This window comes from Scyliorhinus torazame, chromosome 16, assembly GCF_047496885.1.
Source record: "Scyliorhinus torazame isolate Kashiwa2021f chromosome 16, sScyTor2.1, whole genome shotgun sequence".
Taxonomy (NCBI): Eukaryota; Metazoa; Chordata; class Chondrichthyes; order Carcharhiniformes; family Scyliorhinidae; genus Scyliorhinus; species Scyliorhinus torazame.
Window position 1 is genome coordinate 68,642,804 of NC_092722.1, and position 243,793 is coordinate 68,886,596.

At 51.7% G+C, this 243,793-nt stretch overlaps 1 protein-coding gene and 1 pseudogene across 2 annotated transcripts; one reads left to right on the plus strand and one right to left on the minus strand.

The window, feature by feature from the left end:
• Positions 1–76,448: 76,448 nt before the first annotated feature.
• On the plus strand, positions 76,449–240,909 carry trpv6 (transient receptor potential cation channel, subfamily V, member 6). 2 transcript variants are annotated; one of them, XM_072478604.1, is made up of 15 exons: positions 76,451–77,255; positions 86,947–87,044; positions 90,174–90,296; positions 92,040–92,180; positions 106,045–106,143; positions 107,837–108,009; positions 111,984–112,130; positions 156,076–156,288; positions 159,983–160,069; positions 176,813–176,889; positions 180,707–180,872; positions 221,535–221,601; positions 228,661–228,929; positions 237,349–237,455; positions 240,361–240,909. In XM_072478604.1, exons 1-15 carry the CDS (start codon positions 77,125–77,127, stop codon positions 240,593–240,595), a joined length of 2,133 nt encoding a protein of 710 aa, XP_072334705.1. In that variant the 5' UTR covers positions 76,451–77,124; the 3' UTR covers positions 240,596–240,909. The 2 variants fall into 2 exon arrangements, with proteins under 2 accessions (XP_072334706.1, XP_072334705.1); XM_072478605.1 differs by lacking the exons at positions 156,076–156,288; positions 159,983–160,069 and having other exon boundaries at positions 76,449–77,255.
• Positions 126,203–126,381, minus strand: LOC140393404 (U2 spliceosomal RNA; annotated as a pseudogene).
• Positions 240,910–243,793: the final 2,884 nt, after the last annotated feature.

A 243,793-nucleotide genomic window follows, 5' to 3' on the forward strand; every position in this document is an offset into this window, starting at 1 on the left:
GGTACATTGAAAACAGCGCGAGAGGTGAGTGAGCCGGGACAGTGAAAACAGCGCGAGAGGTGAGTGAGCCGGGACAGTGAAAACAGCGCGGGAGGTGAGTGAGCCGGGACAGTGAAAACAGTGCGAGAGGTGAATGAGCCGGGACAGTGAATGCAGCGCGGGAGCTGAGTGAGCCGGGACAGTGAAAACAGCGCGGGAGGTGAGTGAGTCGGGACAGTGAAAACAGCTCGAGATGTGAGTGAGTCGGGACAGTCAAAACAGAGCGAGAGGTGAGTGAGCCGGGACATTGAAAACAGCGCGGGAGCTGAGTGAGCCGGTACATTGAAAACAGCGCGAGAGCTGAGTGAGCCGGTACATTGAAAACAGCGCGAGAGGTGAGTGAGCCGGGACAGTGAAAACAGCGCGAGAGGTGAGTGAGCCGGGACAGTGAAAACAGCGCGGGAGGTGAGTGAGCCGGGATAGTGAAAACAGCGCGAGAGGTGAATGAGCCGGGACAGTGAAAGCAGCGCGGGAGCTGAGTGAGCCGGGACAGTGAAAACAGCGCGCGAGCTGAGTGAGCCGGGACAGTGAAAACAGCGCGAGAGGTGAGTGAGCCGAGACAGTGAAAACAGCGCGAGAGGTGAGTGAGCCGAGACAGTGAAGACAGTGCGAGAGGAGAGTGAGCCGGGATAGTGAAAACAGCGCAGGAGGTGAGTGAGCTGGGACAGTGAAAACAGCGCGAGAGGTGAGTGAGCCGGGACATTGAAAACAGCGAAGGAGGTGAGTGAGCTGGGACAGTGAAAACAGCGCGGGAGGTGAGTGAGCTGGGACAGTGAAAACAGCGCGAGAGGTGAGTGAGCCGGGACAGTGAAAACAGCGTGAGATGTGAGTGAGCCGGATCAGTGAAAACAGCGCGAGAGGTGAGTGAGCCGGGACATTGAAAACAGCGAAGGAGGTGAGTGAGCTGGGACAGTGAAAACAGCGCGGGAGGTGAGTGAGCTGGGACAGTGAAAACAGCGCGAGAGGTGAGTGAGCCGGGACAGTGAAAACAGCGTGGGAGATGAGTGAGCCGGATCAGTGAAAACAGCGCGCGAGGTGAGTGAGCCGGGACATTGAAAACAGCGAAGGAGGTGAGTGAGCTGGGACAGTGAAAACAGCGCGAGAGGTGAGTGAGCCGAGACTATGAAAACAGCGAAGGAGGTGAGTGAGCCGGGACAGTGAAAACAGCGCGGGAGCTGAGTGAGCCGGGACAGTGAAAACAGCGCGGGAGGTGAGTGAGCCGGGGCAGTGAAAACAGCGCGGGAGCTGAGTGAGCCGGGACAGTGAAAACAGCGCGGGAGGTGAGTGAGCCGAGACTATGAAAACAGCGAAGGAGGTGAGTGAGCCGGGACAGTGAAAACAGCGCGAGAGGTGAGTGAGCCGGGACAGTGAAAACAGCGCGAGAGGTGAGTGAGCCGGGACTGTGAAAACAGCGCGAGAGGTGAGTGAGCCGAGACAGTGAAAACAGCGCGAGAGGTGAGTGAGCCGGGGCAGTGAAAACAGCGCGAGAGGTGAGTGAGCCGGGACACTGAAAACAGCACGAGAGGTGAGTGAGCCGGGACAGTGAAAACAGCGCGAGAGGTGAGTGAGCCGGGACTGTGAAAACAGCGCGAGAGGTGAGTGAGCCGAGACAGTGAAAACAGCGCGAGAGGTGAGTGAGCCGGGGCAGTGAAAACAGCGCGAGAGGTGAGTGAGCCGGGACAGTGAAAACATCACGGGATTTGAGTGAGCCGGGACATTGAAAACAGCGAAGGAGGTGAGTGAGCCGGGACAGTGAAAACAGCGCGGGAGGTGAGTGAGCCGGGACATTGAAAACAGCGCGGGAGGTGAGTGAGCCGGGACAGTGAAAACAGCGCGAGAGGTGAGTGAGCCGGGACAGTGAAAACAGCGCGAGAGGTGAGTGAGCCGGGACAGTGAAAACAGCGCGGGAGCTGAGTGAGCCGGGACAGTGAAAACAGCGCGAGAGGTGAGTGAGCCGGGACAGTGAAAACAGCGCGCGAGGTGAGAGAGCCGGCACAGTGAAAACAGCGCGAGAGGTGAGTAAGCCGGGACAGTGAAACAGCGCGAGAGGTGAGTGAGCCGGGTCAGTGAAAGCAGCGCGGGAGCTGAGTGAGCCGGGACAGTGAAAATAGCGCGAGAGGTGAGTGAGCCGGGACAGTGAAAACAGCGCGAGAGGAGAGTGAGCCGGTACATTGAAAACAGCGCGAGAGGTGAGTGAGCCGGGACAGTGAAAACAGCGTGAGAGGTGAGTGAGCCGGGACAGTGAAAACAGCGCGGGAGGTGAGTGAGCCGGAACAGTGAAAACAGCGCGGGAGCTGAGTGAGCCGGGACAGTGAAAACAGCGCGAGAGGTGAGTGAGCCGCGAGAGTGAAAACAGCGCGAGAGGTGAGTGAGCCGCGAGAGTGAAAACAGCGCGAGAGGTGAGTGAGCCGGGACAGTGAAAAAAGCGCGAGAGGTGAGTGAGCCGAGACAGTGAAAACAGCGCGGGAGCTGAGTGAGCCGGGACAGTGAAAACAGCGCGAGAGGTGAGTGAGCCGGTACATTGAAAACAGCGCGAGAGTTGAGTGAGCCGGGACAGTGAAAACAGCGAAGGAGGTGAGTGAGCTGGGACAGTGAAAACAGCGCGAGAGGTGAGTGAGCCGAGACTATGAAAACAGCGAAGGAGGTGAGTGAGCCGGGACAGTGAAAACAGCGCGGGAGCTGAGTGAGCCGGGACAGTGAAAACAGCACGGGAGGTGAGTGAGCCGGGGCAGTGAAAACAGCGCGGGAGCTGAGTGAGCCGGGACAGTGAAAACAGCGCGGGAGGTGAGTGAGCCGAGACTATGAAAACAGCGAAGGAGGTGAGTGAGCCGGGACAGTGAAAACAGCGCGAGAGGTGAGTGAGCCGGGACAGTGAAAACAGCGCGAGAGGTGAGTGAGCCGGGACTGTGAAAACAGCGCGAGAGGTGAGTGAGCCGAGACAGTGAAAACAGCGCGAGAGGTGAGTGAGCCGGGGCAGTGAAAACAGCGCGAGAGGTGAGTGAGCCGGGACACTGAAAACAGCGCGAGAGGTGAGTGAGCCGGGACAGTGAAAACAGCGCGAGAGGTGAGTGAGCCGGGACTGTGAAAACAGCGCGAGAGGTGAGTGAGCCGAGACAGTGAAAACAGCGCGAGAGGTAAGTGAGCCGGGGCAGTGAAAACAGCGCGAGAGGTGAGTGAGCCGGGACAGTGAAAACAGCGAAGGAGGTGAGTGAGCCGGGACAGTGAAAACAGCGCGAGAGCTGAGTGAGCCGGGACAGTGAAAACAGCGCGAGAGGTGAGTGAGACGGGACAGTGAAAACAGCGCGAGAGGTGAGTGAGCCGGGACAGTGAAAACAGCGCGAGAGGTGAGTGAACCGAGAAAGTGAAAACATCGCTAGAGGAGAGTGAGCCGGGACAGTGAAAACAGCGGAGGAGGTGAGTGAGCCGGGACAGTGAAAACAGCGCGGGAGGTGAGTGAGCCGGGACAGTGAAAACAGCGTGGGAGGTGAGTGAGCCGGGACAGTGAAAACAGCGCGAGAGGTGAGTGAGCCGGGACATTGAAAACAGCAAAGGAGGTGAGTGAGCTGGGACAGTGAAAACAGCGCGAGAGGTGAGTGAGCCGGGACAGTGAAAACAGCGCGAGAGGAGAGTGAGCCGGGACAGTGAAAACAACGCGAGAGGTGAGTGAGCCGAGACTATGAAAACAGCGCGGGAGGTGAGTGAGCCCGGACAGTGAAAGCAGCGCGAGAGGTGAGTGAGCCGGGGCAGTGAAAACAGCGCGAGAGGTGAGTGAGCCGGGACAGTGAAAACAGCGCGGGAGGTGAGTGAGTCGGGACAGTGAAAACAGCGCGAGAGGTGAGTGAGTCGGGACAGTGAAAACAGCACGAGAGGTGAGTGAGCCGGGACATTGAAAACAGCGCGGGAGCTGAGTGAGCCTGTACATTGAAAACAGCGCGAGAGCTGAGTGAGCCGGTACATTGAAAACAGCGCGAGAGGTGAGTGAGCCGGGACAGTGAAAACAGCGCGAGAGGTGAGTGAGCCGGGACAGTGAAAACAGCGCGGGAGGTGAGTGAGCCGGGACAGTGAAAACAGTGCGAGAGGTGAATGAGCCGGGACAGTGAATGCAGCGCGGGAGCTGAGTGAGCCGGGACAGTGAAAACAGCGCGAGAGGTGAGTGAACCGAGAAAGTGAAAACATCGCTAGAGGAGAGTGAGCCGGGACAGTGAAAACAGCGGAGGAGGTGAGTGAGCCGGGACAGTGAAAACAGCGCGGGAGGTGAGTGAGCCGGGACAGTGAAAACAGCGTGGGAGGTGAGTGAGCCGGGACAGTGAAAACAGCGCGAGAGGTGAGTGAGCCGGGACATTGAAAACAGCAAAGGAGGTGAGTGAGCTGGGACAGTGAAAACAGCGCGAGAGGTGAGTGAGCCGGGACAGTGAAAACAGCGCGAGAGGAGAGTGAGCCGGGACAGTGAAAACAACGCGAGTGGTGAGTGAGCCGAGACTATGAAAACAGCGCGGGAGGTGAGTGAGCCCGGACAGTGAAAGCAGCGCGAGAGGTGAGTGAGCCGGGGCAGTGAAAACAGCGCGAGAGGTGAGTGAGCCGGGACAGTGAAAACAGCGCGGGAGGTGAGTGAGTCGGGACAGTGAAAACAGCGCGAGAGGTGAGTGAGTCGGGACAGTGAAAACAGCGCGAGAGGTGAGTGAGCCGGGACATTGAAAACAGCGCGGGAGCTGAGTGAGCCGGTACATTGAAAACAGCGCGAGAGCTGAGTGAGCCGGTACATTGAAAACAGCGCGAGAGGTGAGTGAGCCGGGACAGTGAAAACAGCGCGAGAGGTGAGTGAGCCGGGACAGTGAAAACAGCGCGGGAGGTGAGTGAGCCGGGACAGTGAAAACAGTGCGAGAGGTGAATGAGCCGGGACAGTGAATGCAGCGCGGGAGCTGAGTGAGCCGGGACAGTGAAAACAGCGCGGGAGGTGAGTGAGTCGGGACAGTGAAAACAGCTCGAGAGGTGAGTGAGTCGGGACAGTGAAAACAGAGCGAGAGGTGAGTGAGCCGGGACATTGAAAACAGCGCGGGAGCTGAGTGAGCCGGTACATTGAAAACAGCGCGAGAGCTGAGTGAGCCGGTACATTGAAAACAGCGCGAGAGGTGAGTGAGCCGGGACAGTGAAAACAGCGCGAGAGGTGAGTGAGCCGGGACAGTGAAAACAGCGCGGGAGGTGAGTGAGCCGGGACAGTGAAAACAGCGCGAGAGGTGAATGAGCCGGGACAGTGAAAGCAGCGCGGGAGCTGAGTGAGCCGGGACAGTGAAAACAGCGCGCGAGCTGAGTGAGCCGGGACAGTGAAAACAGCGCGAGAGGTGAGTGAGCCGAGACAGTGAAAACAGCGCGAGAGGTGAGTGAGCCGAGACAGTGAAAACAGTGCGAGAGGAGAGTGAGCCGGGATAGTGAAAACAGCGCAGGAGGTGAGTGAGCTGGGACAGTGAAAACAGCGCGAGAGGTGAGTGAGCCGGGACATTGAAAACAGCGAAGGAGGTGAGTGAGCTGGGACAGTGAAAACAGCGCGGGAGGTGAGTGAGCTGGGACAGTGAAAACAGCGCGAGAGGTGAGTGAGCCGGGACAGTGAAAACAGCGTGGGAGGTGAGTGAGCCGGATCAGTGAAAACAGCGCGAGAGGTGAGTGAGCCGGGACATTGAAAACAGCGAAGGAGGTGAGTGAGCTGGGACAGTGAAAACAGCGCGAGAGGTGAGTGAGCCGAGACTATGAAAACAGCGAAGGAGGTGAGTGAGCCGGGACAGTGAAAACAGCGCGGGAGCTGAGTGAGCCGGGACAGTGAAAACAGCGCGGGAGGTGAGTGAGCCGGGGCAGTGAAAACAGCGCGGGAGCTGAGTGAGCCGGGACAGTGAAAACAGCGCGGGAGGTGAGTGAGCCGAGACTATGAAAACAGCGAAGGAGGTGAGTGAGCCGGGACAGTGAAAACAGCGCGAGAGGTGAGTGAGCCGGGACAGTGAAAACAGCGCGAGAGGTGAGTGAGCCGGGACTGTGAAAACAGCGCGAGAGGTGAGTGAGCCGAGACAGTGAAAACAGCGCGAGAGGTGAGTGAGCCGGGGCAGTGAAAACAGCGCGAGAGGTGAGTGAGCCGGGACACTGAAAACAGCGCGAGAGGTGAGTGAGCCGGGACAGTGAAAACAGCGCGAGAGGTGAGTGAGCCGGGACTGTGAAAACAGCGCGAGAGGTGAGTGAGCCGAGACAGTGAAAACAGCGCGAGAGGTGAGTGAGCCGGGGCAGTGAAAACAGCGCGAGAGGTGAGTGAGCCGGGACAGTGAAAACATCACGGGATTTGAGTGAGCCGGGACATTGAAAACAGCGAAGGAGGTGAGTGAGCCGGGACAGTGAAAACAGCGCGGGAGGTGAGTGAGCCGGGACATTGAAAACAGCGCGGGAGGTGAGTGAGCCGGGACAGTGAAAACAGCGCGAGAGGTGAGTGAGCCGGGACAGTGAAAACAGCGCGAGAGGTGAGTGAGCCGGGACAGTGAAAACAGCGCGGGAGCTGAGTGAGCCGGGACAGTGAAAACAGCGCGAGAGGTGAGTGAGCCGGGACAGTGAAAACAGCGCGCGAGGTGAGAGAGCCGGGACAGTGAAAACAGCGCGAGAGGTGAGTAAGCCGGGACAGTGAAAACAGCGCGAGAGGTGAGTGAGCCGGGACAGTGAAAGCAGCGCGGGAGCTGAGTGAGCCGGGACAGTGAAAATAGCGCGAGAGGTGAGTGAGCCGGGACAGTGAAAACAGCGCGAGAGGAGAGTGAGCCGGTACATTGAAAACAGCGCGAGAGGTGAGTGAGCCGGGACAGTGAAAACAGCGTGAGAGGTGAGTGAGCCGGGACAGTGAAAACAGCGCGGGAGGTGAGTGAGCCGGAACAGTGAAAACAGCGCGGGAGCTGAGTGAGCCGGGACAGTGAAAACAGCGCGAGAGGTGAGTGAGCCGCGAGAGTGAAAACAGCGCGAGAGGTGAGTGAGCCGCGAGAGTGAAAACAGCGCGAGTGGTGAGTGAGCCGGGACAGTGAAAAAAGCGCGAGAGGTGAGTGAGCCGAGACAGTGAAAACAGCGCGGGAGCTGAGTGAGCCGGGACAGTGAAAACAGCGCGAGAGGTGAGTGAGCCGGTACATTGAAAACAGCGCGAGAGTTGAGTGAGCCGGGACAGTGAAAACAGCGAAGGAGGTGAGTGAGCTGGGACAGTGAAAACAGCGCGAGAGGTGAGTGAGCCGAGACTATGAAAACAGCGAAGGAGGTGAGTGAGCCGGGACAGTGAAAACAGCGCGGGAGCTGAGTGAGCCGGGACAGTGAAAACAGCGCGGGAGGTGAGTGAGCCGGGGCAGTGAAAACAGCGCGGGAGCTGAGTGAGCCGGGACAGTGAAAACAGCGCGGGAGGTGAGTGAGCCGAGACTATGAAAACAGCGAAGGAGGTGAGTGAGCCGGGACAGTGAAAACAGCGCGAGAGGTGAGTGAGCCGGGACAGTGAAAACAGCGCGAGAGGTGAGTGAGCCGGGACTGTGAAAACAGCGCGAGAGGTGAGTGAGCCGAGACAGTGAAAACAGCGCGAGAGGTGAGTGAGCCGGGGCAGTGAAAACAGCGCGAGAGGTGAGTGAGCCGGGACACTGAAAACAGCGCGAGAGGTGAGTGAGCCGGGACAGTGAAAACAGCGCGAGAGGTGAGTGAGCCGGGACTGTGAAAACAGCGCGAGAGGTGAGTGAGCCGAGACAGTGAAAACAGCGCGAGAGGTAAGTGAGCCGGGGCAGTGAAAACAGCGCGAGAGGTGAGTGAGCCGGGACAGTGAAAACAGCGCGGGATTTGAGTGAGCCGGGACATTGAAAACAGCGAAGGAGGTGAGTGAGCCGGGACAGTGAAAACAGCGCGGGAGGTGAGTGAGCCGGGACATTGAAAACAGCGCGGGAGGTGAGTGAGCCGGGACAGTGAAAACAGCGCGAGAGGTGAGTGAGCCGGGACAGTGAAAACAGCGCGAGAGGTGAGTGAGCCGGGACAGTGAAAACAGCGCGGGAGCTGAGTGAGCCGGGACAGTGAAAACAGCACGAGAGGTGAGTGAGCCGGGACAGTGAAAACAGCGCGCGAGGTGAGAGAGCCGGGACAGTGAAAACAGCGCGAGAGGTGAGTGAGCCGGGACAGTGAAAACAGCGCGAGAGGTGAGTGAGCCGGGACAGTGAAAGCAGCGCGGGAGCTGAGTGAGCCGGGACAGTGAAAATAGCGCGAGAGGTGAGTGAGCCGGGACAGTGAAAACAGCGCGAGAGGAGAGTGAGCCGGTACATTGAAAACAGCGCGAGAGGTGAGTGAGCCGGGACAGTGAAAACAGCGTGAGAGGTGAGTGAGCCGGGACAGTGAAAACAGCGCGGGAGGTGAGTGAGCCGGAACAGTGAAAACAGCGCGGGAGCTGAGTGAGCCGGGACAGTGAAAACAGCGCGAGAGGTGAGTGAGCCGCGAGAGTGAAAACAGCGCGAGAGGTGAGTGAGCCGCGAGAGTGAAAACAGCGCGAGAGGTGAGTGAGCCGGGACAGTGAAAACAGCGCGAGAGGTGAGTGAGCCGAGACTGTGAAAACAGCGCGGGAGCTGAGTGAGCCGGGACAGTGAAAACAGCGCGAGAGGTGAGTGAGCCGGTACATTGAAAACAGCGCGAGAGGTGAGTGAGCCAGGACAGTGAAAACAGCGCGAGAGGTGAGTGAGCCGGGACAGTGAAAACAGCGCGAGAGGTGAGTGAGCCGGGACAGTGAAAACAGCGCGGGAGCTGAGTGAGCCGGGACAGTGAAAACAGCGCGAGAGGTGAGTGAGCCGGGACAGTGAAAACAGCGCGGGAGCTGAGTGAGCCGGGACAGTGAAAACAGCGCGGGAGGTGAGTGAGCCGGGACAGTGAAAACAGCGCGAGAGGTGAGTGAGCCGGGACAGTGAAAACAGCACAGGAGGTGAGTGAGTCGGGACAGTGAAAACAGCGCGAGAGGTGAGTGAGCCGGGACAGTGAAAACAGCGCAGGAGGTGAGTGAGTCGGGACAGTGAAAACAGCGCGGGAGGTGAGTGAGCCGGGACATTGAAAACAGCGCGAGAGGTGAGTGAGCCGGGACAGTGAAAACAGCGCGGGAGGTGAGTAAGCCGGGACAGTGAAAACAGCGCGGGAGGTGAGTGAGCCGGGAGATTGAAAACAGCGCGAGAGGTGAGTGAGCCGGGACATTGAAAACAGCGCGAGAGGTGAGTGAGCCGGGACAGTGAAAACAGGGCGAGAGGTGAGTGAGCCGGGACAGTGAAAACAGCGCGAGAGGTGAGTGAGCCGGGACATTGAAAACAGCGCGAGAGGTGAGTGAGCCAGGACATTGAAAACAGCGAAGGAGGTGAGTGAGCCGGGACAGTGAAAACAGCGCGGGAGCTGAGTGTGCCGGGACAGTGAAAACAGCGCGAGAGGTGAGTGAGCCGGGACAGTGAATCAGTGCGGGAGCTGAGTGAGCCGGGACATTGAAAACAGCGCGAGAGGTGAGTGAGCCGGGACAGTGAAAACAGCGCGGGAGGTGAGTGAGCCGGAACAGTGAAAACAGCGCGGGAGCTGAGTGAGCCGGGACAGTGAAAACAGCGCGAGAGGTGAGTGAGCCGGGACAGTGAAAACAGCGCGGGAGGTGAGTGAGCCGGAACAGTGAAAACAGCGCGGGAGCTGAGTGAGCCGGGACATTGAAAACAGCGAAGGAGGTGAGTGAGCCGGGACAGTGAAAACAGCGCGAGAGGTGAGTGAGCCGGGACAGTGAAACAGTGCGGGAGCTGAGGGAGCCGGGACAGTGAAAACAGCGCGGGAGCTGAGTGAGCCGGGACAGTGAAAACAGCGCGAGAGGTGAGTGACTCGGGACATTGAAAACAGCGCGGGAGTTGAGTGAGCCGGGACAGTGAAAACAGCGCGGGAGCTGAGTGAGCCGGGACAGTGAAAACAGCGCGGGAGGTGAGTGAGCCGGGACAGTGAAAACAGCGAACGAGGTGAGTGAGCCGGGACAGTGAAAACAGCGCGGGAGCTGAGTGAGCCGGGACAGTGAAAACAGCGCGAGAGGTGAGTGAGCCGGGACAGTGAAAACAGCGCGGGAGGTGAGTGAGCCGGGACAGTGAAAACAGCGAACGAGGTGAGTGAGCCGGGACAGTGAAAACAGCGCGGGAGTTGAGTGAGCCGGGACAGTGAAAACAGCGCGAGAGGTGAGTAAGCCGGGACAGTGAAAACAGCGCGGGAGGTGAGTGAGCCGGGACAGTGAAAACAGCGCGGGAGCTGAGTGAGCCGGGACAGTGAAAACAGCGCGAGAGGTGAGTGAGCCGGGACAGTGAAAACAGCGCGGGAGGTGAGTGAGCCGGGACAGTGAAAACAGCGAATGAGGTGAGTGAGCCGAGACAGTGAACACAGCGCGAGAGGTGAGTGAGCCGAGACAGTGAAAACAGCGCGGGAGCTGAGTGAGCCGGGACAGTGAAAACAGCGCGGGAGGTGAGTGAGCCGGGACAGTGAAACCAGCGCGAGAGGTGAGTGAGCCGGGACATTGAAAACAGCGAAGGAGCTGAGTGAGCCGGGACAGTGAAAACAGCGCGGGAGGTGAGTGAGCCGGGACAGTGAAAACAGCGCGGGAGCTGAGTGAGCCGGGACAGTGTAAACTGCGCGGGAGCTGAGTGAGCCGGGACAGTGAAAACAGCGCGGGAGGTGAGTGAGCCGGGACAGTGAAAACAGCGCGAGAGGTGAGTGAGCCGGGACAGTGAAAACAGCGCAGGAGGTGAGTGAGTCGGGACAGTGAAAACAGCGCGAGAGGTGAGTGAGCCGGGACAGTGAAAACAGCGCAGGAGGTGAGTGAGTCGGGACAGTGAAAACAGCGCGGGAGGTGAGTGAGCCGGGACATTGAAAACAGCGCGAGAGGTGAGTGAGCCGGGACAGTGAAAACAGCGCGGGAGGTGAGTAAGCCGGGACAGTGAAAACAGCGCGGGAGGTGAGTGAGCCGCGAGATTGAAAACAGCGCGAGAGGTGAGTGAGCCGGGACATTGAAAACAGCGCGAGAGGTGAGTGAGCCGGGACAGTGAAAACAGGGCGAGAGGTGAGTGAGCCGGGACAGTGAAAACAGCGCGAGAGGTGAGTGAGCCGGGACATTGAAAACAGCGCGAGAGGTGAGTGAGCCGGGACAGTGAAAACAGCGCGGGAGGTGAGTGAGCCGGAACAGTGAAAACAGCGCGGGAGCTGAGTGAGCCGGGACAGTGAAAACAGCGCGAGAGGTGAGTGAGCCGGGACAGTAAAAACAGCGCGGGAGGTGAGTGAGCCGGAACAGTGAAAACAGCGCGGGAGCTGAGTGAGCCGGGACATTGAAAACAGCGAAGGAGGTGAGTGAGCCGGGACAGTGAAAACAGCGCGAGAGGTGAGTGAGCCGGGACAGTGAAACAGTGCGGGAGCTGAGGGAGCCGGGACAGTGAAAACAGCGCGGGAGCTGAGTGAGCCGGGACAGTGAAAACAGCGCGAGAGGTGAGTGAGTCGGGACATTGAAAACAGCGCGGGAGTTGAGTGAGCCGGGACAGTGAAAACAGCGCGGGAGCTGAGTGAGCCGGGACAGTGAAAACAGCGCGGGAGGTGAGTGAGCCGGGACAGTGAAAACAGCGAACAAGGTGAGTGAGCCGGGACAGTGAAAACAGCGCGAGAGCTGAGTGAGCCGGGACAGTGAAAACAGCGCGAGAGGTGAGTAAGCCGGGACAGTGAAAACAGCGCGGGAGGTGAGTGAGCCGGGACAGTGAAAACAGCGCGGGAGCTGAGTGAGCCGGGACAGTGAAAACAGCGCGAGAGGTGAGTGAGCCGGGACAGTGAAAACAGCGCGGGAGGTGAGTGAGCCGGGACAGTGAAAACAGCGAAGGAGGTGAGTGAGCCGGGACAGTGAAAACAGCGCGGGAGCTGAGTGAGCCGGGACAGTGAAAACAGCGAACGAGGTGAGTGAGTCGGGACATTGAAAACAGCGCGAGAGGTGAGTGAGCCGGGACAGTGAAAGCAGTGCGGGAGTTGAGTGAGGTGGGACAGTGAAAACAGCGCGAGAGCTGAGTGAGCCGGGACAGTGAAAACAGCGAACGAGGTGAGTGAGTCGGGACAGTGAAAACAGCGCGAGAGCTGAGTGAGCCGGGACAGTGAAAACAGCACGAGAGCTGAGTGAGCCGGGACAGTGAAAACAGCGCGCGAGGTGAGTGAGCCGAGACAGTGAATGCAGCGTGGGAGTTGAGTGAGCCGGGATAGTGAAAGCAGCGCGAGAGGTGAGTGAGCAGGGCAGTGAAAACAGTGAAGGAGGTGAGTGAGCCGGGACAGTGAAAACAGCGCGAGAGCTGAGTTAGCCGGGACAGTGAAAACAGCGCGAGAGGTGAGGGAGCCGGGACAGTGAAAACAGCGCGGGAGCTGAGTGAGCCGGGACAGTGAAAACAGCGCGAGAGGTGAGTGACTCGGGACATTGAAAACAGCGCGGGAGTTGAGTGAGCCGGGACAGTGAAAACAGCGCGGGAGCTGAGTGAGCCGGGACAGTGAAAACAGCGCGGGAGGTGAGTGAGCCGGGACAGTGAAAACAGCGAACGAGGTGAGTGAGCCGGGACAGTGAAAACAGCGCGGGAGCTGAGTGAGCCGGGACAGTGAAAACAGCGCGAGAGGTGAGTGAGCCGGGACAGTGAAAACAGCGCGGGAGGTGAGTGAGCCGGGACAGTGAAAACAGCGAACGAGGTGAGTGAGCCGGGACAGTGAAAACAGCGCGGGAGTTGAGTGAGCCGGGACAGTGAAAACAGCGCGAGAGGTGAGTAAGCCGGGACAGTGAAAACAGCGCGGGAGGTGAGTGAGCCGGGACAGTGAAAACAGCGCGGGAGCTGAGTGAGCCGGGACAGTGAAAACAGCGCGAGAGGTGAGTGAGCCGGGACAGTGAAAACAGCGCGGGAGGTGAGTGAGCCGGGACAGTGAAAACAGCGAATGAGGTGAGTGAGCCGAGACAGTGAACACAGCGCGAGAGGTGAGTGAGCCGAGACAGTGAAAACAGCGCGGGAGCTGAGTGAGCCGGGACAGTGAAAACAGCGCGGGAGGTGAGTGAGCCGGGACAGTGAAACCAGCGCGAGAGGTGAGTGAGCCGGGACATTGAAAACAGCGAAGGAGCTGAGTGAGCCGGGACAGTGAAAACAGCGCGGGAGGTGAGTGAGCCGGGACAGTGAAAACAGCGCGGGAGCTGAGTGAGCCGGGACAGTGTAAACTGCGCGGGAGCTGAGTGAGCCGGGACAGTGAAAACAGCGCGGGAGGTGAGTGAGCCGGGACAGTGAAAACAGCGCGAGAGGTGAGTGAGCCGGGACAGTGAAAACAGCGCAGGAGGTGAGTGAGTCGGGACAGTGAAAACAGCGCGAGAGGTGAGTGAGCCGGGACAGTGAAAACAGCGCAGGAGGTGAGTGAGTCGGGACAGTGAAAACAGCGCGGGAGGTGAGTGAGCCGGGACATTGAAAACAGCGCGAGAGGTGAGTGAGCCGGGACAGTGAAAACAGCGCGGGAGGTGAGTAAGCCGGGACAGTGAAAACAGCGCGAGAGGTGAGTGAGCCGGGACATTGAAAACAGCGCGAGAGGTGAGTGAGCCGGGACAGTGAAAACAGGGCGAGAGGTGAGTGAGCCGGGACAGTGAAAACAGCGCGAGAGGTGAGTGAGCCGGGACATTGAAAACAGCGCGAGAGGTGAGTGAGCCGGGACAGTGAAAACAGCGCGGGAGGTGAGTGAGCCGGAACAGTGAAAACAGCGCGGGAGCTGAGTGAGCCGGGACAGTGAAAACAGCGCGAGAGGTGAGTGAGCCGGGACAGTAAAAACAGCGCGGGAGGTGAGTGAGCCGGAACAGTGAAAACAGCGCGGGAGCTGAGTGAGCCGGGACATTGAAAACAGCGAAGGAGGTGAGTGAGCCGGGACAGTGAAAACAGCGCGAGAGGTGAGTGAGCCGGGACAGTGAAACAGTGCGGGAGCTGAGGGAGCCGGGACAGTGAAAACAGCGCGGGAGCTGAGTGAGCCGGGACAGTGAAAACAGCGCGAGAGGTGAGTGAGTCGGGACATTGAAAACAGCGCGGGAGTTGAGTGAGCCGGGACAGTGAAAACAGCGCGGGAGCTGAGTGAGCCGGGACAGTGAAAACAGCGCGGGAGGTGAGTGAGCCGGGACAGTGAAAACAGCGAACAAGGTGAGTGAGCCGGGACAGTGAAAACAGCGCGAGAGCTGAGTGAGCCGGGACAGTGAAAACAGCGCGAGAGGTGAGTAAGCCGGGACAGTGAAAACAGCGCGGGAGGTGAGTGAGCCGGGACAGTGAAAACAGCGCGGGAGCTGAGTGAGCCGGGACAGTGAAAACAGCGCGAGAGGTGAGTGAGCCGGGACAGTGAAAACAGCGCGGGAGGTGAGTGAGCCGGGACAGTGAAAACAGCGAAGGAGGTGAGTGAGCCGGGACAGTGAAAACAGCGCGGGAGCTGAGTGAGCCGGGACAGTGAAAACAGCGAACGAGGTGAGTGAGTCGGGACATTGAAAACAGCGCGAGAGGTGAGTGAGCCGGGACAATGAAAGCAGTGCGGGAGTTGAGTGAGGTGGGACAGTGAAAACAGCGCGAGAGCTGAGTGAGCCGGGACAGTGAAAACAGCGAACGAGGTGAGTGAGTCGGGACAGTGAAAACAGCGCGAGAGCTGAGTGAGCCGGGACAGTGAAAACAGCACGAGAGCTGAGTGAGCCGGGACAGTGAAAACAGCGCGCGAGGTGAGTGAGCCGAGACAGTGAATGCAGCGTGGGAGTTGAGTGAGCCGGGATAGTGAAAGCAGCGCGAGAGGTGAGTGAGCAGGGCAGTGAAAACAGTGAAGGAGGTGAGTGAGCCGGGACAGTGAAAACAGCGCGAGAGCTGAGTGAGCCGGGACAGTGAAAACAGCGCGAGAGGTGAGTGAGCCGGGACAGTGAAAACAGCGCTGGAGCTGAGTGAGCTGGGACAGTGAAAACAGCGTGGGAGGTGAGTGAGCCGGGACATTGAAAACAGCGCGAGCGGTGAGTGAGCCGGGACAGTGAAAACAGCGCGAGAGGTGAGTGAGCCGGGACATTGAAAACAGCGCGGGAGGTGAGTGAGCCGGGACAGTGAAAACAGCGCGAGAGGTGAGTGAGCCGGGACATTGAAAACAGCGCGGGAGTTGAGTGAGCCGGGACAGTGAAAACAGCGCGGGAGGTGAGTGAGCCGGGACAGTGAAAACAGCGCGCGAGGTGAGAGAGCCGGGACAGTGAAAACAGCGCGGGAGGTGAGTGAGCCGGGACATTGAAAACAGCGCGAGAGGTGAGTGAGCCGGGACAGTGAAAACAGCGCGGGAGCTGAGTGAGCCCTGACAGTGAAAACAGCGCGGGAGGTGAGTGAGCCGGGACATTGAAAACAGCGCGAGAGGTGAGTGAACCGGGACAGTGAAAACAGCGCGAGAGTTGAGTGAGCCGGGACATTGAAAACAGCGCAAGAGGTGAGTGAGCCGGGACAGTGAAAACAGCGCGGGAGCTGAGTGAGCTGGGACAGTGAAAACAGCGCGGGAGGTGAGTGAGCCGGGACATTGAAAACAGCGCGAGCAGTGAGTGATCCGGGACAGTGAAAACAGCGCGAGAGGTGAGTGAGCCGGGACATTGAAAACAGCGCGGGAGGTGAGTGAGCCGGGACAGTGAAAACAGCGCGAGAGGTGAGTGAGCCGGGACATTGAAAACAGCGCGGGAGTTGAGTGAGCCGGGACAGTGAAAACCGCGCGGGAGGTGAGTGAGCTGGGACAGTGAAGGCAGCGTGAGAGGAGAGAGAGCCGGGAGATTGAAAAAGCGCGGGAGATTTAAAAAGCGCAGGAGCTGCGAGTCAGAGCGGAGATTTTAAAAGATCGCGGCCTAGTTTCGGGAGCCATTCGGAGGACGAGGAACAGTCTCTGTCAGGGAGAGAACCTGAGAACATCTAAGACTCTGAGAAGGTAAGAAGGTAAGTTCGTGATTTTTACTCATTTTTACTTTTATAACTTGTCCAAATTGTGTGTGTCGGGGGGAAACTGAAGTGACATCACAGAAAAGCTGTGACCTGAGTGGCTGGTTGGGAATAACAAACAAAGAACAAAGAACAAAGAAATGTACAGCAAAGGAACAGGCCCTTCGGCCCTCCAAGCCCGTGCCGACCATGTTGCCCGACTAAACCACAATCTTCTACACTTCCTGGGTCCGTATCCCTCTATTCCCATCCTATTCATGTATTTGTCAAGATGCCCCTTAAATGTCACTATCGTCCCTGCTTCCACCACCTCCTCAGGTAGCGAGTTCCAGGCACCCACTACGCTCTGCGTAAAAAACTTGCCTCGTACATCTACTCTAAACCTTGCCCCTCTCACCTTAAACCTATGCCCCCTAGTAATTGACCCCTCTACCCTGGGGAAACGCCTCTGACTATCCACTCTGTCTATGCCCCTCATAATTTTGTATACCTCTATCATGTCTCCCCTCAACCTCCTTCGTTCCAGTGAGAACAAACCGAGTTCATTTAACCGCTCCTCATAGCTAATGCCCTCCATACCAGGCAACATTCTGGTAAATCTCCCTAAAGTTAAATTAGTGAGACACGACCTCCCCTTCACAAAACCATGCTGCCTCTCACTAATACGTCCATTTGCTTCCAAATGGGAGTAGATCCTGTCTCGAAGAATTCTCTCCAGTAATTTCCCTACCTCTGAAGTAAGGCTCACCGGCCTGTAGTTCCCTGGATTATCCTTGCTACCCTTCTTAAACAGAGGAACAACATTGCCTATTCTCCAGTCCTCCGGGACATCCCCTGAAGACAGCGAGGATCCAAAGATTTCTGTCAAGGCCTCAGCAATTTCCTCTCCAGCCTCCTTCAATATTCTGGGGTAGATCCCATCAGGCCCTGGGGACTTATCTACCTTAATATTTTTTAAGACACCCAACACCTCGTCTTTTTGGATCTCAATGTGACCCAGGCTATCTACACACCCTTCTCCAGACTTAACATCTACCAATTTCTTCTCTTTGGTGAATACTGATGCAAAGTATTCATTTAGTACCTCGCCCATTTCCTCTGGCTCCACACATAGATTCCCTTGCCTATTTTTCAGTGGGCCAACCCTTTCCCTGGCTACCCTCTTGCTTTTTATGTACGTGTAAAAAGCCTTGGGATTTTCCTTAACCCTATTTGCCAATGACTTTTCGTGACCCCTTCTAGCCCTCCTGACTCCTTGCTTAAGTTCCTTCCTACTTTCCTTATATTCCACGCAGGCTTTGTCTGTTCCCAGCCTTTTAGCCCTGACAAATGCCTCCTTTTTCTTTTTGACGAGGCCTACAATATCTCTCGTCATCCAAGGTTCCCGAAAATTGCCGTATTTATCCTTCTTCCTCACAGGAACATGCCGGTCCTGAATTCCTTTCAACTGACACTTGAAAGCCTCCCACATGTCAGATGTTGATTTGCCCTCAAACATCCGCCCCCAATCTATGTTCTTCAGTTCCCGCCTAATATTGTTATAATTAGCCTTCCCCCAATTTAGCACATTCATCCTTGGACCACTCTTATCCTTGTCCGCCAGTACTTTAAAACTTACTGAATTGTGGTCACTGTTACCGAAATGCTCCCCTACTGAAACATCTACCACCTGGCCTGGCTCATTCCCCAATACCAGGTCCAGTACCGCCCCTTCCATAGTTGGACTGTCTACATATTGTTTTAAGAAGCCCTCCTGGATGCTCCTTACAAACTCCGCCCCATCTAAGCCCCTGGCACTAAGTGAGTCTCAGTCAATATTGAGGAAGTTGAAGTCTCCCATTACCACAACCCTGTTGTTTTTACTCTTTTCCAAAATCTGTCTACCTATCTGCTCCTCTATCTCCCGCTGGCTGGTGGGAGGCCTGTAGTAAAGACTGCACCCTTCTTATTCCTGATCTCTACCCATATAGCCTCACTGCCCTCTGAGGTGTCCTCCCGCAGTACAGCTGTGATATTCTCCCTAACCAGTAGCGCAACTCCGCCTCCCCTTTTACATCCCCCTCTATCCCGCCTGAAACATCTAAATCCTGGAACGTTTAGCTGCCAATCCTGCCCTTCCCTCAACCAGGTCTCTGTAATGGCAACAACAGCATAGTTCCAAGTACTAATCCAAGCTCTAAGTTCATCTGCCTTACCCGTAATACTTCTTGCATTAAAACATATGCACTTCAGGCCACCAGACCCGCTGTGTTCAGCAACCTCTCCCTGTCTGCTCTGCCTCAGAGCCCCACTGTCCCTATTCCCTAGTTCTCCCTCAATGCTCTCACCTTCTGACCTATTGCTCCCGTGCCCACCCCCCTGCCATACTAGTTTAAATCCTCCCGTGTGACACTAGCAAACGTCGCGGCCAGGATATTTATGCCTTTCCGGTTTAGATGCAACCCGTCCTTCTTATGTAGGTCACACCTGCCCCGGAAGAGCTTCCAGTGGTCCAGATAACGGAAACCATCCCTCCTACACCAGCTGTTTAGCCACGTGTTTAGCTGCTCTACCTTCCTATTTCTAGCCTCACTGGCACGTGGCACAGGGAGTAATCCCGAGATTACAACCCTTGAGGTCCTGTCTTTTAACTTTCTGCCTAGCTCCCTGAACTCCTGCTGCAGGACCTCATGCCCCTTTCTGCCTATGTCGTTAGCACCAATATGTACAACGACCTCTGCCTGTTTGCTCTCCCCCTTCAGGATGCCCTCTACCCGTTCGGAGACATCCTGGACACTGGCACCAGGGAGGCAACATACCATCCTGGAGTCTCTTTCACGTCCACAGAAGCGCCTATCTGTGCCCCTGACTATAAAGTCCCCTATTACTATTGCTCTTCTGCGCTTTGACTCTCCCTTCTGAACATCAGAGCCAGCCGTGGTGCCACTGCTCTGGCTGCTGCTGTTTTCCCCTGATAGGCTATCCCCCCCGACAGTATCCAAAGGGGTATACCTGTTCGAGAGGGGGACAACCACAGGGGATTCCTGCACTGACTGCCTGCCCTTTCTGGTGGTCACCCATTTCTCTGCCTGCACCTTGGGTGTGACCACATTTATATAACTGTGATCTATGACGCTTTCCGCCACCTGCATGCTCCTAAGTGCATTCAATTGCTGCTCCAACCGAACCATGCGGTCTGTGAGGAGCTCCAGTTGGGTGCACTTTTTGCAGATGAAGCCATCCGGGACGCTGGAAGCCTCCGGGACCTGTCACATCTCACAGTCAGAGCACTGCACCTCTCTAACTGACATTGCGTCAATTAATTAAAATTAAAAGTTTTTTTAAAAAATGTTTTTCTATTTTTTTTTTCAAAGTTACTGTTAACTATCTGTTTCCTAGCACTAGATTTCTAATATAAATGCGAAAGCTAAATATAGTACTCTCCGATCTCTGGCTTAGATACCTGTCTAAATTATAATTAAGTAATTATGTTTAATTAGTTACCAATGCTTAATTTTTTTAATTTAGTGTAGATTCAGTGAAAACAGCGCGGGAGATTTAAAAAGCGCGGGAGCTGCGAGTCGGAGCGGAGATTTTAAAAGATCGCGGCCTAGTTTTGGGAGCCGTTCGGAGGAGGAGGAGCAGTCTCTGTCAGGGAGAGAACCTGAGAAAATCTAAGACACTCAGAGGGTAAGAAGGTAAGTAAGTGATTTTTACTCATTTTTACATTTATACCTTTTTCAAATTGTGTGTGTCGGGGGGAAACTGAAGGGACATCACAGAAAAGCTGTGGCCTGAGTGGCTGGTTTGGAATCTACACTAAATTTAAAAATTAAGCATTGGTAACTAATTAAACATAATTACTTAATTATAATTTAGAGGGATATCTAAGCCAGAGATCGGTAGCAAGGATAATCCCGGGAACTACAGGCCGGTGAGCCTTACTTCAGTGGTAGGGAAATTACTGGAGAGAATTCTTCGAGACAGGATCTACTCCCATTTGGAAGCAAATGGACGTATTAGTGAGAGGCAGCACGGTTTTGTGAAGGGAAGATCGTGTCTCACTAACTTGATAGAGTTTTTCGAGGAGGTCACTAAGATGATTGATGCAGGTAGGGCAGTGGATGTTGTCTATGTGGACTTCAGAAAGGCCTTTGACAAGTTCCCTCATGGTAGACTAGTACAAAAGGTGAAGTCACACGGGATCAGGGGTGAGCTGGCAAGGTGGATACAGAACTGGCTAGGTCATAGAAGGCAGAGAGTAGCAATGGAAGGATGCTTTTCTAATTGGAGGGCTGTGACCAGTGGTGTTCCACAGGGATCAGTACTGGGACCTTTGCTCTTTGTAGTATATATAAATGATTTGGAGGAAAATGTAACTGGTCTGATTAGTAAGTTTGCAGACGACACAAAGGTTGGTGGAATTGCGGATAGCGATGAGGACTGTCGGAGGATACAGCAGGATTTAGATTGTTTGGAGACTTGGGCGGAGAGATGGCAGATGGAGTTTAATCCGGACAAATGTGAGGTAATGCATTTTGGAAGGTCTAATGCAGGTAGGGAATATACAGTGAATGGTAGAACCCTCAAGAGTATTGAAAGTCAAAGAGATCTAGGAGTACAGGTCCACAGGTCACTGAAAGGGGCAACACAGGTGGAGAAGGTAGTCAAGAAGGCATATGGCATGCTTGCCTTCATTGGCCGGGGCATTGAGTATAAGAATTGGCAAGTCATGTTGCAGCTGTATAGAACCTTAGTTAGGCCACACTTGGAGTATAGTGTTCAATTCTGGTCGCCACACTACCAGAAGGATGTGGAGGCTTTAGGGAGGGTGCAGAAGAGATTTACCCAAATGTTGCCTGGTATGGAGGGCATTAGCTATGAGGAGCGGTTGAATAAACTCGGTTTGTTCTCACTGGAACGAAGGAGGTTGAGGGGCGACCTGATAGAGGTCTACAAAATTATGAGGGGCATAGACAGAGTGGATAGTCAGAGGCTTTTCCCCGGGGTAGAGGGGTCAATTACTAGGGGGCATAGGTTTAAGGTGAGAGGGGTAAGGTTTAGAGTAGATGTACGAGGCAAGTTTTTTACGCAGAGGGTAGTGGGTGCCTGGAACTCGCTACCGGAGGAGGTGGTGGAAGCAGGGACGATAGTGACATTTAAGGGGCATCTTGACAATGGGATGGGAATAGAGGGATACGGACCCAGGAAGTGTGGAAGATTGTAGTTTAGTCGGGCAGCATGGTCGGCACGGGCTTGGAGGGCCGAAGGGCCTGTTCCTGTGCTGTATATTTCTTTGTTCTTTGTTCTTTGTTCATGCTGGATAGAAAAAAATCTATTCCCACTTTCTGCCAAGGAATTGTTATTGTTTCTCCCAGTTGCATTGGTTCTTTTCGTTGCTTATACTGACATTTTTGACACGTTGCACAATTTTTTACCATCATCTGAAGGTCTTGATTGATACCTGAACAGTATACTCTACCTCTTTGTTTGCATTTTTCAATGCCTAAGTGTCCCTCATGAATCTTCTGTAGAATCATGGATCTTCGAGATTGTGGTATGACAATCCTGTTTTGCCTGAGCTCTGCTCGAATATTGTAATATTTGGAACAGGATCCTTTTGGCCATTCCTCACTAAAGTGTTTTATGATCCTTTGTCGCACTTCATCCTTCTTGGTTTCTGTCATAATATACACCAGTATATCATGGTGCAGATACACACACACTGATGGACACACAGCAAGACCAATCAACACACACAACACCGCAGCCAATCACCAGTTAGAGCACACTCACTATAAAGGCAGGGGGCATCAGAGTTCCCGCTCATTCGAGCTGCAGCCTCCTAGTAGGACAGAGCTCACAGCCTGCAGCACAGATCTTCACCATGTGCTGAGTGTATCGACTGGTTAGGATAAGGCATAGGTCTTTAGTTCAATCTAATATTGTGTTAACCCACAGAGAAAGAATGTTCAACAGTTTCTGACTTAATAAAATAGTGTTGCACTATTTTAAGTGTTGCTGGCCTGTATGTGTTCCACAGATCCAGAGCACCCAACACATCATGATACCAGGAGTTGAGGGATATTAGAACTTCTTAGACCTACCTGCAAGTGATCTGCCTTCCACCAGCATACCGAGTCACCGAGTCCGATGCGGACCTACTACCCAACATTGACACCGAGGACCCGAAGGCGCCTTTTCGGGTCGGTATCGTTACAAAAAACAGGGTGTTCCCGAAGCAAAGAATCCAGCCTCTACAGGTATACAGCATCGATCCAGACGATGAGTGGTGTGCCACCCTGACGGTCAACCGGTCCCAAATACGACTCCGCCTGGACACTGGTGCCTCCGCCAATCTCATTGCGCGGTCTGACCTGCAAAGCCTTTGTGTCAAAGCAGCCATCTTTCCATCAGCCTGCCAGCTATTAGATTACAATGGCAATGCCATTGATGCCAGCGGCTCGTGCCAACCTGAAGTGACGCACAGATCACGCAAAGCCATCCTTCCCTTTGAAATCGTGGGCTCCTCGAAAGCCTCCCTGCTTGGCGCGCAGGCATGCAAGCTGTTGAACCTAGTTCAGAGAGTTCACTCTCTCTCTCCTGATGACACGTTTGCCTTTCAGGACACCGACTTCAGGGCGCAACTCGACGCCATTATCAACCAGCATCACGACGTCTTCGAGGGCATGGGCCGCTCCCGTACACCTACAAGATCTTATTAAAACAGAATGCCACGCCTGTGCTGCACGCACCTCGCAGGGTCCCAGCGCCCATTAAGGACCGCCTCAAGCAGCAGCTGCAGGACCCCCAGGACCAAGGAGTGATTTCCAAAGTCACGGAACCAACTGACTGGGTCAGTTCCATGGTATGTGTTAAAAAGCCTTCCGGCGAATTGAGAATTTGCATTGATCCCAAGGATCTAAATCGCAATATCATGAGGGAGCATTATCCAATTCCCAAGCGCGAAGAGATCACATGTGAGATGGCTCGCGCCAAGCTCTTCACCAAACTCGACGCCTCAAAAGGATTCTGGCAAATCCAGCTCGACAAATCCAGCAGGAAACTTTGCACATTTAATACTCCCTTTGGCAGATATTGTTACAACAGGATGCCGTTTGGGATCATATCTGCTTCAGAAGTGTTCCATAGGATTATGGAACAAATGATGGAAGGCATTGAAGGTGTTCACGTCTATGTCGACGACATAATCATTTGGTCCACCACCCCGCAGGAGCATGTTAGTCGCCTCCAGCGCAATTTCAAACGTATACATGAGCATGGCCTCCGCCTCAACAGGGCCAAATGCTCTTTTGGTCAGACGGAACTCAAGTTCCTCGGGGATCACATCTCCCAATTGGGTGTGCAGCCGGATGCGGACAAGGTGGCTGCTATCACAGCTATGAAAACATCAGAGGACAAGAAGGCCGTCCTCCGATTTCTAGGCATGGTCAATTTTTTAGGGAAGTTCATCCCTAACCTCGCCTCTCATACCACGGCTCTCAGGAACCTGGTCAGGAAGACGACAGACTTCCAATGGCTTCCTGCCCTCGAGCTCGAATGGCGAGAACTCAAAACAAAACTCACCACGGCCCCGGTCTTAGCTTTCTTTGATCCAGCAAAGGAGACCAAAATTTCGACCGATGCCAGCCAATCTGGCATTGGGGCAGTGCTCCTTCAACGTGATGAGGCCTCATCATGGGCCCCCGTTGCATATGCGTCACGCGCCATGACCCCCACGGAGTAGTGCTACGCGCAGATAGAAAAGGAGTGCCTGGGCCTTCTGACCGGTGTGGTTAAGTTTCACGATTATGTTAACGGACTTCCTCAATTCACCGCCGAGACCGACCATCGCCCGCTGGTCAATATAATACAGAAAGACTTGAACGACATGACGCCTCGCCTCCAGCGTATTCTTCTCAAGCTCTGGCGATATGACTTCCAGCTGGTATACACCCCAGGCAAAGACCTCATCATTGCTGATGCTCTCTCCAGGGCAGTCAACACTCCATGTGACCCAGCGGGATTTGTCTGCCAGGTTGACGCCCATGTGGCATTCGTGGCCTCCAATCTACCTGCCACGGATGAACGCCTCGTCCAAATTCGCCGCGAGACCGCGGCTGACTCTTTGCTACAGCGTGTCATGCGCCACCTAAGTAATGGGTGGTTCAAGGGCCAATGCCCTCAGTTCTATAATGTCAGAGATGATCTGGCGGTAGTAGACGGGGTTCTTCTAAAACTGGACCGCATTGTCATCCCGCATTGCATGCGCCAGCTTGTCCTGGAACAGCTACACGAGGGCCACCTTGGCGTGGAAAAGTGCTGCCGACGGGCCCGGGAGGCAGTGTACTGGCCCGGCATTAATGAGGACATAGCCAGCACAGTGCTCAACTGCCCCACTTGTCAGCGCTTCCAGCCGGCCCAACCACGTGAGACCCTGCAGCCCCATGAGTTGGTCACGTCACCATGGACCAAGGTGGGCATCGACCTGTTCCACGCACTGGGTAGAGACTATGTCATGATCGTGGACTACTTTTCGAATTACCCAGAGGTGATATGGTTGCACGACATCACCTCGTCTGCAGTCATTCGTGCCTGTAAGTAAACCTTTGCTCGACACGGCATCCCACTCATGGTTATGTCGGACAATGGCCCGAACGTTGGACCATTCCTTCGCCAGCCAGGAATGGTCCAACTTTGCCAGGCGGTACAATTTTGCCCATGTGACATCCAGTCCCCTGTACCCCCAATCCAACGGCAAAGCGGAGAAGGGAGTACATATAGTCAAACAGGCTGCCGATGCTGGGTCCGATTTCTACCTCGCCTTGCTGGCCTATCGTTCAAAAACACCTCCCCTGGACTGAGTCCGCAGCCGCCACGCCGAGTTCCCGACGGATGAGACCACTCACAACCAACGGCGTCGGGAACTGGGCCTGTTGGGAGTGGAGCATCGGGGGGGCGGGCCTCAGGGAATGGGCAATGTCCTGAGGCCGTCGATACGGCGCACGGCGTACTCTCTGCTTTAGAGGGGGCGGAGCATCATGAAAGTGGCGCCGCCCCCAATCTGATCATGAAGTGGGATTCTCCAGCCCATCGCCGAACGCGGGGCGGGATTCTCTTTTACGACGGCGTGAATGGGCCGATCCGACGACTAATTCTGGCCCGCAAAAGGGGCCAGCACGGCCCTGGAGCGGTTCACGCCGCTCCTGCTGCTGATCCCGGTGTGAACTGGGCGCCGCGGGATCCGCGCATGTGCAGTGGCACCGGCGGCAACACGCGCATGCGCAGTGCCTTCCTTCAACGCGCTGGCCCCAATGCAGGGGCTGGTTTAGCACACTGGGCTAAATCACTGTCTTTGCAAGCAGACCAAGGCAGGCCAGCAGCACGGTTCAACTCCCGTACCAGCCTCCCCGAACAGGCGCCGGAATGTGGCGACTAGGGGCTTTTCACAGTAACTTCATTGAAGCCTACTTGTGACAATAAGCGATTTTCATTTCATTTTTCATTTTCAACATGGCGCAGGATTACAGGGGCCGGCGCGGAAGAAACGAGGCCCCCAGCCGGAGAGGCCAGCCCTCCGATCGGTGGGCCCCGATCGCAGGCGAGGCCACATCGGAGGCCCCCCCCCAGGGGTCAGACCCCCCCCTCCCTCCCACAGGCAGCCTCTTTCCACGCCGAGTTCCCTGAGAGAAGGTGTGGAAGGCGCCGGCGGGACTCGGCGTTTTTACGACGGCCGCCCGGGCCGGGAATCGGCGGGCCAGCCGCGTAGAGCGGCCCCCGAACGGCGTCGCACCAAGCACGCAGGCACCAATGGCGCCGATTCTCCACTCTGCGGAGAATCGCGTGCCAGCGTCGGGGCGACCTGGCATGATTTGTGCCGGTCGTGGGGATTCTCCAGCCCAGCCCCGGTCTGAGAGAATCCCGCCCGTGATTTTGGTGACGGGAGAAACTCGTCCATTGTCTCTCATTCTTTCCCTCTCTGACTCTTGCTCTGTTTCATTCTCTCTTACGATCATACACACACTCTATCTCAGTCTCTTGTTCTGTCTCTCTTTCTGTTTCTCTCTTGTTCTATCTCCCTCCCTCTCGTTCTGTCTCTCTCTCTCATTGTTTCTCTCACTCATTCATCTCTCATTCTGTCTCTCTCTCTTTCTGTCTCTCTCTCTCTCATTCTGTCTCTCTCTCGCGTTCCCTCTCTCTCATTCTGTCTGTCTGTCTCTCTCTCTCTCTTCTCTCTTGTTCTGTCTCTCTCTTTCTCCACACTCAAGCTTTCTCTAATTCTTGTGTATTTGTTCCTCGGTGATCAGCTCATGACCTTGCCCGTGACCTCTTGTTTCTGGGATCTTGCTGTGCCTCCCACGGCTGTGCTTCCAGCTGGTTTGACAAGTTAAGGACTATTTTTCACAAAGGAGTAGACTTTAATCCGAAAATTAAAATTGAATAAAAGTTAATTGCATCACAGTTTGAAGTGACATTGGCTGAAGGACAATACAGATTTCTCCAGCTCCGTACAGAACGTGATGCCCTGAGGGGGTGATTATATTTCACAATCCACATTCCCTGTCAAGCACACAGTCTGAAGGCTACAGCAGCCCCTCGCTGTACTCTGGCTGAAGGTTCCTGGACAGCGGCCTTTCCCCACTCTGCCTCTCCGGCAGCTGCCCCAAGCTTTGGCCTGTCCCTCAGCAAGTCCTGGACTTTGGAATGAGCTGGTCCACAAACACCCAGCCCTGGACTAAATCCAGCGAGGTTCAGGCACAGCAAACGGCATGAGAGAGAGACAGAGAGAGAGAGGGGGCAGACAGAGAGAGAGACAGAGAGAGGGGGGGCAGACAGAGAGAGAGACAGAGAGAGAGGGGGGGGGGGGGCAGACAGAGAGAGAGAGAGAGAGAGACAGAGAGAGAGAGGGGGCAGACAGAGAGAGAGACAGAGAGAGAGAGAGGGGGCAGACAGAGAGAGAGACAGAGAGAGAGGGGGGGGCAGACAGACAGAGAGAGAGAGAGAGACAGAGAGAGAGAGGGGGCAGACAGAGAGAGAGACAGAGAGAGGGGGGGGCAGACAGAGAGAGAGACAGAGAGAGACAGAGAGAGAGAGGGGGCAGACAGAGAGAGAGACAGAGAGAGAGAGAGGGGGCAGACAGAGAGAGAGATAGAGAGAGAGGGGGGGCAGACAGACAGAGAGAGAGAGAGAGACAGAGAGAGAGAGGGGGCAGACAGAGAGAGAGAGACAGAGAGAGGGGGGGGCAGACAGAGAGAGAGACAGAGAGAGAGAGAGGGAGACTGACGGAGAGAGAGAGACAGAGAGAGAGAGAGAGGGGGACAGGCAAAGAGAGAGACACAGAGAAAGAGAGAGGGGGTGTAGTATTATACGTATTAAGATACCTGATAGGCTAAAGCACCATTGGTGGAAACTGTATGCTTTCTATTGGTTAGAATGTATGATAGCTCCTCCCTGATAGGCGGGGTATAAGAACCCGTGCCGCCCCAGCAGCCTTCATTCTGTACCTGAGCTGCTGGGGGAAACATCTAGCTCATTAAAGCCTTCAGTTGGACGACAACCTCGCTTTAGTGGTCATTGATCGTGCATCAATTTAATAAGCTAGTTTTTTTAAGAAGAAAGGATGGAGCTCCGAATCAAGCCGGAGTGTCTGCAACTTAGCCCCCACGCAGCGAACTCAGCGGCAATCTTTAAGCACTGGCTGGCGTGTTTTAAAGGGTATCTCGAGACGGCCGAAAACGCACCCACGGGAGAGCAGAAACTGCACGTCCTGCACTCAAGGGTGAGCTCGGAGATTTACACTCTCATCAAGGAAGCGGAAGACTTCAATGCAACAATAGAGCTGCTAAAAGGACACTATATTCACCCGGTAAACCAGGTCTACGCTTGGCACCTGCTTGCAACAAGGAGACAAACCCCTGGGGAATCGCTGGGCGAATTCTACCGTGCACTCCTGGTGTTGGGCAGAAGCTGCGGCTGCCCGCAAGCTTCGGCGAGCAAACACACGGAACTCTTAGTTCGGGACGCTTTTGTTGCAGGTATGCTATCGTCACAAATCCGCCAGCACCTGCTAGAAAAGGACACCCTGGATCTCAGGGAGGCATGGGCCCTTGCAGACTCCCTGGACGTGGCCTCCAGGAACGCCCGCGCTTACATTCACGACAGCGCGGCAGCCCCCTGGGCAGCGTGGAACCCCGCAGCGGCCGACCCTGAGACTTCCCACATTCCCCCACAGGTCTGCGCTGCAAGGCGGCCTGGCAACCCCGAGGGGCCCCGCTGCTACTTTTGCGGGCAGGCCAAGCACCCCCGCCAGCGCTGCCCGGCCCATGCATCCACCTGCAAGGGATGCGGCAAAAAGGGCCATTTTGTGGGGGTATGCCAGGCCCGGGCAGTTGCCGCGGTCTCTGGCGGCGAATGCGGACCGCAACCACTAACTTCTCCACGGGCCCCGTGCGGCCAGCCGTTGCTGCCATCTTCACATTCCAGGGCCATGTGCGGACCCCGGGCGCCGCCATCTTGTTCCGCGGATGCCACGTTGGAGGGATGGGCGCCACCATTTTGTGCAACCCCTGCCATGTGCAACCAATGGAAGATGCCATCTTGGATGAACCCCAAGGACCCCAGCTCGGCTGACCACGCACTGCCCGAAGAGAACTCTCAACTGCTGCGATTAGCCACGGTGACTCTGGATCAGTCCCGGCCTCGAATACTCTCAACTGCTACGACGACCGTATTCATCAATGGGCACGAGAAGTCCTGCCTAATCGACTCTGGGAGCACGGGGAGCTTCATACACCCTCACTGCTCCAAGGCCCTGAAGTGCTGCCTAGGGTTTTTCAGTTACTACGCCCAGTGGGTCCCCAACTATGCGGACAAGGCCCGTCCCCTGATCCAATCCACAGCTTTTCCCCTGTCGATAGACGCCCGCCGGCCTTCACCGCATCAAAGCAGACATTGCAAAGGCCACGATGCACACCATCAACGAGTCCCTCCCCTGCCAGGTCGAGAGTGATGCGTCTGACGTAGCTCTGGCGGCCACCCTCAACCAAGCGGGCAGACCCGTGGCCTTCTTCTCTCGTACCCTCCATGCTTCCGAAATCCGCCACTCCTCCGTAGAAAAGGACGCCCAGGCCATAGTAGAAGCTGTGCGACATTGGAGGCATTACCTGGCCGGCAGGAGATTCACTCTCCTCACTGACCAACGGTCGGTTGCTTTCATGTTTGCTAATGCACAGCGGGGAAAGATAAAAAACGACAAGATCTTGCGGTGGAGGATCGAACTCTCCACCTACAACTACGAGATCTTGTATCATCCCGGGAAGCTAAACGAGCCTCCTGACACCCTGTCCCGCGGCACATGTGCCACCGCACAAGTGGACCACCTCCGAGCCCTCCACGAGGACCTCTGCCACCCGGGGGTCACTCGCTTATTCCATTTTGTCAAGACCCGCAACCTGCCCTACTCCATCGAGGAGGTCAGGACAGCCACCAGGGACTGCCAAATCTGCGCGGAGTGCAAACCGTACTTCACCGACCAGAGAAAGCACACCTGATAAAGGTTTCTCGTCCCTTTGAACACCTCAGCATGGACTTCAAAGGTCCCCTCCCCTCCACTTACCACAACACGTACTTCCTGAACATGATTGATGAGTACTCCCGGTTCCCATTCGCCATCCCCTGCCCCGACATGATCGCAACCACCGTCATCAAGGCCCTCCATAGCATCTTTGCACTGTTCGGGTTCCCCGCTTACATACACAGTGATAGGGGGTCCTCCTTTATGAGTAACGAACTGCGTCAATTCCTGCTCAGCAAGGGCATTGCCTCGAGCAGGACGACCAGTTACAACCCCCGGGGTAACGGACAGGTAGAGAGGGAGAACGGAACGGTCTGGAAGACCGACTGGCCCTACGGTCCATGAACCTCCCAGTCTCCTGCTGGCAAGAAGTCCTCCCAGATGCCCTCCACTCCATCCGGTCACTGCTTTGTACGACCACCAATCAGACACCTCACGAATGTCTCCTTGACTTCCCCAGGAAGTCCTCCTCTGGGACCTCGCTCCCGACCTGGCTGGCAGCACCCGGACCCATCCTGCTCCGAAAACACTTGCGGGCGCACAAGTCGGACCCGTTCGTCGAGAGGGTCCATCTGCTAACCCCCAGTACGCCTACGTGGCGTACTCCGACGGACGACAAGATACGGGCTCCCTACGGGACCTGGCGCCCGCCGGAACCCCACGCACATTCCAGCCGCCAGTCCCATCCTCCCCTCCACCGCAGCACCTTGCAGGAGGATTGGTCCTTCCGACCCGGCGTAGGTCCCCCCAACCACCGACGCCCCCGGCAGGCGCTCCCTTCCCAGGTCAACCGTTTTCCCCACCAGCGCTGTCTAGGGGTGCCGAAGCTGCCATGGAGATCGAAGCCACGCTCCCGGAGTCACAGACGCCCGAGCCTCCACCGGCGTCACCACCGAAGCTCCGACGATCGCAGAGGACGACCAGGGCCCCCGATCGACTGATTGCTTCACTTTAATTGTAATCTGTAAATATAAACCACCAAATGTACATAGCTACCAGACTTGTAAATAGTTACTAAACACTGTACGGAGCTATTACGGTACCTCCATAACTAATTATACCACGTTGCCATGTTTTGTAGTTTCAGGCCACGACCCCCGCCAGACTCTTTTTTAACAGGGGGTGAATGTGGTATTATCAGTATTATGGTACCTGATGGGCTAAAGCACCATTGGTGGAAACTGTATGCTTTCTATTGGTTAGAATGTATGATAGCTCCGCCCTGATAAGTGGGGTATAAGAACCCATGCCGCCCCAGCAGCCTTCATTCTGTACCTGAGCTGCTGGGGGAAACATCTAGCTTATTAAAGCTTCAGTTGGACTACAACCTCGCTTTAGTGAGGGCAGCACGGTGGCACAGTAGTTAGCATTGCTGCTGACGGCGCTGAGGACCCGGGTTCGAATCCCGGCCCTGGGTCACTGTCCGCGTGGAGTTTGCACGTTCTCCCCATGTTTGCGTGGGTTTCACCCCTACAACCCAAAAGATGTGCAGGGTAGGTGGATTGGCCGTGCTAAATTGCCCCTTAATTGGAAACAATTATTGGGTACTCTAAATTTAAAAAAAACCAAAAAAACCTCGCTTTAGTGGTCATTGATCGTGCATCAGGGGGACAGACAGAGAGAGAGAGACAGAGAGGGGGACAGACAGAGAGAGAGAGAGACAGAGAGGGGGACAGATGGAGAGAGAGAGAGAGGGGAACAGATAGAGAGAGAGACAGAGACAGAGAGGAGCACAGGCAGAGAGACACAGAGATGGAGAGAGAGGGGGACAGTGAGAGACAGAGAGAGGGGGACGGACAGAGAGAGGGACAGACAGAGGGAGAGAGACAGGCAGACAATGTCAGAGAGGGACAGGCAGAACGAGAGAGTGACAGAGACATTAACAAACGGAGCGAGGGACAGACAGAGAGAGAGAGGGACAGACAGAGAGGGGGACATATGGAGAGAGAGAGAGAGACAGAGAGAGAGGGGGAGAGACAGAGAGGGGCACAGGCAGAGAGACACAGAGATGGAGAGAGAGGTAGACAGAGAGAGGGGGACGGACAGAGAGAGGGACAGACAGAGGGAGAGAGACAGACAATGTAAGAGAGGGACAGGCAGAACGAGAGAGTGACAGAGACATTAACAAACGGAGAGAGGGACAGACAGAGAGAGAGAGGGACAGATAGAGAGAGAGACAGAGAGGGGGACAGATGGAGAGAGAGAGAGAGACAGAGCGAGAGGGGAACTGATAGAGAGAGAGACAGAGAGAGAGAGGGGCACAGGCAGAGAGACACAGAGATGGAGAGAGAGGGGGACAGTGAGAGACAGAGAGAGGGGACGGACAGAGAGAGGGACAGACAGAGGGAGAGAGACAGACAGACAATGTAAGAGAGGGACAGGCAGAACGAGAGAGTGACAGAGACATTAACAAACGGAGAGAGGGACAGAGAGAGAGAGAGGGACAGGCAGACATAGAGAGACAGGCAGACAGACAAAGAGAGAGAGATGGACAGAGAGAGACAGAGAGAGGGACAGACAAAGAGGGACAGAGAGACAGAAAGGGAGAGATAGAGTGATGCACGATCAATTACACAAAGACGAGAGTTGGATGTAATTGAGGGTTTATTACACTAAGATTTGTGGCCTCCTACAGCAGCTGCCAAAATGGCTGCTGTATGGGGAGCACACATATTTATACTCCGCCTACTGGGCGGAGCCAGTAGGCAGGGAACTACCCCAGTACCTGTAGTATAGGGCCTTACCGCAAAGCACCAAATATATACATCAGTGGTGACTACCACATTCACCCGCTGTTAAAATTGAATCCGGTGGGGGTGGTGGAGAACTATATACAAGTAGAACATAGAACATAGAACGATACAGCGCAGTACAGGCCCTTCGGCCCACGATGTTGCACCAAAACAAAAGCCATCTAACCTACACTATGTCATTATCATCCATATGCTTATCCAATAAACTAAATTAAAAGTAGATGTTTTAAAGTACAGAAAAAAAATTGAGTCCAGCCCGCTGGAGGAGAGTTATACAGAAGGATGATGTTTTTTTTATGAGTCCCGATCAAGTTACAGGTTCAGTCGGTCCGGAGCCTTGATCTGCCGTTGGGAGCGCCGCAGTGATGGCGGCGATTCCGGTGTGGGTCTGGTCTTCGGTGACTCCGGGAGCGTGCCAAAATCTGCTTCATCCTCGGGTGTGGGCAGGGGGAGGACGGATTGTCCTGGGGCGGGGGTTGTGGCAGGGTGCGCCCCGGCGGGGGGAGGGTGGCGCCGGGCCGGAGGGGTGTATGTGTGTGGAATCAGCTGGTGGCAGATCCCTGAGGGAGACAGTATCTTGGCGACCGTCGGGGTCCGCTACATAGGCGTACTGTGGGTTGGCGTGGAGTAGCTGTACCCTCTCAACCAACGGGTCTGCCTTGTGGAGTTGTACGTGCTTACGGAGGAGAATGGGTCCTGGAGCTGCGAGCCAAGTCAGGAGCGACACCCCGGAGGTGGACTTCCTGGGGAAGGCAAAGAGACGTTCATGGGGTGTGTCATTAGTCGCCGTGCATAGGAGCGACCGAATGGAGTGTAGTGCATCGGGGAGGACCTCCTGCCAGCGGGAAGCCGGGACAGTTCTGGACCGTAGGGCCAGCTGGACGGCCCTCCAGACCGTCCCATTCTCCCGCTCCACCTGCCCGTTTCCCCGGGGGTTACAGCTGGTCGTCCTGCTCGAGGCAATACCCTTGTTGAGCAGGAACTGACACAGCTCATCGCTCATGAATGAGGATCCCCCGTCGCTGTGGACGTAGGCGGGGAAGCCGAACAGAGCGAAAATGGTGTTGAGGGCTTTGATGACGGTGGTAGACATCATGTCGAGGTATGGGATGGCGAAGGGGAATCTGGAATATTCATCGACCAGTCTGAGGAAGTACGTGTTACGGTTTGTGGAGGGGAGGGGCCCTTTGAAGTCCACGCTGAGGCGTTCAAAGGGGCAGGAGGCCTTCACCAGGCGCGCACGGTCTGGCCGGTAGAAGTGCGGTTTACACTCCACGCAGACCTGGCAGAACCTGGTGATTGTCCGTACTTCCTCGACGGAGTAGGGCAGAATGCGGACCTTTATGAAATGGTACAACCGTGTGACTCCCAGGTGACAAAGGTCCGGAGTCGGTCTACTTGTCAGTCCACCTGTGCGCTGGCACATGTACCTCGAGATAGGGCATCGGGGGCTCGTTGGGTTTGCCGGGGCGATACAAAATCTCGTAATTATAGGTGGAGAGCTCGATCCTCCACCACAAGATTTCAACGTTTTTGATCTTGCCCCGCTGTGTGTTATTAAACAGGAAGGCTATTGACCGTTGGTCAGTGAGGAGAGTGAATCTCCTGCCGGCCAGGTAATGCCTCCAATGCTGCACAGCTTCAACGATAGCTTGGGCCTCTTTTTCAACGGATGAGTGTCGAATTTCTGAGGCATGAAGGGTGCGGGAACAGAATGTCATGGGTCTGCCTGCCTGATTGAGGGAGGCGGCTAGGGCGACGACTGATGCGTCGCTCTCTACTTGAAAGAGCAGTGTCTCGTCTACTGCATGCATCCCGGCCTTGGCGATATCGGCTCTGATACGGGCGAAGGCCTGCTGTGCCTCGGCCGTCAGGGGAAAATGGATGGACTGAATGAGTGGGCGGACCTTGTCTCCATAGTTTGGGACCTACTGGGCGTAGTACGAGAAGAACCCCAGGCAGCGTTTGAGGGCCTTGGGGCAATGGGGGAGGGGAAGCTCCATGAGGGGGCGCATGCAGTCGGGATCGGGCCCCAGAACTCCGTTCTGGACCACATAGCCGAGTATGGTTAAGCGGGCCGTGCTGAACACGCACTTCTCCTTGTTGTAGGTGAGGATATGGAGAGTGAGTGGCGGTGTGGAGAAATTTGGCAAGGTTGGCATCGTGGTCCTGCTGGTCATGGCCACAGATGGTGACGTTGTCTAGGTGCAGGAAGGTGGCCCGCAAACCATACCGGTCGACCATTCGGTCCATCTCTCTTTGGAAGACCGAGACCCCGTTAGTGACGCTGAAGGGAACCCTGAGGAAGTGATAGAGACGACCGTCCGCCTCAAAAGCGGTGTATGGACGGTCTGATTTACGAATGGGGAGCTGGTGGTAGGCGGATTTCAGGTCCACCGTTGAGAAGACCCGGTACTGCGCAATCTGATTGACCATATCAGATATGTGTAGGAGGGGGTACGCGTCGAGCTGGGTGTACCGGTTGATGGTCTGGCTGTAGTCCACGACCATTCTGTGTTTCTCCCCAGTTTTAATGACTGCCACTTGGGCTCTCCAGGGGCTGTTGCTGGCCTCGATAATGCCCTCCCGAAGCAGCCGCTGGACCTCGTGATGTGTTGGGTGTTCTGGATCACAAACAGGTCACCAACACTGGAAGTGGTGCAACTCTATTTTATTATAAGGTTAACTATATTAACATACTTGAACTGTGGGTAAATGCAATACCTCCTTTAACTGTTGACCCTTGCCTAATCCTAACCAGGTGACACATTCAGCACATGGTGAATGTCTGTGTTGCAGGCTGTGAGCTCTGTGCTCCGAGCTGGCTGCTACTAGAATCAGCGGGAACTCTCCTGTCCCGTCTTGATAGTGCGTGTGCTCTCACTGGTAATTGGCTGCGGTGTTGTGTATGCTGATTGGTCCCACTGCATGTCCGTCAGTGTGTGTGTGTGTGTGTATGTCTGCACCATAATATACTGGTGTATATTATGACATCCCCCCTTTTATATAAAGAACATGTGCCTGTGTGACAATAAATATTGTGTAGTGAATGTACCTGACTATGTGTGTGCGTGTTATTTACATGACTATGTACATGAGGCTAATCTATTTACACGGGAAGGTGCCTGGTGCAGAGAAATAGGGTGTCACACCAACAACGAAATGAACATTATATACAAACTACTGGAACGATGAAACAGGATAACAGAACAGATCAAAGAGTCCAACATTGTAAAACTCATAAGTCAAGTCTCTGAGGTGGGCGACGAATTCTGGTTGACTGCCTCAAGGGTGAGTCAGGAGCCACCGGCTGAGGAACGGGCTGGGCCACGGCAGAGTGAGGAGGATGCAGAGTATTTGGAATCTCCACATAGTCCAGGTTGGGGACAACAGGAGGGCGTGGAACCGGTGGAGGATCACGTAGCGAGCGTGGAACGAGACGAAGGGCACGCCGATTGCGGCGGCGAATGGAACCATCTGGCAGACGAACCAGGAACGAGCGGGGAGACACCTGCCAAAGAACCTCAACAGTTGCAGACCAGCCACCCTCCGGATGATGGATGCGGACGTTGTCATCCGGCGCCAGAGCGGGGAGATCAGTCGCCCGAGCGTCATGCGCCGTCTTGTGTTGTGCACGAGACTGTTGCATCCGCTGAAGGACCGGAACGTGGTCGAGGTCTGGGACGTGAATGGATGGCACCGTGGTCCTGAGGGTGCGACCCATGAGCAGCTGGACTGGCGACAGGCCCGTGGAGAGTGGGGCCGAACGATAGGCCAGCAAGGCGAGGTAGAAGTCGGATCCTGCATCCGCAGCCTTGCAGAGGAGCTGTTTGACGATGTGGACACCCTTCTCCGCTTTTACCCACGTCCCCTCCTCGATCTCCTCTCCCAATTCCTCCTCCCACTTACCTTTCACCGCCACCACCGAGGCCTCCTCCTCCTCCTGCATCACCTGGTAAGTTTCCGAGGTCTTCCCCACTCCCACCCACCCCACCGAGAGCAACCTGTCCTGTACTGTGCGTGGTAGCAGCCCCGGGATTTCCACCACCTGCCGCCTGGCAAACGCCCTCACCTGTAAGTACCTGAAGGTGTTCCCCGGGGGGTGGGGGGGGGGAGCCCGTACTTCTCCTCCAGCTCACCCAGGCTCGTGAACTTCCCGTCCACAAGCAGGCCCCCCAACCTTCGTATACCTGCCCTGTGCCACCCCGCAAACCCTCCATCTGTTTTCCCTGGGACGAACCGGTGGTTCCCCCGTATTGGGGTCCACACCGAGGCCCCAACTTCCCCCCTGTGCCGCCTCCACTGCCCCAGATTTTGAGGGCAGCCGCCACCACCGGGCTCGTGGTATACCTCCTTGGAGAGAACGGCAGCGGCGCCATTGTCAGCGCCACCAGACTCGTACCCACACAGGACGCCGTCTCCAGCCTCCTTCATGCAGCCCCCTCCCCCTCCATCACCCACCTGCGCACCATCGTCGCATTGGTGGCCCAGTAGTACCCACAGAGGTTGGGCAGTGCCAGCCCCCCTACTCTACTCTACTCAAGGAACACCCTTATCACCCTCGGAGTCCCTCGCGCCCACACAAACCCCATTATACTCCTGTTAACCCGCCTAAAAAAGGCCTTCGGGATAAACACGGGGAGGCACTGGAACAGGAACAAAAACCTTGGGAGCACCGTCATTTGATTGACTGCACCCTACCCGCCAAGGACAGCGGAAACGCGTCCCACCTCTTGAACTCCTCCATTTGTTCCACCAGCCTTGTGAAATTAAGCCTATGCAGGGCCCCCCAGCTCCTGGCCACCTGGACCCCCAAATACCTAAAGCTCCTCTCCGCCCTTTTTAGTGGGAGCTCGCCAATCCCCCTCACCTGGTCCCCTGGGTGAACCACGAACAGCTCGCTCTTCCCCATGTTGAGCGTGTACCCCGAGAAATCCTCGAATTCCCTAAGGATCCTCATTACCTCCGGCATCCCCCCACCGGGTCCGCCACTTATAGCAGCAAGTCGTCCGCATAGAGCGACACCCTATGCTCCTCCCCACCCCGCACCAACCCCCTCCAGTTCCTCGACTCCCTCAGTGCCATAGCCAGGGGTTCAATCGCCAGTGCGAAGAGCAGGGGGGACAGGGGTCACCCCTGCCTCATCCCTCGGTGCAACCAAAAGTACTCGGACCTCCTCCTGTTCGTGGCCACACTCGCCATCGGGACCTCGTACAACAGCCTAACCCACCCGACGAACCCCTCCCCAAACCCGAACCTGTTCAGCACCTCCCACAAGTACCCCCACTCTACCCTATCGAAGGCTTTCTCAGCGCCCATCGCCACCACTATCTCCGCCTCCCCCTCCCTCGCCGGCATCATAATAACGTGCAGGAGCCTCCGCACATTCGCCTTCAGCTGCCTCCCCTTCACGAACCCCATCTGGTCTTCATGGATGACCTGCGGCACACAATCCTCAATCCTCGCGGCTAAGACCTTTGCCAGCACCTTGGCATCTACATTTAGCAACAAAATCGGCCTGTAAGACCCACATTGCAGGGGATCCTTGTCCCGCTTCAGGATCAAGGAGATCAGTGCCCGAGACATCGTCGGGGGCAAAGCCCCCCCCTCCCTTGCCTCATTGAAGGTCCTAACTAGCAACGGGCCAACAGGTCCATATATTTTTTGTAGAATTCAACCGGGAAACCGTCCGGCCCCAGTGCCTTCCACGCCTGCATGCTCCCTATCCCTTTGGTCAGCTCCTCCAGCCCAATCGGGACCCCCAATCCCGCCACCAGTCCCTCCTCCATCTTCGGAAACCTCAGTTGGTCCAGAAAGCGGCCCATCTCTCCCTCCTCCCGTGGGGGCTCGGGTCGGTACAATTCCTCATAAAAGTCCCTGAAGACCCCATTGCTGCCAACCCCACTCCGCACCACACTCCCTCCCCTGTCCTTAACTCCCCCGATCTCCCTAGCTGCGTCCCGCTTCCGAAGCTGATGCGCCAGCATCCGGCTTGCCTTTTCCCCATACTCGTAGACCGCCCCCTGGGCCTTCCTCCACTGCACCTCCGCCTTCCTGCTGGTCACCAGGTCGAATTTGGCCTGAAGGCTGCGCCTCTTCCTCAAAAGTCCTTCCTCGGGCACCTCCACATACCTCCTGTCTACCCTCACCATCTCCCCCACCAGCCTCTCCCCCCGCTCCCTCCGCTCCTTGTGGGCCCTGATGGAGATCAGCTCTCCCCTAACCACCGCCTTCAGCGCCTCCCAGACCATGCCCACTCGGACCTCCCCGTTATTGTTGGCCTCCAGGTACCTCTCTATACTTCCTCGGACCCGCTCACTCACCTCCTCGTCCGCCAACAGCCCCACCTCCAAGCGCCACAACGGGCGCTGGTCCCTCTCCTCCCCCAGCTCTAAGTCCACCCAATGAGGGGCGTGATCCGAAATGGCTATCGCCGAGTACTCGGTATCCTCTACTCTCGCTATCAGCGCCCTGCTCAAAATAAAAAAGTCGATCCGGGAATAAGCCTTATGGACATGTGAGAAGAATGAAAATTCCCTAGCCCCCGGCCTTGCAAATCTCCAAGGGCCCACCCCTTCCATCTGGTCCATAAACCCCCTCAACACTCTAGCCGCCGCCGGCTTCCTACCCGTCCTAGACCTGGAGCGATCCAGTGCCGGATCCAGCACCGTGTTAAAGTCTCCCCCCATAATCAGGCCCCCATTTCCTAGTGGGATCCGACCCAACATGCGCCGCATAAAACCCGCCTCGTCCCAGTTCGGGGCATACACATTGACCAGTACCACCCTCTCTCCCTGCAACTTACCACTTACCATTACGTACCTACCGCCATTGTCTGCCACAATGCTCAACGCCTCGAATAACACCTTCTTTCCCACCAAGATCGCCACCCCTCGATTTTTGGCATCCAGCCCCGAATGAAACACCTGACCTACCCACCCTTTCCTCAATCTTACTTGGTCTGCCACCTTCAGGTGTGTTTCCTGAAGCATAACCACACCCGCCTCCAGCCCCTTCAGGTGCGCGAACACGCGGGCCCGCTTAACCGGCCCATTCAGTCCCCTTACATTCCAGGTTATCAGCCAGATCAGGGGGCTACCCGCCCCCCCTCTCCCCCCGACTAGCCATAACCCCTCCTCGGCCAGCCACGCGCCCACACGCCACGCCCGGCCCGTTCCCCACGGCGGCAGACCCCCGCCTCGACCCCCCCCCACTCGCCCCAGCTCCCCCTTGACCATAGCAGCAGCAACTCGATTCCCATGCCCCCCCCCCCCCCCCCCCCCCCCCCCGGGCTAGGACCCATCCTAGCTGCTTTACTCCCCCCATTGCACTTCCGCAAGTCAGCTGACTCCTGCTGACTCCCGTCTCTCCTTCGACTCCTCCCATTGTGTGACACACCCTCCTCTTCCATTACCTATCCGCAGGCTCTCCCCCTCCCCCTTCCATCCTAAGTGCGGGAAACAACCCTCACTTCCCCGCCCCGGCCCTGCCCCCTGGCGTCTTCAGCGCGGGAAAAAGCCCGTGCTTTCCACCTACCCGGCCCTGCCACCTCTGACGCAGCTCCTTTTACAGGCCCAGTCCCCTCACCCCCGACTCGGGCCTCCCCCTCCCCCGCGGGGCCCCATCACACTGCCGGCCATCCACCCCTGTTCCATTTACTTACCCCCCTCCAAGAGCCCCCCCCCCACCAACCCAACCCAAACAGTGCCCAACCCACCCTAACCACCCTCACCGAACCGGAAAGGAAAAAGAAAAACAAAAGCAAAGGACCCCCCTCAAAAATTTACATATCAACCGCAGTCCGCAAACGTCCATCCCGACCCTCAACCTGTGTCCAACCTCTCGGCCTGAACAAAGGCCCACGCCTCCTCCGGAGACTCAAAATAATGGTGCCGGTCCTTGTAGGTGCCCCAAAGTCGCGCCGGCTGCAACATGCCAAACTTCACCCCATTCCTGTGCAGCACCGCCTTCGCTCGATTATACCCGGCCCTCCTCTTCACCACCTCCGCACTCCAGTCCTGGTATATTCGGACCTCCGCGTTCTCCCACCTGTTGCTCCTCTCCTTCTTGGCCCACCTGAGCACGCACTCCCGATCAGCGAACCGATGAAACTGCACCAGCACCGCCCGCGGTGGCTCGTTAGCCTTCGGCCTCCTCGCCAACACTCTATGGGCCCCTTCCAGCTCCAGGGGCCCCTGGAAGGACCCCGCTCCCATCAGCGAGTTTAACATGGTGACCACATAGGCCCCCACGTCCGGCCCCTCCAGCCCCTCCGGGAGGCCCAGAATCCGCTGATTCTTCCGCCTCGACCGATTCTCCATCTCCTCGAACCGCTCCTGCCATTTCTTGTGGAGCGCCTCGTGCGCTTCCACTTTTACCGTGAGGCCTAAGATCTCATCCTCGTTGTCGGAGATCTTTTGCCGGGCCTCGCGGATTGCCACCCCCTGGGCCGTCTGTGTCTCCAGCAGCTTATCGATAGAAGCCTTCATCGGCTCAAGCAGGTCCGCTTTAATCTCCCTGAAACAGCGCTGGATAACACCTGCTGCTCCTGCGCCCACTGCATCCACGCTGCCTGGTCTCCGCCCACCGCCATTGTGTTCTTCTTCCCTCGCACCTTCTTCAGGTCCACCACCACTTTTTTAGCTGCCCCGCTCCTGGTAAAAGCCATATACTGTCGGGGAACTATTGTACTCTCCTTCCCACAGCGGGAAACGTCGAATAAATGCCATTGGGGGCCCTGAAAAGAGCCCAAAAGTCCGTTTTTTGCGGGAGCTGCCGAATGTGCGACTTAGCTCCGCATACCCGCAACCGGAAGTGGTGAATACTTCTGATGCCGATATAATCCCAAACGCCATCTTGTTGTAGCAGTATCTGCCAAACGGGGTATTAAAGGGTACATAGCTTTCTGCTGGGCCTGTCTAGTTGAATTTGCCAGAATCCTTTCGAGGCGTCAAGTTTGGTGAAGATGTTGGCCCGAGCCATCTCGCACGTGATCTCCTCGGGCTTGGGGATAGGGTAATGCTCCCTCATTATGTTGCCATTCAGATCCTTTGGGTCAATGCAGATCCGGAGCTCGCCGGAAGGCTTCTTTACGCACACCATGGAACTGACCCAGTCGGTTGGTTCCGTCACTCTGGAGAGCACTCCTTGGTCCTGGAGGTCCTGCAGCTGCTGCTTGAGGCGGTCCTTGAGGGGTGCTGGGACTCTGCGAGGTGCATGAACCACAGGCGTGGCGTCTTGTTTGAGCAGGATTTTGTAAGTGTATGGAAGCGTGCCCATGCCACCGAAAACGTCGCGGTGCTGGTCGATGATGGCATTGGGTTGCGCCCTGAAGTTCGCATCCTGGAAGGCAGACGTGTCCTCTGGAGAGAGAGAGTGTACTTGTTGAATGAGGTTTAGGAGTTTGCACGCCTGTGCGCCTAGCAGAGAGTCGTTCGAGGAGCCCACGATCTCGAAGGGAAGGATGGCTTTTCGCAAGTTGTGCGTCACTTCGAGTTGGTATGAACCGGTAGCAGGAATGACGTTGCCATTGTAGTCCACTAGTTGGCAGGTCGACGGAAGAATGGTTGGTTTAACCCCAAGGGTCTGAAAGTCTGACCACGCTAGGAGATTAGTGGAAGCACCAGTGTCCAGGCGGACTTGTATCTGGGATCGGTTGACCGTCAGTGTGGCACACCACTCGCCGTCTGGATCAATGCTGTGCACCGACAGCGGCTGGTGGTTTTGATTCAGGGACAGCCTGTTCTTTGTTATAACAGCGACTCGAAAAGGCTCCCTCGAGTCCTCGGTGTCACTGATCTGCGGGAAGTCGGAATCGGACTCGGTGAACGTGGGTTGAATTGCCCGAACGTTCCTGCGAGGCTGGCTGACGCGATGCGAATTGGCAGGCTGAGCTGCTCGACAGCAGGCAGCATAGTGGCCAAGTCTGCCACATTGTAGGCATTGTCGCGATTTTGCAGGACATTGGCGCTTTAAATGGGCGGAACCACAGTTGCTGCACGTCGTGACGTCAGTACGCTCGTTGTGCCACCGCGCGCGGTGCGGTCCTGCGTGGTGCGCGCCTGCACATCATGTTCCTCCACGTCACCGTCCCCTCGTTTGGCGCGTACAAGCGCGGGAGGCCGCGGAAAGCGCGCAAAATAGCCGCCCTCATCCAGGCTGCAGCCTTGGAGGTGTTCAATTGTTTGGACCCGTTCCGCCTCGTGGGGACCTTGCCGCACCATTTCAGCCGCCTGTATGTGGGATTACCTGCTGGTGGCATTTTCATGCAGGACACAGGTCTCGATGGCAGTCGCTAGGGTGAGTTGCTTAATTTTGAGGAGCTGCTGCCGCAGGGGGTCCAACAGAACACCAAATACGATCTGGTCGTGTATCATGGAGTCGGAGGTGGGCCCGTAGCCGCAGGACTGCGCAAGGATGCGGAGCTGTGTTAAAAAGGATTGGAAAGGCTCGTCCTTACCCTGCAAGCGCTGCTGGAACAGGTATCTTTCGAAGCTTTCATTGACCTCTATGCTGAAGTGGGTATCGAATTTGAGGAGAACCGTCTTGTACTTTATCTTGTCCCCGTCGTCTGCGAATGTGAGGGAGTTGAAGATGTGGATGGCGTGTTGCCCGGCCGCGGAGAGGAGCAGAGCAATCTTCCTGGTGTCCGAGGCGTTCTCCCTGTCCGTGGCTTCGAGGAAGAGCTGGAAGCGCTGTTTAAAAATCTTCCAATTGACCTCGAGGTTGCTGGCGATGCGGAGCGGCGGCGGGTTAATGTTCTCGATACTTCAGGATGCCGGAATGCTGATTAGTTGCAGGTGGGTCTCAGAAGTGCTAGTATGCAACCACTCCTTGTACCATGATGTGTTGGGTGTCCTGGATCACAAACAGGTCACCAACACTGGAAGTGGTGCAGCTCTATTTTATTGTAAGGTTAACTATATTAACATACTTGAACTGTGGGTAAATGCAATACCAGCTTTAACTGTTGAACCTTGCCTAGTCCTAACCAGGTGACACATTCAGCACATGGTGAATGTCTGTGTTGCAGGCTGGGAGCTCTGTGCTCCGAGCTGGCTGCTACTAGAATGAGCGGGAACTCTCCTGTCCCCTGTCTTTATAGTGCGTGTGCTCTCACTGGTGATTGGCTGCGGTGTTGTGTATGCTGATTGGTCCCACTGCATGTCCATCAGTGTGTGTGTGTGTGTCTGCACCATGATATACTGGTGTATATTATGATACCTCGGACCTGATGAAGGTCCTGCCCTGGGTGCTGTACTGTCTGCTCCTGGTGGCGACGGGTTTGCAATCCGGGGTTAGATTGGCGAAGAGGGAAGGCGGATCGACCTTTAGGGTCGTGAGGCCGCACACAGTGAGGTGTGGTAGGGGCCCGCCGAATTTGAGGGTTAGGCTCTGGAGGTTACACTGGAAGTCCAGGCCGAGTAGTAGGGCAGCGCAGAGGTTAGGCAGGATGTAGAGGCGGAAGCCGCTGAATTCTACGCCCTGGACCATGACTGTGATCGTGCAGAACCCCTGGATCGCGACGGAATGGGATCCGGAGGCCAGGGAAATTCTTTGGTTGGCGGGGTGTACCGCGAGGGAGCAGAGCCTTACCGTATCTGGGTGTATGAAGCTTTCGGTGCTCCCGGAGTCCAGCAGGCAAGAGGTCACGTGGCCGATGCGGTAGTCAGGTTGTGCGGACGAGACTGGTCAATTGTCACTGAGGCGAGTCTGGATCAGCGGAAACACGTTGGAGCTCAACCTTGAGTACAGGATCTGTATCTTCTGAGCCTCCGGAACAGGGGTGGTCGCTGAGTTGATATCGGCCTCGAAGCAAGCCAGCCAGTGGTTAAAGTCCTTTTGGGCGTCGCTTGATTGCGGATCCAGCTGCAGGCGATCTGGTTTGATTCGGAGGTCCAACTTTTAGAAAATCTTAGAGCAATAAATTGAGGCACGATCAATTGCACAAAGACTTGAGTTGGATACAACTGAGGCTTTATTGCTCTAAGATGTGTGGCGTCCCACAGCAGCTGGCAAAATGGCTGCAGAATGGAGGACACGCATATTTATACTCCGCCTACTGGGTGGAGCCAGCAGGCAGGGACTACCGCCATACCTGTAGTACAGGTCCTACCTTACATCACCTAATACAGGTGCAACAGTGGTTTACCGCAGATACAAAATCTCGTAGGTGGAGAGCTCGATCCTCCACCTCAAGATTTTATCGTTCTTGATCTTACCCCGCTGTGTGTTGTTAAACATGAAGGCTAACGACCGTTGGTCAGTGAGGAGAGTGAATCTCCTGCCGGCCAGGTAATGCCTCCAATGCCGCACAGCTACAACGATGGCTTGGGCCTCTTTTTTGACGGAGGAATGCCGAATTTCGGAGGCATGAAGGGTTCGTGAAAAGAATGCCATGGGCCTGACTGCCTGATTGAGGGTGGCGGCTAGAGCGACGTCTGATGCGTCGCTCTCGACTTGAAATGGTAACGTCTCATCGACTTTGTGCATCGCAGCCTTGGCGATGTCAGCCTTAATACGGTTGAAGGCCAGGTGAGCCTCGGCCGTCGGGGGACAAAGAGTGGATTGAATGAGTGGGCGGGCCTTGTCCGCATAATTTGGGACCCACTGGGCCTAGTAAGAAAAGAACCACAGGCAACGTTTGAGGACCTTGGGGCAGTGGGGGAGGGTGAGTTCCATGAGGGGGCGCATGCTGTCGGGATCGGGCCCCAGAACTCCGTTCTGGACCACATAGCCGAGGATGGCTAAGCGGTTCGTGCTGAACATGCACTTCTCCTTGTTGTAAGTGAGGTTGAGGAGAGTGGCGGTGTGGAGAAATTTGGCAAGGTTGGCGTCATGGTCCTGCTGATCTTGGCCGCAGAAGGTGACGTTATCCAGGTGTGGGAAAGTGGCCCGCAGCCCGTACCGGTCAACCATTTGGTCCATTTCCCATTGGAAAACCGAGACCCCGTTGGCGACACCAAAGGGAACCCTAAGAAAGTGGTAAAGGCGGCCATCTGCCTTGAAGGCAGTGTATGGGTGGTCCGCCTTACGGATGGGGAGCTGGTGGTAGGCGGATTTTAGGACGACAGTTGAGAAGACCCGGTACTGCGCAATCTGATTGACCATATCAGATATGCGTGGGAGAGGGTACGCGTTGAGCTGCGTGTACCGATTGATGGTCTGGCTGTTGTCCACGACCATTCTGTGTTTCTCCCCAGTTTTCACAACTGCCACTTGGGCTCTCCAGGGGCTGTTGCTGGCCTCGATGATGCCTTCCCGAAGCAGCCGCTGGACTTCGGACCTGAAGACAGTGGACTGGTCCATATTTAAGAACTCAGCTACCAACTTAAATGAGTATGCCACCACCGTCACAGACTTCATCACCAAATGTGTGGACGACTGCGTTTCCCAACCGGAAACCATGGCTCAATCGCGAGATTGACTCCCTACTGAAGGACAGATCTGAGGCGTTCAAGTCAGACGACCCTGACCTATACAAGAAATCCAGGTACGACCTCTGCAAAGCCATCAGAGATGCCAAGAGAGAATATCAAACCAAACTAGAGTCACAGACAGACTCTCGGCGGTTGTGGCAAGGACGAAACAACATAACGGGCTACAAAGTGAAGCCGAACAGTATCTCTGGCAGCAGTGCACCCCTCCCCGATGAACTCAATGCATTCTATGCTCGGTTCGAGCAGGTAACCAATAATCCGCTGTCGAATGCCCCAGCAGCCCATAATTCACCCATACCCACCATCACAGCTTCCGAAGTCAGATTGGCCTTTCTGAAAGTGAACCCCCGGAAGGCAACGGGCCCGGACCGGATCCCTGGTCATGCACTCAGAGCCTGCGCGGACCAGCTGGCAGAGGTATTCGCGGACATCTTTAGCCTGTCCCTACTCCACTCCGAGGTCCCCACCTGCTTCAAGAAGACCACCATCATACCGGTACCAAAGAAGAACTAGGCAACGTGCCTCAATGACTACCGACCAGTGGCCCTGACTCCAGTCGTAATGAAGTGCTTCGAGAGGTTGATCATGAAGCGCATCACCTCCATACTCCCAGAACGCCTTGATCCACTGCAATTCGCAAACCGCTGCAACCGGTCCACATCAGACACCATTTCCCTGGCCCTATACTCATCCCTAGAGCATCTCGAAAACAAGGACTCCTACATTAGACTCCTATTTATTGACTACAGCTCCGCCTTCAACACCATAATCCCAGCCAAGCTCATATCAAAGCTCCAAAACCTAGGACTTGGCTCCCCACTCTGCAACTGGATCCTCGATTTTCTGACCAAAAGACCACAATCAGTAAGAATGAACAACAACACCTCCTCCACAATAGTCCTCAACACCGGGGCCCCGCAAGGCTGCGTACTTAGCCCCCTACTCTACTTCCTGTACACACACGACTGCGTGGCAAAACTTGGTTCCAACTCCATCTACAAGTTTGCTGACGATACGACCATAGTGGGCCGGATCTCGAATAACGACGAGTCCGAATACAGGAGAGAGATAGAGAATCTAGTGGAGTGGTGTCGTGACAACAATCTCTCCCTCAATGCCAGCAAAACTAAAGAGCTGGTATTTGACTTCAGGAAGCAAAGTACTGTACACACCCCTGTCAGCATCAACGGGGCCGAGGTGGAGATGGTTAGCAGTTTCAAATTCCTAGGGGTGCACATCTCCAAAAATCTGTCCTGGTCCACCCACGTCGACGCTACCACCAAGAAAGCACAACAGCGCCTATACTTCCTCAGGAAACTAAGGAAATTCGGCATGTCCACATTAACCCTTACCAACTTTTACAGATGCACCATAGAAAGCATCCTATCGGGCTGCATCACAGCCTGGTATGGCAACTGCTCGGCCCAGGACCGGAAGAAACTTCAGAGAGTCGTGAACACCGCCCAGTCCATCACACAAACCTGCCTCTCATCCATTGACTCCATCTACACCTCCCGCTGCCTGGGGAAAGCGGGCAGCATAATCAAAGATCCCTCCCGCCCGGCTTACTCACCCTTCCAACTTCTTCCATCGGGCAGGAGATACAGAAGTCTGAGAACACGCACGAACAGACTCAAAAACAGCTTCTTCCCCACTATCACCAGACTCCTAAATGACCCTCTTATGGACTGATTTCATTAACACTGCATCCTGTATGCTTCATCCGATGCCAGTGCTTATGTAGTTACATTGTATATGTTGTGTTGCCCTATTATGTATTTTCTTTTATTCCCTTTTCTTCTCATTTACTTAATGATCTGTTGAGCTGCTCGCAGAAAAATACTTTTCACTGTACCTCGGTACACGTGACAATAAACAAATCCAATCCAATCCAATGAAGATCCTGTCCTGGGCTCTGTACCGTCTGCTCCTGGTGGCGACGGGTTTGCAATCTGGGGTTAAGTTTGCAAATAGGGAAGATGGGTTAACCTTTAGGGTCACGAGGCCGCTTCTGGGGTGGTAAGGGCCCGCCGAATTTCAATGTTAGGCTCTGGAGGTTGCACTGGAAGTCCAGGCCGAGTAGCAAGGTAGCGCAGAGGTTGGGGAGGACGTAGAGGCGGAAGCCGCTGAACTCCATGCCCTGGCCAGTGAGAGTGGCTATGCAGTACCACCGGATCGCCACGGAGTGGGACCCGGAGGCCAGGGAGATTCTCTGGTTGGCGGGGTGTACCGCGAGGGAGCAGCGCCTTACCGTATCGGGATGGATGAAGCTCTCGCTGCTCCCGGAGTCCAGCAAGCAGGAGATCTCATGCCCATCGATTTTCACGTTGGCAGAGGCTGTTGCTAGGTTGCGTGGGCGGGACTGGTCAATCGTGACCGAGGCGAGACGCGGCTGGTCGTCAACAGAGGCAGACGATGGGGTGCCCGGGGGGCATGGGTCCTGGTACGATGGCGGCGCCCACAGGCCACACATGTCGTGTGGGAAACAAGATGGCGGTGCCGGATGATCCTGGGGAGGACAAGATGGCGGCGCCCACGGGCCGCACGTGATGGGGTCGAACAAGATGGTGGCGCCCACGGGTCGCATGTGGTCTGGGGAGGGGAGGGGAAGATGGCGGCGCCCACTGGCCGTACGTGGGGGGGGGGGGGTTGGAACAATAGCTGCGACTGCGCGGGCCTGGCACACTGCAGCGAAGTGTCCTTTCTTGCCGCAGGCCTTGCAAAGGGCGCTCAGGGCCGGGCAGCGTTGTCGGGGGTGTTTTGGCTGCCCACAGAAGGAGCATTTGGGGCCCCCGGGGATGGTTGGCTGGCGAGCGGCACAGGCGTGGGGTTGACTGAGTGGGGTTCCCGATTGGGCGCCGTCTGTGGAGTCCACGCTGCGTAGGAGGGGTGGTCCGCGCGGCCGGGGGTGTAGGCCTGGATGTTGCACGAGGCGACCGTCAGCGAGAGCGCTAGGTTTTTGGTTGCCGCGAGGTCGAGCGTGGCCCCTTCTAAGAGGCGCTGGCGGATGTAATCCGACCCTATCCCCGTAACAAAAGCGTCTCTCATGAGCAAGTTCGAGTGTTCCGTGGCCATGACGGCCTGACAGTCACAATCTCTGACTAGGGGAATTAGAGCGCACCAGAAATCTTCCACTGACTCACCAGGAAGTTGACTATGAGTGGAGAGGATGTGTCTGGTGTAGAGCGTGTTAGTCCGCTGAGCGTAGTTTTCCTTCAGTAGCGCCATGGCGTCTTCGTAGGTTGGCGCTTCCTGGATAAGTGGAAAGATGTTGGAGCTCAGCCGCGTGTAGAGGATCTGAATCTTCTGAGCTTCCGGAATTGGGTCTGGTGCAGACCTGATGTAAGTTTCAAAACAGGCTAGCCAATGTTCAAAGTCCTTTTTGGTGTTGCCTGATTGCGGATCCAGCTGCTGGCGATCCGGCTTCATGCGGAGGTCCATCTTCTGAAAACTTTGGTGTAATAAATTGATGCACGATCAATTACACAAAGACGAGAGTTGGATGTAATCGAGGCTTTATTACACTAAGATGTGTGGCCTCCTACAGCAGCTGGCGAAATGGCTGCTGTACGAGGAGCGCACATATTTATACTCCGCCTACTGGGCGGAGCCAGCAGGCAGGGAACCACCCCTGTACCTGTAGTACAGGGCCTTACCACAAAGCACCTAATATATACATCAGTGGTGACTACCACACATAGAGGGACAGACTGAGAGAGGGCAGATAGAGAGAGACAGACAGACATAGAGAGAGAAACAGACAGAGAGAGGGTGTGATGAATGGTTACTGTACCCTTAACACCATGTAGGTGATGCCCCTTTAAGACCGGGTTTGGAACCCTGGGGGACTCCGCCTCTGGCTCCGCCCACCAGGGAGCCATATATATGGTGACGCCCTGTAGGCGGCACTCAGTAAGCACACGTCCCTGTAGCTGGCTAGTTCTCTGCTCATTAAAGCCTTCATTTACCATTCCACACTCTCGTGTCGTTATTGAGGGTACTACAATTTAATCAGCAGACTACGTTAGGATGGACGCTGGTCTCAAGCCAGAAAAGCTCAACCTGGAAGCACGGACACCGGAGGCCAAAGAAATTTTTAAGTACTGGCTCCGCTGCTTCGAGGCCTACCTGGAATCCTCGGAAGCTCCCGTCCTAGGGCCTCGACCGGGTGAGCCATAGAATCTCCGCCATGATCGAGAAGGTGACCACTTACGACGAGGCGATCGAGATCCTGCAAAAGTGTTTCGTCAAACCCATTAATGAGGTACATGCATGGCACCTGCTCTCTATCTGCCGGCAGCGCTCAGGGGAAATGCTGGACGAGTACGTGGAAAAGCTCACCGCGCTGACCAGGAACTGCAACCATCAGGATGTGACGGGGGAAGTCCACATGAACCTGCACATCCGAGATGCCTTCCTGTCCGTCATCCATTCAACCTATATCAGGCAGCGACTCCTCGAAAATGGAGCTAAAGACCTTCAGGACACGGTAACGCTTGCCACCTCACTGGAAGTGGCCCGCCACAACCTAGGCATGTACCCTGCGGACCCTGCGAGCCCCCCTCGGACTTCCCCAGACTCGGCCACTCTACAGGCCTGCGCGCGGGGTGACCCGCCCAGACCGGGGACACACCGTGCTATTTCCGTGGGCAGGGCCATCATCCACGTCAACACTGCCCAGCCCGCTCCGCCATCTGCAGCGACTGTGGAAAGAAGGGGCATTTCGCAACTGTCTGCCTGGGTAGGCCCAAGGCCCAGAAACAAAAAGCTCACCAGGCCCGAAAATCGAGCTCAGAGGCCCGCAGGCCCCACAACGTGGCTGCGCACAGGCCGGACACGCCCTTTTCTGACACGCCATCGGCCTCGTGCGAGTCATGGGTCGGCCATCTTGGCGGTGGCCATCTTCTAGACCAGACACGTGCGACCGACAGTGGTGGCCATTTTGTGAATCTGACTCGGCTGAGGACTCAAACTACCCACAGCTGGGAGCGATCACCCTCGACCAATCGCGGCCAAAGCGCCTGCGGAAATCCATGATGCAGGTTCAGGTCAACGGGCGCGACACTCCCTGCGTCTTCGACTCCGGGAGCACGGAGTGCTTTGTCCACCCAGAAACGGTAAGGCGCTGCTCCTTGCGCACCTATCCCGCTTCCCAAACCATAGCCCTCGCCTCCAGGTCCCACTCGGTCCAAATCAAGGGGTATTGCATTGCGAATCTCACGATCCAGTGCGCCAAATATGCTAATTTCAAACTCTATATCCTCCCTCACCTCTGTGCCCCCCTGCTGCTCGGCCTGGATTTCCAATGCAGCCACCGAAGCCTGACCCTGAAGTTCGGCGGACCCTTGCCCCCCCTCACGGTATGCAGCCTTACAACACTGAAAGTCGCACCCCCCTCACTATTCGCGAACCTCACGCCCGACTGTAAGCCCGTCGCCACCAGGAGCCGGCGGTACAGTGCCCAAGACATGACTTTTATCAAGTCAGAAGTCCAGCGTTTACTGGAAGAGGGGGTCATCGAGACTAGCAACAGCCCCTGGAGAGCACAAGTGGTGGTAGTACGGGTCCGGGAAAAAGAAACAGATGGTTGAGGACTACAGCCAGACCATAAACCGCTTCACGCAGCTCGATGCGTACCCCCTTCCCCGCATAGCAGAGATGGTCAATCGGATCGCTCAATACCGTGTATTCTCCACTGTCTGATGTGTTGGGTATGGCGGGTCTGCGAGGACTGCGTTTACTGCAGCAGTGAGAGAGACAGGCTTCCAACACTTGAAGAAATGCAACTCGATTTTATTGAACTCTTAACTATCATACATACTTTAACTGTGGGCTGACACTATGCTGACTTGACTGGAGACCTGAGGCTAACCTGACCAGACTATCTTACTCCCACATGGTGTATGTTCTAGTTGCTGCTCACGGGCTCTGACCGTCTCAGAGACTGGATTCCAAGAGAGCGGAACAACTAGTGCCCTCTGACTTTATAATGGTCGTGTCCTGTCTGGTGATTGGCTGCTGTGTTCTGTGTGTTCACTGGTCATCCTGTGTGTCAATCACTGCCTGTGCACCATCATATACCTGTGTGTATATTATGACATCTCTCCCCCTTTTTTTTACTTATTAAAAAATGTGTGTAGGTCAATAAATAGTGAGTGTGTGTGTGTACAGGAGCCTGACTATATACAAAGTATGTTAACGTATTTACATGGGAAGGTGTCTAGTGCAGATAGAGGGCAGATAACAAATTAGAACGAAACAATATGTACAGATGTGTAAAGGGATCACAAGGTAATGCAACATTCAGTCTATAAATTCAGTCTCTGTGGCGGGCGACGAATTCTGGTTGGCCGACTCAAGAGTGGGTCAGGGGCCGCCTGTACTTGAACGGGCAGAACTGCCTCCAATGTAGAGGTTGGTAAAAGAACTGGCAGATCGGTGGCCTCGTGGAAGGGCGCGTCCTGAGGAACCAGCAGGCGAGGCGGGACATCACGTTCAAGTGGCGGGCGTGGAAGTAGCCGAAGGAAGGAGCCATCATGCATGCGAACGTGGAACGATCTTGGGGCCACTTACTTAACCACCTCAGCCGTGACAGACCAGCCACCGTCAGGTAGCTGAACACGAACTCGGTCAGCAAGGGCCAGAGCAGGGAGATCTGTGGCGTGGGCGTCGTACGCCGACTTGCATTGATCCCGAGACTGTTGCATCCTCTGCAGGACCGGAAAATTGTCAAGGTCCGGGTTGGGGATAGCCAGCACCATCGTCCGTAGTGTGCGGTTCATTAGCAGCTGTGCTGGGGACAGGCCAGCGGACAGAGGAGTCGCCCTGTAGGCTAACAGCGCCAGGTTAAAATCCGAACCCGAGTCAGCAGCTTTGCACAACTGTCTTGTAATAATGTGGACCCCCTTTTCAGCCTTCCCATTCGACTGGGGGTATAAGACCATAAGACATAGGAGTGGAAGTAAGGCCATTCGGCCCATTGGGTCCACTCCACCATTCAATCATGGCTGATTTCAACTCCATTTACCCGCTCTCTCCATAGCTCTTAATTCCTCGAGAAATAAAGAATTTATCTACTTCTGTCTTAAAGACACTCAACGTCCCGGCCTCCACCGCCCTCTGTGGCAATGAATTCCACAGACCTACCACTCTCTGGCTGAAGAAATTTCTCCTCATCTCTGTTCTAAAGTGACTCCCTTTTATTCTAAGGCTGTGCCCCCGGGTCCTAGTCTCCCCTGCTAATGGAAACAACTTCCCTACATCCACCCTATCTAAGCCATTCATTATCTTGTAAGTTTCTATTAGATCTCCCCTCAACCTCCTAAACTCCAATGAATATAATAATCCCAGGATCCTCAGACGTTCATCGTATGTTAGGCCTACCATTCCTGGAATCATCCGGGTGAATTTCCGCTGGACCCGCTCCAGTGCCAGTATGTCCTTCCTGACGTGTGGGGCCCAAAATTGCTCACAGTATTCTAAATGGGGCCTAACTAATGCTTTATAAAGCTTCAGAAGTACATCCCTGCTTTTATATTCCAAGCCTCTTGAGATGAATGACAACATTGCATTTGCTTTCTTAATTACGGACTCAACCTGCAAGTTTACCTTTAGAAAATCTTGGACTAGGACTCCCAAGTCCCTTTGCACTTCAGCATTATGAATTTTGTCACCGTTTAGAAAATAGTCCATGCCTCTATTCTTTTTTCCAAAGTGCAAGACCTCGCACTTGCCCATGTTGAATTTCATCAGCCATTTCTTGGGCCACTCTCCTAAACTGTCTAAATCTTTCTGCAGCCTCCCCACCTCCTCCATACTACCTGCCCCTCCACCTATCTTTGTACCATCGGCAAACTTAGCCAGAATGCCCCCAGTCCCGTCATCTAGATCGTTAATATATAAAGAGAATAGCTGTGGCCCCAACACTGACCCCTGCGGGACACCACTCGTCACCGGTTGCCATTCCGAAAAAGAACCTTTTATCCCAACTCTCTGCCTTCTGCCTGACAGCCAATCGTCAATCCATGTTAGTACTTTGCCTCGAATACCATGGGCCCTTATTTTACTCAGCAGTCTCCCGTGAGGCACCTTATCAAAGGCCTTTTGGAAGTCAAGGTAGATAACATCCATTGGCTCTCCTTGGTCTAACCTATTTGTTATCTCTTCAAAGACTCTAACAGGTTTGTCAGGCATGACCTCCCCTTACTAAATCCATGCTGACTTGTCCTAATCCGACCCTGCACTTCCAAGAATTTAGTAATCTCATCCTTAACAATGGATTCTAGAATCTTGCCAACAACCGAGGTTAGGCTAATTGGCCTATAATTTTCCATCTTTTTCCTTGTGCCCTTCTTGAACAGGGGGGTTACAACAGCGATTTTCCAATCCTCTGGGACTTTCCCTGACTCCAGTGACTTTTGAAAGATCATAACTAACGCCTCCACTATTTCTTCAGCTATCTCCTTTAGAACTCTAGGATGTAGCCCATCTGGGCCCGGGGATTTATCAATTTTTAGACCTCTTAGTTTCTCTAGCACTTTCTCCTTTGTGATGGCTACCATATTCAACTCTGCCCCCTGACTCTCCGGAATTGTTGGGATATTACTCATGTCTTCTACTGTGAAGACTGATGCAAAGTACTTATTCAGTTCCTCAGCTATTTCCTTGTCTCCCATCACAAAATTACCAGCGTCATTTTGGAGCGGCCCAATGTCAACTTTTGCCTCCCGTTTGTTTTTAATGTATTTAAAGAAACTTTTACTATCATTCCTAATGTTACTGGCTAGCCTACCTTCAAATTTGATCCTCTCTTTCCTTATTTCTCTCTTTGTTATCCTTTGTTTGTTTTTGTAGTCTTCCCAATCTTCTGTCTTCCCACTACTCTTTGCCACATTATATGCTTTCTCTTTTGCTTTGATGCATTCCCTAACTTCCTTTGTCAGCCATGGCTGCCTAATCCCCCTTCTGATAACCTTTCTTTTCTTTGGGATAAACCTCTGTACTGTGTCCTCAATTACTCCCAGAAACTCCTGCCATTGCTGTTCTACTGTCTTTCCCACTAGGCTCTGCTCCCAGTCGATTTTCGTCAGTTCCTCCCTCATGCCCCTGTAGTTACCTTTATTTAACTGTAACACCTTTACATCTGATTCTACCTTCTTTCTTTCAAATTGGAGATTGAATTCAACCATATTATGATCACTGCCTCCTAAGTGCTCCCTTACTTTAAGATCTTTAATCAAGTCTGGCTCATTACATAACACTAAGTCCAGAGTGGCCTGTTCCCTTGTGGGCTCCATCACAAGCTGTTCCAAAAAGCCCTCCTGTAAACATTCAATGAATTCCCTTTCCTTGGGTCCACTGGCAGCATTATTTACCCAGTCCACCTGCATATTGAAGTCCCCCATGATCACTGTGACCTTGCCTTTCTGACATGCACTTTCTATTTCGTGGTGCATTTTGTGACCCCGGTCCTGACCACTGTTAGGAGGCCTGTACATAACTCCCATTATGGTTTTTTTGCCTTTGTGGTTCCTCAACTCTACCCACACAGACTCCACATCATCTGACCCAATGTCGTTCAGTGCTATTGATTTAATTTCATTCCTAATTAACAAGGCAACCCCACCCCCTCTGCCCACCTCTCTGTCTTTTCGATAGGTTGTGAATCCCTGGATGTTTAAATGCCAGTCCTGAACCCCCTGCAACCATGTCTCTGTGATGCCTACCACATCATACCTGCCAGTCACAATCTGGGCCACAAGCTCATCTACCTTGTTCTGTACACTGCGCACATTTAAATATAGCACCTTTAATTCTCTATTGACCGTCCCTTTTTGTTTTCTTAGTGTGGTGGACCTTGGTTTACTGAGCCTTTCCATACACTGTGTCATATTTTGTGGGATGGGGACAATCGTAACCACTCTTGAGTTTTGTCTGTTCGTGTTTTTTTGTATTCCTAAGCAGCTACGCTCCCCGCTGATTACTTCGCCGCTTGGTTCCCTGACTTTCCCTTCCCCCCCAATCTTTAGTTTAAAGTCCTATTGACCACCCTATTTACTCTTTTCGCCAGAACACTGGTCCCAGCTCGGTTCAGGTGGAGACCATCCCAACGGTATAGGTCCCCCCTGTCCCAAAACTGATGCCAGTGTCCCATGAAAAGGAACGCCTCATTCCCACACCACTCTTTCAGCCACGTGTTAACTTCCCTTATTCTTGCCTCCCTATGCCAATTTGCACGTGGCTCGGGCAGTAATCCGGAGATTATGACCCTTGAGGACCTGTTTTTAAATTTGAATCCTAGCTCTTTATAATCTCTAAACAGGTCCTCTTTCCTAGACTTGCCTATGTTGTTGGTACCGACATGGACCAAACAACTGGATCCTCCCCCTCCCTCTCCAGTATCCTTTCAAGCCGGTCAGAGATGTCCCGCACCCTAGCACCGGGCAGGCGACATACCATGCGGGACTCTTTATCCTGCTCACAAAGGATACTATCTATCCCCCTGATAATAGAATCCCCTACAACTACAACTTGCCTATTTACTCCCTCCCCTTGAATGGCCTGCTGAACCATGGTGCCTTGGTCAGCTGACTCATCCTTCCTGCAGCCCTGTTCGCTATCCACACAGGGAGCAAGTGCCTCATACCTGTTGGACAGAGTCAAGGGCTGAGGCTCCTGAGTTCCTGACTGTTGGTTCCCTTTACCTGCCTGACTTGCAGTCACATCCTGCTGCCCCTGGCCACTGGCAGGATTTAAACTACTTACTCTGACAGGTGTGACTGCCTCCTGAAACACAGTGTCCAGGTAAGTCTCCCCCTCCCAGATGTGCCTCAGTGTTTGAAGCTCAGACTCCAGCTCATCAACTCTGAGTCGGAGCTCTTCGAGCAGCCAACACTTAATGCAGATGTGGTCGCTGCAGCTCGCAATGGGATCTGCCAGCTCCCACATCAAGCAGCTCAAGCACATCACCTGACCAGCCATCACTAATTAATTAATTAGTTTAATTTAATGGTGGGGCCAGCTTCAGCCAATCAGACACTAATCTACACTGCACTTTTAACTGAAAAACAGCACAATTAGATTAACCACTTTCCTTTCCTGGTTACCTCACTGCACCAAACTACCAAATTCTCACTGTCTGTATCTCTCTCACTCAGGCTGTGTCTCCTTGACCTGCGCAATGCTAATAATAATAATATAATATGGCACTTACCTCACACCAATGGATCTTATTATTAGGTTAGAGGAGGAGGGTAGGTGGGAGACACTACACGTGTAGTGTCTCGGGTTTCCTCTCCACCAGGATTTATTGGTTGGGGGGGGGTCCTTCCCAGAAGTCGAACTTCCGGTTCCCGCCTTATATTTAAAAAAAAAATTAAAAGAAGAACAGAAATGGGACTAGGTAAGTGTTTTTAAAGGAGAAACTTACCTCCCAGAAATCACTTGCGCACCGCTCCCACCAAAATCCCAAGGCCTGCTCCTGTGAAGGTAAGTGTTTTTAAAGGAGAAACTTACCTCCCAGAAATCACTTGCGCACCGCTCCCACTAAAATCCCAAGGCCTGCCCCTGTGAAGGTAAGTGTTTTTAAAGGAGAAACCTACCTCCCAGAAATCACTTGCGCACCGCTCCCGCCGAAATCCCAAGGCCTGCCCCTGTGAAGGTAAGTGTTTTTAAAGGAGAAACTTACCTCCCAGAAATCACTTGCGCACCGCCGGTAGTGGGGGCTTGAAGTGACATGCATAAAATTGTACAGCCGGGCACAATCCGTCCACTCCTGGCTGAAGAAACAAGGGCCATTATCAGTCATAACTGTAAGTGGAATGCCATGACGGGCAAAAGTCTCTTTGCACGCCCTGATGACTGTTGCTGATGTGAGGTCAGTCAGTCTGACCACCTCGGGGTAGTTGGAAAAGTAGTCCACGAGGAGGACATAGTCTCGGCCCTTTGGACCATGGGGAGGACACCAGTTCACGCGGCTGCAGAGTCTCTTTGGGCTGAGCCGGCTGGAACCTTTGACACGTTGGGCAATTCAGGACCGTGTTGGCGATATCCTGACTGATGCCTGGCCAATATACCGCCTCTCGGGCTCGACGGCGACACTTTTCGACCCCCAGGTGACCCTCGTGGATTTGGCCGAGGACCAGCTCTCGCATGCTCCGTGGGATTACTATCCTGTCCAGTTTCATTAGTATGCCGTCCACTACCGCTAGATCGTCCTTTATATTATAAAACTGGGGGCACTGCCTCTTTTGCCAACCATACGTGAGATGGCGCATGACCCTTTGGAGTAAAGGATCCCTGGCCGTCTCCTGAGGAATTTGCACGACCCTTTCATCAGTGGCCGGAAAGTTGGATGCACAAAACTTCACCTGAGCGTCTATCTGACAGACAAAGTCCGACTGCTCACACGTCGTGGTGATGGATCTAGAGAATGCGTCGGCCACAATGAGCTCTTTGCCCGGGGTGTAGACCGGGTCAAAATCGTAGCGGCGGAGTTTGAGGAGGATACGTTGTAGCCGTGGCGTCATATCATTGAGGTCTTTTTGGATGATGTGAACCAGTGGCCTGTGATCTGTGAATTTGGGGAGTCCATACACGAAATCATGGAATTTGTCAATCCCTGTGAGGAGGCCCAGGCATTCTTTTTCAATCTGAGCATATCGTTGCTCAGTAGGTGTCATGGCTCTAGAGGCATATGCGACTGGGGCCCAGGAGGAGGATTCGTCCCGCTGGAGGAGTACTGCCCGAATGCCAGCCTGGCTCGCGTCGGTGGAGATCTTCATCTCCTTGGCAGAGTCGAAAAATGCCGGTTCCGGGGCCTTGGTGAGTTTCGCCCTGAGCTCACGCCACTCTTGCTCATGAGCGGGAAGCCACTGGAAGTCCGTAGTTTTTTTGACAAGATTGCGGAGAGCTGTGGTGTATGATGCAAGGTTGGGGATAAACTTCCCAAGGAAATTGACCATCCCTAAGAAGCGGAGGACCACCTTCTTGTCCTCTGGAATCTTCATGGCGTTGATCACTGCCACCTTGTCCGCATCTGGCCGCACACCGAACTGTGAAATATGGTCGCCAAGGAACTTTATTTCTGCTTGACCGAACGAGCATTTGGCTCTATTGAGTCGGAGGCCACACTCGTGGATCCTGTGGAACACTCGCTTGAGGCGATTGATGTGTTCCTGAGGAGTTGTGGACTAGACAATGATGTCATCGACGTACATTCGCACCCCCTCGATGCCCTCCATCATTTGCTCCATTATGCGGTGGAACACCTCCGAGGCGGAGATGATGCCAAAGGGCATCCGGTTGTAACAGTAACGACCAAACGGGGTGTTAAATGTACACAACTTTCGACTTGACGCGTCCAGCTGTATTTGCCAAAACCCCTTGGAGGCATCCAGCTTCGTGAAAAGCTTGACGTGAGCCAATTCGCTGGTGAGTTCTTCTCGTTTAGATATAGGGTAGTGTTCCCTCATGATGTTACTGTTCAGATCTTTGGGGTTGATGCAAATGCGAAGTCCCCCTGGCGGTTTTTTGACACAGACCATGGAACTAACCCAGTCCGTGGCTTCAGTGACCTTAGAAATGACGCCCTGGTCCTGGAGGTCTTGCAGCTGCTGCTTGAGGCGGCCCTTAAGGGGGGCCGGCACCCGACGCAGTGCATGAACCACAGGTGTGGCATTTGGCTTCAGCAGTATCTTGTATCGGTAAGGTAGTGTACCCATACCTTCGAAGATGCTGTGGTATTGGGCTATGATGTCATCTAATTGGGCTTGGAAGTTGATATCTGGCGAGGCCTTTGCCTCTGCGGACAACATTGTGTGAACCCGCTGCACAAGGTTCAGGATTTTGTAGGCCCGAGCACCGAGCAGGGAAGCTCTGTTTGTTCCTACAATTTCAAAACGCAGGGTTGCTTTTGAAGAACGATGGGATACCGCAAGCTGGCATGAGCCACTGGCAGCAATGGCATTGCCATTGTAGTCGAGGAGCTGGCAGGCCGGTGGAAGAATGCTCGGCTTGACGCGGATGGTGTCAAGGTCAGACTTTGAAATGAGGTTCGCTGAAGCGCCGGTGTCCAGCCTGAAGCGTATGCGAGCCTTGTTGACCGTAAGGGTGGCACACCACTCGCCGTCCGGATCCTTGCTCACCACTGGGTGTTGTTTCACCTTCTTCGCTGAAAGCATCGTCTGCTTGGTGATGATGCCCACCCGGAATGGGGATGTGAGGCCCTCGGTGTCGGAATCTGGAACCATGTCGGAGTCGGAATCTGCAATGGGTTGCTGTACTGACCGGACGTTCCTGCGCTGCAACTGGGATCGCTGTGTGGTGGGCAGTTGAGCAGATCTGCACAGGGCTGTGTAGTGGCCAAGCTTGCCACACTGGAGACAGCGTCGAGATTTCGCGGGACATTGCCGCTTTAAATGGGCGGAGCCACAGTTGTTGCACGTCATGGCGCTGACGTCAGGACGCTCCGTGCGCCACCGCACCTGCGCAGTTCGGTCGTCGGCCTCGCCGTCCCCTTGGTCAAGGCGCGCATGCGCAGGAGCCCGGGAAAAGCGCGCAAAATGGCCGCCCTCATCCAGACTCAGGCCCTGGAGCTGTTTTACGGCCTGCACCCGCTCCGCATCGTGGGGGACTTGCCCATCTCTGCCGCCTTGATATGGGAGGACCGGTTGTTAGCGTGCTCATGGAGGATGCAGGTTTCGATGGCGATGGTAAGGGTGAGCTGCTTAACTTTAAGGAGCTGCTGGCGAAGGGGATCGGAGTAGACACCGAAAACGATCTGGTCGCGGATCATGGAGTCGGAAGTGGAGCCGTAGTTGCAGGACTGCGCGAGGATACGGAGATGGGTTAAGAAGGACTGAAACGGTTCATCCTTACCCTGAAGCCTCTGCTGGAACACATAGCGTTCAAAGCTCTCGTTGACATCGATGTCACAGTGGCTGTCGAACTTCAGCAGGACTGTTTTAAACTTTGTCTTGTCCTCGCCTTCAGCAAAGGTGAGGGAGTTAAAGATGTGGATAGCGTGGTCCCCGGCTGTAGAGAGGAAGGGAGCGATCTTCCTGGCATCCGATGCGGTTTCCAGATCGGTGGCGTCAAGATACAGCTGGAACTTCTATTTGAAAGTCCTCCAATTAGCATCGAGGTTGCCGGCGATGCGGAGCTGCGGGGGAGGCCGGACGCTGTCCATGTTACCGGATGGCTGATCGCTGGTCAAAGGCAGACTATCTCAAGGTAGGTCCGTCAAACTCGAGCATGACTCACTGGTACCATGATGTGTTGGGAATGCCGGGTCTGCGAGGACTGCGTTTACTGTAGCAGTGAGAGAGACAGGCTTCCAACACTTGAAGAAATGCAACTCTACTTTATTTAGCCTGAGGCTAACCTGACCAGACTATCTTACTACCACATGGTGTATGTTCTAGTTGCTGCTCACGGGCTCGGACTGTCTCAGAGGCTGGATCCCAAGAGAGCGGGAAAACTAGTGCCCTCTGGCTTTATAGTGGTCGTGTCCTGTCTGGTGATTGGCTGCTGTGTTCTGTGTGTTCACTGGTCATCCTGTGTGTCAATCACTGCCTGTGCACCATCATATACCTGTGTGTATATTATGACACTGTTGACGTAAAATCCGCCTACCACCAGCTCCCTATCCGACCGAAAGACTGCCTCTACACTGCTTTCGAAGCAGCCGGCGGGCTTTTTCACTTCCTCAGGGTCCCCTTCGGCGTCACAAATGGGGTCTCCGACTTCCAGAGGGCGATGGACCAAATGGTGGACCAGTACGGTTTGCGGGCTACTTACCCATACTTGGACAATGTCACCATCTGCGGCCATGATCAGCAGGACCATGACGCAAATCTTGAAAGGTTCCTCCAGACCGCCCGGGCCCTCAACCTGACCTACAACAAGGAAAAATGCGTTTTCCACACAACCCAACTAGCCATCCTCGGCTATGTCATGGAAAACGGGGTCCAAGGTCCTGACCCCCTGTGCCCCCTTAAGGAACTCCCCCTCCCCCGTAGCCTCAAGGCCCTCAAACGGTGCTTGGGGCTTTTCTCCTATTACGCCCAGTGGGTCCCCAAATATGCAGGCAAAGCCCGCCCACACATAAAGACCACGACATTTCCCCTGACGGCTGAGGCCCGGTCGGCCTTCAGTCGCATCAAGACCGACATCATCAAGGCCGCTATGCACCCGGTGGATGAAATTATCCCCTTCCAGGTCGAGAGCGATGCGTCAGACATCGTCCTGGCTGCTACCCTCAACCAGGCAGGCAGGCCGGTAGCGTTCTTCTTCCGAACCCTCACCGCCTCCGAGATTTGGCACTCTGCAGTCGAAAAGGAGGCACAAGCCATTGTGGAGGCTGTGCGGCACTGGAGACACTACCTCGCCGGTAGGAGGTTTACCCTCGTCACCGACCAACGGTCGGTAGCCTTCATGTTTGATAACGCACAATGGGGCAAAATTAAAAATGATAAAATTTTGAGGTGGAGGATTGAACTCTCCACCCACGTGGACAATATTAAGTATCATCCAGGGGAGCTCAACGAGCCCCCAGATGCCCTGTCCCGTGGCACATGCGCCAACGCGCAGGAGGACCGCCTGCAAGCCATCCACAATGACCCCTGCCACCCGGGGGTTACCCGGCTCGCCCACTTTACCAAGTCCCGCAACCTACCTCACTCCACCGAGGAGGTCAAGGCCATGACCAGGGCTTGCCAGATCTGTGCGGAGTGCAAACCGCACTTCTATCGGCCAGACAAGGTTCGCTTGGTAAAGGCCTCGGGGCCCTTTGAGCGACTAAGCATGGACTTCAAAGGTCCCCTCCCGTCCACCAACCGCAATGCCTACTTCCTCACCGTCATCAACGAGTTCTCCCGCTTCCCATTCGCTGTCCCCTGCCCCGACATGACCTCGGCCACCGTGATTAAGGCACTGCACAGCATCTTCACTTTGTTTGGTTTCCCGCTTATATCCACAGCGACCGGGGTACATCGTTCATGAGCAATGAGCTTCGTCAGTACTTGCTCAGCAAGGGCATCGCCTCGAGCAGAACGACCAGTTATAACCCGCGGAAAAATGGGCAGGTGGAGAGGGAGAACGTGACAGTTTGGAAGGCTGTCCTTCTGGCCCTACAGTCGAGAAGTCTCCCAACCACCCGCTGGCAGGAGGTCCTACCCGATGCCCTCCACTCCATTAGGTCGCTCCTCTGCACGGCCACAAATGAGACCCCTCACAACCACTTGTTTGTCTTCCCCAGGAAGTCCACCTCCGGGGTCTCACTTCCACCTTGGCTGACGACTCCGGTGATGTGTTAGGCAGGTTGGTTTGTTGTGGACTGCACTCGATGTAGGGAAGTTAGAAACAGACGTCTAACATTGGAGAAGATCCAACACTGTTTTATTCAACAGTAGAACTGCTATACGTATTCAGCTGTGGGTCGACACTATACTGACTAGTGACTTTGTAGTAGCCTGACCAGACTTACTAGCTACCGCATGGTGCTTGCTAGCTCATGGACTCCGACTGTCTCAGTAGCTGGGTCCCGAGAGAGCGGGAAACCTAGAGCCCTCTGGCTTGATAGTGGTAGTGTCCTGTCTGGTGATTGGTTGTGCTGTGTTGTGTGCTTACTGTAAGAAGTCTTACAACACCAGGTTAAAGTCCAACATGTTTGTTTCAAACACTAGCTTTCGTTGCACTGCTCCTTCCTCAGGTGAATGAAGAGGTATGTTCCAGAAACATATAAATAGACAAATTCAAAGATGCCAGACAATGCTTAGCATGTGAGCATTAGCAGGTGATTAAATCTTTACAGATCCAGAGGTGGAGTAACCCCAGGTTAAAGAGGTGTGAATTGTCTTAAGTCAGGACAGTTGGTAGGATTTTGCAGGCCAGATGGTGGGGGGTGAATGTAAAGCGACATGAATCCCAGGTCCCGGTTGAGGCCGCACTCATGTGTGCGGAACTTGGCTATAAGTTTCTGCTCGGCGATTCTGTTGCGCGTCCTGAAGGCCGCCTTGGAGAACGCTTACCCGGAGATCAGAGGCTGAATGCCCTTGACTGCTGAAGTGTTCCCCGACTGGAAGGGAACATTCCTTTTTTAAAAAAAATATATGTTTATTAAGAATTTTTCAACAAAATTTTCAACCATACAATAATAATAAAAAGAAAAGAAAAGTCGCATAGCAAGACATAAACATATCGAATCGACATAATACAGAACTTTGTACATTGGATTCCTCCCGCACATATCAACTTTCCTGAACATTTATGTATTATCTTGCTCAAGTGCCCCCAGGAAAACCCCCCTTCCCCGTCCACCCTTCTTCCCCTCCCCCCGAAAGAGATGTCCCCCCCCCCCTCCCCTCCTCGTCCACCACTCCAAATAGTGCTAGCCCCCAACTTGGCTTGACCCGGACTTTCACCACCTTAGATATAGTTCTCGCAACTCCCCTCCAGAACCCATCCAGTGCCGGGCATGACCAGAACACATGGGTATGGTTCGCCGGGCTTCCTGAGCACCTCCCACATCTATCCTCCACCCCAAAGAACCTACTCAGCCTCGCCCCTGTCATATGCGCTCTGTGAATAACCTTAAACTATATCAGGCTAAGCCTGGCGCACGAGGAAGAGGAATTAACCCTACTTCGGGCATCAGCCCACAGACCCTCTTCAATCTCCTCCCCCAGCTCCTCCTCCCATTTACCCTTCAGCTCCTCTACCAAAGCCTCCCCCTCTTCTTTCATCTCCTGGTATATCGCCGACACCTTGCCCTCTCCGACCCATACACCCAAAATCACCCTGTCTTGGATCTTTTGTGCCGGGAGCAACGGGAATTCCCTCACCTGTCGCCTCACAAACGCCCTCACTTGCATGTACCTGAAAGTATTTCCCGGGGGTAGCCCAAACTTCTCCTCCAGCGTCCCTAGGCTCGCAAACGTCCCATCAATGAACAGGTCCCCCATTCTTCTAATCCCTGCTCGATGCCAGCTCTGAAACCCCCCGTCCATCCTCCCTGGGACAAACCGATGGTTGTCTCTGATCGGGGACCACACCGAGGCTCCTATTGCACCCCTGTGTCGTCTCCACTGGCCCCAGATCTTTAGCGTTGCCGCCACCACCGGACTCGTGTACCTTGTCGGCGAGAGCGGCAGCGGTGCCGTCACCAGCGCCCCCAGGCTCGTTCCTTTGCAGGACGCCATCTCCAACCTCTTCCATGCCGCCCCCTCTCCCTCCACCACCCACTTACGGATCATCGCCACATTGGCTGCCCAGTAGTAGCCACCCAGATTCGGCAACGCCAGCCCTCCTCTATCTCTACTACACTCCAGAAACCCCCTCTTACCCTCGGGGTCTTATTCGCCCACACAAAACCCATAATGCTCCTGCCTACCCTCTTAAAAAAGGCCTTGGTGATCACAATTGGAAGGCACTGGAATACAAAAAGAAACCTCGGGAGGACCACCATTTTAATCGACTGTACTCTGCCCGCCAGCGAGAGTGGCAACATGTCCCATCGTTTGAAGTCCTCCTCCATCTGCTCCACGGAAGGGAACATTCCTACCTAGTGATTGTCGCGCGATGTCCGTTCATTTGTTGTCGCAGCGTCTGCATGGTCTCGCCAATGTACCACGCTTCGGGACATCCTTTCCTGCAGCGTATGAGGTAGACAACGTTGGCCGGGTCGCACGAGTATGTACCGCGTACCTGGTGGGTGGTGTTATCACGGGTAATGGTGGTATCCATGTCGATGATCTGGCACGTCTTGCAGAGATCGCCATGGCAGGGTTGTGTGGTGTTGTGGTCGCTGCTCTGAAGGCTGAGTAGTTTGCTGCAAACAATGGTTTGTTTGAGGTTGCGTGGTTGTTTGAAGGCAAGTAGTGGGGAGTGTGGGGATGACACATCTTCATCGATGACATGTTGAAGGCTGCGAAGAAGATGTCGTAGTTTCTCTGCTCCGGGAAAGTACTGGACGATGAAGGGTATTCTGTCGGTTGTGTCCCGTGTTTGTCTTCTGAGGAGGTCGGTGGGGTTGTTTGCTGTGGCGCGTTGGAACTGTTGATCGATGAGTCGAGCGCCATACGAGGGCATCTTTCAGCGTCTGTAGATGTCTGTTATGCTCCTCCTCGTCTGAGCAGATCTTGTGTATCCGGAGGGCTTGGCCATTGGGGATGACTTCTTTAATGTGTTTAGGGTGGAAGCTGGAGAAGTGGAGCATTGTGAGGTTATCCGTGGGTTTGCGGTAAAGCAAAATGCTGAGGTGACCGTCCTTGATGGAGACGAGTGTGTCCAAGAATGCAACTGATTTTGGAGAGTAGTCCATGGTGAGTCTGATGGTGGGATGGAACTTATTGATGTCATCGTGAGTCGTTTCAGTGATTCTTCGCCGTGGATTCAAAGGAATAAAATGTCATCGATGTATCTGGTGTATGACGTTGGTTGAAGGTCCTGTGCGGTGAGTAGGTCCTGTTCAAACTTGTGCATGAAGATGTTGGCGTATTGGGGTGCGAATTTGGTCCCCATGGCTGTTCCGTGCGTCTGGATGAAGAACTTGTTGTCGAAGGTGAGGATATTGTGATCCAGAATGAAGCGGATGAGTTGCAGAATTGCGTCTGGAGATTGGCAGTTGTCGGTGTTGAGTACTGAGGCTGTTGCAGCAATGCCGTCGTCTTGGGGGATGCCGGTGTAGAGTGCCGAGACGTCCATTGTGACGAGGAATGTTCCTGGTTCAACTGGTCCATGGGTGCTGAGTTTCTGTAGGAAGTCCCTCGTGTCGCGAAAGAAGCTGGGGGTACCTTGTGCAATGGGGTTCAAGATGCCCTCAATGCAGCCAGAGAGGTTCTTACACAGGGTCCCATTGCCTGAAACGATAGGACGGCCTGGTGTGTTGGCCTTGTGTATTTTCGGGAGGCAGTAGAGATCTCCAATGCGGGGGTACGTGGGATGAGAGCACGTTGGGTGCTCTGAAGATCTGGATCCAAGATCTTGATCAGTCTGTTGAGTTGGCGGATGTGTTCCTTGGTCAGATCTGCGGGTAACTGTTTGTAGTGTTCCTGGTTGTTGAGTTGTCGGTATACTTCTTTGCAGTAGTCCGTTCTGTTCAGTATGACAGTGGCCCCTCCTTTGTCTGCTGGTTTGATGACGATATTGCGGTTGGTCTTGAGAGCGCGGATGGCGTTGCGTTGTGCTTGGGTGACGTTCGGGGCTGTCTTGTGAATGCGACTGATGAATCTGGCATTGACGCGACTCCTGACGGCTTGAGCATACATGTCGAGTCTAGGGCAGCGGCCTTCCGGAGGCGTCCAATTCGACTCTTCCCTCTTTGGTTGCCGCGCCGCAGATCTCTCGGCCTGCTGTTCCGGTTCATTGGTAGCCTCCTTAGGTTCGCTGTTGGCCTCTTGGGGTCTTAGGAAGAATTCCCGGAGCCTCATTCGCCTGATGAATTCCTCCGTGTCTGCCGCGAGACTGATGGGGTCAATTTTGGTGGTGGTGCAGAAATTGAGCCCTCTGCTGAGGACTTCGATTTCGTCTGGTTGAAGGGTGTAGTGTAGCCACCTGAGTTGGCCACTTCCCGACTTAAAATGGAGAACTGCAAAGGCTGAAGGGAAATTCAGCCAACACAGGCAAAGACTAGCAAATACAGGAATCATGTATATTGGAACCTGCAAAACAACCAGACAGCACTGAAACCAGCAGCCATCTGCATAGTAATGAGCAATTCCAAGGCACAATGGCAACAGTTAAGGTAAACAAAGCCAAGCCAGACTCCTCGGTGCCAGCAGGAGCCAAGTCAAAGGAAGGCCAACGGACATTTAGGGACTGCACAACGATCAGGGAACCACTTCAGCATTGGAGAAATCGATCCAAGTGATCGGAAAGCAGTCCAATCACTTGGAACCAGGTACGGCGTCCGCCCCGAAGGGCGGGAAGCCCCTGGGGACTATAAAGTAAAGCCCCCAAGTTCAAATCGTCCTTCTTTGGTAGGGTCACTCAGCAACTTGAACCAACCCTTGACCGTGACCTGTCTTGTTGCCTCCAAGCAAATAAGTCTCAAGTCAACGCTCGCTACGAGATAGGCGCTCCTAGCTACCAGTCCATACCAGCTTTTGAATCCCGCAGACTCAGAACCCGAACGAAAGGCCATTTGTTCCCCATACCTGGTGGGCCAGTCCGAAGCTAAGTATTGGCCTGTTAGTGATAGAAATAGCCTAGAAAGTAGAGTTTATGCATGAGTAGCGATTTACTGTGTATAATAAATGTGTTTTAATTTGAATCTTACTAATTGGTGTGTTGAGTTATTGATCATTACTTGAACCTGAACCTCGTGGCGGCATCATAAAGATACCTGGCGACTCTAGAGCAAAGGTTATAAAACAGAGCCAATTGAACCAAAACAAAAGTTTGCAACAGTAGTCCACCCCAATACGCCAACATCTTCATGCACAAGTTTGAACAAGACCTCCTCACCGCACAGGACCTTCAGCCAACGTTGTACACCAGATACACGGACATTTTTTTTTCTTTGGACCCACGGCGAAGAATCACTGAAATGACTACACGATGACATCAATAAGTTCCATCCCACCATCAGACTCACCATGGACTACTCTCCAAAATCAGTTGCATTCTTGGACACACTCGTCTCCATCAAGGACGGTCACCTCAGCACTTTGCTTTACCGCAAACCCACGGATAACCTCACGATGCTCCACTTCTCCAGCTTCCACCCTAAACACATTAAAGAAGCCATCCCCTATGGACAAGCCCTCCGTATACACAGGATCTGCTCAGACGAGGAGGAGCGTAACAGACATCTACAGACGCTGTAAGATGCCCTCGTACGAACGGGATATGGCGCTCGGCTCATTGATTGACAGTTCCAACGAGCCACAGCAAAAAATCGCACCGACCTCCTCAGAAGGCAAACATGGGACACAACCGACAGAGTACCCTTCGTCGTCCAGTACTTTCCCGGAGCGGAGAGACTACGACATCTTCTTCACAGCCTTCAACACATCATCGATGAAGATGAACATCTTGCCAAGGTCATCCCCACACCCCCACTACTTGCCTTCAAACAACCGCGCAACCTCAAACAAACCATTGTTTGCAGCAAACTACCCAGCCTTCAGAACAGTGACCACGACACCACACAACCCTGTCATGGCAATCTCTGCAAGACGTGCCAGATCATCGACATGGATACCACCATTACACTTGAGAACACCACCCACCAGGTACGCGGTACATACTCGTGCGACTCGGCCAATGTTGTCTACCTCATACGCTGCAGGAAAGGATGTCCCGAAGCGTGGTACATTGGCGAGACCATGCAGACGCTGCGACAACGAATGAACGGACATTGCGCGACAATCACCAGGCAGGAATGTTCCCTTACAGTCGGGGAACACTTCAGCAGTCAAGGGCATTCAGTGAGAGAGGGACAGAGAGAGAGAGACAGAGAAAGAGAGACAGATGGAGAGAGAGACAGAGAGAGAGAGACAGAGAGAGAGGGAGACAGAGGGAGAGAGAGAGAGAGAGAGAGGGACAAACAGAGAAAGATAGCGAGTGAGGGTCAGAGAGAGACACACAAACAGAGAGAGAGAGGGACAGAGAGAGACAGAGCAAGAGAAGGATTGAGAGAGAGAGTGGGGGGGGAAGTACTGAGGAAGAGAGATAGAAGTGTGAGAATATTGAGAGAGAGGATTCAGAAAGAGAGAGCGTAATGTTGAGAAAGAGGATTGAGAAAGAGAAGAATTGAGAGAGAGAAGGAAGTATTGAGAGAGCAGAATTGAGAGAATGAGAGAGGGAGAGAGAGAAATATTGAGAGAGAAGGATTGGAAGAGACAACGATGGAGAGAGAAGGTTTGAGAGAGCGAGAAGGATTGGGGAGAGAGGAAAGAATTGAGAACGAATAATTGAGAGAGAGAAGGATTGAGAGAGCGAGAGAGAGAGATGTCATGATATCCATATTAACATATCATGGTGCAATAACACACACACGCTGATGGACAGGTAGACGGATCAATCAACACACACACAACATCACAGCCAATCACCAGTGAGAGCACACGCACTATAAAACATTGAACACCAGAGTTCCCGCTAATTCTACCAGGAGCTAGCTCAGAGCACAGAGCTCACAGCGTGCCACTCAGACATACACCATGTGCTGAGTGCCTCACTAAGATAGTGCTAGGGCTGGGTCCACAGGTTAGCTGGTGAAGTACGAACCACAGCCAGAAGTTAACAGTTGTTATTGTACAGAATAATAAAACAGAGTTGTGCCATCCACAACAGTGTTGGTTCGTTTGTGTATCGGAACACCCAACACAACATGATACCAGGACTTGAAACTCGCCAGCGACTGTGAGACCTACCTGCACATCTTCAAAGATCCACCATCCTGCGCCATGGACACCATCAGCCCGCCGCAGCTGCTCCAATTCACTGGACATCTCGGCGTCAACTGGAAGTTGTTTAAACAGCGCTTCTAGCTCTTCTTAGAAGCCACAGACAGGGGGAATGCATCGGATACCAGGAAGATCGCCCTCCTCCTCTCCACGGCGGGGCAACACGCCATCCACATCTACAACTCCCTGGCATTCGCGGAAGGCGAGGACAAGACGAAGTACAAGATGGTCCTTCTAAAATTTGAGCAACACTTCAGCGTTGAAATGAATGAGAGCTTCGAGAGGTACCTCTTCCAGCAGCGCCTGCAGGGTAAGGATGAGCTTTTTCAATCTTTTTTGACACACCTCCGTATCCTCGTGCAGTCCTGCGGTTATGAGGCCACCTCCGATTCCATAATTCAGGATCAGATAGTTTTTGGGGTCACCTCGGACACCCTATGCCAGCAGCTCCTCAAAATAAAGCGCCTCACCCTAGCCACCGCCATCGAAACCTGCGTCCTCCATGAAAACGCGACCAGCCAATACTCCCAATTTCAGCCGGCCGAATTGGCACAGCAGGGGTCCTACGAGGCCGAGCGGGTCAGGTCGATCGAGTTCCTCCCGGCCCGCGGGCCGGACGAGGGCGGCCATTTTGCGCGCTTTCCGAGGCCTCCCGCGCTTGTTCGCGCCAAAAGAGGGGACGTCGACGCAGAGGGGCGTGATGCGCAGGCGCGCTCTACGCAGGACCGCACTGCGCATGCGCGGTGGTGCAACGAATGCCATGACGTCACGACGTGCGGCAACTGTGGATCCGCACATTTAAAGCAGCAATGTCCGGCCAAAGCGCGACAATGCCTCCGCTGTGGCAGGATGGGCCACTACACTGCCTGCTGTTGAGCAGCTCAACCTGCCAACTCTCCGCAATTCCGCCAGCCTCGCAGGGACTTGCGGGCCATTCAGCCTCCATACACCGAGTCATACCCTGACGACGTGCAGACCGGTGATACCAACGACCGGGAACCCTTCCGCGTTGCGGTAATAGACAGAAATCGGATGTCCCCAAGTAGGACCCACCAGCCGATGCCAGTGCACAGCATTAATCCGGGCGATGAATGGTGTGCCACCCTAACGGTCAACCAATCACCAGTCACATTCCGCTTAGACACTGGTGCCTCCGCCAATCTCACTGCATGGTCAGCCTTCTACACCTTGAAGGTTAAACCACCGATTTGGCCATCCCACTGTCAGTTGGTCGATTACAACGGTAATGTTATCCCGGCTATGGGGTCCTGCCAGCTCGAGGTTGCACACAATTCATACACAGCCACACTGTCTTTTGAGATAGTTGGATCCTCGAAGGACTCTCTGTTAGGCGCACAGGCGTGCAAGATCCTCCACCTCGTTCAGCGGGTACACGCTCTGTCTCCAGAAGGCACGTCCGATTTCCCGGATGCAGACTTTAGGGCGCAGCTCCACTCACTCCTCGCGCACAACCAGGAGGTTTTCGAGGGCATGGGCACACTGTCCTACACTTACAGAATACGGCTCAAACCGGACACCACCCCGGTCATTCACGCATCTCGTAGAGCCCCAGCGCCACTGAAGGTCCGCCTCAAGCAGCAGCTGCAGGATCTGCAGGACCAAGGAGTGCTTTCCCGGGTCACGGAGCCTACGCCATGGGTCAGCTCCATGGTGTGCGTAAAAAAGCCCTCTGGCGAGCTCCGGATCTGCATCAACCCGAATTCGTCGCCCACCTACTAGACTGGGTTTATGAGCCTGTTTGCACATTGGACTCACTGAATTGTTGTGCAACAATGTTAACGTGTTCCTTTTTTTTGTCGTTCCAGGAGTTCTCTTTCGATATTTGATGATTTAATTTGTTTTGTTTGTGGTACAACCTCGTTGCTCTGTTGTAGCAGACACCTTCCTCTGTATATAGTTTAGCCTCATGTACATGTTGTAAATATTGCACACACATACTCAGATGCACTCAGTACACACCAATATTTATTAGCATGTCGGCACATATCCTTTGTGAAAGGGGGATGTCATGATATCCATATTAACATATCATGGTGCAATCACACACACACACTGATGGACAGGTAGATGACAAACCAACACACACACATCGCAGCCAATCACCAGTGAGAGCACTCGCACTATAAAACAGGGAACACCACAATTCCCGCTCATTCTACCAGGAGATAGCTCAGAGCACAGAGCTCACAGCGTGCCACTCAGACATACACCATGTGCTGAGTGCCTCACTAAGATAGTGCTAGGGCTGGGTCCACAGGTTAGCTGGTGAAGTACGAACCACAGCCAGAAGTTCGCAGTTGGTATTGTACAGAATAATAAAACAGAGTTGTACCATCCACAACCGTGTTGGTTCGTTTGTGTATCGGAACACCCAACACGACAAGAGAAACGTATTGAGAGTGAAACAGAGAAGGATTCAGAGAGTCTTAGTTTTAAAGCATGGAAAGCTCCCCTTCATTCCATCGTTCCACTGCTGGCTAAGAAAGCACCCATCGATTCTAATCCCATTTCCATTCCATAGAATCATAGAATCCCTACAGTGCAGAAGGAGGCCATTCGGCCCATCAAGTCTGCACCAACCCTCTTAAAGAGCACCCTACCTTGGCCCAATCCCCCGCCCTATCCCCATAACACCACAATCACCTAACTATTCTAATCTCATTTTCCAGCACTTAATGTGGTGTGAATGTAACTTGTCACTTGTCAGCCCAAGTCTGGATATTGTCCAGGTCTTGCTGCATTTGGACATCCATAAAGGGCGGAGAAATGTTTCCAATGTGACCCTAATTCTGGTGGCCACCTTTGTGTGTGGCTACATCAAACCATGGAGGGATCTTCGGTACAAATACACCAAGGTCGGGATTCTCCGATTGCCGACGCCAAAATCGAGGGTGGTGCCATTTTTCGCATGTTCCGCCCCCTCAAAAACGGCGTCATCGCTGAGTACGCCACACGCCGTTGGAACGGCCTCAGGGCGTCATCTGAGGCCCTCCCCCGATGCGCCGCTTTCCCGACGGCGTCGTCACATGTCCTCTCAGTTTTCGGGGACTTCATGTGACGGCAGCGTTCTGCTGGGCGGGGTGGGGCTTCGGCAGGGGCTGGGGGGGGTGGGTGGGGGAGGTGTGTTCCGGAGGTGGCGAGGGGGGGTTACAGAGGGTCGCTATCTGGCAGGCCGGGTCCCTGCACGGCCGGGCCATGTTGTAGGTCGCGGCAGCTGCAGGTGGCCACTGTGCACATGCGCAGCCACAGACCCAGCCATTCTCCGCCCGTATCTGCAGGTAAAACTTTACATGGCGCGGCTGCTAGCCCCCCACCGGGTGGGGCATTGGTGCGGGGACAGCACCAACATTTTGGTCATAAGGCCAGGCGCTTCCTCCAGACATAGCTGTAAAATCGGAGAATCCAGCGCCAGGTAGCCCCAGGTGCTGAGGGTCTACCTGTCCCTGGTGTTGCGAAGGATGGGTCTGGCCAGGCTTCCGGGGGAGACTCCAAGTAGCTGGACCGTCTGGTACCACCTGTCCCTCGTGGAAACGTTTATGCAGAGGGACACCTTCAACCACAAATCCATCAGGCACTGGTCTGCACCTAACATCCTCGAGGCCCTACGGGAAAAGGAAGTGGTATGTCCTGTCGGATGGATCCCTGAGCAGACTGGCAAAGCCCGTTGATAGAACTCCTCATCGCCAGACGTTTCAAAACGAGCACCGAGACCGAACTGGGCTGGTGCTGAGAAAGACCTTCCCAGTCAAATCTTCCCGACACCCCTAGACTCTCGTCCCCCTCCTTGAGGTGACTGTGGGTGGTGCGGTGGGGGTGAGGGGAGAGACTGCTGTCCACCTCCTCGTGGAATGTGCCTTTATGAAGGAGATCTGGAGAGAGATGAGGTGTTTTCGTCCCCCGAGGTTCGGCCTGAGCAGTTTCCTGTTCCGCGGAACTCTGTGATCTACAGGCTGATCTCAGAGACGCGACCGAGACAAACACCAAGTGCTCCCGGAGGGTCATCAACCCTGTGAAATACTTAATGAGCGGTAGGAAGCTCGGAGTACAGAGGACCAGGGGACTTTGAGCTGCATGTCCTTAGATCCGTGAAGGCAGCAGAACAGTTGGGTACAGTGGTTAAGGCAGCATATAGGATACTTGCCTTTATTAGCCAAGCCATAGAGTTTAACAGCAGGGAGGTTATAATGGAGCTGTATAAGGGCAGTGGCGCAGTGGTTAGCACTGGGACTACGGCGCAGAGGACCCGGGTTTGAATCCTCGACCTGGGTCACTGTCCGTGTGGAGTTTGCACATTCTCCTCGCACCTGCGTGGGTTTCACCCCCACAACCCAAAGACGTGCAGGTTAGGTGGATTGGCCACGCTAAATTGCCCCTTAATTGAAAAAAAAAATTATTGGGTACTCCAAATTTATAAAAAAATGAAAAATAAAAATAATGGAGCTGTGGAAAATGCTGGATAGGCCACAGTTGGGGTATTGTGTACAGCTCTGGAATCCAGGGGCTGGTTTAGCACAGGGCTAAGTCACTGGCTTTGAAAACAGACCAAGGCAGGCCAGCAGCACGGTTCAATTCCCGTACCAGCCTCCCCGAACAGGCGCCGGAATGTGGCGACTAGGGGCTTTTCACAGTAACCTCACTTGAAGCCTACTTGTGACAATAAGCGATTTTCATTTCATATTATAGGAGGGATGTGATAGCATTGGAAAGGGTGCAGAGGAGATTAACCAGGTTGTTGCCTAGACTGGAGGGTTTCAGCTATGAAGAGAGGTTGGATAGACTTGGGTTGTTTTTCTTGGTGGGTGCAGACTCAATGTAGGAATTCTATAGTTTGTGGTCCAACAGAGGTTCTAACCATTGCTCTTCGACAACAACATGGCTGAATCCTCCACCATCAACATCCTGGGGGTTACCATTGACCAGAAACTGAACTGGACCCGGCCACATAAATACTGTGGCTACAAGAGCAGGTCAGAGGCTAAGAATCCTGCGGTAACTCACCTTCTGACTCCCCCAAAGTCTGCCCACCATCTAGAAGACACAAGTCAGGAGTGTGGTGGGATACTCTCCACTTGCCTGGATAAGTGCAGCTGCCAACAGCACTCAAGAACCTCAACACCATCCAGGACAAAGCAGCCCTGCTCGATCATCGCACTAACCACAAACAATCACTCCCTCCACCGCTGACGCACGGTGGCAGCCGTGTGTACCGTCTACAAGATGCACTGCAGCGACTCATCAAAGTTCCTCTGACAGCACTTCGACCCTTGACCTCTGCCACCTAGAAGGGCAAGGGGCAGCAGACACCTGGGAACACCACCGCCTGGAGGTCCCTCTCCCAATCACTCACCAGCCCGACTTGGAAATATGTCGGCTGTTCCTTCACCGTCGCGGTTTCAGAATCCTGGACCTTCCACCCTAACAGCACTGTGGGTGTACCTACACCTCACGGGACTGCAGCGAGTTCAAGATGGTGTCTCAGCAGCACTTTCTGAAGGGGCAATTAGGGATGGGTAATAAATGCTGGGCCTGGCCAGCAACACCCACATCCCGTAAATTAATTTAAAAAAAATCATTGAATCATAGAATTTACAGAGCGGAATGAGACCATTCGGCCCATCGTGTCTGCACCGACCCTTGGGAAGAGCATTCTATTTAAGCCCCTGCCTCCATCCCATCCCCGTAACCCTATCTAAGGGGCAATTTAGCATAACCAATCTACCTAACCTGCCCATCTTTGGACTGCTTGTACGTTGTGCTCCTGCCAACACCATGCAGATAAAGTGGACAGTGGGTTGGGTAATCACCACAGGGCTGCAGTGAGGAATGGGCCAGACCTACACCATGTACAGCAACACAGAGCACCTCACATCTGATGACTAGCTTCGGAGCCACAATGGAGAGAGAACATCGCTCCCACTTGCCCAGTTTTTCATTAACCATGGCTAGTTTACAGGCTCACGCTCTGGCCCTTCCCGTACCATTTCCCCAGCACCTTCAGGCAGTCTAACCCGATGGTGAAAGGGAGGACAAAATATGGCTTGGCCCATTTCCCACAGAACACACTGCTGTTCCTGTCACGGTTTACTCTGGCTCCTCTCAGTTTTACCTGGTCCCCGCATATTGATGAACAAGCCGGCAGCCTACAAAGCCTCGAGCTACTGGGACATTCTCGTCCAGCAGGACTGACTGACTGACTGACCAGGCAGCCCATCCTTACCCTCAGGCTGAATTCCATCTCCCTTGTCACCCCCTGTCTAACCTGTGGAATCTCTCTGCACTTTCCCAAGGCAGGGAAGATCCGGGAGTGCTGGTACCAGCAGTTGGGACTTTTCAAAACCCTGAGAACCAATTCTGCGAGGCACTTTAACCCAGCTCACACACCGACAGCAACAGCAATCGAGCAGTTCGCAGACTTCGAACCAACTCAGCAACTTGCAGGCAATTTTAAACAACGCTTCAGCAACTTTGAAAAACTTTTAACCAACTTTCAACTTGCAAGAAGTTCCAAGCAACTTTAAAAAAAACTTCTCACCAATTTTCAACCTTGAAAATCGTTTAACCACCTTTCAACTTGGAAAAACTTTTGAACAACTTTCAATGCCGAAAAACTTTTAACCAACTTTCTGCGCGAAAAAACTTTCAACCAACTCGGAAAAACGCTGAAACATCTTTGAAAAACTTCCAAACCCAAATTCGAAAAACTTCTAACCAACTTGGGGGATAGCTTAAATCGTTCGGATAAACTTTTAACCTTGTGAACAATTTGGAAAAAAAGCTATTTGTCGGACTTCGAAAAACTTTTGACCAATTGGGAAAATATTTTAATCGACTTGAAGGCGGGGGTAAGGAGCGAGAAAGAGAAGCAGACTTTTCCTGACCGTGCGACAACTCGGTGCTGGGATCGGGACCGGGAGCCGGGAGCTGTCGCCTCAAATGCTCGGAGTCGCGTCGGTCTGTGGGAGGGGAGCCCTGGCCAACTGTTTTAACCAGATGCTCCTGAGGTTGAAACCACAGAGGACAGAATGGCTGGACGTGGGGGAGTTACATCTGTTGCAACAGAACAGGTGAGGAGAGGGGGAGGGGGGGGGGGGGGGGATTTCTACACTGCATGACTCTGAATTGGGAGTGGTGAAGGGGTGAGGTGATTCACTCTGGTGGCCAGAGTAAAGAAAAATAAAATAGACGCTGCTTAAAATGGTGATAGGTGTCAGCACCCGGGATGGAGTTCAATACCTTTGTGGGAAAGCCCCAGGCGGTGCACTGGCAATGCAGACAGCATGTTGGCCGTTATATTTGCTAGGGGATGGCAGGGCGACAGTGAGAAAGCCTTGCTGCTCTTACACAGGGCTTTGGGTTAAAGGGTGGCTGGGGCATTGGGTGCAGTTATGGTCTTTTCACCAGAGCCAGGACAGACTTTCCCAGGGCCGGGGGGGTCAGATTTGCTGACTGCGCGGATTCAAGGGGATGTGGAGGAATTGGGTCGATCGCGTCTAGATTCCCTTAGACCGTACCGAGAAAGGCCTGGCGATCTTACTGAACTGTTCACGTTTCCGAGAAGGTCAGATTTGGTGGATGCTGAGTCCATATGAGTTTTGAGCTCCACCTACCCCCCGCCCCCCCCCACCCCCACCCCCTACCCCCTCCCTTCCCCCCTACCCCACCCCAAGCAGTAACCTTCGATCAACTCACCTAAGTCTTCAGAGGCAGAGAGCCCTTCCACAACCCTCGGAGAGAAATCCATTCTCCTCGCCACCGTCAGAGAAACCCGACAGTGCAAAAGGAGGCCATTCGGCCCATCGTGGCTGCACCGGCCCATCTAGGCCCACTCCCCCACCCTATCCCTGTAACCCCACCTAACCTGCATATCCCTGGATGCTAAAGGACAATTTTATCATGGCCAATCCACCTAACCTGCACATCTTTGGACTATGGGAGGAAACCGGAGCACCCGGAGGAAACCCACGCAGACACAGGGAGAACATGCAAACTCCATATAGATAGTCCCCCGAGGTCGGTATTGAACCCGGGTCCCTGGCCCTGTGAGACGGCAGTGCTAACCACTGTGCCACCGTGCCATCCTAAGAGGGCAACAATCTTAAACGGTCTCACCCACAGGAGGAAACGCCCTTTCCACGGCCACCACCTCCAGGCCATTCGCGATGTTTAAAATCTTCAGCCAAGCACCCCCCCCGACCCTGCTGAACTCCAGTGAGAACCGGCACGGACTGGCGTAATGTCTTTCTGCTCATTCCGCCTCTTGGTTTCAACCACGGTTCCATTTTGGCAGCAGCATTCTGGTGCCCGAGGCCGAGCCCCTGAGCGGCTCTAATCGTGAAGGGCTCCCACCCCAGGGGGTTGGGTCATTACCCGCAGACAGGGTGTTGAACTCGGCCCACAATCACCGCTCGCTGTTTGAAGAAGGTTAACGTTCCCCGTTCTGCTCCTCACTCAGCCCCAATTGTTTCACCTTCCAGCTGGGGAAGTGAGTCGCCAGGTAGACCGACCCGGCCTTTGCACCCAACCCCAACTGCCCCCTCGAGGAGGAGGTGATGTGCTGCCTGCTCGAACCGTGGGGTGTAGGTAAACGCACGGTGATTTCCTCTGCCCTGGTTTAGATGCACCGATAAGCAGCTAGTTTCGCATGACCCTTAGTTTCCAGTTTATTTTTCCATAAATTTAGAGTACCCAATTATTTTTTTCCAATTAAGGGGCAATTTAGCGTGGCCAATCCACCTACCCTGCACATCTTTGTGTTGTGGGGGTGAAACCGACGCAAGCACGGGGAGAATGTGCAAACTCCACACGGACAGTGACCCAGAGCCGGGATCGAACCTGGGACCTCGGCGCCCCGAGGCAGCAGGGCTAACCCACTGCGCCACCGTGCTGCCCTAGTTTCCAGGTTTTTAATCAGTCGGCTGAATTTCAATTCCGCCCAATACTGTGGTGAGACTTGAACCCATGTCGCCTGGGCAGTGGTGGGCCAGCTGCGGTCGGTGGGGGTGGGGGGAGGACCGCCTGGGTTCTGCGTGCGGCCCAGAAGAGACCATTTGTCCCACCGTGTCTGTGCCGGGTTGTGATTTAGTGCCATACGCCTGCCTTTTCCCCTACCCTTTTCACCATACCGCTGCCTTTTCTGTGTAGCCCCTGTCCTACCTAGTACACCCTTTTTACCCCCTACCCCACCTTTTCCATGTACCCCCTGCATTTTCCCCCAAATGCCTGCCTTTTCCGTGGACCCCTGCCTTTCCCCCATTCCCCTGCCTTTCCCCCATGCCCCTGCCTTTCCTCTGTATTCTGCCTTCCCCATGCCCCTGCCTTTCCTCTGTATTTTGCCTTTCCCCCATGCCTCTGCCTTTCCTCTGTATTTTGCCTTTCCCCCATGCCTCTGCCTTTCCTCTGTATTCTGCCTTTCCCCATGCCCCTGCCTTTCCCCTGTATTTTGCCTTTCCCCCATGCCTCTGCCTTTCCTCTGTATTCTGCCTTTCCCCATGCCCCTGCCTTTCCCCTGTATTTTGCCTTTCCCCCATGCCCCTGCCTTTCCCCCATGCCCCTGCCGCTCCTCTGTATTCTGCCTTCCCCCATGCCCCTGCCTTTCCTCTGTATTCTGCCTTTCCCCCATGCCCCTGCCTTTCCTCTGTATTCTGCCTTTCCCCATGCCCCTGCCTTCCCCCTGTATTTTGCCTTTCCCCCATGCCCCTGCCTTTCCTCTGTATTCTGCCTTTCCCCCATTCCCCTGCCTTTCCCCATTCCCTTGCCCGTCCTCCATTCCCCTGCTTTTCCCCCCATACCCCAACATTTTTCCCATACCTCTGCCTTCCCCCAAACCCCCTGCCTGTCCCCCCGGACACCTGTCTATTCCCCCATAGGCCTACAGTTCCCCGTTCCCCTGCCTTTTCCCTGATTCACCTGTCTTTTCCCTGCCTATTCCCCCTATCCCCTGGCATTCCACATGCTCACTGCCTTCCCCACTACCCCCTGCAGTTTCCCCATATACCAGCCTGTTCCCACTACCCCTGTCTTTCCCCTACCCCTTGCCTTTACCCGTACCACTGCATTTTCCCTATACCACTGCCTTTCCCAATGCCCCTGCCTTTCCTCTGTATTCTGCCTTTCCCCATGCCCCTGCCTTTCCCCTGTATTTTGCCTTTCCCCCATGCCTCTGCCTTTCCTCTGTATTCTGCCTTCCCCCATGCCCTGCCTTTTCTCTGTATTCTGCCTTTCCCCATGCCCCTGCCTTTCCCCTGTATTTTGCCTTTCCCCCATTCCCCTGCCTTTCCCCCATTCCCCTGCCGCTCCTCTGTATTCTGCCTTCCCCCATGCCCCTGCCTTTCCTCTGTATTTTGCCTTTCCCCCATGCCTCTGCCTTTCCTCTGTATTCTGCCTTTCCCCATGCCCCTGCCTTTCCCCTGTATTTTGCCTTTCCCCCATGCCCCTGCCTTTCCTCTGTATTCTGCCTTTCCCCCATGCCTCTGCTTTTCCTCTGTATTCTGCCTTTCCCCATGCCCCTGCCTTTCCCCTGTATTTTGCCTTTCCCCCATGCCTCTGCCTTTCCTCTGTATTCTGCCTTTCCCCCATTCCCCTGCCTTTCCCCATTCCCTTGCCCGTCCTCCATTCCCCTGCTTTTCCCCCAATACCCCAATATTTTTCCCATACCTCTGCCTTCCCCCAAACCCCCTGCCTTTCCCCCCGGACACCTGTCTTTTCCCCCATAGGCATACATTTCCCCCCGTTCCCCTGCCTTTTCCCTGATTCACCTGCCTTTTTCCTGCCTATTCCCCCTATCCCCTGGCATTCCCCATGCTCACTGCCTTCCCCGCTACCCCCTGCAGTTTCCCCATATACCAGCCTTTTCCCACTACCCCTGTCTTTCCCCTACCCCTTGCCTTTCCCCCGTACCACTGCATTTTCCCTATACCACTGCCTTTCCCAATGCCCCTGCCTTTCTCTGTGCCCCTGTCTTTCCTCCGATCCCCTGCCTTTCCCCCCTACTCTTGACTTTCTCCTTACCACCTGCTTTTTACCTCCGTACCCATGGCTTTTCCCGGTTCCCCTGCCATTTTCCCTTTTTCCCTGCCCTTTCTCCTGTACCCCTACCTTTTCCCCCATTCCCCTACCTTTTCCCCCATTTCCCTTCCTTTTCCCCATTTCCCTTGCCATTTCCACTGCCATTTCCCCTGTTCTCCTTCCTTTTCCCCATTCCCCTGCCTTTCCCCATTCTACTGCCAGTTCCCTCATTCCCCCATTACACTGCCTTTTTCCACTTACCCCTGATATTTCCCTGTTCCCCAGCGTTTTCCCCTGTACCCCTACCTTTTCCCCCATTCCCCTGCCTTTTCCCCATTCCCTTCCTTTTCCCTTTTCCCCTGCCTTTTCCCCCATACCCCTACCTTTTCCCCCATTCCCCTGCCTTTTCCCCTGTACCCCTAACTTTTCCCCCATTCCTCTGCCTTTTCCCCCATTCCCTTCCTTTTCCCTGAACCCCTGCCTTTTCCCCCATTCCCCTGCCCTTTCCCCTGTAATCCTGCCTTTTCCACCATTCCCCTGCCTTTTTCCCTGTTCCCCAACCTTTCCCTCCAGTACCTCTGCCTTTTCCACCAATCCACTGCTTTTTCCCCATACCCCTCCCCTTTCCCCATTCCCCTAGCATTTCCCCTGTTCCCCTTCCTTTTCGACATTCCCCTGCCTTTTCCCTGAGCTACTTCCCTTTCCCCTATTCCCCCATTACACTGCCTTTTTCCCCATACCCCTAGCTTTTCCCTGTTCCCCTGCCTTTTTCCCTGTACCTCTACCTTTTCCCCCTACCCCTGTCTTTTTCCCCATTCCCCTGCCTTCCCCATACCACTGTCTTTTCCACCAATCCCCTGGCTTTTCTCCATTCCCCTGCCTTTCCTCTGCCTTTTCCCCGTATCCCTGCCTTTCCCCCCGTTCCCCTGCCTTTCCCCCTTACCCTGCCTTTTCCACCATTCACCTGCCTTTTCCACCATTCACCTGCCTTTTCCACATTCCCCTGCCTTTTCGCTGTACCACTGGCTTTTCCCCGTTCCCCTGCCGTTTCCCCGTTCTGCTGCCGTTTCCCCTGTTCCCCAAACATTTTCCCCATAGCCCTGCCGTTTCCACATTCCCCTGCCATTTCCCCTGTTCCCCTGACACACGACCCATCCTTGCCTTTTCCCTCTACCCCTGTCCTGCCTTTCCCCATACCTCTGCCTTTTCCCCTCATACACCTAACGTTCCCCAGTTCCCCTGCCTTTTCCCCGTACCACTGTCTTTCCCCATACCCCTGCCTTTTCCCTCATACACCTACCTTTCCCTTGTTCCCCTGCCTTTTCCCTTTACCACTGCCTTTACAGCATACCGCTGCCGTTCCCCCTCATACACCTACCTTTCCCCTGTTCCCCTGCCTTTTCCCTGTACCACTGCCTTCCCCCCATATTCATACCTTTCCCCCACATCCCTGCCTTTCCCCATACCCTTGATTTCCCTGTACCCCTGTATTTCCCCATTCACCTTGCTTTCCTCCCTGCTATTTAACCATACCCCTATCTTTTCCACTATCCCCCTGCCTCTGCCCGTACCTCTGTCTTTTCCCCAGTTTCCCTGCCTTACCCCAACCCCTGCCATTTCCCCGTACCCCTGCCTTTTCCCCACACTCCTGTCTTTTGCCCATCGCCCTGTTTTTTGCCCATAGCCCTAGCTTAACCCCCTACCCCTGCTTTTCCCTGTGCCCTTGCCATTTCCCCGTAACCCTGTCTTTCCCCATACCCCTGGCTTTTCCACGTACCTCTGCCTTTCCCCCTTCCCTGCCCTTCCCTGTACCCCTGCCTTTGCCCGTTCCCCTGCCTTTTCCCCGTATATGTGCTGTTCTCCTTACACCTGCCATGTTCCCATACCCTTGCCTTCCCCGTTACCCTGCCTTTTCCCCTGTACCCTTGAATTTTCCCCCACACCCCTGCAGTTCCCCCACCTTGCCAGTCACCCTACACCTGCCTTTCCCCATACTTCCTTCTTTTTCCCCATTCCCCTGCCTTTCCCCATTCTGTTGTCTTTTCCCAGTTCTCCTGTCTTTTCCCTGTTCCCCATGCTTTTCTCCAATTCCCCTACCTTTTCCCCCATTCCCCTGCATTTTCCAATACCCCTGCCCTTTCCCATACCCCTGCCTTTTCTCCCATTCCCCTACTTGTTCCCCCATTCCCCTGCCTTTTCCCCATATCCCTGTTTTATCCCATTCCCCTGCCATTCCCCCATTCCCCTGTCTTTTCCCCTGTTTTCCTGCCTTTTCCACATTCCCCTGCCTTTTCCCCTGTTTCCCTGCCTTTTCCCCATTCCCCAGCATTTTCCCATGTATCCCTGCCTTTTCCCCTGTTCTCCTGCTTTTGCCCATTCCCCTGCCCTTTCCCCCATTCCCCTGCCCTTTCCCCCATTCCCCTGCCTTTCCCCATTCCCCTGCCTTTTCCCCATATCCCTGCTTTATCCCGTTCCCCTGCCATTCCCCCATTCCCCTGCCTTTTCCTCTGCACCCTTGCATTTTCCCTGTCCCCCTGACCTTTCCCCATTCCCCTGCCCTTTCCCCCATTCCCCTGCCTTCTCCCCATACCCCTGCCTTTTCCTCTGTTCCCCTGCCTTTTCATCTGTTTCACTGCCTTCTCCCCCGCCTTTGCCCCTGTTCCCCTGCCTTGTCCCCCATTCCCCTGCCTTTTCCCCATTCCTCTGTCTTTTGCCCTGTATCCCTCTCTTTTGCTACGTAGCCCTACATTTTCACCCACACTGCCTGTCTTTCCCCATATCCCAGCCTTTTCTCCGTACCCTGCCTTTTGCGCCGTACCCCTGCCTTTTCCCCATAGACCTATCTTTTCCCCATAACCCTTCCTTTCGCACTGTATCCCGACATTTTTAACCACACCAGCTAACTTTCCCCCTGTTACCCTGTCTTCCCCCCATTCCCCTGCCTTTCCCCCCAACTCCTGCCTTTTCCCCCATTCCCCTACCTTTTCCCCTGTTCACCTGCCTTTTCCCCATTCGCCGGTATTTCCCCCTTAACCCTGACTTTTCCCCCGTAACCCCTGCCTATTGCCCCATACCCCTGCCTTCCCTCCCATACCCCTGCCTTTTCTCCCGTACCCCCGCCTTTCCCTATACCCCTGCCTTTTCCCTGTTTCCCTGCAGGCAGAACACGGGGCACCACCCCACCTGGGGCACCTGAGCAGCAGCCAGGCCCATTCAGGCCCAGTCGCTCCAAAAGACGGCCACCAAAGGGGACCCAATTCTCAGGGCGGGAATCACAGCACGCCACCTCCACTCCTGCTTTACCATCTGGGAACTTACTTGGACATAACGTTAGGGCCCGTAAGGCCAGAATGTTAGTCACCAGTGAGGTTGGTACTGGTCCAGGGCACAGTTTAGTGATAGGCGCTCGGGCATTAATCTGCATATATTTGTGCAATCCACCACAGCCAGCCTGGTCAGTGTCAGGACCGGCAGCCCACGGTTGCACCTCACCGTGACCTATCTCCTCTCTCTCCCTCAGCAGCCAAGGTGCCTGTTTCTCGATGTTTAAAAGCACAAGGGGTGGACGGGGGGAGGGCGGGAGAGAATGAGTTGGGACTGGGCTGGGCTCAGGGATCACCTCAGCTGGTGCTCACAGCTCCGATGTCCCAGGCGGTGAACCAGGAGGCAATCAGAGCATCCCACGCGTGTTGGCCCTGGCGTGCACTTTGTGCCTACCCAGGCCGCATGTCCTGCCCATCCTCGCTCTCCCCCGCCTCCTCCTCGTCGGACGAGGAGTAGTGTTCATCCTCTTCCTCCAGCACATCGCCCCTCAGCTGTGCAATGCTGTGAAGGACCACGATACGGGCGACCCTCTCACCATCATACTGGAGTGACCCTCCAGAGTGGTACAGGCACATGAACTGCAGCTTCAGGATGCTGAAGCACCGCCCAATCTCACCCCTGCTGCCCGGTCATCCCAGTGGGCTCGGTCCACATTGAAATGGATGTATTGAGCCACCTGGGCATATAGGGCCTCCGTGATGGCGTGGATGCACCTGTGTACCAAGGTCTGTGAGATCCCGGACAGGTTCCCACTCGGCGCCTGGAAGAATCCCATGTTGTAAAGGTTCAGGGCGGCCGTCACCTTGACGACCAATGGTAGTGGGTGTCCTCCCCATACCCCCGCGGTGCCAGGTGCACAATGATCAGGCAGATATGTTGCAATGTCTCTCTGCTCAGCATGTCCGCTCCGGCAGGTCCTCGGAATGACAGGCGCTGCCGGAACACACGAGGCCTCATGGGGCGCCTCCTTCCCACCTCCTCCTCGGCCTGTTGGCTCTCCATCCTCGTCGGCTGCCACTTGTTCCACTGGGGCAGGCTCCGCTGCTGCAGCTGCCTCTTCCCCGAGCAGCTCCAGCTCGTCCAGCCGCCGGGCATCCTCTGGGGGGGCGGCCACTTGGAGGAAGGCCACCATTGCTGGTTAAATTCCAATATCCATTGTCTGCAGGGGGTGAAAGGCCAACATGTTAGCATGGCCCTGTGCCCAAAAAGGCCCAACGGGCTACATGTTGCCCCCAGTTGGCACAGTGGGCCCCGCCCCTGCATGCCCCCCCCCCCCACTCCTCTCTGCACCCTGGACCCGGTTAGTGGCCAGAATCGTGGGGGCCTCTCATCCATCCCTGCTGCCTGGGATACCGTAGGCTGCCGCTGCCCTTGCCAGCGTTACGCAGCGTGGCCCCCGACGACCCATAGGGGTAACAGTGGGCATTGCCCTGGGGGGACCACCTAATACCAGCGCGTGGTGGCTGGCCGCGGGTGTGGCATGGCGGAGGGATGGGTGCGGAATAGTGGGGTGGAATGTGGGTGGAGGTGCGGGGGGTGAAGGGTGAGGGCTGGGGGTGTGGGTGTGTTGGGGTGGGGACACCCATACGTCTGGTGTCACTCTGCAGGATCAGAGGCCAAGGTGTGTAGTTAGTGGGGTGCGCAGCAAGATGGCTGCCATGCAGGCTGCGGCAATAGTGATCCGTGCCTGGGCACTGCCCCACTTCTGGTCCCCCCATCACCACGTCCCCCTCCCCGGCCAAAGTGAAACTCATTGTCAGGAATGTCCGGTGGAGGAGGAGAATCGCGCAGGGCCCGGAGAATATCGGGTCGGGCCTGCTAATGATAGGCCAACAGTGTTTACAGTACGTGTGGTCTGAAACGCATTGATGACGCTGTCGAGGTGATAGAGAATTGCGATTTGGTGTGAAACCTGTACCCACCACGATAACAGTGTCGGAAGTGACTTTTCACCCAATCGCGTTTCCCTATTCCAGCGTCGGCAGAGGGAGAACCCCACCGCCAAAACGGAGAACCTATCTGTCTGATTCACTCTCTGTCTCTCTCTCTCTCTCTGTCACTCTATCTGTCTTTCTCTCTCACTCTGTCTCTCTCATACTCGCTCTCTCTCCCTCACTCTGTCTCTCTCTCTCTCTCTGTCACTCTGTCTGTCTTTCTCTCTCACTCTGTCTCTCTCCCCCACTCTCTCTCTCTCCCTCACTCTGTCTGTCTCTCTCTCTCTCTGTCACTGTGTGTCTTTCTCCCTCACTCTGTCTCTCTCCCTCATACTGCCTCTCTCCCTCACTCTCTCTCCCTCTCTCACACTTTGTCTCTCTCTCACTCACTCTGTCTCACACACACTCTGACTGTTTGTCTCTCTCTCTCCCTCTCACTCACTCTATCTGTTTCCTCTCTCTCTCATTCACTCTATCTTTCTCTATCTCACAGGATTCAAGAAAATCCACTGTTTTGTGCAGCCAAAGAAAACAATGTGGCCGGAATCAGTAAACTGCTGACCAGTAACTCGACAGATATCTCCCAAAGAGGTGAGCAGAGAGAGACAGAGTGAGGGAGCCAAACAGAGTGAGAGAGACAGACAGAGCGAGAGAAACAAACAGAGAGAGACAGATAGAGCGAGAGAATCAGAAAGAGTGAGAGAGACAGACAGAGAGAGACAGATAGAGCGAGAGAGAGAGACAGAGCAAGAGAATCAGATAGAGCGAGAGAGACAGACAGAGAGAGACAGACAGAGCGAGAGAATCAGACAGAGTGAGAGAGACAGACAGAGAGAGACAGACAGAGCGAGAGAATCAGACAGAGGGAGAGAGACAGACAGAGCGAGAGAGACAGACAGAGAGAGACAGATAGAGCGAGAGAATCAGACAGAGTGAGAGAGACAGACAGAGCGAGAGAGACAGACAGAGAGAGACAGATAGAGCGAGAGAATCAGACAGAGTGAGAGAGACAGACAGAGAGAGACAGATAGAGCGAGAGAGACAGACAGAGCTAGAGAGACAGACAGAGAGAGACAGACAGAGCTAGAGAGGAAGAGCGAGAGAGACAGAGTGAGAGAGACAGACAGAGTGAGAGAGACAGACAGAGCGAGAGAGAGAGACAGACAGAGCAAGAAAGAGCCAGACAGAGTGAGAGAGACAGACAGAGCCCGACAGGGAGCTAGTGTCATGATATGCAAACATGCATCCAATGAACACTCAGAATAGGACACAACCAATGGGCAGTCAGGACACTCAGAGGTGCCATCACCACAAGGGGGCATGACATAAACACTATAAAAGGAATGAGGCACTCACACCCTGCCTCTTTCCACAGACAGACATCTAGAGAGTTAGACAGGGTTGATCAGCAGCATCACACCCCAGCACGTGGCTTCGAGCAAGCTGGTATAGTTAGACTGAGTTACTACAGTTAGATTAGCTGAGAGTCAAACTCATTGAGAACTGTGTTAATAATTCAATGAACACGTTGAGCTCATTTCAGAGTCTGGAGCATCCTTTAGTTAAGACTGCATCAAGTAGCAGCCTGTGTTATCCGAAGCAGCGTAGCACAACACTAGACAGAGCGAGACAGAGAGACAGGGACAGACAGAGAGAGACCGACAGAGACAGAGTGAGAGAGAGGGACCAACAGAGAGAGCAGACCAACAGAGAGAGTGAGAGACAGAAAGAGAGACAGAGCGAGAGAGACAGCCAAAGAGGGACCAATGAGAGACAGAGAGAGAGAGAGGGAGAGTGAGAGACAGACAGACAGATTGACAGAGAGAGAGAGGGAGAGCAGACCAATAGAGACAGTGAGAGACAGAAAGAGGGAGAGACAGAGAGACAGACAGAGAGAGAGAGAGAGAAAAACAATCAGAGAGATAGACACAGAGAGCGGGGCCAACAGAGAGATAGAGACAGAGAGAGAGAGAGCGGGACTAACAGAGAGACAGAGAGAGAGAGCGAGCTGGACCAACAAAGAGACAGAGAGAGACAGAGACAGAGAGAGAGAGAGCGGGACCAACAGAGAGACAGAGAGAGATCGAGACAGAGACAGTGATAGAGAGACAGATCCTGAGACAGAGAGTGTCAGAGACAGAGATGGAGAGTCAGACAGAGACAGAGAGAGAGAAAGAGAGTGAGAGTGAGAGTGAGAGAGAGAGAGAGACAGAGACAGAAAGAGACAGAAAGAGAGAGAGAGAGAGAAACAGGGAGTAAGTGAGAGACAGAGAGTGAGTGAGAGATACAGAGAGTCTGAGAGAGACACAGAGAGTGTGTGAGAGAGAGACAGAGGACATAGAGTCGGACGGAGAGAGAGACGAATGAAGGGGGGGATAGTTGGAGAGAGGGAGACTGATGGAGAGAGTGTGACAGATGAAAAGAGCAAGATAGTGAGTGTGAGAGAGAGAGACAGATGGAGAGAGGGAGAAGATAGATGGAGTGAGAGAGGTGGAGAGAGGGAGACAGGAAGGACATGGAATTGTACGAATTAAGATCAGGAGGAGACCACTCGGCCCCTCCAACCTGCCCCGCCTATCAATAAGGGCAGCACGGTAGCCTTGTGGATAGCACAATTGCTTCACAGCTCCAGGGTCCCAGGTTCGATTCCAGATTGGGTCACTGTCTGTGCGGAGTCTGCACGTCCTCCCCGTGTGTGCGTGGGTTTCCTCCGGGTTCTCCGGTTTCCTCCCACAGTCCAAAGATGTGCAGGTTAGGTGGATTGGCCATGATAAATTGCCCTTAGTGTCCAAAATTGCCCTTAGTGTCGGGTGGGGTTACTGGGTTATGGGGATAGGGTGGCGGTGTTGACCTTGGGTAGGGTGCTCTTTCCAAGAGCCGGTGCAGACTCGATGGGCCGAATGGCCTCCTTCTGCACTGTAAATTCTATGATAATCTATGAAAGATCATGGCTGATCCCATTGTGAAATCAACTCCATTGTCCTGTTGGACCCTCAAAAACCCTCAACCCCCTCTTTAATTGGAAATCCGCCTCGAATATATGCAGTGACCCTCAGCCCCCACTGATCTCCGGGGAGAGAATCCCACTGAGTAACTAGCTTCTGAGGGAGGAATTTCCTCCTTGTCCCTGCCATCGATGGAAGAGACCCTCTTATCCTGACACTGAGCCCCCCCGCCATTCGACATTTCCCCCACAAGGTGGGAAACATCCGGCTGTCGAGCTCCACCTCAGGGTCCGGTATGTTTCAATAAGATCCCATCTCAATCTTTGCAACCCAATGGGTCCAGACCCTAACCTCCTCAACTTTCTCCTTCATTCCTGCAATGGAAGGTGTGAACCTTCTCTCGAGAGCAGCTATATCTGTCGACAAATGAGGAGACCTAAACTCTGCAAAGTACTACGGCTGCAGACTCGCCAATGCCTTATGCAGCTGCAGCAAAACCTCCCGATAATTATATTCCACTTCCCTCTGCATTGAACACCAAGCCTCCATTTGCCTTCCTGATCACTCTCTGCACCTGCAGAGGGTTAGGGTTAGGGTTAGGGTTAGGGTTAGGTTTTGTAAAACACATCCCGAGATGCCCAGATCTCGCTGTATGTCAGAGCTCTGCAATCTCCATCCGTTCCGATAGCTTACTGTTTTTCTACTTCTCCTGCCGTGGTGGACAATCTGATATTTTGCCACGCTAACCATTCACTCCCTTCACCCGTCTCCACAGGGGCACTGGGCGAGACAGCACTCCACATAGCCACACTCTACGGGAATTACGATGCTGCCCTCGTGCTGCTGGACGCTGCCCCGGAACTCGTGAATGACTGCGTTGCCTCGGAGCTGTACGAAGGTGCGCCCGGGTCCGATACTGCGGGAGGTTTACTGTTACATAAATTACTCAGCTTATAAACACTAATCCTTACTTCAGGACTTCTCGTTTCCCGAGTCTGGGGACTGAGGATTCTAACAATGCAATACTGCAGCACTCCCTCAGTACTGACCCTCTGGCAGTGCGGCACTCCCTCAGTACTGACCCTCTGACAGTGCAGCACTCCCTCAGTACTGACCCTCTGACAGTGCAGCACTCCCTCAGTAATGACCCTCTGACAGAGCAGCACTCCCTCAGTACTGACCCTCTGACAGTGCAGCACTCCCTCAGTACTGACCCTCTGACAGTGCGGCTCTCCCCCAATACTGACCCACTGACAGTGCAGCACCCCCTCAGTACTGACCCTCTGACAGTGCGGCTCTCCCTCAGTACTGACCCTCTGACAGTGCGGCACTCCCTCAGTACTGACGCTCTGACAGTGCGGCTCTCCCCCAATACTGACCCTCTGACAGTGCAGCACTCCCTCAGTACTGACTCTGTGACTGTGCAGCACTCCCTCAGTACTGACCCTCTGACAGTGCAGCACTCCCTCAGTACTGACCCTCTGACAGTGCGGCTCTCCCCCAATACTGACCCTCTACCAGTGCAGCACTCCCTCAGTACTTACCCTCTGGCAGTGCAGCACTCCCTCAGTACTGACCCTCTGACAGTGCGGCAGTCCCTCAGTACTGACCCTCTGACAGTGCGGCACTCCCTCAGTACTGACGCTCTGACAGTGCGGCTCTCCCCCAATACTGACCCTCTGACAGTGCAGCACTCCCTCAGTACTGACTCTGTGACTGTGCAGCACTCCCTCAGTACTGACCCTCTGACAGTGCAGCACTCCCTCAGTACTGACCCTCTGACAGTGCGGCTCTCCCCCAATACTGACCCTCTGACAGTGCAGCACTCCCTCAGTACTTACCCTCTGGCAGTGCAGCACTCCCTCAGTACTGACCCTCTGACAGTGCGGCAGTCCCTCAGTACTGACCCTCTGACAGTGCAGCACTCCCTTAGTACTGACCCTCTGGCAGTGCAGCACTCCCTCAGTACTGACCCTCTGACAGTGCAGCACTCCCTCAGTACTGACCCTCTGACAGTGCGGCTCTCTCCCAATACTGACCCTCTGACAGTGCAGCACTCCCTCAGTACTGACTCTGTGACAGTGCAGGACTCCCTCAGCACTGACCCTCTGACAGTGCAGCACTCCCTTAGTACTGACCCTCTGGCAGTGCGGCACTCCCACAGCACTGACCCTCTGACAGTGCAGCACTCCCTCAGTACTGACTCTGTGACAGTGCAGCACTCCCTCAGCACTGATCCTCCAACAGTGCAGCACTCCCTCAGCACTGACCCAATGACAGTGCAGCACTCCCTCAGCACTGACCCTCTGACAGTGCAGCACTCCCTCAGTACTGACCCTCTGGCAGTGCGGCACTCCCACAGCACTGACCCTCTGACAGTGCAGCACTCCCTCAGTACTGACTCTGTGACAGTGCAGCACTCCCTCAGCACTGGCCCTCTGAATGCGGATTTATGTGATGTGTTGTGGTTGGATTCGGTAGGGTTAGGGTTGTGTTTTGAACGAATGGGTGTTTGAAGGGTGTGAGGAGAAAGATTCTGCTGCGAGGTTTGATGAATTGGGGTTTGCTCATAGCTGAGATGAGGCAGTGTTGATGATCAATTGCGACATGTTATCCTGTTACCTCACCCTTCCCCACCCAGGCGAAACCCCCCTGCATGTAGCAGTGGTCAATCAGGACCTGAAGCTGGTGAGGGAGATGATATCAAGGGGAGCTGAGGTGAGAACTCCTCGAGCAACCGGAACGTATTTCCAGAGGAGCCCAGACAACCTCCTGTACTTTGGTGAGTGAAGATGGAGATGGGGAGGGGGAGACGGAGAGAGAGGTGTGAGGGACAGAGGGTCAAAGCTGGGAGAGAGAGAAAGTGGGAGGTTAAGGATGTAGTGATATCATGCGTGTGTTGTAATTCACCGACTGGCCACTAGGAGTCGCATTAGTATATAAGTGAATGTTAGAGTCATGTGACTTCAGACTGGCTCAGGAGCTGGAAGAGAGAGGTTGGGCGGGATTCTCTGAGCCCGCCACGCCGCTCCAACGCCGGTCGGGGGCCGTTGAAAGCACCTCGCCGTTCTGGCTGCGGGGGCCGTCCTGGTGGGGGGGGGGCGGGGAGAACCGGCTCCACGGTAGCCTTGCCCATGGTCGGGGGCAACCAAATGGCGGGCGCGCTAATTCCGGGGGGGGTGCTATGTTACTCCGTGCCGGGACCCTGTTACGTGGGGACCGGCCGAAGACGGCCGTGGCGCACATGCGCGAACCCACGCCGGCCCTGTAGGGCCGGCTCGCGGCACAGGAGCAGCGCACAGCATTTTGGCGCCATTCTAGCCCCCGAGAAAGGGGAGAATGACTGGGCCTGGAGGCCTGTTGATGCCGGCGTCGCACGGGCCGGTTTTGATGCTGGAGTCAACACTTGGCCGGGATTTCGGAGAATCCCAGCCGTTGTTTGTGCATGTTAATACTCTTATTCATCTGTTGTTTTGTATATAATTGACCCACAGTTCATGTTAATAAATAGTTTATAGCTTTAGCTACAAGTAGTATTAATCAGGCCATCCAACAAAAACATTACATGGTACCAGATTTGGATGGAATTAAACACTGAGACAAAAGCTATCAGCCTGCCACGAGGTCCACAGAGATTTACAATTTTGGAGACTGCCAGAATTAACAACATGTCGTTGTTGAAGCCACCAATGTGTCTTAGATTTCATGGTAATGTGGACAGCAACTGGCATGTGTTTAAACAATAATTGTTCCTGTTTCTTACTGCAGTAAATTTAGGAGATCAATCAGATTCACGTGAGGTAGCGATGAACCTAACAGTGGCAGAGCCCAAATCAATTGTTGTGTTTAATACGTTTAAATTTACAAACGATGAAGAGAGTAAAAATTTTAATGAAGTAACTCGAAAATTTGATGCGCATTGCACGTCCAGAACGAATGAAATTTATGAACACTATGTGTTTAGATCACGTTTACAGAAGACAGAAGAGTCCATAGATCATTTCATCACTGATTTAAAGTTAAAAGCTAAAACCTGTAATTTTCTGTGATGGAATCTTCCATGACAGGTTCCAGATTGTGTTTGGTGTGAATGACAATAAGCTGAGGAACCGGTTGCTGAGGGAATCAGAGCTGTCTTTGGAACAAACAGTTCAGATTTGCCAGGCTCACGAGCTAGCAGCACAGCATTCTGAAATGTTTCTCAGTAATGGCGGCATTTTCTTGGAGGAAAGCACTCCGGTTGCTGCTCCTTTTCCCAAAAAGTGGGAAACTTCAAAAAAAAGGCGGGAAGTTCCTGCAGCTCCTCGCACACCAACAAACAGTAAGAAGTCTTACAACACCAGGTTAAAGTTCAACAGGTTTGTTTCGAATCACTAGCTTTCGGAGCACTGCTCCTTCCTCAGGTCACCTGACAAGGACAAAATCCAAGCAATTCTCAACATGCCAAAACCACACAACAAGAAAGCCATCTTAAGAGTGATGAGTATGATCAATTTTATGGGAGAATTCATTCCAAACCTGTCGGTAAAAACAACACATCTATATGATCGCTTGCACAAGACAACAGATTTCACTTGGACTGAGCAACATGAGCAAGAGTGGAAGAAGCTCAAGACTTCACTAACCACCACGCCAGTTCGCACATTTTTTGACCCACCTAAGCAGATTAAAGTGTCACTAGACGCGTCCAAAGATGGTCTGGGGTTAGTTATTCTGCAACTCGAGCATAAAGATTGGAAACTGGTCGCGTATGCATCACGATCCATAACGCCAACAGAGCTGAGGTACACTCAAATTGAAAAAGAATGTCTGGATTTTGTTATCGGCTTGGAGAAATTCCACGACTATGTCTATGGGCTTCCAACTTTCACAGTTGAGACAGATCATCGTCCTTTGGTTAACATCATCAAAACAAATCTCAACCAGATGTCTCCGCGCATTCAGAGGTTGATGATGAAGTTACAACGCTATCACTTCAATCTCATCTACACGCCAGGCAAATGTTTGTTCTTAGCAGATGCATTATCGAGAGCGCCGATACAATATATGAGTACTGAAATTGCTGCAGATGTAGATCTGCATGTCAATCTTATTTCCACATGACTACCAGTATCAGATACAAAACTACGTGAGATACAAGAAGAGACCAGGAAGGATCAAACTCTTCAAGAGGTGATGAGGAACAACTCACACTGGCTCAGAGCTCAATATATGGGCTTTTATAATATAAGATCTGAACTCAGTATCATTAATGGAGTTCTGCTTCATTTGAACACTATAGTAATACCTCAATCTCTTTACAAGGATGTACTAAAGAGGAAACATGAAGTACATCTCGGGATTGAGAAGTGTAAACTGAGAGCTCGTGACTCTGTTTACTGGCCAGGTATAAACCAGGATATTGACAGGGTGGTCAGTTGTTGTGACACATGCCAGACGTATCATTGCAAGCAAACAAGGGAACCTATGTAAATATCTGATTTACCTACGGCACCATGGCAGGAAGTAGCAATGGATCTTTCACCTATAAGAGAAAGAATATTTAATGATCAAAATCTATTTTTCAAACTATTCCGAAATGGCTCTACTGTCAAGCTGAACGGCAAACAATGTAATATTGTATAGGCGAACAGCCCCGAACAGGCGCCGGAATGTGGCGACTAGGGGCTTTTCACAGTAACTTCATTTGAAGCCTACTTGTGACAATGAGCGATTTTCATTTCATTTAATTCATTTCCAAGTCAATTTTTGCTGGACACGGAATTCCTCAAGTCGTTGTGAGTGACAGCGGTCCTTGTTTTAGCTGTAAAGTGTGGCAACACATCGCAGTCACGTATAGTTTCAATCACATCACATCGTGTCCATTGTACCCACAAGCCAATGGAAAAGCCGAAAAAGATGTACATATTGTCAAGCAGTTGTTGAAGAGAGCAATGGACAGCCAATCTGATCCATATCTCACACTATTGAGTTAGAGCGTTGGCATTCAAAATATATATAAATATAACCAAACAATGGAAGTTAAACAAGAGAATATAAGAAGTAAAACTAGAACTATTTACCCATAGATCGGTTTTGACTATTTACACAGATACATCACAATTTCCCCTTCCTTTTCTTTTATTCCTTCCTTGCAGTGTTTGCCGTGGTAATTGTGGTTCACTTCCCACCGGTTTTCTGTTTGCTTTTCTTCCCTTTGGTTCAGGTTCCCCCTTGTTCCCCCTCACCCACACTCCCCCTTCCTTACTGTGTCGTGGTTACCCCCTCCTAATCTTTGGCTTCATAGTTGTTGGCTCCAAACAGGTCAACAACCAAGTGAATGGCTCCCACGTTTTGTGGAAGCCTTCTTCTGACCCCCGGATGGCAAATTTAATTTTCTCCATTTGGAGAAATTGCAACGGGTCGGACAGCCAGTCTGCAGCTTTGGGTGGTGTTGCTGGCCGTCAGCCGAGCAGGATTCTCCGGCGGGCGATCGGGGAGGCAAAGGCTAGGGCGTCGGCTCCCTTCCCCATGAATAGATCTGGCTGGTCTGATACCCCGATGACTGCCACTCTTGGGCATGGCTCCACCCTCATCCCCACCACTTTGGGCATTGCTTCAAAGAAGCCAGAACTCAGCAAGTCTGGGGCAAGACCAGAACATGTGGACATGGTTGGCCGGGCCTTTTTGGCACCGTTTGCATCTGGCTCCACCTCCAGGAAGAACCTGCTCATTCAGGTTCTGGGTAGGTGTGCTCTGTGCACCACTTTTAGCTGCATTAGGCTTAGCCTTGCGCATGTGGAGGTGGAATTGACCCTGTGCAGTGCTTCGCTCCAGAGTCCGCACCCTATTTCAAACCCCAAGTCTCACTTCTCCCTTGTCTCAACTAGTTGGATATTTACCTCCCTTAGCAGTCGCCCGTACATGTCACCGTCGGTCCCTTTACCTAAGATGTCTGTATCCAGCAGGTCCTCTAGCAATGATTGCCGTGGAGGTTGTAGGAACGTCTTTGTTCCCTTTTGTAAGACGTTTTTGAGTTTTAGGTACCTGAATCTGTTTTCCCCCGTCAGCTGAAATCTTTCCGTCAGCTCTTCGAGCGTTGTTAACCTGTTGTTGGTGTAAACGTCCCTACCTGTCAGCACCCGTCCCGTCCTACATCCACCCTTTGAAGGTGGCGTCCATGGTCGCCGGCATGAATCTGTGGTTGTTGCAGATGGGGGCTTTATCGGACATCTCGGTTAGCCCGAAGTGCTGTCGCAATTAGTTCCATGACTGGAGTGTTTCGCCCACCGCAGGGCTCATTGAATATTTATTAGGTGGGGATGGGAGTGCCGCTGTGGCTAGGGCCTGGAGGGAGATCTCTTTACAGGAACCCTCCTCCATGAGCACCCACTGAGCTTCTGGCTCCTTTGTCCACCCAGTCCTCTCTCTGCGGTCGCTGCCCAATGGTAATATTGCAGGTTTGGGAGGGCTAAGCTCCCCATGGATCTCGTTCTCTGCAGCATTCTCTTTGAGATCCTTGCATTCTCCCCCCCCCTCCCCCCCCCCACTCCACCCCTCCCCCTCCCCCTCCTCCCTGCCATTGAAGCGCCATAATCAGTTTGCCCAGTGAGTTGAAAAAGGCACGGCCCTTACCCAGTGGAAGACAAAGTGTGGGCCACCTGGCAGCCTCCCATCCTTTGTGGTCACCTCGAACTCCGCTCTTTCTGCGGGCTCATCAATTACAATGGGAAATTCGTCCCCAGTGAAGTTACTGTGAAAAGCCCCGAGTCGCCACATTCCGGCGCCTGTTCGGGTACACAGAGGGGTAATTCAGAATGTCCAACTCACCGAACAGCACATCTTTCGAGACTTGTGAGAGGAAATCGGAACACCCGGAGGAAACCCACACTGTCATAATATACATCAGTACATTATGGTGCAATCACATACACACACTGATGGACAGGCAGTAGGACCAACCAGCATACATAACACCGCAGCCAATCACCAGTGAGAGCACAAGCACTATAAAGACAGGGGACAGGAGAGCTCCCGCTCATTCTAGCAGCAGCCAGCTCAGAGCACAGAGCTCACAGCCTGCATCACAGACATTCACCATGTGCTGAGTGCCTCACCATAGCTAGTGATAGGAAAGGGTCCACAGTTAAGCTGGTATTGCTTATACCCACGTTTACAGTATGTTAGCATAGTTGAACAGTTAATAAAATAGCGTTACACCACTTCCAGCATTGTTGACTTGTTTGTGAACCAGAACACCCAACACGACACACGCAAACATGGGGAGAATGTACAGACTTCGCATAGACAGTGACCCAAGCTGGGAATCGAACCTGGGACCCTGGCGCTGTGAAGCAACTGTGCTAACCACTGTGTGATTGAGAAAGAGAAGAATTGGGAGAGAGACCAGCAAAGGATTCAGAGAGCTAAGTATTGAGAGGGAAGGATTCAGGGAGAGAGATAAGGGGCGAAATTCTCCGGAAAAGGCGTGATGTCCGCCGACTGGAGCCCAAAACGGCGCAAATCAGACGGGCATCGCGCCGCCCCAAAGGTGCGGAATGCTCCACATCTTTGGGGGCCGAGCCCCAACATTGAGGGGCTAGGTCGGCGCCGGACGAATTTCCGCCCTGCCAGCTGGCGGAAAAGGCCTTTGGTGCCCCGCCAGCTGGCGCGGAAATGACATCTCCGGGCGGCTCTTTCGCGGGAGCGTCAGCGGCCGCTGACAGTTTCCCGCGCATGCGCAGTGGAGGCAGTCTCTTCTGCCTCCGCCATGGTGGAGACCGTGGCAGAGGCGGAAGGGTAAGAGTGCCCCCACGGCACAGGACCGCCCGCGAATCGGTGGGCCCCGATCGCGGGCCAGGCCACCGTGGGGGCACCCCCCGGGGCCAGATCGCCCCGCGCCCCCCCCAGGACCCCGGAGCCCGCCTGCGCCGCCTTGTCCCGCCGGTAAGGTAGGTGGTTTAATTTACGCCGGCGGGACAGGCATTTTAGCGGCGGGACTCCGGCCCATCCGGGCCGGAGAATCGAGCGGGGGGCCCGCCAACCGGCGCGGCGCGATTCCCGCCCCCGCCGAATCTCCGGTGCCGGAGAATTCGGCAACTGGCGGGGGCGGGATTCACGCCAGCCCCCGGCAATTCTCCGACCCGGCGGGGGGTCGGAGAATCTCGGCCCTGGAGTGAATGATTGGAGGAGAGACTGAGTGAGTGATTTAGGGAGAAAGAGAGAGAACGCCAGACTTACCTCTCAGAGGGAAGTAAGTGTGCTCTGTTTCACAGAGACATGGCTCACCTCTGCCTCACCGGACTGTGCCATACAACCTGAAGGCTTCTCAATACACCGGATAGAATGCACGGTGTCATCAGGCAAAGCAAAGGGTGGAGGGGTTTGCCTCCTCATCAACTCCTCCTGGTGCTCATACGTGGCGACCCTGTTGACCTTCTGCTCCCCGGACCTGGAATCCCTAACTGTGAAGTGCCGCCGAGGCGACAGAAGAGCTCCGACGTGACTGCTTGGAGTCAGTGGACTGGTCCATATTTAAGAGCTCAGCAACCAACCTAAACGAGTATGTCATCACCGTCACAGACTGTATCAGCAAGTGTGCAGAAGACTGCGTGCCAAAGATGATAGTACGTGCATTCTCCAAACAGAAACCATAGCTTAATCAGGAGATTGACTCCCTACTGAAGGCCAGGTCTGAGCCGTTCAAGTCAGGCGGCCCTGACCCATACAGGAAATCAGGTACGACCTCCGCAAATTCATCAGGGATGCCAAGAGACAATACCAGACCAAACTAGAGTCACAGACTAATGCCACGGATTCTCATCAATTGTAGCAAGGCTTAGAAAACATAACGGGCTACAAATCAAAGCCAAGTTTTGGTCTCCTTACCTGAGAAAGGACATATTGGCACTGGAGGGAGTGCAGAGGAGATTCACTAGGTTGATCCCAGAGTTGAGGGGGATTAGATTATGACGAGAGGTTGAGTAGACTGGGACTGTACTCATTGGAGTTTAGAAGGATGCGGGGAGATCTTATTGAAACATATAAAATTATGAAGGGAATAGATAGGATAGATGCGGGCAGGTTGTTTCCACTGGTCGGGGAAAGCAGAACTAGGGGGCATAGCCTCAAAATAAGGGGAAGTAGATTTAGGACGGAGTGTAGGAGGAACTTCTTCACCCAAAGGGTTATGAATCTCTGGAATTCCTTGCCCAGTGAAGCAGTTGAGGCTCCTTCTTTAAACGTTTTTAAGAAAAAGATAGATACCTTTCTAAAGAATAAAGGGATTCGGGGATATGGTGTACGGGCCGGAGAGTGGAGCTGAGTCCACAAAGATCAGCCATGATCTCAGTAAATGGCGGAGCAGGCTCGAGGGACCAGATGGCCTACTCCTGTTCCTAGTTCTTATGTTCTTAAGTAGAATCTCTGACAGCAGCACATCCCTCCCTGAAGAACTCCATGCATTCTATGCTCGGTTCGAGCAGGAAACCATTGTTAACTGCCCCAGCAGCCTCGGACACACCCATACCAACCGTCACAGCTTCCGATTACAGATTGGCCTTCCTGAAAGTGAACCTTTGCAAAGTGACAGGTCCAGGTGGTCCCTGGTCGTGCACTCAGATCCTGCGTGGACCAGCTGGCGGATGTATTCACGGACATCTTCAACCTTTCCCTATTCCGCTCCGAGGTCCCCACCTGCTTCAAGAAGACCACCATCGTGCCAGTGCCAAAGAACAACCAGGCAACGTGCCTCAACGACTGTTGTCTGATGGCCTTGACATCGATCATTATGAAGTGGTTCAAGACGTTGGTCAAGAGGCACATCAATTCCATACTCCCAAAATGCCTAGATCCACTGCAATTCGCATACCGTCACAACCCGTCCACAGCAGGCATCATCTCCCTGGTCCTACACTCATCCCTGGAGCATCTCGACAACAAGGACTCCTACGTATAATTCCTATTCATTGACTACAGCTGTGCCTTCAACACCATAATCCCAGCCAAGCTCATTTCAAAGCTACAAAACCTCGATTTTGGGTCCTCCCTCTGCAACTGGATCCTTGACTTCCTGACCATAGATCACAATCAATAAGAATAAACAACAACACCACCTCCATGATAGTCCTCAATACTGGGGCCTCGCAAGACTGAGTACTTAGGCCCCTACTATACTCCCTGTACACACACGACTGCGTGGCAAAATTTGGCCCCAACTCCACCGGCAGAATTTCTGATGAGACGATGGGTTGGGTCGCAAACAACGATGAGTCAGAGTACAGGAGGGAGATAGAGAACCTAGTGGCGTGGTGTAACGATAACAATCTCTCCTTCAATGACAGCAAAACTAAAGAGCTGGTCATTGACTTCAGGAAACAGAGTATTGTACACATCCCTGTCTGCATCAATGGTGCCGAGGTGGTCATGGTTGACAGCTTCAAATTCCTAGGTGTGCCCTTCACCAACAATCTATCCTGTTCGACACATGTCGACGCTACAACCGAGGAAGAACAACAGTGCCTGTACTTTCTCAGGAAGCTAAGGAAATTTGGCATGTCCACATTGACTCTGACCAACTTTTCCAGGTGCACTATAGAAAGCATCCTACCTGGCTGCATCACAGACCAAGGCCGTAAGAAACTTCAGAGAGTCGTGAACACTGCACAGTCCATCACACGAACCCTTCCATCCATTGACTGTCTACACCTCCTGCTGCCTTGGGAAAGCAGGCAGCATCATCAAAGACCCCTCCCACCCGGCTTATTCACTCTTCCAACTTCTTCCATCAGGCAGGAGATACAAAAGTCTGAGAACGTGCACTAACAAATTCAAAAACAGCTTCTTCCACCCGTGTTACCAGATTTCTAAATGACTCTCTTATGGACTGACCTGATCTCTCCACACATCTTCTCTACTGAGTAGTACTACACTCCATATACTTCACCTGATGTCTGTGTCTATGTATTTACATTGCGTATTTATGTATGCCCTATTTTTTTTTCAGGTATGGAATGATATGTCTGGACTGTACGCAGAACAATACTTTCCACTGCCCCTCGTTACACGTGACAATAAACAAATCCAAGAGAGGGGCTGTGGTAAACCACTGTGTTCTGATATTAGAGGTTGTACGGTAGAACCTGCACTACAGGTTCACCTGTGGCCCCTGCATGCTAGCTCCGCCCAGGAGGTGGGGTATAAATATGCGTGGCCCCCAGCTTGCAGCCATTTCACCAGCTGCTGTAGGAGGCCACACATCTGATACTAATAAAGCTTCAGTTTGGATTCAACTTCGTCTCCAGTCAAATTGATCGTGCCTCAATTCATTAGTATCAGATACAGAAGATGGACCTCCGTATTAAACCAGATCGCCTGCAGCTGGATCCACACTCAAGCGACGCAAGAAAGGACTTCCAGCACTGGCTAGCTTGTTTTGAAGCGTATATCAACGCGGCGCCGACCCCTGTTCCAGAGGCTCAGAAGATCCAGATATTGTACTCCAGACTCAGCCCCAAAGTCTTCCCGCTGATTCAGGATACGCCCAATTATGTTGATGCCATGACTCGACTCAAACAAAATTATGAACAGAAGACGAACACACACTTCGCCAGACACGTGCTTTCAACTCGTGCTCAACTACCTGGTGAGTCAATCGAGGACTTCTGGAGGGCCCTGACCTCACTAGTTCGGGACTGTGACTGCCAGGAAATTACAGCTAAGGAGTACTCAGATCTCCTTATGAGGGACGCTTTTGTAACTGGGATTGGGTCTGATATTATCAGGCAGCGGCTCCTAGAAGGGGCCACGCGCGACCTCGCAGAGACTAAAACACTAGCGCTCTCCATGACGGTCGCCCTGCGCAATGTCCAGTCCTACGTCCCCAACCGCGCGGCCACTTTTCCTACGCTTCATGGGCCCCACAGGCAGCCGCCCCAGCGGGGGCGCTACCCACCCAGTTCGCCTGCACTACGCGCCAGCTGGTGATCTCCGGGGGGCCCCGATGCTACTTTTGCGGCCAGCAAAAGCACCCCCGCCAACGCTGCCCAGCCTGCTCTGCCCTTTGTAAGGCCTTTGTAAGGAAGAAGGGCCACTTCGCTGCGGTATGCCAGGCCCGCTCAGCGGCAGCGGTCATCCCCACCCTCCCCGGTCACAGACAATGGGCGCCGCCATCCTCCTCTCCTCCCCAGGCCATGTGCAACCAATGGGCACCGCCATACTTCTCCTGCGCGCAACACGTGTGTTTCTTGTGCGCCGCCATCTTGCTCCACCCCCGCAACGTGCGTTCCATGGGCGCCGCCATTTTGTAACCCCCAGGATCTCTGGGCGCCGCCATCTTGTCCACCCCGCAGCGCATGGACACCAACGGCGTTCCAGGACCTCAACTCAACGGCTGCCTCACTACCCGACGATCAACCACAGCTCGCCTCCATGGCAATCGGCCAGTCTCGACCACATAACCTGACCAACGCATCCATCAGCGTGAAGGTCAACGGCCATGTGACCTCTTGCCTACTGGACTCCGGTAGCACCGAGAGCTTTGTACACCCAAATACGGTAAGGCGCTGCTCCCTTAAGGTACACCCTACCAACAAAAAATCTCCCTGGCCTCCGGATCCCATCGCGTAGAGATCCGGGGGTACTGCACGGTCATGCTCACAGTCCAAGGCGTAGAGTTCCACGGCTTTCGTCTCTATGTCCTCCCTAACCTCTGCGCTGCATTTATCCTTGGCCTGGACTTCCAGTGCAACCTTCAGAGCCTGACCCTTAAATTCGGCGGACCCTTACCACCCCCCACTGTGTGCGGTCTCGCGACCCTAAAGGTCGATTCGCCTTCCCTCTTTGCCAACCTAACTCCAGATTGCAAACCCTTCGCCACCAGGAGCAGACGGTACAGCACCCAGGATAAGGCCTTCATCAGGTCCGAGGTCCAGTGGTTGCTTCAGGAGGGTGTCACCGAGGCCAGCAACAACCCCTGGAGAGCCCAAGTGGTAGTGGTTAAATCTGGGGAGAAAAACCGAATGGTCGTGCACTACAGCCAGACCATCAACAGGTACACGCAGCTCGACGCGTACCCCCTCCCACGCATATCTGACATGGTTAACCAGATTGCACAGTGCCGGGTCTTCTCAACGGTGGACCTGAAATCCGCCTACCACCAGCTCCCCATCCGTAAATCGGACTGTCCATACACCGCCTTCGAGGCAGACGGCCGACTATAGAACTTCCTTAGGGTCCCCTTCGGCGTCACTAACGGGGTTTCGGTCTTCCAAAGGGAGATGGACCGAATTGTCGACCGGTAATGTTTGCGGGCCATGTTTCCGTACCGAGACAATGTGACTATCTGTGGCCATGATCAACAGGATCACGATGCCAACCTTGCAAAATTTCTCTGCAGCGCCACTCTCCTCAACCTCACGTATAACAAGGAGAAGTGCGTGTTCCGCGCAAACCGCTTCGCCATCCTCGTCTACGTGGTCCAGAACGGAGTTCTGGGGCCCGATCCCGACCGCATGCGCCCCCTCATGGAGCTCCCCCTCCCCCACTGCCCCAAGGCCCTCAAACATTGCTTGGGGTTCTTCTCGTATTGCGCACAGTGGGTCCCAAAATATGCGGACAAGGCCCGCCCACTCATACAGTCCACTCACTTCCCCCTGACGGCAGAGGCCTAACAAGCCTTCGCCCGGATCAGAGCTGATATCGCCAAAGCTGGAATGCACACTGTAGATGAAACACTTCCCTTCCAAGTAGAGAGCGACGCATCGGACGTCGCCCTTGCCGCCACCCTCAACCAGGCAGGCAGGCCCGTGGCATTCTTTTCCCGCACCCTTCATGCCTCTGAAATTCGGCACTCGTCCGTCGAAAAGGAGGCCCAGGCTATCGTTGAGGCTGTGTGACATTGGAGACATTACCTGGCCGTCAGGAGGATTCACTCTCCTCACTGACCAACGGTTGGTAGCCTTCATGTTCAATAACACACAGCGGGGCAAGATCAAAAATGATAAAATATTGCAGTGGAGGATCGAGCTCTCCACCTATAACTACGAGATTAAGTATCGCCCTGGCAAACTCAACGAGCCCCCAGACGCCCTATCCCGAGGTACATGTGCCAGCGCACAAGTAGACCGACTCTGGACCCTGCACGACAGCCTTTGTCACCCAGGGGTCACTCGGTTGTACCATTTTATTAAGGCACAAACTTTGACCTACTCCGTCGAGGAAGTACGGACAATCACCAGGGACTGCCAGGTCTGTGCGGAGTGCAAGCCGCACTTCTACCGACCGGACCGCATGCGCCTGGTGAAGGCCTCCCACCCCTTTGAACGCCACAGCGTGGATTTCAAAGACTCCCTCCCCTCCTCCGATCGACACACATATTTCCTCAGTGTGATCAATGAATACTCCCAGTTTCCCTTCGCCATCCCATGCCCCGACATGACGATGCCACCGTCATTAAAGCCCTTAATTCTATCTTCACTCTGTTCGGCTTCCCCGCCTACATCCACAGTGACAGGGGGATCCTCATTCATGAGTGATGAGCTGCGCCAGTTCCTGCTCAGCAGGGGTATCGCCTCCAGCAGAACGACGAGCTACAACCCCCGGGGAAACGGACAGGTAGAAAGGGAGAATGGGACGGTATGGAGGGCCGTCCAGCTGGCCCTGCGGTCCAGAAATCTCCCGGCCTCCCACTGGCAAGCGGTCCTCCCTGATGCACTACATTCCATTCGCTCATTATTCTGCACCGCCGCTAACAGTACACCGCATGAACGTCTTTTTGCCTTCCCCAGGAAATCCACATCCAGGGTATTGCTCCCAACCTGGCTTACAGTTCCGGGAACTGTGCTTCTCCATAAACATGTGCGGCTCCACAAAGCGGATCCGTTGGTGGAAAGGGTGCACCTGCTCCACGCAAACCCACTTTACGCCTATGTGGCGTTCCCCGATGGCCGCCAGGATACCGTCTCCCTCAGGGACCTGGCACCAGCAGGTTCCGCCCCCACACCACCCCCGTCGCCCCCGGCGCCACTCTCCCCTCCCCCGCCACTCCCATCACCCCCACTAGGACCGTCCGTCCTCCCCCTGCCCACGCCCGTCGATGAAGAGGATTTTGGCACGCTCCCGGAGTCAACTTCGACCACGACAACATCGCCGTCACCACTTCGCCGATCTCAAAGGACCATCAAGGCCCCGGACCGGCTGAACCTCTGACCGGCCTGCCGGATGCCAAGAGGCATTTTTTTTGCTGCTCTGTTAATATTAAAATTTCCAATTGTATATAGTTAACCACCACCCCCGCCGGACACAATTGTAACAGGGGGTGAATGTGGTAAACCACTGTGTTCTGAAATTAGAGGTTGTACGGTAAAACCTGCACTACAGGTTCACCTGGGCCCCTGCGTGCTAGCTCCGCTCCAGGAGACGGGGTATAAATATGCGTGGCCCCCAGCTCGCAGCCATTTCGGCAGCTGCTGTGGGAGGCCACACATCTGATACTAATAAAGCCTCAGTTTGGATTCAACCTTGTCTCCAGTCAAATTGATCGTGCCTCAGGGGGAAGAATTGGGAGAGAGGGAGTGTAGAAATGATTTGGAGGAATGAAGGAATGGGGAACAATGGGAGGATGAACACATTGGAATATCTCTCAATCAAACTCTGCTTTTCCCATCCAGGGGAACATATTCTGTCCTTTGCTGCTTGTGTTGGGAATGAAGAAATTATCCGGTTATTGATCCAGAGCGGTGCTGACATCAAAGCTGTGGATTCACTGGGTATGTGTCAGGGACCGGGCCTCAGCTGACAGTGTGAACATCAGGAGAGACCCAGAGGGAGCTCAGGACCGTTGGGTTTATGAACAGTGGCAGTGAACGGGAAGGGTTTTGGGTTCAATGGGATTGTTTACAGTGGGAGTGAACGGGAAAGGGTTTCAGTCCATTGGGATTGGGTACAGTGGGAGTGAACGAGGAGGGGTTTGGCTCCATTGGGATTGCGTACAGTGGGAGTGAACAGGAAGGGGTTTGTGGCCATTGGGATTGTGTACAGTGGGAGTTAATGGTAAGGGATTAGGCTCCATTGGGATTGTGTACAGTGGGAGTGAACGAGAAGGGGTTTGTGGCCATTGGGATTGTGTACAATGGGAGTTAACGGTAAGGGATTAGGGTCCATTGGGATTGTGTACAGTGGGAGCGAACGAGAAGGGGTTTGTGGCCATTGGGATTGTGTACAATGGGAGTTAACGGTAAGGGATTAGGGTCCATTGGGATTGTGTACAGTGGGAGTGAACGGTAAGGGATTAGGGTCCATTGGGATTTGTGCAGTGGGAATAAACGAGACGGGTATAGGTCCATTGGTATTGCGTACAGTGGGAGTAAACAGGAAGGGGTTTGGGTCCATAGGAATTGCGTACAGTGGGAGCGAACGGGAAGAGGTTTGTGTCTATTGGGATTGTTTATAGTGGGAGTGAACGGGAAGGGGTTTGGGTCCATAGGGATTGGGCACAGTGGGAGTGAACGGGAAGGGGTTTGGGTCCATTGGGATTGTGCACAGTGGGAGTGAACAGAAAGGGGTTTGTGGCCATTGTGGTTGTGTACAATGGGAGTTAACCGGAAGGGGGTTGGATCCATTGGGTCTGTGTACAATGGGAGTGAATGGTAAGGGGTTTATGGCCTTTGGAATGTGTGCAGTGGGAGTGAATGGGAAGGGGTTTGGGTCCATTGGGATGGTGTACAGAGGGAGTGAACGGAAAGGGGTTTGTGGCCATTGGGATCGTGTACAATGGGTGTGAACGGAAAGGGGTTTGGGTCCACTGGGATTGTGTACAGAGGGAGTGAATGGGAAGGGGTTTGGGTCCATTGGGATTGTGTACAGAGGGAGTGAATGGAAAGGGTTTTGGTTCCATTGGGATTTTGGACAGTGGGTGTGAACGGGAAGGGGTTTGGGTCCATTGGGATTGTTTACAGTGAGAATGAACAGGAAGGGGTTTGGGTCCATAGGGATTGCGTACAGAGGGTGTGAACGGGAAGAGGTTTGGGTCCATTGAGATTGTGTACAGTGGGAGTGAACAGGAAGGGGTTGTGGCCATTGGGATTATGTACAGATGGGGTGAACGGGAAGGCGTTTGGGTCCATTGGGATTGTGCACAGTGGGAGTGAAGAGGAAGGGGTTTGTGGCCATTGGGATTGTGTACAATGGGAGTGAACGGTCAAGGATTATGGTCCTTTTGGATTGTGCACAGGTGGAGTGAACGGGAAGGGGTTTGGATCCATTGGGATTGTGTACAATGGGAGTGAATGAAAGGGGCTTGTGGCCTTCGGAATTTGTGCAGTGGGAGTGAATGGGACGGGTATAGGTCCATTGGGATTGTGGACAGTGTGAGTGAATGGGAAGGGTTTTGGGTCCTTTGCAATAACTTCAGGAATATTAACAGCTGTTTCAAATTGAGACTTATTTCTCCTCTTTCTCCAGGTAATACAGTTCTACACATCCTCACCCTGCAACCAAACAAAACCTTTGCTTGCCAGATCTATGACTTCATCCAATCGTTTGATGAGGTTGAGAATGGGATCACGGCTGAAATGATTCCAAATGTGGAAGGGCTGACACCAATTAAACTGGCTGCTGTAGAAGGGAACATTGTGGTGAGTGTGGCTAGACATAGAGATGTGCATGTCTGTGTGTGTGACAGTTTGTGTTTCTGTGCATGTGTGTGTCTGTATGTGTGTGCCCTTGTGTGTCTGTATGTGTCTGTATGTTTGTCTGTGGCCATGCGTGTGTCTGTGTTTTTCTGTGCCTGTGTGTCTGTGGATAGATGTGTGGCGTCCGTGTGTCCTCACATGGGTTTGTGTCTGTGCGTGTGTGTGTATACATATGTGTCCTTGTATGTGTGTTTTTGTCTGTGCATGTGGCTGTGCGTCTGTGTCTATATGTGTGCCTGTCTGGCTCTGTGTGTGTCTGTGCATGTATCTGTGCATATATGCATATATGTGTATCTGTGTTTGTGTGTGTCTGTTCATGTGTGTGTCTGTCTGTGCTTGTGTGTGTCTGTGCATGTGTGTCTGTATGTGTGCATGTGTATCTGTAAGTGTTTCTGAGTCTGTGCATGTCTGTATTCATGTGTACCTGTGCGTGTGTGTGTGTGATGTGTGGGTCTTCGCACGTGTCTGTGTCTGTGCATGCATGTGTTTTTATGTGCGTGGCCTTGTGTGTGTGTGCCTGTGCGTGTGTTAGTACTTGCGCATGTGTCTCTGTGCTTGTGTGCGCCTTTGTGCCAGTGTGTCTATATTTGTGTCTGTGCATGTGTGTCTGCAGATGTGTGTGTCTGTGTGTGCATCTGTGCGTGTGCCTGTGCATGTGTCGGTATGGTGCATGTGACTCTCCCCGTGTGCCTGTATGTGTGTCTGTGTCTCTGCATGTGGCTATGCATGTTTCTGGATCTGTGCCTGTATCTGTATGCATGTATGTGTGTATCCTTGTGTGTGTCTGTGGTATGTCTGTATGTGTGTGTGTTTGTGTCTGTGCATGTGTCCCTGCATGTGTGTCTGTGCATGTGTGCCTATATGTGTGTCTCTCTGTGCATGTGTGTGTCTGTCTGTGGGTGTCCATGTCTGTGCATGTGTCTGCATGTTTCTGGTTGTGTGTGTGTCTCTGTATGCCTGTGCCTGTGCATGTGTCTGTGCATGTGTGTATGCATGTATCCATGTGTGTGTGTCTGTATGTATGTGTGTCTGTATCCGTGCATGTGTGTGTGTATGTTTGCGTCTGTATCTGTGTATCTGTGCATCTGCCTGTTCATCTGTCTGTGTATCTGTGTGTGGGTGTGCGTCTGTCTGTCTGGGTCTGCATGTGCCTGTGTGCCTGTGTCTGTGTGTGTGTCTATATCTGTGTGTCTGTGAGTCTGTCTGTGCATCTGTCTGTGTCTGTGTATCTGTCTGTGTATGTGTCTATTTGCCTGGGTCTGTGTGTGTCTGTGATTGTGTGTATCTCTGTATGTGTATGACTGTGTGCCTATGTCTGTGTGTGTCTGTATCTGTGTACCTGTGTGTCTGTGTGTGCATCTGTCTGTGGCTGTGTATGGGTGTGCGTCTGTGTCTGTTTGTCTGGGTCTGTATATGTGTCTGTGTCTGTATCTGTGTGTGTATGTGTGTATGACTGTGTGTGTGCCAGTATCTATGTGCTGTGTGTCTGTCTGTGTGCCTCTATGTATGTTTGTCTGTCTGTGTGTGTCTGTGTTAGTGTGCCTGTGTGTCTGTATCTGTGTGTCTGTGTAAGTGTGTGTGTCTATGCATGTGTTTTTGTGTGTTTATCTGTGTATGTCTGTGTGCATCTCTGTTTGTGTGTCTGTGTGTGTCTGTATAAGTGTGTATGTCTGTGTATGCCTGTCTGTGTCTGTGTGACTATGTGTGTGTGTTTGTGTGTGCCTATGTGTCTCTGCATGTGTGTGAGTCTGTGCATGTCTACGTATGTTTGCTCGTATCTGCATGTCTGTGTACAAATGTGGGTGTGTCTGTATTTGTGTATCTGTGTATCTGTGTCTGTTTGTGTGTGTCTATGCATGTGTTTGTGTATGTATGTTTGTGTGTGTCTGTGTGTGTGCTTGAGTGTGTGTCTGTAAGTGTGTGTGTCTGTGTCTATATGAGTGAGTTTGTGTGCGTCTGTGTTTGTGTGTCTGTCTATGTGTGTCTGTGCCTGTCTGTTTGTGCATGCGTCTGTTTGTGTATCTGTGTGGCTGCATCTGTGTGTTTATCTGTGAGTTTATGCGTTTGTGTGTGTTTATGTATGTGTGTCTGTCAGTGTGTGGCTGTGTGTGTATCAGTGTGTGTATCTGTGCCTCTGTGGTTGTGTATATGTCTGTGTGCGTATTTGTGTACCTGTGTGTATGTCTGTATCTGGGTATTTGTGTGAGTCTGTATATCTTTGTGTGTGTCTGTGTATGTGTATGAGTATGTATCAATGTGTGTGTATGTGTGTATATCTATGTGTGTGTTTGTGACTGTTTCTATGTGTGTGTGTCTTTATGTATGTATGTATGCCTGTATCTGTATCTGTGTGTCTGTATCTGTGTATCTGTGTGTCTGTGTGTGTGTATGTGTGTCTGTATCTGTGCATCTGTATGTCTGTGTTGCTGTGTGTTTGTGTATCTGTGTGTGTGTATGGGGGTGTCCGTGTGCCTGGGTCTGTGTGTGTATCTGTGTGTGTGCATGTTTGTGTGTGTATGTCTGTGTCTGTGAGCCTGTGTCTGTGAGTGTGTGCATGTGTGTATCTATGTACATGTATCTCTGTGTGTTTCTGTGTGTCTCTATGTATGTGTGTCTGTCTGTGTGTCTGTGTTTGTGTGCCTGTGTGTCCATTGCGTGTCTGTACCTGTGTGTCTGCACATGTGTGTGAGTCTGTGTGTGTCTATGTGTGTGTGTCTGTGCATGTATTTGTTTGTATGTATGTGCGTGTCTCTGTGTGTGTCTGTGATTGTGTGTGTATCTGTGTCTGTCTGTCGCTGTGTGTCTATGTATGTGTGTCTGTCTGTGTGTTTGTATGTGCCTGTGTTTGCATAACTGTGTGTGCATCTGGATCTGCATGTCTGTGTAAGTGTGTCTGTCTGTTTGTGTCTGTGTGTATGTTTGTGTATCTGTATCTGTGTGTGTGTGCCTGTGTGTGTTCTGTGAGTGTGTCTGTCTGTCTGTGTCTGTCTGTGTCTGTGTGTGTGTCTGCGTGTGTCTGTGTATATATGCATGTGTCTGTCTGTGTGTGTCTGCTTGTGTATTTGTGAGTGTGCCTGTGTGTGTGTGTGCATTTGTGATTGTGTCTCGGCCCATTGGCGGCAGAGAATATCGGAAGCCCCGGAGAATACCGGTTCGGGCCCGCTAATGACACATGCAAACGGTGTTTACTGTACTTGCATTCCGGACTTCACTGACACCGCTGCTATTTGGCGTCAAATGGATGCCCGCCGCGATTTCGGCATCAGATGTTTCGGTGCAACATCGTGGGCCGAAGGGCCTGTACTGCGCTGTATTGTTCTATGTTCTATGTTCTATGAAGTGATTCTCCGCCCAATTGCGTTTCCCAATTCGGCGTCAGCCAATGGAGAATCCTGACCACTATATGTTTGAGAGTGCGAATGTGTTGTGTTTGTGAGAGAGATTATATGTGTGTGTCAGTGTGTGTAAGTGTGTGAGAAAGTGTACAAATGGGATGATATTTGTACGAGAACATTTGTATATGTGGTTTGGAGTCTAAATTATGGACCATCTTTCTCACTTTTCAATAGCTCAGGATCTAGGTAATATTGAAGGGACAGGGTCGAGGTGAAAGGACAGGGTCAGGGTGAAGGCTCAGGGTCAGGGTGAAAGTTCAGGGTGAGGGTGAAGGGTCAGGGTGAAAGTTCAGGGTGAGGGTGAAGGTTCAGGATGAGATTGATGGGTCAGCCTGAGGGGGAAAGGAAAGTGTGAAGGTTAAGGGTCAGGCTGAGGGTGAAAGGTCAGGCTGAGGGTGAAGGGTCAGGGAGAGTGAAGCATCAGGGAGAGTGAAGGGTCGGGGAGGGTGAAGTGTCAGAATGTGGGGTGAAAGGTTAACGGTCAACATGAATGACAATGATTTGAGGTGAATTGTTTTGTAGATGTTTCAGCACCTGATGAACAAGCGAAGGTTGGTCCAATGGGCATTCGGACCCATCTCGAGCTGTTTGTACAACCTGTCAGAGATCGATTCCTGGGGGGAAGATTACTCTGTCCTTGAACTTGTGGTGTCCAGCAAGAAAAATGAGGTAAATATGGATCACAAACAATCAGCTGGGAAGGAGTTTGGCTCCACTGGGATTGCGTAGATTGGAAGTGAACAGGAAGGGGTTTGGGTCCATTGGGGTTGTGTACATATGAGCAAATGGGCAGATGTTTGGATTATTTGGGATTGTGTCCAGTGGGAGTGAACAGGAATGGATTTGGGTCGATTGGAATTGTGTACAGTTGGAGTGAACGGGAAGCGATTTGGGTTCATCGCTTTTGTGTACAGAGGGAGTGAACGGGAAGGAGTTTGAGTCCATTGGGATTGGACACAGTTGGAGTGAACGGGAAGGAGTTTGGTTCCATTGGGATTGCATACAGGGGATGTGAATGGTAAGAGGTTTGGATCCATTGGGATTGTGTACAATGCGAATGGAGAGGAAAGGGTTTGGGCCCATTAGGATTATGTAGAGTGGGAATGAATGGAAAGAGGTTTGGGTCTATTGGGGTTCTGTACAGTGGGAATGAATGGGAAAGGGGTTGGATTCAATTGGATTATATACAGTGAGCGTGAATGGGAAGGGATTTGGATCCATTGGGATTGTATGCAGGGAGAGTGAACGGGAAGGGATTTTGGTTCCATTGAGATTGTGTACAGTAGGAATGGACGGGAAGGTATTTGGGTCCATTGGGATTGTGTAGAGTGGGAGCGAATGGGAAGAGGTTTGAGTCCAATGAGATTGTGTACAATGGGAGTGAATGGTAAGTGGTTTGCATCTTTTGGAATTGTGTACAATGGGAGTGAACGTTAAGGTTTTTGGGTTCATTGGGATTGTGTATAGAGGGAGTGAGCGGGAAGATCTTTGGATCCATTGGGATTGTATTCGGGTGAAGTGAAAGGGAAGGCTTTTGGTTCCATTGGTATTGTACACAGGGGAAATGAATGGTATGGGATATGGGTTCACTGGAATTGTGTGCAGTGGGAGTGAATAGTAAGTGGTTTGGATCCATTGGGGTTGTTTCAATGGGAGTGACTGTTAATGGGTTTGAGTCCATTGGAATTGTGTACATGTGAGTGAATTGGAAGGGGTTTGAGTCCATTGGAGTTGTGTATTATGAACGAATGGGAAGGGGTTTGGGTCCGTTGGGACTGTGTACAGTGGGAGCAAACGGGAAGTGGTTTGGGTCCATTGGGATTGTGCACACCGTGTCACAGGAGTGTCCCTTTAAGAAATGTTTCTGTCTATCACATGGCTTCAGTGATGTCATTGTGTGGGTGGAGCTGGGCTGTGGCCCTGTGTTTTTAACTTTAGTTTTTGGAGTTGGGAGCTGGCTTTGGCTCTGAGTTTTACTTTCGCTTTGAGTTTGACCTGGTTTTGTATTGCACGGGTTGGAAAGAAGTGTTTCTCTATCTTCAGTTTAAAAAATGTTTCCAGATTACTTGATAATTGAAAATAAGTAATTACTTTCCGGAAGCAATTCAAACCTGCTGTTTTGGAAAGGAAACAAGAGCATCCATACCAGGTCTTGAGTGCTGTCTGCTGGGCGACACCTTTGAAAAGGGGTTTCTAGTTTATGGGATGTTGTTATAAAATTGGAACAGTTAAAGGGGGAAATTTATTAAAGATTATATATAGAGTATTGTAGCTGTGTGGGGTATTTATGTTTGTAGTTGATAAAAATGCTGACTGTGTGTGTTTAGAAAAATGTTAAATAAATTCGTAGAATAAAGCTTGTTTATGATTAAAGGTGCTTGAGGCCTCTGTTGAATAACACCTGAAAGGCAGGCCCTTGTGATCTTCGATAAACAGTTGTAGGTCAGGTGACCTCCATGATATACTTGGACTTTTCTAAACCCTGGCCCATAACAAGTGGGAGTAAATGGTGTTGCTCTTTTTAACCTTAGTCTATTTGCTCTGATTCCGTCACCTTTGCTCATGAGTCGCCAGGTATCTTTATGGTACCGCCACGTGGTTCAAGTTCAGGTTATGATTAATAATACAGCACACCGCTTAGTAAGGATTAAAACAACTGTCATTTATTATATACAACAAGCAATATTAATACCCTAATACTACTTTCTATATAATAAACCTATCACTACTGGCCAATACTTAACTTAGGAAGAGCCCACCAGGTCAGGGAAACGAATGGCTTGTCCAATCAGATCTGGCCCGCGGGATTCAAAAGGCTGCTACAGGTCAGTGGCTAGGTGTCTCTACCGGGTAGCGATCGCTGGATTCAAACTTACTGTTGCCGGTTGCTGTTCTTGCGAAGGTCTCGAGCAGGTGAAGAGGAGAGAGAGAGATCTGAACTTGGACCCTCACTTTTATAGGGCCCAGGGGCTTCCCACCTCCCGGGGCGGCCCTTGACCCTGAGTCCCAAGTGATTGGATCTGTCCCCAATCTCTGGGGTCGATGTGTCCAATGGTGAGGCGGTTCTTCGATCGGGGGGTGGTCGCTCACCTGTCTTTGTTTCGGCCACTGCAGGCGCCGACAGGTCTGGCCCGGTATTCAATTGCTAATATGTTGCAATTGTTCCCGGGGATAGCCAAATTAACTGTGGATGTCTGAATAGATGGGCTGCAAACAGTCCTGAATGCAACTGCAAATACCTGGGTTGATGGGCTGTTGATAGCCCTGAGTATCAATCTGGGCTAACTTCCCAGAGCCGAATATGCAATACTGTCTGCAGCTGCCTGCTTGTGTCTTCTTAGCTGCTTTTCCCAGCAGTCTTTCGGGTTAGCCATTTCAAACTGGGTTTTGGCCAGATTAATCGGAACGCAGCCATTTTACGTGGCTACAATGGTAAGTGTTTTGAATCTATTGGGATTGTGTATAGTGAGATTGAATGAGAAGGGTTTTGGGTCCTTTGAGATTGTATACAGTGGGAGAAAATGGGAAGGTGTAGGGATCCATTTGGATTGTGTGCAGTGCGACTGAACAAAAAGGAGTTTGCTACCATTGGAATTGCATAGAGGGAGTGAACGGAAAGGGTTTTGGGTTCAATGAAACCAAACAGGAAGATATTTGGGTCCATTGGGATTGTGTGCATTTTGATGGAAAGGTGTTGTGTAGGTTGGGATTGCGTGCTCAGTAAAAGACAGCAGAAAGGAGTTTCTTCCTTTGGGATTGTGTACAGTGGGAGTGAACGGTGGGGTTTGGAACCATAGGGATTGTGCACAGGTGAAGTGAATGATCAGGGGTCTGGATCCATTGTGATTGTGTGCAGTGGGTGTGAATGGAAAGTGGCTTGTGTTCATAACGATTGTGCACAGAGGGAGTAAACAGGGAGGGGTTTAGGTCCAGTGGGATTTGCCACAGTGAGAGTGAAACGGAAGGAGTTTGCTCCCATTGGGATTTAATACATGGGAAGTGAATGGTAAGGGATTTAGATCCATTGGGATTGTGTACAGTGGGAATAGACGGGAAGGGGTTTGGGTCCATTGGGATTGTGAACAGAGGGAGTGAACGGCAAGGGGTTTGGGCCCATTGGGATTGAATACAAGGGAAGTAAATGCTAAGGGGTTTGGGTCCATTGGGATTGTGTACAGTGGGTTGGACAGGAAAGGTTTTGGGTCCATTGGGATTGTGTACATTGGGTTGGACAGGAAAGGTTTTGGGTCCATTGGGATTGTGTACATTGGGTTGGACAGGAAAGGTTTTGGGTCCATTGGGATTGTGTACATTGGGTTGGACAGGAAAGGTTTTGGGTCCATTGGGATTGTGTAGAGTGGGAGTGAACGGGAAGGGGTGTGGTTCCATTGATTGTGTACAGTGGGAGTGAATGAAAAGCTGGTTAGATCTGTTGGGATTGTGTACGGTGGGATTGAACATTAAGGCTTTTGGGGTCATAAAGATTATGTCCAATGAGTGACTGGAAAGGCTTTAGGTAAATCTGGATTGTTATGAGTAGGAGTGAACAGGAAGGAGTTTGATTTCATTGGGGTTGGAGACAGTGGAAGCGAACGGGAAGGGTTTTGAGTCATTGGTATTCTGTACAGTACAGTTGGATTGAAATGCAAGGGGTTTGTATCATTGGGATTGTGTAAAGTGCGAATGGACACGTGGGGTATTGGTCCATTGGATTAGGTACAGTGGGAGTGAACATTAAGGGGTTTGGGTCCATTGGATTATGTACAGTGGGAGTGAACTGGAGGCGGTTTTGGTTCATCGTGACTGTGTACAGAGGGAGTGAACAGGAAGGGATATGGATCCATTGGGATTTTGTCCAGTGGCAGTGATCTGGAAGGGGTTTGTGTTCATTGGGATTGTGTACATTCGGAGTGAATGGGAAGGGATTTGTCTCCATTGCAATTGTGTACAGTGAGTGTGAATGGAATGGGTTTGGGTCATTTGGGATTGTGTACAGTGAGAGTGAATGGGAATGGGTTTGGGTCCTTTGGGATTGTGTACAGTGAGAGTGAATAGGAAGGGATTTGTCTCCATTGAGATTGTGTAAAGTGAGAGTGAATGTGAATGGGTTTGGGTCCTTTGGGGTTGTGTACAGTGAGAGTGAATGGGAAGGGATTTGTCTCCATTGAGATTGTGTACAGTGAGTGTGAATGGGAATGGGTTTGGGTCCTTTGGGGTTGTGTACAGTGAGAGTGAATGGGAAGGGATTTGTCTCCATTGCGATTGTGTACAGTGGGTGCGAATGGGAATGGGTTTGGGTCCTTTGGGATTGTGTACAGTGACAGTGAATGGGAAGGGATTTGTCTCCATTGCGATTGTGTACAGTGAGTGTGAATGGGAATGGGTTTGGGTCCTTTGGGATTGTGTACAGTGAGAGTGAATGGGAAGGGATTTGTCTCCATTGAGATTGTGTACAGTGAGTGTGAATGGGAATGGGTTTGGGTCCTTTGGGATTGTGTACAGTGAGAGTGAATGGGAATGGGTTTGTCTCCATTGAGATTGTGTACAGTGAGAGTGAATGGGAATGGGTTTGGGTCCTTTGGGATTGTGCACAGTGAGAGTGAATGGGAATGGGTTTGGGTCCTTTGGGATTGTGTACAATGAGGGCAAATGTGAAGGTGTATGGATCCATTGGGATTGTGTACAGAGAGAGGGAACGGGTAGCAGTTTGAATCCATTGGGATTCTGTACAGTGGGAGTGAACAGGAATTGAATTGGTTCCATTAGGATTATGTCCATTGGGAGTGAACGGAATGGTTTTGAATCCATTGGGATTCTGTAGAGTGGGAGTGAATGGGAAGGGGTTGGGTCCATTGTGATTGTTTACATTAGGAGCAAATGGGAAGGGGTTTGATTCCATTGGGATTGTCAACAGTGAGAGTGAATGGGAAGGGGTCTGGTTCCTTTGGGATTGTGTACAATGGGACCAAACAGTAAGGGGTTTGAATCCATTGCAATTCTGTACAGTAGGAGTTAACAGATATGGATTTGGCTCCATTGTGATTGTGTACAGTGGGAGTGAAGGGGAAGAGGTTGGTTCCATTGGGATTGTCTACACTGGGAATCAACAGGAAGGGGTTTAGGTGCATTTGGACTGTTACATTAGGAGCAAATACAAAGGGGTTTTGATCCATTGGATTGTGTACAGTGGGAGTGAACAGGAATGGATTTGGATCAATTGGAATTGTGTCCACTAGAAATGAACAGTAAGGGGTTTGGGTCCATTGGGATTGTATCCAGTGTGAGTGAATGGGAAGGGTTTTGATACATTGGGATTGTATCCAGTGTGAGTGAATGGGAAGGGTTTTGATACATTGGGATTGTATCCAGTGTGAGTGAATGGGAAGGGTTTGGGTCCATTGGGATTGTATCCAGTGTGAATGAATGGGAAGAGTTTTGATACATTGGGATTGTGTCCAGTGTGAGTGAATGGGAAGGGTTTGGGTCCATTGGGATTGTATCCAGTGTGAATGAATGGGAAGAGTTTTGATACATTGGGATTGTGTCCAGTGTGAGTGAATGGGCAGGGTTTGGGTCCATTGGGATTGTATCCAGTGTGAATGAATGGGAAGAGTTTTGATACATTGGGATTGTGTCCAGTGTGAGTGAATGGGAAGGGTTTGGGTCCATTGGGATTGTATCCAGTGTGAGTGAATGGGAAGGTGTTTGATACATTGGGATTGTCTCCAGTGTGAGTGAATGGGAAGGGTTTTGATACATTGGGATTGTATCCAGTGTGAGTGAATGGGAAGGGTTTGGGTCCATTGGGATTGTATCCAGTGTGAATGAATGGGAAGAGTTTTGATACATTGGGATTGTGTCCAGTGTGAGTGAATGGGCAGGGTTTGGGTCCATTGGGATTGTATCCAGTGTGAATGAATGGGAAGAGTTTTGATACATTGGGATTGTGTCCAGTGTGAGTGAATGGGAAGGGTTTGGGTCCATTGGGATTGTATCCAGTGTGAGTGAATGGGAAGGTGTTTGATACATTGGGATTGTCTCCAGTGTGAGTGAATGGGATGGGTTTTGATACATTGGGATTGAATCCAGTGTGAGTGAATGGGAAGGGTTTTGATACATTGGGATTGTATCCAGTGTGAGTGAATGGGAAGGGTTTTGATACATTGGGATTGTATCCAGTGTGTGTGAATGGGAAGGGTTTTGACACATTGGGATTGTACCCAGTGTGAGTGAATGGGAAGGGTTTTGATACATTGGGATTGTATCCAGTGTGAGTGAATGGGAAGGGTTTGTGTCCATTGGGATTGCATCCAGTGTGAGTGAATTGGAAGGGTTTGGGTCCATTGGGATTGTATCCAGTGTGAGTGAATGGGAAGGGTTTTGATACATTGGGATTGTATCCAGTGTGAGTGAATGGGAAGGGTTTGTGTCCATTGGGATTGCATCCAGTGTGAGTGAATGGGAAGGGTTTGGGTCCATTGGGATTGTATCCAGTGTGAGTGAATTGGAAGGGTTTGGGCCCATTGGGATTGTATCCAGTGTGAGTGAATGGGAAGGGTTTTGGTCCCTTGGGGTTGTGTACAGTGGGAATAAATGGGAAGGGGTTTTGATACATTGGAATTGTGGCAAATTAGGAGTGAATGGGAAGGGTTTTGGATCCATTGGGATTGTATCCAGTGTGAGTGAATGGGAAGGGTTTTGATACATTGGGATTGTATCCAGTGTGAATGAATGGGCAGGGTTTGGGTCCATTGGGATTGTATCCAGTGTGAATGAATGGGAAGAGTTTTGATACATTGGGATTGTGTCCAGTGTGAGTGAATGGGAAGGGTTTGGGTCCATTGGGATTGTATCCAGTGTGAGTGAATGGAAAGGGGTTTGATACATTGGGATTGTATCCAGTGTGAGTGAATGGGAAGGGTTTTGATACATTGGGATTGTATCCAGTGTGAGTGAATGGGAAGGGTTTTGATACATTGGGATTGTATCCAGTGTGTGTGAATGGGAAGGGTTTTGATACATTGGGATTGTATCCAGTGTGAGTGAATGGGAAGGGTTTTGATACATTGGGATTGTATCCAGTGTGAGTGAATGGGAAGGGTTTGTGTCCATTGGGATTGCATCCAGTGTGAGTGAATGGGAAGGGTTTGGGTCCATTGGGATTGTATCCAGTGTGAGTGAATTGGAAGGGTTTGGGCCCATTGGGATTGTATCCAGTGTGAGTGAATGGGAAGGGTTTTGGTCCCTTGGGGTTGTGTACAGTGGGAATAAATGGGAAGGGGTTTTGATACATTGGAATTGTGGCAAATTAGGAGTGAATGGGAAGGGTTTTGGATCCATTGGGATTGTGTACTGGGGGAGGGAACGCAAAAGGATTTGAATCCATTGGGATTCTGTGCAGTGGGAGTAAGCGGCAAGATATTTGGTTCCATTGGGATTGTATAAAAGGGAGTGAATGGTAAGCGGTTTAAGTCCATTGTGATTGAGTACTTTAGGAGCGAATGGAAAGGGGTTTAGGTCCATTTGTATTCTGTACAGGATGAGTAAACGGGAAGTGGTTGGGTCTTTTGGGATTGTGTAAATTAGGAGCGAATGAGAAGGGGTTTGAGTCCATTCGGATTGTGTAGAGTCAGAGTGAATTGGAAGGGATTTTGGTCCTTTGGGATTGCACAGTAAGAGTGAATGGGAATGGATTTGGAATTTTGTCCAGTGGGAGTGAACTGGAATGTGTTTGGGTTCATTGCGACTGTGTACACAGGGAGTGAACGGGAAGGGATTTGCATCCATTGGGATTTTGTGCAGTGGCAGTGATCTGGAAGGGGTTTGGATTCATTGGGATTTTGTACAGTGGTATGAGCGGGAAGGGGTTTGGATTCATTGGGATCTTGTACAGTGGTATGAGCGGGAAAGGATTTGGGTGCATTTGGATTCTATACAGGATGAGTGAACAGGAAGTGGTTGGGTCCTTTGAGATTGTTACATTAGGAACAAATGCAAAGGGGTTTTGGTCCATTTTGATTGTGTAAAGTAAGAGTGAACGGGAAGTGGTTTAGGTCCATTGGGATTGAGCACAGTGGGCGTGAATGGTAAGTGGTTTGGATCCATTGGGATCGTGTAGAGTAAGAGTGAACGGGAAGGGGTTTAGGTCCATTGGGATTGAGTACAGTGGGCGTGATTGGGAAGTGGTTTGGATCCATTGGGATTGTGTAGAGTAAGACTGAACGGGAAGGGGTTTAGGTCCATTGGGATTGTGTACAATGAGGGCAAATGTGAAGGTGTTTGGATCCATTGGGATTGTGTACAGAGAGAGGGAACGGGTAGCAGTTTGAATCCATTGGGATTCTGTACAGTGGGAGTGAACAGGAATTGAATTGGTTCCATTAGGATTATGTCCATTGGGAGTGAACGGAATGGTTTTGAATCCATTGGGATTCTGTAGAGTGGGAGTGAATGGGAAGGGGTTGGGTCCATTGTGATTGTTTACATTAGGAGCAAATGGGAAGGGGTTTGATTCCATTGGGATTGTCAACAGTGAGAGTGAATGGGAAGGGGTCTGGTTCCTTTGGGATTGTGTACAATGGGACCAAACAGTAAGGGGTTTGAATCCATTGCAATTCTGTACAGTAGGAGTTAACAGATATGGATTTGGCTCCATTGTGATTGTGTACAGTGGGAGTGAAGGGGAAGAGGTTGGTTCCATTGGGATTGTCTACACTGGGAATCAACAGGAAGGGGTTTAGGTGCATTTGGACTGTTACATTAGGAGCAAATACAAAGGGGTTTTGATCCATTGGATTGTGTACAGTGGGAGTGAACAGGAATGGATTTGGATCAATTGGAATTGTGTCCACTAGAAATGAACAGTAAGGGGTTTGGGTCCATTGGGATTGTATCCAGTGTGAGTGAATGGGAAGGGTTTGGGTCCATTGGGATCATATCCAGTGTGAGTGAATAGGAAGGGTTTTGATACATTGGGATTGTATCCAGTGTGAGTGAATGGGAAGGGTTTTGATACATTGGGATTGTATCCAGTGTGAATGAATGGGCAGGGTTTGGGTCCATTGGGATTGTATCCAGTGTGAATGAATGGGAAGAGTTTTGATACATTGGGATTGTGTCCAGTGTGAGTGAATGGGAAGGGTTTGGGTCCATTGGGATTGTATCCAGTGTGAGTGAATGGAAAGGGGTTTGATACATTGGGATTGTATCCAGTGTGAGTGAATGGGAAGGGTTTTGATACATTGGGATTGTATCCAGTGTGAGTGAATGGGAAGGGTTTTGATACATTGGGATTGTATCCAGTGTGTGTGAATGGGAAGGGTTTTGATACATTGGGATTGTATCCAGTGTGAGTGAATGGGAAGGGTTTTGATACATTGGGATTGTATCCAGTGTGAGTGAATGGGAAGGGTTTGTGTCCATTGGGATTGCATCCAGTGTGAGTGAATGGGAAGGGTTTGGGTCCATTGGGATTGTATCCAGTGTGAGTGAATTGGAAGGGTTTGGGCCCATTGGGATTGTATCCAGTGTGAGTGAATGGGAAGGGTTTTGGTCCCTTGGGGTTGTGTACAGTGGGAATAAATGGGAAGGGGTTTTGATACATTGGAATTGTGGCAAATTAGGAGTGAATGGGAAGGGTTTTGGATCCATTGGGATTGTGTACTGGGGGAGGGAACGCAAAAGGATTTGAATCCATTGGGATTCTGTGCAGTGGGAGTAAGCGGCAAGATATTTGGTTCCATTGGGATTGTATAAAAGGGAGTGAATGGTAAGCGGTTTAAGTCCATTGTGATTGAGTACTTTAGGAGCGAATGGAAAGGGGTTTAGGTCCATTTGTATTCTGTACAGGATGAGTAAACGGGAAGTGGTTGGGTCTTTTGGGATTGTGTAAATTAGGAGCGAATGAGAAGGGGTTTGAGTCCATTCGGATTGTGTAGAGTCAGAGTGAATTGGAAGGGATTTTGGTCCTTTGGGATTGCACAGTGAGAGTGAATGGGAATGGATTTGGAATTTTGTCCAGTGGGAGTGAACTGGAATGTGTTTGGGTTCATTGCGACTGTGTACACAGGGAGTGAACGGGAAGGGATTTGCATCCATTGGGATTTTGTGCAGTGGCAGTGATCTGGAAGGGGTTTGGATTCATTGGGATTTTGTACAGTGGTATGAGCGGGAAGGGGTTTGGATTCATTGGAATTTTGTACAGTGGTATGAGCGGGAAGGGATTTGGGTGCATTTGGATTCTGTACAGGATGAGTGAACAGGAAGTGGTTGGGTCCTTTGAGATTGTTACATTAGGAACGAATGCAAAGGGGTTTTGGTCCAATTTGATTGTGTAAAGTAAGAGTGAACGGGAAGGGGTTTAGGTCCATTGGGATTGAGCACAGTGGGCGTGAATGGTAAGTGGTTTGGATCCATTGGGATCGTGTAGATTAAGAGTGAATGGGAAGGGGTTTAGGTCCATTGGGACTGAGCACAGTGGGCGTGAATGGTAAGTGGTTTGGATCCATTGGGATCGTGTAGAGTAAGAGTGAACGGGAAGGGGTTTAGGTCCATTGGGATTGAGTACAGTGGGAGTGATTGGGAAGTGGTTTGTATCCATTGGGATCGTGTAGAGTAAGAGTGAACGGGAAGGGGTTTAGGTCCATTGGGATTGAGTACAGTGGGAGTGATTGGGAAGTGGTTTGGATCCATTGGGATTGTGTAGAGTAAGAGTGAACGGGAAGGGGTTTAGGTCCATTGGGATTGAGTACAGTGGGAGTGAATGGGAAGTGGTTTGGATCCATTGGGATCATGTAGAGTAAGAGTGAACGGGAAGGGGTTTAGGTCCATTGGGATTGAGCACAGTGGGCGTGAATGGTAAGTGGTTTGGATCCATTGGGATCGTGTACAGTGGGAGTGAACATTAAGGCGTTTGGATCTATTGGTATTATGTACAGTGGGAGTGAATGGGAGGAGGTTTGGGATCAATAGGTAATGTCTACACTGGGAGTGAACAGGAAGGAGTAGAGTCCATATTAATTGTGTACAGTTGGAGTGAACGGGAAGGAATTTGGTTCCATTGGAATTCTATCCAGGTGAAGTGAATGGTAAAGGGTCTGGGTCCATTTGCATTGTGTCCAGTGGGAGTGAAAGGCAGGCGGTTTGGATCCATTGGGATGGTGTACAGGGGGAGTGAATGGGAGGAGGTTTGGATCCATTGGGATGGTGTACAGGGGGAGTGAATGGGAGGAGGTTTGGATCCATTGGGATGGTGTACAGGGGGAGTGAAAGGCAGGCAGTTTGGATCCATTGGGATGGTGTACAGGGGGAGTGAATGGGAGGAGGTTTGGATCCATTGGGATGGTGTACAGGGGGAGTGAATGGGAGGCAGTTTGGATCCATTGGGATGGTGTACAGGGGGAGTGAATGGGAGGAGGTTTGGATCCATTGGGATGGTGTACAGGGGGAGTGAATGGGAGGAGGTTTGGATCCATTGGGATGGTGTACAGGGGGAGTGAATGGGAGGAGGTTTGGATCCATTGGGATGGTGTACAGGGGGAGTGAAAGGCAGGCGGTTTGGATCCATTGGGATGGTGTACAGGGGGAGTGAATGGGAGGAGGTTTGGATCCATTGGGATGGTGTACAGGGGGAGTGAATGGGAGGAGGTTTGGATCCATTGGGATGGTGTACAGGGGGAGTGAATGGGAGGAGGTTTGGATCCATTGGGATGGTGTACAGGGGGAGTGAATGGGAGGAGGTTTGGATCCATTGGGATGGTGTACAGGGGGAGTGAATGGGAGGCGGTTTGGATCCATTGGGATGGTGTACAGGGGGAGTGAATGGGAGCAGGTTTGGATCCATTGGGATGGTGTACAGGGGGAGTGAATGGGAGGAGGTTTGGATCCATTGGGATGGTGTACAGGGGGAGTGAAAGGGAGGAGGTTTGGATCCATTGGGATGGTGTACAGGGGGAGTGAATGGGAGGAGGTTTGGATCCATTGGGATGGTGTACAGGGGGAGTGAATGGGAGGAGGTTTGGATCCATTGGGATGGTGTACAGGGGGAGTGAAAGGCAGGCGGTTTGGATCCATTGGGATGGTGTACAGGGGGAGTGAATGGGAGGAGGTTTGGATCCATTGGGATGGTGTACAGGGGGAGTGAATGGGAGGAGGTTTGGATCCATTGGGATGGTGTACAGGGGGAGTGAAAGGCAGGCGGTTTGGATCCATTGGGATGGTGTACAGGGGGAGTGAATGGGAGGAGGTTTGGATCCATTGGGATGGTGTACAGGGGGAGTGAATGGGAGGAGGTTTGGATCCATTGGGGTGGTGTACAGGGGGAGTGAATGGGAGGAGGTTTGGATCCATTGGGATGGTGTACAGGGGGAGTGAAAGGCAGGCGGTTTGGATCCATTGGGATGGTGTACAGGGGGAGTGAATGGGAGGAGGTTTGGATCCATTGGGATGGTGTACAGGGGGAGTGAATGGGAGGAGGTTTGGATCCATTGGGATGGTGTACAGGAGGAGTGAATGGGAGGCGGTTTGGATCCATTGGGATGGTGTACAGGGGGAGTGAATGGGAGGAGGTTTGGATCCATTGGGATGGTGTACAGGGGGAGTGAATGGGAGGAGGTGTGGATCCATTGGGATGGTGTATAGGGGGAGTGAATGGGAGGAGGTTTGGATCCATTGGGATGGTGTACAGGGGGAGTGAATGGGAGGAGGTTTGGATCCATTGGGATGGTGTACAGGGGGAGTGAATGGGAGGAGGTTTGGATCCATTGGGATGGTGTACAGGGGGAGTGAATGGGAGGAGGTGTGGATCCATTGGGATGGTGTATAGGGGGAGTGAATGGGAGGAGGTTTGGATCCATTGGGATGGTGTACAGGGGGAGTGAATGGGAGGAGGTTTGGATCCATTGGGATGGTGTACAGGGGGAGTGAATGGGAGGAGGTTTGGATCCATTGGGATGGTGTACAGGGGGAGTGAAAGGCAGGCGGTTTGGATCCATTGGGATGGTGTACAGGGGGAGTGAATGGGAGGAGGTTTGGATCCATTGGGATGGTGTACAGGGGGAGTGAATGGGTTTCTGGCTGCAGTACAGGCATGACTACATGAGGCTGATGTAGAGGCCGGTGCCACAGACTTTCTGCCTCCCTGGGTCACTGTTATAGTCACCGCCACCGACACAGCCTCCAGCAGCCACTCCTGTTTCTGCAGCAGCTGATCGGCCAGGTGAGTCAGCACCTGCACCGGCAACCGAAGCGTTTAAAAGAAAAAAAATCAATTACCTTTTAATTTATTTGCTGCAGATACTCCTCTGCACAGAGTTAGTTTCCAGCAGTGCTTCCCGCTCTGTTTTTTCCAGGCCTGCATCTCACACCCAAAACCAAATGACTGGTGACTGCAATAGGTTTCCACAAGTACCCCAGTCAGTAACTCATTGCCAGAATACTCCCTTATATAGGATCTAGCTCTAACAGATAATTCCTGTGTATTCTGTGGGGATCTCCCCACCTTTCGATTGGTCCATTGTCACAAAGCTGATTCATATTTGCCCCACTCTTGGGCGGCGGGTTTGGGTTTGGGAACTCCATCCATCCCAATCAGGGGGGAAATGCATCTGTTCAAATACAGCTCACAGGAAGCACACAGTCAATGGTCACACAAAGAGACCGACTTCAGGGTTAACGTTCTGAATCGGATGCATGTTTGAAGTCGGCCAATGTTTTTTTTTCTTACTTTTTTTGAGTTACAAAGCTAGGGGTCAGAGTGTGGTCAGGGGCGAACCCCTAATCCAGCTCCTTGCCTGCTCCCAAAATCAATTCAAATTCAAATTGAATCCAGTTCATGGTCCCCACAAGAGAGACATACCAGATCTGAGCCAAAAGGCAGAGCAGATACTACACTTGATCATAGCCAAAAAGGCCGAGAAGCGATGATGTCTGACAATGTTACCATTGTCAATGAATCTTGAATTTCTGTTACCATTAACGTGGTCAGCATTGGTTCAATTTCTGCGACAGTTAATCTTGTTGATGTCTGTTGAGTTTCAGTTACTCTTAGCCTTGTCAATCAGCTGCGTGTGCAAAAGGGGTTTGATGTATATTTAAAATGGGGAGGCACTTTCTGCTCACTTTCTGAGATCAGTCGCTCTCTCAGTGGGCTGACTTCGCGATCAATGGTGAGACACCTTCCTTGCCCAACAGCCCAAAATCCAGATGTGTTTCCAGGAATTTCCTCATTCCCCCTTCAAACGCTGTTACAGTACCTTGTGTAATACGTTACTCATTTGCTTTTTACCTAGATGATCCTGTAATCGATGTTCATTAACACTCAAACTCTTCGAGTTAAAGCAAATTATTTATTGAGCAACGTAAACAAATAAACTGTGAGTTTGTTCTCTCTTCAACAACTAAACTAGAGATTAAATAAACAAGATTAAATATATATTAACTATGATTAACAACACCTGCACTCTGAGCTGTCTCTCTCTACCTCTGGTTACTAGTCACTACGCCCACGAAGAGGCGGCAACTCGGCTTGAATCTGTCTTTTATACCCGCCTCTAGTGCTGCCATCTAGTGATTACTTAGCTGTTACTTCTAAACATTAACCCCTTATATACATACAGATAGGCAGATCACTACAAACACTTCAGGAGTCTGCGATCAAAAGTCTCGCACATTGACCTGTGCAGACTTTTATTACCAGCTATTTAGATCTCCAAATAACAACAAAAATAGAAAATATATTTTCATTTACAATGCTTTACATTTAATAATACAGAAGTGCCAACAATGAACATGATGTTTTAACAAGTATCTATGGAGAATGTATTGTGAGCGTAGCGTGGGTCATGAGCGGCGGCCATTTTGTAAAAATGGGTCGTCGAAAAGAAAGTTTGAAAAACACTGGTTTAGATGGTAGTGGGTATGGAAGGTGCTGTCTGAGGAACCTTGATGTGTTAACTGCAGTGCATCTTGTAGACATGGCTCCCACTGTTCGTCGGTGGTGGAAGGTTTGAATGTTTGTGGAAGGAGGAGCAATCAAGGGGGAGGTCAGAAGGTGAGTTACTCGCCATAGGATTTCTAGCCTTTGACCTGCCCTGGTAGCCACAGTATTAGTATGGCGAGTCCAGTTCAGTTTCTGATCAATGGTCACCCCCAGGATGTTGATTGTGGGGGATTGAGCAATGGTTAGATCATCTTTTGTAGGAGATGATCATTGCCTGGCACTTATGTGGCACGAATGTAAGTTGCCACTTATCAGCCCAAGCCTGATATTGTCCAGGACTTGCTGCACTGGGACATGGACTGCTTCATTACCTGAGGATTCGCGGATGGTGCTGAACATTGTGCAATCATCCGCCCAGGACACTACCCTGAGGAACTCCTGCAGTGATGTCCCGGGGCTGAGATGATTGACCTCCAACCATCACAATCATCTTCTTTTGTGCCAGATATAACTTCAAGCAGTGGAGAGGTTTCTCCCTGATTCCCATTGACTCCAGTCGAGCTAGAGCTCCTTTGATGCCACACTCGGTCAAATGCTGCCTTGCTGTCAAGGGCAGTCACTCTCACCTCACCTCTGGCATTCAGTTGTAGTAAATGGTAATGGGTTTGGGTCCATTGGGATTGTGTACAATTGGAATGGACGGGAAGGGGTTTGGACCCATTGGGATTGTGTACACGAGGAGAGAATGGGAAGGGATTTGGTCCCTTGGGATTGTATCCATTAGGAGTGAACGTGAAGACTTCCAGTGGCGGCCATGGTGTGAGTGGTCGCACATTTGGCGGCTCCCGCTCGTGGTAAAATTTGTGGACCTTTCCCCCGGCTAATGGGTGGATTTGCTGAGTAAAAAAGGTGCAGGAGGGGTGGTAGGACAGAGTGTCCCACCGGTTGATGGATTCGTGGACCAGAAATGGCCGAAAAAGAAGGGAACCGTTGGAGATAGCTGGAGTTGTGCCTGCGACACAGATGAAGATGATGGAGGGTCAGGGACCGGCCCTACCCTCTCAATGATCGACGAAGCAGCTTGTGGGCTTCCTGAATGAGAAGTTCACCCAGCAGAGGAAGGAGAATTTGGAGGGCCTGGCTAGGGTGGTGGACCTGGTAAAGGCGAGGCTCAACTGCATGGAGACGAGGTTGGAGGCCCAGAGCCAGGTGATGTAGAGGTGGAGGAGATGGTGGGGGAGCACGAGGTGCAGCTTGCATTCATTGGCACCGGAGATGGGGATGATGCGGGATAATCAGAGGCGGGTGCAGGGCGAAAGTGGAGGACCTGGAGAATCGGTCTCGCAGGCAAAATCTGAGGATTGTGAGACTACCGGCATGAGTGTTACTCAATTGTTCGAGAAGCTGCCGGGAGAGGGGGCATTTTTACGGTCCTTGGAAGTGGACCAGGCGCACAGGGCACTGATGAGGAAGCCGCAGGGGAACGAGCCGCCGAGGGCGATGGTGCTGCGCCTGCACCGGTTCTTGGACAAGGAGCGGATCCTGAGGTGGACCAGGCAGATGTACCTGGGAGGGTATCGAGCTGCGTCTACACCAGGACCTGGATACGGAGTTGGCTAAGAGGAGAGCGGGCTTCAACAAGGTGACGCCGTCCCTCCTTAAGAAGGGGGTGAAGTTTGGCATACTGTACCTGGCGCACCTGTGGGTGACCGATAAGGGTCGGGAGCTGTACTTCGGGACGCCTGAGGAGGTGATGGAATTTGTCAGGGACAATGAACTGGAGCGGAGGACAATGAACTTTGGAGGAGATGTTCCCTTTCTGTTCCTTTGGGGTTTTTTGGGGTTATTTTTGTATTGCGTTCGGGCCATTGCTCTGTGTTTGTTCTTGGTGGGGGACGGCGGGTTGTTCTTTTCTTTGTGTTTGGGTTGGCGTTGTTTTGTTGCACTGGGGTAATGTTTGAGCGGTGGGGGTGGTGGGGTGGTGGAGATCAGCGGGGGGTCAGATGTCAGGCGCCATGGGCGGGGGCTACCAGGGGAGCTGGGCGAGCTAGTTCACAGATGTGCAGTGGGGGTTGAGCGGGTGATAAGTGTGTGGAGGGGGCTGTTGTTTTGCGGTGGGGGGGGGGAAGGGAGAGACTGCTGACAGGGGAGGGATTTCTAAATTGTGCTATGGGGAGGGTCGATGACGGTGGGGGCCAGAGGGCGGGCCTGAGGCGGTGCGGCACGTGGGCTGGAGGCTGGCCCAGGAGGGTCTATGGCTGATCGGCAGGGCGGTTCTAGACCCAAGGTTGGACCGATCAAGTACGAGGTTCGGGAGGATATCGGCGGTAGCAAAGGAGCGAAGGGGGTTTATGGAGCACATTGGGGAGGGGGGTAGATCCATGGAGGTTTGGGAGGGCGAGGACAAAGGAATTTTTGTTCTTCTCGAATGTGCACAGGGTGTACTCCTGAATTGATTTTTTTTGTCCCAAAGGATGTTGTTGGCGGGGGTGATTGACGTGGAGTACTTAGCGATAGTGCTGTCCGATCCTGCTCCGCATTGGGTGGACTTGGGGGTGAATAAGGGGAGGAGCCAGCACCCGCAATGGAGGCTAGATGTGGGGCTTTGTCAGATCAGGACTTGTGTGAGCGGGTGAGGGCGGCCATTCGGGGGTATGTTGAGCTAAACGACATGGGGGAGGTCTGTTGCTCCTCTAACTTATCCTTAGTATACTAACCTCGCTAAACATTCCATTATCCTACCTTCCTCAATTATACAACAAAATCACAACATTTCATACAGTCTTTCCTGGCTTGGCAGTCAAGCTCAGGATCATACAATTTTTGCTCATGAAAAAGTTTTTTACATCTCTTTATTTACAACAACAATTTACGCAAGTGAATGCACTTTATTAATTTATAATAGATCGCGGGGGTCGGGGGTCTGGTCGTAACCGAACATGGGGGATCTGATCCTATATACCGGTAGGCTCTCCTTCTCCATTTACGTAGGCGCATAGTCTGCACGACACAGCAGAGTATCGCCAACGCTAACAGTGTTTCGATCACATAGGACAGGGGGTACCAGGTTATAAACCTGGCACACCAAGATGATGTGGTGTCGCTGGTGACTGGGCTCTGGGTACTGCGGGGCAGTTAAACATTAACGGCAGGGAGGTTTGAAGTCATGGGGTTCGCGTTCACGTGCAACCAAATGTTCATTATCACAAGGGTGATCCACTTGATCCACATGAAGTCCTCATGGCTCTTCTCTTTCCTATTCTTTCTTTATTTTCTCCAGTCCTGGAGCTTCTGGAGTTCTGTAGAAACAAGCATAGTATCTGTAACTATCTTTGTTTAATATCTGGTCTGCTAGTGTCTGTCCTTTGGTGCCAATTATTCCCTTTATAATTGGTCACTATGTGTGACTCCCTCATTTTTGTTTTCAAAAAACAAATTGTAGGACATGGCACACTTTCTAATCATGAATCAGTGCTGATTTACCGTCCAAATGTTCCAAGATGTAAATAGCAGATGGCCGGCAACCTAAGGGTTACCTAAACAAACAAAACTTTTTGAAATGAAAAATGCCAAATGAGGTGCGTATGGGCCGCGACGGTTAAGAGTTGGATGGAGTCCCCGGGTAGGACGGCTACCAATGCCGTATCTCTCCTACCCGAGCGTAGTTGACCAGTGTGGGGGTCCCCAGGCAGGGCGGATCTCAAGCCGTTTCTCCACTGCCTGAGCAACCGACAAGAACGGGCAAAAATGTAGTCATCGTGGTGGGGCTGCCGTAGTGGTTCTATCCTTTGAACCAGAAGAGCAGTTACGAGCGGGCGTCTGATACCCGAACCGGTATCAGCTGAAAAGCTAGTTCCTCTGAACAAGCATGTGGCAACGGTGGGTCTCTGAGGGCAAGTCCTCAGAGGTTTCGGCCGAATGGGCGTGTGACAGTGAGAAAAATTCTCCTGTCGGACACACAACATTTAACAAACGTACAAACAACATAAAACATTCTGCAGGTTCCATCAGAAAGGACAACACTTCTCCCAAGCGGTTCCTTTAAAACATCATCTGGACACCTCAGTTCTCGGTTGCGAACAGGGTCGCAAAGGGGTTGGCGGTTTGGGAGTCAGACCCAAGGTCGTCCCCTTCTCCCGGGTGCCAAACTCTGGAGTGGATTAGGGCTGAAAGGGCTGCTTGGTGTGAGTTGGGGTTGCTCTCGTCGTTGCGGACGAGTCGGTATGAGTTGTCACGGTGCCAATAATTGGTGTCTAGTTGGGTGGGGACAAAATCGGGGTCGTCAGTGTGGTTCGGTGGTCGGTGGTGGGGTTTGTTCAGGAAAGTGATCAGGAAGGGATTACTTGGATCGTAGTCGGAGTCGCTGGGTGTGGGTCTGGTTGCATGGGGATAGTAGGGCGATGTGCTGTGGCTATCGTCTGAGTCACAGTTGCTGTCTCTGCTGCTGCAGTCTGTGGGCGTTTCGGGGCGGAGTGTATATTTCGGGGGTGGAGTAGAGGTCGAGTCCGTGGCTGGGCTGGACATGGTGGGGGTTGTTAGGATTACGTTGGCTGTGGGCGGGGTGTGGTGTGCTGCGTCGAGCATGACGTGGTGTGCGTGGCTCGACTGTGTTCCATAAACCTTCAGCTGGTTTATGTGAAACCAGGCAGTCTTACCATTGGAGTACTTTATTTTGTAAACGGAAGGGCTTACTTTATCCGCAATGGAATACGGACCCGAGTATTTTGGTGACAGGAATGTGCTGGGGTTATATACAGAAAGCATCACTTGCTGTCCGATATCGTACTCAGTCACATGCACTGTCTTGTCGAAACAGGCCTTGCTCTGTTTCTTTTTGGTGCCCAATTTCACTGCGGCTGCTAACTGAGCCGTTTTAACATTTGCAACTAATTGCTCCACGGCTTTCTCGTGGGTGAGGGCTGTCACTTCGGGGCTGGTCAGATCCAAACCTAACAGATATTCGGTGCCTTTCATGGGGCATCCGGTCATGAGGGTGTGTGGGGTGTAACCTGTGGATGTAGAAATTGTGTTACGCAAAAACATCAGCGCAAAAGGGAGGACTGAGTCCCAAGTGGTGTTGTTCTGCTGGACCATTTTTCTGAGGGTGGTTTTTAGGGTCCGATTCATGCGCTCCACGATACCACTCGACTGTGGGTGGTATGCTACGTGGAATTTTTGGGTGATGCCAAATATCGTGAGGACGTTCTGCATGACACGTCCCGTAAAATGGGAGCCTTGGTCAGATTCAATGCTACGGGGGAGTCCCCATCTTGTAAAGATGTGGTGGGTTTGAATCTTGGCTGTGGTTTTTGCAGTGTTTGTGCGGGCTGGGAATGCTTCCACCCATTTTGTAAATATGTCAATCACCACGAGTACATATTTATAGCCATTCCTGCAAGGGGGCAATGGTCCTATAAAATCAATCTGGAGGTTAGTCCAGGGGCCGTTAACGGGTCGGGTGTGGCTGAGTTGGGCCTTTATGGCATATCTGTCACGGTTATTCTGCGCACAGATAAGACAATTTTCTATGTAATGGCTTACATCTTCCTTTAAATTTGGCCACCAACAAAGCTGTTTGAGATGGGCTGTAGTGGGATCGATTCCCTGATGTCCATGACCGTCATGGAAAAAACAAATCAATTGGTTCCTGACCTGCTCAGGAACCACATAAAGGGTTTAACACCACACCGTCATGTGTGGTCAGTGCATTTCTAAATCTCTCGTAGGATGCTGGATATTTCCCTTTTACAATCTCCGTGAGATTGCTGTCCTGCTTCTGGGCCTCTACTAGATCCTCAATTCTAGTCTGTGTGACCTGAACTGCACTCACTGGAGCGCTTTCGGGGGGTTTCCAAAAATACCCATGTCTGGAACCTGCCTTAGCCAGTGCGTCAGCTTTTACATTTCTAGGGGGGGAGGAACGATGGTGGCTGCGGACTTTGATAATGCCAAAAGTCCTGTTCTGGGCTTTTTCTAAAATATGACGGAGCAATGGGGCTGAGGGGAGGGGTTTTCCGTCTGCGGAAACAAATCCTCTTGCTTCCCACAGGGGCAGAAATTCAGTGAGGCTGTTACAGACATAGAGGCTGTCCGAGTTTCTGTCTGCTGGGCTGGGGAAGGAATCTGGGTGCTCAACTATATGTGCAATGGCCGCAAGCTCTGCTGCCTGCGCGCCTAAGTGTCCGGGTAGTTTCAACGATATTTCCTCACGTCCCTGTGCGTCCTTGACATAAATCCCGCAACCTGTTATGCGCTTCCCATCCAAGACTGTGGGAGATCCATCCACATAAATCTTTATGGGCTCACACGTGTCCGTGTGCGGGGGGGCTTTGAGTTGAATTTCCTATCTTTCTGGGGGGTGTTTTAGCTATAAAGGGGCCTGTATTGTGGTGTGGAGAGATAATCTCACATTCATGGGGGGTTCCGGGGTACTGTAAATTGTCAGCTAAGTAGATGTGTGTCTTTGTCCTTTTCACAGTGATGCCCGTCCCTGCAAGAGAAGGGTCCATCTGGCTGCTCTTATTTGGCTTACTGTACCGTCCTTGAGTCCTCCGTCCAGTAAAGGTTGGGTGGGGGTGTGTTCGGTTAGAATCGTGGTGAGGTTCAGTCCGGTAATATATGAAAAGTACTGGACTGCCCAGAAAACTGCGAGCAGGTGCCTCTCACAGGCTGAAAATCCCTGCTCCACAGCATCTAAAATTCTGGAGGCGTAAGCTACGGGCCTTAACTGGTCGTGCCGTTCCTGGAGGAGCACGGCTGAAAGGGTGCGGTCTGTGGTCGCTACCTCTATGGCGTAAGGGGAAAGCGGGTCTGGAACTTGTTGTGCGGGGGCTGCTATGAGCGCCTGTTTTAAAGAGTCCACAGCATCCGTATTCAGCGGAAGCCATTCCCAGGGGGCTCCTTTCTTTAGGGGGTCTGAGAGGGGCGCTGCCTTGCTGGCGAAACCGTCAATGTGGTTTCGGCAGTAGCCAACCAGTCCTAAAAACGACCGGAGGGCTGAAACGTTCTGGGGAAGGGGCAATTTAGCGATCTAGTCAATCCTTTTATGCTCGATCTCACGTTTACCGTGCGTGATAACTGTTCCCAAATATACCACTTTTTCTTCCAAAATCGGGGCCTTTTTGGGGTTGACTTTACAACCGATTGAATGTAATAGTTCCAGGAGTTCGGACAGAAGCTCTTCCTTGATGTGTGTCTGCAGTAGTAGGTCACCTACATACTGTACCAGACATTCGGGGCGAAAGAATTTTGCTAATCCATTTGCCAGCTGTTGGTGGAAAATGGAGGGGGAGTTGTGGAATCCTTGTGGCAGGCATGTCCACGTGTACTGCTGTGCTTTAAAGGTGAAGGCAAATTTGTATTGGCACGCCTTTGCCACTGGAATGGACCAGAATCCATTACTGATGTCCAAAACCGTGAAGTAGCGGGAATTGAGTCCCTGCTTGAGCATGGGCTCCGGACTTGTTGCTACGGTGGGGGCTGCTGCGGGGGTGACTTTGTTGAGTTCCCGATAATCAATGGTCAGTCGCCATGATCCATCGGGCTTTCTCACTGGCCAAATCGGGGCATTATTAGTGGAGGCTACTGATCTAAGTACGCCCTGCTCTAATAAGCTCTCTATTACTTTTGAGATTTCTCCCTCTGCTTCCTGGGGAAATCCGTACTGTTTTGGGGGTCTAGGGTCAGGTCCTGTTACTTGTACGGAGCCAGTCATCTGTCCACAGTCGTGCTTGTGGGTCACGAATGCTGCTCTGTTCTTTTGCAGGACTGTCCTAACCTGCTTGTCCGTGCTAAGCGTGGTCGAGTTGAACCAAAATTTGCCTACGGTGCTAATTTTGTTCATATATTCGCCTATGTTGAGCATTGCGGGGGCTCTTGCGGATTTCGCCATCTTCCAGACACTCTGGTTGACTGGATCGAATGATAGGTTGTGGGAATTCATGAAATCAATTCCCAGAATGTGTTCTGCTGTGTGGAGTAGGTCTACTAAAACCACGTGGTGTTTGGTGGTGATGGTTCCGATTTGAATGGGTACAGGGGCTGTGATGTGTCCCTGCTGTGAGTGGCCTGTAAAGCCGCTGAGGGTGATAGTGGCTGTAGTGGGCCGCGTGTCCTTATGAAATAGGGTGGAGGAATTTATGGTGGTGCGGGACCCTCCCGTGTCCCAGAGAAATTCGATAGGCTGTCCCCGAATTTTTGCTGCAACTACGGGTCATCCTGACCTATCCCAAAGGGTGTCGCTGACCCAACTGGGAGAGCCCGTACACCGTCAGTCCATTCCGGTCAAGTCCGTCTGATCCGAACGGGCGCTAACGCTATGAATGGGCTCTGCCTTTTTCTTAATCAGAGTGCCTGTCTGTTGGGCTCTCTGTGGCTTTTTAGGGGCATTGCACTCTTTGGCGAAGTGTCTCAACTTTCCGCAGTTGTAACACTCTAGTGACTTGGGTGGGGGGCTGTTCTTTCCCTCATTTACCCATGCGGGGTTCTGGTGGGTTGTTTTTACTGCCTGCATGTCTGCGCTGGCCTGCTTTTCCTCGCTATTTTTCACGGTGGGTTTGCTCTGAACAGATTGCTCCCAAACGCGGGACAATCTTTTAACTCCCACTTCTCGTTATGGGCCTCCTCTGAGGGATCATAACTCGTGCAGGCTTTCAATCCTGTGTCTGTGGCATGGGAGATAAGGGTGCGGGTCCATTTGGCCATGTTGTCTAGGGACAAATGGGCACGGTCTACGTCTCCAAAGACTGCTGTGAAGTGAATCCACAGGCGTCCAGAGAACGCTGTGGGGTGCTCAGATTTCTTCTGCCTACATTTATTGAGGCCATCCATGGGGTCACCCTGGTTATACCCGATCGCATCCAGGATCGCGGTATGCATTTCTGCAAGGGTGCCTCCTCCTACATTCTGTGGGTCGGGAAGGGCTGCTGCTACCGACGGATCTAAAGTTAAAACCATGAGCTTTACATGCTCTCTCTCGTCCAGGCCGGACATGTTCGCCTGATGTCTAACTGTGGCAAAGAAATGGTGGGGGCCTGCGGCAGGGAGGAACGGTGTGATCTTCTCGCACGCGTCCCGTAATTGGGTCACTGTTAAGGGGAGGGAATATAGAAATTCCGCATCGTCCGATGTGGCTGTGCGGTGGGTGGTTACAGGGTTCATTGGAGCTTCAACTATCTGCTCTGTGGGGGTTGGGGTGCTTTTCTCTTTTGGGGCTTTCCCTGCGCACATGTTCCCTGAACATATCTTTGCGCTGTTTTGTGTAATTCTTCCCAATCAGGGCCGTCTTCCTGGTCTAACTTTTCCCCAAAGATTTCCTGAAAACCTTTCTAAACAGAAAGCAGTGATTGCAGCTCTGCAATCTGCTTCCGGCACTTTGCGTAATCCAGCCTGCTTTGTCTTTGTTCTGTGGTGGCTGCATGGAACGCTCTTAATGCTGCTTTTAGATCGCTACACTGTCTCTGTAACGTTTCTACCTGTTTTTCTGTTTCTTCTCTTACCAGGACTGCACGTTGCGTGTCCTGATAGGCCTTTTCATATTGCGACTGGAAACTGCTTAAATGCGCCAGACAAGACTGGTGAGCCCGTTTGGCGTCAGCCACCTCTCCATCTTTTGCTGCCAATTTCCTCCTTAATTCTAAATTCTCTTTTTCAACTTCGCTTACATCGACTTTACTCATCCGATGTATGCCCTCAACTTCTTTGCGGAGCGTCTTGACGACCTCCTCTGTGCCTCGCAATTGTGCCAAACAGGACACAATTGCCATCGGCTTGCGAGCTTTTCCCAAGCTCATTTTGTGTATCTCGCTCAGGTTCTCCCACCAAGTATGCCCTATACTTCCGGGACCTGATTCCTCATTATCGCAGCAATCATTCCACATGGGCCATCCTTTGCCCTTGAGATATTTCCGGATTTCCTCCTCCCAAATGGGACACTGTCCCACTCTACTGCTGCTGGTCGCTGCGACCGCAAATTCCTCAGGGTTCATGAAGCGCTGCATTGCCTGCATGGCCATCTTTCCTATCCGACTGCTTCTTCTAAATTTGGAACAGTGGGCTAAGGCGGTGTTGTTGATACGGGTACGGCTTTCGCTACTTTCCGAAAATACAGACTTCCGACAGTTTTGACGCACCAAAAATCAATCAGTTTTACCTTATAGCCCTGTTAGTTATGCATGCATACACACACTTCCGAATTATGACTATTGATCAGAACTGCTTGAACACTTGTGGTTTTCTGTTTCCAATTGGGTTTCTAATTCAAATTTCTTGGGTTCTCCCGGAGTGGTTTTCCACTTCTAGATCGGGTCCCGTCGCCAAAATGTTGCTCGTTTTAGCCTTAGTTTGATTGCTCTTGTTCTATCACCTTTGCTCTTGAGTCGCCAGGTATCTTTCTGATACCGCCACGTGGTTCAAGTCCGAGTAATGATCAATAATCCAACGCACCGCTTAGTAAGAGTTAAATCAACGCACATTTATTATATACAGCAATCACTACTTATACATTAATTCTACTTCTAAGCTACTTCCTACAACTAACAGGCCAATACTTAACTTTGGAAATGGCCCACCAGGTCAGGGAAACAAATGGCCTTTCGTATGGGTTCTGAGCCTGCGGGATTCAAAGCTGGTACAGGTCGATAGTCAGGAGCGTCTATCTCGTAGCGAGCGTTGAAGTAAGACTTACTGTTTCTTGCGGCTGTTGTCGAGGGTCAGCAGAAGGGTCTCGAAGGGTGCAGAGAGGAGAAAAAGGGTCGATTTGAACTTGGCCCCTATTCTTATAGTCCCCAGGGGCTCCCCGCCTCTCGGGGCGGACCCTGTACCTGGTTCCAAGTGATTGGACTTGGTCCCAATCACCTGGTTCGATATTCTCCAATGCTGGAGCGATTCCTTGATCGATGGGCGGTTTTGAGGTGGTCAGTCACCTCTTTTTGTGTCAGCTCCTGCTGGCGCCGAAAAGTCTGGGTTGGCTTTGTGTGTCTAATTTGTAGCATATTGTTCCCAGGGATTGCTAATTAGTATTCAGATGGCTGGTGTGTTGTTATGTTGATGGCTGCAGGTATCGATTCTGTCTGACCTCCCCAGAGGCGAATACACAGTTTTGCCTGCAGCTGCCTGTTTGAGTCCTGTTGGCTGATTTTCCCATCAGCCTTCCGTTCGCCATTTTAAATCGGGGTTTGGCCATTCTAATCGGGAGTTAGCCATTTTACATGGCTACAGGTCTCAGCGGCCCCGTTATGGGAAACATTGAAGGCAGTGGTGAGAGGGGAGTTTATTACGATACGGGCACACGGGGAGAAGGCAGAGCGGGTGGATATGGAAAGGCTAGTGGAGGAGATCCTGCAGGTGCAGCACGGTAGCATAGTGGTTAGCACTATGGCTTCACAGCGCCTGGGTCCCAGGTTCGATTCCCACTTGGGTCACTGTCTGTGCGGAGTCTGCACGTTCTCCCCGTGTCTGCGTGGGTTTCCTCCGGGTGCTCCGGTTTCCTCCCATAGTCCAAAGATGTGCAGGTTAGATGGATTGGCCATGATTAATTGCCCTTAGGTTTGATGGGGTTGCTGGGTTACGGTGTGGGCTTACGTAGGGTGATCTTTTCAAGAGCTGGTGCAGACTCGATGGGCCGAATGGCCTCCTTCTGCACTGTAGATTCTATGATAATCTATGAAAGGTGGACAGGAGGTATTTGGAGGCCCGAGAGGCCGGGCTGTTGAAGGAGCGGCAGAAGCTCTAGTTGGAGTTTGCGTTGTTATCCACGGGGAAAGCAGTTGGGCAGCTGAGGAGGGCGAGAGGAGTGGTTTATGAATATGGGGAGAAGGCAAGCAGGATGCTGGCTCACCAAAATAATATAATAATCGCTTATTGTCACAAGTGGGCTTCAATGAAGTTACTGTCAAAAGCTCCTGGTTGCCACATTCCGGTGCCTGCTCGGGGAGGCCGGTACAGGAATTGAACCGTGCTGCTGGAATTGTTCTGCATTACAAGCCAGCTGTTTAGCCCAGACAGCGTTCGTGAAGGGGAGGCATCTGGTGGTGGTCGCCATGGACGCAGAGAAGGCCTTTGATCGGGTAGAGTGGGACTATTTGTGGGAGGTCCTCGGGCAGTTTGGGTTTGGGCAGGGTGTTGTGGATTGGATCCGGCTGCTGCAACAGGCGAGTGTGCAGATGAACCGATGGAGAGTGTGTAGATGAACCAGGTGGACTCGGACTATTTTAGGCTGCACCGGGGGACGAGGCAGGGATGTCCACTCTCCCCACTGCAGGTGGAGGCGGCCACATGTAAGGACACGGGTTTCGGGGCACTGCTAACGGCGCCTTTGCTGTTCTCGCCGACCAGGTAGTCCACAAGCCCAGTAGTGGTGGTGGCTCTGAGGGTGTGGTAGAGGACCTGGGGTTGGAGGGGGTGTCGGTGTGGACAACATGTGGCAACCACTGGTTTTCTCCCGGGGGGGTGGGGGCTGGATGGGGGTTTCAGGGTTGGCAGCGGGCAGGGATCGAGCGGTTTGGGGATTTGTTTAACAATGGGGGAGGGGAAGACTTCGGAAATCTATAAAGAGCTTATGGATTGGGAGGCTCCCTCCCAATAGGGAGGTGAAGTGGAAGTGGGAGGAAGTGCTGGGTAGGGAACTGGAGGCTGGGTTGTGGGAGGACGTGCTGAGGAGAGACGCCCTCACCAACATGGGCCCCAGAATCCCCGGGCACCTTTTGTAAAACTCCACTGGATATCTATCCGGGCCCGGGGCCTTGCCCGACTCCATTGCCTCCAGCCCCTCCACCACTTCTACCAGCCCAATGGGGGCACCTAGAGCCTCCACCATGTCCTCCTCCACGCTTGGGAACTCCAACCCCTCCAAAAGACGCCTCATCCCCACCACCCCAGCCAGGGGCTCCGACTCGTACAGTCGACTGCAGGAATCCCTAAACACCCTATTCACTCCCATGAGGTTCAAAACCGAGTTCCCTTCTCTGTCCTTCACTTTCCCGATCTACCTCAATGCCTCCTGTTTCCTCAACTGCTGCGCCAGCACCCTGCTCGCCTTCTCCCCAGATTCATAAGATGGGAAGGTGTTTGCTTCCATTCAGATTGTGTAGAGTGGGAGTGAATGGGAAGCTGTTTGGGTCCATTGGGGCTGCGTACGGTGGGAGTGAATGGGAAGGGATTTGGGTCCATTGGGATTGTGTCCAGTGCGAGCGAATGGGAAGGGTTTTGGGTCCATTGGGATTGTGTCCAGTGCGAGCGAATGGGAAGGGATTTGGGTCCATTGGGATGGTGTCCAGTGGGAGTGAACAGGATTGGGTTTGGGTCCATTGGGACGGTACCCAGTGGGAGTGAACAGGATTGGGGTTGGGTCCATTGGGACTGTACCCAGTGGGAGTGAACAGGATTGGGTTTGGGTCCATTGGGACTGTACCCAGTGGGAGTGAACAGGATTGGGGTTGGGTCCATTGAGGCTGTACCCAGTGGGAGTGAACAGGATTGGGGTTGGGTCCATTGGGACTGTACCCACTGGGAGTGAACAGGATTGGGTTTGGGTCCATTGGGACTGTACCAAGTGGGAGTGAACAGGATTGGGGTTGGGTCCATTGAGGCTGTACCCAGTGGGAGTGAACAGGATTGGGGTTGGGTCCATTGGGATTGTGCCCAGTGGGAGTGAACAGGATTGGGTTTGGGTCCATTGGGACTGTACCCAGTGGGAGTGAACAGGATTGGGTTTGGGTCCATTGAGGCTGTACCCAGTGGGAGTGAACAGGATTGGGGTTGGGTCCATTGGGACTGTACCCACTGGGAGTGAACAGGATTGGGTTTGGGTCCATTGGGACTGTACCCACTGGGAGTGAACAGGATTGGGGTTGGGTCCATTGAGGCTGTACCCAGTGGGAGTGAACAGGATTGGGGTTGGGTCCATTGAGGCTGTACCCAGTGGGAGTGAACAGGATTGGGTTTGGGTCCATTGGGACTGTGACCAGTGGGAGTGAACAGGATTGGGTTTGGGTCCATTGAGGCTGTACCCAGTGGGAGTGAACAGGATTGGGGTTGGGTCCATTGAGGCTGTACCCAGTGGGAGTGAACAGGATTGGGTTTGGGTCCATTGAGGCTGTACCCAGTGGGAGTGAACAGGATTGGGGTTGGGTCCATTGGGACTGTACCCAGTGGGAGTGAACAGGATTGGGTTTGGGTCCATTGAGGCTGTACCCAGTGGGAGTGAACAGGATTGGGGTTGGGTCTATTGGGACTGTGCCCAGTGGGAGTGAACAGGATTGGGTTTGGGTCCATTGGGATTGTGCCCAGTGGGAGTGAACAGGATTGGGGTTGGGTCCATTGGGACTGTACCCAGTGGGAGTGAACAGGATTGGGTTTGGGTCCATTGGGACTGTGCCCAGTGGGAGTGAACAGGATTGGGTTTGGGTCCATTGGGACTGTACCCAGTGGGAGTGAACAGGATTGGGGTTGGGTCCATTGGGATTGTACCCAGTGGGAGTGAACAGGATTGGGGTTGGGTCCATTGGGACTGTACCCAGTGGGAGTGAACAGGATTGGGTTTGGGTCCATTGGGACTGTACCCAGTGGGAGTGAACAGGATTGGGTTTGGGTCCATTGGGACTGTACCCACTGGGAGTGAACAGGATTGGGGTTGGGTCCATTGGGACTGTACCCACTGGGAGTGAACAGGATTGGGTTTGGGTCCATTGAGGCTGTACCCACTGGGAGTGAACAGGATTGGGTTTGGGTCCATTGGGACGGTACCCAGTGGGAGTGAACAGGATTGGGTTTGGGTCTATTGGGACTGTACCCACTGGGAGTGAACAGGATTAGGTTTGGGTCCATTGGGATTATGCCCAGTGGGAGTGAACAGGATTGGGGTTGGGTCCATTGGAATTGTGCCCAGTGGGAGTGAACAGGATTGGGTTTGGGTCCATTGGGACTGTACCCAGTGGGAGTGAACAGGATTGGGTTGGGTCCATTGGGACTGTACCCAGTGGGAGTGAACAGGATTGGGTTTGGGTCCATTGGGATTGTACCCAGTGGGAGTGAACAGGATTGGGGTTGGGTCCATTGGGACTGTACCCAGTGGGAGTGAACAGGATTGGGTTTGGGTCCATTGGGACTGTACCCAGTGGGAGTGAACAGGATTGGGTTTGGGTCCATTGGGACTGTACCCACTGGGAGTGAACAGGATTGGGGTTGGGTCCATTGGGACTGTACCCACTGGGAGTGAACAGGATTGGGTTTGGGTCCATTGAGGCTGTACCCACTGGGAGTGAACAGGATTGGGTTTGGGTCCATTGGGACGGTACCCAGTGGGAGTGAACAGGATTGGGTTTGGGTCCATTGGGACTGTACGCACTGGGAGTGAACAGGATTAGGTTTGGGTCCATTGGGATTATGCCCAGTGGGAGTGAACAGGATTGGGGTTGGGTCCATTGGAATTGTGCCCAGTGGGAGTGAACAGGATTGGGTTTGGGTCCATTGGGACTGTACCCAGTGGGAGTGAACAGGATTGGGTTGGGTCCATTGGGACTGTACCCAGTGGGAGTGAACAGGATTGGGTTTGGGTCCATTGGGATTGTGTCCAGTGGGAGTGAACAGGATTGGGTTTGGGTCCATTGGGATTGTGTCCAGTGGGTGTGAACAGGATTGGGGTTGGGTCCATTGGGACTGTACCCAGTGGGAGTGAACAGGATTGGGTTTGGGTCCATTGGGATTGTGTCCAGTGGGAGTGAACAGGATTGGGTTTGTGTCCATTGGGATTGTGTCCAGTGGGAGTGAACAGGATTGGGTTTGGGTCCATTGGGATTGTGTCCAGTGGGAGTGAACAGGATTGGGGTTGGGTCCATTGGGAATGTGTCCAGTGGGAGTGAACAGGATTGGGTTTGGGTCCATTGGGACTGTACCCAGTGGGAGTGAACAGGATTGGGGTTGGGTCCATTGGGACTGTACCCAGTGGGAGTGAACAGGATTGGGTTTGGGTCCATTGAGGCTGTACCCAGTGGGAGTGAACAGGATTGGGGTTGGGTCCATTGGGAATGTGTCCAGTGGGAGTGAACAGGATTGGGTTTGGGTCCATTGGGACTGTGCCCAGTGGGAGTGAACAGGATTGGGTTTGGGTCCATTGAGGCTGTACCCAGTGGGAGTGAACAGGATTGGGTTTGGGTCCATTGAGGCTGTACCCAGTGGGAGTGAACAGGATTGGGTTTGGGTCCATTGGGATTGTGCCCAGTGGGAGTGAACAGGATTGGGGTTGGGTCCATTGGGACCGTACCCAGTGGGAGTGAACAGGATTGGGGTTGGGTCCATTGGGACTGTACCCACTGGGAGTGAACAGGATTGGGTTTGGGTTCATTGAGGCTGTACCCAGTGGGAGTGAACAGGATTGGGGTTGGGTCCATTGGGACTGTACCCACTGGGAGTGAACAGGATTGGGGTTGAGTCCATTGGGACTGTACCCAGTGGGAGTGAACAGGATTGGGGTTGGGTCCATTGGGACTGTACCGACTGGGAGTGAACAGGATTGGGGTTGGGTCCATTGGGATTGTGCCCAGTGGGAGTGAACAGGATTGGGGTTGGGTCCATTGGGACTGTACCCAGTGGGAGTGAACAGGATTGGGTTTGGGTCCATTGGGATTGTGTCCAGTGGGAGTGAACAGGATTGGGGTTGGGTCCATTGGGATTGTGTCCAGTGGGAGTGAACAGGATTGGGTTTGGGTCCATTGAGGCTGTACCCAGTGGGAGTGAACAGGATTGGGGTTGGGTCCATTGGGACTGTACCCAGTGGGAGTGAACAGGATTAGGGTTAGGTCCATTGGGACTGTACCCAGTGGGAGTGAACAGGATTGGGGTTGGGTCCATTGGGACTGTACCCAGTGGGAGTGAACAGGATTGGGGTTGGGTCCATTGGGACTGTACCCAGTGGGAGTGAACAGGATTGGGTTTGGGTCCATTGGGACTGTACCCAGTGGGAGTGAACAGGATTGGGTTTGGTTCCATTGAGGCTGTACCCAGTGGGAGTGAACAGGATTGGGTTTGGGTCCATTGGGACTATACCCAGTGGGAGTGAACAGGATTGGGTATGGGTCCATTGGGACTGTACCCACTGGGAGTGAACAGGATTGGGGTTGGGTCCATTGGGATTGTGCCCAGTGGGAGTGAACAGGATTGGGGTTGGGTCCATTGGGACTGTACCCAGTGGGAGTGAACAGGATTGGGGTTGGGTCCACTGGGACTGTACCCAGTGGGAGTGAACAGGATTGGGGTTGGGTCCATTGGGATTGTGTCCAGTGGGAGTGAACAGGATTGGGTTTGGGTCCATTGGGACTGTACCCAGTGGGAGTGAACAGGATTGGGTTTTGGTCCATTGGGATTGTGTCCAGTGGGAGTGAACAGGATTGGGTTTGGGTCCATTGGGATTGTGTCCAGTGGGAGTGAACAGGATTGGCTTTGGGTCCATTGGGATTGGTCCAGTGGGAGTGAACAGGATTGGGGTTGGGTCCATTGGGATTGTGTCCAGTGGGAGTGAACAGGATTGGGGTTGGGACCATTGGGACTGTACCCACTGGGAGTGAACAGGATTGGGGTTGGGTCCATTGGGACTGTACCCACTGGGAGTGAACAGGATTGGGGTTGGGTCCATTGAGGCTGAACCCACTGGGAGTGAACAGGATTGGGTTTGGGTCCATTGGGATTGTGCCCAGTGGGAGTGAACAGGATTGGGTTTGCGTCCATTGGGATTGTGTCCAGTGGGAGTGAACAGGATTGGGTTTGGGTCCATTGGGGCTGTACCCAGTGGGAGTGAACAGGATTGGGTTTGGGTCCATTGGGATTGTGTCCAGTGGGAGTGAACAGGATTGGGTTTGGGTCCATTGGGATTGTGTCCAGTGGGAGTGAACAGGATTGGGGTTGGGTCCATTGGGATTGTGTCCAGTGGGAGTGAACAGGATTGGGGTTGGGTCCATTGGGATTGTGTCCAGTGGGAGTGAACAGGATTGGGGTTGGGTCCATTGGGACTGTACCCAGTGGGAGTGAACAGGATTGGGGTTGGGTCCATTGGGATTGTGTCCAGTGGGAGTGAACAGGATTGGGTTTGGGTCCATTGGGATTGTGTCCAGTGGGAGTGAACAGGATTGGGGTTGGGTCCATTGGGATTGTGTCCAGTGGGAGTGAACAGGATTGGGGTTGGGTCCATTGGGACTGTACCCACTGGGAGTGAACAGGATTGGGGTTGGGTCCATTGGGACTGTACCCAGTGGGAGTGAACAGGATTGGGGTTGGGTCCATTGGGACTTTACCCACTGGGAGTGAACAGGATTGGGTTTGGGTCCATTGGGATGGTGTCCAGTGTGAGAGAACAGGATTGGGGTTGGGTCCATTGGGACTGTACCCACTGGGAGTGAACAGGATTGGGGTTGGGTCCATTGGGACTGTACCGAGTGGGAGTGAACAGGATTGGGGTTGGGTCCATTGGGACTGTACCCACTGGGAGTGAACAGGATTGGGTTTGGGTCCATTGGGATGGTGTCCAGTGGGAGTGAACAGGATTGGGTTTGGGTACTTTGGGACTGTACCCACTGGGAGTGAACAGGATTGGGTTTGGGTCCATTGGGATGGTGTCCAGTGGGAGTGAACAGGATTGGGTTTGGGTCAATTGGGATGGTGTCCAGTGGGAGTGAACAGGATTGGGTTTGGGTCCATTGGGATGGTGTCCAGTGGGAGTGAACAGGATTGGGGTTGGGTCCATTGGGACTGTACCCACTGGGATTGAACAGGATTGGGGTTGGGTCCATTGGGACTGTACCCAGTGGGAGTGAACAGGATTGGGGTTGGGTCCATTGGGACTGTACCCACTGGGAGTGAACAGGATTAGGTTTGGGTCCATTGGGACTGTACCCAGTGGGAGTGAACAGAATTGGGGTTGGGTCCATTGGGACTGTACCCAGTGGGAGTGAACAGGATTGGGTTTGAGTCCATTGGGACTGTACCCAGTGGGAGTGAACAGGATTGGGGTTTGGGTCCATTGGGGCTGTACCCACTGGGAGTGAACAGGGTTGGGTTTGGGTCCATTGGGACTGTACCCACTGGGAGTGAACAAGATTGGGTTTGGGTCCATTGGGATTGTGCCCAGTGGGAGTGAACAGGATTGGGTTTGGGTCCATTGGGACTGTACCCACTGGGAGTGAACAGGATTGGCTTTGAGTCCATTGGGATTGTGTCCAGTGGGAGTTAACAGGAGTGGGGTTGGGTCCATTGGGACTGTACCCAGTTTGAGTGAACAGGATTGGGGTTGGGTCCATTGGGACTGTACCCACTGGGAGTGAACAGGATTGGGGTTGGGTCCATTGGGACTGTACCCAGTGGGAGTGAACAGGATTGGGTTTGGGTCCATTGGGACTGTACCCAGTGGGAGTGAACAGGATTGGGGTTGGGTCCATTGGGACTGTACCCACTGGGAGTGAACAGGATTGGGGTTGGGTCCATTGGGATTGTGTCCAGTGGGAGTGAACAGGATTGGGGTTGGGTCCATTGGGATTGTGTCCAGTGGGAGTGAACAGGATTGGGTTTGGGTCCATTGAGGCTGTACCCAGTGGGAGTGAACAGGATTGGGGTTGGGTCCATTGGGACTGTGTCCAGTGGGAGTGAACAGGATTGGGTTTGGGTCCATTGGGACTGTACCCAGTGGGAGTGAACAGGATTGGGTTTGGGTCCATTGGGATTGTGTCCAGTGGGAGTGAACAGGATTGGGTTTGTGTCCATTGGGATTGTGTCCAGTGGGAGTGAACAGGATTGGGTTTGGGTCCATTGGGATTGTGTCCAGTGGGAGTGAACAGGATTGGGGTTGGGTCCATTGGGAATGTGTCCAGTGGGAGTGAACAGGATTGGGTTTGGGTCCATTGGGACTGTACCCAGTGGGAGTGAACAGGATTGGGGTTGGGTCCATTGGGACTGTACCCAGTGGGAGTGAACAGGATTGGGTTTGGGTCCATTGAGGCTGTACCCAGTGGGAGTGAACAGGATTGGGGTTGGGTCCATTGGGAATGTGTCCAGTGGGAGTGAACAGGATTGGGTTTGGGTCCATTGGGACTGTGCCCAGTGGGAGTGAACAGGATTGGGTTTGGGTCCATTGAGGCTGTACCCAGTGGGAGTGAACAGGATTGGGTTTGGGTCCATTGAGGCTGTACCCAGTGGGAGTGAACAGGATTGGGTTTGGGTCCATTGGGATTGTGCCCAGTGGGAGTGAACAGGATTGGGGTTGGGTCCATTGGGACCGTACCCAGTGGGAGTGAACAGGATTGGGGTTGGGTCCATTGGGACTGTACCCACTGGGAGTGAACAGGATTGGGTTTGGGTTCATTGAGGCTGTACCCAGTGGGAGTGAACAGGATTGGGGTTGGGTCCATTGGGACTGTACCCACTGGGAGTGAACAGGATTGGGGTTGAGTCCATTGGGACTGTACCCAGTGGGAGTGAACAGGATTGGGGTTGGGTCCATTGGGACTGTACCGACTGGGAGTGAACAGGATTGGGGTTGGGTCCATTGGGATTGTGCCCAGTGGGAGTGAACAGGATTGGGGTTGGGTCCATTGGGACTGTACCCAGTGGAAGTGAACAGGATTGGGTTTGGGTCCATTGGGATTGTGTCCAGTGGGAGTGAACAGGATTGGGGTTGGGTCCATTGGGATTGTGTCCAGTGGGAGTGAACAGGATTGGGTTTGGGTCCATTGAGGCTGTACCCAGTGGGAGTGAACAGGATTGGGGTTGGGTCCATTGGGACTGTACCCAGTGGGTGTGAACAGGATTGGGGTTAGGTCCATTGGGACTGTACCCAGTGGGAGTGAACAGGATTGGGGTTGGGTCCATTGGGACTGTACCCAGTGGGAGTGAACAGGATTGGGGTTGGGTCCATTGGGACTGTACCCAGTGGGAGTGAACAGGATTGGGTTTGGGTCCATTGGGACTGTACCCAGTGGGAGTGAACAGGATTGGGTTTGGTTCCATTGAGGCTGTACCCAGTGGGAGTGAACAGGATTGGGTTTGGGTCCATTGGGACTATACCCAGTGGGAGTGAACAGGATTGGGTATGGGTCCATTGGGACTGTACCCACTGGGAGTGAACAGGATTGGGGTTGGGTCCATTGGGATTGTGCCCAGTGGGAGTGAACAGGATTGGGGTTGGGTCCATTGGGACTGTACCCAGTGGGAGTGAACAGGATTGGGGTTGGGTCCACTGGGACTGTACCCAGTGGGAGTGAACAGGATTGGGGTTGGGTCCATTGGGATTGTGTCCAGTGGGAGTGAACAGGATTGGGTTTGGGTCCATTGGGACTGTACCCAGTGGGAGTGAACAGGATTGGGTTTTGGTCCATTGGGATTGTGTCCAGTGGGAGTGAACAGGATTGGGTTTGGGTCCATTGGGATTGTGTCCAGTGGGAGTGAACAGGATTGGCTTTGGGTCCATTGGGATTGGTCCAGTGGGAGTGAACAGGATTGGGGTTGGGTCCATTGGGATTGTGTCCAGTGGGAGTGAACAGGATTGGGGTTGGGACCATTGGGACTGTACCCACTGGGAGTGAACAGGATTGGGGTTGGGTCCATTGGGACTGTACCCACTGGGAGTGAACAGGATTGGGGTTGGGTCCATTGAGGCTGTACCCACTGGGAGTGAACAGGATTGGGTTTGGGTCCATTGGGATTGTGCCCAGTGGGAGTGAACAGGATTGGGTTAGCGTCCATTGGGATTGTGTCCAGTGGGAGTGAACAGGATTGGGTTTGGGTCCATTGGGGCTGTACCCAGTGGGAGTGAACAGGATTGGGTTTGGGTCCATTGGGATTGTGTCCAGTGGGAGTGAACAGGATTGGGTTTGGGTCCATTGGGATTGTGTCCAGTGGGAGTGAACAGGATTGGGGTTGGGTCCATTGGGATTGTGTCCAGTGGGAGTGAACAGGATTGGGGTTGGGTCCATTGGGATTGTGTCCAGTGGGAGTGAACAGGATTGGGGTTGGGTCCATTGGGACTGTACCCAGTGGGAGTGAACAGGATTGGGGTTGGGTCCATTGGGATTGTGTCCAGTGGGAGTGAACAGGATTGGGTTTGGGTCCATTGGGATTGTGTCCAGTGGGAGTGAACAGGATTGGGGTTGGGTCCATTGGGATTGTGTCCAGTGGGAGTGAACAGGATTGGGGTTGGGTCCATTGGGACTGTACCCACTGGGAGTGAACAGGATTGGGGTTGGGTCCATTGGGACTGTACCCAGTGGGAGTGAACAGGATTGGGGTTGGGTCCATTGGGACTTTACCCACTGGGAGTGAACAGGATTGGGTTTGGGTCCATTGGGATGGTGTCCAGTGTGAGTGAACAGGATTGGGGTTGGGTCCATTGGGACTGTACCCACTGGGAGTGAACAGGATTGGGGTTGGGTCCATTGGGACTGTACCGAGTGGGAGTGAACAGGATTGGGGTTGGGTCCATTGGGACTGTACCCACTGGGAGTGAACAGGATTGGGTTTGGGTCCATTGGGATGGTGTCCAGTGGGAGTGAACAGGATTGGGTTTGGGTACTTTGGGACTGTACCCACTGGGAGTGAACAGGATTGGGTTTGGGTCCATTGGGATGGTGTCCAGTGGGAGTGAACAGGATTGGGTTTGGGTCAATTGGGATGGTGTCCAGTGGGAGTGAACAGGATTGGGTTTGGGTCCATTGGGATGGTGTCCAGTGGGAGTGAACAGGATTGGGGTTGGGTCCATTGGGACTGTACCCACTGGGATTGAACAGGATTGGGGTTGGGTCCATTGGGACTGTACCCAGTGGGAGTGAACAGGATTGGGGTTGGGTCCATTGGGACTGTACCCACTGGGAGTGAACAGGATTAGGTTTGGGTCCATTGGGACTGTACCCAGTGGGAGTGAACAGAATTGGGGTTGGGTCCATTGGGACTGTACCCAGTGGGAGTGAACAGGATTGGGTTTGAGTCCATTGGGACTGTACCCAGTGGGAGTGAACAGGATTGGGGTTTGGGTCCATTGGGGCTGTACCCACTGGGAGTGAACAGGGTTGGGTTTGGGTCCATTGGGACTGTACCCACTGGGAGTGAACAAGATTGGGTTTGGGTCCATTGGGATTGTGCCCAGTGGGAGTGAACAGGATTGGGTTTGGGTCCATTGGGACTGTACCCACTGGGAGTGAACAGGATTGGCTTTGAGTCCATTGGGATTGTGTCCAGTGGGAGTTAACAGGAGTGGGGTTGGGTCCATTGGGACTGTACCCAGTTTGAGTGAACAGGATTGGGGTTGGGTCCATTGGGACTGTACCCACTGGGAGTGAACAGGATTGGGGTTGGGTCCATTGGGACTGTACCCAGTGGGAGTGAACAGGATTGGGTTTGGGTCCATTGGGACTGTACCCAGTGGGAGTGAACAGGATTGGGGTTGGGTCCATTGGGACTGTACCCACTGGGAGTGAACAGGATTGGGGTTGGGTCCATTGGGATTGTGTCCAGTGGGAGTGAACAGGATTGGGGTTGGGTCCATTGGGATTGTGTCCAGTGGGAGTGAACAGGATTGGGTTTGGGTCCATTGAGGCTGTACCCAGTGGGAGTGAACAGGATTGGGGTTGGGTCCATTGGGACTGTACCCAGTGTGAGTGAACAGGATTGGGGTTGGGTCCATTGGGACTGTACCCAGTGGGAGTGAACAGGATTGGGGTTGGGTCCATTGGGACTGTACCCAGTGGGAGTGAACAGGATTGGGTTTGGGTCCATTGGGACTGTACCCAGTGGGAGTGAACAGGATTGGTTTTGGGTCCATTGAGGCTGTAACCAGTGGGAGTGAACAGGATTGGGGTTGGGTCCATTGGGACTATACCCAGTGGGAGTGAACAGGATTGGGTATGGGTCCATTGGGACTGTACCCACTGGGAGTGAACAGGATTAGGGTTGGGTCCATTGGGATTGTGCCCAGTGGGAGTGAACAGGATTGGGGTTGGGTCCATTGGGACTGTACCCACTGAGAGTGAACAGGATTGGGGTTGGGTCCATTGGGACTGTACCCAGTGGGAGTGAACAGGATTGGGGTTGGGTCCATTGGGACTGTACCCAGTGGGAGTGAACAGGAGTGGGTTTGGGTCCATTGGGATGGTGTCCAGTGGGAGTGAACAGGATTGGGTTTGGGTCCATTGGGACTGTACCCACTGGGAGTGAACAGGATTGGGTTTGGGTCCATTGGGATGGTGTCCAGTGGGAGTGAACAGGATTGGGTTTGGGTCAATTGGGATGGTGTCCAGTGGGAGTGAACAGGATTGGGGTTGGGTCCATTGGGACGATACCCACTGGGAGTGAACAGGATTGGGGTTGGTTCCATTGGGACTGTACCCACTGGGAGTGAACAGGATTGGGGTTGGGTCCATTGGGACTGTACCCAGTGGGAGTGAACAGGATTGGGGTTGGGTCAATTGGGACTGTACCCACTGGGAGTGAACAGGATTGGGTTTGGGTCCATTGGGACTGTACCCAGTGGGAGTGAACAGGATTGGGGTTGGGTCCATTGGGATTGTGTCCAGTGGGAGTGAACAGGATTGGGTTTGGGTCCATTGGGACTGTACCCAGTGGGAGTGAACAGGATTGGGTTTGGGTCCATTGGGATTGTGTCCAGTGGGAGTGAACAGGATTGGGTTTGGGTCCATTGGGATTGTGTCCAGTGGGAGTGAACAGGATTGGGTTTGGGTCCACTGGAATTGTGTCCAGTGGGAGTGAACAGGATTGGGGTTGGGTCCATTGGGATTGTGTCCAGTGGGAGTGAACAGGATTGAGGTTGGGTCCATTGGGACTGTACCCACTGGGAGTGAACAGGATTGGGGTTGGGTCCATTGGGACTGTACCCACTGGGAGTGAACAGGATTGGGGTTGGGTCCATTGAGGCTGTACCCAGTGGGAGTTAACAGGATTGGGTTTGGGTCCATTGGGATTTTGCCCAGTGGGAGTGAACAGGATTGGGTTTGGGTCCATTGGGATTGTGTCCAGTGGGAGTGAACAGGATTGGGTTTGGGTCCATTGGGGCTGTACCCAGTGGGAGTGAACAGGATTGGGTTTGGGTCCATTGGGACTGTACCCAGTGGGAGTGAACAGGATTGGGGTTGGGTCCATTGGGACTGTACCCAGTGGGAGTGAACAGGATTGGGGTTGGGTCCATTGGGACTGTACCCAGTGGGAGTGAACAGGATTGGGGTTGGGTCCATTGGGACTGTACCCAGTGGGAGTGAACAGGATTGGGTTTGGGTCCATTGGGACTGTAACCAGTGGGAGTGAACAGGATTGGTTTTGGGTCCATTGAGGCTGTACCCAGTGGGAGTGAACAGGATTGGGTTTGGGTCCATTGGGACTATACCCAGTGGGAGTGAACAGGATTGGGTATGGGTCCATTGGGACTGTACCCACTGGGAGTGAACAGGATTGGGGTTGGGTCCATTGGGATTGTGCCCAGTGGGAGTGAACAGGATTGGGGTTGGGTCCATTGGGACTGTACCCACTGAGAGTGAACAGGATTGGGGTTGGGTCCATTGGGACTGTACCCAGTGGGAGTGAACAGGATTGGGGTTGGGTCCATTGGGACTGTACCCAGTGGGAGTGAACAGGATTGGGGTTGGGTCCATTGGGACTGTACCCAGTGGGAGTGAACAGGATTGGGGTTGGGTCCATTGGGATTGTGTCCAGTGGGAGTGAACAGGATTGGGTTTGGGTCCATTGGGACTGTACCCAGTGGGAGTGAACAGGATTGGGTTTGGGTCCATTGGGATTGTGTCCAGTGGGAGTGAACAGGATTGGGTTTGGGTCCATTGGGATTGTGTCCAGTGGGAGTGAACAGGATTGGGTTTGGGTCCACTGGAATTGTGTCCAGTGGGAGTGAACAGGATTGGGGTTGGGTCCATTGGGATTGTGTCCAGTGGGAGTGAACAGGATTGAGGTTGGGTCCATTGGGACTGTACCCACTGGGAGTGAACAGGATTGGGGTTGGGTCCATTGGGACTGTACCCACTGGGAGTGAACAGGATTGGGGTTGGGTCCATTGAGGCTGTACCCAGTGGGAGTTAACAGGATTGGGTTTGGGTCCATTGGGATTGTGCCCAGTGGGAGTGAACAGGATTGGGTTTGGGTCCATTGGGATTGTGTCCAGTGGGAGTGAACAGGATTGGGTTTGGGTCCATTGGGACTGTACCCAGTGGGAGTGAACAGGATTGGGTTTGGGTCCATTGGGATTGTGTTCAGTGGGAGTGAACAGGATTGGGTTTGGGTCCATTGGGATTGTGTTCAGTGGGAGTGAACAGGATTGGGGTTGGGTCCATTGGGATTGTGTCCAGTGGGAGTGAACAGGATTGGGGTTGGGTCCATTGGGACTGGACCCACTGGGAGTGAACAGGATTGGGGTTGGGTCCATTGGGACTGTACCCAGTGGGAGTGTACAGGATTGGGGTTGGGTCCATTGGGACTGTACCCACTGGGGGTGAACAGGATTGGGTTTGGGACCATTGGGATGGTGTCCAATGGGAGTGAACAGGATTGGGGTTGGGTCCATTGGGATGGTGTCCAGTGGGAGTGAACAGGATTGGGGTTGGGTCCATTGGGACTGTACCCACTGGGAGTGAACAGGATTGGGTTTGGGTCCATTGGGACTGTACCCAGTGGGAGTGAACAGGATTGGGGTTGGGTCCATTGGGACTGTACCCACTGGGAGTGAACAGGATTGGGTTTGGGTCCATTGGGCGGTACGCAGTGGGAGTGAACAGGATTGGGTTTCGGTCCATTGGGATTGTGTCCAGTGGGAGTGAACAGGATTGGGTTTGGGTCCAGTGGGACTGTACCCAGTGGGAGTGAACAGGATTGGGTTTGGGTCCATTGGGACTGTACCCAGTGGGAGTGAACAGGATTGGGGTTGGGTCCATTGGGACTGTGCCCAGTGGGACTGAACAGGATTGGGTTTGAGTCCATTGGGCCTGTACCCAGTGGGAGTGAATAGGATTGGGGTTTGGGTCCATTGGGACTGTACCCACTGGGAGTGAACAGGATTGGGTTTGGGTCCATTGGGACTGTACCCACTGGGAGTGAACAGGATTGGGTTTGGGTCCATTGGAATTGTGCCCAGTGGGAGTGAACAGGATTGGGTTTGGGTCCATTGGGACTGTACCCACTGGGAGTGAACAGGATTGGGTTTGAGTCCATTGGGATTGTGTCCAGTGGGAGTGAACAGGAGTGGGGTTGGGTCCATTGGGACTGTACCCAGTGGGAGTGAACAGGATTTGGGTTGGGTCCATTGGGACTGTACCCACTGGGAGTGAACAGGATTGGGGTTGGGTCCATTGGGACTGTACCCAGTGGGAGTGAACAGGATTGGGTTTGGGTCTATTGGGACTGTACCCAGTGGGAGTGAACAGGATTGGGGTTGGGTCCATTGGGACTGTACCCACTGGGAGTGAACAGGATTGGGTTTGGGTCCATTGGGATTGTATCCAGTGGGAGTGAACAGGATTGGGGTTGGGTCCATTGGCATTGTCTCCAGTGGGAGTGAACAGGATTGGGGTTGGGTCCATTGTGATTGTGTCCAGAGGGAGTGAACAGGATTGGGTTGGTTCCATTGGGACTGTACCCAGTGGGAGTGAACAGGATTGGGGTTGGGTCCATTGAGGCTGTACCCAGTGGGAGTGAACAGGATTGGGTTTGGGACCATTGAGGCTGTGCCCAGTGGGAGTGAACAGGATTGGGTTTGGGTCCATTGTGATGGTGTCCAGTGGGAGTGAACAGGATTGGGTTTGGGTCCATTGAGGCTGTACCCAGTGGGAGTGAACAGGATTGGGTTGGGTCCATTGGGACTGTACCCAGTGGGAGTGAACAGGATTGGGGTTGGGTCCATTGGGACTGTACCCAGTGGGAGTGAACAGGATTGGGGTTGGGTCCATTGGGACTGTACCCAGTGGGAGTGAACAGGATTGGGTTTGGGTCCATTGGGACTGTACCCACTGGGAGTGAACAGGATTGGGTTTGGGTCCATTGGGACTGTACCCAGTGGGAGTGAACAGGATTGGATTTGGGTCCATTGGGACTGTACCCACTGGGAGTGAACAGAATTGGGGTTGGGTCCATTGGGACTGTACCCAGTCGGAGTGAACAGGATTGGGTTTGGGTCCATTGGGATTGTGTCCAGTGGGAGTGAACAGGAAGGGGTTTGGTTTTCTGTTTGTGTGCAGTGGGAGGGAGTGGGAATGTTGGGATTTTGTACAGGCAGAGTGAAAGGGAAGGAGTTTGGTTTCATTGGGATTGTGTACAGAGTGATTGGATGGGAAGGGCTTTGGATCCATTGGATTTCTGTCCAAAGCGAGTGAACAGGAAAGGCTTTGAGTCCATCGGGATTGTGCCCCGTGAGAGGGAACGGGACGAGATTTGGATACTTTAGGATTGTGTACAATTAAAGGCAACGGGAAGGGGTTTGAATCCAGTGGGATTGTGTACAGTAGGAGGGAACAGGAAGGGGTTTTGTTTTATTGAGATTGTGTACAGTGGGCTTGAATGGGAAGGGGTTTGGGTCTGTTGGGATTGTGTACAGTGGGAGGGAACAATTTAGATTGTGCTTTGGGTATTTAGTTATTTTAGTTTTCGAACATGGTCCCGTGTCTTCTTGCTAAATGTGACTAAAATTCTCTGCATCAGGCTCTCCGGATACTTGACCTGCCGCCTCTGAAACAGCTGATCAGTTTGAAATGGAATAAATATGGGAAATATTATTTCCGCATCCTGACCATCCTTTACCTGTTTTACATCATCACCTTCACCCTCTGCTGTGCCCATCGCCCATTGAAACTCCGACGAGGAAACATCACTGATTCCAGAGACACAACAATCTACATTCAGAGAAACCTCCAGGTGACAGACTGTGTCTCAGCTGTTTGTATGCGTGTGTGTTTGAGTGAGCGAGTATGTTTGTTTGTGTGAGTGTGTGTGAGTGTGTGTTGGTAATTGTGTGTGTGAGAGCGTATGAGTATGTGTGCTCATGTGTGACTCTGTGTGTTTGTGAGTGTGTGCAGTGTGAGTGAGTGTGAGTGAGCACTTGAGTGTGTGTGAGAGTATGAGTGAGTGTGTGTGGGTGTGAGTTAATGTGTGCAAATGCGAGTGTGCGTATGAGTGTGTGTGCGCAAATGTTTGACTGTGAGTGTGAATGTGTGAGCTTGTTTGTGGGTGTGAGTGTCAGGGTGTGAGTGTCAGGGTGTGAGTGTGAGAGTGTGTGTCAGTATGCTAGACAGTGAGTGTGTGGCTGTGTGAGTATGAGAGTGAGTGTGAGTGTGAAAGTGTTTCTATATGTCAGTATGTGTGAGTGTGTGGGAGTGCAAGTGTGTGCATGTGAGAGATTATATGTGAGAGTGTGAGAGTGTTTGTGAGTGTGCATGTGTGTGCGAGAGACTATGTGGGAGTATGTATGGAAGAATGTGTGTGAGAGGGTACGTGCGGGTTGAGAGAGTGTAAGTGAGTGTGTGTGTGTGAATGTGAGTGTGTTGGACTGTGTGAGTGCGTGACTGTCCGTGAGAGTATGAGTGTGTGTGTCAGTGTTTGTGAGTATGTTAGTGTGTATGAGATTGTGACCGTGTCTAAGAGTATGTGTGGAGTGTGTGTGTGTGAGTGAATGAAAGTGTGTGTGAAAATGAGTGTGCATGTGAGTGTGTGTCAGAAGATGAAAGTGTGTGTGAGGGTGTTTGTGTGTGTCTGAGAGAGACTGTGTGAGTGTGAGATAGTGTGTGATTATGAGAGTGAGTGAGGGTGAAAGTGTGTTTCAGTATGTGAGTGTGCGCGAGGGTGTGAGCGTGTGTAAGTGTGTGTGATTGTGAGTGTGTGTGAGCGTGTGTGGCTGTACATGTGTGTGTCGAAGAGAGGGAGTGTATGTGAGTGTGTGTGAGAGTGTGTGTATAGTTGTGAGTGAGTGGGTGTGAGAGTATGTATGAGTGTGTGTTTGGGAGTGTGTGTGAAAATGAGTGTGCATGTGAGTGTGTGTCAGAAGATGAAAGTGTGTGTGAGGGTTGTGTGTGTGTCTGAGAGAGAATGTATATGAGAGAGTATGTGAGTGTGAGAGTGTTGTTATGGGCCAGGGTTTAGAGAACCCCAAAGTGTATCATGGAGTCACCTGACCCACAACTTTTAGTAGATTGTGGTATGGGGAGCACACAGCCCACTCTACAGGTGTGGTACAGCAGAAATGGAAAAGTATTTTTTAAAGCAAAACAATGTTTATTCTATGAACTCAAGTTAACCTTTTTAAAACAGTGAATATCTTAGCAACCATCAATTCAAATACACCCCCCAAAGAATACAACACTAAGTAATCTGTATGCTGTTCGTTTAACATCCAAAAGACTTAACAAACCTCCAAACAGAAGCTCATCAGGGTTTACATTCAATACTGAAACCTTTTACAATTCTGGGTTCACCAAATGATTAAGAGATAGTCCTTCATGGCAGACTTCAGATGCAGCTCACTGAAACACACAGACACACCCAAGCTTTTTCAAACTGAAACTAAAAAGCAGAAGTGGAGCTCAGCTCCACCCACACTCTGACATCACTCCAGTAACATGAGCAGCTCCATTTCTTAAAGGTACATTTCTTAAACACCCATTTCTTAAAGGCACTCTCACATGACAGTGTGCATGTGAGTGTGTGTCAGAAGATGAGTGTGTGTGTGAGGGTGTTTGTGTGTGTCTGCGAGACTGTGTGAGAGAGAATGTATATGAGAGAGTGTGTGTCAGTGTGTGAATTTTTGAGTGTGTGTGAGTGTGTATATGTGAGAGTGTGTGATTATGAGAGTGAGTGAGGGTGAAAGTGTGTGTTTCAGTATTGAGTGTGTGTGAGAGTATGAGTGTGTGTAAGTTTAGTGTGTGATTGTGAGTGTGTGGTTGTACATGTGTGTGTCTAAGAGAGAGAGACTGTGTGAGAGAGAGTGTATGAGTGTATATTTGTGAGTGAATGGGTGTGAGAGTACGTGTGAGTGTGTGTTTGAGAGTGTGTGTGAGTGTATGAGAATGTAAGTGTGTGAGAATGTGAGTGTGTATGTGTGAGAGTGTATGATTATGAGAGTGAGTGAGGGTGAAAGTGAGCGTTTCAATATGTGAGTGTGCGCGAGAGTGTGAGTGTGTGTAAGTTTAGTGTGTGATTGTGAGTGTGTGGTTGTACATGTGTGTGTCTAAGAGAGAGAGACTGTGTGAGAGAGTGTATGAGTATATATTTGTGAGTGAGTGGGTGTGAGAGTGTGAGTGTGTATGTGTGAGAGTGTATGATTATGAGAGTGAGTGAGGGTGAAAGTGTGTGTTTCAGTAAGTGAGTGTTTGCGAGAGTGTGATTGTGTGTAAGTGTGTGTGAGATTGTGAGAGTGTGTGTGAGTGTGTGGTTGTACATGCGTGTGTCTAAGAGAGAGAGAGATTGTGTGAGAGAGGGCGTATGAGTGTGTATGAGAGTGTGTGTATATTTGTGAGTAAGTGGGTTTGAGAGTGAGTGTGTGTTTGAGAGTGTGTGAGTGTAAGTGTGTGTGTGAGTGTGTATGAGAATATAAGTGTGTAAGAGTATGTATGAGTGTGTGAGTGTGTATATGAAAGAGGGTGTGTGTGTGTGAGAGTGTTTATGACAGTGTGGGAGTGGGTGTGTGAGTGTGAGTACATTTGTTAGTGAGGGTGTGAGAGTGGGAGTGTGAAATAATATGTGGCTGTGCATGTGTGAGAGTGTTTGGGAGTCTTTGTGTGTGTGTGAGTATGTGTGAGATAATGTGTGAGAGAGTGTGAGAGAGTGTGTGTGAGTGTGTTTGTGTGAGAGTGTGTGTGTGATAGGGAGATTGTGAGACAGTGTGGGTGACAGTGTATGTGAGTATGGGTGTAAGTGTGTATGCGTGAGTGAGTGTGGGTGTGGGAGTGAGTGTGAATGAGTGTCTGAGTGTGAGAGTGCCTATGTGTGTGAGAGAGTGTGTACATGTGTGAGAGAGTGTGTGTGTCAAGAGTGTGTGAGAGTGAGTGAGTGTGACTGAATGTTTGATTGTGTGTGTAAGCTGATTGAGTGTGTGTAAATGTGAGTGTGTGAGAGTGAGTGTGAGTGCACGTGTAAGTGAGTGTGTAAGTGAGTGAGACTGCGTGGCCTTGATAGAGTGGACATGGAGAGGATGTTTCCACTTGTAGGAAAAACTGGAGTCACAAGGCGCAATCTCAGACTAAACGGACGATCCTTTAAAACAGGGGTCAGGAGGAATTTCTTCAGCCAGAGACTGCTGAATCTGTGGAACTCTTTGCCGCAGAAGGCTGTGGAGGCCAAATCACTGAGTTTCTTTAAGACAGAGATAGATAGGTTCTTGATCAATAAGGGGACCAGGGGTTATGGGGAGAAGGCAGGAGAATAGGGATGAGAAAACTATCAGCCATGATTGAATGGCGGAGCAGACTCGATGGGCCGAGTGGCCTAATTCAGCTCCGATGTCTTATGGTCTTATGGTACTTTGAGTGATGAGTGTGAGTGTGAGTGAATGATTGTTGTACTGCTGACTGTTCTGAACGTCAACTCTAATCCTAACTCAGTTTCTCTGTGTTGGTAGGAAGCCTATACTCAGCATGAGGATCACATTCGATTGGTGGGAGAAATACTGAGTGTGTTCGGGGCCCTTGTCATTCTACTGTTAGAGGTAAAATATGTCTTAGTGAGGTAATAACAATGTATCCACCTTGATGTTAATCAGGCATCCTGACACTGTCACTCATTGACGCCTATCACCCAGCACCCTGTATTACTGATTGTATCTCTATTGGTGTTAATCCAGCTCCCTCACACTGTCACTCATTGACGCCTATCACCCAGCACCCTGTATTACTGATTGTATCTCTATTGGTGTTAATCCAGCTCCCTCACACTGTCACTCAGTAACCCCTCTCCCCCAGCTCCCTGTGTGACTGACTGTATCTCTATTGATGTTAATCCAGCTCCCTCACACTGTCACTCAGTAATCCTTCTCCCCCAGCACCCTGTGTTACTGACTGTATCTCTATTGATGTTAATCCCGCTCCCTCACACTGTCACTCAGTAACCCCTCTCCCCAGTACACTGTGTTACTGATTGTATCTCTATTGATATTAATCCAGCTCCCTCACACTGTCACTCAGTAACCCCTCTCCCCCAGCACCCTGTGTGACTGACTGTATCTCTATTGATGTTAATCCAGCTCCCTCACACTGTCACTCAGTAATCCTTCTCCCCCAGCACCCTGTGTTACTGACTGTATCTCTATTGATGTTAATCCCGCTCCCTCACACTGTCACTCAGTAACCCCTCTCCCCAGTACACTGTGTTACTGATTGTATCTCTATTGATATTAATCCAGCTCCCTCACACTGTCACTCAGTAACCCCTCTCCCCCAGCACCCTGTGTGACTGACTGTATCTCTATTGATGTTAATCCAGCTCCCTCACACTGTCACTCAGTAACCTCTCTCCCCCAGCACCCTGTGTGACTGACTGTATCTCTATTGATATTAATCCAGCTCCCTCACACTGTCACTCAGTAACCTCTCTCCCCCAGCACCCTGTGTGACTGACTGTATCTCTATTGATGTTAATCCAGCTCCCTCACACTGACACTCAGTAACCCCTCTCCCCAGCACCCTGTATTACTGACTGTATCTCTATTGATATTAATCCCGCTCCCTCACACTGTCACTCAGTAACCCCTCTCCCCCAGCACCCTGTATTACTGATTGTATCTCTATTGATATTAATCCAGCTCCCTCACACTGTCACTCAGTAACCCCTCTCCCCCAGCACCCTGTGTTACTGATTGTATCTCTATTGATATTAATCCAGCTCCCTCACACTGTCACTCAGTAACCCCTCTCCCCCAGCACCCTGTATTACTGATTGTATCTCTATTGATATTAATCCAGCTCCCTCACACTGTCACTCAGTAACCCCTCTCCCCCAGCACCCTGTATTACTGATTGTATCTCTATTGATATTAATCCAGCTCCCTCACACTGTCACTCAGTAACCCCTCTCCCCCAGCACCCTGTATTACTGATTGTATCTCTATTGATATTAATCCAGCTCCCTCACACTGTCACTCAGTAACCCCTCTCCCCCAACACCCTGTGTTACTGATTGTATCTCTATTGATATTAATCCCGCTCCCTCACACTGTCACTCAGTAACCCCTCTCCCCCAGCACCCTGTATTACTGATTGTATCTCTATTGATATTAATCCAGCTCCCTCACACTGTCACTCAGTAACCCCTCTCCCCCAGCACCCTGTGTTACTGATTGTATCTCTATTGATATTAATCCAGCTCCCTCACACTGTCATTCAGTAACTCCTCTCCCCCAGCACCCTGTATTACTGATTGTATCTCTATTGATATTAATCCAGCTCCCTCACACTGTCACTCAGTAACCTCTCTCCCCCAGCACCCTGTGTGACTGACTGTATCTCTATTGATATTAATCCAGCTCCCTCACACTGTCACTCAGTAACCCCTCTCCCCAGCACCCTGTATTACTGATTGTATCTCTATTGATATTAATCCAGCTGCCTCACATGGTCACTCAGCAACCCCTCTCCCACAGCACCCTGTGTGACTGACTGTATCTCTATTGATGTTAATCCAGCTCCCTCACACTGTCACTCAGTAACCCTTCTCCCCCAGCACCCTGTGTTACTGATTGTATCTCTACTGATGTTAATCCAGCTCCCTCACACTGACACTCAGTAACCCCTCTCCCCCAGCACCCTGGTATTACTGATTGTATCTCTATTGATGTTAATCCAGCTCCCTCACGCTGTCACTCAGTAACCCCTCTCCCCCAGCACCCTGTATTACTGATTGTATCTCTATTGATATTAATCCAGCTCCCTCACAGTCACTCAGTAACCCCTCTCCCCAGCACCCTGTATTACTGATTGTATCTCTATTGATATTAATCCAGCTCCCTCACACTGTCACTCAGTAACCCCTCTCCCACAGCACCCTGTGTTACTGTTGTGTTATGTTACTTGCTACTTGATGTAGGCTTTGCTGAAGGATGCTCCAGACTCTGAGATAAGGACAACGTATTTATTGAACAATTAACAATGCTCCAAAATGACACTGCTAATCTGACTCTAGTAACTCAGTCTACTCTGCTAACTATACAAGCTTGCTCTAGACCACGTGCTGGGGTGTGATGTTGCTGTTAATCAACCCTTTCTAGCTCTCTAGGTTTCTGCCGGTGGAAGAGACAGAGCCTGTGTGCCTTGTCCTTTTTATAGTGGTTGTGTATTGCCCCCTTGTGGTAATGCCACCTCTGGGTGTCCTGATTACCCATTGGTTATGTCCTGTTCTGATAACCCATTGGTTGCATGTCTGCATATCATGACATCTCTCCCTTTTTTTTTGTTATATTATACATGTGTATGTGCCTGTCTAATGTGGCAACGGGAGCTATGGCTGACAGTGTTAAGAATGACTGGTATATACAGTGGACATTAAAAAAAACGTTCATAAGTCCAGTCTCTGGGTGTTTCTGTCTGATCCTCGATGACTGCCGGAGAGGTGGCGGAGGGGATGCCGGAACTTGATAGGTGTGTGGGAGGCACGACTGGTGGACTCGTGGTTTGTGGTGTCTGGAGCTGGCACTTCAACAAGTGGAAGTGGAGGGGGAACTGGTTGTGGGCGTATGATTTTCCGCATTGCCCCTCGATTTCTGCGATGAATGGTACCGTCAGACATTTTTAGCACATCGGATCTGGGCGCGGCCTGCCAAACGATGACAGCCGGGGCAGACCACCCACCATCAGGTGCCTTGATCCTGACAGTGTCTGCTGGGGATAGCACGTCCAGATCAATGGCATGTGCGTCATAGTTCTGTTTCTGACTGTTGCGCAGCTGTTGCATCTTTTGTAGTACCGGTAGGTGATCTGGGTTGTGCAGGTGTAGGGCTGGAAGTGTTGTTCGCAGGTCCCTGTTCATCAGCAGTTGAGCTGGTGACATGCCAGTTGATAAGGGAGTCGCCGGGTATGCTAGTAGTGCAAGGTGTATGTCGGAGGCAGAGTCCAAGGCTTTGTGGATGAGTTGCTTGACGGTGTGCACCCCCTTTTCGACTTTGTCGTTGGACTGCGGGTAGTGCGGACTGGAGGTGACATGTCTGAAGTTGTAGCTCTTGGCAAACGTGGACCATTCTCGACTGTGGAAACACGAGCCATTGTCGCTCACTACGGTATTCGGGATGCCATGCCGCGCGAATGTCTCTTTGCATGTTTTGATGACGGTCCTTGAGGTGAGGTCGGACAGCTTCAGCACCTCCGGATAGTTCAGAAAGTAATCAATGAGTAGGATGTAGTCGCGACCATTCGCGTGGAATAGGTCAATGCCGACCTTGGACCATGGAGAGGTTTCCAGGTTGTGTTGGAGCGTCTCCTTGCTCTGTGCTGGTTGGAACCTCTGACAGGTTTCGCAGTCCAGGACCATGTCCGTGATGTCCCGGTTGATGCCGGGCCAGTAGACGGCTTGTCGGGCCCTGCGTCTGCACTTTTCTACACCCAGGTGTCCCTCATGAATCTGCCGCAGCACCATGCTCTGGAGATGCAGCGGGATCACAATTCTGTCCATCTTCAGCAGGATGCCATTGATCAGAATTAGGTTGTCCTTGACGTTGTAGAATTGAGGGCATTGCCCTTCTGGCCACCCATTGTTGAGGTTGTGGATGAGTTGCTGCAACAGGGCGTCTTTGGCCGTCTCTTCTCTGATGAGAATGAGCTTTTTGTCTGTTGCAGGGAGGTTGCTCGCGCACATTTGCACCAGTGATTCAATGTGCTGGATGATTTCCAGTGGCTCACTCGGTGAGGTGACGGAGCGTGACAATGCATCAGCGATGATGAGCTCCTTGCCAGGCGTGTACACCAGATTGAAATCGTACCTCCGGAGTTTGAGCAGAATCCTCTGCAATCGGAGCGTCATGTCGTTCAGGTCCTTTTGGATGATGTGGACCAGAGATCTGTAATCCATCTCAACAGTAAATGGCGGCAGGCCGTAGACGTAGTCATGGAATTTGAGGATGCCCGTGAGAAGACCTAAACACTCCTTTTCAATCTGCGCGTACCTGGTCTCATAGAACATTACAGCGCAGTACAGGCCCTTCGGTCCTCGATGTTGCGCCGACCTGTGAAACCGCTCGAAAGCCCATCTACACTATTCCCTTATCGTCCATATGTCTATCCAATGACCATTTGAATGCCCTTCGTGTTGGCGAGTCCACTACTGTTGCAGGCAGGGCATTCCACGCCCTCACTACTCTCTGAGTAAAGAACCTACCTCTGACATCTGTCCTATATCTATCTCCCCTCAATTTAAAGCTATGTCCCCTCGTGCTAGACATCACCATCCGAGGAAAAAGGCTCTCACTGTCCACCCTATCTAATCCTCTGATCATCTTGTATGCCTCAATTAAGTCACCGCTTAACATTCTTCTCTCTAACGAAAACAGCCTCAGGTCCCTCAGCCTTCCCTCATAAGATCTTCCCTCCATAGCAGGCAACATTCTGGTAAATCTCCTCTGCGCCCTTTCCAATGCTTCCACATCCTTCCTATAATGCGGCGATCAGAATTGCACGCAATACTCCAAATGCGGCCACATCAGAGTTTTGTACAGCTGCAACATGACCTCATGGCTCCGAAACTCAATCCCTCTACCAATTAAAGCTAACACACCATATGCCCTCTTAACAACCCTCTCAACCTGGGTGGCAACTTTCAGGGATCTATGTACAAGAATCTTACCATTAGCCCAGGACTCTGTCTTCCTGTTATTCCTTCCAAAATGAATCACCTCACACTTTTCTGCATTAAACTCCATTTGCCACCTCTCAGCCCAGCGCTGCAGCTTATCTATGTTCCTCTATAACTTGTAACGTCCTTCCGCACTGTCCACAACTCCACCGACTTTAGTGTCATCTGCAAATTTACTCACCCATCCTTCAACACCCTCCTCCAGGTCATTTATAAAAATGACAAACAGCAGTGGCCCCAAAACCGATCCTTGTGGTACACCACTAGTAACTGGACTCCAGTCTGAACATTTCCCATCAACCACCACCCTTTGTCTTCTTCCAGCTAGCCAATTTCTGATCCAAACTGCTAAATCACCCTGAATCCCATGCCTCCATATTTTCTGCAGTAGCCTACCATGGGGAACCTTATCAAATGCTTTACTGAAATCCATATACACCACATCAACTGCTTTACCCTCTGTGGTAGTATGTATTAGGGGTCATGTGGGACTGGAAGCCCTAATGTCATTGGCTGACAGATCCCGGGTCCTGGTTGGCCGTTGACCTCTAGCTCCACCCTGAAGGCGGAGTATAAGAAACCGGAGTCCTCCCCCGCAGGCCATTCTACTATCGAGCTGCGGGGGAACAGACATGCTTAATAAAGCCTCATCGACTTCACTCTATTCGTCTCACGGAGTCTTTGTGCGCTACAATTTATTAAGCGTGCCTAAAAAGGACTATAGAGCTCAGGATCATCCCGGAATGCCTGAGGATCAGCCCCCACACAGTGAACGCGGCAGCAGCCTTCAAGCACTGGCAGACTTGTTTCGAGGCCTACCTCAGAACGGCAACCGGCTGGGTCACAGAAGACCAAAAACTACAGGTCCTGCACTCGAGGTTAAGCACGGAGATTTTCTCCCTCATCGAAGACGCGGAGGATTTCCAGACGGCGTTCGCAGCACTGTAAAGTCTCTATGTCCGCCCAGTTAACCAAACCTACGCTCGCTACCAGCTCGCGACGAGACGGCAAAGTCCCGGAGAATCGATGGACGAATTCTACGCCGCGCTGCTGATGTTGGAACGAGCCTGCAGCTGCCCTTCGGTGAACGCAAATGAACACACGGACATGGTAATGCGCGATGCTTTTGTGGCAGGTATGAATTCCTCCCAAATCCGCCAAAGACTTCTAGAAAAAGAGTCGCTAGGACTCTCAGAGGCACGGGCCCTAGCAGCCTCCCTAGACGTGGCCGCGCATAATACCCGCGCCTACGGCCCCGACCGCGCGGCAGCCCATTGGGCTCCGTACGTACCCGTCGCGACAAACCCCCCCCCCCCCCCCGGACACCCCACAGGCTTGCGCGGTCCAAACGCCAAGTCGCACCGGGGGCGCTCGCTGCTATTTCTGCGGCCAGGCGAAACACCCCCGGCAGCGCTGCCCGGCCCGCGCAGCAATCTGCAAGAGCTGCGGGAAAAAGGGCCATTTCGCGGTTGTGTGCCGGTCCCGTGAGGTCGCCGCTGTCCCGGGAGACCAGGGAGCCCTGCAAGCCGCTTACGCTCCCCAACCCCCCCAGCACCCCATGTACGACCCGCAGGCGCAGCCGCTCTGGGTCCCGACCACCACGGTCCCGGGAGAACAGGGAGCCCTGCACGCCGCTTACGCTCCCCAAACCCCCCCCCGTCCCCACGTATGACCCGCCGGCGCTACCAATTTGGGTCCCGACCACCGCTGTCCCCAGAGATGAGGGTGCCCCGCGCGGTCCTAACGCTCCCCAACCCCCCCAGCGCCCCATGTGCGACCCGCAGACGCCGCCATTTTGGGTCCCGGCCACCACGAGGGGAGGAAGGGCGCCACCATCTTGGACCACCCCAGACCTGTACGACGCGTGGGGGCGGCCATTTTGTCCACCCCCGCCGCCATCTTGTGACCCCCCAACCATGTGCGATGTATGGGGGCAGCCATTTTGTTCATCCCCGACGCCATCTTGGACGGCAACAACGGACCCCAGTGTCGACGGCTCCACGGGGTTCGAGGAAGACGCTCCACTACTACAACCACGTCTCGCTTCAATTACGCTCGATCAAGCTCGGCCCCGGACACTCCAGACGACGACGACAACGGTGCTAGTAAACGGGCACGAGACACCATGCCTAGTCGACTCCGGGAGCACGGAGAGCTTTATCCACCCCGACACGGTAAGACGCTGTTCCTTGACCACCTATCCCAGCGCACAAAAGATTTCCCTAGCTGCAGGATCCCACTCCGTACAGATCCAAGGTTTCTGCATAGTTACCCTAACGGTGCAGGGGAGGGAGTTCAAAAACTACAAACTACACGTCCTTCCCCAACTCTGCGCCCCCACATTACTGGGATTAGATTTCCAGTGCAATCTACAGAGCCTTACGTTCAAATTCGGCGGCCCAATACCCCCACTCACTATCTGCGGCCTCGCTACCCTCAAGGTGCAACCCCCGTCCTTGTTTGCGAACCTCACCCCGGATTGCAAACCCGTCGCCACTAGGAGCAGACGGTACAGCGCCCAGGACCGGACCTTCATTCGGTCCGAAGTCCAGCGGCTACTAAAGGAAGGCATAATCCAGGCCAGCAATAGTCCCTGGAGAGCACAGTTGGTAGTAGTGAAGACAGGGGAGAAACAAAGGATGGTCATAGACTATAGCCAGACCATCAACAGGTACACACAACTAGACACGTACCCTCTCCCCCGCATATCCGACATGGTCAATCGGATTGCCCAATATACAGTCTTCTCCACCGTGGACCTCAAGTCCGCCTACCATCAGCTCCCCATCCGCCCAAGTGACCGCAAGTTCACAGCCTTCGAGGCAGACGGGCGATTATACCATTTCCTAAGAGTCCCATTTGGTGTCACAAACGGGGTCTCGGTCTTCCAACGGGAGATGGACCGAATGGTTGATCAACATGGGTTGCGGGCCACGTTCCCGTATCTCGACAATGTAACCATCTGCGGCCATGACCAGCAGGACCACGACGCCAACCTCCAAAAATTCCTCCAGACCGCCAAAGCCTTGAACCTCACGTACAACGAGGACAAGTGCGTTTTTAGCACAAACCGGCTAGCCATTCTGGGCTCCGTAGTGCGCAATGGGATAATAGGCCCCGACCCCGAACGTATGCGCGCCCTCATGGAATTTCCCCTCCCGCACTGCTCAAAAGCCCTGAAACGCTGCCTGGGGTTTTTTTCATACAACGCCCAGTGGGTCCCCCAGTACGCACACAAGGCCCGCCCCCAATACAGACCACGACCTTCCCTCTGTCGACAGAGGCTTGCCAGGCCTTCAGCCGCATCAAAGCGGATATCGCAAAGGCCACGATGCGCTCCATCGACGAGTCCCTCCCCTTCCAGGTCGAGAGCGACGCCTCCGACGTAGCTCTAGCGGCCACCCTTAACCAAGCGGGCAGACCCGTGGCCTTTTTCTCCCGAACCCTCCACGCTTCACAAATCCGCCACTCCTCAGTGGAAAAGGAAGCCCAAGCCATAGTGGAAGCTGTGCGACATTGGAGGCATTACCTGGCCGGCAGGAGATTCACTCTCCTCACCGACCAACGGTCGGTAGCCTTCATGTTCGATAATGCACTGCGGGGCAAAATCAAAAACGACAAGATCTTAAGGTGGAGGATCGAGCTCTCCACCTTCAACTACGAGATCTTGTATCGTCCCGGAAAGCTGAACGAGCCGTCCGATGCCCTATCCCGCGGCACATGTGCCAACGCACAAATTAACCGCCTCCAAACCCTCCACGAGGACCTCTGCCACCCGGGGGTCACTCGGTTTTTCCACTTTATCAAGTCCCGCAACCTCCCATACTCTTTAGAGGAGGTCCGTACAGTCACAAGGGACTGCCACATCTGCGCGGAATGCAAACCGCATTTTTTCAGGCCGGATGGTGCGCACCTGATTAAGGCTTCCCGCCCCTTTGAACGCCTTAGTCTGGATTTCAAAGGGCCCCTCCCCTCCACCGACCGCAACACATACTTCCTTAATGTGGTGGACGAATACTCCCGCTTCCCATTCGCCATTCCCTGCTCTGACATGACCGCGACCACAGTCATTAAAGCCCTGAACACCATCTTCACACTGTTCGGTTGCCCCGCATACGTCCACAGCGACAGGGGGTCCTCTTTCATGAGTGACAAGCTGCGCCAGTTCCTGCTCAGCAAGGGCATAGCCTCAAGCAGGACGACCAGCTACAACCCCCGGGGGAACGGGCAAGTAGAGAGGGAGAACGGCACGGTCTGGAAGACCGTCCTACTGGCCCTACGGTCCAGGGACCTCCCAGTTTCACGGTGGCAGGAGGTCCTCCCGGACGCTCTCCACTCCATCCGGTCGCTATTATGTACGAGCACTAATCAAACGCCTCATGAGCGTCTCCTTGTCTTCCCTAGGAGGTCCTCCTCTGGAACGTCGCTGCCGACCTGGCTGGCGGCCCCAGGACCCATCTTGCTCCGAAAGCATGTGCGGGCACACAAGGCGGACCTGTTGGTCGAAAGGGTTCACCTCCTCCACGCGAACCCGCAGTACGCTTATGTGGAGTACCCCGACGGCCGACAGGACACGGTCTCCCTGCGGGATCTGGCGCCCGCCGGCAGCACACACACCCCCCCGACACCATTCACCCAACCCCCCCCCTTCCTGCCACCGCCGCACCCCGCGACCGCCCCCTTCCCAGGAGGATCGGTTCCCCTCCCCTCAGGCCCGACCAAGAATAAAGCCCAAGCTGAAACCGTAAGGCTCCCGGAGACGACAACACCGGTACAAGCACCACCACCACCACCGGGGCCGAGGCGATCGACACGGACGACCAGACCGCCCGACCGACTCGTGGCGTCGATCTAAATCAATATATGGACTTTTCACAAGAACATTTTGCTTTTCTCCCTATACCTTCTCCCGATACCTTCTGTAAATAGTTGAAACAGGACAAAATTGTACATACTGTATTGCCATATGAATGTTTTCCTCCCAGGACCAGCCCTGTAAACCCTTACCACCATGCGAAGCCCTGGTTCATTTTTGACAAGGGGTGAATGTGGTAGTATGTATTAGGGGTCATGTGGGACTGGAAGCCCTAATGTCATTGGCTGACAGATCCCGGGTCCTGGTTGGCCGTTGACCTCTAGCTCCGCCCTGAAGGCGGAGTATAAGAAGCCGGAGTCCTCCCCCGCAGACCATTCTACTATCGAGCTGCGGGGGAACAGACACGCTTAATAAAGCCTCATCGACTTCACTCTATTTGTCTCACGGAGTCTTTGTGCGCTACACCCTCATCCACCTGTTTGGTCACCTTCTCAAAGAACTCAATAAGGTCTGTGAGGCACGACCTACCCTTCATAAAACCGTGTTGACTATCTCTAATCAAATGATTCCTTTCCAGCTGATTATACATCCTATCTCTTATAAACCTTTCCAAGACTTTGCCCACAACAGAAGTAAGGCTCACTGGTCTATCGTTACCGGGGTTGTCTCTACTCCCCTTCTTGAACAAGGGGACAACATTTGGTATCCTCCAGTCTTCTGGCACTATTCCTGTAGACAAAGATGACTTAAAGATCAAAGCCAAAGGCTCAGCAATCTCCTCCCTAGCTTCCAAGAGAATCCTAGGATAAATCCCATCCGGCCCAGGGGACTTATCTATTTTCACACTTTCCAGAATTGCTAACACCTCCTCCTTATGAACCTCAAGCCCGTCTAGTATAGTAGCATGGTCTCAGTCAGTGTCATTGCCCGTGACGCATATGCTGGGACCCATGATGATGTGTCATTTTTTTTGTAGCAGCATCGCCCCAATGCCATCCTGACTCGCATCAGTTGATAACTTAGTTTCCCGGTCTGGGTCAAAGAATGCAAGGACAGGTGCAGTGATGAGCTTGTCTGGTGTTCCGTCTTGCACTCGAAGGTGGTTGATTTCTTGATCAGTTTTCTGAGGGCCGTTGTATGTGTGGCCAAATTCGGGATGAATTTGCCTAGGAGGTTTACCACGGCAAGGAAGCTCAGTTCTGCTTTCTTGTCCTCGGGGACTTTCATTGCCTCGATGGCGTACACCGTGTTTCGATATCTGACCACCCAGGAACTTCAGCGTGGATGTCCCAAAACAGCACTTGGCTTTGCTTAGCTTGAGGCCATGTTCATGTATGCGTCGGAATACCCTCTTTAGCCACAACACATGTCCCTCCGGAGTTGAAGACCAGATTATGATATCGTCAACGTAGACACAAACCCCTTCTATTCCTTTCATCATCTGTTCCATGATGCGATGGAATATCTCTGATGCCGAAATGATGCCAAATGGCATTCGGTTGTAGCAGAATCTGCCAAAAGGCATGTTGAAGGTGCAGAGCCTTCTGCTGGATTCTACAAGTTGAATTTGCCAAAATCCTTGGGATGCGTCCAGTTTTGTGAAGAAGTGCACGTGTGCCATCTCGCTCGTGATTTCTTCCCTTTTTGGGATGGGGTAATGTTCCCGCACAATGTTTTTGTTTCGATCCTTGGGGTCGATGCAGATGCATAGGTCCCCCGAAGGCTCTTTTACGCACACCATCGAGCTGACCCAGTCGGTTGGTTCAGTGACCTTGGAGATGATGCCTTTCTTTTGTAGCCATGATGTGGAGATGCCGGCGTTGGACTGGGGTGAGCATAGTAAGAAGTTTTACAACACCAGGTTAAAGTCCAACAGGTTTGTTTCAATGTCACTAGCTTTCGGAGCACTGCTCCTTCCTCAGGTGAATGAAGAAGTATGTTCCAGAAACATATATATAGACAGATTCAAAGATGCCAGACAATGCTTGGAATGCGAGCATTAGCAGGTGATTAAATCTTTACAGATCCAGAGATGGGGTAACCCCAGGTTAAAGGGGTGTGAATTGTGTCAAGCCAGGACAGTTAGTAGGATTTCACAGGCCAGATGGTGGGGGGTGAATGTAATGCGACATGAATCCCAGGTCCCAGTTGAGGCCGCACTCATGTGTGCGGAATTTGGCTATAAGCTTCTGCTCGGCGATTCTGCGTTGTCGCGCGTCCTGAAGGCCGTTTCTTTTGTAGGCTTGTGAGCTCTGCTTTCAGTCGCTCCCTCAGTGGAGCAGGGATTCTTCGTGGTGCGTGGACCACTGGTTTGGCGTCAGGCCGCAGTAGAATCTTGTACTCGTACGGAGGTGTGCCCATCCCGCTGAAGACATCTGGGTACTGGGTCAGGATGTCGTCGATGCTGGCATGAAGATCCGGATGGGACGGTGTCACGGTGTAGACCCTTTGGATGAGGTTCAGTTGCTTGCAGGCGTGCGCACCTCGAAGGGACCCCCTGTCTGGTTGAACAACCTCGAAGCGTAGGCTTGTCTCTATGTGTCTGTTGGACACTGTCAGATGGCAGGACCCCAGTGCCTTAATTGCGTTGCCATTGTAGTCCTGGAGTTTGCAGGTCGCTGGTAGGATTTTGGGAGCCTTCTTGATTCTCGTGAAGTCCAAATGCGAGATCAGGTTGGCAGAGGCACCCATGTCCAGTTTGAACTGGATGGGGCATTGGTTGACATCCATTACTGTGTTCCATTCGTCCTCGGAATCCATGGCAAGGATTGACCGGACTTGCGATGTGCCCGGTGTGGCGTATTCGCACTTCATGATGATGCCTACTCGGTGTGTGTTATCCAGGTAGTCATCGTCTGGATCTGGAGCACTACGTCGATCAGAGACATGCGTTCGGTGTTGCACACTCCTGATGCGATCCTGCCTGAATTGTGGTCGCTGACTCCTGACTGGTGATGCAGGTCTGCACAGGGCTGCATAGTGGTCAAGTTTCCCACAGTGTAAACAGTGTTTGCCTCTTGCGGGGCACTTTTTTCTAAAGTGGGCGGTGCCACAGTTTGCACACATCACAACGTCGGCGTCATGACACTCAGTGCGTCGTTGCGCATGCGTGGTGCGGCTCTCGGCTGTTTGCACCTGCGCAGTGCGGTTCTTGGCCGCCTCGTACTCCCGGTCGTATTGCGCATGCGCCGGGCCCCGGGAGGAGCGGTCAAAATGGCTGCCGTCGGAGATGTGGAGGCGCTGCGTCCGGGAGATGGCCTGAACACACTCCACCCTGTGGGAGGCTTGTTTTTCACTCTCAGCATTTTTGTATTGTGAGTAGCGATTTTTTGAATGCTCATTCACAGTGCACGTTTCAGTAGCGACTTTTAAGGTCATTTGCTTGATTTTCAGCAATTGCTCTCGCAGAGGATCAGAGTGGACTCCAAAAACGATTTGGTCTCTGATCATGGATTCAGTTATGTCACCGAAGTTGCAGGATTGCGCTAGCAGTCTAAGGTTAATTAGATAACTATTGAAGGATTCATCTTTACCTTGCATCCTCTGCTTAAAGATGTGGCGCTCAAATATTTTGTTCGTGTCCACCTCGTATTGGCTGTCGAATTTTTACAGGATGGTTTGGTATTTCGTTTTGTCCTGCCCTTCTGTGTATTGAAAGGAGTTGAAGATCTCTGTCACATGGTCACCCGCAGTGGTCAGGAGAAGAGCTATCTTCCGAGCATCGGTCGCGCCATTCAGGTCGGATGCTTCCACGTATAGTTGGAATTTTTGTCTGAATGAACGCCAGTTAGCACTAAGATTACCGGTGGTCCTGAGTTGATGAGGACCTTGAATCTTGCCTGGATTCGGTAGCTGGTTGTCTCTGACCTTACTGAGTTGAACTAGGGAGATTGAGCAGTCACTCCTCTACCATGTTGTGTTATGTTACTTCGAGCAACATAAGCTGCTACTTGATGTAGGCTTTGCTGAAGGATGCTCCAGACTCTGAGATACGTTCAACGTATTTATTGAGCGATTAACAATGCTCCTAAATGAGTTCTACACTCTGCTAATCTGACTCTAGTAACTCAGTCTACTCTGCTAACTATTCACGCTTGCTAGACCACATGCTAGGGTGTGATGTTGCTGTTAATCAACCCTTTCTAGCTCTCTAGATTTCTGCTGGTGGAGAGGCAGAGCCTGCGTGCCTTGTCCTTTTTATAGTGGTTGTGTCATGCCCCCTTGTGGTAATGCCACGTCTGGATGTCCTGATTACCCATTGGTTGTGTCCTGTTCTGATGACCCATTGGTTGCGTGTCTGCATATCATGACAACTGACTGTATCTCAAATGATGTTAATCCAGCTCCCTCACACTGTCACTCTGTAACCTCTCTCCCCCAGCACCCTGTGTTACTGACTGTATCTCTACTGGTGTTAATCCAGCTCCCTCACACTGTCACTCAGTAACCTCTCTCCCCCAGCACCCTGTGTTACTGACTGTATCTCTACTGATGTTAATCCAGCTCCCTCACACTGACACTCAATAACCCCTTTCACCCAGCACACTGCGTTACTGACTGTATCTCTGCTGATGTTAATCCAGCTCCCTCACAGTCACTCAGTAACCCCTCTCCCCCAGCACACTGTGTTACTGACTGTATCTCTACTGATGTTAATCCAGCTCCCTCACACTGACACTCAGTAACCCCTCTCCCCCAGCACCCTGTGTTACTGACTGTATCTCTGCTGATGTTAATCCAGCTCCCTCACACTGTCACCCAGTAACCCCTCTCCCCAGCACCCTGTGTTACTAACTGTATCTCTATTGATGTTAATCCAGCTCCCTCACTCTGTCACTCAGTAACCCCTCTCCACTAACACCCTGTGTTACTGACTGTACCTCCACAGATGTTAATCCAGCTCCTTCAGTCACTCAGTAACCCCTCTCCCCAGTACACTGTGTTACTGACTGTCTCTCTGCTGATGTTAATCCAGCTCCCTCACACTGTCACCCAGTAACCCCTCTCCCCAGCACCCTGTGTTACTGACTGTATCTCTATTGATGTTAATCCAGCTCCCTCACTCTGTCACTCAGTAACCCCTCTCCACTAACACCCTGTGTTACTGACTGTACCTCCACTGATGTTAATCCAGCTCCCTCAGTCACTCAGTAACCCCTCTCCCCAGTACACTGTGTTACTGACTGTCTCTCTGCTGATGTTAATCCAGCTCCCTCAGACTGTCACTCAGTAACCCCTCTCCCCCAGCACCCTGTGTTACTGACTGTATCTCTACTGATGTTAATCCAGCTCCCTCACACTGACACTCAATAACCCCTTTCACCCAGCACACTGCGTTACTGACTGTATCTCTGCTGATGTTAATCCAGCTCCCTCACAGTCACTCAGTAACCCCTCTCCCCCAGCACACTGTGTTACTGACTGTATCTCTACTGATGTTAATCCAGCTCCCTCACACTGACACTCAGTAACCCCTCTCCCCCAGCACCCTGTGTTACTGACTGTATCTCTGCTGATGTTAATCCAGCTCCCTCACACTGTCACCCAGTAACCCCTCTCCCCAGCACCCTGTGTTACTGACTGTATCTCTATTGGTGTTAATCCAGCTCCCTCACTCTGTCACTCAGTAACCCCTCTCCACTAACACCCTGTGTTACTGACTGTACCTCCACAGATGTTAATCCAGCTCCTTCAGTCACTCAGTAACCCCTCTCCCCAGTACACTGTGTTACTGACTGTCTCTCTGCTGATGTTAATCCAGCTCCCTCACACTGTCACCCAGTAACCCCTCTCCCCAGCACCCTGTGTTACTGACTGTATCTCTATTGATGTTAATCCAGCTCCCTCACTCTGTCACTCAGTAACCCCTCTCCACTAACACCCTGTGTTACTGACTGTACCTCCACTGATGTTAATCCAGCTCCCTCAGTCACTCAGTAACCCCTCTCCCCAGTACACTGTGTTACTGACTGTCTCTCTGCTGATGTTAATCCAGCTCCCTCAGACTGTCACTCAGTAAACCCTCTTCCCATCACCCTGTGTTACTGACTGTATCTCTGCTGATGTTAATCTAGCTCCCTCACACTGCCACTCAGTAACCCCTCTCCCCCAGCACCCTGTGTTACTGACTGTATCTGTACTGATGTTAATCCAGCTCCCTCACTCTGTCACTCAGTAACCCCTCTTCCCAGCACCCTGTGTTACTGACTGTATCTCTGCTGATGTTAATCCAGCTCCCTCAGTCACTCAGAAACCCCTCTCCCCCAGCACACTGTGTTACTGACTGTATCTCTGCTGATGTTAATCCAGCTCCCTCACACTGACACTCAGTAACCCCTCTCCCCCAGCACCCTGTGTTACTGACTGTATCTCTGCTGATGTTAACCCAGCTCCCTCACACTGACACTCAGTAACCCCTCTCCCCCAGCACCCTGTGTTACTGACTGCATATCTGCTGATGTTAATCCAGCTCCCTCACACTGTCACTCAGTAACCCCTCTCCCCCAGCACCCTGTGTCACTGACTGTATCTGTACTGATGTTAATCCCGCTCCCTCACACTGTCACTCAGTAACCCCTCTTCCCAGCACCCTGTGTTACTGACTGTATCTCTGCTGATGTTAATCCAGCTCCCTCACACTGTCACTCAATAACCCCTCTCCTCCAGCACCCTGTGTTACTGACTGTTTCTCTGCTGGTGTTAATCCTGCTCCCTCACTCTGTCACTCAGCTACCCATCTGCTTGTTGGCTGCTGATTTATTATGAAATGTGTTTACTCCTCTCCCCAATCCCTCTGTTTAGATCCCGGATATCCTGCGATTCGGAGCTAAGCGATACTTTGGGAAGACAGTCCTTGGAGGTCCATTTCACATAATCATGTGAGTACCCGCGCCCTGATCTTTCTCTCCCTCTCCTTCTGTGTCTCTGTCTCCCTTTCTCTTGCTCCCTCTCTGTATCGCTGTCTGTCTAACTCTTCTCTCTCTCTCTGTCTCTCTCTCTCTCTCCCTCTCTGTTTCTCTCTCTCTCTGACTGTCCCTGTGTCTCTCGCTTTCTCTGTCTCACTTCCTCTCTCTCTCACTCTCTGGGCATGATTCTCTGGCCTCGTCGCCCTCTCACCCGAGCGAAACGAGGCCGGTGAACAGCGGGAGGGGCTGAAAACCAGAACTGCGCCAGGCGCTAAACAGTTTGCGATGCAACCGGCCCGCTCCCGTCGGGGAAATCGGGATCTCGCCGTAGCGTGGCGAGAAACCAATTATCACCACATAAGCCCGACTTCCAAACAATTAACGGGAGCCTACCCTTATGCGATGGCCTGTGGGTGGGCGGGCCACTTAGCATGTGGGAGCCATTGCCTAGCATTCCAATCACACCTTGTTGCCTGGACAGTGTACCTGAACACTGCAGGAGGCAACACCACACAGGCAGCAGCCAACATCCGAACACACATCGGATGGGACACAGCTCCGGGGACAGGTCCACAGCTGGAGGGTGGGTGAGGGAGAGGACCAGCACCCAGTGCAGGTGATGTTGTGAGCGGGTGTCCGGGGTACAGAGTCTGGGGTCGAGTGAGGGGGGGGGGGGGGGGGGAATCGCTGCGGCCGGAGTGCATGGTCGGAGTGTTCCAGGAGAGGGGGGTGAGGGGGGGGGCTGATCAATGGGGGAATGGAGGGTCCCGGGTTGGGAGCCAGCTATTGAACGCTGTGGCAAGGATTTTAGAGCCTGCAGAAGTTGCCCTAGTGGAGCTGCTGCGAGGCCAGGCGGCCAGACGCTGCAGACGGCAGCAGCAGCGTCTGCAGATGCTCGAGGCGGCGGCCCATGTGCCCGTACCCTGAGGACCCGCCGCCCATCAGGCCAGTTAAGGACCCAGAGGGGGAGTCCCGCGACGGTCCAGGGTGTACAGGCGCCGCTGGTCATTCGAACAAATGATGATCGGCGTGTGCCGCAGGAGGCTCTGTCTCAACAAAGAGACACTGCGGCACCTGTGCCGTGTCCTCGTGGACTTGCCACCACGTGGAGGAGGACACCCGCTCCCGGTGCCGCCAAGGTCACTGCAGCTCTGAACCTTTACACCTCAGGATCATTCCAGGACTCAAGCAGGGACCTGTATGGTATCTCACAGGCCACTGTCCACAGGTGCATCGACAGGTCACGGATGCCCTGTGGACCCAGGTGGAAAACTATATCATCTTTGCCATGGACCAAGCCCAGCAAGTTGCCCAGGCAGCAGGTTTCTCCGCCATCACCGGGATGTCCCAAGTCCAGGGGGTAATAGCCCATGAGAGAGAGAGGCGCGCATGTTGCCCTGTGCTCAACGGGCCATCTGGGAGTGCCCTGCGATAACAGAAAGAGATTCCACTCCCAGCACATGAAGATCATGCATGCATCTGTACGCTTCCCAGGCAGTGTGTACGACAGCTACATGCTGGTGCAGTCGGTCACCCCAGCCTCTTCGAGGACCACCCCAGGATGCCCGGTGGGCTCTTGGGGGATAAGGGATATCCGCTGAGTACCTGGCTAATGATGAGCCAGTGTGGAGGCCAGAGACCAAAGCGGAGCCCCCGTACAACGAGGGCCATGTGGCCATCCGGGCTGCCATTGAGCAGTGCATCGGACTCCTCAGGATGTGGTTCCAATGCCTCAACTGCTCCGGTGGTGTCCTGCAGTACACCCTCCAGAGGGTCGTCCGCTTTGTGTGAGTTTGCTGTGTCCTCCGCAACATCACACAGCAATGGGGTGACGAAATGGAGGTTAGTGATGAGAAGCATGTGGCCACCTCCGAGGAGGAGGACGAGGATGATGAGGCGGTGCTGGACCAGCAGGGGCTGGACAACAAGCCCAGGGAGGAACCGAAGGACAGCCGGAGGCTGCAGGATAGGCAGCATCGGCGAAGATCCAGCAAGTCCGGAGGGGCAGGATAGCCCTCAGACCCGCCCGCTTCACTTAGGACATGGCCTGGTCCATCATCGCTACCTTCCCCACCCACCATCAGTCAGTAAGGCAATAACAACTCACGTTTGACAGGTCCTCCGTGTGGAGCCTGTTGGTTCATCACCTCTGCGGCGTCCGCCAGCCTCCGTGTGGGTGACCAATCTGTCCTCAGTCACATGTCCTGTTGCTCGAAGGAGGTGATGATTCTTAAATCGGGCATCCTTGCACCAGTCTGAGCCCTCTCCCAGTGATTGCGGGAGAGCTTTTCCTGAGGAGAAACAGAGAGGGGGCGTGGTTCACAGTTGTGGGGGTGGGGGCGGGGGGGGGGGGGGGTGAAGGAAGGGTTCGGGGTTTGGAGGGGGGGTGAAGGGAGGGTTGGGGAGTTGAAGGGAGAGGAGGGTGGAGGGAGGGTTGGGGGTTTGGAGGGGGGGTGAAGGGAGGGTTGGGGAGTTGAAGGGAGAGGAGGGTGGAGGGAGGGTTGGGGGTTTGGAGGGGGGGTGAAGGGAGGGTTGGGGAGTTGAAGGGAGAGGAGGGTGGAGGGAGGATTGGGGGTCACATGGAGAGTTGGGGGTGGATGCTCGCGTGGGGGTGTCTCGGGGGGGGGGGGGGGTGCATTGGTGTCTACTGACCCGTGCTGCCCGGTGTAGGTCAAATGCTTTTTTCCAGCACTGGAGGCCAATCCTGCTGGTCACAGGAGGTGGGCTGTGGGATCGGGGTGGACAGGCACGGAGCACCATTGCTGCAGCCGGAAAGACAGCCATGCAGCTGCGCACGCTGCTGACTGCGCACTGTGAACGTAGGGCCACGGGTCGTATGAGTGTCTCTCCCCCCACCCCCTCATCCCCAGGCCACTCCCTAGGTGCCGCAGACGAACCATCAAAGGGATAGGCACGCTCCAGCGCAACCAGGGCCATCTCTTGTTTAATAAATTTAGAGGACCCAATTTTTTTTCCAATTAAGGAGCAATTTAGCCTGGCCAATTCATCTACCCTGCACATCCTTTTGGGTTGTGGGGGTCAGACCCACGCAGACACGGGGAGAATGTGCAAATTCTATACAGACAGTGACCAGGGGCTGAGACTGAACCCAGGTCCATGGCGCCGTGAGGCAGCAGTGCTAACCACTGTGCCACCATGCCCCCCCCCCGCCCCCCCAGTGCCATCTTGTTGGCTGGAATGAGTGTGTGTGTGTGTGGGGAGGATATATGCGGCTGCAGCTTGTCAGCCTCTCGAGTGCCAATTGGGCTGGATTTTCCGATCCCGGCGCCAAAATCGTGTTCGGCGACAGTGCAGAGGGATGCGCGAGCCGGCCGAAGGGGGAACTATTTCACAGGCCGGGTCCGTGAGCGGCGGCCACCATGAAGCACGGCGCAGCCGCTGCCGTGCGCATACTTGGCCACGGACTTTGTCTCCCTCTCTATCTCTCTCTCTCTATATCCGTCTCTGTCTCTCTGTCGTTCTCTCTCTCTGTCTCACTGTCTTTCTCTCTCTCTCTCCGCCTTTCCCTCTCACTGTCTCTCTCTGCCTTTCTCTCTCTCTGTCATTCTCTCTCTCTCTCTCTCTCTGCCTTTCCCTCTCTCTCTGTCGCTCTCTCTCTGTCCTTCTGTCTCTCTCTGTCTCTCTCTCTCTCTCTGTCTTCTCTGTCTTTCTCTCTATCTGTCTCTGTCTTTCTCTCTCTCTCTGTATTTCTTTCTCTCTCTCACCATCACCCTGACTCTTCCTCCCTGAGTCCCGCTGTCCCGCTCTCACACTCCCATTCTCTCCGCAGTATTAGCTATGCCTGCCTCGTGCTGGTGATCTTGGTGCTACGGTTGACGAGTTCGGAGGGAGAGGCCATTGCCATGTCCCTGGCCCTGGTTCTGGGCTGGTGTAACGTCATGTACTTTGCCAGAGGCTTTGCCATGCTGGGCCCTTTCACCATCATGATTCAGAAGGTGAGCTCACAACCTTGAGAAATAGAGGACTTTGGCCTCAGACTGGATGCTGAGGATCTGTGGCTTGATGTAGGCCCAAGAGATGGTGTGTGTTTCTGGAAGACTGCGGTGATAGGGTGTGGGAGGGAAAGTGGGGGTGGAGAGAGGGAGGGAGATGATGAAGGTTGGATGGAGAGAGGGAGAGAGATGGTCAAGGTTGGATGGAGAGAGTGTGGCTGGAGAGGAGCAGAGAGACAGAGATTGTGGGCAGGGGACACTGTATGGGACCCCATGCAGAGTGAATATGTAAGGAAGGTAGGAGACAGTAAGAGATCCCATGCAGAGTGAGTGGTGTAAGAGAGGTAGGAGACTGTATGGGATCCCATGCAGAGTGAATGGTGTGAGGGAGGTAGGAGACTGTATGGGACTCCATGCAGAGTGAGTGGTGTAAGGGAGGTAGGAGACTGTATGGGACTCCATGCAGAGTGAGTGGTGTAAGGGAGGTAGGAGACTGTGTGGGATCACATGCAGAGTGAATGGTGTAAGGGGGGTAGAAGACTTTCTGGGATCACATGCAGAGTGAATGGTGTAAAGGAGGTAGGAGACTGTCTGGGATCCCATGCAGAGTGAGTGGTGTAAGGGAGATAGGAAACTGTCTGGGATCCCATGCAGAGTGAGTGGTGTGAGGGAGGTAGGAGACTGTACGGGACTCCATGCAGAGTGAGTGGTGTAAGGGAGGTAGGAGACTGCCTGGGACTCCATGCAGAGTGAGTGGTGTGAGGGAGGTAGGAGACTGTATGGGATCCCATGCAGAGTGAGAGGTGTAAGTGAGGTAGGAGACTGTATGGGATCCCATGCAGAGTGAATGGTGTAAGGGAGGTAGGAGATTGTATGGGACTCCATGCAGAGTGAGTGGTGTGAGGGAGGTAGGAGACTGTCTGGGTCACCATGCAGAGTGAGAGGTGTAAGTGAGGTAGGAGACTGTATGGGATCCCATGCAGAGTGAATGGTGTAAGGGAGGTAGGAAACTGTCTGGGATCCCATGCAGAGTGAGTGGTGTAAGGGAGGTAGGAGACTGTACGGGACTCCATGCAGAGTGAATGGTGTAAGGGAGGTAGGAGACTGTACGGGACTCCATGCAGAGTGAGTGGTGTAAGGGAGGTAGGAGACTGTATGGGATCCCATGCAGAGTGAGTGGTGTAAGGGAGGTAGGAGACTGTACGGGACTCCATGCAGAGTGAATGGTGTGAGGGAGGTAGGAGACTGTATGGGATTCCATGCAGAGTGAGTGGTGTGAGGGAGGTAGGAGACTGTATGGGATCCCATGCAGAGTGAGTGGTGTGAGGGAGGTAGGAGACTGTGTGGGACTCCATGCAGAGTGTGTGAGGGAGGTAGGAGACTGTACGGGACACCATGCAGAGTGAGTGGTGTAAGGGAGGTAGGAGACTGTACGGGACTCCATGCAGAGTGAGTGGTGTGAGGGAGGTAGGAGACTGTGTGGGACCCCATGCAGAGTGAGTGGTGTGAGGGAGGTAGGAGACTGTACGGGACTCCATGCAGAGTGAGTGGTGTGAGGGAGGTAGGAGACTGTATGGGATCCCATGCAGAGTGAGTGGTGTGAGGGAGGTAGGAGACTGTACGGGACTCCATGCAGAGTGAATGGTGTAAGGGAGGTAGGAGACTGTACGGGACTCCATGCAGAGTGAGTGGTGTGAGGGAGGTAGGAGACTGTATGGGATCCCATGCAGAGTGAGTGGTGTGAGGGAGGTAGGAGACTGTATGGGATTCCATGCAGAGTGAGTGGTGTAAGGGAGGTAGGAGACTGTACGGGACACCATGCAGAGTGAGTGGTGTAAGGGAGGTAGGAGACTGTATGGGATCCCATGCAGAGTGAGTGGTGTAAGGGAGGTAGGAGACTGTACGGGACTCCATGCAGAGTGAGTGGTGTGAGGGAGGTAGGAGACTGTACGGGACACCATGCAGAGTGAGTGGTGTGAGGGAGGTAGGAGACTGTACGGGACACCATGCAGAGTGAATGGTGTAAGGGAGGTAGGAGACTGTATGGAACTCAATGCAAAGTGAACGGTGTGAGGGAGGTAGGAAACTGTCTAGGATCCCATGCAGAGTGAGTGGTGTAAGGGAGGTAGGAGACTGTATGGAACTCAATGCAAAGTGAACGGTGTGAGGGAGGTAGGAGACTGTCTGGGATCCCATGCAGAGTGAGTGGTGCAAGGGAGGTAGGAGACTGTGTGAGACTCCATGCAGAGAGAGTGGTGTAAGGGAGGTAGGAGACTATATGGGATCCCATGCAGAGTGAGTGGTGTAAGGGAGGTAGGAGACTGTACGGGACTCCATGCAGAGTGAGTGGTGTAAGGGAGGTAGGAGACTGTATGGGATCCCATGCAGAGTGAGTGGTGTAAGGGAGGTAGGAGACTGTACGGGACTCCATGCAGAGTGAGTGGTGTAAGGGCGGTAGGAGACTGTCTGGGATCCCATGCAGAGTGAATGGTGTAAGGGAGGTAGGAAACTGTCTGGGATCCCATGCAGAGTGAATGGTGTAAGGGAGGTAGGAAACTGTCTGGGATCCCATGCAGAGTGAACGGTGTAAGGGAGGTAGGAGACTATATGGGATCCCATGCAGAGTGAGTGGTGTAAGGGAGGTAGGAGACTGTAAGGGATCCCATGCAGAGTGAACGGTGTAAGGGAGGTAGGAGACTGTATGGGATCCCATGCAGAGTGAGTGGTGTAAGGGAGGTAGTAGACTGTCTGGGATTCCATGCAGAGTGAGTGGTGTGAGGGAGGTAGGAGACTGTATGGGACTCCATGCAGAGTGAGTGGTGTAAGGGAGGTAGGAGACTGTATGGGATTCCATGCAGAGTGAGTGGTGTAAGGGAGGTAGGAGACTGTATGGGACCCCATGCAGAGTGAGTGGTGCGAGGGAGGTAGGAGACTGTATGGGATCCCATGCAGAGTGAGTCGTGTAAGGGAGGTAGGAGACTGTATGGGACTCAATGCAGAGTGAGTGGTGTAAGTGAGGTAGGAGACTGTATGGGACTCCATACAGAGTGAGTGGTGTAAGGGAGGTAGGAGACTGTCTGGGATCCCATGCAGAGTGAGTGGTGTAAGGGAGGTAGGAGACTGTATGGGACTCAATGCAGAGTGAGTGGTGTAAGTGAGGTAGGAGACTGTATGGGACTCCATACAGAGTGAGTGGTGTAAGGGAGGTAGGAGACTGTCTGGGATCCCATGCAGAGTGAGTGGTGTAAGGGAGGTAGGAGACTGTATGGGATTCCATGCAGAGTGAGTGGTGTAAGGGAGGTAGGAGACTGTGTGGGATCCCATGTAGAGTGAGTGGTGTATGGGAGGTAGGAGCCTGTATGGGATCCCATGCAGAGTGAGTGATGTGAGGGAGGTAGGAGACTGTATGGGATCCAATGCATAGTGAGTGGTGTAAGTGAGGTAGGAGACAGTATGGGACTCCATGCAGAGTGAGTGGTGTAAGGGAGGTCGGAGACTGTATGGGATCCCATGCAGAGTGAGTGGTGTAAGGGAGGTAGGAGACTGTATGGGATCCCATGTAGAGTGAGTGGTGTGAGGGAGGTGGGAGACTGTATGGGATCCCATGCAGAGAGAGTGGTGTGAGGGAGGTAGGAGACTGTATGGGATTCCATGCAGAGTGAGTGGTGTAAGGGAGGTAGGAGACTGTGTGGGACCCCATGCAGAGTGAGTGGTGTAAGGGAATGAAGGAGACTGTATGGGATCCCATGCAGAGTGAGTGGTGTGAGGGAGGTAGGAGACTGTGTGGGACCCCATGCAGAGTGAGTGGTGTAAGGGAATGAAGGAGACTGTATGGGATCCCATGCAGAGTGAGTGGTGTGAGGGAGGTAGGAGACTGTATGGGATTCCATGCAGAGTGAGTGGTGTGAGGGAGGTAGGAGACTGTATGGGATTCCATGCAGAGTGAGTGGTGTGAGGGAGGTAGGAGACTGTATGGGATCCCATGCAGAGTGAGTGGTGTGAGGGAGGTAGGAGACTGTATGGGATTCCATGCAGAGTGAGTGGTGTGAGGGAGGTAGGAGACTGTATGGGATTCCATGCAGAGTGAGTGGTGTAAGGGAGGTAGGAGACTGTGTGGGATTCCATGCAGAGTGAGTGGTGTAAGGGAGGTAGGAGACTGTGTGGGATTCCATGCAGAGTGAATGGTGTAAGGGAAGTAGGAGACTGTGTGGGATTCCATGCAGAGTGAATGGTGTAAGGGAGGTAGGAGACTGTATGGGACTCAATGCAGAGTGAGTGGTGTGAGGGACGTAGGAGACTATGGGATTCCATGCAGAGTGAGTGGTGTAAGGGAGGAAGGAGGCTGTATGGGATCCCATACAGAGTGAATGGTGTAAGGGAGGTAGGAGACTGTATGGGACTCAATGCAGAGTGAATGGTGTAAGGGAGGTAGGAGACTGTATGGGATCCCATGCAGAGTGAGTGGTGTAAGGTAGGTAGGAGGCTGTATGGGATCCCATACAGAGTGAGTGGTGTGAGGGAGGTAGGAGACTGTATGGGATCCCTTGCAGAGTGAGTGGTGTACGGGAGGTAGGAGACTGTATGGGATCCCATGCAGAGTGAGTGGTGTAAGGGAGGTAGGAGACTGTGTGGGATTCCATGCAGAGTTAATGGTGTAAGGGAGGTAGGAGACTGTATGGGATCCCATGCAGAGTGAGTGGTGTAAGGGAGGTAGGAGACTGTGTGGGATTCCATGCAGAGTGAATGGTGTAAGGGAGGTAGGAGACTGTGTGGGATTCCATGCAGAGTGAATGGTGTAAGGGAGGTAGGAGACTGTGTGGGACTCCATGCAGAGTGAGTGGTGTAAGGGAGGTAGGAGACTGTATGGGACTCATTGCAGAGTGAGTTGTGTGAGGGAGGTAGGAGACTATGGGATTCCATGCAGAGTGAGTGGTGTAAGGGAGGTAGGAGACTATGGGATTCCATGCAGAGTGAGTGGTGTAAGGGAGGTAGGAGACTGTCTGGGATCCCATGCAGAGTGAGTGGTGTGAGGGAGGTAGGAGACTGTATGGGACTCAATGCAGAGTGAGTGGTGTGAGGGAGGTAGGAGACTGTGTGGGATTCCATGCAGAGTGAGTGGTGTAAGGGAGGTAGGAGGCTGTATGGGATCCCATGTAGAGGGAGTGGTGTAAGTGAGGTAGGAGACTGTATGGGATCCCTTGCAGAGTGAGTGGTGTGAGGCAGGTAGGAGACTGTATGGGATCCCATGCAGAGTGAGTGGTGTGAGGGAGGTAGGAGACTGTGTGGGATTCCATGCAGAGTGAGTGGTGTAAGGAAGTTAGGAGACTGTATGGGATCCCATGCAGAGTGAGTGGTGTAAGGGAGGTAGGAGACAGTATGGGACTCCATGCAGAGTGAGTGGTGTAAGGGAGGTCGGAGACTGTATGGGATCCCATGTAGAGTGAGTGTTGTGAGGGAGGTAGGAGACTGTATGGGATCCCATGTAGAGGGAGTGGTGTAAGTGAGGTAGGAGACTGTATGGGATCCCTTGCAGAGTGAGTGGTGTGAGGCAGGTAGGAGACTGTATGGGATCCCATGCAGAGTGAGTGGTGTGAGGGAGGTAGGAGACTGTGTGGGATTCCATGCAGAGTGAGTGGTGTAAGGAAGTTAGGAGACTGTATGGGATCCCATGCAGAGTGAGTGGTGTAAGGGAGGTAGGAGACAGTATGGGACTCCATGCAGAGTGAGTGGTGTAAGGGAGGTCGGAGACTGTATGGGATCCCATGCAGAGAGAGTGGTGTAAGGGAGGTAGGAGACTGTGTGGGACCCCATGCAGAGTGAGTGGTGTAAGGGAATGAAGGAGACTGTATGGGATCCCATGCAGAGTGAGTGGTGTGAGGGAGGTAGGAGACTGTGTGGGACCCCATGCAGAGTGAGTGGTGTAAGGGAATGAAGGAGACTGTATGGGATCCCATGCAGAGTGAGTGGTGTGAGGGAGGTAGGAGACTGTATGGGATTCCATGCAGAGTGAGTGGTGTGAGGGAGGTAGGAGACTGTATGGGATTCCATGCAGAGTGAGTGGTGTAAGGGAATGAAGGAGACTGTATGGGATCCCATGCAGAGTGAGTGGTGTAAGGGAATGAAGGAGACTGTATGGGATCCCATGCAGAGTGAGTGGTGTGAGGGAGGTAGGAGACTGTGTGGGACCCCATGCAGAGTGAGTGGTGTAAGGGAGGTAGGAGACTGTGTGGGATTCCATGCAGAGTGAATGGTGTAAGGGAAGTAGGAGACTGTGTGGGATTCCATGCAGAGTGAATGGTGTAAGGGAGGTAGGAGACTGTATGGGACTCAATGCAGAGTGAGTGGTGTGAGGGACGTAGGAGACTATGGGATTCCATGCAGAGTGAGTGGTGTAAGGGAGGAAGGAGGCTGTATGGGATCCCATACAGAGTGAATGGTGTAAGGGAGGTAGGAGACTGTATGGGACTCAATGCAGAGTGAATGGTGTAAGGGAGGTAGGAGACTGTATGGGATCCCATGCAGAGTGAGTGGTGTAAGGTAGGTAGGAGGCTGTATGGGATCCCATACAGAGTGAGTGGTGTGAGGGAGGTAGGAGACTGTATGGGATCCCTTGCAGAGTGAGTGGTGTACGGGAGGTAGGAGACTGTATGGGATCCCATGCAGAGTGAGTGGTGTAAGGGAGGTAGGAGACTGTGTGGGACCCCATGCAGAGTGAATGGTGTGAGGGAGGTAGGAGACTGTATGGGATTCCATGCAGAGTGAGTGGTGTAAGGGAGGTAGGAGACTGTGTGGGATCCCATGCAGAGTGAGTGGTGTAAGGGAGGTAGGAGACTGTATGGGACTCAATGCAGAGTGAGTGGTGTGAGGGAGGTAGGAGACTGTATGGGATTCCATGCAGAGTGAGTGGTGTAAGGGAGGTAGGAGACTGTGTGGGATTCCATGCAGAGTGAGTGGTGTAAGGGAGGTAGGAGACTGTGTGGGATTCCATGCAGAGTGAGTGGTGTAAGGGAGGTAGGAGGCTGTATGGGATCCCATGTAGAGGGAGTGGTGTAAGTGAGGTAGGAGACTGTATGGGATCCCTTGCAGAGTGAGTGGTGTGAGGCAGGTAGGAGACTGTATGGGATCCCATGCAGAGTGAGTGGTGTGAGGGAGGTAGGAGACTGTGTGGGATTCCATGCAGAGTGAGTGGTGTAAGGAAGTTAGGAGACTGTATGGGATCCCATGCAGAGTGAGTGGTGTAAGGGAGTTAGGAGACTGTATGGGATCCCATGCAGAGTGAGTGGTGTGAGGGAGGTAGGAGACTGTATGGGATCCCATGCAGAGTGAATGGTATAAGGGAGGTAGGAGACTGTATGGGATTCCATGCAGAGTGAGTGGTGTAAGGGAGTTAGGAGACTGTATGGGATCCCATGCAGAGTGAATGGTATAAGGGAGGTAGGATACTGTCTTGGATTCCATGCAGAGTGAGTGGTGTAAGGGAGGTAGGAGACTGTGTGGGACTCAATGCAGAGTGAGTGGTGTAAGGGAGGTAGGAGACTGTGTGGGACTCAATGCAGAGTGAGTGGTGTAAGGGAGGTAGGAGACTGTGTGGGACTCAATGCAGAGTGAGTTGTGTAAGGGAGGTAGGAGACTGTGTGGGACTCAATGCAGAGTGAGTGGTGTAAGGGAGGTAGGAGACTGTGTGGGACTCAATGCAGAGTGAGTGGTGTAAGGGAGGTAGGAGACTGTGTGGGATTCCATGCAGAGTGAGCGGTGTAAGGGAGGTAGGAGACTGTATGGGACTCAATGCAGAGTGAGTGGTGTAAGGGAGGTAGGAGACTGTACGGGACTCCATGCAGAGTGAATGGTATAAGGGAGGTAGGAGACTGTATGGGATTCCATGCAGAGTGAGTGGTGTAAGGGAGGTAGGAGACTGTGTGGGACTCAATGCAGAGTGAGTGGTGTGAGGGAGGTAGGAGACTGTGTGGGACTCATTGCAGAGTGAGTGGTGTAAGGGAGGTAGGAGACTGTGTGGGACTCAATGCAGAGTGAGTTATGTAAGGGAGGTAGGAGACTGTGTGGGACTCAATGCAGAGTGAGTGGTGTAAGGGAGGTAGGAGACTGTATGGGATCCCATGCAGAGTGAGTGGTGTAAGGGAGGTAGGAGACTGTATGGGACCCCATGCAGAGTGAGTGGTGTAAGGGAGGTAGGAGACTGTATGGGATTCCATGCAGAGTGAGTGGTGTAAGGGAGGTAGGAGACTGTATGGGACCCCATGCAGAGTGAGTGGTGTAAGGGAGGTAGGAGACTGTATGGGATTCCATGCAGAGTGAGTAGTGTAAGGGAGGTAGGAGACTGTATGGGACTCCATGCAGAGTGAGTGGTGTAAGGGAGGTAGGAGACTGTATGGGATTCCATGCAGAGTGAGTAGTGTAAGGGAGGTAGGAGACTGTATGGGATTCCATGCAGAGTGAGTGGTGTAAGGGAGTTAGGAGACTGTATGGGATCCCATGCAGAGTGAATGGTATAAGGGAGGTAGGAGACTGTATGGGATTCCATGCAGAGTGAGTGGTGTAAGGGAGGTAGGAAACTGGGCGAACGGTTGTCCAGGGTTCCGGCTGATTGGACATTGATTCCTGTAGTGTCATTGGGAATGAAGAATGTGTTTGGGCCGGGAGCCAGAAGGACCTGGGGCCAAAGTAAACAGCAAGTGGCCATTATCCCGTTGAACAAGAGTCCAGGCTGTGCCTTGGCTGCGATGTACAGATGTTTATCGCTGGGCAGGTGTGAGTGGACCCAGCACATCTCATGCCTGGTGAGTCACAGAGTTGGCACTGCTCGAGAGGGATCACCTCACACCCTGACAACTCACAGACCCAAACTCACACACACTCACAAACTCACAGACCCAAACTCACAGACCCAAACTCACACACACTCACAAACTCCCATATCCAAACTCACACACCCAAACTCACATACTCACACACCCAAACTCACACACACTCACACACCCACTCACAAACTCACACACCCAAACTCACACACTCAAACTCACACGCACACACATTAACACACACTCCCAAACTCACACACACTCACAGGCCCAAACTCACACACACTCACAAACTCACACACTCTCACAGACTCACACACGCACTCACAACCCCCCACACACACACTCACAAACACTTTAAAAAATATATATATTTATTAAAGTTTTTTACCAACACAATTTTTTCCCCTTACATACAATAACCCCCCACCTCCGTAACAAAATAACACAAAATCGCACTGAGCAAGATATATACATGGCAAAATAGTATATTTACATAGCTTTATACACTGGCTCTCACCCGCACGTGCCAGTTTCCCTCACCCTTCATGTTATCTCCTGCTCCTCCATCCCCCAAGCAATCCCCCATTCCCCCCCCCCCCCCCCCCAGGGTTGCTGCTGACCGACCTTCCTCTAACGCTCCGCGAGATAGTCTAGGAACGGTTGCCACCGCCTGTAGAACCCCTGCGCAGACCCTCTCAAGGCGAACTTAATCCTCTCCAACTTTATGAACCCAGCCATATCATTTATCCAGGCCTCCAGGCTGGGGGGCTTCGCCTCCTTCCACATTAGCAAGATCCTTCGCCGGGCTACTAGGGACGCAAAGGCCAGAATGCCGGCCTCTTTCGCCTCCTGCACTCCCGGTTCGTCCACTACTCCGAATATTGCTAGCCCCCAGCTTGGCTTGACCCGGACTTTCACCACCTGAGATATTGCTCCCGCCACTCCTCTCCAGAACCCCTCCAGTGCCGGGCATGACCAAAACATATGGACATGGTTCGCCGGGCTTCCTGAGCACCTTCCACATCTGTCCTCTACCCCAAAGAACCTACTCAACCTCGTCCCCGTCAAGTGCGCTCTGTGAACCACCTTAAATTGTATCAGGCTGAGCCTGGCACATGAGGAGGAGGAATTAACCCTACCTAGGGCATCAGCCCACAGACCTTCCTCGATCTCCTTCCCCAGCTCCTCCTCCCATTTACCCCTCAACTCTTCTGCTAGCGCTTCCCCCTCTTCCTTCATCTCTTGGTGTATTGCCGAAACCTTGCCCTCCCCGACCCATACACCCGAGATCACCCTGTCTTGAATTTCTTGTGCCGGGAGCAACGGGAATTCCCTGACCTGTCGCCTCACAAAAGCCCTCACCTGCGTATATCTAAATGCATTTCCCGGGGGTAACTCAAACTTCTCCTCCAGTGCCCCTAGGCTCACAAATGTCCCGTCAATGAACAGGTCCCCCATTCTTCCAATCCCCGCCCGATGCCAGCTCTGGAACCCCCCGTCCATCTTCCCCGGGACAAACCGGTGGTTACCCCTGATCGGGGACCACACCGAGGCTCCCACTGAACCCCTGTGCCGTCTCCACTGGCCCCAGATCCTTAGCGTTGCGGCCACCACCGGGCACGTGGTATACTTTGCTGGCGAGAACGGCAGCGGTGCCGTCACCAACGCCCCCAGGCTCGTTCCTTTACTGGACGCCATCTCCATCCTCTTCCATGCCGCCCCCTCTCCCTCCATAACCCACTTGCGGATCATCGCCACATTTGCTGCCCAGTAGTAGCTCCCCAGGTTTGGCAGTGCCAAACCTCCTCGATCCCTACTGCGTTCCAGGAACCCTCTCCTTACCCTCGGGGTCTTATTCGCCCACACAAACCCCATAATACTCCTACCTACTCTCTTGAAAAAGCCCTTGGTGATCACGATGGGAAGGCACTGAAACACAAACAAAAACCTCGGAAGGACCACCATTTTGACCGACTGCATTCTACCCGCCAACGAGAGCGGTAACATGTCCCATCTTTTGAAGTCCTCCTCCATTTGGTCCACCAACCTCGTCAGATTCAGTTTATGTAGGGCCCCCCAACTCCTGGCTATCTGGATCCCCAGATACCAAAAACTCCCCACCGTCCTCCTCAGCGGTAGGTCCCCTATCCCTCTTTCTTGGTCCCCTGCCTGTAATACAAAAAGCTCACTCTTCCCTACATTGAGCTTATAGCCCGAGAACTCCCCAAACTCCCTCAGAGTCTGCATGACCTCCACCATCCCCTCCATTGGATCCGCCACGTATAGCAACAGGTCATCCGCGTATAGCGACACCCGATGCTCTTCTCTCCCTCGGACCACCCCCCTCCATTTATTAGACTCCCTCAGCGATATGGCCAAGGGTTCGATCGCCAATGCGAACAACAGGGGGGACAGGGGGCACCCCTGCCTCGTTCCTCGGTACAGCCGAAAGTACTCCGACCTCCGCCGGTTTGTCACTACACTCGCCACCGGAGCTCTGTAAAGGAGCCTAACCCAGCTGATAAACCCTCCCCTGAACCCAAACCTACGCAACACCTCCCAGAGGTACTCCCACTCTACTCGGTCAAAGGCCTTTTCTGCGTCCATAGCTGCCACTATCTCCGCCTCTCCCTCCTCCGATGGTATCATTATCACGTTTAAGAGCCGCCGCACATTAGTGTTTAATTGCCGGCCCTTTACGAATCCCGTCTGGTCCTCATGAATCACCCCCGGGACACAATCCTCAATCCTCGTGGCCAGCACTTTTGCCAATAACTTAGCGTCCACATTGAGGAGCAAGATCGGCCTGTACGATCACACACTCACAAACTCACACACACACAAACTCACACACCCAAACTCACACACCCAAACTCACACACACACACCCAAACTCACACACCCAAACTCACACACACACACACAAACTCACACACCCAAACTCACACACCAAAACTCACACACACACACACCCAAACTCACACACCCAAACTCACACACCCAAACTCACACACTCACAAACTCACACACCCAAACTCACACACCCAAACTCACACACAAACTCGCACACCCAAACTCACACATACACGCTCATACTCACACACCCAAACTCACACACCCAAACTCACACACCCAAACTCACTCACACACTCACAAACTCACACACCCAAACCCACACACTCACAAAAATCACACACTCACAAGCTCACACACTCAAAAACTCATACTCACTCACATATACATATATACACACACACACATAAATTTTCACTCTCACTCACACACACAATCCCTCACACACAGTCTCGCGCACACTCACTCACATTCACACACACTCACTCACACTCACATAGATTCATACACACATCCATCCACCCACACTCACACACACACTCACGCTCGGTCCCACTCACACACTCAAATACACACCAACACGCACACACTCACATCTGGTCCCACTCACACTCACACACAGACACTCACACAAACTCACAAACACACCCACACACACTCACATACACTCACAATCACACCTTGTCCCATTCACACACACACATGCAAACGTATACACACATACACTCACACACTTACTCACACACTGTGTCTCACACAATCACTCACACACAGACTCACATACACACTCACATCTGGTCCCATTCACACTCGCTCACACACATACACCCAAGCCCAGTCCCACTCATGCACAATAACACACACACACAAACTCACTCACACTCACTCACTTCACACTCACATATTCACTCACACACACTCAAACACATACATTCACTCAGATTCTCAATTACTAACACTCAAACACACACACTCAGTCAAAAACACGCAACCACACTCACATAGTCATACACACACACTCACAGGCTCACTCACACAAACACACACACTCATAATCACTCACATGCACCCACTCACACACACACTCACTCACACAAACACTCACAAAATCACCACCACACACACACACACTCACACACACACATACTCCTGCACACTCACTCACAATTACTCACACACATACTCACACAAACTCACACACTCAATCACACACATACTCACAAAATAACACAGAAACTCACTTGCGCAGACATTCACTCACACACACTCACACACTTTCACATAAACTCACACTCACACAGTCTCACATAAACTCACACTCACTCACATAATCATACACACTTACACACTCACTCACACTCACACACACACTCACACCTGGTCCCATTCACACTCTCACTCACACTCACCCCACGCTCACACAAACTTACATACACACAAACATAAACAAACCCACTCTCACGCACACACTCACACACACACTCACATTTAAAAAAAACAACATTTAGAGTACCCAATTCATTTTTTCCAATTAAGGGGCAATTTAGCGTGGCCAATCCACCTACCCTGCACATCTTTGGGTTCTGGAGGCGAAACCCACGCAAACACGGGGAGAATGTGCAAACTCCACATGGGCAGTGACCTAGAGCCGGGATCGAACGTGGGACCTCGGCGCCGTGAGGCTGCAGTGCTAAGCACTGTGCCACCTTGCTGCCCCACTCGCTGAAACATAAACAAACACACTCTCATGCACTCTCAAATACAAATCAACACACACACACTCACTCAGATTCAAACACACTCACTCACAGTCAAACATACATAACCACACTCACACATACTAACACTCACAATCACACTCACACACTCACTCACAATCAAACCCATGTACTCACACACTGACTCACATGCACACATACACACATATACTTACTCACACTCACACACACGCACACTCACTTACATTCCCACACACACTCACTCACCATTCACACACACAGATACATATACTCACACCCAATCCCACTCGCACTCTCATGCACACTCACACTTGCATGCTCACTCACAGAAATTTACACACACTCCATTGCAAACAAACACACTCTCTCACACAAAACACATTCACCAATACACTCAAACACAAACAAATACACACACACTCACTCAGATTCAAGCACACCCACAGTCAAACACACACAACTCACTCACACTCACTTACACTCAAACTCACACACTCACTAACACACACTCACACACACTTATACAAACACTCGCACATATATACACTGAAACACACTCACACTCATACACTCAAACACACTCACTTACATTACCATACACTCTCATACACACACACACTCACACTCACATACATACTCACACATACATTCCCACACTCACTATCACAAACACACACTCAAGCACACATACACTCACACCTGGTCCCACTTTCACACACACATACTCACTTACACTCACACACTCACACCAAGTCCACTGGCACCACCATGCACACCTTCACTCACTCACACAATACAAACACACACACATACTCACACCCAGTTCCATTGATACTCAAACACACAAGAACACACTCTCAGACACTCATACTCACACACTCACTCCAACTCAAACAGACACTCACATATACTCACTCAATACACTCACACTAACATACTTACTCACAAGCACATATTCACACACATAAATTAACACACTCACGCACACACACAATCACACACACACACTCGCACACACACTCGCACAGTCACTCACACAGTCTTACATGTTCTCACACACATTCACACACACACTCTCACATTCACACTCACTTGCACTCGCATGCAGCCTCATACAACCATTTACCTACACACACACACACATTCACGCTCTGTCCCACTCACACACGCAAATACACTCATGTTCACAGTTACTCACGCTCAAATGCACGCACTCACAGTCAAAACACACAACCACACTCTTACACACACACACACATGCTCACATTCACAAACTCACTCAAACACACGCACACTCATAATTATACACACACACTCATTCACATACTCACTCATAGTCGGACAAACTCACACACACAAAGACTTACACAGAGGCACACAAAATCATTTGAACACACACTCACGCACAAACTCATACACACTCACAATCACTCACACATGCTCATTCACACACACTCAAACACACGCTCACACACAAACACACAAAACCACTCAGCAGTGTAAGGATCACTATGTAACTGTACAGAGCCACTGTTTATTCAGCCGGGTGAGGATCACTCACTGTGTAACTGTACAGAATCATTGTTTATTCATACGGGTAAGGAACACTCACTGTGTAACTGTACAGAGTCACTGTTTATTCAGGGTAAGGATCACTCACTGTGTAACTGTACAGAGTCACTGTTTATTCAGGGTAAGGATCACTCACTGTGTAACTGAACAGAGTCACTGTTTATTCAGCAGTTTAAGGGTCACTCACTGTGTAACTGTACAGAGTCACTGTTTATTCAGGGTAAGGATCACTCACTGTGTAACCGTACAGAGTCACTGTTTATTCAGCAGTTTAAGGGCCACTCACTGTGTAACTGTACAGAGTCACTGTTTATTCAGACGTTTAAGGGTCACTCACTGTTAACTGTGCAGAGTCACTGTTTATTCAGGGTAAGGATCACTCACTGTGTAACTGTACAGAGTCACTGTTTATTCAGCAGTTTAAGGGCCACTCACTGTGTAACTGTACAGAGTCACTGTTTATTCAGCAGTTTAAGGGTCACTCACTGTGTAACTGTACAGAGTCAGTGTTTATTCAGCAGTTTAAGGGTCACTCCCTGTGTAAGTGTACAGAGTCAATGTTTATTCAGGGTAAGGATCACTCACTGTGTAACTGTACAGAGTCACTGTTTATTCATCAGGGTAAGGATCGCTCACTGTGTAACTGTACAGAGTCACTGTTTATTCATCAGGGTAAGGATCGCTCACTGTGTAAGTGTACAGAGTCTCTGTTTATTCAGGGTAAGGATCATTCACTGTGTAACTGTACAGAGTCACTGTTTATTCATCAGGGTAAGGATCACTCACTGTGTAAGTGTACAGAGTCACTGTTTATTCATCAGGGTAAGGATCGCTCACTGTGTAAGTGTACAGAGTCTCTGTTTATTCAGGGTAAGGATCATTCACTGTGTAAGTGTACAGAGTCACTGTTTATTCATCAGGATAAGGATCGCTCACTGTGTAAGTGTACAGAGTCACTGTTAATTCAGCTGGGTAAGGATCACTCACTGTGTAACTATACAAAGTCACCGTTTATTCAGCAGGATGAGCATCACTCTGTAACTGTACAGAGTCAGTATTTATTCAGCACAGCAGCTTAATGATCATCATTGTGTAACTGTACAGAGTCACTGTTTATTCAGGGTAAGGATCATTCACTGTGTAACTGTACAGAGTCACTGTTTATTCTGGGTAAGGATCACTCACTGTGTAACTGTACAGAGTCACTGTTTATTCAGGGTAAGGATCACTCACTGTGTAACTGTACAGAGTCACTGTTTATTCAGGGTAAGGATCACTCACTGTGTAACTGTACAGCGTCACTGTTTATTCAGCAGGGTTAGGATCGTTCGCTGTGTAACTGTACAGAGTCACTGTTTATTCAGACGTTTAAGGGTCACTCACTGTTAACTGTACAGAGTCACTGTTTATTCAGGGTAAGGATCACTCACTGTGTAACTGTACAGAGTCACTGTTTATTCAGGGTAAGGATCACTCACTGTGTAACTGTACAGAGTCACTGTTTATTCAGGGTAAGGATCGCTCACTGTGTAAGTGTACAGAGTCGCTGTTTATTCATCAGGGTAAGGATCGCTCACTGTGTAACTGTACAGAGTCACTGTTTATTCAGCAGTTTGAGGGTCACTCACTGTGTAAGTGTACAGAGTCACTGTTTATTCATCAGGGTAAGGATCGCTCACTGTGTAACTGTACAAAGTCACCGTTTATTCAGCAGGGTGAGCATCACTCTGTAACTGTACAGAGTCAGTATTTATTCAGCACAGCAGTTTAATGATCATCATTGTGTAACTGTACAGAGTCACTGTTTATTCAGGGTAAGGATCATTCGCTGTGTAACTGTACAGCGTCACTGTTTATTCGACAGGGTAAGTATCACTCACTGTGTAACTGTGCAGAGTCACTGTTTATTCAGCCGGATGAGGATCACTCATTGTTAACTGTACAGAGTCACTGTTTATTCAACAGGGTAAGGATCACTCACTGTGTAATTTACAGAGTAACTGTTTATTCAGGGTAAGGATCACTCACTGTGTAACTGTACAGAGTCACAGTTTATCCAGGGTAAGGATCACTCACTGTGTAACTGTACAGAGTCACTGTTTATTCAGGGTAAGGGGTCACTCACTGTGTAACTGTACAGAGTCACTGTTTATTCAGGGTAAGGGGTCACTCACTGTGTATCTGTACAGCGTCACTGTTTATTCAGGGTAAGGGGTCACTCACTGTGTAACTGTACAGAGTCACTGTTTATCCAGGGTAAGGATCACTCACTGTGTATCTGTACAGCGTCACTGTTTATTCAGGGTAAGGATCACTCACTGTGTAACTGTACAGAGTCACTGTTTATTCAGGGTAAGGATCACTCACTGTGTAACTGTACAGAGTCACTCTTTATTCAGCGTAAGGATCACTCACTGTGTAACTGTACAGAGTCACTGTTTATTCAGGGCAAGGATCACTCACTGTGTAACTGCAGAGTCACAGTTTATCCAGGGCAAGGATCACTCACTGTGTAACTGTACAGAGTCACTGTTTATTCAGCAGTTTAATGATCACTCACTGTGTAACTGTTCTGTGTCACTGTTTATTCAGCATTCTTAGGTTCATTCACTGTTAACTGTGCAGAGTCAGTATTTATTAAGCAGTTTAATGATCACTCACTGTGTACTGTACTGTGACTCTGTTTATTCAGCAGTTTCAGGGTCACTCACTGTTAACTGTACAAAGTCACCTTTTAATCAGCAGGATGAGCATCACTCTGTAACTGTACAGAGTCAGTGTTTATTCAGCAGTTTAATGATCACTCACTGTGTAACTGTACAGCGTCACGGTTTATTCAGCAGTTTAAGGGTCACTCACTGTTAACTGTACAGAAGCACTGTTTATTCAGAAGTTTAAAGGCAACTCACTGTGTAATTGTACAGCGTCACTGTTTATTAAGCAGTTTAATGATCACTCACTGTGTAACTGTGCAGAGTCAGTACTTATTCAGCAGTTTAATGATCACTCACTGTGTAACTGTACAGCATCACGGTTTATTCAGCAGTTTAAGGGTCACTCACTGTTAACTGTACAGAAGCACTGTTTATTCAGAAGTTTAAAGGCAACTCACTGTGTAATTGTACAGCGTCACTGTTTATTAAGCAGTTTAATGATCACTCACTGTGTAACTGTGCAGAGTCAGTACTTATTCAGCAGTTTAATGATTACTCACTGTGTAACTGTACAGCATCACGGTTTATTCAGCAGTTTAAGGGTCACTCACTGTGTAACTGTGCAGAGTCAGTACTTATTCAGCAGTTTAATGATCACTCACTGTGTAACTGTACAGCATCACGGTTTATTCAGCAGTTTAATGATCACTCACTGTGTAACTGTACAGCGTCACTGTTTATTCAGGGTAAGGATCACTCACTGTGTAACTGTACAGCGTCACGGTTTATTCAGCAGTTTAATGATCACTCACTGTGTAACTGTACAGCGTCACGGTTTATTCAGCAGTTTAATGATCACTCACTGTGTAACTGTACAGCATCACGGGTTATTCAGCAGTTTCAGGGTCACTCACTGTTAACTGTACAAAGTCACCTTTTATTCAGCAGTATGAGCATCAGTTGATTAGAGATAATTTGATTAGAGATAGTCAACACGGTTTTGTGAAGGGTAGGTTGTGCCTCACAAACATTATCGAGTTCTTTGAGAAGGTGACCAAACAGGTGGATGAGGGTAAAGCAGTTGATGTGGTGTATTTGGATTTCAGTAAAGCGTTTGATAAGGTTCCCCATGGTAGGCTACTTCAGAAAATACGGAGGCATGGGATTCAGGGTGATTTAACAGTTTGTATCAGAAATTGGCTAGCTGGAAGAAGACAAAGGGTGGTGGTTGATGGGAAGTGTTCAGACTGGAGTCCAGTTACTAATGGTGTACCACAAGGATCTGTTTTGGGGCCACTGCTGTTTGTCATTTTTATAAATGACCTGGAGGAGGGCGTAGAAGGATGGGTGAGTAAATTTGCAGATGACACTAAAGTCAGTGGAGTTGTGGATCATGCGGAAGGATGTTACAAGTTACAGAGGAACATAGATAAGCTGCAGCGCTGGGCTGAGAGGTGGCAAATGGAGTTTAATGCAGAAAAGTGTGAGTTGATTCATTTTGGAAGGAATAACAGGAAGACTGAGTACTGGGCTAATGGTAAGATTCTTGGCAGTGTGGATGAGCAGAGAGATCTCGGTGTCCATGTACATAGATCCCTGAAATTTGCCACCCAGGTTGAGAGGGTTGTTAAGAAGGCGTGCGGTGTGTTAGCTTTTATTGGTAGAGGGATTGAGTTTAGGAGCCATGAGGTCATGTTGCAGCTATACAACACTCTGGTGCGGCTGCATTTGGAGTATTGCGTGCAGTTCTGGTCGGCGCATTATAGGAAGGATGTGGCAGCGTTGGAAAGGGTGAAGAGGAGATTTACCAGAATGTTGCCTGGTATGGAGGGAAGATCTTATGAGGAAAGGCTGAGGGGCTTGAGGCTGTTTTCGTTAGAGAGAAGAAGGTTAAGAGGTGACTTACTTGAGGCATACAAAATGATCAGAGGATTGGATAAGGTGGACAGTGAGAGCCTTTTTCCTCGGATGGTGCTGTCTAGCACGAGGGGACATAGCTTTAAATTGAGGGGAGATAGATATAAGACAGATGTCAGAGGTAGGTTCTTTACTCAGAGAGTAGTAAGGGCGTGGAATGCCCTGCCTGCAACAGTAGTGGACTCGCCAACACTAAGGACATTCAAATGGTCATTGGATAGACATATGGACAATAAGGGAATAGTGTAGCTGGGCTTTAGAGTTGTTTCACAGGTCGGCGCAACATTGAGGGCCGAAGGGCTTGTACTGCGCTGTAATGTTCTATGTTCTATGTAACTGTACTGTGTCACTGTTTATTCAGCAGTTTCAGGATCACTCACAGTGAACTGTACAAAGTCACCTTTTATTCAGCAGGATGACCATCACTCTGCAACTGTACAGAGTCAGTGTTTATTCAGCAGTTTAATGGTCATTCACTGAGTAACTGTACAGAGTCACTGTTTATTCTGGGTAAGGATCACTCACTGTATAACTGTACAGAGTCACTGTTTATTCAGCACGGTAAGGATCACTCACTGTGTAACTGTACAGAATCACTGTTTATTCAGCACGGTAAGGATCTCTCACTGTGCAGAGTCACTGTTTATTCAGGGTAAGGATCACTCACTGTGTAACTGTACAGAATCACTGTTTATTCAGCACGGTAAGGATCTCTCACTGTGTAACTGTGCAGAGTCACTGTTTATTCAGGGTAAGGATCACTCACTGTGTAACTGTGCAGAGTCACTGTTTATTCTGGGTAAGGATCACTCAATGTGTAACTGTACAGAGTCACTGTTTATTCTGGGTAAGGACCACTCATGTGTAACTGTACAGAGTCACTGTTTATTCACCAGGGTAAGGATCACTCACTGTGTAACTGTACAGAGTCACTGTTTATTCAGGGTAAGGATCTCTCACTGTGTAACTTTACAGAGTCACTGTTTATTCTGGGTAAGGATCACTCACTGTGTAACTGTACAGAGTCACTGTTTATTCAGCACGGTAAGGATCTCTCACTGTGTAACTTTACAGAGTCACTGTTTATTCTGGGTAAGGATCACTCACTGTGTAACTTTACAGAGTCACTGTTTATTCTGGGTAAGGATCACTCACTGTGTAACTGTGCAGAGTCACTGTTTATTCAGCAGGGTAAGGATCACTCACTGTGTAACTGTACAGAGTCACTGTTTATTCTGGGTAAGGATCACTCACTGTGTAACTGTACAGAGTCACTGTTTATTCAGCACTGTAAGGATCACTCACTGTGTAACTGTGCAGAGTCACTGTTTATTCAGCACGGTAAGGATCACTCACTGTGTAACTGTACAGAGTCACTGTTTATTCTGGGTAAGGATCATTCACTGTGTAACTGTACAGAGTCAGTGTTTATTCAGCACTGTAAGGACCTCTCACTGTGTAACTGTGCAGAGTCACTGTTTATTCAGCACGGTAAGGATCACTCACTGTGTAACTGTACAGAGTCACTGTTTATTCTGGGTAAGGATCACTCACTGTGTAACTGTACAGAGTCACTGTTTATTCAGCAGGGTAAGGATCACTCACTGTGCAACTGTGCAGAGTCACTGTTTATTCTGGGTAAGGATCACTCACTGTGTAACTGTACAGAGTCACTGTTTATTCAGCACGGTAAGGATCACTCACTGTGTAACTGTACAGAGTCACTGTTTATTCAGCACGGTAAGGATCTCTCACTGTGTAACTGTACAGAGTCACTGTTTATTCTGGGTAAGGATCTCTCACTGTGTAACTTTACAGAGTCACTGTTTATTCTGGGTAAGGATCACTCACTGTGTAACTGTACAGAGTCACTGTTTATTCAGCACGGTAAGGATCTCTCACTGTGTAACTTTACAGACTCACTGTTTATTCTGGGTAAGGATCACTCACTGTGTAACTTTACAGAGTCACTGTTTATTCTGGGTAAGGATCACTCACTGTGTAACTGAACAGAGTCACTGTTTATTCTGGGTAAGGATCACTCAATGTGTAACTGTACAGAGTCACTGTTTATTCTGGGTAAGGATCTCTCACTGTGTAACTTTACAGACTCACTGTTTATTCTGGGTAAGGATCTCTCACTGTGTAACTGTACAGAGTCACTGTTTATTCTGGGTAAGGATCACTCACTGTGTAACTGTACAGAGTCACTGTTTATTCAGCAGGGTAAGGATCACTCACTGTGCAACTGTACAGAGTCGCCGTTTATTCAGCAGGGTAAGGATCACTCACTGTCTAATTGTACAGAGTCGCTGTTTATTCTGGGTAAGGATCACTCACTGTGTAACTGGACAGAGTCACTGTTTATTCAGCAGGGTAAGGATCACTCACTGTGTAACTGTACAGAGTCACTGTTTATTCTGGGTAAGGATCACTCACTGTGTAACTGTACAGAGTCACTGTTTATTCTGGGTAAGGATCACTCACTGTGTATCTGTACAGCGTCACTGTTTATTCAGGGTAAGGATCACTCACTGTGTAACTGTACAGAGTCACTGTTTATTCTGGGTAAGGATCACTCACTGTGTATCTGTACAGCGTCACTGTTTATTCAGGGTAAGGATCACTCACTGTGTAACTGTACAGAGTCACCGTTTGTTCAGCCGGGTAAAGATAACTCAATCTATAACGATATAGAGTCACTATTCACTGTTTATTCAGGATAAGGCCGACTCACTGTGTAACTGTACAGTGTCAATCTTTTTTCAAGGTACGGGTGTAGCCATGTAAAATGGCTGCGTTCCGATTAATCTGGCCAAAACCCAGTTTAAAATGGCTAACCCGAAAGGCTGCTGGGAAAAGCAGCTAAGAAGACACAAGCAGGCAGCTGCAGACAGTTTTGCATATTCGGCTCTGGGAAGTTAGCCCAGATCGATACTCAGGGCTATCAACAGCCCATCAACCCAGGTATTTGCAGTTGCATTCAGGACTGTTTGCAGTCCATCTATTCAGACATCCACAGTTAAATCGGCTATCCCCGGGAACAATTGCAACATATTAGCAATTGAATACCGGGCCAGACCTGTCGGCGCCTGCAGTGGCCGAAACAAAGACAGGTGAGCGACCACCCCCCGATCTAGGAATCGCCTCACCATTGGACACATCGACCCCAGAGATTGGGGACAGATCCAATCACTTGGGACTCAGGGTCAAGGGCCGCCCCGGGAGGCGGGAAACCCCTGGGCCCTATAAAAGTGAAGGTCCAAGTTCAGATCTCTCTCTCTCTCCTCTTCGCCTGCTCGAGACCTTCGCAAGACCAGCCACCGGCAATAGTAAGTTTGAATATGGCGATCGCTATCCGGTAGAGACACCTAGCCACCGACCTGTAGCAGCCTTTTGAATCCCGCGGGCCAGATTTGATTGAACAAGCCATTCGTTTCCCTGACCTGGTGGGCTCTTCCTAAGTTAAGTATTGGCCAGTAGTGATAGGTTCATTATATAGAAAGTAGTATTCGGGTATTATTATTGCTTGTTGTATATAATAAATGACCGTTGTTTTAATCCTTACTAAGCGGTGTGCTGTGTTATTAATCATAACCTAAACTTGAACCACGTGGCGGTATCATAAAGATACCTGGCGACTCATGAGCAAAGGTGACGTAATCAGAGCAAATAGACTAAGGTTAAAAAGAGCAACAAGGGTCACTCACGTGTAACTCCACAGATTCAAAGTTTATTCGGAGTGAGGATCATTCACTGTGTAAATGTACAGTGTCTCTGTTTGTTTAGCAGGTTAAGGATTACTCTATGTAATTGTATAGAGTCACTCTTTATACAGGGTAAGGTTCACCTCCTGTGTAACTGTACAGAGTTACTGTTTGTTGAGGATAAGGGTTACTCACTGTGTGACTGCACAGAGTCACTGTTTATTCAGGGTAAGGATCACTCACTGTGTAACTGTACAGAGTCACTGTTTATTCAGGGTAAGGATCACTGTGTAACTGTACAGAGTCACTGTTTATTCAGGGTGAGGATCACTCACTGTGTAACTGTACAGAGTCACTGTTAATTCAGGGTAAGGATCATTCACTGTGTAACTGTACAGAGTCACTGTTTATTCTGGGTAAGGATCACTCACTGTATAACTGTACAGCGCCACTGTTTATTCAGCAGGGTGAGGATCACTCACTGTGTAACTGTACAGAGTCACTGTTTATTCACCAGGGTAAGGATCACTCACTGTGTAACCGTACAGAGTCACTGTTTATTCACCAGGGTAAGGATCACTCACTGTGTAACTGTACAGCGTCACTGTTTATTCAGCAGGGTAAGGATCACTCACTGTGTAACTGTACAGAGTCACTGTTTATTCAGGGTAAGGATCATACACTGTGTAACTGTACAGAGTCACTTTATTCAGCAGGATAAGGATCACTCACTGTGTAACTGTACAGAGTCACTGTTTATTCAGTCAGTTAAGGACCACTCATGTGTAACTGTACAGAGTCACTGTTTATTCACCAGGGTAAGGATCACTCATTGTGTAACTGTACAGAGTCACTGTTTATTCACCAGGGTAAGGATCACTCATTGTGTAACTGTACAGAGCCACTGTTTATTCAGGGTAAGGATCATTCACTGTGTAACTGTAGAGTCACTGTTTATTCAGGGTAAGGATCACTCACTGTGTAACTGTACAGAGTCACTGTTTATTCAGCAGGGTAAGGATCACTCATTGTGTAACTGTGCAGAGTCACTGTTTATTCAGGGTAAGGATCACTCACTGTGTAACTGTACAGAGTCACTGTTTATTCTGGGTAAGGATCACTCACTGTGTAACTGTACAGAGTCACTGTTTATTCAGCAGGGTAAGGATCACTCACTGTGCAACTGTGCAGAGTCACTGTTTATTCTGGGTAAGGATCACTCACTGTGTAACTGTACAGAGTCACTGTTTATTCTGGGTAAGGATCACTCAATGTGTAACTGTACAGAGTCACTGTTTATTCAGCACGGTAAGGATCTCTCACTGTGTAACTTTACAGAGTCACTGTTTATTCTGGGTAAGGATCACTCACTGTGTAACTGTACAGAGTCACTGTTTATTCAGCACGGTAAGGATCTCTCACTGTGTAACTTTACAGACTCACTGTTTATTCTGGGTAAGGATCACTCACTGTGTAACTTTACAGAGTCACTGTTTATTCTGGGTAAGGATCACTCACTGTGTAACTGTGCAGAGTCACTGTGTATTCTGGGTAAGGATCACTCACTGTGTAACTGAACAGAGTCACTGTTTATTCTGGGTAAGGATCACTCAATGTGTAACTGTGCAGAGTCACTGTTTATTCAGCAGGGTAAGGATCTCTCACTGTGTAACTTTACAGACTCACTGTTTATTCTGGGTAAGGATCACTCACTGTGTAACTGTACAGAGTCACTGTTTATTCAGCACTGTAAGGATCTCTCACTGTGTAACTGTACAGAGTCACTGTTTATTCTGGGTAAGGATCACTCACTGTGTAACTGTACAGAGTCACTGTTTATTCAGCAGAGTAAGGATCACTCACTGTGCAACTGTACAGAGTCGCCGTTTATTCAGCAGGGTAAGGATCACTCACTGTCTAATTGTACAGTCGCTGTTTATTCTGGGTAAGGATCACTCACTGTGTAACTGGACAGAGTCACTGTTTATTCAGCAGGGTAAGGATCACTCACTGTGTAACTGTACAGAGTCACTGTTTATTCTGGGTAAGGATCACTCACTGTGTAACTGTACAGAGTCACTGTTTATTCTGGGTAAGGATCACTCACTGTGTAACTGTACAGAGTCACCGTTTGTTCAGCCGGGTAAAGATAACTCAATCTATAACGATATAGAGTCACTATTCACTGTTTATTCAGGATAAGGCCGACTCACTGTGTAACTGTACAGTGTCAACCTTTTTTCAAGGTACGGGTGTAGCCATGTAAAATGGCTGCGTTCCGATTAATCTGGCCAAAACCCAGTTTAAAATGGCTAACCCGAAAGGCTGCTGGGAAAAGCAGCTAAGAAGACACAAGCAGGCAGCTGCAGACAGTTTTGCATATTCGGCTCTGGGAAGTTAGCCCAGATCGATACTCAGGGCTATCAACAGCCCATCAACCCAGGTATTTGCAGTTGCATTCAGGACTGTTTGCAGTCCATCTATTCAGACATCCACAGTTAAATCGGCTATCCCCGGGAACAATTGCAACATATTAGCAATTGAATACCGGGCCAGACCTGTCGGCGCCTGCAGTGGCCGAAACAAAGACAGGTGAGCGACCACCCCCCGATCTAGGAATCGCCTCACCATTGGACACATCGACCCCAGAGATTGGGGACAGATCCAATCACTTGGGACTCAGGGTCAAGGGCCGCCCCGGGAGGCGGGAAACCCCTGGGCCCTATAAAAGTGAAGGTCCAAGTTCAGATCTCTCTCTCTCTCCTCTTCGCCTGCTCGAGACCTTCGCAAGACCAGCCACCGGCAATAGTAAGTTTGAATATGGCGATCGCTATCCGGTAGAGACACCTAGCCACCGACCTGTAGCAGCCTTTTGAATCCCGCGGGCCAGATTTGATTGAACAAGCCATTCGTTTCCCTGACCTGGTGGGCTCTTCCTAAGTTAAGTATTGGCCAGTAGTGATAGGTTCATTATATAGAAAGTAGTATTCGGGTATTATTATTGCTTGTTGTATATAATAAATGACCGTTGTTTTAATCCTTACTAAGCGGTGTGCTGTGTTATTAATCATAACCTAAACTTGAACCACGTGGCGGTATCATAAAGATACCTGGCGACTCATGAGCAAAGGTGACGTAATCAGAGCAAATAGACTAAGGTTAAAAAGAGCAACAAGGGTCACTCACGTGTAACTCCACAGATTCAAAGTTTATTCGGAGTGAGGATCATTCACTGTGTAAATGTACAGTGTCTCTGTTTGTTTAGCAGGTTAAGGATTACTCTATGTAATTGTATAGAGTCACTCTTTATACAGGGTAAGGTTCACCTCCTGTGTAACTGTACAGAGTTACTGTTTGTTGAGGATAAGGGTTACTCACTGTGTGACTGCACAGAGTCACTGTTTATTCAGGGTAAGGATCACTCACTGTGTAACTGTACAGAGTCACTGTTTATTCAGCACTGTAAGGATCTCTCACTGTGTAACTGTACAGAGTCACTGTTTATTCTGGGTAAGGATCACTCACTGTGTAACTGTACAGAGTCACTGTTTATTCAGCAGGGTAAGGATCACTCACTGTGCAACTGTACAGAGTCGCCGTTTATTCAGCAGGGTAAGGATCACTCACTGTCTAATTGTACAGAGTCGCTGTTTATTCTGGGTAAGGATCACTCACTGTGTAACTGGACAGAGTCACTGTTTATTCAGCAGGGTAAGGATCACTCACTGTGTAACTGTACAGAGTCACTGTTTATTCTGGGTAAGGATCACTCACTGTGTAACTGTACAGAGTCACTGTTTATTCTGGGTAAGGATCACTCACTGTGTAACTGTACAGAGTCACCGTTTGTTCAGCCGGGTAAAGATAACTCAATCTATAACGATATAGAGTCACTATTCACTGTTTATTCAGGATAAGGCCGACTCACTGTGTAACTGTACAGTGTCAATCTTTTTTCAAGGTACGGGTGTAGCCATGTAAAATGGCTGCGTTCCGATTAATCTGGCCAAAACCCAGTTTAAAATGGCTAACCCGAAAGGCTGCTGGGAAAAGCAGCTAAGAAGACACAAGCAGGCAGCTGCAGACAGTTTTGCATATTCGGCTCTGGGAAGTTAGCCCAGATCGATACTCAGGGCTATCAACAGCCCATCAACCCAGGTATTTGCAGTTGCATTCAGGACTGTTTGCAGTCCATCTATTCAGACATCCACAGTTAAATCGGCTATCCCCGGGAACAATTGCAACATATTAGCAATTGAATACCGGGCCAGACCTGTCGGCGCCTGCAGTGGCCGAAACAAAGACAGGTGAGCGACCACCCCCCGATCTAGGAATCGCCTCACCATTGGACACATCGACCCCAGAGATTGGGGACAGATCCAATCACTTGGGACTCAGGGTCAAGGGCCGCCCCGGGAGGCGGGAAACCCCTGGGCCCTATAAAAGTGAAGGTCCAAGTTCAGATCTCTCTCTCCTCTTCGCCTGCTCGAGACCTTCGCAAGACCAGCCACCGGCAATAGTAAGTTTGAATATGGCGATCGCTATCCGGTAGAGACACCTAGCCACCGACCTGTAGCAGCCTTTTGAATCCCGCGGGCCAGATTTGATTGAACAAGCCATTCGTTTCCCTGACCTGGTGGGCTCTTCCTAAGTTAAGTATTGGCCAGTAGTGATAGGTTCATTATATAGAAAGTAGTATTCGGGTATTATTATTGCTTGTTGTATATAATAAATGACCGTTGTTTTAATCCTTACTAAGCGGTGTGCTGTGTTATTAATCATAACCTAAACTTGAACCACGTGGCGGTATCATAAAGATACCTGGCGACTCATGAGCAAAGGTGACGTAATCAGAGCAAATAGACTAAGGTTAAAAAGAGCAACAAGGGTCACTCACGTGTAACTCCACAGATTCAAAGTTTATTCGGAGTGAGGATCATTCACTGTGTAAATGTACAGTGTCTCTGTTTGTTTAGCAGGTTAAGGATTACTCTATGTAATTGTATAGAGTCACTCTTTATACAGGGTAAGGTTCACCTCCTGTGTAACTGTACAGAGTTACTGTTTGTTGAGGATAAGGGTTACTCACTGTGTGACTGCACAGAGTCACTGTTTATTCAGGGTAAGGATCACTCACTGTGTAACTGTACAGAGTCACTGTTTATTCAGCACTGTAAGGATCTCTCACTGTGTAACTGTACAGAGTCACTGTTTATTCTGGGTAAGGATCACTCACTGTGTAACTGTACAGAGTCACTGTTTATTCAGCAGGGTAAGGATCACTCACTGTGCAACTGTACAGAGTCGCCGTTTATTCAGCAGGGTAAGGATCACTCACTGTCTAATTGTACAGAGTCGCTGTGTATTCTGGGTAAGGATCACTCACTGTGTAACTGGACAGAGTCACTGTTTATTCAGCAGGGTAAGGATCACTCACTGTGTAACTGTACAGAGTCACTGTTTATTCTGGGTAAGGATCACTCACTGTGTAACTGTACAGAGTCACTGTTTATTCTGGGTAAGGATCACTCACTGTGTAACTGTACAGAGTCACCGTTTGTTCAGCCGGGTAAAGATAACTCAATCTATAACGATATAGAGTCACTATTCACTGTTTATTCAGGATAAGGCCGACTCACTGTGTAACTGTACAGTGTCAATCTTTTTTCAAGGTACGGGTGTAGCCATGTAAAATGGCTGCGTTCCGATTAATCTGGCCAAAACCCAGTTTAAAATGGCTAACCCGAAAGGCTGCTGGGAAAAGCAGCTAAGAAGACACAAGCAGGCAGCTGCAGACAGTTTTGCATATTCGGCTCTGGGAAGTTAGCCCAGATCGATACTCAGGGCTATCAACAGCCCATCAACCCAGGTATTTGCAGTTGCATTCAGGACTGTTTGCAGTCCATCTATTCAGACATCCACAGTTAAATCGGCTATCCCCGGGAACAATTGCAACATATTAGCAATTGAATACCGGGCCAGACCTGTCGGCGCCTGCAGTGGCCGAAACAAAGACAGGTGAGCGACCACCCCCCGATCTAGGAATCGCCTCACCATTGGACACATCGACCCCAGAGATTGGGGACAGATCCAATCACTTGGGACTCAGGGTCAAGGGCCGCCCCGGGAGGCGGGAAACCCCTGGGCCCTATAAAAGTGAAGGTCCAAGTTCAGATCTCTCTCTCCTCTTCGCCTGCTCGAGACCTTCGCAAGACCAGCCACCGGCAATAGTAAGTTTGAATATGGCGATCGCTATCCGGTAGAGACACCTAGCCACCGACCTGTAGCAGCCTTTTGAATCCCGCGGGCCAGATTTGATTGAACAAGCCATTCGTTTCCCTGACCTGGTGGGCTCTTCCTAAGTTAAGTATTGGCCAGTAGTGATAGGTTCATTATATAGAAAGTAGTATTCGGGTATTATTATTGCTTGTTGTATATAATAAATGACCGTTGTTTTAATCCTTACTAAGCGGTGTGCTGTGTTATTAATCATAACCTAAACTTGAACCACGTGGCGGTATCATAAAGATACCTGGCGACTCATGAGCAAAGGTGACGTAATCAGAGCAAATAGACTAAGGTTAAAAAGAGCAACAAGGGTCACTCACGTGTAACTCCACAGATTCAAAGTTTATTCGGAGTGAGGATCATTCACTGTGTAAATGTACAGTGTCTCTGTTTGTTTAGCAGGTTAAGGATTACTCTATGTAATTGTATAGAGTCACTCTTTATACAGGGTAAGGTTCACCTCCTGTGTAACTGTACAGAGTTACTGTTTGTTGAGGATAAGGGTTACTCACTGTGTGACTGCACAGAGTCACTGTTTATTCAGGGTAAGGATCACTCACTGTGTAACTGTACAGAGTCACTGTTTATTCAGCACTGTAAGGATCTCTCACTGTGTAACTGTACAGAGTCACTGTTTATTCTGGGTAAGGATCACTCACTGTGTAACTGTACAGAGTCACTGTTTATTCAGCAGGGTAAGGATCACTCACTGTGCAACTGTACAGAGTCGCCGTTTATTCAGCAGGGTAAGGATCACTCACTGTCTAATTGTACAGAGTCGCTGTTTATTCTGGGTAAGGATCACTCACTGTGTAACTGGACAGAGTCACTGTTTATTCAGCAGGGTAAGGATCACTCACTGTGTAACTGTACAGAGTCACTGTTTATTCTGGGTAAGGATCACTCACTGTGTAACTGTACAGAGTCACTGTTTATTCTGGGTAAGGATCACTCACTGTGTAACTGTACAGAGTCACCGTTTGTTCAGCCGGGTAAAGATAACTCAATCTATAACGATATAGAGTCACTATTCACTGTTTATTCAGGATAAGGCCGACTCACTGTGTAACTGTACAGTGTCAATCTTTTTTCAAGGTACGGGTGTAGCCATGTAAAATGGCTGCGTTCCGATTAATCTGGCCAAAACCCAGTTTAAAATGGCTAACCCGAAAGGCTGCTGGGAAAAGCAGCTAAGAAGACACAAGCAGGCAGCTGCAGACAGTTTTGCATATTCGGCTCTGGGAAGTTAGCCCAGATCGATACTCAGGGCTATCAACAGCCCATCAACCCAGGTATTTGCAGTTGCATTCAGGACTGTTTGCAGTCCATCTATTCAGACATCCACAGTTAAATCGGCTATCCCCGGGAACAATTGCAACATATTAGCAATTGAATACCGGGCCAGACCTGTCGGCGCCTGCAGTGGCCGAAACAAAGACAGGTGAGCGACCACCCCCCGATCTAGGAATCGCCTCACCATTGGACACATCGACCCCAGAGATTGGGGACAGATCCAATCACTTGGGACTCAGGGTCAAGGGCCGCCCCGGGAGGCGGGAAACCCCTGGGCCCTATAAAAGTGAAGGTCCAAGTTCAGATCTCTCTCTCCTCTTCGCCTGCTCGAGACCTTCGCAAGACCAGCCACCGGCAATAGTAAGTTTGAATATGGCGATCGCTATCCGGTAGAGACACCTAGCCACCGACCTGTAGCAGCCTTTTGAATCCCGCGGGCCAGATTTGATTGAACAAGCCATTCGTTTCCCTGACCTGGTGGGCTCTTCCTAAGTTAAGTATTGGCCAGTAGTGATAGGTTCATTATATAGAAAGTAGTATTCGGGTATTATTATTGCTTGTTGTATATAATAAATGACCGTTGTTTTAATCCTTACTAAGCGGTGTGCTGTGTTATTAATCATAACCTAAACTTGAACCACGTGGCGGTATCATAAAGATACCTGGCGACTCATGAGCAAAGGTGACGTAATCAGAGCAAATAGACTAAGGTTAAAAAGAGCAACAAGGGTCACTCACGTGTAACTCCACAGATTCAAAGTTTATTCGGAGTGAGGATCATTCACTGTAAATGTACAGTGTCTCTGTTTGTTTAGCAGGTTAAGGATTACTCTATGTAATTGTATAGAGTCACTCTTTATACAGGGTAAGGTTCACCTCCTGTGTAACTGTACAGAGTTACTGTTTGTTGAGGATAAGGGTTACTCACTGTGTGACTGCACAGAGTCACTGTTTATTCAGGGTAAGGATCACTCACTGTGTAACTGTACAGAGTCACTGTTTATTCAGGGTAAGGATCACTGTGTAACTGTACAGAGTCACTGTTTATTCAGGGTGAGGATCACTCACTGTGTAACTGTACAGAGTCACTGTTAATTCAGGGTAAGGATCATTCACTGTGTAACTGTACAGAGTCACTGTTTATTCTGGGTAAGGATCACTCACTGTATAACTGTACAGCGCCACTGTTTATTCAGCAGGGTGAGGATCACTCACTGTGTAACTGTACAGAGTCACTGTTTATTCACCAGGGTAAGGATCACTCACTGTGTAACCGTACAGAGTCACTGTTTATTCACCAGGGTAAGGATCACTCACTGTGTAACTGTACAGCGTCACTGTTTATTCAGCAGGGCGAGGATCATTCACTGTGTAACTGTACAGAGTCACTGTTTATTCAGGGTAAGGATCATACACTGTGTAACTGTACAGAGTCACTTTATTCAGAAGGATAAGGATCACTCACTGTGTAACTGTACAGAGTCACTGTTTATTCAGTCAGTTAAGGACCACTCATGTGTAACTGTACAGAGTCACTGTTTATTCACCAGGGTAAGGATCACTCATTGTGTAACTGTACAGAGTCACTGTTTATTCACCAGGGTAAGGATCACTCATTGTGTAACTGTACAGAGCCACTGTTTATTCAGGGTAAGGATCATTCACTGTGTAACTGTAGAGTCACTGTTTATTCAGGGTAAGGATCACTCACTGTGTAACTGTACAGAGTCACTGTTTATTCAGCAGGGTAAGGATCACTCATTGTGTAACTGTGCAGAGTCACTGTTTATTCAGGGTAAGGATCACTCACTGTGTAACTGTACAGAGTCACTGTTTATTCACCAGGGTAAGGATCACTCACTGTGTAACTGTACAGCGTCACTGTTTATTCAGCAGGGTGAGGATCACTCACTGTGTAACTGTACAGAGTCAGTGTTTATTCAGGGTAAGGATCATACACCGTGTAACTGTACAGAGTCACTGTTTATTCAGGGTAAGGATCATACACTGTGTAACTGTACAGAGTCACTGTTTATTCAGTCAGTTAAGGACCACTCATGTGTAACTGTACAGAGTCACTGTTTATTCACCAGGGTAAGGATCACTCATTGTGCAACTGTACAGAGTCACTGTTTATTCACCAGGGTAAGGATCACTCATTGTGTAACTGTACAGAGTCACTGTTTATTCAGGGTAAGGATCATTCACTGTGTAACTGTAGAGTCACTGTTTATTCAGGGTAAGGATCACTCACTGTGTAACTGTACAGAGTCACTGTTTATTCAGGGTAAGGATCACTCACTGTGTAACTGTACAGAGTCACTGTATATTCAGGGTAAGGATCACTCACTGTGTAACTGTACAGAGTCACTGTTTATTCAGGGTAAGGATCATTCACTGTGGAACTGTACAGAGTCACTGTTTATTCAGGGTAAGGATCACTCACTGTGTAACTGTACAGAGTCACTGTTTATTCACCGGGGTAAGGATCACTCATTGTGTAACTGTACAGAGTCACTGTTTATTCAGGGTAAGGATCACTCACTGTGTAACTGTACAGAGTCACTGTTTATTCACCAGGGTAAGGATCACTCACTGTGTAACTGTACAGAGTCACTGTTTATTCACTAAGTTAAGGATCACTCACTGTGTAACTGTACAGAGTCACTGTTTATTCAGGGTAAGGATCACTCACTGTGTAACTGTACAGAGTCACTGTTTATTCAGGGTAAGGATCACTCACTGTGTAACTGTACAGAGTCAGTGTTTATTCAGAAGGGTAAGGATCACTGTGTAACTACAGAGTCACTGTTTATTCAGCAGGGTAAGGATAACTGACTGTGTAACTGTACAGAGTCACTGTTTATTCAGGATGAGGATCACTCTCTGTGTAACTGTACAGAGTCACTGTTTATTCAGCAGGATAAGGATCACTCACTGTGTAACTGTACAGAATCACTGTTTATTCAGCAGGATAAGGATCACTCACTGTGTAACTGTACAGAGTCACTGTTTATTCAGGATGAGGATCACTCACTGTGTAACTGTACAGAATCACTGTTTATTCAGCAGTATAAGGATCACCCACTGTGTAACTGTAGAGTCACTGTTTATTCAGGGTAAGGATCACTCACTGTGTAACTGTACAGAGTCACTGTTTATTCAGGGTAAGGATCACTCACTGTGTAACTGTAGAGTCACTGTTTATTCAGGGTAAGGATCACTCACTGTGTAACTGTACAGAGACACTGTTTATTCTGGGTAAGGATCACTCACTGTGTAACTGTACAGAGTCACTGTTTATTCACCAGGGTAAGGATCACTCACTGTGTAACTGTACAGCGTCACTGTTTATTCAGCAGGGTGAGGATCACTCACTGTGTAACTGTACAGAGTCAGTGTTTATTCAGGGTAAGGATCATACACCGTGTAACTGTACAGAGTCACTGTTTATTCAGGGTAAGGATCATACACTGTGTAACTGTACAGAGTCACTGTTTATTCAGTCAGTTAAGGACCACTCATGTGTAACTGTACAGAGTCACTGTTTATTCACCAGGGTAAGGATCACTCATTGTGCAACTGTACAGAGTCACTGTTTATTCACCAGGGTAAGGATCACTCATTGTGTAACTGTACAGAGTCACTGTTTATTCAGGGTAAGGATCATTCACTGTGTAACTGTAGAGTGACTGTTTATTCGGGGTAAGGATCACTCACTGTGTAACTGTACAGAGTCACTGTTTATTCAGGGTAAGGATCACTCACTGTGTAACTGTACAGAGTCACTGTATATTCAGGGTAAGGATCACTCACTGTGTAACTGTACAGAGTCACTGTTTATTCAGGGTAAGGATCATTCACTGTGGAACTGTACAGAGTCACTGTTTATTCAGGGTAAGGATCACTCACTGTGTAACTGTACAGAGTCACTGTTTATTCACCGGGGTAAGGATCACTCATTGTGTAACTGTACAGAGTCACTGTTTATTCAGGGTAAGGATCACTCACTGTGTAACTGTACAGAGTCACTGTTTATTCACCAGGGTAAGGATCACTCACTGTGTAACTGTACAGAGTCACTGTTTATTCAGGATGAGGATCACTCACTGTGTAACTGTACAGAATCACTGTTTATTCAGCAGTATAAGGATCACCCACTGTGTAACTGTAGAGTCACTGTTTATTCAGGGTAAGGATCACTCACTGTGTAACTGTACAGAGTCACTGTTTATTCAGGGTAAGGATCACTCACTGTGTAACTGTAGAGTCACTGTTTATTCAGGGTAAGGATCACTCACTGTGTAACTGTACAGAGACACTGTTTATTCTGGGTAAGGATCACTCACTGTGTAACTGTACAGAGTCACTGTTTATTCACCAGGGTAAGGATCACTCACTGTGTAACTGTACAGCGTCACTGTTTATTCAGCAGGGTGAGGATCACTCACTGTGTAACTGTACAGAGTCAGTGTTTATTCAGGGTAAGGATCATACACCGTGTAACTGTACAGAGTCACTGTTTATTCAGGGTAAGGATCATACACTGTGTAACTGTACAGAGTCACTGTTTATTCAGTCAGTTAAGGACCACTCATGTGTAACTGTACAGAGTCACTGTTTATTCACCAGGGTAAGGATCACTCATTGTGTAACTGTACAGAGTCACTGTTTATTCACCAGGGTAAGGATCACTCATTGTGTAACTGTACAGAGCCACTGTTTATTCAGGGTAAGGATCATTCACTGTGTAACTGTAGAGTCACTGTTTATTCAGGGTAAGGATCACTCACTGTGTAACTGTACAGAGTCACTGTTTATTCAGCAGGGTAAGGATCACTCATTGTGTAACTGTGCAGAGTCACTGTTTATTCAGGGTAAGGATCACTCACTGTGTAACTGTACAGAGTCACTGTTTATTCACCAGGGTAAGGATCACTCACTGTGTAACTGTACAGCGTCACTGTTTATTCAGCAGGGTGAGGATCACTCACTGTGTAACTGTACAGAGTCAGTGTTTATTCAGGGTAAGGATCATACACCGTGTAACTGTACAGAGTCACTGTTTATTCAGGGTAAGGATCATACACTGTGTAACTGTACAGAGTCACTGTTTATTCAGTCAGTTAAGGACCACTCATGTGTAACTGTACAGAGTCACTGTTTATTCACCAGGGTAAGGATCACTCATTGTGCAACTGTACAGAGTCACTGTTTATTCACCAGGGTAAGGATCACTCATTGTGTAACTGTACAGAGTCACTGTTTATTCAGGGTAAGGATCATTCACTGTGTAACTGTAGAGTCACTGTTTATTCAGGGTAAGGATCACTCACTGTGTAACTGTACAGAGTCACTGTTTATTCAGGGTAAGGATCACTCACTGTGTAACTGTACAGAGTCACTGTATATTCAGGGTAAGGATCACTCACTGTGTAACTGTACAGAGTCACTGTTTATTCAGGGTAAGGATCATTCACTGTGGAACTGTACAGAGTCACTGTTTATTCAGGGTAAGGATCACTCACTGTGTAACTGTACAGAGTCACTGTTTATTCACCGGGGTAAGGATCACTCATTGTGTAACTGTACAGAGTCACTGTTTATTCAGGGTAAGGATCACTCACTGTGTAACTGTACAGAGTCACTGTTTATTCACCAGGGTAAGGATCACTCACTGTGTAACTGTACAGAGTCACTGTTTATTCACTAAGTTAAGGATCACTCACTGTGTAACTGTACAGAGTCACTGTTTATTCAGGGTAAGGATCACTCACTGTGTAACTGTACAGAGTCACTGTTTATTCAGGGTAAGGATCACTCACTGTGTAACTGTACAGAGTCAGTGTTTATTCAGAAGGGTAAGGATCACTGTGTAACTACAGAGTCACTGTTTATTCAGCAGGGTAAGGATAACTGACTGTGTAACTGTACAGAGTCACTGTTTATTCAGGATGAGGATCACTCTCTGTGTAACTGTACAGAGTCACTGTTTATTCAGCAGGATAAGGATCACTCACTGTGTAACTGTACAGAATCACTGTTTATTCAGCAGGATAAGGATCACTCACTGTGTAACTGTACAGAGTCACTGTTTATTCAGGATGAGGATCACTCACTGTGTAACTGTACAGAATCACTGTTTATTCAGCAGTATAAGGATCACCCACTGTGTAACTGTAGAGTCACTGTTTATTCAGGGTAAGGATCACTCACTGTGTAACTGTACAGAGTCACTGTTTATTCAGGGTAAGGATCACTCACTGTGTAACTGTAGAGTCACTGTTTATTCAGGGTAAGGATCACTCACTGTGTAACTGTACAGAGACACTGTTTATTCTGGGTAAGGATCACTCACTGTGTAACTGTACAGAGTCACTGTTTATTCACCAGGGTAAGGATCACTCACTGTGTAACTGTACAGCGTCACTGTTTATTCAGCAGGGTGAGGATCACTCACTGTGTAACTGTACAGAGTCAGTGTTTATTCAGGGTAAGGATCATACACCGTGTAACTGTACAGAGTCACTGTTTATTCAGGGTAAGGATCATACACTGTGTAACTGTACAGAGTCACTGTTTATTCAGTCAGTTAAGGACCACTCATGTGTAACTGTACAGAGTCACTGTTTATTCACCAGGGTAAGGATCACTCATTGTGCAACTGTACAGAGTCACTGTTTATTCACCAGGGTAAGGATCACTCATTGTGTAACTGTACAGAGTCACTGTTTATTCAGGGTAAGGATCATTCACTGTGTAACTGTAGAGTGACTGTTTATTCGGGGTAAGGATCACTCACTGTGTAACTGTACAGAGTCACTGTTTATTCAGGGTAAGGATCACTCACTGTGTAACTGTACAGAGTCACTGTATATTCAGGGTAAGGATCACTCACTGTGTAACTGTACAGAGTCACTGTTTATTCAGGGTAAGGATCATTCACTGTGGAACTGTACAGAGTCACTGTTTATTCAGGGTAAGGATCACTCACTGTGTAACTGTACAGAGTCACTGTTTATTCACCGGGGTAAGGATCACTCATTGTGTAACTGTACAGAGTCACTGTTTATTCAGGGTAAGGATCACTCACTGTGTAACTGTACAGAGTCACTGTTTATTCACCAGGGTAAGGATCACTCACTGTGTAACTGTACAGAGTCACTGTTTATTCAGGATGAGGATCACTCACTGTGTAACTGTACAGAATCACTGTTTATTCAGCAGTATAAGGATCACCCACTGTGTAACTGTAGAGTCACTGTTTATTCAGGGTAAGGATCACTCACTGTGTAACTGTACAGAGTCACTGTTTATTCAGGGTAAGGATCACTCACTGTGTAACTGTAGAGTCACTGTTTATTCAGGGTAAGGATCACTCACTGTGTAACTGTACAGAGACACTGTTTATTCTGGGTAAGGATCACTCACTGTGTAACTGTACAGAGTCACTGTTTATTCACCAGGGTAAGGATCACTCACTGTGTAACTGTACAGCGTCACTGTTTATTCAGCAGGGTGAGGATCACTCACTGTGTAACTGTACAGAGTCAGTGTTTATTCAGGGTAAGGATCATACACCGTGTAACTGTACAGAGTCACTGTTTATTCAGGGTAAGGATCATACACTGTGTAACTGTACAGAGTCACTGTTTATTCAGTCAGTTAAGGACCACTCATGTGTAACTGTACAGAGTCACTGTTTATTCACCAGGGTAAGGATCACTCATTGTGCAACTGTACAGAGTCACTGTTTATTCACCAGGGTAAGGATCACTCATTGTGTAACTGTACAGAGTCACTGTTTATTCAGGGTAAGGATCATTCACTGTGTAACTGTAGAGTCACTGTTTATTCAGGGTAAGGATCACTCACTGTGTAACTGTACAGAGTCACTGTTTATTCAGGGTAAGGATCACTCACTGTGTAACTGTACAGAGTCACTGTATATTCAGGGTAAGGATCACTCACTGTGTAACTGTACAGAGTCACTGTTTATTCAGGGTAAGGATCATTCACTGTGGAACTGTACAGAGTCACTGTTTATTCAGGGTAAGGATCACTCACTGTGTAACTGTACAGAGTCACTGTTTATTCACCGGGGTAAGGATCACTCATTGTGTAACTGTACAGAGTCACTGTTTATTCAGGGTAAGGATCACTCACTGTGTAACTGTACAGAGTCACTGTTTATTCACCAGGGTAAGGATCACTCACTGTGTAACTGTACAGAGTCACTGTTTATTCACTAAGTTAAGGATCACTCACTGTGTAACTGTACAGAGTCACTGTTTATTCAGGGTAAGGATCACTCACTGTGTAACTGTACAGAGTCACTGTTTATTCAGGGTAAGGATCACTCACTGTGTAACTGTACAGAGTCAGTGTTTATTCAGAAGGGTAAGGATCACTGTGTAACTACAGAGTCACTGTTTATTCAGCAGGGTAAGGATAACTGACTGTGTAACTGTACAGAGTAACTGTTTATTCAGGATGAGGATCACTCTCTGTGTAACTGTACAGAGTCACTGTTTATTCAGCAGGATAAGGATCACTCACTGTGTAACTGTACAGAATCACTGTTTATTCAGCAGGATAAGGATCACTCACTGTGTAACTGTACAGAGTCACTGTTTATTCAGGATGAGGATCACTCACTGTGTAACTGTACAGAATCACTGTTTATTCAGCAGTATAAGGATCACCCACTGTGTAACTGTAGAGTCACTGTTTATTCAGGGTAAGGATCACTCACTGTGTAACTGTACAGAGTCACTGTTTATTCAGGGTAAGGATCACTCACTGTGTAACTGTAGAGTCACTGTTTATTCAGGGTAAGGATCACTCACTGTGTAACTGTACAGAGACACTGTTTATTCTGGGTAAGGATCACTCACTGTGTAACTGTACAGAGTCAGTGTTTATTCACCAGGGTAAGGATCACTCACTGTGTAACTGTACAGAGTCACTGTTTATTCAGCAGGGTAAGGATCACTCACTGTGTAACTGTACAGAGTCACTGTTTATTCAGCAGGATAAGGATCACTCACTGTGTAACTGTACAGAATCACTGTTTATTCAGCAGGGTAAGGATAACTCACTGTGTAACTGTGCAGAGTCACTGTTTATTCAGCAGGATAAGGATCACTCACTGTGTAACTGTACAGAATCACTGTTTATTCAGCAGGATAAGGATCACTCACTGTGTAACTGTACAGAGTCACTGTTTATTCAGGATGAGGATCACTCACTGTGTAACTGTACAGAATCACTGTTTATTCAGCAGGATAAGGATCACTCACTGTGTAACTGTAGAGTCACTGTTTATTCAGGGTAAGGATCACTCACTGTGTAACTGTACAGAGTCACTGTTTATTCAGGGTAAGGATCACTCACTGTGTAACTGTAGAGTCACTGTTTATTCAGGGTAAGGATCACTCACTGTGTAACTGTACAGAGACACTGTTTATTCTGGGTAAGGATCACTCACTGTGTAACTGTACAGAGTCACTGTTTATTCAGCAGGGTAAGGATCACTCACTGTGTAACTGTACAGAGTCACTGTTTATTCAGGATGAGGATCACTCACTGTGTAACTGTACAGAGTCACTGTTTATTCAGGATGAGGATCACTCACTGTGTAACTGTACAGAGTCACTGTTTATTTAATAAATTGAGGATCACGCTCTGTAACTCTCCAGTCAGTGTTTATTCAGAAAGTTAAGGATCACTCACTGTAACTAACGTCAGTGTTTATTCGGAATCAGTGTAAGGATCACTCGCTGTGTAACTGTACAGCATCTCTTATGTTTGTTTCTTCCAGATGATTATCGGCGACTTGTTAAGGTTCTGCTGGTTAATGTTGATGGTTCTGCTTGGATTTACTTCAGGTTTGTATTCAGGAAGTGAATCAGCCCGAGTTCCTGCTCCTGATCCCCATCCAGTGACCCTGGGTTAGGGAGGGGGTGAATCAGCCTGGATTCCTGCCCCTGATCCCTGTCCAGTGACCCCTGGGTTAGGGAGGGGGTGAATCAGTCCGGATTCCTGCTCCTGATCCCTGTCCAGTGACCCTGGGTTAGGGAGGGGGTGAATCAGTCCGGATTCCTGCTCCTGATCCCTGTCCAGTGACCCTGGGTTAGGGAGGGAGTGAATCAGCCCGGGTTCCTGCTCCTGATCCCTGTCCAGTGACCCTGGGTTAGGGAGGGGGTGAATCAGCCCGGGTTCCTGCTCCTGATCCCCATCCAGTGACCCCTGGGTTAGGGAGGGGGTGAATCAGCCTGGATTCCTGCCCCTGATCCCTGTCCAGTGACCCCTGGGTTAGGGAGGGGGTGAATCAGTCCGGATTCCTGCTCCTGATCCCTGTCCAGTGACCCCTGGGTTAGGGAGGGGGTGAATCAGTCCGGGTTCCTGCTCCTGATCCCTGTCCAGTGACCCTGGGTTAGGGAGGGGGTGAATCAGCCCGGGTTCCTGCTCCTGATCCCCATCCAGTGACCCCTGGGTTAGGGAGGGGGTGAATCAGCCTGGATTCCTGCCCCTGATCCCTGTCCAGTGACCCCTGGGTTAGGGAGGGGGTGAATCAGCCCGGGTTCCTGCTCCTGATCCCTGTCCAGTGACCCTGGGTTAGGGAGGGGGTGAATCAGTCCGGGTTCCTGCTCCTGATCCCTGTCCAGTGACCCTGGGTTAGGGAGGGGGTGAATCAGTCCGGGTTCCTGCTCCTGAATCCTGTCCAGTGACCCTGGGTTAGGGAGGGAGTGAATCAGCCCGGGTTCCTGCTCCTGATCCCCATCCAGTGACCCCTGGGTTAGGGAGGGGGTGAATCAGTCCGGGTTCCTGCTCCTGATCCCTGTCCAGTGACCCTGGGTTAGGGAGGGGGTGAATCAGCCCGGGTTCCTGCTCCTGATCCCCATCCAGTGACCCCTGGGTTAGGGAGGGGGGTGAATCAGCCTGGATTCCTGCTCCTGATCCCTGTCCAGTGACCCTGGGTTAGGGAGGGGGTGAATCAGTCCGGGTTCCTGCTCCTGATCCCTGTCCAGTGACCCTGGGTTAGGGAGGGGGTGAATCAGTCCGGGTTCCTGCTCCTGATCCCTGTCCAGTGACCCTGGGTTAGGGAGGGGGTGAATCAGTCCGGGTTCCTGCTCCTGAATCCTGTCCAGTGACCCTGGGTTAGGGAGGGAGTGAATCAGCCCGGGTTCCTGCTCCTGATCCCTGTCCAGTGACCCTGGGTTAGGGAGGGGGAGAATCAGTCCGGGTTCCTGCTCCTGATCCCTGTCCAGTGACCCTGGGTTAGGGAGGGAGTGAATCAGTCCGGGTTCCTGCTCCTGATCCCTGCCCAGTGACCCTGGGTTAGGGAGGGGGTGAATCAGTCCGGGTTCCTGCTGCTGATCCCTGTCCAGTGACCCTGGGTTAGGGAGGGGGTGAATCAGCCTGGATTCCTGCTCCTGATCCCTGTCCAGTGACCCTGGGTTAGGGAGGGGGTGAATCAGCCTGGATTCCTGCTCCTGATCCCTGTCCAGTGACCCTGGGTTAGGGAGTGGGTGAATCAGCCTGGATTCCTGCTCCTGATCCCTGTCCAGTGACCCTGGGTTAGGGAGGGGGTGAATCAGCCTGGATTCCTGCTCCTGATCTCTGTCCAGTGACCCTGGGTTAGGGAGGGGGTGAATCAGCCCGGGCTCCTGCTCCTGATCCCTGTCCAGTGACCCTGGGTTAGGGAGGGGGTGAATCAGCCTGGATTCCTGCTCCTGATCCCTGTCCAGTGACCCTGGGTTAGGGAGGGGGTGAATCAGCCCGGGTTCCTGCTCCTGATCCCTGTCCGGTGACCCTGGGTTAGGGAGGGGGTGAATCAGTCCGGGTTCCTGCTCCTGATCCCTGTCCAGTGACCCTGGGTTAGGGAGGGGGTGAATCTGTCCGGGTTCCTGCTCCTGATCCCTGTCCAGTGACCCTGGGTTAGGGAGTGGGTGAATCAGCCTGGATTCCTGCTCCTGATCCCTGTCCAGTGACCCTGGGTTAGGGAGGGGGTGAATCAGCCTGGATTCCTGCTCCTGATCCCTGTCCAGTGACCCTGGGTTAGGGAGTGGGTGAATCAGCCCGGGCTCCTGCTCCTGATCCCTGTCCAGTGACCCTGGGTTAGGGAGGGGGTGAATCAGCCTGGATTCCTGCTCCTGATCCCTGTCCAGTGACCCTGGGTTAGGGAGGGGGTGAATCAGCCCGGGTTCCTGCTCCTGATCCCTGTCCGGTGACCCTGGGATAGGGAGGGGGTGAATCAGTCCGGGTTCCTGCTCCTGATCCCTGTCCAGTGACCCTGGGTTAGGGAGGGGGTGAATCAGTCCGGGTTCCTGCTCCTGATCCCTGTCCAGTGACCCTGGGTTAGGGAGGTGTTGAATCAGCCTGGATTTCTGCTCCTGATCCCTGTCCAGTTACCCATGGGTTAGGGAGGGGGTGAATCAGCCTGGATTCCTGCTCCTGATCCCTGTCCAGTTACCCATGGGTTAGGGAGGGGGGTGAACGTAGGAAACTGAGAAAATATTGCCAAATGTATTATCTTTTTCTGATCTTTTTCGGCAATGAGTGACAACTGACCAAGTCTACCTCTCTTTCTCTCTCTCTCTCCCTCATTCTGTCTCTCTCTCCCTTTATGTGTGTCTCTATGTTTCCCTCTCTCTGTGTCTCTCTCTCTCTCCCTCCCTGTCTCTCACTTTGTCTCTCTTTCGCGGTCCTCTCTCTCTCTTTCTCTGTCTCTACTTCTATCTGTCTCTCTCTCTCTGTTTCCCTGTCTCGCAATCTGTCTCTCACTCTATCTCTCACCCTCTGTCTGGCCCTCACTCTGTCTCTCTCACTCTCTGTCTCTCCCTCTCTATGTCTCTCTCTACCTGCCTGTCTCTCTCCTTGTCCGTGCCACTCTCTCTCCATTTTTCTCTCCCTGTCATCCTGTCTCTTTCTCTGTCTCTCTGACTTTCTCTCAGTCTCTCTCTCTTACTCCCTCTCTCTGTCTCCCTCTCTCTTTGACTCTCCCCTCTCCCTGTCCCAGTCTCTCTCTATCTCTCCCTCTCCCTATCTCTCTCTGCCTCCCACTCTCTGTCAAACAATCTTTCTCGTTCTCTCTTCTCTCTGACTCTCTCTCTCTCATTCTCCCTCCGTTTCTCTGTCTCTATCTCTCTCGATCTTACTCTATCTCTCTGTCCTTACCTCTGCTCTCTCTTCCTCTGTCCCCCTCTCTATCTGTCTTTTTCTCTGTCCTATGTCTTTGTATCTCTCCCTGTCTGTTTCTCTCTCTGCCTCTGTCTCTACCGCTGTCACTCTATCTTTCTATCTCTCTCTATCTCTTTCTCCCAGTCTCTCTCTCTCTCTCTGACTCTCTCTGTATCCCTCTCTCCATCTATCTCTCTCTGTCTCTCTCTTTGAATCTCTCTCTCTATGTCTCTCTGTCTCTCTCCCTCTTTGAATCTCTCTCTGTTTCTCTGATTATCTCACTTTCTCTGTCTCCTTCTCTCTGCATCTCTCTATGTGTCTCTCCCTCTGTCCCATTCTCTATCTGTCTCTCTCTGCCTATGTCACACTGTCCCACTTTCCGTCTCTATTTGTCTCTCTGTGTCTCTCTCTGTCTCTCTCTCTCTCTGTCTCTCTCTGTCTCTCTCTCTGTCTCTCACTCTCTTTGTCTCTCCCTTTCGCTCACTCTGTCGCTCTGTCTCATTCTCACTCTGTCTCTCTCTGTCTCTCTCTTTCGCTCACTCTGTCGCTCTGTCTCATTCTCACCTGTCTCTCTCTCTCTGTCTCACTCTCTCTCTCGTTTTCTGTCTCCCTCTCTTTGTCTCACACACTCTCTGTCTCTCTCCCTCTCTGGCTCTCTCTGTCAATCTCACTCTCTCTGTTCCCTGAATCACTGTCTCACTCTGTCCCACTCTCTCTGCCCTTCCTATATCTCTCCCTGTCCCTCTATGTCGCTCTCTGACTGTCTCACTTTGTCTCTCTCTCCGTCTCATTTGCCCTCTGCCTCTCTGTCTTTCTCTTCTCTTTCTCTCTGTCTTTCTCTCTCTTTTTCTCTCTCTTTCTACCTCTCTGTCTCACCGTCTCTCTCTCTGTCTTTCTCTCTGTCTCTCTTTCTCTTGTCTCTCTCTCTGGTCTCTCTCTCTCGGTCTCTCTCTCTATCTCTCACTCTATCTCACTCACTCTCTCGTCTCTGTCTGTCTCTCTCTCTAACTCACTCTCTCTCACTCTCTGTCTCGGTCCCTCCCTTTCTCACTGCCTCCCATTCCCAATTTTCATTTTCCTCATATCTCTTACTCTCACCCTTCTCACCATCCTCTTCTTCCTCCGAGTATACTTCTTCCTGTTCTCTCTATCCATGTCTCCCTTCCTCTCTTTACACTCACTCTCCCTGTCCCAGTCTCTCTCTATCTCTCCCTATCTCTCTTTCTATCTCTCTCTGCCTCCCACTCTCTGTCAAACAATCTTTCTCGTTCTCTCATCTCTCTGACCCTCTCTCTCTCATTCTCCCTCCTTTCTCTGTCTCTATCTCTCCCTATCTTACTCTATCTCTCTGTCCTTTCCTCTTTCTCTCTCTTCCTCTGTCCCTCTCTATCTGTCTTTTTCTCTGTCTCTATCTCTTTGTATCGCTCCCTGTCTGTTTCTCTCTCTGCCTGTCTCTATCGCTGTCACTCTCTCTTTCTACCTCTCTCTCAGTCTCTCTCTCTCTCTCTCTGACTCTCTCTGTATCCCTCTCTCCATCTATCTCTCTTTGTCTCTCTCTTTGAATCTCTCTCTCTATGTCTCTCTGTCTCTCTCCCTTTTTGAATCTCTCTCTCCCTGTTTCTCTGATTATCTCACTCTCTCTGTCTCCTTTTCTCTGCATCTCTCTATGTGTCTCTCCCTCTGTCTCTCACTCTGTCCCATTCTCTAACTGTCTCTCTCTGCCTCTGTCTCTATTTGTCTCTCTCTGCCTCTCTGTCGCTTTGTCTCTCTCTCTCTGTCTCTCTCTCTGTCTCTCTCTCACTCTCTTTGTCTCTCCCTTTCGCTCACTCTGTCACTCTGTCTCATTCTCACCTGTCTCTCTCTCTCTGTCTCACTCTCTCTCTCGTTTTCTGTCTCCCTCTCTTTGTCTCACACACTCTCTGTCTCTCTCCCTCTCTGGCTCTCTCTGTCGATCTCACTCTCTCTGTTCCCTGAATCACTGCCTCACTCTGTCCCACTCTCTCTGCCCTTCCTATATCTCTCCCTGTCTCTCTATGTCGCTCTCTGACTGTCTCACTTTCTGTCTCGCTCTCCGTCTCATTTGCCCTCTGTCTCTCTGCCTCTCTGTCTTTCTCTCTGTCTTTCTCTCTCTTTTTCTCTCTCTTTCTACCTCTCTGTCTCACCATCTCTCTCTCTGTCTTTCTCTCTGTCTCTCTATGTCTCTGTCTCTCTTTCTCTTGTCTCTCTCTGGTCTCTCTCACTCTATCTCACTCACTCTCTCTCATCTCTGTCTGTCTCTCTCTCTAACTCACTCTCTCTCACTCTCTGTCTCGGTCCCTCCCTTTCTCACTGCCTCCCATTCCCAATTTTCATTTTCCTCATATCTCTTACTCTCACCCTTCTCACCATCCTCTTCTTCCTCCGAGTATACTTCTTCCTGTTCTCTCTATCCATGTCTCCCTTCTCTTTACACTCACTCTCCCCTCTATCCTTCTCTCTGTCCCTTCCTCTCTCCCTTTCACTCTCAGTCTATCATTATCTTGCCTCTCTCTCCCTCTACCTCTCTCCGCACTGTCAACTCGTTTCCCCTATCTCTCTATCCTCCCTGTGTTTGCTCTCTTGCCATCATCTCATTCTCAACGTGTCACACCCTCCCTTTCCCTTTCTTTCTCTCTATCTCCCTTTCGATCCATCCCTCTCTCTGTATCCCTGCTCACTCTCCTCTCTGTGTCTCTTTATCCCTCCCCCACTCTCTCCTTCCCTCTGCCTACTCCCCAAACTCTCTCTCCCTTCCTTTCTATCCCGTGCTCTCTCCCTCCCTCTCTCTATATATACGCCCTGCTCTCTCCCTCCCTCTCTCTATATATACACCCTGCTCTCTCCATCCCACTCTCTATTCTTCCATGTCTGTCCCTATCTATCCTCTGCTCTCTCACCCTCCTTCCCTCTCTCTATCCTCTGCTCTCTTCCTTCCTCTCTCTACCTCCTGCTCTCTCCCTCCCTCTCTCTATCCCTGCTCTTTCCTTCCCTCTCCTCTCTCTCCACCGCTCACTATCCTTCCCTCTCTCTATCCCCCACTCTCATTGTATTCCCCCACTCTCTCTCCCTTCCTCTCTCCCTCTATCCCATGCTCTCTTTACCTCTCTGTCTCTCTCTATCCTCCTCTCAAGCTCCGTCCCTGTTTCTCTCTCTGTCCCCCTCTCTCACTCCCTCCTTCTCTCTATCCCCCACACTCTCTCCCTCCCTGTCTCTCTCTATCCCCTGCATCCTCTCCCTCGCTGTCTCTCTCTCCCTCCCTCTCTGTCTCTCTCTATCACCCTGCTCTCTCTCCCTCCCTCTCTGTTTCTTTCTCTATCCCCCACTCCATCTCTCTCCCCACTCTCGTTCCCTCTTTGTCTCTCTCTGTCCCCTGCTCTCATCCTAATCCCTGCTCTCTCTACCTCTCTGGATCTCTTTCTATCCTCCCGCTCTCCCTCCCTCTCTCTTTATCCCCGCTCTCCCTCCCTCCCTCTCTCCCTCAATCCCGTTCTCTCTCTCCCTCCATCTTTTTCTATCCCCCGGCTCTCTCTCTCTCTCTCCCTCCGTCTTTATCCCCTACTCTCCTTCCCTGTCTTTATCCCCTCCTCTCTCTCTCTATCCCCTGCTCTCTCTACCTACCTTCCTCTCTCTATCCCCTGCATACTCGCTCTCCCTCCCTCTCTCTCTCTCTCTCTATCCTCCCCACTCTTGCTTCCGCCTTCTCTGCTAGCACCTTGTTCCCTCTATCCTTGTCTCTTTTCCCACAGCATTCTATGTGACCTTCCAGACCTTGGAGCCGGAGCTGTGGCCGCACTTCCGGGATTTCAGCATGTGCCTCTTCACCATGTTCCAGCTATTCCTGGGTCTCCTCGATATTCCCATCAACTACGAGAAGTTCACTCCGGCCATTATCAAGATCATGTATGTGGCTTATATGATCTTCGCATTCCTGCTGATGGTCAACTTGCTCATCGCAATGATGGGGGACACACACTGGCGAGTGGCACATGAGAGAGACCAACTGTGGCGGGCACAGGTAGGCATGACCCTCCCTCAACATGTACACAGGTAGTGCAACTCTCACTCAATATGTATACAGGTAGTGCAACCCTCACTCTATATGTACTCAGGTAGTGCAACGCTCACTCAATATGTATACAGGTAGTGCAACCCTCACTCTAAATGTACACAGGTAGTGCAACGCTCACTCAATATGTATACAGGTAGTGCAACCCTCACTCTATATGTACTCAGGTAGTGCAACGCTCACTCAATATGTATACAGGTAGTGCAACCCTCACTCTATATGTACTCAGGTAGTGCAACGCTCACTCAATATGTATACAGGTAGTGCAACCCTCACTCTATATGTACACAGGTAGTGCAACCCTCACTCAATATGTACACAGCTAGTGCAACGCTCACTCAATATGTACACAGCTAGTGCAACCCTCACTCTATATGTACTCAGGTAGTGCAACGCTCACTCAATATGTATACAGGTAGTGCAACCCTCACTCTATATGTACTCAGGTAGTGCAACGCTCACTCAATATGTGTACAGGTAGTGCAACCCTCACTCGAAATGTACACAGGTAGTGCAACGCTCACTCAATATGTATACAGGTAGTGCAACCCTCACTCTATATGTACTCAGGTAGTGCAACGCTCACTCAATATGTATACAGGTAGTGCAACCCTCACTCTATATGTACTCAGGTAGTGCAACGCTCACTCAATATGTATACAGGTAGTGCAACCCTCACTCTATATGTACACAGGTAGTGCAACCCTCACTCAATATGTACACAGCTAGTGCAACGCTCACTCAATATGTACACAGCTAGTGCAACCCTCACTCTATATGTACACAGCTAGTGCAACGCTCACTCAATATGTACACAGATAGTGCAACTCTCACTCTACATGTACACAGGTAGTGCAACGCTCACTCAATATGTACACAGCTAGTGCAACGCTCACTCAATATGTACACAGCTAGTGCAACGCTCACTCAATATGTACACATGTAGATGTAGCCCTCACCCAAACTGTACACAGGTAGTTTAACTCGAAATTATTGCAATCTTTGATCAATCTTTATCCCCAGTGGGGATCGCTGCATTGCTCTGTCTGAGTCCAGCGAAGCTTTATTAACCAATAGAATCACAGTTGCCGTCTAATCCTTAATTTTCATGTCACACACATGAATAATATCACAGTTAAACTTTCGTTTTAAGCCAATGAAAGGACAGTAATTCTAGCCAATAGAAAACAGGGCAAATGGACCAATAGAAAAGCAAGGTTTTTCAATCCTTCTTTTACATAATTCTCTCCCCTTTGGCCTTGGAGGTTACGGTGGTTTACAAAAAAGCGCATTACTGAGAAGGCTACCTCCATCATCCTGTCTCCACAGACTAATGTCATTCACTGAGAAACAGGGGGCGGGATTCTCTCAGCTCCCGGCGGTTCGGAGAATCGCCATTTGCGCGACGCCGGTCCACTGCTTCTCCGGCCGGGATGGGCCTAGTGGCTGCCAAGAAAGCCTGAGTCCCGCCGGCACCGTTCACATGTGGTCTTACCCAGCGGGACCTCGGCGTTCATCCTGTCTGGGGCGGCCTGGTGGGGGGGAAGAAGGGGGGTCCGACCCTGGTGGGGGGATGGGGGGGGAGGGGGGGCCTGGCCTGCGATCGGAGCCTACCGATCGGCGGGACGGCCTTTCCTGGTGGGGGCCTCTTTTACTCCGCGCCGGCCCCTGTAGCCCTACGCCACGTTACGTCGGGGCCGGCGCGGAGAAGGAAGCCACCGCGCATATGCGAGTTCCCGCCAGTCGCAAGCGCATGCACGGACCCGCGATGCATGTTTGATGCCGGTATCGGCAGCTGGAGCAGTGTGGGTCGCTCCAATGCTGTGCCTGCCCCCTGTAGGGCAGAGGATCGCTACACTTAGCGGTCCGATGACGCCATCGTTAAACTCTCCAGTTTTTAAGACGGCGTCAACACTGCCGTCAGAAGGGAGAATCCCGCCCAGGATATTATGGTTTCCACAATAACTTATGTCCTTCGCTAAGGAACAGGATATTATGGATTCCACATAACCCTCATTTAATATATACACAGGTAAGCGTAACACTCCCTCAATATGTACATCGGTAGTGTAACCCTCACTCAATATGTACATAGGTAGACATAGCTCTCACCCAAAGTGTACACAGATAGATATAACCCTCACTCAACATGTACACAGGTCAGGGTAGCCCTCACCCAAAGTGTGCACAGCTAGGCGTAACTCTCAGTAAACGTGTACACAAGCGTAACCTAGTGTTTTAAAACTTTTTGGCCCAGAACCCATTTTTACCAACCAGCCACCCTTCGTGACACGCCGCACGAACTTCGTGACCCCCGCTGCCCGATCTTCGCGACCCACGCTGCCCGATCTTCGTGACCCACGCTGCCCGATCATCGTGACACACGCTGCCCGATCTTCGTGACCCACGCTGCCCGATCTTCGTGACCCACGCTGCCCGATCTTCGCGGCCCCCGCTGCCCGATCTTCGTGACCCACGCTGCCCGATCTTCGTGACCCACGCTGCCCGATCTTCGTGACCCACGCAGCCCGATCTTCGCGACCCCCGCTGCCCGATCTTCGTGACCCACGCTGCCCGATCTTCGTGACCCACGCTGCCCGATCTTCGTGACCCCCGCTGCCCGATCTTCGCGACCCACGCTGCCCGATCTTCGCGACCCCCGCTGCCCGATCTTCGCGACCCCCGCTGCCCGATCTTCGCGACCCACGCTGCCCGATCTTCGCGACCCACGCTGCCCGATCTCCGCGACCCCTGCTGCCCGATCTTCGTGACCCACGCTGCCCGATCTTCGCGACCCCCGCTGCCCGATCTTCGCAAACCCCGCTGCCCGTTCTTCGCAACCCATGCTGCCCGATCTTTGCGACCCACGCCGCCCGAACTTCGCGACACCGCAGCCCGATCTTTGCAACCCACGCTGCCCGATCTTCGCGATCCCCGCTGCCCAATCTTTGCAACCCACGCTGCCCGATCTTCGCGATCCCCGCTGCCCAATCTTTGCAACCCACGCTGCCTGATCTTCGCGATCCCCGCTGCCCAATCTTTGCGACCCCCGCTGCCCGATCTTCGCGACTCACGCTGCCCAATCTTTGCGACCCACGTTGCCCGAACTTCGCGACCCCCGCTGCCCGATCTTCGTGATCCCCGCTGCCCGATGTTCGCGACCCCCGCTGCCCGATCTTCGCGACCCCCGCTGCCCGATCTTCGCGACTCACGCTGCCCAATCTTTGCGACCCACGTTGCCCAAACTTCGCGACCCCCGCTGCCCGATCTTTGTGATCCCCGCTGCCCGATGTTCGCGACCCCCGCTGCCCGATCTTCGCGACCCCGCTGCCCAATCTTTGCGACCCACGCTGCCCAATCTTCGCGACCCCCGCTGCCCGATCTTCGCGACCCACGCTGCCCAATCTTCGCGACCTACACTGCCCGATCTTCGCGACCCCCGCTGCCCAATCATTGCGACCCACGCTGCCCGATCTTTGCGACCCACGCTGCCCGATCTTTGCGACCCCCGCTGCCCGATCTTTGCGACACACGCTGCCCGATCTTTGCGACCCCCGCTGCCCGATCTTCATGACCCCCGCTGCCCGATCTTCGTGACCCCCCGCTGCCCGATCTTCGCGACCCACGCTGCCCGATCTTCATGACCCCCGCTGCCTGATCTTCATGACCCCCGCCGCCCGAACTTCGCGACCCCCGCTGCCCGATCTTCGCGACCCACGCTGCCCGAACTTCGTGACCCACGCTGCCCGATCCTCGCGACCCCCGCTGCCCAATCTTTGCGACCCACGCTGCCCGATCTTCATGACCCACGCTGCCCGATCTTCGCGTCCCATGCTGCCTGATCTTTGCGACCCACGCTGCCCGATCTTCGCGACCCATGCTGCCCGATCATTGTGACCCACGCTGCCCGATCTTCGTGACCCACGCTGCCCGATCTTCGTGACCCCCGCTGCCCGATCTTCGTGACCCACGCTGCCCGATCTTCGCGACCCCCGCTGCCCGATCTTCGCGACCCTCGCTGCCCGATCTTTGCGACCCCCGCTGCCCGATCTTCGCGACCCCCGCTGCCCGATCTTCGCGACCCATGCTGCTCGATCTTCGCGACCCACGCTGCCCGATCTTCGTGACCCACGCTGCCCGATCTTCGTGATCCCCGCTGCCCGATCTTCGTGACTCACGCTGCCCGATCTTCGCGACCCCCGCTGCCCGATCTTCGCGACCCACGCTGCCCGATCTTCATGACCCCCGCTGCCTGATCGTCGCAACCCCCGCTGCCCGATCTTCGCGACCCACGCTGCCCGATCTTCGCGACCCACGCTGCCCGATCTTCGTGACCCACCCTGCCCGATCTTCGTGACCCCCGCTGCCCGATCTTCGTGACTCACGCTGCCCGATCTTCGCGACCCCCGCTGCCCGATCTTCGCGACCCATGCTGCCCGATCTTCATGACCCCCGCTGCCCGATCTTCGTGACTCACGCTGCCCGATCTTCGCGACACCCGCTGCCCGATCTTCGCGACCCACGCTGCCCGATCTTCATGACCCCCGCTGCCCGATCTTCGCGACGCCTGCTGCCCGATCTTCGCGACCCCCGCTGCCCGATCTTCGCGACCAACGGTGCCTAATCTTTGCGACCCACGCTGCCCAAACTTCGCGACCCCCGCTGCCCGATCTTCGTGACCCCCGCCGCCCAATCTTCGCGACCCCCACTGCCCGATCTTCGCGACCCACGCTGCCCAATCTTCGTGATCCCCACTGCCCGATGTTCGCGACCCCCGCTGCCCGATCTTCGCGACCCCGCTGCCCAATCTTTGCGACCCACGCTGCCCGATCTTCGCGACCCCCGCTGCCCGATCTTCGCGACCCACGCTGCCCAATCTTCGTGACCTACACTGCCCGATCTTCACGACCCACGCTGCCTGATCTTCGCGACCCACGCTGCCCGATCTTCGCGACCCACGCTGCCCGATCTTCGCGACCCCCGCTGCCCGATCATTGCGACCCACGCTGCCCGATCTTTGCGACCCACGCTGCCCGACCTTTGCGACCCCCGCTGCCCGATCTTTGCGACACACGCTGCCCGATCTTTGCGACCCACGCTGCCCGAACTTCGCGACCCCCGCTGCCCGATCTTCATGACCCCCGCGGCCCGATCTTCGTGACCCCCCGCTGCCCGATCTTCGCGACCCACGCTGCCCGATCTTCGCGACCCACGCTGCCCGATCTTCGTGATCCACGCTGCCCAATCTTCGTGACCCACGCTGCCCGATCTTCGCGACCCATGCTGCCCTATCTTTGCGACCCATGCTGCCCGATCTTCGTGACCCCCGCTGCCCGATCTTCGCGACCCACGCTGCCCTATCTTCACGACCCACGCTGCCCGATCTTTGCGACCCCCGCTGCCCGATCTTCGCGACCCCTGCTGCCCGATCTTCGCGACCCCCGCTGCCCGATCTTCGCGACCCCCGCTGCCCGATCTTTGCGACCCCTGCTGCCCGATCTTCGCGACCCCTGCTGCCCGATCTTCGCGACCCCCGCTGCCCGATCTTTGCGAACCCTGCTGCCCGGTCTTCGCGACCCCTGCTGCCCGATCTTCGCGACCCACACTGCCCGATCTTTGCGACCCCTGCTGCCCGATCTTTGCGACCCACGCTGCCCGAACATTGCGATCCATGGTGCCTGACCTTCGCGACCCCCGCTGCCCGATCTTTGCGACCCATGGTGCCTGAACTTCGCGACCCACGCTGCCCGATCTTCGCGACCCCCGCTGCCCGATCTTCGTGACCTATCATTTTCACTTACCTTTAATGTGACAGGTGAGCCTGCTTGGTCCTCACAATCTGATTTTAAAAAAATGTGTTCTTGGGACATGGGCGTGGCAGGCTGTACCAGCATTTATTGTACATGGTATAAATCTGACTCTGTGTCCACAGGATAAATCTGTCTCTCTGTACACCGGATAAATCTGACTCTGTGTACACAGGATAAATCTGACTCTCATTGCACACAGGGTAAATCTGTCTCAGTGTACATGGGTTAAATCTGACTCGCTGTGTAGAAGGAGTAAATCTGATTGTGTACATGGAGTTAATATGACTCTGTACACAGAGTAAATATGACTCTGTACGCCGGATAAATCTGGCTCTGTGTACACAGGATAAATCTGACTCTCGGTGTACACAGGGTACATCAGACTTGATCAGTGTACAGGGGATAAATCTGACTCTCTCTCTGTACATGGGGTAAATTATTCTCTCTATCTCTGTACACAGGATAAATCTGACCCTCTGTGCATACGGGGTAAATCTGACTGTGTACACGGGATAAATCTGACTCTCTGTGTACATGGGGTAAATCTGACTCTGTGTACACAGGATAAATCTGACTCTCTTTGCACACAGGATAAACCTGTCTCAGTGTACATGGGTTAAATCTGACTCTGAGTACACGGAGTAAATCTGACTCTGTACACGGGATAAATCTGTCTCTCTGTACACCAGATAAATCTGGCTCTGTGCACACAGGATAAATCAGTCTCAGTGTACATGGGTTAAATCTGACTGTGTAGAAGGGGTAAACCTGACTCTGTGTACACGGAATAAATCTGACTCTGTATTAGGGATAAATTTGACTCACTCAGTGTACATAGGGTAAATCTGACTCTCTCTGTGTACATGGGGTAAATCTGTCTGCCTGTGTACATGGAATAAATCTGATTCTGTGTACACGGAATAAATCTGACTCTCTGTGTGCACAGGACAAATCTGACTCCCTGTGTACACGGGGTAAATCTGACTCTCTGTGTTCATGGGGTATATCTGACTCCGTGTACATGGAGTAAATCTGACTCTGTACATGGGATAAATCTGACTCACTCAATGTACACGGGCTAAATATGACTCTCAGTGTACATGGGTTAAATCTGACTCTCTGTGTACACAGGATCATAGATCATAGAATTTACAGTGCAGGAGGCCATTCAGCCCATCGAGTCTGCACCGGCTCTTGGAAAGAGCACCCCACTTAAGCCCACACCTCCACCCAATCGCCGTAACCCAGCAACCCCACCTAACCTAAGGGCAATTTAGCATGCCCAATCCACCTAACCCTGCACATCTTTGGACTGTGGGAGGAAACCGGAGCACCCGGAGGAAACCCACGCAGACATGGGGAGAATGTGCAGACTCTGCACAGACAGTGACCCAAGCCGGAATCGAACCTGGGGCCCTGGAGCTGTGAAGCAATTGTGCTATCCACAATGCTACCGTGCTGCCCACTAGATAAATCTGACTGTGTACATGGGTTAAATCTGACTGTGTAGAAGGGGTAAATCTGACTCTGTGTACACGGAGTAAATTTGAATATCTCTCCCTAAATGCATGGGGTAAATCTGACTGTGTACATGGGGTAAATCTGACTGTGTACATGGGGTAAATCTGACTGTACATGGGGTAAATCTGAATATCTCTCCCAATGTACATGGGGTAAATCTGACTTTCTTTGTAGACAGGGTAAAACTGATTCTCTATATGCACATTGGATAAATCCGACTCTGTGTACACGGGTTAAATCTTTTTCTCTCTGTACACAGCGTTATATTACTGGGTCTAGTAATATGTATCGTTACTAATTGCTGTTGATGCCGATGGTCTGATGGTGTGATCCTGATGAAACCACAAGTCTTCAACATAAGCAAACTAATTTATTTAAAGTAACGATTGATTAAATCTGAGTTTGACACTCTGCAGAACTATCTCTAGAAATCAAGTAATTAAATATGATGTATTAACTGACTCACAACTAATAATACTAACTATAATGAGAGCTATCTAAATACACAACTGCTTACTAAACACTCCTGGGTAGAAAGAGACCAAGATTCTTTAGGAGCTGATATTTATACTGGATCGTGTAATGCCCTCCAGTGGTAGTGTTACAGCTAGATGTTATAATTAACCCTTTAGTTATATCCACATATACATATCATTACACACAGGGTAAATCTGACTCTCTCTCTCTCTGTACACAGGGTAAATTTGACTGTGTACACAGGGTAAATCTGACTCTCTCTCTGTACACAGGGTAAATCTGATTCTCTCTTGTATACACTGGATAAATCTGACTGTGTGTACACGAACTGGGTAAATCTGAATCTCTCTCCCTGTGTACATGGGGTAAATCTGACTTTCTTTGTAGACAGGATAAATCTGACTGTTAATCTGCATGTGTGTGTACATGGGTATATCTGACTCTTTCTGTATACACAGGGTATGTCTGAATCTGTGTACCTGTGTGTGTGTACATGGGGTATATCTGACACATTCTCTGTTTTGGGTTATATCTCACTCTTGTCCTCTATTGACCTCAAGGTTGTCGCGACGACCATCCTGCTGGAGCGTCGGTTACCCAAATGCATCTGGCCCCGGATTGGGATTCACGGAGCAAACTTTGGGTTGGGGAACAATTGGTATCTCAGGTATGCCCACAAAACCCCTGCCTTTGTTATCCCAGGTTTCTGGGGGTGATGAGAGGTTTCTGGAGGTGTGGTTTGGTTAGCGTTATGGTTAGGAGTTAGGATTAGTGTTAGGATTAGGAGTTAGGATTAGGAGTTAGTATTAGGGTTAGGGGTTAGGATTAGTGTTAGGATTAGGGGGTTAGGGTTGGGGGATTAGGATCACGGCATTAGGGGTAAGGATCATGGCATTAGGGGTAAGGATCATGGCATTAGGGGTTAGGATCATGGCATTAGGGGTTAGAGTCAGGGCTTTTGGGTTAGGGTAAGAGCATTAGAGTTAAGGTCAGGACATTCGGTGTTAGGGTCAGGGCATTAGGGTTAGGATAACGGCATTAGGGGTTAGGGTCAGGGCATTAGAGTTAGGGTTAGGAGCAGGGGTTAGAGTTAGGGTTGAGGGTTTGGGTTAGGGTTAGGATTATGGTTATGGTTAGGGTTATGGTTAGGGTTTGGGTTAAGGTGAGGGTTTGGAGTAGGTATTAGGGTTGAGGATTTGGTTTAAGATTAGGGTTAAGATTAGGGTTTGGGGGACGGGTACCGGAGGTAGTGGTGTCTATGGATGCGGAGAAGGCCTTTGATCGGGTGGAGTGCCAGTACCTGTTTGAGGTCCTGGGAAGGTTTGGGTTTGGGCCAAAGTTTGGGGCAAGGGGCGTGTGCTGTGCGTGGCCCCCTTGGCGAGTTTACGGATCAATGAGATGAGCTCACATAGTTTCGGGTTGCGTAGGGGAACTAGACGGAGTGCCCGCTGTCGCTGCTGCTGTTTGTGCTTGCCATTGAGCCCTTGGCAATGGCCCTTAGGGGGTCAACAGAGTGGCACGGGATTAGGAGAGGGAATCGGGAGCACCGGGTGTCGCTGCACATGCTGTTGTCTGTGTTGGACCCGCTGGAGAGTATGGGGAGGATTATGAGCCTATTAGAGAGGTTCAGGCCTTTTTCGGGTTATAAGTTGAACATGGTGAAAATGGAGGTGTTCCTAGTGAACGAGTCGGGTGGGAGAGCTAATTTAGGAGGGTTACCATTTAGGGTAGCCGGGGACAGGTTTAGGTATCTGGGGGATCCAGGTGATGGGGGAATGGGCGTCATTGCGTCAGTGGAACTAAACAAGGTTGGTGGGGGGGAGATAAAGGAGGAAGTTAGGAGGTGGGATAGACTGCACTCGATGTTGCTGGGAAGGGTCCAAGTGGTGAAAATTAATGTCTTGCCAAGGTTGTTATTTAATTTCCAGACACTCCCGATTTTTATTCCGAAGACCTTTTTTCGGAAGTTGGACACAGTAATTTCAGAGTTTATATGGGCGGGGAAGGTGCCAAGCGTGAAGAGGCAGAGGCAGCCGGAGGATAGAGGGAGTTGCCGGTACCGAGCCTGCTGCATCACCATTGAGCAGCGAATGTGGAGAAAGTGAGGTGATGGTGGGAAGGGGCGGGGCCGGAATAGGTTAGGATGGAGGAAGAGTCCTGTAGGGGATTCAGCCTGAGGGTCATAGTGATGATGGTGCTACCGCTAGACCGAAGAGATGGAGAGCCCGTGATTAGAATGTGGAACCAGCTGAGGAGGCACTTTCGGACGGTGGGGATGTCGGCGATAGTGCTGTTGTCTGATAACCATTGGTATAATCTGGGGGAGACGGAAGCAGAGAGAGGTGGGATTGGTGAGAGTGAGGGAAATGTATTTTGGAAGAGGGGTTCGCAAGTCTAGAGGAGCTGCGGGAGAGGGTAGAGCTGAAGGGATGTGAATTTAGGTATTAACAAGCATGGGACTTTGCACGGAAGGCATGGAAAGTTTCCCACGCTGCTGAAATATACCCTAATAGAATGGTGCCTGCATCCGGACATGGAAGGGGAGGGTAGGATTGGGGACATTTTTGGGTGGCAAGAGGATCAAGGAGAAATGGGAGGTGGTGTTTGGGGGGGGAGATAGGTTGAGGAGTGTGGAGTGAGGGATTGCACAGGGTGAATTCAACCTCCTCATTTCAGAGGATGATTGTGATACAGTTTAAGGTGGTACACAGGGTGCATATGACTCGGGCGAGGATGAGTGGGATCTTCCAGGGGTTGGCAGACGAGTGAGAAATGTGGACGGGGACCAGCAAAACATGCACATATGTTCTGGGACTGTGAGAGGTTAGAGACGTAGTGGGCCGGGGCACGAGCAAAGATTGTGGGGTAGGAGGTCAGGCCGGACCCAATGGTAGCGATATTTGGGATATCGGAAAGCCGGAGCTGATGGAGAGGATGAAGGTCGACGTCGAGGGCTTGGTCTCTTTGGTTGCCCAGCGAAGAATTTCGTTGGAATGGGGTTGATTCCGCCACCGGGGGGACGGCCTGCCTAGACGACCTGTACAACTTCCTTGGGTTGGAGAAAATTAAGTTTGAACTGAGGGGTTCAGTGGAGGGATTTGAGGCACGGTGGGGATTCTTCGTGGCCATGGGACGGCAACTGAGTTGGGGATGGTGTTCTCCGCATTCTTTATGTTTTTGTATTTTTCAAAATATGTTTGGAATAAAATACATTTTTTTAAAAGGATAAGGGTATGGATTGGAGGTTGGGGTTAGCATTGAAGGTTTCGGTTAGGTTTAGGATTAGGATTATGGTTAGAGTTATAATGAGGATTTGGGTAAGGGATTAGAATTAGGGTTGAAGGTTCGGGTTAGGATTTGTGTTCGGTTTAGGTCTACAGTTGGGGTTAGGGTTTGGATTAGGGATAGGATTAGGCTTCAGGACAGGGTGATGATGTGGGGTTAACCCGCTGATGTTGGCAATGTGCCGCCAATATGAGGGATATTTCTGAATCATTGTTTGCTGTTGTTCATCTCAACCTCTTGCTCTCTCCCTTCAATGCCCCCCCCCCCCCCCCCCCCACAACCTGCAGAGTTGAGGACCGCAACGAGAGTGCAACCCAGAGGGCCCGTCGGTACGTCAAGCATTTCCACCTGGCCGCTGTTTCCGGGCCGGAGAAGCAGAAAGAGGGAGAGGCGTTCCGTGATCCCAGCCCGCGGAGGGAGAAGCTGGAGGGCCCGGTTCCAGGGCAGGGTTGGGAGATCGTCAGGCGGACGGCGATGAGCCAGGTTCTCGGCGAGAGGCATGAGCACATCTATCACGTGTGAGGGAGCCGGCGGGAGTTGGTCCCGAGTGGAACCTGGTCACCCCGGCCTCGAACTGTCAACTCCGAGGGAGGTTTGGAATGGGGTCCGGGCCTTCACCCGCCTCCAGGCTGGGAGACTCACTTTGGGGCTCTTGCTCGCAACCTCCCCTTTACCCTCTGGCTGCGCCGGGGGGGTGGGGGGGGGGGGGAGGGGGTAGTTGCATCTTCCAGTTCATCCACCGCTGAGATATAACGGTGCTCCCAGCACTAATGAAATGTAATAATAAATTCTCATTGCTCCGGACTGTCGAACCTCTCCAAATAAAATATCCATTCTCCCAGACTTTGTTTTTTTGGGGGTGAGGTACCCTCAATAATGACGCTTAGAGATTAAACTGTAAAGAAGGCTTTATTAGACTAATAACTATGCTAGAGCTAGAGACGAGAGCTGACTGTTACACAGACCATGAGGCAGCCCTTTATGTATGGCTCCCAGATGGGCGGAGCCAGAGGCGGAGTCCCCAGGGTTCCAAGCCCGGTCTTAAAGGGGACATCACCTTACATGATGATAAGGCAGTAACCGTTCATCACATTCACCCCGTTTAAAAAGGAGTCCGGCGGGGGTGAAGTGCCATCATAGATCCATCCGTCTCGGTGGCCGGATCGTCCTCCTCGATCTCCTCAATTCGGGCGGTGGTGCGGCGGGCACGGACGTCCCGGTTGAGGGCACATCCGGGAGCACAGCGGTCGGAACTTCGGTCCGGGTCGGGGCAGGGGAAGTAGGCAGGGCTGGGGGTAGCGGAGCCGGCGCTGGCGGGGTGTGTAAAGGGGGGGGGCACGGTAGGGGCTCACCAACGGGGGGTAGGGCCGGAAGGGGGTGTGTTGTAGGGGGCGACGGGTCCTGCAGGGGAGCGGCGTCTGTGGTGGAGGATCCAGCGGGCGCCAGATCCCGGAGGGAAACCGTATCTTGCCTGCCATCGGAGTACTCCTCGTAGGCGTAACTGGGGTTGGCGTGGAGCAGTCGGACCTTTTCAACTAGGGGGTCCGTTTTATGGCTCCTTGCGTGCCTCCGGAGAAGAACAGGTCCCGGAGCTCCAGATGGGCGGAGCCAGAGGCGGGGTCCCCAGGGTTCCAAGCCCGGTCTTAAAGGGGACATCACCTTACATGACGATAAGGCAGTAACCGTTCATCACAGGGGGGAAATGGAGAAGGTACGGGCAGGAATTGGGGGAGGGAGAGAGGGAACGTCAGGCAGGGATTGGGGGAGGGAGAGAGGGATGGTCAGGCAGGGATTGGGGGAGGGCGAGAGAGATGGTCAGGCAGGGATTGGGGAGTTAGAGAGGGATGGTCAGGCAGGGATTGGGGGAGGGAGAGAGGGATGGTCAGGCAGGGATTGGGGGAGGGAGAGAGGGATGGTCAGGCAGGGATTGGGGGAGGGAGAGGGATGGTCAGGCAAGCATTGGGGGAGGGACCTGGGAGGGGGAAATGAGCAATATGGTGAGGTGGGAGTGGGGGATATTGGGAGGGAGAGTGAGGGATATTGGGACGAGGGTGTGGGATATGGCGAGCTGCGAGTGAGGGGTAAGGGTCTGGAGAGTGAGGGAGGTGGGGAGATGGGAGTGAGGGTATGTTGAGGTTGGAGTGAGGGATATGGGTAAGAGATGAGGGAAATGGGGAGGTGGCATTGAGGGATGTAGGGTGGAGCGAATGAGGAATACGAGGAGGTGGGAATGAAGGTTATAGGGAAGGAGGAGTGTGGGGTATGGAGACGAGTGAATGATGAATATGGGAAGGTGGGATTGAGGGATGTGGGTAGGTGGGAGTGAAGAATATGGTGAGGGGGACTGAAGGATATAAGGAAGTTGTAGTTCGGGATACGTGGAGAGTGGGAGATGGTCAGGCAGGGATTGGGGGAGGGAGAGAGGGATGGTCAGGCAGGGAGAGAGGGATGGTCAGGCAGGGATTGGGGCAGGGAGAGAGGGATGGTCAGGCAGGGATACCCATATCCCTCACTCCGACCTCAACATACCCTCACTCCCACCTCCCTCACTCTCCAGACCCTTACCACTCACTTGCAGCTCGCCATATCCCACACTCTCGTCCCGATATCCCTCACTCTCCATCCCAATATCCCCCACTCCCACCTCACCATATCACTCATTTCCCCCTCCCAAGCCCCTCCCCGAATCCCTGCCTGACCATCCCTCTCCCTCCCCCAATCCCTGCCTGACCATCCCTCTCTCCCACCCCCAATTCCTGCCTGACCATCCCTCTCTCCCTCCCCCAATCCCTGCCTGACCATCCCTCTCTCCCTGCCCCAATCCCTGCCTGACCATCCCTCTCGCCCTGCCCCAATCCCTGCCTGACCATCCCTCTCTCCCTCCCCAATCCCTACCTGACCATCCCTCTCTCCCTCCCCAATCCCTGCCTGACCATCCCACTCTCCCTGCCCCAATCCCTGCCTGACCATCCCTCTCTCCCTCCCCCAATCCCTGCCTGACCATCTCTTCCACTCTCCACGTATCCCGAACTACAACTTCCTTATATCCTTCAGTCCCCCTCACCATATGCTTCTCTCCCACTTACCCACATCCCTCAATCCCACCTTCCCATATTCAGCATTCACTCATCTCCATATCCCACACGCCTCCTTCCCTATAACCTTCATTCCCACCTCCTCATGTTCCTCATTCCCATTTCCCCATATCCCTCAATCCCACCTCACCATATCCCTCACTCCCACCTCCCCATATCCCTCACTCACCCCTATGACCTTCACTCCCAACTCCCCATTTCCCTCAATCCCAACTCCCCATCTCCCTCACTCCCAACTCCCCATATCCCTCGCTCCCTCTTACCATATCTCTCACTCTCCCTTCCCATATCCTTCACTCCTACATCCCCATATGCCTTGCTCCCACCTCAAAATATCTCATACTCTACCTTCCCCACAGCCCCCACTCACCCTCCCCATATCTCTCATTCCCTCCTCCACACATCCCTCAATGCCACCTCCCCATTTCCTCATCTCTTACTCATATCCCTCACTCCGACCTCAACATACCCTCACTCCCCCCCTCCCCACCTCCCTCACTCTCCAGACCCTTACCCCTCACTCGCAGCTCGCCATATCCCACACTCTCGTCCCAATATCCCTCACTCTCCCTCCCAATATCCCCCACTCCCACCTCACCATATCACTCATTTCCCCCTCCCACGT

What these genes read in the sequence shown, in the direction of transcription:
- trpv6 (XM_072478604.1), top strand. Translation starts at nt 77,125, where the DNA reads ATGCTCGGAGTCGCGTCGGTCTGTGGGAGGGGAGCCCTGGCCAACTGT. An exon ending in GGTCCATTTCACATAATCAT is followed by an intron (nt 176,890 to 180,706) that starts GTGAGTACCCGC and finishes TTCTCTCCGCAG; the next exon opens with TATTAGCTATGCCTGCCTCG. An exon ending in TCTGCTTGGATTTACTTCAG is followed by an intron (nt 221,602 to 228,660) that starts GTTTGTATTCAG and finishes CTTTTCCCACAG; the next exon opens with CATTCTATGTGACCTTCCAG.